Source organism: Hermetia illucens, chromosome 1 (genome assembly GCF_905115235.1).
Source record: "Hermetia illucens chromosome 1, iHerIll2.2.curated.20191125, whole genome shotgun sequence".
NCBI lineage: Eukaryota > Metazoa > Arthropoda > Insecta > Diptera > Stratiomyidae > Hermetia > Hermetia illucens.
Window position 1 is genome coordinate 15,262,923 of NC_051849.1, and position 260,807 is coordinate 15,523,729.

At 44.2% G+C, this 260,807-nt stretch overlaps 8 protein-coding genes across 9 annotated transcripts; 5 read left to right on the forward strand and 3 right to left on the reverse strand.

The window, feature by feature from the left end:
* Positions 1–6,104: 6,104 nt before the first annotated feature.
* On the reverse strand, positions 6,105–12,994 carry LOC119661484 (coenzyme Q-binding protein COQ10, mitochondrial). The gene is made up of 3 exons (XM_038070848.1): positions 12,790–12,994; positions 6,842–6,925; positions 6,105–6,781 (listed from the first exon to the last, which is right to left on the reverse strand). Exons 1-3 carry the CDS (start codon positions 12,864–12,866, stop codon positions 6,328–6,330), a joined length of 615 nt encoding a protein of 204 aa, XP_037926776.1. The 5' UTR covers positions 12,867–12,994; the 3' UTR covers positions 6,105–6,327.
* Positions 12,995–13,080: 86 nt separating this feature from the next.
* LOC119661482 (post-GPI attachment to proteins factor 3) lies at positions 13,081–19,718 on the forward strand. The gene is made up of 7 exons (XM_038070847.1): positions 13,081–13,310; positions 18,494–18,657; positions 18,725–18,877; positions 18,940–19,064; positions 19,124–19,260; positions 19,318–19,522; positions 19,581–19,718. The coding sequence occupies exons 1-7, from the start codon at positions 13,175–13,177 to the stop codon at positions 19,651–19,653; spliced, it is 993 nt and encodes a 330-aa protein (XP_037926775.1). The 5' UTR covers positions 13,081–13,174; the 3' UTR covers positions 19,654–19,718.
* Positions 19,719–22,947: 3,229 nt separating this feature from the next.
* LOC119646854 (ribonuclease P protein subunit p25-like protein) lies at positions 22,948–174,989 on the reverse strand. Of its 2 annotated transcripts, none has more exons than XM_038047476.1 (5): positions 174,869–174,989; positions 27,387–27,495; positions 27,145–27,326; positions 26,955–27,071; positions 22,948–23,220 (listed from the first exon to the last, which is right to left on the reverse strand). In XM_038047476.1, exons 2-5 carry the CDS (start codon positions 27,480–27,482, stop codon positions 23,004–23,006), a joined length of 612 nt encoding a protein of 203 aa, XP_037903404.1. In that variant the 5' UTR covers positions 27,483–27,495; positions 174,869–174,989; the 3' UTR covers positions 22,948–23,003. The 2 variants fall into 2 exon arrangements, with proteins under 2 accessions (XP_037903404.1, XP_037903405.1); XM_038047477.1 differs by lacking the exon at positions 174,869–174,989 and adding an exon at positions 89,964–90,179.
* On the forward strand, positions 35,031–89,610 carry LOC119646852 (tyrosine decarboxylase). Its single transcript, XM_038047473.1, has 11 exons — positions 35,031–35,164; positions 56,144–56,289; positions 56,393–56,577; positions 56,824–56,875; positions 62,353–62,423; positions 62,723–62,959; positions 75,790–75,990; positions 76,139–76,353; positions 76,692–76,818; positions 88,571–89,073; positions 89,128–89,610. The coding sequence occupies exons 2-11, from the start codon at positions 56,160–56,162 to the stop codon at positions 89,306–89,308; spliced, it is 1,902 nt and encodes a 633-aa protein (XP_037903401.1). The 5' UTR covers positions 35,031–35,164; positions 56,144–56,159; the 3' UTR covers positions 89,309–89,610.
* LOC119646853 (aromatic-L-amino-acid decarboxylase) lies at positions 140,792–161,848 on the forward strand. The gene is made up of 5 exons (XM_038047475.1): positions 140,792–141,167; positions 159,622–159,806; positions 159,952–160,874; positions 160,935–161,074; positions 161,213–161,848. The coding sequence occupies exons 1-5, from the start codon at positions 141,038–141,040 to the stop codon at positions 161,536–161,538; spliced, it is 1,704 nt and encodes a 567-aa protein (XP_037903403.1). The 5' UTR covers positions 140,792–141,037; the 3' UTR covers positions 161,539–161,848.
* A 65-nt stretch (positions 174,990–175,054) lies between the features above and the next one.
* On the forward strand, positions 175,055–175,880 carry LOC119646855 (peptidyl-prolyl cis-trans isomerase H). Its single transcript, XM_038047478.1, has 3 exons — positions 175,055–175,257; positions 175,326–175,502; positions 175,562–175,880. The coding sequence occupies exons 1-3, from the start codon at positions 175,174–175,176 to the stop codon at positions 175,850–175,852; spliced, it is 552 nt and encodes a 183-aa protein (XP_037903406.1). The 5' UTR covers positions 175,055–175,173; the 3' UTR covers positions 175,853–175,880.
* Positions 175,881–181,691: 5,811 nt separating this feature from the next.
* Positions 181,692–192,047, forward strand: LOC119661636 (MOB kinase activator-like 4). Its single transcript, XM_038071059.1, has 4 exons — positions 181,692–181,850; positions 182,082–182,245; positions 190,523–190,732; positions 190,802–192,047. Exons 1-4 carry the CDS (start codon positions 181,791–181,793, stop codon positions 191,037–191,039), a joined length of 672 nt encoding a protein of 223 aa, XP_037926987.1. The 5' UTR covers positions 181,692–181,790; the 3' UTR covers positions 191,040–192,047.
* Positions 192,048–220,935: 28,888 nt separating this feature from the next.
* Positions 220,936–234,291, reverse strand: LOC119661151. The gene is made up of 6 exons (XM_038070363.1): positions 234,094–234,291; positions 233,600–233,722; positions 221,756–221,848; positions 221,560–221,693; positions 221,383–221,495; positions 220,936–221,323 (listed from the first exon to the last, which is right to left on the reverse strand). Exons 1-6 carry the CDS (start codon positions 234,158–234,160, stop codon positions 221,113–221,115), a joined length of 741 nt encoding a protein of 246 aa, XP_037926291.1. The 5' UTR covers positions 234,161–234,291; the 3' UTR covers positions 220,936–221,112.
* Between the last annotated feature and the right edge of the window lie 26,516 nt (positions 234,292–260,807).

Here is a 260,807-nt window from a genome sequence, read left to right on the forward strand (position 1 = left end):
TACCTCGGCATCACGGATCACTTTCTCGAGGGCCAGGTTAAAGAGGACGCATGATAGCGCATCCCCTTGTCGTAGACCGTTGTTGATGTCGAATGGTCTTGAGAGTGATCTTGCTGCTTTTATCTGGCCTCGCACATTGGTCAGGGTCAGCCTAGTCAGTCTTATTAATTTCGTCGGGATACCGAATTCTCTCATGGCCGTGTACAGTTTTAGGTGTAGGAAATGTTCCTTCTTTAAGGCATGTGGTGAACCCCTCGGCAAACATATTTGGAGCTATTTTGACTGCTGCCTTGAGAGCTTTATTGGGGATGCTATCCAAGCCTGGTGCTTTATTTCCAACAATTTTACCCGCAGCTTCGAGGACCTCCTTTAGAAGGTTAGCGGTACTTACATTCTGTGGGAAAAGATCCGTTACTATTTCATTAAGCAGAGTAGGGCAAGAGATCGATGGGGAGCGTTTGCCTTTAACTTTTGATATTATGGTTTTATAGGCGCCGCCCCAGGGGTTCTTGTCAACTTCATTACACAGTCACTTAAAGTGTTCGCTTTTACTTTTTATAATGGCCACATGTAATTTCTTCCGAGCGTTTTTATATTCTTCATGTAATTGCTCGTATCCAGATCGGTTTCTATTCCGCTAACTGCGCCTTCTGGCCTTGAGGCAGGCCTTGCGGCATTCTCCGATTTCAGAATTCCACCAAAAGTTCGGAACTTGCTTCTGTGATACAACATACCTTGGCATGGATGCATCACATGCTCGTCGCAACTTCTCCCCAATCTGTAAAGCTTTATTTTCTGCGCTTCCTTCAAGCGCTGCATTTGGCTGCTGAACTTCTTCGAAAATCCCCTCGTCAAACTCATTAGCTGCCCACCTTTCAGCTCTCGTCCGAGACCATTTCATTCGTTTACCATGCCTGATTTCAAAAATGATATCCTGGTGGTCGCTATGTGTATATTCGTCACTGACATACCACTGCAGATCCTTAGCTAAAACATCGCTAGCAAAAGTGACACTTATCACAGACCCCATTTCTCTCTTACGGAAAGTGTTCACGCATCGAGTGTTAGCAACTAGAAGATTCGGACGGACATTACTTCACATGCTGCGGTGGTTAGCGGACATTGGGCGATTAGTCACTACTAGAAGCAGAAATACAAATGGCTTGGGATCGAAATGGATCCTATATACCAGTTATGTACTTTTTTTAATTTGAATATTTACAATATTCTGAATTGTCATAATCTCTGTGGATGCAGATTTCACCTAATGCTAGCACTAAGTGCCAAGCTAGGTTCGGACAATCCTACCTAGTTAAAAGATAGGCGCTGGCGATAGGTTAGTGGAAGAACTCCCTGCAACATCGAGCACATATGCAGAATGATTTACTGAACCAGACTGTGAGAGTCCCAGGACATAAAAGGAAGCCGTGAGGGATTTATGTACCATACCTGTAGCTGACAACATTGTAGGAACTACAACCAACCGCTAGAGACGCCAAATTACTTTGATTTCCCGAGCCAGTGGCGCATAGTTCACCTTCTTCTCCATGTATTTCCGTTCAATGTTGCTATTATGGGAGATGGCAAAATCAATAATATACGCGGAGCGACCCATCTTGTCAAATAACAACACTCCCGGCTTGTCGTGCGGTATGTGGCGATTAGTTAGATCTTGCCGGATCCAATAAATGCTACAGGCAGCACTATCAAGCACTACTTGCGGCTCATTTCTGTAAACCGAACATGCCGTGATCAGTCCATGCTTGCATGCAAGGTTTTGATGGATCACCCTACATACAGCATTAGGCCAGTTCGTATATTGTACCGGCGCCATAACAGTACAGCCAGAAATGAGATGGACAATGTCTCTAAAGCTGAACCACTGCTCTTTTATTATGAGGTTTTCATAAGCTCGGGTGGCGACTACGCTCTCCTGAATGGCACAAATGAATCTCTCCATCTCAGCAAAGATCTCAACAGCAGCCATCGTTTGAACAGCTTATGCAACAGGGTATTTGCAGACCTTCGGACAGCTGTTGGTCTTCCCCACTCCGTATGGTCCCTAAGCCAAACGGCGAATGGCGCCCCTATGGGGAATACAGAAGACTAAACGCGCAAACTGTTCCAGACCGATATCCTATTCTGCTCATCCACGACTTTGCGCATCATCTCGCAAACTGCCGCATCTTTTCGACCTTGAATTTAACCAAGGCTTATCACCAAATCTCTATAGCTCCAGAAGACATTCCAAAGACGGCACTCTTTAAGTTCACACGGATAACTTACGGGTTGTGCAATGCGGTGCAAACATTTCAAAGGTTCATCCACTCGGTCCTGCGAAACCTCAACTTTTGTTTCGTATATTCGGATGATGTTTTGGTCGTTTCTTCCTCAGAGTCTGAGCACTTAGCCCATCTCGATTGCATTTTTTTGAGGCCGGTTTAGTCCTAAACGTTGATAAATGCAAGTTTCTCCAAACACAGGTGAGATTGCTCGGCCGCTTCATTTCCCCTGACGGAATACAGCCCGACCTAGACAAGGTGCAAGCAATTATAAGCTTTCCGCGCCCGAAAACTGCGAAAGATTTGCCGAGGCTCTTGGACATGTTAAACTTCTATCGTCGTTTTCTGCCCAAGACCGCCCAAAATCGGTCCGTTTTAAACGCGTACTTGTCTGCTCACAAAGCAAAGGACACACGAGAGATTGTGTGGTCTGAAGAGGCTGTCCGCGCGTTTGACACATCCCGACAACAACTGGTTGATGCTTCACCCTTGACATTTCCTCGACAAGATGCACCCCTAGCCGTTTTTGTTGATACCTCTGACATCGCAGTAGGTGCTGCTCTTCATCAAAAGGTGAATCAAGTCTGGCAGCCGTTGAGCTTCTTCTCGTAAACAGTTGCGCCCCGCTCAACGGAGCTACAGCACCTACGATCGAGAGCTGCTCGTCGCGTATTTAAGCATTAAATACTTCCGTTTCTCCCTAGAAGGCAAGCCGTTCAGTGTTCACGGACCATAAGCCTCTAACATATGCTTTGAAACAAAAACCCGACAAAGCGTCCCCTCGTCAGCTTCGACACCTGAGCCTTATAAGCCAGTTTACGTCCGGCATACAGCACGTGTCCGGCAAGGACAACATAGTTGCTGACGATTTGTCACGTGTCTCCGAGGTTAACATCCCCAACTCCCTCAACTTCTCGGTTACCGACAAGGCGCAGGTAAATGACGCAGTACTTCAAAACCTCAAATCCAACCCCAAATATAAATTTCGGTAGTTGCCCATCTTAGGCTCGAACATCTCTCTTTGCTGCGAATAATCGGAAAAGGGATCCCGGCCACCTTTCGCAAGGAAGTGTTCCACGCAGTTCGCCACTTAGCGCATCCAAGCATCAGGACGTCAAATCGGTTAGTCACCGAGAAATACTTCTGGCCCTCCATGAATAAGGATATCGACTCCTGTGCCAGAGAGTGCATCGCATGCCAGAAGTGTAAGCTCGCCAGGCATGTAAGAAAAGAAGCGGGCTCATTTCCCCACACCACCAAGCGGTTCCACACCCTACACCTCGACATCGTAGGCCCTTTGCGAGACTCGCACGATTACAAATATTGCCTTACAATCATCGACAGGTTTACGCGGTGACCTGAGGCAATACCTCTGAAGGACATTACGGCGCAATTTTGTGCCGAAGCCCTCTGTTGAAAGTGGATCCCTCGCTTTGGCGTCCCTGCAGTGATCATCACTGACCAGGGAATGCAATTTGAGTCTGGCTGAAAGCCGCCATTATGGCTCGCGATGATCCGTCCTGGACTCAGGTTTTGCCTCTCGTCCTACTTGGCCTACGAACAACCCGCCGAGAGGAATTTGCTGCCAGCCCCGCGGAGCTGATACACCGGGAGAACCCAAGGCTTCCAAGTGATCCGGTCTTCGACAGGAGATCGGGTCTCACAGACTCGGGATTGCTGCGCCTACTGAGAGACAATCTCCACCGCATTAAAGCCACACCTCCCACACGACACTGGTCCGCACCTGCCTGCGCGCCCAGGGAGCTGGACACGTGCATGCACGTCCTGGTCAGGACGGATCCTGTCTGGAAGCCGCTGCAGCCTCGATACGAAGGTCCGTACCGTGTACCGATCCATTTCCGCGAATTGTATACACGCTCTTTGGAACGTCCCAAACTTCTGCGGAGCTGGACGGTGAAAAAGAGTGCTTCGGCGAGTATTGAAACTGTTGCTTGCAGTGCGGTGTTGTTGATGCTGATGATCTTAGTCACCAGTTTCCGTGATGACTTCAAGTCGAACACGTTCTCTGTTATCGGCCAGGAATGTGCCGCTGTGAGTAATGAAGCGGTACTGGTCTGTGATCCGCTGCAGAGTCACGTGCACGTATTGCGGGAAGCGCTCGATAAATCTCTGGTGCAACAAGGGGCGGTAAGTTGTTATATCCGCCCCCAATATTATTTTGTGGTAGGAGCGGATGATAAAGAAGTTCATATCCTCAGTCCATTTTATCCGCTGCCTCCGCGAACACGCTGAAGTTGTCGTCGCAGATTGTGAAGAAACAGCTGGAGCACGCGGAGCAATGCTCCTGCTCATCGTGGCGCCTAGACGTTGAACGGCCCCACTATTAGCGGTTTCGACGCCTTACTGTCCATTACGGGAGTCCGACCCAGTCACCAAGTCAGACGACTCCTGCTAGTTATTCGCACCGGGCCTCAAATTTCTCCCTCTCCTCATTTTCGGGTTTGCATTTTGTACCTAACTGGCAGGTGTGGTGATACCTACCTCAGTGAGTAATTGGCAAGACTGCAAAGTTCCTACACTCTCCTCACCTACCCCCTGAGACGCTGCGGTGGCGTACAGCCATTCAGAGTGAAGATATCTATTCCTCCTCCTTTCACAACCGGGCTTGGGACCGGCTACGGCGGATTTTTTTAATTTTTTTTCATTAACTTCAATCAAAAATCTCACGATATCTAATGCCCACGCAACAGGTGTACTCCTGAGAGATAAATTTGATTTTGAGAGCAATAATGACCTCGGCACAAGGGAATTATGTAACGATGAACTTATTAGTAATAGCCGGTTTTTGGCCCCTAGAGTTCGCAGAGGTGACACCAATCCGTGCATTGATTACCCCCGGACATTCCCGCTTGATGGCCTCTTCTATTTCTCTCTTTTCTGTAAGGCAGTCAAAATCTCGGATTTTAAGAAAGCATTTAGACTAAAATGACTCCTTGACCGCTTCACAGAACGTAACTTTGTTGCTTTCGGCCCGATTTTGACGAGAACTCCACCATCGTTCGTTTTCCGAATGGAAGACAATTTAGCTCCACTACCTTCGGACTTGATCCTATAACGGATTTCGCTGAGGACTTTAGCAAAGGTTTTGCCTTCCGTCGGCTTAATAAGCGGAGCTGGCGGTCCTCCTTCATCTCCGCACCCTTTAATTTTGGTACTCCACCATTTGTGTTCGCCTTAATTTTAGGCATAGGTTTTTCTGACGACACGGCGTGTTGTTGCCTTTTGTCCCTCTTCGCCATCTTCTTTTGAGCCGTGGAGAGCACCTGAGTAAAGTTTCCTTCAGATGCGCTTCCCTCCTGCCGATTTTTGGCCAGTTCGCTTTGAAACGATTTATCTGTTATCCGATTGGCGCTTACAGCGCTCCAAAGGCAATAGCAATCTCTGCGTTACCATAGCATAGATCCTCTTAATTAAAGTATCATCGACACCATGCGCCCTGGCGGCATCACAACGTTTTTGAAAGGGCGTACTTCCCTTCAAAGTCCACGAACACCTCCATCGCGTACTCGCCTTTCAAAGTTGAGACCAAAGAATGAAGAGCAGACTCACGAAACCTTCCACGCTGGTAAGCGTGTTGGTTTTCATTTAGTGGGTACGACCTTAGGGCCTTCTCGCAAATGTAACGCTTCTTAGGTTTAGGTACTTTATCCTTCTGCCAAGAGGTAGGCAGGCAGCCTAGGGCAAGACATCCTTGCAAAATATTTCTTAAAAGTGGCTCTATACCCTCCTTTAACATCCCTGGACAGATGCCATCCATGCCATATAATAAAATTTAAAATTTTGAAATGAAAACCAATATCATGTGCTACTTCCTTCTCAATGCATTTTATTTTAAAGTAGTCCAAGATTTGTACATCCGTGTTCCTGTCCGTAACTGTGCATGGTCATACTATAAACAATTTATTAACAACAAATAAATAATGTAAATCGAATTATAACAGTAATTTAACTATTTGATACTGCAATTCAAAAAAATTAACCTAGGAAAGTATCACAATTTAGTTCATCCCTGAAATCACTTTTGTCACGACTTCACCGACGACAGGACATGTGACCGGATCGACGGTCCGCCAAATCGCCGTTTAGCCTCTAATATGAAAGCATGCTCCATTTTATCGCAAAGCAATTCGAAAAACAGATTCGAAATTTTGCTATACAACAACGACTTGAACTCGAAGGAGACATGGAAATCCAGCACGCACGAGTCCGGTATATCCTTCAAACCAGGACTAAACCTCCAATCGTTGTAGAGGTGATCGAATAGTTGGGCGTCTTTGCTCACGGACTGGACGCGAAAAGGTTTTTCTAGAGTGACGAGTGAGGTATATTTTTGCTTGAGTGGCGGGAAGCCAACGATCAGGTCCGCCTTGAATTGATCTTCTTTTTGTGAATGGACTTTGGATTGCGTTACGTATGGAACGAATTTATAGTAGTTGGAGACGTCGGACACTACCTCGTACATTTGATGCATGGAATATCTAAGGAAGAGAAATAGATTGAATAAGGAAAATTCCTTAAAGTTTTTATGTATGTCTTACCCCAGTAATTCCTTTTTCGTATACATCCGTCTTTTACTTGTTATTCCAGCTACCGTGAGAAGATGCCGTTTTGATGAAGTTTGACTAAAAAATATTAAGAGATTATCAGCAAGGGAAGCTTTTTATGCAATCAAATGTAATATAGAAACAAAAAGCGTTTGTCAATGGTACGCGTTTGAAAGAGGAACCTTTGAAGAGGAAGATTTCACCCAACTTATCAAAAATCCCATATGGGTTTCTCTTTGGAATATTATTTTGAAAATGTGATCAAAATTGCGAGTGAATAGACTGAAAATTATATCATGATCGGTAATTTGAACGTTAAGGATACCTCAAAGCTGAACAACACAAGCAATCCACTCTGTAAGATTCTCCCAGTGGCGAGAAAACCTAAAGGTGTCCACTAAGCGATTCGAATACCATCTTACATAACTAAATATGCTATTCCAAGTGAAGCCCTGAGTAGTTGTGTCGAGAACCAAAGTCAGTATAGCGAAATACAACACCTCATTGGCTCTGGTATAGGCATTAATAGCGTCATTACTGTTCCGAGCTTAGAGGAGACCATTTTGAATACATCGGCCCAGAACTTACTTAGAACCAATGCAACTTTCGGGAAGCGAGATGTCTTTAAGATCGGCAAACTTTGGGCTCTCTTCTACTTACCTGAAATACCTTTCAACTCCCCCCACAACTTCTCGAGACGCTCGCCCTTCACCTCTACTGTTCTGCGGCAAGTGCCTTTGGGGCGATCCACTCGTCGGCCATCTTGTGAGAGCAGATTCCAATGTATGGCTTAGCTCTCAATGTAATTGTCGCCCCTTTAAAGTGTCACCTATCCACTGCCACTTTCGTTTTCCGATCATAGTGCGTACGAGTGCCAGACCTGTGCGCCGACCAAATTCTTTAAGTGAGATAGTGTCAGGAGAGCGCACTCCGATGACACGACGCAGACAGGTATGGGCGAAAGCTCGGCGCTTTTGGATAACAGTGGAGTTCACTTTCCATGTACTATTCCTATATAGCAAGAATACTAGCACAGAACAGTATCAACTTCATCTTGGTGTTGAGATAACTTCATTTCCAGATTTAAAATAGTGAACGCGAATCTAGCGCTGTTAATGCGTCGGGCAACATCCAGTACGGTGCCGCAGACGGCAGAAACCACGGTTCTTAGATATACAAATTGATCGACGCTTTCCATGCTCTGCCCAGTAATGCAAATAGGGAGAGTGGAACCTGGCTTTTTGTTGGTGTTTATCAGCAGACCAATCTACTTGCCCTCTTTCCAAATCCGGAGTCATTTTGATAAGGTCCATGACTCGGTGAGAAAGAAAACAGATGTCATCAGCGTATCGAGGTGTTTGAGGAAAGATATCATCGTCCATTGAATTCCTCCACGTCCTCCGGACAGGGCAGCATGAAAAACGCCACCAATAAGAAGAATAAATAATTTCGATGATAGGATGAAACCCTGCCGGACTCCGATTTAGACCTCCAATTCCTTCGAGATTTTACCTCGGTGAAGTACGTGACATTTTACGACATTATATGTCGCTATGAGAATAGCTATTAGTTTCTCCGGAATGCCCCTCCTACGTAGAGCACTCCAGATACACTCCCTGTTCACGCTATCGAAAGCTTTCTCGAAATCAATGAAGAGCAGGTGCAACGAAGACCTTAACTCCTCGCACTGTTCCAAAATGATCCGTAAGGTGTTGATGTAATCAATGCATTTGGATCCGGAACGGAAACCTGCCAGCTCTTTGCCGATCAAGTTTTCGAAATGTTCTTTGATGCGTTCCACAATTATTTCAGCTATTATCTTTGCAACGGCAAGGAGCATGCAGGTACCCCTCCAATTGTTACACTCAAAACGGGTCTCCTTTAGGATCTTAACAATCATCCCCTTTTTCCACTCTCTGGAAAGGTTTCGGATTCCCAAGATTTCTGTACGAGTGGAAGCAGCAGATCTGCAGTAACTGCAGGTGCAGCGATAAACAACTCTGCGGGGAGGAACTGTCCGGCGCCTGTCGGCAAGCGAGTCGGCAAAATTAGACCACTTGCTGGCGGGTTTAACGTTGGGTGATCGAACTCCCAGCCAATTGCTTCGTGAAATGAGGCAATTGGGTGGGAGCAAGATCGGCGACGATCTGATCAAGTCGCTCTGGCTGCGTCGGCTCCCGGAGGGCACCCAGGCGATCCTAGCCTGCGTCTCCGGTTCCTTGGAGGAACTAGCAGCGACGGCCGACCAGGTACAGGAGGTGTACGTTCGCCCAACCATAGCGGCCGTTCAGCCACAGTCGGATGAGGTGAGCGACTTACGGCGCGAGATAGCGGCTTTAACGGCCAGCGTGGCCGAGATGCGGGCGACGTTGGACGCTCAGCGTTCGAGTGCCAGGTCGCGAGCTCGCTCACGATCTGCCACACGAAAAGGGCGTTCGGGTAGCAGGTCGTCAAGACAGCCTGCGGACACAGGTATTTGCTGGTACCATCGTAACTTCGGAGATAAAGCGACAAGATGTACGCTACCTTGCAAATTCGCGCCTACCGCAAAAAACTAGGTCCGCGGGGGGTCTTGGCGACGGCCACCCAGAACGCAGCGCCACGTCGCCTAACTATTTTCGACCCCCTCAGCAGGCGCAACTACCTCGTCGACACGGGTGCGGAGGTTTCGATTCTTCCCGTACCCCGGCATCATCGACTATATCCACAACCCCTCAAACTGGCGGCAGCAAATTCCTCCCGCATCAATACATACGGGTACAGGCAAGTGGACGTGAGTCTTGGCTTGCGTAGGACGTTTCCGTGGCGTTTCATCCTGGCGGATGTCAGCTTCCCCATATTAGGCGCAGACTTCTTGTGTCACTATGGGTTGTTGGTGGACTTGCAAAATAAGTCCCTTATAGACCCCACACCCAACCTAAATTCGTCGGGCCAAATGGTATCTCACGCTGACAATAACCTTTCCGTTCTTTTGGAAGACATCACCGACTCTCGTGTTCAGCCAGATTACTACCGAGTGTAGTCTCTCGAAACCAGTGAAGCACAATGTGCAGCACCACATAAATACTACTGGTTCTCCGATTTTCTCAAAGGTGCGTCCTCTACCACCCCAGAAACTGGCTATCGCGCGGAAAGAATTTGAACAACTTGTTCAACAGGGTATCTGCAGGCCCTCAAACAGCTGTTGGTCTTCCCCTTTACATATGGTCCCTAAGCCAAATGGCGAATGGCGTCCCTGTGGGGATAACAGAAGGCTAAACGCACAGACTGTTCCTGACCGATATCCGATTCCACTCATCCACGACTTTGCGCATCACCTCGCGAATTGCCGCATCTTTTCGACCTTGGACTTAGCCAAGGCCTACCACCAAATCCCAGTAGCTCCTGAAGACATTCCAAAGACGGCAATATGCACACCCTTTGGACTCTTCGAGTTCACCCGAATGACTTTCGGATTGTGCAATGCGTCGCAAACCTTTCAAAGGTTCATCCACTCAGTCCTGCGAAACCTTGATTTCTGTTTCGTCTATTTGGATGATGTTTTGGTCGCTTCTTCCACTGAGTCTGAGCACTTAGCCCATCTCGAGTGCATTTTTCAACGTCTCCTTGAGGCCGGTTTAGTCCTAAACGTTGAGAAATGCAAATTCCTTCAACAACAGGTGAGATTCCTCGGCCACTCCATTTCCTCTGAAGGAATACAGCCCGACCCAGATAAGGTGCAAGCAATCACAAGCTTCCCGCGTCCAAAAACAGTGAGGGAGTTGAGGAGGTTCTTGGGCATGCTAAACTTTTACCGTCGTTTCCTGCCCAAGGCCGCCCATCACCAGTCCGTTTTGAACGCGTACTTGTCTGGCCCCAAAACAAAAGACACACGAGAGATTGTGTGGTCTGAAGAGGCTGTCCGCGTGTTCAATAAATCCCGACAGCAACTGGCTGATGCTACACTTTTGGCATTTCCTCAGCAAGATGCACCCCTAGCCGTTTTTGTTGATGCCTCTGACATCGCAGTAGGTGCTGCCCTTCACCAAAAGGTGGATCAAGTTTGGCAGCCGTTGAGCTTCTTCTCGAAACAGTTGAATCCCGCTCAACGGAACTACAGTACCTACGATCGCGAACTGCTCGCCGCATACCTGTCCATCAAATACTTCCGTTTCTCCCTAGAAGGCAGGCCGTTCACAGTGTTCACGGACCATAAGCCTCTCACGTTTGCTTTGAAACAAAAGCCCGACAAAGCGTCCCCTCGTCAGCTTCGACACCTGAGCTTCATAAGCCAGTTCACGTCAGACATCCAGTACGTGTCCGGCAAGGACAACATAGTTGCTGACGCTTTGTCTCGTGTCTCCGAGGTTAACATCCCCGCCTCACTCGATTTCTCGGCTATTGCCAAGGCGCAGGAGGATGACGCAGCACTTCAGAGCCTCAAATCCAACCCCAAATACAAATTTCGGGAGTTGCCCATATTCGGCTCAAACCTCTCGCTCTGCTGCGAAGACTCGGAAACGGGACCTCGGCCATACATTCCGGCCACCTTTCGCAAGGAAGTGTTCCACGCAGTTCACGACTTAGCGCATCCAGGCATCAGGACAACAAATCGGCTATTGCTGCCAGCCCCGCGGAGCTGGTATATGGGGAGAACCCGAGACTTCCAAGTGATCCGGTCTTCGACAAGAGATCGGGTCTCACAGAATCGGGGTTGGTGCGTCTGCTGAGAGACAATCTCCGACGCATCAAAGCCACTCGTCCCACCCAACACTCGTCCGCACCTGTCTGTGCGCCCAAGGAACTGGACACGTGTACGCACGTCCTGGTCAGGACGGATGCCGTCCGGAAGCCGCTGCAGCCTCCTTACGAAGGCCCGTACCGCGTTCTCGAGCGGGGAGAACATTTCTTCCAGCTCGAGATCGGTGGACACAAAAAGGCGGTCTCCCTGTCCAGGCTGAAGCCTGTTTGCAACCCTAAACAACGGCGCGTTCGCTTCAAGGACTAATGGGAAACACAGTTCCGGATTCTATAGTAGCACCATTTTCGTCCATAAAAGAGGTCCAATCAACCGTGACGAAGACTTTGCGAGAGGTCCCCAAAGACGACTTTCAAGACGCGTACCGCTCATAAGAGAGTCGCTGGAAAAAATGTATAGAGGCCCAAGGACAGTACTTTGAAGAACTTTATGCGATCGTGTAAATCTGTTCAATAGATTAATAATAATAATAATCGTTGGCGCAACAATCCATGTTGGATCAGGGCCTTGAAGTGTGTTAGAGCACTTCATTCAAGACCGTAACGGTACACTAGGAGGCAATGTGGTCAGCTATAGATTGCCTTAAAAAAATAATTGCATTACTTTTGGAACGCACCTTGTATGCCTTGAGAATACTTCGTTTCGAGACGATAATAGCACGCTGGGTGTCGATATGATCAGCTTTGCACTTGTACCTCCACAACCCTGCGAACCTTTCAATAAACGAGCAGTTGACCTTTCGCCACCGACGTCATAATGCGGAGTAGTTTGTTTATGAACTATTTATCAAATTGACGTCAACGACATTGACAACGAAATTGAAACATTATCAGCACTTCCTCTTCAAAACTTAGCCAAGTAAATTTCTCGATACTCTGCTCCTATTAAAATGTTCATTTACAAGCGGAATATCAAGGCACACGTGCAGCATTGAATCCGATCACAAGTTCATGGTATTGGCCTTCATTTCGGGAACATGTACATGAACTCTGCGCCGACGCATCAATAGTTTGATAAATGCGCATTAAGCTAGATTTATCGCAACCGAATTACCGCATGACTTATCACCCAAAGTCGACACAATCCGATTATTGTTTTAGAAACTCATTTCAAAATACACCTTACAAATCCATCATCCGTGCAACGAAGGTTATGTAAGACTGGATGTAAACAAAACTCCCAATGCCCCGAATTATGCACTCACCTCAATTTCTGGATTGCATCGAGAAGGGATTTGATGTTGGCACCCTGTTGCCCAGCTCTGGCTGCTTGGACGATCATCGCAAACAGCTAAACTGGGAGCTTTCGCTGAAAATATTCACATCACCTTCAGTACGAAGAGCGATTCCACCAACCACCACCCCGGAACAACTGTTTGACAAAATCGGAATGTCACAGTGAAATTTGCTTTCACAATTCATTCATGACTGAGTGTTCCGAATTCTGAAAAATACCTCTCGCCGCACCGGTGCGCGCAGACTCTGAACGGTACCCATGTCAGGGCAAATGTTTATAGTTGATCCGTCAATCGGTAGACAACAATGTTATCAGGAGGCAAATAAGCGGACGGTGACATTCCAGTTTGAATTATGATAATTTATCGAGTAGCGGCGCTAATTTTAATTTTAGTATTATTTGCAAGTGTTGCTTTTGCATCGCGCGGTGACAATAATGATTTTTTCAGAGAATGCCAGTACAAATGTCAGCGATCCAATTGCACTAAAGGTAAGGGTTGTCTATGAATTCAATTAAACTCCTTTTTTATTATCATATCTACTTTTTACCAGAGACAGTAAGTTAGGTACAAGAAGCTGCACACTACACGCCTAATCCCAGTAAAACAAAGAAGGAAAAAGAAAAGAGAATAGAGGACTTTTTCAGGAACACTGGTTTCCATTGTGCCCTTCCATAAACATACATTTAGCTCTGGGCCCTTACCCTAGAAATTTATCGATCCGTCGACAGTTAAGTCTCCGAAACTTTTTCTCGAATGATGAAACAAATTATCATTGTCCCGTAGTGCATCCAACTGCCGTTGGTTACGAGTTGTGGGGTTTCTTTTTTACTTTGCTAGCGTTGGCAAGTTTTAGTGGAGTTTTATTATTTTCCAGTTCCACATTAGACGGCGTCAATCAATACGTGGTTTTCCACGTAAATTATCAGCTTCAGTTTTGTTGCTACTTGAATTCTTTCAGTTAGTGCTGTTGGCCCTATTTGGGTAGCCTCTGTTGTGAACAAACGAAAGGTTAAGTCAGCCACTTCTTCGATTGTAAGCGGTTTTCACTGCTCTATATCATCAGTATCCATCAGTAGCTCCCACGATATCCCACCGTTCACTTTAGATATCTTTCAAAAATGGAAACGAATGCAAAGAGACAAGTCAAGTATCCTCGACTTCAATGCGTGCCTCTGAGATGTCGAGCCAACAGCTTAAACCTCTACTGTATTTGCTCCCCGAAAGGAAAGGGACGCACAAGTTTTAACTTACGACGAGCGTATTTTAAAAAAATCATCCCTAGTACTCTTAGATAAGATATTTTGCCCAGGTGAAACCATGGACTGGCTCCATTTTTTTAAACCGATAAAAATCTTACGTAAGCAAGTTAGTCCGAACAAAACAAACAAAACAAATACGTGTCTGCACGCTAAATGTTGGAACCCTAACTGGAAAGACGGAGGAACTCGCAAGAGCCCTTCGGAAAAGCCGCATTGATATTTGCGCTCTGCAAGAAACCCAATGGTCTGGTGCCAAAAGCTGCGATATTAAACGCGACGCGGTAAAAATGACTATAAACTTTTCTATTTTGGTAGCCCACACAGTCAATATGGTGTTGACATTGCCATCTCAGAGAATTTCCGTGATGCCATTAAAGAAGTCGAACGATTTGATGATCGGCTGATGGAGCTCACCATTATATCAGTTGATCGCACTATCCACTGCGTACGCACCACAGACAGGTTGACCTGATACCGAGAAAGATGCCTTCTGGCAACTTTAATGGTCATATGGGGGGAACGCACTGCCACGCGGCGCATTAAATGGTGGCGATTTCGTGAGAAAAGAAGAAACGATCTCACTCACACGATTACCGACCATTACGAATGTGGAAGAATCATGGAACCAAATGAAAGACACGAGCGGCCTCTGCAACCCTCGGGGTCACCAAGCCGAGTTAGCGGTACATCAACCGAGAAACTTGGCTTTGGAATGACGATGTTGAAATGAAAGTCCGTGAAAAAAAAAACGCCGCTACCACAAATTTCTCGACGATTAAACACCAGCCAATTGGCTCGGGATGGCGAGAAAGATCTGTATCGATTTGCTAAAAGCCGTAACGAACGTACACAGGATATCGAACACTTCTGTTGCGTTAATGACAAAAACGATACTTTGCTAACCAACCGTCGAACCGCAACGGATAGATGGCGAGAATACTTCGAGCAGATTTCAACTGAAGAATTTGCTCATCCTCCACTTCCACAATCATTGCCGACATTTGGGCCAGTTCCACCATGGGAACCGGGAAAGCCCCTGGACTCACATATTTCGGGTGAACTCCTGTTGTATGTGAGGACAGCTCGGTTATTTGCGGTTGGCCCCCCTAGTGGGAGTTTCATGGTGGTTGTGGTTGTGCTCAAGCGAGAAGAGACCTTCGGGCCTCGACGTGGTGTTGCGTATCAACACGGGTGCCGTACTCCATAGTTCGGTAGAGATTTAGGTAATTCTTGCATCCACCAGTATGAATGCTAAGCCATGCACTTGGTATAGACTGGTACCGTTGTGACTTGTCTCAGCGGGGCTCTGATTGTGGTCACAAAATCAATCCGTGTCTGAAGAGGACCGTAGGATTAAGTCTCCACGACAGGTACCTACGTAAAACACTCAAGGACTTACTGTCAGCGTAACTGAAGTCAAGGAGGCAATAAAACGAATGAAATTGGGGAAAGCCACAGGACAGAGGTACAGATTGTTAGGTCAATTACTTCGCTTCTTCTCGGTCCCACGAACATAGGGGCGCACCTTACGTTTGCAGTCATAAGACCAGTTGAAGTGAAGAAATCAAAAAGCTTCTCTCCTGTTAGATTGCATTTGCTACTACCCCAACAAATATGTTGAGCATTCGCAACGCAACCTCTTAAGAGTTCGAGACCACTTGATTCTGCATACACTACCAGATCCCTAAGCTCTTGCGTTGTCGCAAAAGTTTGCTGTGCGTACCAAAAAGGGAAATCGCCCAGGACGTGCTGAAAGGACAAAATTGCTGTAGCCAAGAGTAAAGGCAGAGTCGTGATAGCTGTGTTTTTGGACATCAGCAAAGCGTACGAAAGAGTGGACCTTCTCCTTTTTGCCGGAACTATTAGCGAAAAAAACATACCATCTGACATATATTCTGGGACCCTGCGCTTTCTGGAATACAGAGAGCTGAAGCTGGATAAGTAGTCATGCTCGGTAAACAGTGGCCTACCCAAGGAAGTGTTTTAAGCCCGGTACTTTTCAATCTGTACACAACATCGCTTCACTCCAAACTCAATGACTTAACTGACTTCTATCAATACGCAGATGACTTTATCATCATTGCTATGGGTACAGGAGATGATCAGGATCAGGATAGGCTACTACAAAAACAGTTTGACCTTTTTGTGAATAAATGTAACACCCTGAAACTCCCAATGAACAAAGATAAGTATTGTAATGATACTAGAGGAAATAGGAGATCAGGTCGATCATCCTGAGTGGCCGATAACGACCTAGAGGGCAGAGCTATCCCAGAAATCTAAACAAATTGGCTAAATTGACCGTGAAGGTCCGCCCACAAAGATTGAAGCTCCATCAAAGTGCTCGGTCGACACGTTCTTGCACGCCTCTGTGCTGGCCAGGCGCGGGAATGTGGGTCCTTTGATTGCTTTGATCCCTCACGCTTCATTACTCAAAACAACGTGTCGAATGATAAGCAGAACGCGAACTAAAAGTGGAAGATAGAAAAGAAAAAAAAACGGCTCGACCGCGCGCGTGGAGCCGTAAGTCTCCGGACCCGAGTGCCGCGATCAAGGAGGGGAAGATCCACGACGGTTCACCGTCTCAATGATCGTCTCTTCCGCCTCAGATCTTGTGTAAGGCACGGCCTCTGAGGTTCCTACCCTACCTCGACATCCTCAGGCCAGTATTTACTTTGAGGATGTCCCTTAAAAAAAAACAGTTCCGCGGGGGGGGGGGGGGGGGAAGAGGAGGATCTGGAAGGGAGGAAGTCCTCAAACCACTATTCCTTATTCACACTTCATTGTTTATCAGAGTTCATGATATTTATCATAACAAATAAAAATAAACAAATGGTAAAATTCAAAGAGAAAAAAAAATAATAATAAAAAAGAAAGAAAAATAAATAAAAACAAGGACTCACCCAGGTCGTCACTCCGAGCTCGGTTGGGGGCTGGTGTAACAAATTTGATCAAGAATTCGATTATAATATTTATATACCTATTTTAATAACACTTAATGCAAGTTGTGCTTGTATAATTTTAGTTTAAAATCACTCGAAAAAAACAAACTTCACATGTATATTATTCCATTTGCTCTCCTCCGCCACTACAAGGTAAATTCAAAACAAGTACCAATTTAGGTTCTCTCCCTTCTCAAATGCAAAAAAAAATGTCTTTAAATAGTTCTTTTTGGCTAAAATTAGCATTAGTTAAGGCTTTTTCTGCCCCACTTTTTAGATCCGATTATATGTACAACTTTTTCAAAGATTTTTTAGATAAATGCATTTATATTGTTCGTCTGATCACAATATTAGCGAAACGCTTCACCGATTTCTTCCTTAAGTCCGTTATGTCTTATAACTTATTTAATTTTTGTTTTAGAGGGAAAAGTTATCCAGTTGCATTTGCATCTTTATGGCGAATAAATTGCCATTCCTTCACCTTCGGATTAATGATGTTTTTCTTTGTTCTCGAAGACTTTCTCTCCTCTTCCTTTATTTCTCCGTCCAGCTCCACTCCTCACCAACGCCAAAATCCAACTCCCCGGTTATTTTTCCGCGCACCGTTTCCCTCACCAAGCAACACTCTCTCCGTTCTTTGTTCGTGCACCGCTTCTATTCCCGCTACATAGCCTTTCTCACTCGCTAGGCAATGTTGCGGCAACATGCGCATGCGCCTGCGGATGCGGCAAATCATTCGCCTCTTGTCAAGATCAATTCGCTCGAATGCATTCAATAATGTGCAATCTGCGGTGAACATTAAGGCAATTGCACACTATTAAATGCATTAATTAAGAAAGAGCCGAATGAGATTCCGCTCCTGTCGCGCAGCCGCGGTCACTACAGTATAGCGTTATTGCTTTTAAGAGAAATAATGGCAAACCATGTAAAATTTTAGTACATCAGTCCCGTATAAAACAGGTACCGAAGATAACATTTCTGAACAGGACAATGACGAAATCCCTATCATAAAGGCGAAATAGGCTTTGAGGGTAGTAAACCTGCTGATCTGGAGGCAAAGGAAAGATCGTTAAAGAAAATAGTAATAATCGCAGACACCGAAAAAGCCCACACTCTTCTGGAGAAGCAAGACATCAGATTGTCTGGGAAATAATTGATGCAATAGCGAATTCTAACTTCGAGGGGATAAGAATACACACACCGCTGATCGGTTACCAAATCAATGCAATACCACACCAAGTGGAAATGTAAACACATGCTCATAAACGCAAACACATAATTAAAGAGTAGACGACAAAGCTGGCGTTATAGGCGCAGCCTGCCAACCAGCTTCACGGGACTGTTCTACGTGAGAGATTATTACCTAGTCGCTGGGTAACAAATCCTTAGATGTTAAAGGCAGAGTGCCAATCAGAGAGTCTTAATCATCGGGGTTCGGTGTTAATTTTCTCGGTGTTTAATGCATTTCAGGAGCCATAAACTTCCAAACCAAATCCAAATTACTACAAAAGCAGAGTGTATTTGATAAATTATTCGGTTGGACGTGCGGAGAGGAGTGCCGAGATGAATGTATGTGGCGAACAGTTAAGGCTTTCCAGGAGCGAAAATGGGGAGTGCCACAATTTTACGGGAAGGTAATATTCTGTTAATGTTGCCTGTCCATTATATTTTGATTCTGATCCTCTTTATTTCTCTCCACAGTGGCCATTTATCCGAATTTTCGGCTTACAAGAGCCAGCCTCGGTGATATTCTCCATCATGAACTTCCTCGCCCATTTCAATCAAATGCGTAAATTTCAAAGTGCTGTCCGAAAGGATAGTCCCTGCTATCGCCTATGGCATATATTTGCATTTGTAAGTGAAGAAAAACATAAACCAATTCTACAAATTAGAATCACATCGTAAATTTCTTACAGGTATGCCTGAATGGGTGGTTTTGGTCGACAATCTTCCATGCACGCGATACCAATCTCACCGAGTTTTTCGATTATGTCTTCGCTTATTCCATAGTCTTAGCAACACTCTATTGTATGGTAATGAGGTACAGAAAACACACATTTTTAACTCAATTTCTGGAAATTAACCCACGATTTTTTTCAGGTTTTTATTCGATAAGTCGCTCCTCTTGAGAGGACTTGTAACGGTGGTCTTCTGCTCGTATTACTTCAATTATTTTATGCACCTTTACGTTGGTCAGTTTGATTATTCTTTCAATATGAAAGCCAACATTATAACAGGTAGTTCACGAAAACATGACAAATATGATTAAGATTTCAGAATAATTTCCTTTTCAGGAGCTCTGTCTGCGGTGGGATGGATCATATGGTCCTTGATAGTCTGGAAACGTCGCCCATACGCCAAGAAAATGGTACTTTTCTACTTGTATTTAGGGCCAGCGTTTATTCTTGAGTATCTCGACTTTTCACCATTCTTGTGGACTTTCGATGCGCACTCTCTGTGGCATTTATCAAGCGTCCCGTTGGCTTTTATCATATACAGGTTTGTGGAACATCCTATTATTAAAAAGTCATTCAACATTGAAAATTCTTTATCACAGCTTTGCAATCGATGACTGTCAACATCTGAGGAAGGAGAAAATGGTTTTGGAGCACGAAGATAAGATTTTATAAGGTTCACACAGGAAATTTTGTATTCAACACTAGTCACTAGTCACACCAATAAACTTTTTAAGTTATCTATGTTATTTTCTGTTCTAAATTTGATACTCTTTCAATTTACAATGACTTGACGGGTCCAATTTTTGAAAAATTCGATTTTTTTTATAATCGACTTCAGCAGTGAATATTTATATATATGCTTCTCATTTACCATTTGATGGGGTATAGCACACATCGCATCATTGTGGTTCGTTGAAATGCGGTTCCGTTGCCCCTCTGGGACATCCCGAGATGCCTACACTCCCCTCTGCTGTTCTGGCCAAGTGCCCTTGGCCGTTGGCCATCTTGGCAATGTGGGTTCCACTGCATGGCGTAGCCAGCGATGCATAATGTGTGACCTATCCATTACCGTGTGTGTCCGGATAGCTGAGTTGTTAGAGCGCAAGGCTGTCGTACGGAAGGTCGCGGTTCAAATCTCACTGGTGGCAGTGGAATTTGTATCGTGATTTGACGTCGGATACCAGTCGACTCAGCTGTGAATGAGTACCTGAGTCAAATCAGGGTAATAATCTCGGACGAGCGCAATGCTGACCACATTGCCTCCTAGTGTACCGTTACGGTCTTGAATGAAGTGCTCTAACACACTTCAAGGCCCTGATCCAACATGGATTGTTGCGCCAACGATTATTATTATTATCCATTACCACTTCCGCCTTCTAATCACTTTACTCACTAAGGACAGGCCAGTACGCCGACTAAATCCTTCATACTGCGACGCAAACAGATGTTGATGAAGACTTAAAGTTTTCGAGTGACAGTAGTGATCACTTTTCCATGTACTATACCATGTAGCAACACAGAATACTAGCACAAAACAATCTCAACTTGATCTTGATGTTGAGATAACTGTATTTCCAGATTTTAGAGAAGGCAGCGAAAGCAGATCTAACTCAATTAATATGTCGGCTGACACAATCAGGAGCTGGCCGGCCATATCCGCCTTCAAAAAATCTTCGATTTTGCGTAATGGATACTTTGGGTTGAAACGTCATAACGAAATATTCTACCCCGCTCCTGTCACTGTTCAAATTCCACGCTTTTGCTTGGATTGATGTATAACTTTACGTGCACACCGTAAATGTTGGAAGTGTTGTGGTTACCGGAAGACACGAAAATATCGACCAAGCAACACTTGGCGAAATGAACAGAACGAGCGAACTGAGCTACATTGCGGGTTCCCACCGATGATTGGGAAAACTTAAACAAGGTGCAATAGGCTGGAATACTGACTCGGTGGTAGACAAATGATGCCTTTGTGTCTTCGACGGGGGAATCGACGAGACTGCGTGGATTGCCGAAGGCTTGTAGGAAGCCCAGTTGTATCAATTTCAATTACAATTATCAATTAAACTGGCAGACCAGGAAGCGATATAGTTGTTCTGTCTTGAAAACAGACATAATAATAATGATCGTTGGCGCAACAATCCATATTGGATCAGGGCCTTGAAGTGTGTTACAGCACTTCATTCAAGACCGAAACGGTGCACTACAGTACACGGTAGGAGGCAATGTGATCAGCATTGCGCTCGCCCGAGATTATTACCCTGATTTTACTCAGGTATTCATTCACAGCTGAGTCGACTGGTATTCGACGTCAAATCACGATACAGATCTCACTGGCACCAATGAGATTCGAACCGCAACCTTCCGTACAACAGCCTTGTGCTCTAACCCCGCAGCTATCCGGACAACAGACATCCTTGACTTTTAGTAACAAGAAAAAGTAACGATATGTGAGCTCCTCCTCCTCTCAAAACGATGAAAATGCAGTAAACCGTCGTGTTTTCCACGTTGTATAAATCGAGAAGCGATAACGAGTCGACCACCTTTTGTCTCCGATGTCGATGATGATGGGCGAAAAAGGTAGCTCCGATGTTAACTGATGTGGTGGTACCAGCACCAATTTGAGTTGGCTGCTGAATGAATGAGGCAGCTCTTTTATCTACTGCTCCCGACTTTAAATATTTTTGCTGCTGTTACTCATTAGTTAAACCACTGCCTATCCAGTGAGCGTAAGTGGGCTACGCTGAGTTTTGTCACTATCATTTCCTCAATTGGGTTGAATTCTGATGAGGTAGGGCCCGGCTAGCGCATACCGACAACTGCGACGGGAAAATCTGGAAGATCGGGCTCGGTTACAGAATTGGCCTGCTCGACAAAATTGGAGGCCTTGAGTATCTTTATCAATCTGTTCACTTTTATAGGCAATAGACCCACATGTAGCGAGTGATTAGTTATTGCAGTTCCTATCAGCACGCATCTGCCTGAGGAGCTTTGAGTTCCTATTCGGTGAGAAGCTTGTATTTTCGGTAGAGTCCATAAGGCTGTTTTCAAATGAGCATACCTATCAATCGGTGCTGGGTGTCGCAGAATATCTACCTTTTTCTGTACGATTTGTTGCTGTCCGAATGAATTCGTTGCTTATTAAACTGGGATTCATCCTTCAGGAACCACAGAAGGGTAGAAGGTGGCAAGGCAACACCACGCATAATTTTCTCCCCAAATCGGTATAATTTTCACCTCGGGCCTGGCTTTTCTTTCTACGGCCCTGCATGTACATATGACTTACCTACAAAATTCAGATTTTACTTTTGCCACGGAAGTGAATAGTTAAAACTCAAAAATTTTGATAATACCCTCTCTCAGAAGGGCAGGTTCATATCAGTGAGGAATGGTTTTCTTCTGGCCGGTAAAGGTATTAAATTTATTATTTTTGTTACTACAAAATCAACATTGTGTCAGCCAAAAGAAATTATGCTGTTCGTATTTTGAGACCGTAAAGACATACTTATAATTTAAAATCTGGCTCAGAGGGAGACCGTGAACACGGCAACATATTACGAGACGCAAGAAAATTGAAAAGGGCAATTCGGAATAAAAGGAGGCATATGCTGGCAAAGGGAATCCGCCTGCTGCCCGACAATGGCAGATCTCACGCAGCCAACACCACGAAACAACTCCTCGATTCGTTTAGATAGAAAGTTTTGAACCACCTCCTCCGCCTTCAAATTACCATCCAAGAACCGTCTCTCTTTGCATGTAACCTAGCCTTGTAAATCTAATGTAAAGTGATGCAACTTACCATACTGTATACGTGTGGGTTCAGAGTTACAATATCTCCACCGAACTTCATAGCAATATGTGGCAGACAGACTAACAATAAACCGATTTGAACAAGATTTTGTTTTACACAAAACTTAAAAAAAATAATAAAATTCGTTGCAAAACTAAAATAAATTTTCGGAATTTAGCGACAATTATTTTGTTTTATTATAAATTAAAGAGAAAACAAGAAAATTTTTTCATGTTTCCATCTTTTCAGGAGCATTACGACTATTATCTTTTGATTGGTCCTTTTGGTGCTTCGACTTCCTATTCTGCTTCGACCCTTGTCCTTGGCCTTGCCGGAATTTCTTTTTATTTTCACCGCTTCCACCAGGTTGTGAATTTCGTTGTTGACCTCTTGGCTTAGCTTCCCGTTCAATCCAGAGAGAAGTTTTTGTTTTAGAGTCCTGGTACCTGCAATTCAAGGATGGATAGATATTTTTTCATTCTAAAAAAGAGACTGTCATTTAAAATGCTCGCAACGAGGGGAAAAGGAAGGCCCAATTGGATAGTATAAATTAGTAAACAAAAATTCTTTGAGAATATAATGACTCTTTGATTCTTACAAAGCTAAATATGGAGCCCTTCTAGCCCTAGCTACAATAATTTATGATATCTTTTTAAAAGGAACGCTAAAGCAATGAATTGTGAACACCCGCCGATGAAAAAAAATGAATTTGCGGTATTTGTAGCTAACCCGGTGGATCATGTAATTATTCGCACCTATGACACGTGCCTAGATTCATGCTGCTCTGCGTTTGCAACTCAGGTTGCGTTTAACCTGGTATAGCAGGTTTATATAAATATATATTTGACATTCAAGATTTTTTTATTTAAGATTTCTTAGCCGCCTGCAGAGATCACTGGAACACAGAATGTGCAGCTGGATTCAATGGAGATATCCCCTTTTCGATGGAGCCTTGCATAATTGGCTAGCATTCAAGGACGCCTATACAATTTTGGTAATTAATCTGGAGGCTGAGCTCGGCAAACTGTGCAAAGTCAACAGTGTCAAGCTGCGCGCTCAACGACTATAGGTCTCAATGCCTCAAGGCAATAACTGTAGCCCAGTGGTTTGCAGCGCTACGAGGCTCTAACATCTGCTTCAACTGCCTTGGATCGGACCATCTGACAAAGGAATGTACTCCGCTACGGGGAACAATAACAATAATGCAACAATAGGCCTCGTTGCAGAAATTGTCGTCTCCTTTTCAATAGCAGGGCATTGCCACGAGTCTTGCCAGACCGAGAACTCCCCCGTTCGGAGAGTTTTTGGCCTCCTCTTTATCAAGGGGCTTTGTGGTGGTGCTTTTGTCTATGACGCGAGCCTATATAGTCCCTCACCAAGTGGATACGGATTCAATACTCTCTGCATCCTCAAGTAGAACTCCACCGTTCTGAGAGTTTTTGGCCTCCCCTTTGTCAAGGGACTTTTTAGTGGTGCTTGCGCCAATAACGCGAGTCTCCATAGTCCGACTATCGACATTTATTATTATTAATTTGTGATGCGCGATTACCAGCTTAGCCTCATTACGTTTCAATTCTCACAGCAATTCAAATTAGGGAGAAATTACACCGATGTGGACACGGTAAGCATGAGAGTGGCACCCCTGTTTGCTCGTTTCACACTTAATTTTGAGGTGGTAGTCTTGGCAATAATTACTCCGATGTTTCCTTCGGTGCAAATTGACCAAGTGAAATGATAACATCTCCGAGGATTACAATTGGCGAATCCAACATCCTTCTTGGAGCTGATGTTTGGGGTCTCGTTGGAGAGCCTGAACTTCGCAGTGGATAACCTGGCAAACCCTGTGCCCAGGCATCTCCATTCGGTTGAATTTTGTTCGGTGCAGCTTATGCGGTGCCGCCCACACAAGTACCGGTAGTATCATTCACTACGCACTTTAACGACTACAAGCTACCTTTGGATGATTTCGTATGTTTTTGGCTACCAAAGGAGCTTCCTGATATTAGTCAGCATTACTGCTCTCGCATCTTTATCCATTCTTATTGATGGTAGCTATGTCGACCAGATCTCGCTTCAAGCAAAGATTCCAAACTTGAAAAGGAAGATGAGCTTAAGGATACACTCAAAGTCTTCCCTGTTTGTCGTAGGAAGCGACTAAGAGATAAAAGTTTGTGGGATAGCAGCCTACAAATTTTGAAATTATATTGCCACCGAAATGTCAACAACGCTTCGGATAGGGGCTAACCTCACGCCGAACATCTTTGACTATAGAAAACCCACTATGATTGGTTTCTGTAATTTGCACACGCTCCTCGACAACGGTAGCGAGAGTCTTAAGAATGCTCGGTTTTCTCAATTCGGAAGAGAAATCCAATGAGAGATTCTGGACCTAAGGAGAAGCGCTTCTGGACTCTGGAAAACCAAGTGGTAGCAAACGCGAATCTGGTGTCTGATGGTTACTTACGTCTACTGCAAGGTACATTTGGGGGAGCCGGTTTGTCACAGATTTCTGACTACAAGATTCCGGTCCAGGTTAAGGAATATCACAATTATTGCACCAACGGAGACTTCTGATATAGTTGAGAAGGATGATTTCTACGAGCAATTACACGCAGTTTAGAAGAGGATTCCTAAAGGCGACATTGTGATCGTGACAGATGATTTGAATGCCAAAGTGGAATCTGATAAGATCTTGCTCGGACATGGGATGGGAAAGTCACACAGTCACAGCCTTGGCGACGGTAAAGCCAACGGTGGGAGGTTTGTGGATTTCTGCAATTTCAATCGCCCCGTCCTGGGTGGGACATTGTACGAGCACAGAGCTTGCCATAAGGTCAGTTAGTTTCAACCCGCCGATACCATATTACCGATCAGTTTGACGATTCTGTGATCAGTAGTACATTTATGAGTTGTTTCCTGGATATACGCAACAAGAGAGGCGCTGACATCGGTCTCGGAAGGGACCAGCATCTAACGATGATGATCACTTACCTTTGCTTGCGTATTGCGTCCGTCATACTTGCAGGTTTGGAGAGCTGCGACCCCTCAAGTTCTACATTGACCGGAGTTTAGATATTCGCTTCTTCTGCTCTTCATTGATTTCAAGAAAGTTTTCGATAGCGTAAGGAGAGGTTGTATCTGCCGTCCTCTACACAGGAGGGGCAGTCCGGAGAAACGAATGACTATTATCAAAGCGACATATAATGACTAAAAATCACGTGCTGAATCGAGCTCACATCTCTAAGGAATTTGAAGTCCAAGGAAAAGTCCACCAGGATTGCATCTTGTCAGCGATATATTTTCTTATTGTAATTGATGGCGTTCTTCGTGCTGCCTTGTCCGGGGACGAGGAGTTCAATAGACGATGGCATCTTTTCCAAACCTCTCGACTACGCAGATGACGTGGTGTTTGTTCTCTCACCGGCTCATGGACTTGGGCCAAATGGCTCTGGATTTGAAAAGAGAGGCAAATCAAGTTGTGCTGAAGATAAACACCAACAAAAACAAGGTTCTCAGTCTGACAGGTCCTCGCACTCTCCCTATCTGCATTAATGTGCAGAGCATCAGAGGCGTCGATCAATTTGTATATCTAGGAAGCGTAGTTTCCTCCGATGGTAGCACCGAACTCGACGTTGTCCAACTAGCTAGATCCACTTTCGTTGCTTTGTCTTAAATCTAGAAATGCAATTATCTCAACACCAAGCTCACGTTGAGACTGTTGCTAGTGTTATCTCTGTGTTGCGATATGGAAGTAGCACATGGAGAGTGATCCCCACTATCACTCAAAGGCTTCAGGTCTTCGTGAGCACAGAGTATGCTAGCTTGAAACTATCTCCAACGAAGATTCTCGGCACACGGGCCTGCCACTCGTATGTGATGCGATCGGAAGCCGGAAATGGCAGTAGATAAGTCACATATTAAGGAGGGGAGACAATTCCATTGCTGGCTACGCCAGACAATGGAATCTACTCTTCCAAGATGGCCGACGAACGGGTCGCATCAAGAGCACAGAATAGTAGAGAAAGAGTGCGGGCATCTCAGAAAGCCCTGGGGCGGGATGAATGGCATTTCAGCGAACCGCGAGCGATGACGCGTAGTGTGGTTGACGCGCTATACCTCAGCAAGTGGTGAATATTGATATTATGTATCTAAAGGTACATGGTTTGTCGTTTTTACTTACCCCAGAATAGTCTTATCCAACTCATCCAATGTTGTCAAGATATGTATGCATGGTATCTGTCTCGTAGCGACAATTTCCTCCAACCCCGGCATTTGAGGTTCCCAATACTCCTCCACCCTACAAAAAGTAAAATAATGAATTAAATTGGTTCAATTGTTCATTGAATTTCCACCGAATAAAATCTAATTACTTTCGATAACACAAGCGTGTTACTTGATGAATAGGATAATTTCTTTTAAGAATTTCTGCACACGAAATTGTCTTGCCTACTCCACCGCCTGAGCCGCTCCACACAATTGAACGATGTTCACCATTGTCGAGAGTTTTTTTTGCAAATTCCAAGACGTTTGAAACTTTCGTGCCGCCTTTTACCTATATTCAGAAGGAAAGATAACAATGAAGGGATGCCAAAAACCAGTCGATATTACTTACATGCATCCACAGATAATCGGCAGGCAAACACTCGATGGGAATATTCTCACGTGTCAGCTCCTCCTCTACATTCTTTCCTTTTTTATAGTGCATCATTTTGTGAAATGAACTGAAATAAAAAAAAGGACATTTTTGAATAACATCAAATAACGATGAATACCACGTGCCTTTGTTCTGAAAGTAAATGCCAATTTAAACTATCTAAATATGGGCACCAGGACCAATATCGGTTATTCGCACCAATTGTCTTTTTAGAGGATGCCCTATTGGGGCTGCAATGAACAGCACACAACCTAAAGCAACAAGTTCAGAGCATCAACAGGTCCAACCACGGACTACCCTCATTCCAACCAACCATCTCACCACTCCTGCCTTCCGCGCTACCATAATCTATTCAGGACACCGAAGTGGGATTAGAAATAGTTGCATGGAATTCGGAATGGCATTTATGGCCTGAATTCCGCAAACACCCTCGTAGACATCTAATTTCATAAAATTCTCAAGAATTGGCGAGGAGAGGGGTTGAAGGCGCGTCGAAAAGGGAATAAACTTGTTCTCAAGTCCTTCATTGTGTGTGAAGAAGTTGTCCTTTCACGAGTTAAGCGGGAGTTAGTTGATCAGGAATTAGTGGATATTTCCGGGGCATGTAACCGTCGAGGCTGGTGGTTGCTGCTTCATTCATAAAAATTTTCGAAACCAGGATATTGCTTGGAACAGAGGAGATTTTGATGTATGCACATGGAGCTGATTTTCGATTAATAGAATGGAGCCCCTTTTGAGAGTCGAGAGAAATGGGAAACGGATTTTCACTACTTCGGTTAAGTGAATTTCCAGTAAAGCGGGGGAGGCTTTAATAGAGCAGATTTTGGAATTTGAAAGTAGAGAGCAGTATCCTGGAGTGTGAAGAATAAAAACTTTCGAAAATGTCGATGATGGTGATGCTAGCGATTAACGGAAAAACCAAATCTCAGTACCATGTGTGGGCAATAACCGTCGTTCCTATCATAACCATGTCGCTAACAATTATCGACTCCAACCCATCAACAATTCAAGCCCACACAATTTCCAACCAAGAATCGAAAATATCAACAGCAAATTGAATGGCAAATCATCTTCCATTCAATTACAGAAAAATATCCTTGTCGCCATTGTCTCTCCTCCCTTTCCATTCCAGAACACAGACGAAATCATCAATTGGATTCAACAGATTGGTGGTGGTTGTAAAAGAAATGATGAATGTGGATAGCAATGACGATGATGGTGATCCTGTTAACAGGCACATTGGAAGGATATCTTGGTGTTCCTGGTCCTAGTGGAGGTGGCACTTTGGTGAATTGGTGATTGCTGTTGTCCTATTGTCGAATGTGTTAACGACAAATTAATTAAAAACTCAAGAAATATCTTGGGTTGATGTCGAGAGCTATCCCGAGATGATAATATAGGGCACGGGTTCAACGAAGGGATTCCTCAACGTCTTGAGGATAATATATTTTTTCACCCCATTTTTTCCTGAAGGTATATCACAACTAAGAGGACTCTGTTGGTTAGAGGTAGTAATGGAAATGGTTGGAGATGGGTGTCAATTTTAAAGATAATTACTTCGCTAATTTAATTTTGTTGGTGATGCAATTGAGTTAGTGGAATAATTTTAGTGATGAGGGCAAAATTGTTCAGATTTGTCCTAGAGCAATTGTGAAGGTTTTCTTTGACCAGCAATCGAAGTAAAATCCCAACCGGTGATAGGTTGTATAGATTCATGCATTTCCATGCATGCTAACTAAAGTGAATTCACAGTGGTAGTCGACACAACTTATGGAAAACCTAATAAAATTTGAACTGGTTATTCACGGCGATGGCTCTAAAATAATACCTCCTAAAAGACGATGCGTTGGCTTATTTGATGGCGCAGCAGCCTCTGGATCTAATTGCCTTAGATTCAAATCACGATTCGTCGATGTGTTGTCTCGATACTGTAGACTTCTCACTAGCACACATTAAGTGAGGACAAAAAAGGAAAGAGATTAAGTGGATTCTCCCTAGACGATTACCTACCTTGTCATGGTGAGGGAGCTCAGTAAGAAAGATCCTCCAGGAAACGGGAGGTGACACCTGAAGCCAAGCGGTTATCAAAACCCTAAGCCAACGTGTGACTACCGTACCGAGGGCTGAATGGTCACAGGGGTTAAGATGTGGCCGTAAACGGTGAACTCTTGGTACCAGGCGACTCCCAGTTTCAACTACTCTTCTCTCGGCAAAAATGGGCTCTGCCGAGATCGACTTACTTTCCCCGATAAAACTGAGGCCATGACAGCCAATTATGGAAAAATAAAAAAACCAAACAAAAAACATCTTAAACAAATACAATTAAATATCGAGTGAAGGGGCAACCCTAAGCTCATCGATAGAGAACTTGAGTCTAGACTCAGATTCTCCACTTACTCAGGTGGGAACCAATCTAATTGGGACCCAGTCCTTAACGGACGAGCCAAAGCAGGCCCCTTCTGTCAGCACTCCTGACCCCAGGCTCCAATCGGCGCCACCTGTTGAGGTTAAAGTCTTGCCCATGGGCAAGCACCTGTCCACGGACAGTTAACAGCCCAAGGACTATTCCAAGGATGAGGGGAAAGGATCGTTCGGGACACCTGCGGCTAAGGGAAAACCGACACAAAAAGCAGCAAAGAGGGCTCGACCGGCAACGGCTAGGCCTTCATTCCCATGAAAAGACCCCAAAGGATACATTTACATATGAAGCGGAGGTCTTTTGGAAGGGGAAAGTTCCGATTCGGTTTCCACTCGGTCATTTTCTGTGTGGCTGCGGTGGTTTGGTTGCGTCGGGGGGCGTGCTTTCACTCCTGTCCTCTCTTTTTTCTCCGCTTCGGTAGTCCGCCTCCGCTTCAGTCACTAGCGCCACATGTCACGGGAAGACAAATGGGCGGGAGGCGCGACCCTCACCGCCCTGTGGCAGCGCAATTTGCGTTCACAGGCATCACAACGAACACCACGCGTTTTAATCATGCACTTGTCGGTCTCGATGAAGGAACCATCGGGCTAGTCGCGGATGTGTTGGAGGACGACTCCAACTGAAGGGAGCAGCTCATACGCCGGATGTCAGTGAGTGAAGAAGCGAAGCTGAATCACGTGCTGAACGAGCTAACGTTGGGCGACCGTACCCCCAACTAGCTGCTTCGAGAAATTGGGCAGCTGAGTGGGGATAAGGTCAGCTCAGAGCTCTTGAAAAACTCTGGTTGCAGCGGCTCCCGCCGAGCACCCGCCCCATCTTGCCCTACGCGGACTTGGACTCGCTGAAGATGTTGTCCGCCACAGCCGAGAAAGTCTATGCCCCGTAGTCGCGGAAGGGTCTAGAGACACATGTCGGAAAGTATAAAATCTGAAGACAATTGTGACGACACCTGTGGAGGCAGCTTCCAAGCTTACGGCCACTGTAGGTACTTTGCGTTCGGGAGGTAGATCTTGATCACAGTCACGGCCGAGATTTGCTTCCTGAAAAGGGCGTTTGGGTAGCCGCACGCCGGGACTCTCATCGACCCTGACACTTTGCTGGTACCACACTGAACCAATTTAGTTTTCCACCGGATGCAATTTCAATACAACAAAAAACTAGGTTCGTTGGGTCGGGGGCGGCTGCCTGAAGCGCAGTACCAAGTCGCCTTACAATTTTCGAGAGGTGTCGGTTTCCTCCGTACCCCGTCCAAACACCTTGATACCGCAAAACTTGTGACTGGCTGCCGTGAACTCCTCTCCCATCTTTACTTACGGCTGCAGTGCAGTGAGTGTCGGATTGCGCCGAATGTTTTCGTTGCGATTCATTTTGGATTTCCTATATCACTAAGGGCTGTTGGTGGACCTGCAAAGCAAAGCTTTAGCGGACCCCGCAACTTTTTTAAAGTTATCAGGAAAACTTTCCATTGCCAATTACGGTGAAGGATCTGCGAAGGTTCTTGAGCATGTTAAACTTCTATCGTGGTTTCCTGCCCAAGGGCGCTCGTTACCAAGCAATCGTCAACGGTTACTTCACTGGGCCCAAAACAAAAGACTTCCCCGAGGTTACGTGGTCTACTGAAGCCGACCAGGCGTTTGAAACTGTCAAACAACAGCTTTTTCATGCTATTCTACTGGTAATTCCAGGGTAAGTTGCACCCTCAACCCAGCAACCATCGAGTTTCTTTTCTAAAGCACTCAACCCAACTCAACGTAACTAGAGCGTTCAGGATCGTGAGCTACTCGCTGCGTATCTCTCCATAAAATACTTCCGTTTCTCTTTTGAGAGCAAGCCGTTCATCGTGTTCACATACCACAAGCCCCTTACTTTCGCGCTGAAACAAAAGACCGACAACGCGTCTCCTCACCAACTTCGACAACTGAGCTTCATCAGCCAGTTTACTTCCGACATCCAACACTTGCCGGAAAAAGTCAACGTCGTTGCGGATGCCTTGTTTCGAATCTCGGAGGCCACAGTCCCCGCCACGGTCGATTGATTATACGGCAATCGCCGAGGCAGAAGAAGACGACGCAGAGCTTCAGAGACTGTGGGAAAACTGCTACTTACTCTGCGAGACTCAGACCTAGGCCATTTTTTCCGGCCGATTTTCGCAAGGAAATATTTCTGACAGTACACGATTTTGCGCACGCAGACATCAGGACGACGAACCGGTTAGTCACTGGAAAATACTTCTGATCATCCATGAAGAAGGGCGTAAACTCCAGAACTGTAAGATCAACAAGCACGTAAAAAAGGAAGCAGGCGTGTTTCCTCGGTCGAACAACCGCTTCCATACCATTCACCTCGATATCATTAGCCCTTTGCGAGATGCGCACGGATACAATATTGCCTCATAATCATCGACAGGTTTACGCAGTGGCCTCAAGCAATTCCTCTGATTGACATTACGGCACAATCATGTGCCGAAGCCATCTGTCGAGAATGGATACCGCTGTGTACCAGCCATAATCATTACGGACCAAGGAATACAATCTGGGTCTATTCTTTTCTCGGAGTTAGGCACGCTTCTGGGTTTCAAACGCCACAGGATCACAACATATCATCCGCATTCCAATGGGATGCTGGAACGTTAGCACGGAGCACAAAAGGCTTGCGACGATCCGACATGGTCGTATTTGTTGCCTTTCGTCTTCCTCGGCCTTCGTAGCTCATCGAGTGAAGTTCATGACCAGCCCGCGGAGACGGTGTACGGAGAGAATCTGCGAATCCTCGTCGGCCCTATGCTGGATATCAGAGCAGAGTTAAGCGGCTCCAGCATGCTGCGTCTGCTCAGGGGTGCAGTTTCGAAGCTGCGGCCGACTCCACCTTCCCGACATACGCCACCGGAGGTCGACACCCCCAGAGATCTCGAGACATGCTCGCAGGATTTCATTAGGGTGGAAGCTCCTCTGAAGCGTCTGCACCCACCATACGAGGGCCCCTTTAAAGACCCGGAGCGACGAGACTACTCCTTCAAGCTCAACGTTCAGGCCGGGTCCAAATGGGTCACCTTGTCGAGGCTAAAAACCTTCGCCGAAACGAAGGACAGGAAAAAAAGCGACCGCGAAACGTCTGCTTCGCCTAGTAAGCTCATTGGTGCTGAACCTGCACAGTTAAAAAACAATAAAGTGAATACTCCTAAACTCTCCCGACGGTTACCCGAAATTAAGCACCACATCGCCTGACAATGTGTAGCCCGCTGAGCTGGCGCCACTACATATTTGATCAATACAGGCGGTTTCGGTTCTTCCCGTATCTCGTTATTATAAATTAACACCACAAATCTTAAAACTCGCGGCAGCAAATTCCTTGTCGTGAGTCTAGTTCTTCGTCGACGGTTTTTTGTACTTCATTATCGCTGATATCAGTACTCCCGTGCCACTATGATTGCTAGTTGATCTGACCAAAGGTCTCGCATTGACCCCACAAGGAAGAATCTCAACTTGCACGCCCAACATTCTTTCCATTGTTGTTTAGGATAGTGAGCGATCCTAAGTCCACATCCACTTGATGTTGGACCGGACCAAATGGAGAGCAAATTACTCTCATGTTTTTTTTTTTTTTTTGGTTCACGGATCCCTCGTTTGAAGCATGGCACCCAAGCATTTAAAATAGGGACTAACGGTTTCGTCCAGGGCAGAGGCAACTCATCAGACGCTGCCTCACCTCTGCCCTGGGAGCAGCGTGACCGCAAGTGGCAACAGGTGGAAAACGCGTATTCGCAAATACACGTCAAGGGTGCGAATTATATCCAAGTGAAACCGCCAATAGTGTGAGTCTAAGTAAGCTAGGCTAAAGCTAAATTATTGTTTAGGATAGTGAGGGATCCTAATTCCCTTGACGTGTTTTTGCGAATATATAAAGGAGCGTTTTCCACCTGTTGCCACTTGCGGTCACGCTGCTTCAGGGACAGAGGTGAGGCAACATCTGATGAGTTGCCTCTGCCTTGGACGAAAAAGTTAGTCCCTATTCTTTCCATTGTTTTTGACGACATCAAAAATGCTGCAACATCACAACCGAGCGTAATCTCTCTGAGCCCGTTAAGCATGATGTTTAGCCCCACATCAATACTATTGGCTCTTCTATCTTTTCTAAAGTGCGTTTATTACCACCGCAAAAGCTCGAAATTCGGAAAGAGTTTACAGAATTTCTTAAGCAGGATATTTTTAAACCTTCAGACAGCGGCTGGTCTTCGTCACTTTATATGGTGGCCCAATGGCGAATGGAGACCTCGTGGCGACTACAAAGGCCTGAATGCCCAGACAATTCTAGATCCCCCAGGCATTTGTAGTAAGAGTAAACTGATGCTTCAACGGTCCTCTGAAGATCTCAGTTCGTCAAGTCAGCCGCCAAAAAAAGAGAGTGCACGGGCAGCAACGTAGTCTTCATTTGCAGTCAAGGCGATGTTGTCTCTTAAAAAGGAAGGACATGGAAACCCTAATAAATCTTTAAACGGAACACTATTGTCTAAACTGGCACATCTAGATAGCGGTTGCAGCTATATGTAGCCAGTGTGAGAAAAAGGAGATGGCATTGCATTTCAATTCAGCTGGTCGAAATACTTTGGTAAGATTTTCTTCAATGAAGAATATGCACACTTTCTATCTTTGGGAGATGTTTTGAAGTTCACTTCCCGTTTAATCTGCCAGAACTAGAATCTTCAACTTCCAAAAATATACATTGCATGAAGTATAGTCAGTCACTAAATGACAATCTATTTAGGTACGACGCGTTTTGAATTCAAATTGCTTAATGAAAACACTCATCTAAATATAGCACAATAAGTGAACAAACCCGTCTCCAACTATATATCATATCCTTATCAAGCTCTATACACTCTCATCAGTCATCAAGGACTTGCGCTGCAAAATTCATTAAAGTTCATATGCCCAGTCGACGCAACCTCCAACTCCTCCAAGCAAGACGAGCAGACAATTCACCACTTTTTCATGAATGATAGTCCCTTCGCCATCCACCAATAACGCCGGAAAATTCCTTCGTTTCCCACAATCATTCCTTTATTTCTAAAAGGAAAAGGGAGAAATGATATGTCGATATATAGATGATGTTGTGTAGGATTATCTCATCCGAGGTTAGGAGCTTGAGAAAAATATGACTATGAGATCAGTTCCGGTTCATATTTCAAACGATTAAGTCGGAAAAAACGGAAAAGGATATTGGTTAGAGGATTGTGACCAAAAAAAATTGGAAATAGTACTTGGAAAATCTTTCAGTAAAAAGTTGTTTAAAATATTTTGACTTAACATTTTGTCTATAGGTGGGTGAATGAATCTTGGTGAAAATTCGAACTATCGAGATAATCATTTATATTTCTAAAGAAAGCAAAAAAAGATAAATTTTCAAACCTACTGAGAGTGAATTTAAAAATTAATTTCTTTCATATAATTGCCATAAAAACGCATATAATCAAACGTTAAGATACATATAAAACATGTGCTTACAGAAATTGAAATAATTTTTAAAAAAAATTGAACAATATTCGTCCCTACAAATGAAATTAAATAAATTAATGATAATCCTTAACTCATAAAAGGAATGAACGTTTATTTAAAAAATGAAGTAGTGAAATTAAAAAAAAAATATTACTTTAAAACCAATTTCTAAAGATAAACTACTTAAAACAAATCATATTGGTTTTAAAAATGAAGAATATCATAGAATATTATATAATTAATATTCGTTAATAAATGTGCAAGTGAAATCAATGACCGTTTTAACCGAATAAAGGAGCAATTGCATTGATTCGAAACTCTTTGGTGGTTTTGGTATTTTAATATTCGAAAAAAAAATCGCCTTTCTATTCATCCAAGAGCCCATAAATTATTATTCTCAATTATTTATCTATCAAAGAATCCTACAATAACCAAAATGGTTATACCTTTATTTTTAAGTCTTATAAGAATTGTTACTCTTGTATTTTTTTTTCTAAAATTAGTCATACTCGTACTCTTAAAAGAAAGGTACCCATATAAATGTTAATAGATATTAGCCTATTCCTGGATTCATTGGAATATTATTTTTGAGAATTAACAGTATCCATCTTCATCATTTTTTAGTAAAATAAACTAACTAAAAGATACCTTATTAGATTTTCAAATGTCTCTTTCAGAAAATAAATAGTAATTGTAGCGCAGACTTTAGGCATAAGAGATTTGTCGTTTTTCAATATGCCAAACTATGAACCAACAATTTTTAGAAGTGCAGATGGTTTTAAATAACACTACTTACTATTCTTAGTATCTCATGATATTCACTTTGGTCCTGTAATCGTAATTTTATTTTTTCTAAATATAGGAAGTTTTACACCAAAGTTCGCAGTTGCATTACCGGTATTAATACTCTAGGATTATTAGGCTCATTAGCTTCTTAGTTGCAAAGAAAGTTGGATAGTGACTGGAGTAATATCGGTTTAGGTACATATTTGATAATTTCGGGTCATTAGATACTTTCTGGAAACAAAATCTGGAACATGATAAAACTTCAACCTTACTACATCTTTTCAAATATATTAGAAGGAGGGCTCTTATTAGAAAACGCAAACTGCGGTTAGTCTGGAGGACTCACTCTTGACCTTTATTCAGAACTTGATCTGTTCTACGTAGGCTTAGAACTCCCTCAATTTCTAAACAAAATCCCAAAACTCCTTCGGTAATTTTTTGAAGGCATCGTATATATAGTTTTCAATGACTCACTTTCCATGTACTATATAATGTACATGGACAATATAATAGCACAGAGAGACCAGTGGTATTGAACAACTTCAACTTAATGTTCCTGCTGAGATAGTTACATCCCAGATTTTAGACAAAATTGCGAAAGCAGATTTAACGTTGTTAAGGATTCTAGCGACCCAAGTTCCAATCTAGATATACGATGACCATTCAGACTGAGAATCCTGGTTTTTAGTTTTTAATCTTTAGTTCGACTCTGTTTGCCTCCCACTCTAGATCCCGAGTCATTTAGCGAAGATCCATTATGCGGTGAGAGAGCAAGCAGATGTCATCAGCGTAGTCGAGGTATTTGAGGAAGGATGGTATCATCCATTGAACCTTGCTAGTTCAAGTTCAATTTTTTTAATCTGCTGACACTAGGCTGGCATTATCTGGAATAAGATCTCTTTTCTTATTGATGTATTTACGTTTCCCATATACCAGGTCTTACAAAAACTGTTCCGCGCGAAACTTCTCACCATAGGGTCCAAGCTCTTACAGTACAAGACAATCTTGCCAGCCCTCATGTATTTCTCGCAGACCTGGGTTCTTAGGAAGAAAAATTGCGAACCCTTGGCCGCGTTCGAAAGACCGTCAGGTTGTGAATAAAATTAGACTCAACAGGTTGCGGTGGCCAGGCCACTTAATCCGTATGGATGAGGATGATCCAGCCTAGGGCAATATCTATAGTAGAAAAAGAAGACGAGGCAGATTCTGCCTGAGATGAAGCGATGGCGTAGGTCAAGACGTCAGACAGCTTTTAAGGATATTGATGGACTTCGACGCAAAACCGGGATGTTTGGAGTTTCTTATTAAGGCACGCCTAGACCGGATACCGGTTGTTGTGCCGTTTATGATGATGATATACCAAAAAGCACAAGTGATCAACCGCAGCATGCTGGACTGGGCTTTTTCTGTAGAAACTCGGTTCCATAAGTTAACAGGTCGGGAAACCGGAAGCTCGGCGCTCCAGGAATGAAGGGTTTTGTTGATCTTTAATGTAATACGGGTACACGATGGATTCATTAATACATAGCTTGTAATGTATATATGTTGAACGTACCCGATATTCAATTCGATGTGGTACTGACATTTCATTTCTTAGGGAGTACCAACTTTGCGCAAAAGAGACAACTTTGACTTATTATAACTTTGTTTGTTTGCCCGGTTCGCAATTAGCTTCAAAACTTAGACTCGATTTGGAAAGTACTAATGGAGACCTGTCATTTGATAACCCACATGACTATATTCGGTGAAACAAATTTTACACCTCCTCTTTTGCACCTACGGGGACTCTTAAGTTCCACGTAGAACGATATAATTCACTGCAAGCATGGGCGTTCACAGTTCCCACCAAATTTAGTATCAATCGGTACAACCATTTGTGAGAAAAGTCCAATAAAACCTTAAAAATGACATTACGATAGCCTGGCAGGGCAGACGTTTGGCCTTTTCTATTTTTTCTCTCTGTTAGTCGTCACCCATATTTTACGAGATACTTTACTTATATCTCACGTACACATTACACTGTTAAATAACTTTAACGCATTTTATGCTTCAGAGCGACAGTGACGTGACAGTACTTGGTTTCGCTCATGCAATTGTCTCTTTTATAAGCAACTTTTCAATTCATCTTAAGCGATAGAGTGTCGGCGATAGGACTTAGCTACGGTTCTGTTGAAATAAATTGTTATCATCACTTTAGTTGTCTTGACGAGCGGATTGGTTCCTTTTGGGCTCCATACCATGGGCGGCTGCTTGATTTCCATATCGTACTTATAGAACCAAGCTTCGTCACCTGCAACGATTTAGGCGAAGAACGTATCGAGAAGATGTTTTCGTCCCGTTCACAAGCGGCGTCGGCTCGTCATGATTGGTTTCACCATTTGGCTCTATCAAATGCCTGATCTGGATGTAACATCGAGGCTTTTACATCCTCATCCAACGTATCAAGCCACCGTTGTTTTGGCCTATGCAGGTATAGGGTGCTGGACGTTGGATGTCCCGTGTGACGGTGTCCATAACAAGAACAAAGAGGAGTGGTGAGAGGGCACTTCCTTGATGAATACCAACAGAAACACGAAACGGTTTTGATACACCCGCCATACTTCGAACTTTACTTTTCGGATCGTGGTAGAGCAATTGAGCCTAGTGCACAAGTTCTTCAGGCACTAAGTGTTGTCGTAGAGCATACCAGATGAGTTCGTGTGACACACGGTCAAAAGTTTTCTCTAGATCCAGAAATACAATGTAAAGAGGCCGATGCATCTCACGATGTTTTTCCATGAGTAACCTTGAAATCAGGCTTGATTCACGGTTATTTAAACGATTTCGCGAACACGATTGTCAAGAACGCGTTCAAATATCTTCATGGTATGGGAAAGTAACCGGATCGCACGGTAATTTGAAAATTCTGCTGGACTACCTTTCTTTTTCCATATTGGAACTGTAGTACTTTGTTGCAAGTTCTACCTTCCTCAAAAACCCGATTCAAGATTTCACTGAGCTGAGCTTTCCAGAATTCAGATGCGATGTCGTCAAGTCCTGTTGCTTTCCCGACTTCACTCGTTTTATTGCTTCTTTGCCTTTAGTTGCGTTGACATAAAAGTCCTGCGGGTTTAACGTGAGTATCTGCCGTGTAGGCATAATCCCACGTTCATCTTCAGACACGGATTAATTTAGACACCACAATCAGAGCCCCGCCATGATTGGCACAGCGGTACTAGATTATACTGAGTGCAGGCTCAGCATTCATACCGGTGGCTGCAGCGCCTATTTAACATATCTGCCGCAACCAAAGGGTACGGCACCCGAGTTGTACAGCGCAACTCCACGATTGAGCTCCAAGGAGCTTTGCCAGCGATGTAGGCATAACCACAACAAAACCACCATGAGACTCCCACAAGGGGGCAACCGCAAATAACCGGGCGGAGATCAAATTATGGTGGAACATATGCTTTTAGGAGGTCATCTCGGTTCCCATGGGGCCAGATAACCTCCGGTGAGGCTTCGCGATAAGAGCCACTTCAGATGAGGCCCATGCAGACTCGTACCCTTCTCGAGTACAGTTGTCGTCAATGATTGTGGAAGTGGAGGATGAATAAATCTTCAGTTGAAATTTCCTCGAAATATTCTCGCCATCTATCCGTCACGCTCGACGACCGGTAAGCAAAGTACCGTTCTTGTCATTAATGCAGCAAAAGTGTTTAATACCCTGTGTGCGTTCGTTACGGCTTTTAACAAGTCGCTTCAGATCTCTCTCGCCATCCCAAGTGTCCAGTTTATTGTAAAAATTTTTGTAATGAACCGCTCGAGTGACAGCGATCGCTTTCTTTGCCTCCCGGTTGGCATTCTTATAAATTTACCAATTGGCCGATGTTTTATCGTCGAGAAATTTGTGGCAGAGGCGTTTCTTTTCACGGGCCTTCATTTCAACATCATTCCAAAGCCAAGTATCTCGGTTGATGTACCGCTTACCTGGCTTGGTAACCCCGAGGGCTACAGAGGCCGCTTTGTAGGTCATGTCTTTTATTTGATGTCACAATTCTTCCACATTCGTAATGGTTTGTAATCACGTAAGTGAGATAATTTCTTCTTTCTTCTCACGAAATCGTCACCATTTAATGCGCCGCGGGCCAGTCCGTTCCTCACGCTGTTTTATCGGTGGCTTAATTCGCAGGATGGCAATCAACGGCCGATGTTGAGGTGCGATGGTCTCATATGGTGATGGTGGTAAAATGTCGGCGTCTTATAAGAATATAGTCGATTTGCGTTTTACTATTCCCATTATAAAATGTAGGGAGATGAGACAATCGTTTGATGAACCATGCATTCATAAGTACAAGGTCATGGGTGTCAATGTCGCAGCTTTTGGCACCAGACCATTGGGTTTCTTGCAGAGCGCAGATATCAATGCGCCTTTTCCGAAGAGCTCTTGGGAGTTCAGTCGGTCTTTCCAGTTAGGGTGCCAATATTAAGCGGGCAGAGACTTATTTGTTTTCTTCGGACTAACTTACGTCTGGACGCCGTCCATGCGTACCCTTGCCCATTTTTCGACAGGATCGGGGCGCGTCCTGCTGCATCGACTGAGGTGGACGCCCTAGCATTTTCGCAATTATTTCGTTTAATCTGAACAGCTACACATAATAAACTACACCAAAATGACCCCACCAAACTCCCAGCAGAAACTCGGAACCACAAATATTCGATTTTGCCGATGATGCAAACTCATAAATGTGAGCGAACTTCTACGGTTAGGATTATCTTAGTGTATCCACTTTTGATAATAAGGTGGAAGTCCTGGAAGTTTAAGATAATTGCTTCTAATGTAGGCATAATTGTGTCCTCTTTCGGCACTAGCAGATGTAAAGCCTATCTACTACTATGCAATTCCTACAAGATGACAACCGTAAACAACCGGACCGAATGAACCTTCTCTAGATTTTTTTTGAGGTATATGCTCTTAGAGGAGCTTTGCAGTTCCCATGGTATAAGATAATCTCCAGTGAGACTTCGTGGCAAGCTTTAATTCATATGAGCCCCTTGCAGGCCTGGTTCTGATCATCCTCCTCGATTATTCCAATGGCTTGACTGTAGTCAAATCAATGTGAGCCTTTCCACCAGCTCTAATATATTTTCACTGACTTGCGAACCATCGTCTCTAACTCGTACATGCACTTTGTAATTGATGTCTGGAAGATTTTAGGACCTTATTGCAGGAAATTTTGCGTTAGTGATCATGGGGGGATCCTAACAAACCTACCGCTTCCTTTGCTGGTGATTGATCCAACGTGGCGTGAGCTTGTAGGATGCTGAGATAAGCTGTTCGGCTATAAAGCTAGATGTCATTTTGCGTTTTATCAATTGGCTTTGATAATTTATAATATAGAAATGTCTGGGTTGGTCCCTTGTCTAGTGTTAGTCAAACAAATCTTAATTTGATCAATATCTCTTGACGCGAGTATAGCCCTAGGTAGAACTAGTTTTTTAATAACATTGTCTAGAATATTCTAAATTGTGCCACACAGGATTTTTTAGGTGCAGTCTAAAACGCTAAGTATTTTTAAGTCGTGAGGACCGTCCCGACTTTTTAACAGAGTTAGAGAAAAAAGATCCCATTTCTAAGGTTTTGTTTGCAAAAAAAAACCTTATTAAAATCGATTCAATGTCTGTATGTCTGTCTGTCTATCACACGCACTTTTCTCAGAAAGTGCTATACCGATTAGCACGAAGTTTCGTGAGAAGGTGGGAACTGTGGACCCCCAGACATGCAGTGAGTGATATCCTTCTACGTTAAGATTTACGGGGGGTCTCCATACATGTAAAAAGGGGGTGTAAAGGTTTTTTTTTACCAAATATAGTCATGTGTCAATGAAAGGTCTCGATTAGTACTTTTCGAAGCCAGTCTTAGTTTTGAGATTTACTAGAAAGGCGGGGAGTGGGAGGGGTGCAAAGTGATAATTTCTTTAACGGACCCATTCCCGGAAACTACCCAACCGAAAAATCTGAAAAAAATCATGAAGATGCCTCTGTATGATGCCCAGGCCTCCAAAATACTCTCCATATCGATATCCATTCAAATTAAGTTAATAATAGTATATTACCATATTTCTGGGGATATTGAGTAAAACCCCCCTTAAGTGTATCCCAGAGTTATAAAAGTTGGTAATATTATAAAATATAATATGAAGCATATTATCCCCAAGTTTGACCAAAATGATACTATTAGTAACAAAGTTACAGTAGCTCAAAATTGACTTTACCGTGTAAATTTACTGCAACTGAATATCAATATCAGTGTCAGTATCAATATCAAGCTATGTACAAATGGGATAGATCTACACTTAAATATACTCGCAGAAGAAGCAAACAAAACCTTTCATACCTGAAGCGTCCAGCTTCCGGTTTCCCGACTTGTTCTTCTTGCAGATTTCTTCTGACCCTCCGGGGATGGGGTCCCAAAAAAATTTTGCTATTTTGACATTGAAATAGTTCTGTTTGGAGGCGCATGTGAAATGGGAGTGTAAAATTTTATCACAGAATATGGTCATGGATTCGATTAGTACTTTGAGATTGGGTGAAACGTGGAAGAGCGAAGGCTCAAAATGTATGCTCTGAAAAGTGTAACAGGTCTCGTTCTCAGAACCTATTCAACTAAAAAGTCTCAAAAAAAATATCACAATGTTGCAATTATATAAAATTCCGAGACCTGCTCAAATAAAGTTTATAATAGCGTGTCTCCATATTTAGAAATTTACCCGAAACCCCCCTTTTTTTTTTGGGAGTAGAGTAGGTGAATGCGTTTACGCACAGAGTGTTGGACTCCCGCAACAGCACGCTGGCGAACTACCAACTAAACACCTCCCTGTCATCAGAGAACTAGCCTGGAACCGTTTGACACATTACTTCGGGCTAGCCCTCCCGCTCTCCCGGCTTTGGGAGCCTTCAAGTCAGGGAATTCCTTTCACCAACGGGAGGGGAGGGGAGGAAGGGAGTTGTTAGTTCAAGGAACCCCTTACCGTCCGATCCCTCTGCCGGTCGAGTTCAATCTTCTTCGTAGTAAGAAGAGCCCGAACATAATGCGCAATACGATTCCAGCTGCCAGCGCTCTTCAGCATCTCTCTGACAATGTTGTCTGGAGAGAGCTCCCCTGTGTCTGCATAAAGCTGCTGGCCGAGGCCGTCCCACCTCTCGCAAGAGAAAAAGGTGTGTTCAGCGCCATCCGCCACTCTATTGCAGAACACACAATCAGAAGATCGCGCCTTCCCCACCCTGTGCAGGTAAGACTGAAAACCTCCATGCTCACTTAGAAGTTGGTTAAGGAAGTAATCAATCTCACCGTGCTTTCTGTTGAGCCACGGATCTAATTTGTCGATGAGCCGCACAGTCCACTTGCCCCTTGGCTCATTTTGCCAAGAAAGTTGCCACTCGCTAATGGTGCGTTGACGTTCTTCACGGGCAACCACTTCTCTTAAGTTTTCGCCCTTACGGCGATAGATAGCTTTGCGCTCCTTGGCAAGGAGGGCAACGGGGATCACTCTCGCAATCACCATCACAGCCGGTTCGGAGACGGTGCGATAAGCAGACGCCACTCGCAAAGCTCCCCGCCTCTGCACTTGAGCGAGGCGTTTACGATGCACCTCCTTGTCAAGGGCATCAGCCCATACCTCCGCACCATAGAGAAGGACGGACTGCGTTGCTCCCATGAGGAGACGCCTCCTAGTTGATATAGGGCCGCCGACATTCGCCATTAGCCGACTCAAGGCCGCGACTCCTGCTGCAGCCCTGTCCGCGGCTGCTTTGATTTGCTCGAAGAAGCTCATCTTCGAGTCGAGCATTAAACCAAGGTATTTAATCACTGGTTTTGACTCTATAGTCAACTCGCCGATCGATATGGGACGCAAGGTCGGGATTCTCCTTCTGGTCAGGATGACTACTTCGGTTTTTTCCAGCGCAAGGTTGAAACCGTGAGCAGTCATCCATCCGCTTACCCGTCGCATCAATATGCCAAGTCTGCAACAAGTGCCGCAACGTCGTCTGCATAATCGACCAGGCGCGACTCTTCGGGCATATCGAGTCTCAGCAGACTATCGTAGGAAGCGTTCCAGAGGTCCGGCCCTAGAATGGATCCCTGTGCTACTCCCGACGTGATTTCCATCCTCCTCTGGCCCTCTAGCGTCTCATAGAACAGGGAGCGGTCTTTCAGATAATCCCTCAATATCCGCAAGAGATAGCTTGGCACGTGAAAGGAGTTCTCTAGTGTGCCTAGCATTTCTGTCCATCTTACGGAATTGAAGACATTTCTGACATCAAGCGTTATGAGGAGCACTATCCGTCGAGATCGGCTCGATTAAACGCATCTACGACCTCCATAACAGCATCCACTGTAGATTTCCCTGTTCTAAACCCGAACTACCTTGCGGATAAGTCCCCGGCAGCACGGATCGCTTCAGCAAGTCTACCCCTGATGAGCTTCTCGAGCACTTTTCCGGCCGTGTAAAGCATACACAGCGATCGGTATGCAGACGGGAGCTCCGGGTCTCCTTTACCCTTACTGATCAACGCGAGTCTGGCCACTTTCCAGCGAGAAGGAAAAATGCCCTCCTTCAAGCACGCGTTGAACGCTTCGAGCAGCAATTCTGGCCGTTGGCGGAACACCAGCTTGTATTCCGAAACCCCCCTTAAGTTCATCTTAGAAGTACCATTATAAGCAATAATATGATAAACAATTTTGGGAAGTTTGTTAATAACAGTTGGATTTACTTCAAAGTTATAGAAAATCCAAGTTTCGTATTGCATATGAATTTATTGCAATCTAAGACGTGTATGACGTCATCGTCATATAAAGTGAACCCATATGAATGGTGAAGTTAGATATATCAAGGAATATTTCGAATTTTCAGCGGAGTACGAATGGAAAAATGTGCAAAGGAAATTTATCACACAAGATGACCGCAAAACATTTATACCCGAAGCCCCTAGTTTCTGGTATTCCGAATTATATCCTCTTAGATACTTTAACTATCCCCCCTCTGCGGGTAAGTTTGAAAATTCGAACTTTCCAATGATAATATCGAAGAAGTTCCAGCTTGAAGCCCCGGGGATGAGCACAACGAATTTTCATCGGGAGTAAAGACGGGGAATCTCACCCTTCCCCCTTCACTAGCCTACCTGCTTACCCAAATAGTCAGATCAGATGCAATTTTTTATTGAAAAATAATAATGAGCCTCCTTAACTTAAAACTTAACCCTAGTCTGTTTGACAGTCAAAAATAATAATCAACTGTCATCACTCTAGAAAAAAAGGTGTCTTTATTGTCGAAAATCCCCTTTCACATTCATATTTAACGTGAACAGTCAATACTCGACTAAGAATAAATGCAGGAAGCATTAATTATATGCAACTTCTTAGGGGAATTACCCATGAAAAGACTCATTCAAAGAACTTTAATAACCCGTAATTTCATTAGGAGGTTTTTCTCATGTACCTATGGATGTTTATTCTTTTATCTATCCCCTTAAAGTTTCAATTATAATCACACGATACTGAAGTTTTCCTACTTGTTTTACATAACGCTCCCATGGATTATTGTCTATGGCATGACTAACTCCAGTTTTATGTTAATTAATGTAGTTGCAGATTTAATTGATACTAGACTCACGTGGTACTTGATGGATTGTAGTCTCGATCGTGTTAATCGTTTATTGCACTTGATGTACCCAAGGTTTGATTCTCCATTTAGATCTACGTTTGGGGTTTTGTACTTGTCCCCGCGCTCCAACTCTGTTACTCATTTGCATTTACATACATCCCGTATTAATAAAACAGAAAGTAATCCGGACTATCTACATAAGTTTTCCCGAAAGACAACTTCTTCTTTTTCTTCAGCCTTTGTCCCGTTCACAAGCGGGGTCGGCTCGTCGTGATCGGCTTCGCCATTTGACTCTATCGAATGCCTGATCTGGGTGCAATCTCGAGGCTTTCAAATCCCCATCCAGCGTATCAAGCCACCGTTGCTTAGGTCTGCCTTTTGGTCGTTTACCATCGACTTCGATGTTCAGACCAATCTTGGCAAGCGAATTCTCGTTTGCACGAATTGCGTGACCATACCATCGAAGACGCCTCTCTCGCAACTTTTCCACGATCGGTGCAACCCCATAACGATCGCGGATATCCTCATTTCGGATGTGATCTAAACGTGTGATGCCACTAGTCCAACGTAGCATCTTCGTCTCCATTACCACAAGACGCCGTTCATTGTCTTTCATAGTCGGCCAACACTCAGAACCATAGAGAGCGACTGGACGGACGACATTGCGGTAAATTTTAGATTTGAGATGTTCGTTGATACGTCGATCACAAAGAACTCCAGTTGTGGAACGCCACTTCATCCAGGTTGCGTTAATGCGTGAAGCAATTTCATAACGCAGTTCTCCATTGGCTGATAGCGTTAACCCAAGGTATCTAAATCGCTCAGTTCTGGGCAGATCATTGCCGCTGACAGTGATTGTGCCTGTTTCATGGGGATCGGTCGTCAAAAATTCAGTTTTGTTTAAATTCAATCTGAGACCGTGTTGCATGAGGCGATCATTCCATTTTTGGATGAGTTGCTCGAGATCATTTTTGCTATCAGATGCTAGGAAAACATTATCTGCATAAAGCAGTGTGTAGGGCGCTGGACGTTGGATATCCCGTGTGACGGTGTCCATAACAAGAACAAAGAGGAGTGGTGAGAGGGCACTTCCTTGATGAACACCAACAGAGACACGAAGCGGTTTTGATACACCCTCCATACTTCGAACTTTACTTTTCGGATCGTGGTAGAGCAATTGAATCCAGCGCACGAGTTCTTCTGGCACGAAGTGTTGTCGTAAAGCATACCAGATGAGTTCGTGTGGTACACGGTCAAACGCTTTCTCTAGATCCAGAAAAGCAATGTAAAGAGGGCGATGCTTCTCACGGTGTTTCTCCATGAGTAACCACGCAGCGTGTATTGCGTCAGTAGTTCCGCAGTTCTTGACAAATCCGGCTTGATTCACGGTTATTTCAACGATTTCCCGAATACGGTTGTCAAGAATGCGTTCAAAAATCTTCATGGTATGGGAAAGTAACCGGATCGGACGGTAATTTGAACATTCTGCTGGGCTACCTTTCTTTTTCCATATTGGAACCGCAAGAGAGTACCACTTTCTTGCAAGTCAGATGGTGTTCTTCCTTCCTGAATAACCCGGTTAAAGAATTCACTGAGCCACAGTGTTGGGTCCCAGCTCTCCGCTTTCCAGAGCTCAGATGCGATGTCGTCAGGTCCTGTTGCTTTCCCCTATTTCATTTGTTTTATTGCCTCCTCGACTTCACTTGCGCTGACTGGTGGAACTGCTCCAAATGTCGGCAATGATTGTGGAAGTGGAGGATGAGCAAATTCTTCAGTTGAAATCTGCTTGAAGTATTCTCGCCATCTATCCGTTGCGGCTCGACGGTTGGTAAGCAAAGTACCGTTCTTGTCATTAACACAACAGAAGTATTCGATATCCTGTGTGCGTTCATCACGGCTTTTAGCAAGTCGATACAGATCTCTCTCGCCATCCCGAGTGTCCAGTTTATCGTAAACATTTTTGAAATGGTTTGCTCGGGTGACAGCGACCGCTTTCATTGCTTCCCGGTTGGCATTCTTATAAATTTGCCAATTAGCAGGCGTTTTATCGTCGAGAAAGTTGTGGTAGAGGCGTTTCTTTTCACGGACCTTCATTTCAACATCATCATTCGAAAGCCAAATATCTCGGTTGATGTACCGCTTACCCGACTGGGTGACCCTGAGGGTTGCAGAGGCCGCTTTGTGGATCGTGTCTTTCATTTGGTTCCATGATTCTTCCACATTCGTAATGGTTGGCAATCGTATGAGTGAGACCGTTTCTTCTTTCTTCTCACGAAATCGCCATTGATGTCAATGACCTATTAAACCAATAACCCTTTCTCGAGATGAATCAGCTAAACAACAAGCAGATGATCTCAATGTAAACGAGAAAAATTACAGGGAGTATAGTCGTATCCTATTGATTTGATAGCGATGAAAAAATTCGGGTAAAAATCAGATTATCAGACGTCCACGGGTCATATGGTTTCAAAATCTGTCTCTGAGAAAAAATACTTTCTCTCAATCATCAAAAGAGAGCAATGTCGGAAAATGACCACGGATCTTCTGGGATTGTAGGGGGTGGTTATGGAAGGCCGATCGGGCTCAAGGATATTCTCCGAAAATCTGACCTTTTGGAAAAATTATGACCATATTCGAGGTCGAGGTCGCACTATTCTAAACTATTCGGAGAGTCAACCAACGTTGTTAGCATCAAAGAGCAATACCAAATAAAGCTGAAATTTGAAAGGTGAAGTTGCAATTATCCACGTTGACCCTTTAGACCTTAGCCACATCCACAAAAACACTAGCAACGTCACAAGCGGGAGGCCCTTAAATAGCCAATTTTAAGAGTCATCCCAATGAGTCTAATTAAAGACCTGAGAGTTTGGAGCTGCGACTGCTTTCATCAAATAACTTAATCAGAGCAGCATGAATACCATCAAACAAACTACTTGATACAAACGCAGCCCCTTTCATGCAGCATGGTATCTCCGTTCCATATAGTGAGTTTTCAAAACTAAACGGTAACCAAATTTTGAAATGAATATGTTCAAACACTGTAAAGAGCACGCTCATGATCTGCGTGGCAGTTTTAGACAAAAATCTGTGTATAATATTCTGTTTCATATTAAAGACAATGGAGCAAACTCATAGGTTGACCTTACACGACCTGTATCTCATCGGCTTAGCATAAGTCAATCCATAAAAAAATGGACTGATGGACTGACGTGTGCAGTGCAAGCAAGACGACAAAAAAAAACGGTTTTGTTACATGTAATTAAAGATCCGAACCATTCGGAAGTCTTGCTTCGATTAACAATCCAATGAGAACTGCACAACACTTATCATCAGTCCAGCCAGACTGACAGATGGATGGAGCATTATGCCTGTTGGTGTATTGCACCGGTGCCATAACAGTGCAGCCAGAAATAAGATGGTCCAACATCCATCAAAGTCACTATCGACGAGCACTGTGACTCCAATCATTCAATCCCACAATTTCAGTTCGCCAACCGTCCCAAACACTCAGTTGAGCATGCGCTGCTCGTGCTCAAATCGGACGTCCTCCTCGGTCTCAACAGGAACGCTCCGACCATAGCCTGTCTCCTCGACATAAAGAAGGCTTTCGACTCCGTATGGCAATACGGACTCGCATACAAGCTTTCTGAAGTCCTCCAGTTCCATCCGCACCTCTGCAAGCTAATTCTTAGCTTTCTTGATGGGCGGAAATCCCAAGTCCAACTCCGTGAACATCTCTCCCCACCATATTCTAGCCCAGCTGGCATCCCTCAGGGGTCAGTCCTCTCCGCTACCAACTCCTCACCCAAATCCAATCCGAATCCTTCAATACGCGGATGATCTCATCCTCTACACCTCCACCAGAAACATCCCTGCCGGTGAAGCCCGCCTGAATTCCTATTTGGACGAGCTCTACCGGTACTTCACCCGCTGGAAACTGTCCCTGAACCCACAAAAATGCGAAACCATCGTATTCCATGGTACCGCTAAGATGACGCCGAAAATGAGGAACGACATTTCAACCCTATCCCTGAAAATCCACAACGACACCATCCCAACCGTCAAAGAAGTCACCTACCTTGGGGTGACAATCAATTCCCGCCTATCCCACGTCCCACATATCTCGAAGGCACTGAACCGTGCAACAGGTGCCTTCAAATCCCTCTACCCAATCCTAAAATACACTAGTCCAACTCCTCAGAAAGTCAAGCTGTTTTGCTACAAGCAACTTATCCGTCCCCTCCTCGTTTTCGGCTTCATCTTCTGGTCCGACGCTTCCACTCACCAAATCGAACGAATCCGCCTCAAAGAACGCAGAATCCTCCGCCATTGCACCAACATATACAAGAACGAAGACCGCTCCAAGTACATCTCCAACCAGATCCTCTACGACTCCTCTCAAACGCCCCGCATCGACGCCGTCCTCGCCTGCCATGCCCTCAAATTCCTTGAAAAAGCCATATCCCACCCAAATCCACTTATCTCCCAGGCCATGCAGATCGAGATCGTCGAAGAGAATCTTCTACGAACTCATCTGTTCCCGCAAATCCTCGTATCTCTCCAGGCCCGTAACCTTCTTTTCGACCCCGGCGGTAGAGTAATCTTCTACAACGGTAACTACTCCTCATCCCAGTTTACAAAACCTACCCATCCTTAGCGCCACTCCTAGCTTCCTTTCCCAAACCCCTCCCGCATGCCCCCCATCCCAACCCACATCCTAGTTCCTTCCCCACCCGCTCGCTTTTATAAAAAATTCAACTAATGGAGGTTTTTTTCGACTTTTCCTCCAGATATCATAATATGTATTTTTTCCATTTATTCCTTAGCGATAAGTTAGTTTAAGCCATAGATTATACCTTAGATTAAGCTAGGCTGTTAAGGTAGTACATAAGTTAGGTTAATTTAGCATTGTATGTCTATAGGTGTAATAAAAATGTTCGTTTTCGGAGATGGTCTAACGTCTCTAACGCCGAGCCACACATTCTGCACTGGTCGTTCTCCACCCGTTCTTTCATGATGAGCTTTTTATAAGCTCGGGTGGCGACCACGCCATTCTGAATGGCACACATGAACCCCTCCGTCTCAGCAAAGAGCTCCCCAGCACACAGCCATCTGTTCGACAAATGCAAATCGACAAATGGCTGCCAAAGACAATTCACGTGTTCACCGTGCATTGCCTTCGACTTCCATTCATCGATCCGCTCTTGGTCCGACTTCACCCCACTCAGAGGATTGAAAGATCGATCCTTCAAGTTAAGTGGAGTCAGTCCACAGTCTGCCTTACAAACAGCCGCATGCAAGGGACTCGCCTACTCTTTACTTTAAAAATAAGCGCGCAGCGAGTCGACTTGGCGATGATGTTGTGCCGCCACGTCAACCACGCCCCTACCTCCGATGTCACGAGGCAGGTTCATCCGCTCCACGGCAGACTTTGGATGATGCATTCGGAATTTGATTATAGTTGTCCGTATCCGCCACTGGACGTTTTCCAGATCGGTCTTCGTCCTCGGCAATATTCCGAATGCACAAACCAGTGAAGGGATAGCGAATACATTCAACGCGCTTATTTTATTCTTCCCGGAGAGGTGCGATTTCAGCACCAGGAATTCGGACAGCAGAGCATCCTTCAGATCACCAACTCGAGCATGGGTTCCTTGCAGAATTCCGAGGTACTTGTGGAAGTCTGTCTCGGTTATAGCTTCGACGTGGAGGTCACCAATGCTATGTCCGACCTGCGGCTCGTGATGACCTTTGCGGATGGCTTGGATTCGACACTTGTCTAATCCAAACTCCATCCGAATATGACGGCTGAACATATCTATTATTCGCAACAGACTTCGAAGATAGTTGTCAGTACCAGCATACAGCTTGATGTCATCTAGGTACATCAAGTGTGTCAGTTCGCACTTAGCACGCAGGCCATACTTTATTGGAAAACCATGCCCTCTAGCATCATTCAGTAGCCATGAAAGGGGGTTCAATGCCATACAAAACCAAAGGGGACTCAACGAATCCCCCTGGAAGATGCCCCTCCGTACACGGATGGGCTCTGAGTTATTAGCACCCTCAGATGTACGCTCCGATAAGGTGGTATGCCACCCTTCCATGACTGTCGCCAAAAACTTTATTAGTTTCGGATCAATGCAATACAGATGTAGGATGTCGATTAGCCAGGTATGCGGAACGCTATCAAAAGTCTTGGCATAATCGATATAGCAATTGAAAAGGTTTCTTTGGCCTCTAGTTGCTTGTCCTACAACTACCGAGTCGATAATGAGTTGCTCTTTGCAACCCTTGACCCAACTCGGCAGCCCTTCTGCTCCTCGGACAGAATGTTGTTGGTCTCGAGGTGCGCATTGATACTTCCACTAATAATGGACGTGATGAATTTGTAGAGGGTTGGTAAGCAAATAATCGGTCTTGTGTCTGCGGGGTCTTGCACCGTGTCCTTCTTAGGGATAAGGTAGGTAATCCCCGCAGTGAGGAAGGATGAAAATTCCTCCGGCCGACTCATGACCACATTTATACTGCGTGCCAACCGACTATGTACCCTGGTAAATTTCTAATACCAGAAATTCTGCCTCCGATCCAGACCTGGGCCCCTCCAGTTCTTCGAACTGTTCATGGCTCGTCGAACTTCCTCTTCGGTAACATCTGCAAAATTCATGCCAAGCGTATTGGCATGGCTCAGCATGCTGGGCGAGTAACCCCCAAAGTCCACCCCAATATTCTTTCGCTTCCGTCACCGAAAACTATTCTGTCTGGACGCTCTGTTGGGATTGGTTGAGAGATCTGAAAAGGCTCCGCTAGTTCCTCGCGTATGTAGCATTCTGGACACGTCTGGAATGACTTTCGCCATATCGTCGTAACCGACTGGATATGACAGAAAGTTTCTGCTTTAGTGTGTCCAGAATTTCAACTCTCACTGAGGACGGCATAGTTCCGGTAAACCCTCTGCACTTTATTTCTCACCCGTCTGCTGGCATTGCCTGTGCTGATCTGTATCCTGCCTTGGTGAGTTCCGCCGATGTTCCAGACGAATTTTCCATGGTGGATCTCTTTGGTCACTTAAATCAATAACACGAAAGCGAACCTGCTAGCCGTGCAATCTGACAGCCGTAACTGCATCACATACACAAGTGATTGTAATTGCAGCAGTGACATACAGCCGAGATGCAATCTCATCATTGATTTGAGATAGAATTCCCGGACTTACTGGAGATGCATAGAGCCTGGGAATACCTGGTCTATGCAAAGGATCCATATCCAAGAATTCTATCCACGCTCGTTGGAATTCGTCCCGAAACTCAGCGGAAACGTCGGCGGGACGGTGGAGGAGAGTGCTTCGGCGAGTACTGAAATTGTTGCCTGCAGTGCGGCGTGGTATTGTTGATGCCGCCGCCTCTGCCCCCATTGACTCTCGGTCACCAGTTTCCCCGATGACCTCAAGTCGAACACGCTCCCTAATGGTGGCCGGGATTGTGCCGCTGCGAGTAATAAAACGGTACTGGTCTGCGACTCGCTGCACAGTCACGTGCGCGAATTGCGGGAAACGCTCGACGAATCTCAAGGGGCGGTAAGATGTTGTAGCCGCCCCTGCCGTTATTTTGCAGTAGGAGCTGATGATGAAGAGGTTCATTTCTTCAGTCCATTTCATCAGCTGCCTACGTGAATCTGTTGAAGTGGTCGCCACAGGTTGTGGCGAAACAACTGCAGCAAGCGGAGCAATGCTCCTGGTCGTTGTGGCGCCTAGGCTTCGAACCGCCCCACGACTAGCGATTTCCACGCCGTGCTGTCCATTACGAGAGTCCGAGCAACAGCAAAGCTCGCTGCTGGCAAGATCTGGTCCACGAGGTGAATGGGGATCCGTGGGGAGTCGGTTACAAACTGGTAACCCGAAAAATCGGGGCTCTGCGGAAACACTGTTCACTTAAGGCCGAGCAGATGGACCGCATTGTAAGGGCACTCTTCCCTGCACACCCCGTATGGGATGGTGACGTCGACGCGGAGAGCGCAGAGGACTGTCCACTTTTCTCTATAAAAGAGCTGGAACAGGCAGTCCTCTCTGTGAAAAACAAGAAGGCGCCAGGACCCGATGGTATTCCAGCAGAGGTATACAAACTGGTATTCCAACACCGGCCAGACCTACTGCTGGGCGCATTCAACGCTTGCCTGAAAGAGGGCACTTTCCCTGCTAGTTGAAAAGTTGCGAGGCTTAAGCTGATCCATAAAGGGAAAGGCGACCCCGAATTGCTGTCTTCATACCGCCCACTATGTATGCTTGACACTGCTCATCAGAAGTAGACTCGCTGAAGCGATACGTGCTGCCGGCGATTTATCTCCCCGGCAGTTTGGTTTTAGAGCAGAGACAATTGATGCTGTCATGCAAGTCGTGGATGCCGTTCGACGAGCAGAGGCACATAGCCGCCGAATTCCACGGGTGGTGCTCCTCGTAACACTTGACGTCAGAAACGCCTTTAATTCCGTAAGATGGAAAGACATTCTAGGCACACTAGACAATACTTTCAACGTGCCGAACTATCTCTTACGGATTTTGAGGGACTATCTGAGGAACCGCTCCCTGCTCTATCAAACACTAGAGGTTCAAAGGTGAATGGAAGTCACATCGGGGGTAGCACAGGAATCCATCCTAGGGCCGGACCTCTGGAACGCTACCTATGACAGTCTGCTTAAACTCGACATGCCAGAAGAGTCGCGCCTGTTCGGCTATGCAGATGATGTCGCAGCGCTTGTTGCTGGACGAACTGCCGAACAGGCGCAAAGCAGACTTGGCATATTGATGCGACGGGTAAGCGGATGGATGACTACTCATGGTTTCAACCTTGCACTGGAAAAAACCGAAGTAGTCATTCTGACTAAAAAGAGAATTCCGACCCTGCGTCTCATATCGTGGAAATCAAAGCAGCAGCGAACAAGGCTGCGGCTGGAGTTTCGGCGTTAAGTAGGTTAATGGCACATCTATTATAGTAGGTGACGTCTCATGATGAGTTCAACGCAGTCTGTCCTGCTCTACGGCGCAGAGGTATGGGCTGGCGCTCTTAACAAGGAGGTATATCGTAAACGCCTCGCGCAAGTACAGAGACGGGGAGCTTTACGGGTGGCGTCTGCGTACCGCACTGTCTATGAACCGGCCGTGATGGTGATCACGGAAGTGATCTCCGTTGCCCTTCTTGCTAGGGAGCGTCAGGCCATATACAAGCGGAAGGGAGATGAGCCGAGGGAGGTGGTTGCTCGCGAAGAACGGGAACGCACTCTAAACGAGTGGCAGCTCTCTTGGCAAAATGAAACTAGACGCAGATGGACTGCGCGGCTCATCGGCAACTTAGGTGCGTGACTGAATCGGAAGCATGGTGAGACTGACTATTTCTTTACCCAATTTTTAATTCGGCATGGAAGTTTTCAGTCTTACTTGCACAAGATTGGACAGGCGCGTTCTCCGGATTGTGTGTTTTACAATGGAGTTGTGAACGACGCCCAACACACTTTTTTTTCTTGTGAAAGGTGGGATGGGGTTCGTCAGCAGCTCTATTTAAACACAGGGGATCTCTCTCCAGACAACATTGTGGAAGAGATGCTGAGGACTGCTGACAGGTGGAACCGTGTTGTCCATTACGTTCGGGCCCTTTTCGTTGCTAAGAAGATAGAATCCGATCGGTGGAGGAGCCGGATGGCAGGGGATTCCTTGAACTGACAGTTCCCTTCCTCCTCTCCCCTCCCGTTGGTGAAAGGAATTCCCTGATTTGAAGGCTCCGCAAGGCGGGAGAGTTCGGGGACTAGCCCGAAGTAATGTGACAAACGGTTCCAGGCTAGCTGACGATGGGTAGGTGTTTAGTTGGTAGTCCGACGACGTACCGAATCGGGAGTCCAACACTGTGTGCGCAAACGCATTCACCTATCCACCCAAAAGAAAAAATTACGAGAGCCCGATCCAATCACCAAGTTAGACGACTCCCGCCGGTTATCCATACCGGACCTCAAATTTCTTCTTCTTGTCATTTTTTGGTGGTGCATTTTATCCCTAATTGCCAGGTGTTGGGATAGCTTCCTCAGTGAGTAATCTGCAAGACTGCAAAGTTCCTGCACTTTCCTCACCTACCCCCTGAGACGCTGCGGTGGCGTACAGCCATTCAGACTGAAGCTATCCATCCCTTCTCCTTTCACAACCGGGGTTGGGACCGACTACGGCGGAGTTTAAAGTTTTTTAAACTATTTTTAAGTGAAATAATAACATTTCCTAATGCCATATCCTAAGATATGTAAAAGAAAAAGTGCAATTTTAACGTCGCATTCGTTATTAAATTTCAAAATGGATTTGATTGCACGCATTTATACTAAACTCTTTTCCAAATTTAGTGAAACTACCTTAAAGATGGACTGCGATGAATTCCGCAAACGTGGCTCAGAAATGGTGGAATATATCTGCCAATATCTGGAAACATTGGGCGATCGCCGCGTGACACCCAGCGTGGAACCTGGCTACTTACGACACCTATTACCAGGTAATAATCCCCAAATAATTCGCCATTTCAACTCAAATTATTTTAATGTGAAATTACTCAAAGAAGCCATGATCATAATTATCTTTTCATAAACAATGTTCAGGTGAAGCCCCAACAAACCCGGAGCCATGGGAACAAATTATGGAAGATGTAGAAACCAAAATCATGCCGGGCGTTACACATTGGCAACATCCGCGTTTTCACGCCTACTTCCCAGCGGGAAATTCCTTTCCATCGATTCTCGGAGACATGCTTGGCGATGGGATCGGATGCATTGGTTTCTCGTGGGTATGTTGAGTTAAATTCATATATATCTATCTATCTACAAAGATAAAAGATTTAATTGTTCCAGCAAACTTTTTTATTACACCTGTGGAGGTGTAATTCAAGTTGGCACGAGATACTATGAATCTTATTCTTAGTAACTTTTTATTTTTTCTTCGTTTTAATGATAAATCGTTAAATAAAGCTTCATGTCCAAGTTAAATTTAAATCTTTAAACGTAAATATTTAGAGGGTTATTTATGTTTTTAGGCCGCCAGTCCAGCTTGCACAGAACTAGAGACAATTGTCCTTGATTGGTTAGGTAAGTGTGTGCTCTTTTTTAGGGGAGTCATAAAGGGTCATGGATAAAATTAGAAAGATTCGCTTAATCTGAATTTCACGTCAATCATGTATTTATAGCTCCGTCAAGGCAGCGTTTTATTTTCAGGGAATATGAGTATTCCCAATAACTTCATACTGTATACACAACAAAAGATACTATAGAAAAGATTTTTAAATCCTGAAAGTTGGTTTGGCGAATTTAAGGGGGTCATCCCGTGTGATGGCCGTTTTTTTTGCCTTTCTTTGAAAAATTATTTTGGAGGACTGGATAAAGATAGAAACGTGATTTTTTGATATGTTTATCGATATCTTTAGTATATATGATGAATTCAGCTTGATATCGTAGCTAGTTTTCGGAATACGTGTCAATTTATGCACCCATCTCTAAAAAAGGTGTTTTTCTGCTGCCACGCTGAAGGGCGCTGTGTGATCTCTCTAGTCTCAGGAAGCTGACCAGAGAAATCTTCAACATCTGCTACAGGCAAAAATACTGGCAGCCATATAAGGACTGCCTAAAGAAGTACAAGTCGGCCATTAGGACCGCCAAGAGGCGGTCTTGGCTAGACTATTGTCAGAATATTGAAAGCACTAGTGAATCCGCGAGGCTCAATAAGATTCTGTCCAAGGAACATAAGAGTCCATCCTTCCTTAAAAAGTCGGAAAGCTCCTGGACGGAATCTTCTAGTGAAACCTTGGAGCTGCTGGTGCAAACGCACTTTCCCTCCAGCGAGGAGGACTGTGAGTCAGAACCTCGCTTGGAGGGTTTGCGGCAACCCCAGCTGTGCGAGATTATCAAATCGGTAATTACCGGGAATAGGATCGGCTGGGCTATAAACAGCTTCTCCGCATACAAATCTCCAGGCCCAGATGGCATGATGCCAGTCATGCTACAGAAGTAGCAGGAAAAGGTTGTGCCGTGGCTTGTTGAGATTTACCGGAGCTGCATCACTTTAGGATACGTACCGCGGTCCTGGAGGCGCGCACGGGCGGTTTTCATACCGAAAGCCGGCAGGCGAGGTCATGAGTCCGCGAAGGACTTTCGGCCAATCAGCATCACCTCTTTCGTGCTGAAGACCCTAGAACGCTTCCTGGACATTCACTTAAGGACGATTATTGAGAGAACGCCTTTCTCTAAATCCCAGCATGCCTACCTCAAAGGAAAATCCACAGAAACCGCCCTCCACGAGGTAATTGGCACGGTTGAGCGGTCGCTGCAGTACAAGCAGTACACCCTCGCTGCCTTCTTGGATATAGAAGGAGCTTTCAACAACGTCAGTACCAACGCAATCAAGGAAGCCTTGACCGGTATTGGATTGGAGGGGTATCTCACGCATTGGATTATATCCATGCTGAGTACCAGGATAATCCAGTCCGATCTGGGAGGCAACCACTTGACCAGAGCTGTGAACAGAGGCACGCCCCAGGGTGGTGCTATCTCACCGGTGCTCTGGTTAATAGTAATGGACAAAATTTTACGTACATTGGACAGCAGCGGGGTGAAGGTGGTGGCGTATGGCGACGACTTGGTGATATTATGATAGTATCAGGGATGTTTCTGTCCATTATGAGCGACATCATGGAAGGAGCGTTGGGAAAGGTGTGCGTGTGGGCCGCAAGATGCGGACTCAGTATAAACCCAACCAAAACGCAACTGATGCTATTCACCACCAAGACAAGCATACCTGAATTCCATCTACCACGGCTGAATGAACGAAGATTGGTTCTTTCCTCTAATGTAAAGTATCTGCGTGTAATCCTGGACCCTAAGCTAAATTGGAGGTTGAACATAGAACTGAGGGTTAAGAAGGCCTGTATAACCTTCTATGCCTGTAAGAGAACCTTTGCGAAGAAATGGGGTCTCCGGCTGAGGATGGTTCTCTGGATGTACACCGCTGTAGTGCGTCCGATCCTCACGTACGGATCTATTGTATGGTGGCAGGCTTTGAAGAAGAAATACAATAGAACGAAGCTTAATAGGATTCAAAGAATCGCGTGTGCAGGTGCTATGGGGGCTCTGCAGTCCTGCCCGGCAGATGCTCTCAATGTACTCCTGCATCTCCTCCCCCTAGACCTCCACATCAAATATGTTGCAGCGTGCAGTGCCGTCAGACTACGTGAGTCTGGATGCTGGGCAGCGAAGTCCTACGGCCACAGCAACATTCTAGATGAAATACCTCGAGAAATCTGGGCATCTCCCACGGACTATGTCACACGCAAGCTGAACTCCACGAGAAACTTTGCTGTGGATCTTCCAACCAGGGAAAAGCGGAAAACCGGCGGCGTGTTGCAAGACTATGACACGGTATTCTTTACGGACGGATCAAAGATGGCCTATGGAGTCGGCGCGGGGGTTTTCTCAAATACACACGGTGTATCCAAGTCGTACGATCTCCCAGGTTTCACCAGTGTATTCCAGGCGGAAGTACTGGCGATATTGGAAGTCTGTCGATGGCTGGAGCGTGATTCGAACCCCTAGCGTAACATAGCAATTCTGACCGACAACCAAGCGGCCATCAAGGCCTTGTACTCAACGACGACATCTTCCCGGCTGGTGGGGCAGTGCAGAGACGGGCTTAACCATCTGGGCGGCACGCTCAAGATCACTCTCCTCTGGGTTCCCGGGCATAGGAACATAGAGGGGAATGAGCGAGCTGACGGATTGGCCAGGCAAGGCTCTGCTCTTGGCAGTCCCTTGGGGAATACAGTCGGTGTTCCGCTGGCGGCTGTCGGGGGCCGAGTCTACTCGCACTACCTAGCAGCCGCGGGCCTGAGATGGCGAAGGCTTACAAGCTGTGCCAAATCAAGGAGAATTTGGCCCGCTTATAACATAGCCCGATCACGAGAGCTCCTGTGCCAGACGCGTGCAAATGCATTCAAGATTACGGCGGTCTGCACGGGCACTGGCCCATAGGGGACCATACCGCTAGGCTCGGCTTACCCTACAACTCGCATTGCCGAAGCTGCGGAAAAGGAAGGGAAACCCTCATGCACTTTCTCTGCGATTGCCCAGCTCTGGCTCGAGTCAGGTTGTGGACACTGGATAAACCATTCTTTGGGGACCTCAGTGAGATTTCTAGCTGCAGGGTTGGAGAGCTGCTTTCCTTCGTGAATGCTACGGGCTGGCTCTGAAGATCCGAGCCAGCTGGACTCTGCTTCCCTGTTCCTATAACAACAGTCACGGTCTTAGGAAATTGTGGCATCAAAACGGCGCACCAATGCGCTAATTGGGCTCCTCGGAACGGCCACTGATACCTACCTACCTACCAGTAGGCTACGGAATCGTCCATCCTCATGTAGGGGGCCAAAAATTCTTCGGAGGATTCTTCTCTCGAACGCGGCCAAGAGTTCGCAATTTTTCTTGCTAAGAACCCAAGTTTCCGAGGAATACATGAGGACTGGCAAGATCATAGTCTTGTACAGTAAGAGCTTTAACCCTACGAGACGTTTCGAGCGGAACAGTTTTTGTAAGCTGAAATAGGCTCTGTTGGCTGACAACAACCGTGTGCGGATTTCATCATTGTAGCTGTTATCGGTTGTGATTTTCGACCCTAGATAGGAGAAATTGTCAACGGTCTCAAAGTTGTATTCTCCTATCCTTATTCTTCTGGTCTGACCAGTGCGGTTTGATGTTGTTGGTTGATTCGTCTTTGGTGCTGACGTTGCCACCATATATTTTGTCTTGCCTTCATTGATGTGCAGCCCAAGATCTCGCCACACGTGCCGCCTACTCGATCTGGATGAAGGCAATTTGTACGTCTCGGGTGGTTCTTCCCATGATGTCGATATCGTCAGCATAGGCCAGTAGTTGGGTGGACTTGAAGAGGATCGTACCTCTTGCATTTACCTCAGCATCACGGATCACTTTTTCCAGGGCCAGGTTAAAGAGGACGCATGATTGGGCATCCCTTTGTCGTAGACAGTTGTTAATGTCGAATGGCCATGAGAGTGATCCTGCTGCTTTTATCTGGCCTCGCACATTGGTCAGGGTCAGCCTAGTCAGTCTTATTAATTTCGTCGGGATACCGAATTCTCTCATGGCCGTGTACAGTTTTACCCTGGCTATGCAATCATAGGCGGCTTTAAAGTCGATGAATAGATGGTGCAACTGTTGTCCATGTTTCAACAGTTTTTCCATCGCTTGCCGCAGAGAGAAAATCTGATCTGTTGCTAATATCTTATATATGGTACTCAGCAACGTGATACCTCTATAATTGCTGCACTGTGTGGTATCTCCCTTTTTATGTAGATATATAATATATGCTATACCTGGTCCATAGATAGGTCCGTTTCTTCAAAAAAGTCTGGTAAGGCCGATTGTTGCTCTCTGGCTTCAATTCTGGCTCTTTTAGCGAGGTCAGTCGATCGTCGTTCGGACCGCCAAATTCGCGCTTCATTACGGCGGTCGACATAAACCTGACATATGTGACCAACTTGACATCCCATTGTCACTAGGATTTTGACAATGCCATTGAATCCTTCATTGAAAATAATAACAGCCAAAAAAGTGGCTATTTCTACGACCTTGGCCCCAGATTGAAGATATTTAGGAGCGAAAGTCCAAATCAATGCATTTAACGGCTCTTGTTATTCTGAGTCTCTGCTCCTAAACATCTGTTCAAGAGCTCATCTCGTGACAAATCTTCGTAGATTGGTTTGATGACTGTATGAACTTTTTCAGTCAAAGGTGCCTTCTCGTGGTGGAAACTATCCAGTTCTCCTTTAGCTTCCGCTTTGCGCCATTTGCACCAACTGTCCTCGCCTGCTGGACAATTTTGATGCTGAGGACTCTAGACTGGATTATCCTTTTTATTCCAAACAACAAATAAGTTTAGACAATTGTTTGGGTTTCCATCTTTTTATATTTATATCTGTGTTCGAATTTATAAGGCTCAGGTAAAAAAAGATTCGATGCTCTTTCTCATCGAGTACTCTAGCCGCGGCTGCAAACTCCTTACCTGTTTAACCCTGTAATTTCTGAACGACTCGGAATATCGGAAAATCCTTTTGCCCACATATTCTCCACTATATATAGATACAATTCATGCAAAAAAAATCGATTTCTCCAACCCGACACACGGATGACCCCCTTAATGCGGTAAAAATTATGATAAGTAGTTAATCACTCAATCAACACAAAAGAAGAGTAATTAAATCATTGAGAATTCATTTCCGAGCAGGATTTCCCTTTTCCGCTTTACATTCCCAATTGGTAAAAGATATTAGATATTTTGAGCAGAACCCATATTTTCGGGTATTTTCCCAACGACTGCTGTAGATGTCTACAGCACTTTAAGCATCTAAAATGAATCAATAAACAAAAAATTTGTTGATTCAACAAATCCTATTCCCCTTTTCAAAAATAATCATAAAATTTTATCCATGATTTATGATTAATCAATAGATTGAGATGCACGTAAATTGCAAAATAAAATATTTAAATTTGTTTATTATTAAAAGGAAAAGCAATTGGTTTACCAGATGACTTCTTAGCTTTGAAGGAGGGTAGCAAAGGAGGAGGTGTTATACAGGTAGGTGGTGATGAGGCCGAAAAACTAGGTAAATTCGCCAAGTTGTCTGTTCATCTTAAATTTAAATCAAATAAAAGGAATTTTTGTTTGTATACCAAAGTTACATAAAACGTGGTCGAACATTCATATGAAGTCAGGAACAACAAAACGCATGGTTCCAGAGATCAAACAAATGCTCATTGGGGGTGAATTTATAAGACCTGGGGATTTGAGGATTCGAATAAATATATATTTTTTTAAATGGTTTCTCGGAACTCAAATATTTTGTTTTTCTATTTTATTATTGTTTTTTATTGCAGACTTCAGCCTCGGAATGTATTCTGGTAACAATGCTTGCGGCTCGCGCTCAGGCAATTAAAAACCTGAAACAACAACATCCTTTTGTGGAGGAGGGGCATTTACTATCGAAATTGATGGCGTATTGTTCCAAGGAGGCCCACAGCTGTGTGGAGAAGGCGGCAATGATCTGTTTTGTTAAGCTAAGAATTTTGGAACCAGATGAGAAGGCCAGTCTTCGCGGGGATATTTTGTTGAATGTAAGGCATTTTTGGTGTAGTATTTAATCTCAAGAGCTTAAATCTAGCAAAGGATTTGATGGAACAGGACGGAACATCTTCAAAAAATAATTCAAAAATAATCATTTCTACTCTCCATTTTCACAATTTAATCTACAAAACCCTATCCCCTTGTTAATTTCCTCCAAAACCCTAAAATTAATTTAAAGATTTCAAGATTAGTATATAAAAATGTCTAAAACTGCACCAAATTCGAAATCATATTGTATGTTGCGAAGTGCAATCTTAACACCTGTTTCTGACTAAAGCGAAACATTGCGCATGCGTATGTCGAGATCAATTAGACAGCTGCCAGGGTAGAAACCCGTTGGAGGGCGACGGCTAATAGGGAGTGCGCGACTATCGGAGTTTTCGTGAACACGTGCTTGGCTGTTCATCCCGTTTAAGAGAATAAATTATGAAAAGTTATAATCATCAAGTTCATTGCCATAATAACGGCCAGTTGTGTTGGGATTCAATAGTTTGTTTTACAATTATTTATTTTGCCATTTCAAACATGATGTCCGTCCGTTTTGGAAAATAAATTATAACCGCCAAGCTCATCATAGGAATATAGAAGGAAAGATTGCGCCGATAGGCTAGTGGCCAGATCTCCCATCAGGCGCGACCCCAGCTGGCGGATTGGGGCATACCAATTTTGACGATCTGAACTCAGCTTTAGCGTCTTTCAACTGGATAAATATATTAAGCAACTCATCGGGTGATGAAGCTCTAAACACCTTTTACAATATCCTGTCCGATTCTTCTGTTATGTCTCTTCTTCCCCTCCCTGCCTACGTTCGTATCCAACTTGGTTTACAACGGAAATTCTTATTATGATAACATTCGCCTGAAACTTACACTGCGGAGTACCTTGTTCACTTTAAAGCTATCCGCTCTACTATGAAGTAAATTGTTAGCAAAGCGCGTAAAAGGTACTTATTGAGCGTCAAAGCCCCCTTTGCCCGCGGTAACTTAAGACCCTTTTAGTCTCACGCTCGCAATTCTCGTGGTTGTATCCTACGTCCCTCCTCCGACTTTACACCAATTCAACCTTCCTTAACCTTTCTCAACTCCCTTGTCAGAAACATCCTGGAAAATTGCTGTGTACTTTGGCCTCCCTTCCGCAACCGTGATTGTCGCGTAAATTCACCCCCCCCCCCCCCCTATTTTACAAAAAGGAGGTTGATTACCCGTCACGACTCCGCACCTTCAATCTCCCCTTCTTGCAGCAACGCTGTATCTGCCTTGATATATGTGCTCTTTTCAAACTCTGCAATTGTCTGATGGAGTGCTCCGCCAACTCGGATATTACTTTCCGTATCGCCTCGTCTGATAACACACGCAATGCGGACATTTTTTATGTACCCATCGCGGAGCTCGAGATTTACTTCCACTCTCCGATCCCGAGGCTATACCGGTCCTACAACGCCCTACAGTTTGGGTACTTTGACTTTCTTTCCTTCTCTAGTTTTAAGCGTAAAATAAGCCATTCACTTGCTCCTCCCTCTGAGGACTGCATAAGGTATTTATTTGCTGTGTATTGTCCTCATTAAATAAATAAATAAATTCAGCGACAAAACTTGACTCTTGACCCGCCAAGGACGCAGATTGAATCTCACGCGCCGTGTACAAAAGGCTTTGCCCTGGAACTGGAGACGCTCTTGGGTCTACCGTCGATATTAAGCCTAAAGAACTGCTGCCCTCTGTTTAACACTTCTTATGGGGTTGCAAGGGCGTGCGGGAAGCATCCACGCGAACTAAGGCATGTGTGCAGGCGTCCAGGTTCTTGGGGCGTTAGCCTTCGTCGTAGGATGGCGGAGGTGATTTTAGCTTCGCCACGGTGTCCCGAAACAGGCGTAAAAGCCCAGTGGTGAAAACGGTTGACCTAGTATCGAGCACAGGGTCGCTTGGGTGTCTCAAGTTTTCTACGTATACCAGCTTGACGAAACTGGCGGCAAACTCTTCACTATGGGCCAGAAAGAGGCCAGGTAGTAGACCACGAAGAGTTATTATCTGCCATTATAGTTCCCGGATAGCTGAGTGATTAGAGCACAAGGCGGTCGTACGGAAGGTCGCGGTTCAAATCTCACCGGTGACAATGGAATTTGTATCGTGATTTGACGTTGGATGCCAGTCGACTCAGCTGTGAATGAGTACCTAAGTCAAATCAGGGTAATAATCTCGGGCGAACTCAATGCTGACCACATTGCCTCCTGCAGTGTACTACTGTAGTATACCGGTCTTGAATGAAGTACTCTAACACACTTCAAGACCTTGATCCAATATGGATTGTTGCACCAACGATTATTATTATTATTATTAAAGCGGCCTTCAACGTCCTATGCAGGCGTTCCAGCATGCCATTAGATTACGGATGGTACGCAGTCGTCCGATGGCGTTTGAAGCCTAGGTATTTACCGAACTCCGAGAACAGAGTATACTCGAACTGCATTCCCTGATCAGTAATGACTTCGACTGAAACTTCAAAGCATGAGATCCATTTCCGACAAAGGGCCTCGGTGCACGATTGTGCGGAAATATCGGCCAGAGGTACTTTCTTTCTTTCTTTTTCTTCAGCCTTTGTCCCGTTCACAAGCGGGGTCGGCTCGTCGTGATCGGCTTCGCCATTTGGCTCTATCGAAAGCCTGATCTGGGTGCAATCTCGAGGCTTTCAAATCCCCATCCAGCGTATCAAGCCACCGTTGCTTAGGTCTGCCTTTTGGTCGTTTACCATCGACTTTGATGTTCAGACCAATCTTTGCAAGTGAATTCTCGTTTGCACGAATTGCGTGACCATACCATCGAACACGCCTCTCTCGCAACTTTTCCACGATCGGTGCAACCCCATAACGATCGCGGATATCCTCATTTCGAATGTGATCTAAACGTGTGACGCCACTAGTCCAACGTAGCATCTTCGTTTCCATTACCGCGAGACTCCGTTCATTGTCTTTTATGGTCGGCCAACACTCACAACCATAGAGAGCGACTGGACGGACAACATTGCGGTAAATTTTAGATTTGAGACGTTCGTTGATACGTCGATCACAAAGGACACCAGTTGTGGAACGCCACTTCATCCAGGTTGCGTTAATGCGTGAAGCAATTTCATAACGCAGTTCTCCATTGGCTGATAGCGTTGACCCGAGGTATTTAAATCGCTCAGTTCTGGGCAGATCACTGCCGCTGACAGTGATTGTGCCTGTTTCATGGGGATCGGTCGTCAAAAATTCAGTTTTGTTTAAATTCAATCTGAGACCGTGTTGCATGAGGCGATCATTCCATTTTTGAACAAGTTGCTCGAGATCATTTTTGAGAGGTACTGCCTCAGACAATACATAAAGGATCGCAAAGGATCAATGAAATCGATGCGGATCGTGTCAAAACGCTTGATAGACCGAGGGAATGAGCTTATTACCTCTTTTCGTACGTGCTTGGTGAATTTACACTTCTGGCACGCGATGCAATGTCTGACCCAGGAGTGAACATCCTTATTCATTGAAGGCCAGAAATATTTGCTACTTTCTCGCGAAAAGCGGCCGAAATATATGGGGTCACAGACTATTTTGAAAGTTGGGCTGAAAGGCAAAACTCCCGAAATTTGTATTTGCGGTTGGTCCTGAGGCTCTGAAGCACGGCGTCATCCTCCTGTGCCTCGGCGATTGCTGAAAAATCGACCGTAGCAAGGATTTTGGCTTCTGAAAGGCGTGACAAAGCGTCTGCAAGTACATTGTCCTTGCCAAACAAATGCTGGATGTCGGAAGTAAACTGGCTAATGAAGTCCAGGTGCCGAAGTTGGCGAAGGGACGCTTTATCGGCCTTCTGCTTAAAAGTGAAGGTAAGAGACTTCTGATCCGTGAACACTGTCAACTGCCTTCTAGGGAATGTCGGAAGAATTTGATTGTCATGTATGCGGCTAATCTATTTTCAAATATCGGCGTTAGACCAGTTGCGTCCACATTGCCAGCTTAACTTTCTTCCGTTTTTCCGAGTACAGACGGAGAAGGTTCTGCAAGCAAACCTATGGTCACTTCTCTCGCAGTTGAAGCTTCCTTCTGCGGAGTCTTCCTCCCCCGTATTTTAGAAGAGTTTGATAACAGTGTCACCGACCGGCCAGCCGTAGTCAGATTACCAGTTCCTCTCATTAAGGGAGTTGTTGTACGATCCTTTTTGGCTGACCGCGCCGTAGACACCGAGTGTAGGTTTTCCAGTTAAGTGGAGAGCCTGTCTTCCACAGATTTCTCCGTGGGGGTACATGAATTAGATGAGGCTTCCAAAATCAGTGCCTCGGCCACGACCTGATTTTTCAGAATCGCGGGTGAATTCGAAGTCAGTGACTTCTTACCACTTGGAGACTACCACAAACTCCCCCACCATGCAAGGTGCTGTTCGAAGAGGAGAAAAAGGAGGATATTCCTCCAGGTCGCAATTTGGTCGGATGTTCAGGAGAGGGACTTTAATGGAATATAGGAATAATAGGGTGCCCGCACAATTTTCTCATCGGACCCGGAATTCCTTTTTAGTGCCACAGTAGAGGGGGGGGGGGGCTCAACCGACCGACGCCGTACGAGCAATCAGACCACTTCGCGATTAGCAGCAAGTTTAGGAGTTATTTGTTGGATGTGCGTAACAAGAGAGGCGCTGACATCGGACTCATTCGCCTGCGTGTTGCGTCCACCACTTCTGGCAGGGTTGTCCACATTCATTATCAGTATTAACTGCACAACAACCGATATCCGGACTAGGTCTGCCTTAGTAAAGAACTCCAGACATTCGGATTTTACGCCGAGGTCCACCAATTCCCTGACCCCTGTTTGGCGTCTTGACCTACGCATGGTCTGCCACGTCTTCTTTTTCTACCATAGATATTGTCCTTATAGACTTTGCGGACTAGATCATCCTCATCCGATATCTCGCGCCACCTGTTCGATCTGGATGAAAGTAGACTGAACATCTCGAGTTGTCCTTCCCATAATGTAAATATCTTCAGCATAGGGAGTTGGGTTGACTTGACTTCTTGGATTAACATCTACATCGCTGATCAGTTTTTCTAGGGCCAGGTTAAAAAGGACGCAGGACAGAGTCTTATCTTAGACCGTTGTTGATGTTGAATAGCATCGGAAGTGATCATGCTGCTTTAACTGGTCGCGCACATTGGTCAGGGTCAGCTTAGTCTGTCTTATCAATTTCGTCGAGATATCGAATTCTCCCATGGTCGTGTACAGTTTTACCCTGGCTTTAAAGTCAATGAAACTGATGATCATATACCCCCCCCCCCCCCCCCCCTCGAAATATCCACGTTCAGGGATAGTTGCTCCTTCCCCATCTCTCTCTTCGGATCTGGCAACTGAAATCAACCTAATGCATGCTTCGTACGAGGCCGATGCGTTGAAACTGGTTGTTAATATTTGAAGTCTGTTACCCACAGGAAGGTTTTCAGTGACTTTCGGGCATTAGAAGAATACGTGATCTGTTGCAGTTTGGGTAATGAGGTGAGGTGTCCAAGTTAAACCTGTAGAGGTGATGACGGCCTTATCGCCGGTGGGAGGCTAGCAAAGATTATAATTATAATCTACCCATGCTTTCTCTCCAGCCATTCCCCGATGGCAGGAATCAATTGTGGTACAGCGCTGTTGCCACCTACTTATAGATCCTGTCCTTCGACTCTTTTTATCAGCAATAAAGGAGAGATGAACTTGATTGTCATATATCTTCACCATATCATCTGCCAAGATGTCAATCAACATTATTCCCAAGATGACGTTAACTGAGACGATCCTGAAAGCAGAAGATACCCTTAGAACATGCAGCACTGTTCCCCCAACTGAAACTGCATACAGCAAAATGGAACTCCCTACTCTGCCCCCAAGCAGCCTGCAAGTACATTCGGCATCATTCTTGCTAGAACCATGCTTGTGGTGGATGCTTTTTCGCACGTGCTTCTTAAAATTGAGTTTGGCATATATCATCACCCCCAAGTATTTGATCGCCGCCTTGGACGTGATGATATGACACCCAATTCTAATGCCAGCATAATTTCTCTTCGAACGCTTAGTGATGAGGACCGCTTCCACCTTTTCCTCCGCAAGTGCTAGCCCAGCGCTTGATAAACTCCTTTCTTTGGCACAATAGGCATTTGGGGTCACTACGGAGGTCGAAAGTGATCATTTCTCTTACAGGCCCATTCTCAGAAACTAGGCAACCGAAAAATTTGAAAAAAAAATCAGGAGGCTACCACTATATCTTGGTGTCTAGGTTCCGAAAGACAATGGTGACAAGTTGATGGCAATACGGCCAGGTGTCATTTTGGTTACCTGAGACACTGTTGGAATAGCAGGTTTCGACTTGTCCTTGGAATTTCTTACTCCCTCCGGCGATCTGTAGCTTACAACACGTTGTACTTGTCCTTGATTAACTCGGGCAGCTCAATTATTTTTGCACCAAGCTGTGTGAAGGGTAATTCCCCCGGATCAGGGCTCTATTCTACATGAGGCCCGACCGGATTACCCTTTTTAACTAGTCCTTCATCTTTGACATTCGTTGACCTTTTAGCAAATGACTTGCCTTCGTCAATTGAAAACGATTCAACAAATTCGAATGAACACGTAATCGAACCGGATCGATGGTTGGCCGGAGAAACAAAGTGGGCCGGAACGAATGAGATCTATGCGGATGTTGGAGCGTGTGTTAATCCAAATTCTGTGATGCCACTTATCAATAGTTCGCTGCTCAATTCCCCACGAAGTAAAATTAATTTAAACACGAATAACTTTCAACTCAGCAACTCGCCTTTGCCTAGTCCGAAAGAAAGCAAAAGTCATTTAACTTTCTCGCCAAATCAAATTAAAATTCGTCCAATTGAAGAGACTAAACGCCAGTCGGCTAATCTGTTGTCAACTTCTCAACAACAAAAATTTAAGAGGAAAACGCTAAAACTTTATTCAGTCACGAGCGATGTGACGTTACGTGTGTCTCGCGCCGCGGTTGGATACAGAAGAGACCGACTTATTTCCATGCGGTCCTTACTGTCCCAACCAACGGCATTTTTTTACCGCTGGTTCTCCACTCCCCTGGTGCGTTCAGAAAACGAGTGAGTGGAGAGTTTCGGAGTTCAGCGCCATCTACCCGTCCGCATCCGCAACATCCGAAATAAATTTCGAATGCTGCAGATCCTGCCGCGCCACAACCTTTCCTCTACTGTATGTTTTACCATCTTTGGTGTTGGCGGAGATTTAATAGGTAAAGGAGGAGGGTTTGAGGCAACGTACTCTGTACTATCCTCAGTAAAACAAAAATTATATGCTGAGATCAGGGAAAGAGATAAATAGAGTATAGTTGGAGTTATTCTACTATGCTAAATCCTACCTGATCTCTCTTGGTGACAGGCCCCGCGACAGGTCGACCAAGAAAATGCATAGAATGTCATTACAAACATGATGATCGGATTGAATCACAAGCCTCGGAGATGTGCTAGGGCGTCCACCTCAGTCGACGCGGCAGGACGGGCCCCGGTCCTGTCGAGAAATGGGCAAGGGTTCTTGACGCATGGACGGTGTCAGGACGTAAGCAAGTTAGTCCGCACACAACGAACAAAGCAAATACGTGTCTGCACGCTAAATGTTGGTACCCTAACTGGAAAGACCGAGGAACTCGCTAGAGCCCTTCGGAAAAGGTGCATTGACATCTGCGCTCTGCAAGAAACCCGATGGTCTAGTGCCAAAAGCTGCGACATTGAACGCGAACGCGGTAAAAATGGCTACAAACTTCTCTATTTTGGTAAACCACATACTCAATATGGTGTTGGCATTGCCATCTCAGAGGATTTCCGTGATGCCATTAAAGAAGTCGAACGATTGGATGATCGGCTGATGAAGCTCACCATTATATCAGCTGATCGCACTATTCACTTCTTCACCGCGTATGCACCACAGACAGGTCGACCTGATGCCGAGAAAGATGCCTTCTGGCAACTTCTCGATGAAAAGACTTGTCACGTGCCTGCTGACGATGACATAATCATTGCAGGCGACCTTAATGGTCATGTGGGTGAAAAGGCGGACGGTAACAGGTGCCATGGGGGAAAGGGGTTCGGAGCGTGCAATGAAGGTGGCGAGCGTATAATCGATTTTGCGGACACTCATGACCTTGTACTTATGAATACATGGTTCATCAAACGATTGTCTCATCTTCCCACATTTTATAGTGGGAACAGTAAAACGCAAATCTACTATATTCTCATAAGACGCCAACATTTTACCACTGTCACTGATTGCAAAGTCGTTCCCTATGAGACCATCGCACCTCAACATCGGCCGTTGATTGCTGTCCTGCGAATTAAGCCACCGATAAAACGGCGTGAGGAACGCACTGGCCCGCCGCGCATTAAATGGTGGCGATTTGGTGAGAAGAACGAAGAAACGGTCTCACTCATACGATTGCTAACCATTACGAATGTGGAAGAATCATGGAACCAAATGAAAGACACGATCCACAAAGCGGCCTCTGCAACCCTCGGGGTCACCAGGCCGGGTAAGCGATACATCAACCGAGATACTTGGCTTTGGAATGATGATGTTGAAATGAAGGTCCGTGAAAAGAAACGCCTCTACCACAAATTTCTCGACGATAAAACGCCTGATAATTGGCAAATTTATAAGAATGCCAACCGGGAAGCAAAGAAAGCGGTCGCTGTCACCCAAGCGAACCATTTCAAAAATCTTTACGATAAACTGGACACTCGGGATGGCGAGAGAGATCTGTATCGACTTGCTAAAAGCCGTGATGAATGCACACAGGATATCGAACACTTCTATTGTGTTAATGACAAGAACGGTACTTTGCTTACCAACCGTCGAGCCGCAACGGATAGATGGCGAGAATACTTCGAGCAGATTTCAACTGAAGAATTTGCTCATCCTCCACTTCCACACTCATTGCCGACATTTGGAGCAGTTTCACCAGTCAGCGCAACTGAAGTCGAGGAGACAATAAAACGAATGAAATCGGGGAAAGCAACAGGACCTGACGACATCGCATCTGAGCTCTGGAAAGCGAAGAGCTGGGACCCAACACTGTGGCTCAGTGAATTCTTTAACCGGGCTATTCAGGAAGGAAGAACACCATCTGACTGGCAAGAAAATACCACTGTTCCAATATGGAAAAAGAAAGGTAGCCCAGCAGAATGTTCAAATTACCGTCCGATCCGGTTACTTTCCCATACCATGAAGATTTTTGAACGCATTCTTGACAACCGTATTCGCGAAATCGTTGAAGTAACCGTGAATCAAGCCGGATTTGTCAAGAACTGCGGAACTACTGACGCAATACACGCTGCGCGGTTACTCATGGAGAAACACCGTGAGAAGCATCGCCCTCTTTACATTGCCTTTCTGGATCTAGAGAAAGCGTTTAACCGTGTACCACACGAACTCATCTGGTATGCTTTACGACAACACTTCGTGCCAGAAGAACTCGTGCGCTGGGTTCAATTGCTCTACCACGATCCGAAAAGTAAAGTTCGAAGTATGGCGGGTGTATCAAAACCGCTTCGTGTCTCTGTTGGTGTTCAGCAAGGAAGTGCCCTCTCACCACTCTTCTTTGTCCTTGTTATGGACACCATCACACGAGATATCCAACGTCCAGCGCCCTACACACTGCTTTATGCAGATGATGTTTTCCTAGCATCTGATAGCAAAAATGATCTCGAGCAACTTGTTCAAAAATGGAATGATCGCCTCATGCAACGCGGTCTCAGATTGAATTTAAACAAAACTGAATTTTTGACGACCGATCCCCATGAAACAGGCACAGTCACTGTCAGCGGCAGTGAGCTGCCCAGAACTGAGCGATTTAAATACCTCGGGTCAACGCTAGCAGCCAATGGGGAACTGCGTTATGAAATTGCTTCACGCATTAACGCAACCTGGATGAAGTGGCGTTCCACAACTGGTGTCCTTTGTGATCGACGTATCAACGGACATCTCAAATCTAAAATTTACCGCAATGTCGTCCGTCCAGTCGCTCTCTATGCTTCTGAGTGTTGGCCGACCATAAAAGACAATGAACGGCGTCTTGCGGTAATGGAGACGAAGATGCTACGTTGGACTAGTGGCGTGACACGTTTAAATCACATCCGAAATGAGGATATCCGCGATCGTTATGGGGTTGCACCGATCGTGGAAAAGTTGCGAGAGAGGCGTCTTCGATGGTATGGTCACGCAGTTCGTGCAAATGAGAATTCACTTGCCAAGATTGGTCTGAATATCGAAGTCGATGGTAAACGACCAAAAGGCAGACCTAAGCAACGGTGGCTTGATACGCTGGATGGGGATTTGAAAGCCTCGAGATTGCACCCAGATCAGGCATTCGATAGAGCCAAATGGCGAAGCCGATCACGACGAGCCGACCCCGCTTGTGAACGGGACAAAGGCTGAAGAAGAAGAAGAAGGCTAAACACGTTCCGGCATTTTATACAGACGCTCAAATGGTGTTAAAGTTCCTTACAATCTAAAGACCCCTCAGGAAGTTGATTGATTGACCATTGATATTTAAGTCCTCTTCGCATTTGCAGTTACAATCAGGGATACCAGTTGGAGTTCCAATTCCCGATAAATATGTGGCTGATGTAAAACTAATAAACGATGGAATTGAATATGCTATTTCGACTGCAAAGGGAAAAGCAAGCAAGCAGTAGAAAACATAGCATTTTGAAGAATTTTTACCATTTACCAATCTCAGATCAAAAAAGTTAAACTGTTTTAAAAGACCTAGCATAACAATGAACTTTACAATCCAAATGTAATGATCCGTAGAGTAGTAAAGAGAGAATGGCCAACACCGAAATCTCTCTCGCTCAAATCTTTTCAACTTCAATAGCCGAAAACAATCACACAGACTTCATGGGCAACTATGTTTGACTTCGCTTTATCATCAGAATAATCCAAACCCCTAGCTTCCCTTGTAGCCGGAAAAATAGCCTCTTACGGACGTATCCTTTCACGGTTCTCAAAGAAAATTTTTCGTCAGTTAAGCTACTCAAATCCACCAAAAATCTATTCAACTTTTCTTAGTACCTCGGTCAGCTGCTATCAGCATGTGGTGATCCGAAACAAAGCATATGCAACCTCCACGCGCAGAAGCACCCTTTTTCGTAACACTAAAACGAAATTTCTCTATTGCCTGCGCCGATCCGTTGGTCAAAATGCGTTTAATTGCACGCTAGCATGGGAATGTGCATATCATTGTGATGCTAATAATTAGGAAAAAGAAGTTTCGGGCATTAGATAATATAGCAAGATGAACTTCGAAGCAACCTGCAACTGCATTCGGCATCATTCTTGCTAGAGCCATGCTCGTGGTGGATGTTTTTTTCACATGTATGCTCCACGTGCTTCTTAAAATTGAGTCTGGCATATATCATCATCCCCAAGTATTTGATCGCCGGCTTGTGATGATATGACTCCCATTTCTAGTGCGAACGTAATTTCTCTTCGAGCGCTTAGTGATGAGGACCGCTTCCAACTTTGTCTTCGCAATTCTAGCCCCCCTACATAAACTCCTTTCTTTGGCACAATAGGCATTTGGAGTCACTAATGTCCTCTTTGACAATATGTACGACAGATTGTTCTTTCTGGAGATAGCAATTGCCTCTTCCCACCTTTTTCTAGTACGTCTTTTTTCCTCTTCGATGCCTACTGATTTCCTAGAAGATCCGCATCTTTTTCCCGCACTCCCTCGTTTAGTGACAAGTTGATGACAATACGGTGTCACTTGAATTTCCTGGAATACTATTGGGGCAACACTAATACTAATAGCTATTACCATATTCTTTATAGGTCGATAAACGTTGTGCTTGTCCTTGATTAACTCGGACAGCTTAATTATTTTACCACCAAGTTATGTGAAACACAATTCCTCCGAATCAGGACTCCGCTCTCCATCCAGCCCGACCGGATTACTCTTTTTAAATAGTTCTTCATTTTTGGCATTCCTTGACCTGTCCTCTACTTTTTTTTACGATCTTTGGCATTGGCGGAGATCTAATAGTTAATGAGCTTCTTCTGAATGGACCTTTCTCTTGGTACTGGAGTACCTCCTTGTGTCGCCCTTTTTAAACAAATGCGGTGGATGTTGTTACCCCTTTTGTCGTCCAGCTTTGGGTATTCTAACTTGTTTCGTTCAGGAACCTGTCAAGCCTTTTTATTTCAAGAATGAAGGTGGACAGTTTTTAAGTCCATATTGCAGGCCTAATTAGAGGAGGACGAGAGTGAGGATAACCCCCCGGCTCGCAATTTTTTCGGGGGTTCAGGAGAGGGATTTTAATGGAATAAAGGAATAATACAGTGCCCGCACAATTTTCTCATCGGACCCGGACTTCCTTTTTAGGGTCTTGTGTCTATGTATAATAGTTTGACAGTTTTAGCGGAAGAATTAAAGAATGTACTTGATGACCAGAAAGGTCATGCTTGCCAGTAACTTTCCCAAAGCGGATTCAAATTTTTCCATTCATAATTTATTGGCAATCTATTCTGAATCCAATATAGTGGATATTAATAGGCAGTCATCTGTTCATTTCTTGAACTTCCTTTGAAATAATTTCTCGTGATCTATGTGAAGGTCATGTATCTAATACTGGCTAACACTTAGTAATCTAATTCTAGAAAGGAAAACACATTGACCGCTTTTCAGTAAACGTGAACAACCAAGTTCTCACCCCGACCAAACTAATCACCGATTAGCAGATACAGACTAATTAAATTCATTGTTTAATCTAAACATCTCTGACTCAAATAGAAACAAATTCCACACAGGCTATGGAAGAAGATGAACTCCAAGGTTTGGTGCCATTTTTCGTATCAACGACCCTGGGCACTACTGGATCATGTGCGTTTGATGCTCTCGAAGAAATTGGTGCCGGGATTCATCAGCGATTTCCAGGAGTTTGGCTACACGTGGATGCAGCCTATGCAGGCAACGCCTTTATTTGCCCGGAACTGAAGCCATTGCTGAAGGTAAGTCCCGAACCCGGCATGACGTCCGACTGAACGGAAAAGTATTTCACACCTGCTTTGTTTCATGGCCGTTCTTCTTTTCTCAAACACATTCGAACGTTGTTAACCGACATGCTGGATTGCTAATGGTGCCAATTGGACGCAACAGGGCATCGAATATGCTGATTCATTCAACACAAATCCCAACAAGTGGCTTCTCACGAATTTCGACTGCTCCACGTTGTGGGTGCGAGATCGGATCCGCCTCACATCAGCCCTGGTCGTGGATCCGTTGTATCTGAAACATGGATATTCGGATTCAGCCATTGACTACCGTCACTGGGGAGTTCCATTGAGTAGAAGATTCCGATCTCTCAAGTTGTGGTAAGTACGTGCTAATTGTTGAGGATCAATGAGCTTGAAGCGAGCATTTATATAATGAGGTGTTCTTGGAAAAAGTGCAGATCATATCCTATTGCTGCAGACAGCGCAACGCGAAAAAATCTCACGACATAGATACTGCATTATTTTCCTGTTCGGTATCAGACTATAAATTAATATACTTAACATGAACCCTACCCCCCAACAGAACCTCTCTCCTTCAAGATACTCATGCAATAAGTATCTTGTTCCAACCAATTAATCATCAATTCTTCCATTACTATTCCAATAACACCTTCATGAGTATCTTATATCAATCAACATATATTTTATGGATCCAGGTTCGTTTTAAGAAACTATGGCATAAGTGGATTACAAAAGTACATTCGTCATCACATCACGTTGGCCAAAAAATTTGAACAACTCGTACTCAGAGATAAGCGCTTCGAAATCTGCAATGAAGTCAAGGTAATGTTTAGATACGTCGTTTTCTCCTTACAGGTATTTCTTAGCTTTGTTTTTTTTTTGCTTCCACTATCGATATTGATCGTGCGAATATTTAAGGTGTGTGGTTTCCCCGTAATGACGTTTATAAATAGACCCCACATGGTTCCGCTGCATACTCCGTTCTCATCGCTAAATTTATGCAAATAGGATCATGCTTGATTGCATGTTTGATTTGACAAGATATTGTTAGTTGGAAAGGCAAACATTTAGTAACAAAAGCTTGTTAATGTTCGAATTGGCTGGAAATATTTGACATACCAACCCCCCTCAGAACAGATGCTAATTTCTTGAAACACCAAAAATGGATTCAGAGGAAACCCGTCCAGAGACAATAAACAATGCAGATGCAGTTCCTGACGAGATGCAGATAGTCTTATAATAATTGACGGAACCTGATTTGGGGAGATCTGCTAAAAATAGAATACCAGCATTGGGAATTTGCCGGGATGAATGAGTAACGCAAAGTTTATTAATCAATTTGATTAACATAAACATTTTCTGCACTACGGGAACTGGACTTTATTCTCATATTCAGTTTATCATGTGTGTTTACGGGAGTTAATTGGCACAGAAAAGCTTGAATAAAATATGAATATAGACTCTAATAAGTTAACAGCTAATATTGAAATCATGGATTATGGAATGTGGGCGTTTATATATACATCAGTATTGTAACGAATCGACTTAATCCGTATGGATGAAGATGATCCCACCCGGAAAGTCTATAAGGGCAATATCTATGGTAGGAAAAGAAGACGAGGCAGACCCTGCCTAAGATGGAGCGATGGCGTGGGCCAGGACGCCAGACAGCTTTTAGGGATATCGAATTGGTGGACCTCGGCGCAAAACCGGGATGTCTGGAGTTCCTTATTAAGGCAGGCCTAGACCGGATACCGGTTGTTGCGCCGTTGATGATGATGATGATTGTAACGAATAGTGACTTCCTCTCAATTTGGGGATACAAAGACTGAGAACTGCAAATTTCCGAAAAGATCACCGCCCTCGACATCACATTTAGTGTCATTTTCATTAAATTATCAAAATGTAAGGGGCCTCAGGACTAAGCTGCCTTATGGGGTAGGATAGGCAAACACCTTTGCGCAGTGATGGACTCCCGAAGCGGTACGAAGTGAACCTCTTCGTCAGATAAGTAGCCCACAACCGTTTGTCACATTCTTTTGTGCTAGCTCTCCCGCCTTGGAGAGCCTTCAAATCAGGAAATTCTTTCATGAACAGGAGGGGAGAGGATGAAGGTAACTGATAGTAGTTCGGAGGCCCCAGCTAACCAGTCCATACACCGGTCGAGCTCAATATACGAGGGTAGTTCAATCAGTCTTTAGAATAAAGTATAAAAACAATTTTTTTCAGTAAATTTGTTTTGTGTAAACACAAAACCTTATTAAAATCGGTTTACTGTCTGTCTGTCTGTCCGTCTGTCTGTCTGTGTGTCTTTTTTTTTTTCCATCGTTGGAAGGTGGAAAGGTTCAAAAACCTACTGCTGGCTCCTGCCATACAGTTATGTGAGATTTCTACTCACTAAAACCACCTCCTTCTTCTTCCACTCTCCCCACGGGACTGCTATAAGCATTGCATCGTGGGGCTGGATCAGTTCTTAACTGCGGCGCATTATTGTTCGCTCCCTTTCTTGCTTTCTTCGCAGTTCTTCATGCCTTAGCTGTTGATGAATCATTTTCAGCTCAATTACCACTTGATTCCGTTGATTCCAACATAAACTCCACTATATTTCCAGGTGTTAAGCGCCTGCCTGCGATCGCCTCCAGCCTAGTTCGGTGTGCTGTAAACCTTGGGCACTCAAACACAATATGCTCCGCATTCTCAGCCACGTTACCACATCTTGGGCACCATGGTGACTCGTCGTGTCCAAATCGATAAAGATAAGCCCGATAACCTCCATGTCCACTTAAAAACTGTGTTAGCTCGTAGCTTAGTTCCCCGTGATTCCTTTCCATCCATCTTCGAATGTGTGGAATGATACGGTAGGTCTAACGGCCAGTTTGTGCCTCGTTTCATCTCTTTTGCCATTTTGCGATGGATTCTCGCCGTGCTAGTTGCCGTCGAAATACAATAGATTCCCCGATTGCCCAAACTGGAGCTGCGTAGAGTAGCACGGAACTAACTACCCTTGAAATAAGACGACGTCAACTTTGTCTTGGTCCACCAATGTTCGGTAGTATCCTCGAGATCGTTACAGCGATGGAAAATGCTTTAGTTGCAGCGCACTCAATGTGTTTTTTAAAGTTGAGCCTTTTGTCAATCATTACTCCCAAATATTTATGCGACTCTTGGGAGTAAATTGTTTTTTCACCAACTTTAATTTTCACGGTCGTGTCTTTCCTTCTTTTGCTGATTAGCACTAGTTCCGTTTTATGTTCAGCAAGTGATAGACCGGACTTTTTCAACCAGGAATTGATCTCCCATATCGCTTCATTTGCATAGATTTCGATCTCGTCTAAGCGTTTTGCCACTATTGTTACCCCGATATCGTCCGCAAAGCCAATAGTTGTTGCGCCGTTAGGAAGGCGTAGCGTCAGCACTCCATTGTACATAATTAACCACAGTAAGGGACCTAAGACAGACCCCTGTGGTACGCCGCACGTCATTGGGAATAATTTCTCTCCATCGTCCGAATCGCAAGAAGAAATGCAACCACGATGCGTACAATGTACTTTGGAGCCTGTAGTTTGGTTAGAGCCTCTTCGATTTTCGTCCACTTTGCAGTGTTGAATGAATTTTTTACATCGAGTGTCACCACTGCGCAGTTTCGGAATAAGTATCAACTTTTGCAGCTTCCATTTCTCGGGGAATTCTCCTTCTCTAAGGCATGCCGTAAAAACTTTGGCAAACATACCTGGTGCTGACCTGGCTGCCACTTTCAGGGCGATATTCGGGATTCCATCTGGCCCTGGGGTCTTATTTTCAGCAAACTTCCTTGCTGCATCAAAAATTTCCTCTTCTACCACTTCAGGAATTTCGTCGGCTTGAGGCAGATTTGTGTAGTTCACATCCTCTGGGAAGAGAGTGTCCACTATGTTTTATAGTAATTTTGGACAGGCAACAGGGACAGGAGCGCTTGCCTTTCAGTGATGACATTACAGACCTGTAGGCGCCACCCCATGGATCAGAATCAGCTTCGGTACACATCCGCTTGAAATGTTCGGATTTGCTCTTCGTGATAGCTACTTGCAATTTTTTCCTCGCGTTCTTGTATTGCATGTGTAGCTCAACGAATTCAGGTTGACTTCTCCTGCGCTGGGAGCATCTCCTAGCTCTGAGGCAATTTTTCCGACATTCCTCAATTTCTGAATTCCACCAGAAATTGGGATTTCGTTTTCGGAAAGCGCTACGACGTGGCAGAGAAGCATCACATGCCCGCTGCAATTTTTCCGCGACCTGTAAAGCTTTTTCTTGTGCGCTTCCCGATAATAATGTGTCATCTAGAAGTACCTCCTTGAACATTTCTTCATCGAATTTGTTAGTTACCCTGCTCATCGTTATTCTTTTTGGTGGCTTCATATAATTCCTACGCGAGGTTTGGAAGACAATAGCCTGATGATCGCTGTGTGTGTACTCTTCGCTAACATGCCACTGCAAGTCTTTGATAAGGGTCTCCGGTATGTGTTGGCTCCTCCAGAGTTCGCAAGTACGACATTTAGACGCGAGAATGTCTCCAGCAGTATTTGCCCCCTTGCATTTGTTTTTCTGCTTCCTCATTCTTCATGAGTTGAAATCACCGGCAATTACTTTGTGATTATAGCGCCTGGCATCAAAGGATAATTTATCAAGCAACAAGATGAATTCCTCCAGCGTGAGGCTTGGGGCTGCGTAACAACTATAGTTGTATATACCTCCTATTTTGGCACGTGTAAATCCGTTCTCTGGATGTCTGTCTGTCTGTCTGTCTGTCCGTCACACACATTTTTCTCGGAGACGGTTATAGCAATTGACACCAAATTTGGTAGAAAGGTGGGAACTGTAAATGCTCACGCATACAGTGAATTACATCCTTTTACGTCGAATTTAAGGGGGGGGAGGGGTGGTCCCCATACATGCATCAAATATAGTCATGTGGGGTATCAAATTAAAGGTCTCGATTAGTACTTTTCAAAGCCGATCTTAGTTTTGACATTCGTTGGAAGGGTGGGGAGCGCGAGGGTTTGAAAGTGATCACTTCTTTAAGAGGGCCATTCTCAGAAACTACCAAACCGAAAAATCTGAAAAAAATCCACTATATAGTGCCTGGCATCCACTATATAGTGCCTGGTCTCCGAAATACCTTCCATGCCGATATCTGTTTAAATAAAGTTAATAATAGTACTATAATTTTTTGTAACTTGTTAGAAACCCCCCTCAAGTTCATCCTAGTACCATGAAATTTTGCAGTGATATAGGCTATAATATAGAGCATGATCTTACCAAGTTTGGTGGATATCGCACTATTACTAACAAAGTTATAATACCTCAAAATTGTTGCTTCTTTGAAAATTGAAGACTATGAATGTCAATATCATCCGAAAGTGGATACTCTCACATAATATATGGATATATTACGTGCTACGTACTTAGAAATACACAAAACCTTTCGTACCTGAAGCGTCCAGCTTCCGGTTTCCCGACTTGTTTCAAGTTTGGAAATAAGGAAAAGTCATTGGGGGCTAAATCTGGTGAATACGATGGGTGTTCGACGAATTCAAATTTTAATTCTTCAATTTTAGCCATTGAAACGAAGCACGTGTGAACTCGGGCGTTGTCGTGATGAAAAAGAATTTTTTGTGTCGTCTTTTTTTTTAATTTCATCGTTCAGCTGCCCTAATAATGATGCATAATACTCACCGGTAATTGTTTTACCCTTCTCCAAGTAGTCAATAAGGATAATTCCACGGGCATTCCAAAAAACTGTAGCCATAACCTTACGAGCTGACTTTACGGTCTTCGCCTTCTTTGGAGCTAGTTCACCCGTGCCGATCCACTGTTTTGACTGCTCCTTCATCTCAGGAGTGTAGTGGTGTATCCATGTTTCATCCACAGTCACAAACCGATGAAAGAATTCCTCAGGATTCCAACTTATGCGCGCCAAAAGAGCCTCAGAGGTGACCACTCTATTTCGTTTATTCTCAGCTGAGAGCAAACGCGGCACCTATCTTGCTGATAGCTTTCTCATGCCTAATTGAAAAAACTGTACCTCTTGATATCCCTGTGCCCACAGCTAACTCACTCACTTTTAATCTTCTATCCTTCAACACCATATCGTGGATTTGATTGATGATTTCGGGAGTAGTCACTTCTACGGGCCTTCTTGAACGTGGTTCGTCACTTGTTGATTTACGACCATGCTTAAGTTCATTTACCCAATTATAAAGCGTTGCTAAGGCGGGGGCAGATGTGCCATGAACTGAGTGTAATTCATTTTTTATCTCATATGGAGTTAAGCCCTTTAAATGAAAATATTTTATTACCGCTCTGAACTCGTTTTTTTCCATTTTTTTAAGAAGCAATTTTTTTTCAATTGATTATAAAAACACGTAAACTCAGAAGATGTGGACTGTGACTGCACTATATATCTAGTCGGGAGTGGTGCTGACTAAAAACAGATGATTTAGGACGATTCGCGTGCCATCCGTTGGTCATTCTAAGGACTTATTAAACTACCCTCGTACTTTCCAACAATGAGAACCCGAACGCAATGCCCAGCATGGCTCCACTCCTTAACATCTCTCTGGCAATGTTATCTAAATACACCTACCTTGTTTTTGTATAAAATTGTTGATGAGTCCCACCTTCCACAAGAAAAAAAAGTTGTGATCAGCGTCGTCCACAAACCCATAGTAAAACATACAGCCAGGAAATTGTACCTTGCCAATCTCGTATCGATAAGACTGAAAATTTTCGTGCCCACTTAGGAACTGGGTTTCATCATGCTTTCCCTTTAGCCACGCACCCAAGTTGTCAATGCCAGGAGAGTTGCCACTCATTGTCGTTCTTCACGAGCAATAACCTCTTTCGAGTCTTAAAGCCATATAGGCTTTACGCTCCTTAGCAAGAAGGATAATGCGATCACTATGACATTCGGTCCAGAAGCAGTGCGATAGGCAGACAGCACAGGCAAAGCTCTCTATCTATGTACTTGTACAAAACGCTTAAGATATACCTCCTTGCCAAGAACATCAGCCCACGCCTATCGATATTTAAAACAGGGTTGGGATTCTCTTTTTCGTAAGGATGTCTATTTCGATTTTTTCCAGCGCCAGGCTGAAACCATGAGCAGTCATCAATCCGCTTACCCATCGCATCAATGTATCAACTCTGCTTTGCGAATATTAAACAGTGCCTCCGACAATATCATCCGCATTACCGGCCAAGTGCGACTGTTCATATCGAGTCTTTGCAGGCTATCATAAGAAGCGGAACCCTCGACGTTATCTCCATCCTCCTCTGATCCTCTAGTGTCTGATAGAACAGGGAGCGGTTTCGCAGATAATCCCCCAATATCCGTAAGAGATAGCTTGGCACGTGGAGTGCATTGTCTAGTATACCTAAAATATGTTTCCATCTGACAGAATTAAGAGGGAAGTACAGCGTAGAAGGGTCTAAATGAGGTCGATTTTCGGAAGCAAAGCAAGGCTAAAATTGCCAAATTAGGTATTTATTGTTTAAACTGAATTATTGGCCACATCTTTGATTTCAATTTAAAAAAAGAGCTTCCCAGCCCCTCCCCAGCCTCCTCTATGTCACAAAACCGCTTAACGTAGACGAACGAACGATTGCAGCCCTCCGATTGGTCTGAAACATAAAAACCAAAATTCGTAGTACTCAGGACACTTGTAATTATCGTAAAAGTTCACACAAGAATGGCATTTGTTAGCTGTTCTTTTCCCTTATTTTTACGCCCTGAGGAGCGTCCGCCGGCTTCAAAAAACGGCATTTTAAGATAAATCGATTTAAAAAAGCGGAGAATTATTTATGAAAACTTGATTAAAACGATTCTTACCAGTCTAAATCAGTTCCAGGACCGTACAATACTTCGTCCGCTTCGATGGCTTCCTCCTGGGCTCTTCTCTCGGCTTCTCTAAGGGAGATCCTCGCTTCTTTTGTTACAGCTACTGCTTGGGCTTCTGGCTTTGCAATTTTTTCTGCATTTTTCTTTTCCATTGCATTGAAGCATTGGCTTCCTATAGTCACATCTAACTCTTCCATGATTTTCATGAGAGCGAAGTGCCCTTCATTGAACAGGCAGACAGCAATATTACAAGCAGTTTCAACTACCACTTTGCCATTGAACATTTAAATTGACATCCTGGCGCTTCTATTCTTAATTTTTTGCCATAGCCCAGTGCCGGCCACACCATGAAGTTTCACCTTGCGGGCAGTAAAAGTGCTAAGGGTCATTGTCAGTTGAGACACGGTGGTAATAGGTGGCCATTATGGCCTTCCTCTTTTAATAATAATAATCGTTGGCACAACAATCCATATTGGATCAGGGCCTTGAAGTGTGTTAGAGCACTTCATTCAAGACCGTAACGGTACACTACAGTAGACTGTAGGAGGCAATGTGGTCAGCATTGCGCTCGCCCGAGATTATTACCCTGATTTGACTCAGGTACTCATTCACAGCTGAGTCGACTGGTATCCGACGTCAAATCACGATACAAATCCCACTGTCGCCAGCGAGATTTGAACCGCGACCTTCCGTACGACAGCCTTGTGCTCTAACCACTCAGCTATCCGGACACTTTCCTCTTTTCTTCTACGAAAGGTACCATCCATGAAGCTGAGCAGCTGTCTGCCACTGTTTGATGAAGCGCATCCACGCATCTACTGTGGATCGCTCTGCTCTAAAATCAAACCGTCTTAGGGATAAATTTTCGGCGGCACCTATTGCTTCACAGATTGTACTCCTAATGAACTTTCCGAACACCTTCCCGGCCGTATAAATCATACAAAGTGGCTGGCATGCAGATGCCACCTAGGGTCGATTTTACCTCGCTACGTTCCAACGGGAGAGAAAAATGTCCTCCTGACCGATGTTGTAACATCAGTTTGTATACCTCTCAGGGATACCATCGGGTCCTGGCGCCTTCTTGTTTTTCATAAGAAATGGCTGCCTCGGCGTCTGTTTATCACGCTGTGCAGATTCTTTTTCGCTGATCTGTACTCTGTCATTGTGCTGCATGCCTCCTTCCGGTGATGTAGACATTGTGACACTCTTTCGGGAGCTCCGAAATTCCCACCATCCACCAATACATAGAAGGTTTGCAACGTCTCACTGCCATCCTGGGCATGGAAGCTCCGTAGGCTGCCGTTCCACCTGCTCTAATAGCTTCGACATATCTTCCGATGTTCATCTTCGTAACTGTCCACGCAAGAGAAGAGTTCCGGTCTGATGCACACCGATAGGTGGCGTCAACCACTATGAACGCGATGTATTGATGATTGCTTGGCAAGTAGTCTTTCAGAACTCGCCAGCCTTCCACCAATATACCAGTGATTCTGACGCAAAGATTACACTGGGAATACGTACTACGCGGCTTTGGCGCCGAAACAGTGATCTAGATCCGGCGTTTAAAACTACGAGCCTTCAGGAGTCTGGGTGGGGAATACCATATTCAAGTGCCCTAACATTGAAGTCTCTCCCAAACTAGGATCCGCCTCTCAGCGCCTAAGACAACGTCCTCCAGAACATCAACCCTACGTCAAATTCCGGCATCGTCTTATTCGATGTTAAATAAACAGTGAAAAACATTATCCCTAGACACCGATTCCAAACAATGCTATCCCCTCGGCCTTAGACAAAATACTAAAGCGTTTGTCGTCCCGAATCTAGATGGGAGCAATACTAGACAAGTCAAGGTACAAGTACTGATAGAAGTATTGATTAGTGGCGGTTTGGCAGTGGACAGATTACACTTTAAAAAGGTTGAAAACTGCAGTGTAGACTATACCAAGCAATCTGATGTACTAACCCAATGACCGACATGTGGGTCCCCAAGGCGGAGAACAAGGAGTGCAAGCTTCCGGGAGAGACCGGAGGCACAGTCCGGCGAACTGGCAATAATGGCGCGTAGGTTAGTCATTAATATTGTGTGGCTGTGAATGTATCTATGGGAGGATGTAAAACTCAATCGGCTAATCCTTTACGAAAAGTTTGACATCATTAATCTCATTTGGCAGAAATGCTGCGTTAATTTTTGCTAGTCCTTACTAGAGAAAACAATGCTAAAAACACTCTCAACAGACTGCATCAACATACTCGTATATAATTCAATCTTGAGACCCAAAAGGATACCATTTTTGGGCCAGACAGGAAATATTATAACTAGCACGGGACAAAGGCTGAAGAAAAAGAAAGAGATCAACACAAGGTTGCCTCTCCCAACGATATAACCTTTTAAATGCTCGTTATATCCTCGGAAGACTTGCAAAAGAGACCGATTATATATTATATTATGGAAGCTGTCAGGCTATACTGATGGGACTGTCATAGGAAAGAGAATAGAGAGAAAAGTTTAAAAGGAGACTAGGATTGAAGTTTAACCAAATCTGCAGAAAGAAAGGTCGTAGAAACGTAGTTTCGATGTCTGATTTTTCGATCAAGGACTTAATCGACAAATCTGAGGTACATCGAATTTTCTAGGCCCATTGCAACAGAGCGTACATCAGGCAGAGAAAGCACGAAAATTTCTGACAACCTCAGATTGAAGGCATAGGAGCAATCGTCACCAAGGGAAAGACGTAAAATAAGTTCGTCTTTGTCGTGTGTAATGTAATGAGTACTAAATCAGCTTTAATCTATACAGCGAACTGCGCCTGCAACTCATGAGTGGTTGCACTTAGATGCATATTTATCTGTAAAATTTCTTGACTTTTTCCAATTTTTATCGGAACACTGGACCCCGCCCGAGCCCGTAGTGTGTGCAACACTCTCATCAAATACACACCACGATCACCGCAGACTTCCTGTGTCACTGTGGGCTTCTTGTGGATACGCCGTATAGTTCCTTGAAAGATCTTTTAGATCGTCAGGGAAAATTTCAACATGCGCAAACAACAACAATCTTTCTATCATTTTTGAAGACATTGTTGATCCACGCATTTGCGCACTCCTTCAAAAATACCGCAACAGTACAAGCGAATGTAGTATATCCCAGCTAGTCAAGCATCATGTTCAGCACCATTTAGACACTATGGTACTGCCTTCCCAATCTTCTCAAAACTGTGTCCTTTTCTACCCCAGAAGCTCGCTCGCTGGCCCGAAAACGAACGACAAATTAATTAAATAGGATATATGTCACCAAGGTTTACCACCAAAACCCTGCAGATGACTTTTGGCCTATGCAATCCACACCACGAACACATTTTTCAAATCCTCCTTCACAATGGCCTAGTTCTCAGCGTTGAAAAATGCAGATTTCTCTCTTTCTCCAGCAGCAAGAAAATTTATAGACCACTACATCACCCTTGATGGGATACAAACCGACAAGGTGCACTTTTGGCATTCCCTAGACACGGTGCCCCCCTAGCCGTATTCGTCGATGACTCAGACATCACCAGGTGAATGATAGTGAACCGAAGTTGGGATTATTTTCAGAACAGTTGAATCACGCTTAACGGAATTACAGCCCCTACGATCGTGAATCACTAGCCACGTATCTGAGCATTAAGTACTTCCGTTTTCCCCTGAAGGCAGCCGGTCACTTTGTTCACGGACCACAACGACCTGACGAAGTGTCTCCGCCCCAACTTCGGCACTTAACTTTCATCAGCCAGTTTACAAAAAAGTGTTTGGTTCGGTACACTATCCTGCACACCCCGACATTCAAACAACGAACTGACTAGTCTCCAGCAAGTATTTCTGGCTGACTACCCGGCGTCCTGCCCTCATCAAAAGAGGTGAGGTTGGAGAGACCTGGTTGTTCCGCCTGCAACGGGAGGAGGTAATCAAATTAAAGTCGCCACGTTCTGGTGAGGACTGACGCCACCCCCCAAGCCACCACACGAGGACCTCAACCGTGTGGAGCACGATCTCCTTGGGCAGACTGAACTCTTTCCGGCAGACGGCATCGGAAGAAAGCCTGAGCTCGATTTCAACCTCATGTGTTGTATCAAATGAAAGGCATCGGTTAGTGCTTTTTGAAGCCGAAAATGTGAGGAGTGCAGAGGGTCGAAAGTGATCCTTTCTTCAACGGATCAATAAAAACTGCTTGTCAATGAGATGTGGCGGCACATCGGAGGCGTGAACCTAAGGGCCAACATGAATTCGCCTCCACCGCTGTATTCAATGGCCGCAGAAAGAGCTGACGAGACATGCGACTGGGACGAAAAATGTCAAGAATGACAGTCTTTTGGGTCAACAGAGGGAGTCACGTCCGCCGACCGGAGAGAAAGAAAAAAGAAATTTAATGTGAACGGATTGAAGATATTGGAAGTTAAAATATATTTCCGTGATATTGTTATTAACATAAAAATGTTTAAATTAAAAGACGCTAAAAGATGTACAACTTGATTTTAAAGTTTTCAGTAACAAAAATCGGTAGCACAATTTATGATAATTATTTCAAACCATTATTACGTATTCATCATTCCCCAATTAGTTCCACATATGAAATATACTATAATAGAGCCAAGCAATTGTTCGACTATTCTCACCACATCTATTCATCCCAATTTAATGACCATTTATTTCTGAAACTAATTTCAGCTTGGGCTGGTATGTTTTCGCCTAATAGGAACCGATAAGCTTAACGAGAAACTACTGAGTGCAATTAATGCATCAGGCAAGCTCCACATGGTCCCAGCCTCGGTTAACGATAAATACATTATCCGATTTTGTGCTGTAGCTCAAAATGCCACCGAAGAAGATATCGATTACGCTTGGGACGTTATTCAAGATTTCGCTGCTGAAATCCTGGAAAAGGAGCAAGCTGATGAACTCACCGAGATTATGGACCGAAAACGAAAGGAAACATTGGCACAGAAACGATCATTTTTCGTTCGCATGGTCAGTGATCCGAAAATCTATAATCCTGCAATCAATAAAGCTGGAACACCGAGGTTGTCTGCAGATATTATATCTCCTGTTCAAGATGGTGCGCCAACCATTCAGACTCCTGCACGTAGTACAGGCTCAACATGGATTAGTTGGCCTTTGGCATTTTTATTTAATAGTGATAATGATGGGCCGAAAAGCAATGTTTCTTTGAGGTAAGAGAGTGTGATAAGATGAAATAACTTTTAATTGATTAAAATTCGATTTAGATTCCGACATTTGGACACAAATGTTCGTCTATCGACTTCAAGGCGCAATTCAGGGAGTGGCGGTGGTTCGTCTCCTTCACCAGATAATGAGCAAAACAACAGTGGCTCGACTAATAATAAATCACCAAAACGATCTCCGATTTTGATGCGAAAACGAGGATCATCACCAAGCAATAAATAGAAAGATTTCAAGATTCTTTTATAAAAGTATCTGTAAATTTAATAATAGTTCGCAGTTACGTAATGCAATACAGGTCGGTGGCGTCTGATTTTTCAAAGTTATTTTCTCTTTTACCTGCCTAAATGAAAAACAGTTTGGAGATCTATTTAAGCTACGCCTACATACGATTAAACTTTCTCAACTTTCAATAAAAGCACGTACTCAATAAAATTAATATTAGAAATATAATAGATCCAGATTTCAGATAAATAACGTTAGCGTAGATAGTCATATTCATGTGATTGAAATTCTAATTATCTGAATGTCTTACGTATTATAACAAACTAATCAAATAAATTAATTCAATTACTTGGTAAATAAACATTTCCTCAAATTTTGAGCGTAGTAGCTGAAGCATTACTTTCAAAAATTATTAATATAGTTGCCATTAGCACATAGTTAAGTACTCCCACAAAAAATATTAAAAATACCCAAGAAATCTTCCAATTCATTAAAACAGAAAATTGCTCTCTCATGACTCTAAGTGTTCAGCAATTCAAGCAATCTTATCCCCTTACAACCCAGAATATTAGATAAGCGTGAAAAGCATTAACAACCTATGTATGTACTCGAAATTCTTCCATGCCCAAATAAGTCTAAAAATGCCAGAGATTACCTCACGCCTCCATCAAAAGGTGGTAATTCCAAAATCCACAAAACTTCGGCACAATCCAGTCACCCTTACACCTGGAACCTCACTTCCGTATATCTTTATCGCATGGACACAGAATTCCGTCAACATTTAAATAGACATTAAAAAGATAGAAAGATAATAGATAGAACTCTTGTCCACTACTCCATGCTTATATACATAATTGGGAGAATATAACATGAAATTACTTTTGAAGCACGACAAAGACTGGGTCTGGGATTCCCCTGACCAAATTCGAAAAATTTCCCACAACTTTTTTTCTAGCCTTTGCAGCGAAATTCGTACTAATTCGCGAAGAGGATGCACGTAAAAACTGCTTCTCACCTGAAGGCGGCAACGAGGTGAGATTGACGAAAAACACGAAATGTTTACAATTGAAATTAGATTTTGTTGATTTTCAGCACCGGGGCCATGATGACGATGATGGACTTTGCGCTGGGTTGGCTTAATTGAGTTCAATGGAGGATAAATTAGAAACTGAATTTTTATGATATTCTGTTTTTGTGTTTGATCAACATTAAGACAGGTTATGATGGATTAGAAGTTTTGTTTACATTTTTTTATTTACCAATATTTCAAGGGATAGGTAAAAACGGAGAAGATCAATTCTGTAATAATAATATTTATGGTTTTTCAACGTGTAATGTTTGGAACTTCATTCATTTGAACGTCATTTATCTAACCAATACAGCAATTATCACAATTTGATCACATGTCTCTATAACGAATTCTAATACAAAAAGACTGATTGGAATTTGACGTTATAAAACTTAACTTGGCCTCCTCTGGCCAGCGGACGAAACTTGAGACCCTGTGAGACAGTTGGCAAATGTCGTTATTGACATTTGTTCCCCAGTCTCATGTCAGGCCGTCAGCTGTTCCCCAGTGGTGAAGGCAAATCCACAATGGTAACCAGGTTCGCGCCTCCGATGTGTGCTACAACAACAGTTTCAATCAGGATCAAAAATCGGTTGACAAGCAGATTGACTACTACAAAAGATAAAACGAATTTAAAGAAAAATGCGACATTCATCAAACATATTGTCCCTACTGACTGATTGGCATCAGATTTCAAAAGCATTCAAAAGAAGCAAACGTATTCGTTGAAACAGACAAGCCAAACAGTGTCAAATCGACATCCATAGTAGTATTTCGTCGATCTAACCGGCCAAAACCCTATTTCTTAGAAACTGCCTGGGGACAAGCAGTGCACTCCAGGATAGACTGACGCGGAACATACCTCCATGAGGCCAACCTATCTCTCTCTGAGGATGCACTGTCTCTCCTCTGGGGCGGTGCGTCGTTTTTCAGAGGCCAAGTCTTTCGTCTACCAAGATCGTTAGTGAGTGGTAATAGTCACACCCTGTACAAGGTGACCCTACTATTAACAAAACGCTACGGATCTAAACTGGGGCGTCAAAAAACACCTCCCCCCTCAATCCAGGGTGTCATGCGAACCGTGCTAATTGGATAGTTTGCAGTCGGGGGTAAGTTGCCTATTCAATGGCTTCCCGCCTACGGTGTTCGCAGGCTTTAGCGAATCTGAGAACATTCTCAAGAGGCAGAGAGTGTGCAGATTCTTCATTGAAGAAAACCTTGCCAAGGTGTCTTCATCTGAGATCTGAGGATACCGGCCAGCTGCAAAAAAAGTGCGGGGCTGTCTCCTCCTCCTCCTCACATTGGCTGCACACAGCCGAAACCACTACCCCAATCTTTTCCATATGGTAGTTTAAGGGGCAGTGTCCCGTCAAAAGCCCTACTAGGGTTTTCGTGTCCCACTTCTTTAGGGACAACAAAAATGCCGCTCTAGTGGCCCCAGGTTCCTTCACAAGGATTTTCGCTTGCCGGCAAGAGTCCAAATTTCTCCACTCGGTTGCGTGAATCCTTGCAATGTCACCCTTCAGAGTAGACTTGACAGTAGATGGTCGGATTCCAAGAGCTGGTTCTGGGCCCACCATTGTTGATCCAGACCCTCGGCGAGCCAGTTTATCAGCCCCCTCATTACCGGCGATGTTAGAGTGCCCCGGCACCCACATCAGGGATGTTTCGTTCAGTCGGCCAAGTTTCAGCAGCACCTGATGACAACTCCACACCAACTGGCTTCATATGTTGTTGCCATCTAGCGCTGATAATGCCGCCCGACTGTCGGAACAGATTCGAATGGTGCGACCCCTCCATTTTTGTCGCAGACATTCTTCTGCTGCCAATGAAATGGCATATATCTCCGCCTGGAATATGGTCGTCATTTTTCCGAGGGGTCGGGCCAGTTCTATAATCGGATTCTCCGAGAACACGCCTGCACCCGATCCATCCTCCGTGACTGACCCGTCGGTGAAGATTATTAGGTCTGTAATCTGAAAAGACCCATGGCCACTTGTCGACCATTCTTCTCTTTCGGTGATTACGACAGTGTGTGTCTTTTCAAAGACGAATCTGGAAACCATATGATCGGTCGGCATCAGGGCTACCAGATGTTTTTCAAGGAATTTCCATATAGACGCATGCCCGTTGGATTGGCCGCCTTTCCACGCCCCAATGGTATCGAGCCTATATGCGTCGTTGGCTGCTTTCCGTTTCACCTCCAAGTGGATGGGGGGGTAAATTTAGGATAGCTTCAAGTGCTGCAGTCGGCGTAGTACTCATTGCTCCAGTAATACTTAGGCAACCAAATCTTTGAATCTGCGTTAGCAGCTTCCTGCTGTTAGCAAAGTTCAGTCTTGGCCACCAGACGATGCATGCATACATCAAAATGGGTTTTATTACGGATGTCTACATCCAGTATATCCGTTTGGGTGAAAGCCCCCAGGTCTTACCTATCGCATTCCTACAGCACCAAAGCAATCTGCAGGATTTCTGGTATTGTTCCTGGATATGATGCTTCCACGTTAACTTGGAGTCGAAATGTACTCCTAAGTACTTGACTGTTTGTGCCAGCTGGATTTCCGCCCCTACTAAGGTGGGTAGCGTATAGGTGCCCCACCTGACGTTCTTAGTGAACATAACTAGTCCAGTCTTCCTAGTGTTCACCGTGAGTCCATTGCGGAGGCACCAACTGTGGATTACATGCAGAGTTGCATTCAAGCGGTCACATACTGTGTCCGCAAACTTGCCGGTAATTATTACGGCTAGATCGTCGGCAAATGCTTGCGCGAAGGCTTTTTTGTCCTCCAGGAGCCACAGCAGGGTATCCATCACCAAGAGCCATAACAGTGGAGAGAGAACCCCTCCCTGTGGGCAGCCCCTGAGATATCCTGCTTCAATAGACTTCTGGCCGACCGATATGTGGATTTTTCTCCACTCTAGCATGTGAAGGATCCAACCGATTAGCAGCGGTTCGATTCCATGCTGTCTCGCCGCATCACAAATTGCCGCAAATGAGGCATAATTGAAGGCACCTTCGATGTCCATGAATGCGCCTAAAGCGTATTCTTTATCGGACATCGCCTTTTCAGTTTTTGCCGTAAGTTCATGGAGTGCTGTCTCCGTGGATTTGCCTTTCTGACAGGCGTGTTGCCTATGGTGAAGTGGCCATTTAGGAATGTCTGTATCCCTTATGAACCGATGTACTAATCTTTCTAGTCCTTCTAGCAGAAAGGACGTTAGGCTGATCGGTCGAAAGCTTTTTGCGTCTGTGTAGGTGGGTTTTCCTGGTTTGGAAATGAACAATACCTTCACATCACCCCATTTAATTGGAATATTAGCGTGTGCTAGGCATGCACGATATATATTCCGAATGTGTAAACCCAGGGCATCCATTCCTTCTATTACTAGCGCAGGGATGATGCCATTCGGACCTGCAGACTTATATCTATGGAACGAGTTAAATGCCCATTTCACTCGCTCCAGTGATACTACTTTGCATGCCAGATTCCAATCTCTCGGTTGAGGGCTGTATGCACCTGTTGGCCCCGAGATTAGATTTTGGATGCTGCCTGGGAAGTGTACTTCAAGCAAATGATTTGCCGTTTCTTCATCGCTTTCTGTGTACTTCCCATTCTGTAAACGTAAGTAACCCAGTTTCTGGCTACGTTCTTTGACCAGAATCCGCTTCAGCTTTGAGGTTGCCTCAAGAGAGTTAGTCTCTTCGCAAAAGCGTCTCCAAGATGATCGTTTAGTCGATCTTATGCTCTTCTTTAGAGCCTTCTGTGCCTCTTTATAGCGATTCCAGCTAGTGCTTGATTCACCCTTCAGAGCACGATTAAAACGATTAAACCAGCAAGAGTATATCTGAGATAAATATGTCAGACGTCAGGAAGGAAACAGGTTTCAGTGGCGCAGGTGCTAAATAGTACCTGCGATATCTGAAGGAAGGCCTGAAACCAGAAGAGGCCCTTAAAAACGCTCAGGATAGACCTAAGCCATCTCTACCGGAGCCGAGAAAGCGGGGAGCAGCAGAGATCAGCCCGCATGAAGGGAATGCTCCCAAAAAATCCAAGTCTGAACCCAACAGCGGAGAAACCCCGAGCAGGTCAGGGGTGAAGGCAGGACTCAGGAAGCCCGCCATTAGCTATGTTAGTGCGGTCAAGGGCACTCAACTGGCCATACTGCCAAAAATGTTTCCCGAGCAAATACTCATTCGTGAGAAGCAGGAAACCATTGAAGACCTTGTCGTCAGGCAGATGTGCAAGGAATGGACTTGGAAACTTGTGTTCACCGGGATACGGTTTCGACCAGGTCTTATACTGGTGGACTGCGCTACAAAAGACACTGCAGAGTGGATTAGAACCATAGTTCCTAAATTGCCAGGCTGGGAAGGGACAGAGCTGTCAACATGCGCTGGGGATGATACACCAGGAGCACACATGGTGACAGTTTTTCTCCCAAAAACCGCGACAATAGAAACGGAAGATCTTATGGGCCTCATAATCGCTCAGAATGAGGATCTCCATACGCGACTGTGGAGAGTCTTCGAAAGCAAGGTGGAGGGAAAGGGTAAACTCTTCACGATCGTGGTAGATGACCGATCCCTGGAGGCAATCAAACGGTGGAGTTGCCATATCAACTATCGATTTGGTAACATACCCGTGCATGTGCACAGGGAAAAGCCGAGGAAAGACACCGGGTGAAAAACATACCGAGGTCCCCGAAAAAGTCTCGAAAACCACGAATCTTTGGTGTTGGGAGGCGAAAAGGACTGGATCAACCAGGGAAGTAGACCTGCTGCCCAGTGAAGAGCAGGAGCTGGACGTCCTAGACCTAGGACTTCTAGGGCTCAGGGTGGACAGTGATGTGCAGGAACGCACCATGTCGGAGGAGGAAGCCGATACTCTGACAGTGAAGAAGAGCTCCAAACAATAACGAAGCCAATGGCCAGCACTAAGATAACCCAGATAAACCTCCACCATGGGAAAGCTGCACCTTCGATAATTGCAAGGGCAAGTTCCCAGGGGAACATTGGAATAATGCTAACTCAGGAGCCCTGGGTGTACCGGGGGCAGATTCGCGGTTTGCAAGGAGGAAGCATGCAGGTAATTTGGGACTCCTCTTGTGAAAAACTAAGAGCTTGCATAATTCTTAAGCGTAATTTAAAATACATATGTATTCCAGAGCTCCTGACCGGGGACCTTGTGGTTGTCCAAGTCTCATTGGAAGCCGGGAGGAACACCCGAGAGGCAGTCGTGGCATCGGAATACTTTCCAGGAGACGAAATCCGGGCTCCACCGAAACAAACCGCAAAACTTGTGAAGTATTGTGAGAAGAGGGCGTTACCACTACTCCTCGGCTGCGATGCCAACGCCCACCACGAAGTCGGGAGAAGCAGCGACGCCAATCGAAGAGGTGAGTACCTTCTCGAATTTATTCTTAATAAAAAGTTAAAAATATATAACTTAGGGAACACTCAAACATTTGTGACCAGCACTAGACAGGAGGTACTAGACATAACTCTAGGAGACACTCTAATGAACGGGATAGTCAGAAATTGGAGGGTGTCGGATGAACCCTCTATGTCTGATCACAGGAAAATCAGATTCGACATTGAGGGTAACTCCGAAATAAAAAGAATAATAAGGAATCCCAGGAGATGTGTGTAATGTGTATAAGCTAAGTTGGATAGTATTGAAATACAAATAAACAAATAAGTTGACTTGAAATCACTTCTGGCAACATAATTAAGGCTAATTAACACCAAAAATAGTTTTGGCAGGCTAGAGTGATCAAATACTCCTATGTGTGACGGTGGTAAAGTTCATAATCGGAAATAAGCACATAATCACCAGAGATGACATAGCTATGCTTAGGGAAGTAAGAGGCCAAAAAACTAGGCGCCTACGAAAGTCTTTTTAGATTTTTGTTAGGGTTGGGGTAGGTTAATACGTTTACACAATAAATATTGAACCCCTGCAACGATACTATGTCGGACTACCAACCAAACAACTTCTCATCGTTTTTGGCTTGTGTGTTGCTTGACGGGAATGAGCGACGAGCCGCCGACAGGTGGTGGGCCGGTCTAGCCCGCCACCTGTCCTAGAACGCCTAGAAACACCCGGACCGGTCGTGGAGTCCGTAATGAGGGGGATTCAAATAAAAAAAGACCCAAGGCAAGGATAGCCAACCTTGAAAGAAGAAATGACGAGCTAGCGAAAACACTCGAAGATCTTAAAATCAAATGTCAATATTGATAGCGAAAAATGGAAAGCTCACGGAGCAACTAATGGCTGGGGAGGAGGCGGGCTGTCGTCTCCAAGGGTAGCCAGGAAAAAAATGAAACTTTCTTCGAATACTTCTGCAGCCATGGAGGAACCGGGGTACCTAGAGAGCGAACGGTGACAACTGTGACGGTGGAAATGTCCCAGAGGAGGGTGCTAAACAGGCTGGTTGCGGTTGTGACCAATGCGACAATAATATCCCTGAAGAGGAAAATTGGGTGAGTTTTTGTTTTATGTGTCAAAAAAATTCAAAAGAAAAACAAAAATAAAGAAAAAATGACAATTTATAAAAAGGATAACATAAGTAGGACTAAAAATTTAAGAAATGGTCCGACTGGGGCCATAGGTAGCACCCGAAATAAAGTAAAGGAGGGAAAGGATGCCCCCCCCCCCCCATTAATGTATATTAATTAGATGGTAAAGATTTAGCCACCCTACTTAATGGGAGCGCGGGGCTCTCGAATTTTATTATCAAAAAGACGGGGATCGAGCGAGTCCAAATCAAATGTAAAAAAATAGCGGATTACAAGAAAGCAAGGGAGGTCCCCGAACGAGTGAAAGCTTCACATACATACATACATACGGAGGAAGAGCTCGATGAGATGACCAAAATGCTCCGGGAGAGGGAAGCTGAGGTCAAGTTCCTCTCAGTGTCGTGTTTTATTATGAGACCCGTTTCGGAAAAACGAATTCTGCCGCAGTTCCTCATAGAGATAGGCCCGCAGAGCCGGGGAAGCGATCTGATCGGCATTTATTTATCAGGTAGCTCATTTTGAGCGCCTCTTAAGAGGCGAAATAGCCCAGTGCCGGAGATGCCAGCTCTATGATCACTCGGCAGTGAACTGTCAAATGACCTTGCGATGTGTAAAGTGTGGGAAAGGCCATACCGCAGTCGAATGTTTGCTGACTGAAGCAGAAGGCAAGGAAAAACTTTTTGCGTCAACTGTGGAAGCGGAGGGCATCCGGCTTCGTACCGTGGATGTTCTGCATACCGCAATGTTAAGGTCACAAGACAGCAGGCGCCGAAATCGTCCCAAAAATGAAGGCGTCAGCGGTGTTGGACGATAATTGTCCCGGGGATCTTTTTTGCAGAAGTAGTCCGACGAGGGAGAGCTAGGAAGCCCCAACAAGATGCAAGTGGCGGGATGAACACCATTCTCAATGAAATATTACACAATACAAAACTAAACAGTATAACAGAATATTTACACAAACAATATACCCGCCACTGGGTCTGTAGTCAGGAATTCCATTCTATATTTGCGGTACTCGAACTGAATAGGCTGCTTAATTATTATATTATAGCCGGCAATTTGAATGCTTAGCATACCTCGTGGCTAAACGCCACAAACAATCTTAGAGAGGTAAAATAGTGCAGGCTAGTCCAGGGCAAATTCCGATCTAGATTTGTGCATTGCTGACCTGCGCCTGAACTTTAATTTTAGGAATCCTCAACGAAAACTGGAGACTCTTCCTTACGATAGCGACCATAACGCTATTCTTATTGAAGTTCTGTTTGATGGACGAAGAGTTCGCCGATGGACAGCGACGTTAACAGGCTGAACTTTAAACAAACAGATTGGAATAAATTCCAAGAGAAATTTTTCGAGGATATCGAGATGATAGGAACTTGAGCAACGAGGAAATACTTTAGTATCTTCTCAAGCTGAAGAACTTGACGCCGAATACAATTGAACAAGTCGCCCCTAAGATTGAACCTTAGAATAATATGGAAGGATATGGAATTGCACCCATAAAATGACTCAAAAAAGTAAAAAGCCTTCTGCGCACTCGCGTCAACAAAATCTATCAAAGATATGGGGACTATCTTCATCCCATATTAGTTCAAATCAGGGATACTTATCTGCCAATATTACATAAATGATTCCGAGAAAAATTAAAGGGTATTTCATCAAGGAGATTCAGATGCCGTGTTTACAGGACAATGGAAGAAAGCCCGAGTTGTCTCGGTCGTAAAGAGCGGGAAGGATTCATTCACTCCTAGGAGCTATCGCCCAATCAGTTTGGTGCCTTTTTTAAAACGTCGTCAACTTACGAACTTGTTTTCAAAAACTTTGAACAATTGCAAGAAACTTCAGCAGCGACATCTTATTTGGTAGAAGTAAATCCCTATTGCTTAGAAAATCGGCTAAGTTTTCACTCTCAACTACGATATTTTTCTCCTTTAAGCTATTTATTTTCTTACATATTTTGAATATTTTAATTTTAATTTAATAATGAAGGGCGGTACAAAATGGATGGTAAAAAAAACGTTTGATCCCACAGTTTATGACTTATCAGAACAAAGAGCAGTATAAATGTGTTCACCGCCGCGGTTGGAAACTGAAGAGACCGGCTTATTTCCATGCGGTCCTTACTGTCCCAAGCAACGGCATTTTTCCACCGCTAATTCTCCACTCCCTTGGCGCGCTCTAAAATGAATGAGTGGAGAGTTCCGCGCCATCTACCCGTCCGCATCCGCAACATTCGAAATAAATTTCGAATGCTGGACATTCGACCATACATGCAATAACGAAGGTAATGTCTGATATTTGCTGGCGGATTAACAATGGTGAGTCCGTAGGTTCTTGCCTTATAGACATGGAGAAGGCCTTTGATACCGTCTGGTTGGATGGCATGATCTTCAGACTCTTGTAAAACCAATTTCCCAATCACCTCGTAGCGATGATATGTGGCATATTGTACAGCAAAGGCTTTGTCATGGATGGAAATCTCACTACTTATAGAGAATTTCATGCTCTGATGAGATCTGATGAGAACCTAACAATTGGTCGCTTTCCTCCCCCATCAATAAAGCCCCTACCTCTAATATTTCGATGCCACGATGCAAGCTCATCCGCTTCACTATAGAATTTTTAATTTTATACTTCAAATCATAACTCGAGGGTAGGATCTTTACAGAGTTTCTAGATACATTTTTATAGACTCTCAATTATAGCTTTGACATGGAGGTCACCAATAAATGCGGCTCGTGACAACCTTTGTGGATGGTTTGGATGCCACACTTGTTGACCTCAGTTGAGCATACTGACAGGATGATATGTCAACCTTCTGCAAATCAACGCAGTACAGACATAGGTCTTCAATTAGCCAGATATCCGGGACATTCTCAAATCTTTGATGTAATCGATATAGCAGCAACTAACAAATTTCCTCCTAATAGTTCCCCGTTGTACAACCACTGAGCCCCTTCTGCTCCTTGTTGGACAAAATGTTGTAAGTATCAAGATACGCCTGATCGTTCCGCTTATAACGGACGTTATGAATTTGTAGAAAGTTTGACAACCAAATTATCGGTCTCGTGCCTGCGGAGTCTCTTAACATGTGGAAAGGTGGAGATTCTTAGTGACCCAATTGACACTATGTGCCACGCGAGCAGGTAATTCTACATCCGATCCAGGCCAAGGCAACGGATTGCGGCGACGAATTTTTCATCTCCGCTTCGACCACTCACTAGGAGGAGTACTATAGGGATTGCCCGTCCTCGTATCATACATATTATCCATTTGTAATGACTTGGGGGTATATGAGATAGCCAAAAGATGACCCTAGTTGTCCGAGGTCAATCAAGAGGGCATAGCTATCCCAAAACCTAAAGGGATGGCGAAATTGCCCGTGAAGGTCCGTCCGCAAATACTGAAGCGTCACTGAAATACCATTCGACACACGTTTGCATGGCTGTACTATGGGGTCCTTCGGATTTGTGAGCTGTTAAGAAATTTTCTTCCGTATTGGTTGGCAATGTCGACCACAGCACTTTCCTGGCTTCCGGAATGGTACTCAGAGATGTCAAGGAGGCAAACGGCACAGCAACTCTCGTTTATATGATCTGATCTGCGGGGGGAACTTAAAGTCGCCATCCACGATCAGTTCGGCCTATCAGTCCGCAGATGATCGGCGGCTGGAACGAGAGTAGCATGCGACTGGCCTGCCATCACAAGTACATCCACCAGAAAAGTAAAGTGCCTCCTTACTGATCATCAATATATTCCGACGCAATAATATTTATATATATTCCCAGTGAAGTTGCAAAATTAATCTAATTTTGATGAAGTTCCTCTATTCCGCGCCCCCAGGGAAGCCACAGGCTCGGTGGTAATCATTTGTTCTCCCCTCTCGTAGTATAGGTATTATATTTTCCAAACTGCTGCCGATATTTTCATTAATGATAGAATAATTATAGACCATTGATTCTAGCGGTCTTAACAATGCCAATGGCCTCAAATCGGTGTTAATGTTAGGAAAATATTTTGAATTGCAATACATTTCTCTTCATGTTTATAACCCCGTTAAGTAAAACAAAATCTTCATGAAAACCCAATGTAATGGCTTCCGCAACTTTTCCTGAAAAATTAAAAAATCAGAATTTGTTTTCGAGAACCTTTCAAAGGCATCCCCAGACATATTGTAAACACTAGAACTTTGTTGTTTAAATCCGAAACAAAATTTTCTGAATGCAAATATGTAAATATTCTTCTTCCTTACTGATTTGTAATAATGCTCTGACTCAGACTTTTTCGGAATTGAATTTATTTTTGGAGAAGTATCTTTTATTTATAGTCGAAGGATAAACAGAAAAAAGTCTCGGAATATGACTCAATCAGAACAAATCAATTAACTAAATCTGATCTGCACGAGGAAATGAATTTCAAAGAAGTTTACGTCTTTCAAAATGCAAAAAAATAGGTTTTAATCAGCCGATTCTAAGCTTTATTTTGTAGAAGACGCAAAAATATTCACGTAAATAGGAAGGCGTTAGCACATCAGCAAGACATCTGCGGAATTCATATTAAGATTACGATAAAGTCTACCATGGTGTTCTTTTGAACATTACAGCCCTTAGCCCTGTTTAAATCGGAAGCGGTGTCAACTTCTTCTACGCTGCTGCTCTAAATTCTCGCACTTCATTCAATCATGCCAGCGGTCCCGGGTTATAGATAGCCGGCCCACCAAAACATCTGTTTGTTCCCAATTACAATTAAAGATCAACTTCGCGGCAAACTGGTCTTTTCTTCCTCTGGCGCACCGTGATTGTGTTGACTACGTATCTTTCGCCCAACTCTCACCTGTTCATTATATCTACGTCTCCTGTGCTAGGCCTTTCTAGCTGCATGAAGAATTATTCGACAGCCGGTTAGAACTCCTTACTGCCAAATTCCCTCCCCTCGCTTTCTTTCTCTGCGGAGATTTTAACCTCCCCATGCTCAATTGGCCTAGTCGCCTTAGCCTTCTCATTGCTTCCAACAACCTCTTCCACTATTCCCTTCTACTCTCTTCCTTTATGAGTACTTGTTCGCACTTCCTTTCCAACCTACCCGAGCGCCACCTTTCTCTATTTCCTGTTCCATCCCGCTATGTACAAATTAATGCTCACCACCCGCCGCTTGAATTTGATGCAGAGCTCCCCCGCACGGGCACCCAAAATTCAAATTCCGTAAAGCCAACTGTGACGGTCTAAGCTTAGTCCTAGCTTCAATCAACTGGAATCATATATTATATGTCCGATCTCCTGGTTCACCTCAGAGACCACCGGAAGAAGTGTCGAACTTCAAAGAATGATACCGACTTTGCCTATTTCAAGATTATGCTGTGCCACTGTAAAGTCAATCATTAAAATAGCGCATATGAGATATTTGTTGAGCGCGAGGCTGCCCTGACCCGCGGTAACTTGTAACCGTTTTGGTCAACACACGCCATTCCCGCGACTCCACCCCATCTTTCCCTTCTTCCATCAACTTTGCTAACTCCACTGTCAGCTCCCCACAACAATATTGCAACCTCCTTTGTTCTTACTTCTCTTTTGCGTTTACTCCCTTAACAACTGCACCCTCTACGCCTCTTCTTGATCCAGACTGCTCCAAATCTCTCGAAATTCCTCTCCTCACACCTCCCTTAGTTGAGTTCCTCAGTAATAATCTTGACATCAATGTCGAACCGGGTCCCGATAGGCTTCCTAACCTCTTCCTTGTTAAACAGCACATTTCCCTCCATCCGTGTATTATCTTCAACAAAAGTTTAGCAAAATGCTACTTTCCTCATCTTTGGAAACAGGCTCTTATCATCCCCATCCTCAAGAGCGGTGATGCTTCATTAGCTGTAAAATACCGTCCATCTCTCTTCTTTGGTCTTGCTCCAAAATCCTCGAGAGATACATCTAAGACTGGCATGGTTTCGTGGCGTTTCAAGCTGTCTGGTCTTTGCCAACTTCGTTGCTAAATGCCTTATTTCGCGCACGTTATTTATATCGATTTCGCTAAAGTCTTCGATACCGTTGAACAGAATGTTTTCCTCTCTCCTCTCCTTCCTCTCCTCTTGGTTTTCCTCCTACCTTTCATACCGTTCCTGCAAAGTTTCTTTCCATTCCATTCCTTCTCTCCTTCCTCTGGTGCTCCCCAAGGTTACATTCTTGGATCGCTCCTATTTCTGTTTTTATCAATGACCTCCCCTCCATCCTTACCTGTCCATGTACAGTAAACCAGACCTTAAATTATTTGCCTCTGTTTCGTCTCCGTTGGATTGTGCTCTCTTGCAGTCCAGCATTGACTCTTTGATTCGGTTAACAAGTTGGCACGGATTTTCAGCAAATGCCACTGGATGTGCTATTCACTTAAACCCCCTCCAACATCCTTTCCTTACTCTCTTAGCGGACAACCCTTTTCTCTATTGACCTCCGTTCATGCCTTGGATGTAACCTTCGCTACCAAAATGTCTAGTTGTATCCTACGTGCCTCCTCCGACTTTAAAATCAATTCAGCCTTCTTTAACCTTTCCCAAGTCCCTTGTCAAAAACATCCTTCAATATTGTTGTATAGTCTGGTCCCCCTTCCGCAACCGTGATTGTCGCATGCATAAATTCACCCGGACCCTCTTTTTGAAAATGAAAAAAACCGGTGGATTACCCGTCACGGTCTCGCACTCTCAGTCTCGCATCTTCCTTGATATGTGTACCATTTTCAAATTCTATAACATTCTGATAGACTGCTCTGCTAACTCCGATATTATTTTCCGCATCGCCCCTCGGAGTACACTTAACGCGGATATTTTTGAAGTACCGTTCGCGGAGCTCGACATTTACTTTCACTCCCCGATCCCGAAGCTATGCCGATCCTACAATACAACGCCCTACAGCTTGAGCCCTTTGGCTCAGTCTCCTCCCTTACCTTCAAGTGCATGATATGCCACTTACTTGCTCTTCCCTCTAAGGACAATATTTAACTAGGAATACATTTTTCTGTATATTGCCTTAATTAAATAAATAAAATCGCTCTCGACGACTCCCATGCTCTTGCCTTTCCCCCTCCTAAATTCATAATCAAAGGAAGTCCCTATACTCCTAAATGAGGGATGCAAAATTTTTTTTCCCAATTTTTGGCACCAGCGGTAAAGTCCTTAGAAACTACCCAACCAAAAAATCGGAAAAAAAATGTGATGGCCCGTGGACATGATATCTAGGCCAGGCCATAGGCAACTCATCAGACGCTGCTCTGCCCTGGGAGCAGCATGACCGAAAGTGGCGACGAAAGTGAATACGAATTATATTGGTGTGTGTATGGTGGGGGAGAAGCTACAGCTTCTGAGCACTCAGGCCGTGTTGGCCCATTGTACTCGCCACCCCCGTCTAACGGAATATTCCGGATTCGTTAACGTATCGCAGGATTTCCGTTAGTGGATGTGATGCTACCCGTCGCAATTGGAGAACATCGGCACCAAAGATCTGATGCCTGATGCGTCCATAGGCGGGGCATTCACATAGGAAATGCTCCGTGGATTCCGCTTCCTCATTACAGGAGGGACACGTATCATCTTCGGTAATTCCTATTCTGAACATATGCCCAGCTAGTGAATTATGGCCTGTCAGAATGCCCACAATACACCTGAAAGTCCTCCTGCTTTTCGACAGGATAAACTTTGCGGTACGTATGTTGGGTTCTGGCAGGAAAAGTTTGGTGTGTCGAGCAGCATTTAGGCTCTGCCACCTGTCATTATGGAAACTTGTTCCCAGCTTTTGAAAGCAGATTTAGCCAATGCTACTGATACTCCAATTGCTGGCTCCGGTCCCGGCATAGAGGAAATTGACCCCTCTTTCGCTAAAGCGTGCGAATTAGTCTATGAGCTGCTCTCATTGCAGTGCTTTGAATAAATATATCCAGGGGCTGCAAATTGAGGGGAGAACACGAAGAAAATAATCAAAAATGAAACACCTGGTTTGGATGACATCCCTAAAAAATTTCTTAAGGCAGCAGTGAGAATGTTGCCAAATGTGGTATTTGCCGAGGCATTTACCACATGTCTTAAAGGAGGAACATTTCTCATACAATAGAAGAAGCAGAGACTAATACCCCAAGCAGAAGTAGAAACTAATACTCCCAAGTCAAACAAACCCTTTTGGTGAACCTTCGATGGGGAGGTGGACAAAATAATTGAATCCTTAAACAAATTAGGCGTGGCGAAGTACCTGCGTATTGTTGCCGACTTCTTAATCGACAGGCTTTTGTGCTACAAATTAGATGTAGGAACGAAATAATATCGACTGGCATGGGGAGTCCCACGAGGGTCCGTTCTAGCCTCAAGTATTGAGGCATAGTGAACGACCAGAGGCTGAATTTCAAATCACATGTGGAGTGTGCACATAAGGCATATAGCACTGATCGCGAGAATGCTACAAAATTTATCTGGCCGAGAGAAAGAGAGAAGAGAAAAAATGGAGTGCACTCCGACATGTTGTGCTTACAGAACAATACCCGAAGAAGCGGCCTGTGTGATAGCAGGAATGATCCAGAGAGAAGGACATCGTTACGATCGAGCGTATCTCACCGGTGAAATCTCCGTCCGTCGGCGGCAGTTCACGTGAAGTAAAACTATCGTGGAATGGCAGGAGTCATAAAAAAGTTCCTGGACCCATCGAATCATATGGGATATTCGGAGATGGATTGAGCGATCACACAGCGAAGTAGGCTCCATTTCAAGCTACAACCAGGGAGCACTTCAATCCCGATAACAATATGCAGTATATATTGACATTGAATGCGTTTTGGGCAGAAAGGATGATGGCAGTCATCCACAAGAAACTTAGACAGGAAAAAGTCAGCCGGACGAATGAACGAAAGAGAAACACGAATACAGGATAAATTCTGATCCAGCCCCGCAACGTAATACCATATGGGAGTTCCGCGGGGAGATTGAACGGAGATGGAAATAGTTTTGGTGGGTAAGAATACCACATAACAGTTTGTCAGGACCCAGCGGTAGTTTTTAAAGCTTTCCACCTTTCATAGGATCAATTGTCCGTGATGAGAATGAAACTGAAGCATAATCTCACTGTGAGGATACCTTATATTCAACCAAGGAGTGAAAAGGTGATAATAGGCCAATTGACAATCACACGCCCCTACAGAGGAGACTGCAGAGTCGGAAAAGGATACCTTCTACGAGGCAGTAGAACGAACCCTCGAAGCCTGTCCCGGATATGATATCAAAATCATACTTGGGGATTTTAACAGCCAAATAGGGAAGGAGCCCGTATTCAGGCGATACGTTGGCTCCCATAGCTTACACGAGAAAACAAATGATAACGGACTGCGGATTATTCAATTAGCATGGTCACATGAAATGGTTGTTGGAAGTACCTGGTTTGCGCGGAAAACGGTCCACAAACATACATGGGCCTCTCCAGATGGGACCACTTTCAACCAAATTGACCACGTGTTGATCGAACGCCGCCACCTCTCAGCCTTGATGAATGTCAGAACATATAGGGAGGCCAATATACACTCGGATCACTATCTCGTTGGCATGGTGTTCCGAGCTCGAATAACAACACCACCCAGAATCCCCTCTGACAATCAGGTGAGAGTGAACACTGAAGCCATCCACAACACAACCCTCCGCGACACCTATAAGAGGGAAATGGATGCCGCAATAACTGCAGTCATCAGAGGACCTGGAGATGAAGCATCAACAAATGATCTTCACAATCACCTGAACACCGTTATCATGGATACGGCCACAAGCATACTTGGCCCCAGCCGCAAACGGAGTCGGAACGGCTGGTTCGACCATGAATGTAAGCTAGCAACGGAACGGAAGAATTCCGCATACCGAGTAATGTTGCATTCTCAAAGAAAGCGGGCACGCGCAGAGACTTATCACGAACTCCGTCAATCGGAGAAGCGACTTCACAGACGGAAAAAGGAAGCCTGGGAGAACCAACAAGTCCGTGAACTAGAAAAGTACAGGAAGGCACCGCACCAGGCGCGCAAGTTTTACCAACAAGTCAGCAGGATGAAGCCTTATACACCTCGATGCTCATCCTGCCGAGACAAAGAGGGAAATCTGATTTCCGACAGAATGGGCATATTGGAGCGATAGGTTGAGTACTTTGATGAGCTACTTAACAACCAGAACATCGGCGAGTTGGAGGTCCCGCCGACTGAAGACGACGGACAAATACTGCCACCACCAAGTTTAGGAGAAACAGTCCGTGCAATTCATCGGCTAAAAAATGATAAGTCGCCAGGAGCCGATGGAATTACAGCCGAATTGGTTAAATATGGAGGCGACCAGTTACACCAAGTGGTTCATCAACTTGTGCTCAAGGTATGGGACAGCGAATCAATGCCTGACGATTGGCAACGAGGTATTATCTGTCTCATACATAAAAAGGGAGATATCACACAGTGCAGCAATTATAGAGGTATCACGTTGCTGAGTACCATCTATAAGATATTCTCCACTATCTTGCTAGGCCGGATAGCCCCATAGGCCCAGAATATCATTGGCCCATACCAAAGAGCCTTCCCTCCAGGCAAATCAACAACAGATCAGATTTTCTCTCTGCGGCAAGCGATGGAAAAACTGTTGGAATATGGACAACAGTTGCACCATCTGTTCATCGACTTTAAAGCCGCCTATGATAGCATAGCCAGGATAAAACTGTACACGGCCATAAGAGAATTCGGTATCCCGACGAAATTAATAAGACTGACTAGGCTGACCCTGACCAATGTGCGAGGCCAGATAAAAGCAGCAGGATCACTCTCAAGACCATTCGACATCAAGAACGGTCTACGACAATCATGCGTCCTCTTTAACCTGGCCCTCGAGAAAGTGATCCGTGATGCTGAGGTAAATGCAAGAGGTACGATCCTCTTCAAGTCCACCCAACTATTGGCCTATGCTGACGATATCGACATCATGGGAAGAACCACCCGAGATGTACAAACTGCCTTCATCCAGATCGAGCAGGCGGCGCGAGATCTTGGGCTGCACATCAATGAAGGCAAGACAAAATATATGGTGGCAACGTCAGCACCGAAGACGAATCAACCAACAACATCAAACCGCACTGGTCAAACACAAGCACGAACAAGAATAAGGATAGGAGAATACAACTTTGAGACCGTTGACAATTTCTCCTATCTAGGGTCGAAAATCACAACCGATAACAGCTACGATGATGAAATCCGCGCACGGTTGTTGTCAGCCAACAGAGCCTATTTCAGCTTACAAAGACTGTTCCACTCGAAACGTCTCACCATAGGGTCAAAGCTCTTACTGTACAAGACAATGATCTTGCCAGTCCTCATGTATTCCTCGGAAACTTGGGTTCTTAGCAAGAAAAATTGCGAACTCTTGGCCGCGTTCGAGAGAAGAATCCTCCGAAGAATTGTTGGCGCCTGCATGAGGATGGACGATTCCGTAGCCTACACAATGACGAAATCTATGAGCGATACCATGACCGTCCGGTTGTGGATAAAATCCGGCTCAATAGGTTACGGTGGGCGGGTCACTTAATCCGTATGGATAAGGATGATCCAGCCCGGAAAGTCTATAAGGGCAATATCTATGGTAGGAAAAGAAGACGAGGCAGACCCTGCCTAAGATGGAGCGATGACGTAGGTCAGGACGCCAGACAGCTTTTAGGGATATCGAATTTGTGGACCTCGGCCCAAAACCGGGATGTCTGGAGTTCCTTATTAACGCAGGCCTAGACCGGATACCGGTTGTTGCGCCGTTGATGATGATGATGATAATCGATCCTGCTCGTCATTCTGGTGTTCATAAAGTGAGAGTTGTGAGTACACTACCTTCTATCGAGTGACTACTCTCCTTAATTCAGGCAGTTCTCGACTACTTTACTCCTGGTAAATATCTGAAGTTCATTAGCACCGCCACAATGTAAATGAATGTCAGGGAAGGAAAAAGGGAAATTGGGAGAAGTACATTGAGAAAGGTACAGGGTAGTAAATACATTCGCTTTTTAAGATTGTCTCTGGAAGAGGCGAATAAAGGACCGTACCTGTCGCAAAGACACTACAACATCGATAAAAAGCTAAACGCTTAAAAATGAGAATCGGAGACACTACAGTGAGCCGATCTAACAAGATCAAATACTTAAGATTGAAACTTCATGAACCCCTGAATTTCAGCCCACCCCTTAAGCTCACTATCAATATCTACTCTCTCCTTAACACTAGAGCCAAACTCACTCTGTTCAAGGCTCTAATAACACCCATTTAATGCTATGGAGTACCTACTTAAACCACATGCTCCAACAATACCATGGGTAAATGCGAACCATTCGAATGGCGAAATATATAGACGAGTCAAAATTAAACTGCTCCGACAATATGTTCTCAACTTCCTGGAAAAATTACTCGTAAGGACGGATGATCACCCTAATCGACTAATTTAGCAACTTGACCAACAAAATAAAACAACCCCCCGTTGGTCACATTCCTAAGGCCCTGCAAAATCATGAGTTTAACCTTAAAATCTAAAACCGCTCCCTCTTTGACACTCCTGGCCTGATAGGGGTACATAAAGGTTAACCACAGGCTATTTTTATATGCTAATCGTAAATAGTAGTTTAAAAAAATTTTTTATAGTAAGTTAAGATAGATTAAGTCAAATTAAGTTAGTTTAGGTAAGTAAGTCGCGCTACTCCCAGAGCAGAGGTGAGGCAGCGTCTGACGAGTTGCCTCTTTCTCGATACCCAATCGTAAACCGTCTCCATGCCTTCATTTTCGTAAACTTGTATACTAAGCCTAAAAAGGGTTCCGTGGACAAAAAAAAAGCGAAGAAGTTGGTCCGGTCCGATATCAAGTGAATGCGAACTTAGGGTACTTCAATCCTTAAACAAACAAAAAAATAATAGACGTAGGCTATCAAAAAAAATGTAAAAATATCTAAAGTGACCACGAAAATGAGCCAAAATTTAACTCTACATCAGCATGCTATAATGAACAGGCACTAAACGTAGGATTAAACAGAATTTGAGTTGGCCAAGCCAACTTCTCTCCATTCTTGGAAACAGAACCCACTATTTCATGCTTTCCATGATAAAATATAGATACATGTATGCCAAAGGATAATAAGCACTTGGGAGAACCATTGGATTAGTATCTCTGTATGAAGTCATAGTTGGCCCGCAATTCACGAGTTGGAAGATACAGACATACCTTACAGTGGAAGAACCATATTGAAAGGATAGACGCCAGTAGGATCTCCAAATAGCGTCAAAATTGAAACAGCTTTCAAAACTTTGGAAAGGTTTTACCTACGCGAAAAAAGAACTGTTGGTAGACAAAAGTTCAATGTAAGGCACATATCCTTGCAAGTTACACAATATTTATGAAACGTACATGGGTACGGGCATATCAAAGTCCTTTCACCAACTACCTAACGAAGAATAAAGTAGAGTCAAATCTATGTTTGAAGCGACCCCTGAAAATGCTACCTACATAACTAGTAGCTGATATTCTACTCAGTAGCTAAGTAATAAATTAAATGAGCAACAGGTGATAATTAAATAAGAATAATTCAATTATCACCAGCTACCAATAGCATAACAATTGACCACATAAATTTCAATGTAATACTTCAGAGATAATCAGAATAACATTGAACCAACGCTCGCGCCAAAAGGCCTATCTGAACTATGTACGTGCAACGGACTGCGTTAGCGGAAGAAATGTCGTCATCATCTTGGGCTCTCACCACGCGGATAGGTTGTCTATTGCTACCTCAAATCGCGAACCGATGACTCACAAGAAAGCTTTGCCCATAAGAGTTAATAATCACCATGACGATGCTAATGCGGGGGACTGATTTTTTCTCTACTTTGGACCTACCGGGTTTCAATGGTGATGTAGCACGCGACTTCAACTGGTGCTGCCACCATGTTCACTTCAAATAGCTTCGGTTTTGCTAGCATTCCATCTAATATCTTAAACTAAGCTTCAAGCTTAAATAAGAACAACGGCAACTATGGATGGATTTTAGACCACTAGTTGATCTTATAAAATATTGACATACCCCTTTTTAGCTCTTTTAATCAGCTTAATTTAGCGTACTTTTGGAGCGGTCTAAAATATAGGTAGAACCCCCATAAAAAGCACCTTAAAGGGGTCGCATGATTTGGATCCTAAGGTCCTAACATCCCTTAACCAATGCCACATCTCCAAACAGCTTCAATGAAAAAACTAAGTTCGGTGTTCAGACCCCTAACATCAACAAATAACTTAACTCCTGGATTTCCTATGAGACAGCATAATTGGTTAACTACTCCCGGCCAAAAAGTGTGACAATTAAATATTCATTTATACAATCGTGGACTATACTAACTTCACAAAAAGCAGCAACACCTTCTGCTGACACTACAAATCAACCATTAGACACGCATTACTCGTGCGAAATATTCGTGCCATTTGTCAGACCGGTACCAATCGTTTTAACCAAGCTTGGATAACCCGAAGAGGAGAGACAACAAAAAATGTACCTCCATTTGAAGAAGGTTACTATCACCATCGGCATCTAACTGTATGGCGCATACAATGGGGGATTCCGAGAAAAATTCCAAATGCACAATTAGTCTTCAGCAATTTTGACGTAATTTTTGAAATTAGTTGGTTTTGGTGAATGGATGGCTCCATTGAGTTTTTGTGTGTGGGCCTTTTGGTTATACGAGTACATAAATCAAAATATGCTATTATTAGAAACAAACGTACGAGGGATTAACAAGTCAGCTATTGGGTTTTTATTGATGCTTCTGAGAACCGTCGGTTTTTGAAAGTACTGATTTTAGACATTTTAGGACAATGATGTCATAGAAGTCGATAGGGAAGTGTATTGAATTCCCACGAGAGCTATGACGGGAGAAAACCTTTTCTGGTTTCCAATTCTAACGTTAAAAAACTCAACTTTCATCTATGAAATGAAGAAATATCAGAGTCCAGCAGTAAATGGCCTCTAAACCGCCACAAACAAAATGATTAAATAATAATGCGTAAGGAAAAATACTAAAATAAATTAACGACAGGCAGAGCATATAAAAGAATTATTGAAATGCTAAGAAAAGCTCCAAAATAAAAGGTGATCTTTCCTAGTCTGGCTGGAATTTTCTCGTGAACCCACAATAAACTTTAACTCAATTGGGTAGATCATGTTTTGGGATCGAGGGAGTCTGGCTCCGCAGTTTTTACAAAAGGACAACTGACAGGCGCTGTAACCTACTCTGGGTCGAAGCACATTTTGTTTCAGAATTGAAGGACTCTTAAATCTGCACTTTCTGCCACTTTTTATGGGCCACCCTCCAAACTTCAACGACTGGCGATTTTACGAGAGCAAGAGGAACACAATATACTATTGTTTTGACGTACTATAAGTTTGTTAATAATACTGGGAATTCAACCAAACTTTCCGGCATGATGATCCATCCTAGAAGCAATATTACTGCATTTGCATGGATCTAGGATGAACCTAGAGGGGTTTTCCTTGAAATAATTAACTACTTTTTAATCCCTGCACACCTAATGTAAAAATTAAGACCTGCTTCGAAAAGTACTAATCGAGACCTTTCATTTGATATCCCCCATGGGCATACTCTCTAAAAAAAGGAGACAAAGAGGTCCAAATGGAGAGGTCCATCCCCCAACGAATAGCAAAAAGAAATATGTTGAAAACCGGGAGCTCGGCGCTTTAGGTATGAAAAGTTTTATGTATTTTTTGTGTAAGTATATTTAAGTGTAGAACTATTCCATTTGTACGTAACCCGTAAGATTTCGAAGGGGTCTTATACATGGGAAGGATTGACATGCAGGTAGTCGGTACTTTTATTGAAAAAGGGGGACCAACCGTAACTCCCTCGAACCCCTTAGTATCAAAAGAAACCATGAGCGAGAAAGACAGCAAAAATTTATCATTAACTTTTTGGCCAGGGAGGGAGTGAATCCGACCGAAATTTTGGAACAACTGCGCGCATAGTTCAGAGAAAAGACCCGGTCAAGGCCCCCCTTGGCATAAGAAAGTCTCTAGAGGACGTGTGAAATTCGAGAATCTGAGCCACGATCACTACCCAAGGACGAGTGTTACCGCGGAAAACATCGAGGTGGTCCGCGAGCTCATAGAGCAAAATTGATGAATATCCTTATTATAAATTATTGAGGAAGTCAACATAAGCTATGGAAGTGTCCAAAAAATCGTGACAGATGACTTCGAATTTCAACAAGGTATAGGTGCCACGTCTCCTATCGGAATACCACAAATGGCGTCGATTGGAAGTTCCTTAGGGACTGTTCGTACGATTCCAGTAGGAAGTAGACACGTTTTTAGATAGAATCTTCACCTGTGACGGAAATTGAGTGCACCATCACACACTCGAGTCGTATGGAGTGGAGGAAAAGCGGCGACAGGGCACTAGTGAAGCTATTTTTTTTATATAGGAAAGGTGTTATTCATCTCGACTTTCTCCATGATCGACGCACTATTAATGCATAGTATTACTGCGAAATGCTGAATTGCGCGAAATTGGCAATCCGACGAAAAAGGAAGACAGAATCCGCCAGAAGTGTGATTTTTCTTCATGAGAAGCGCAAGGCGTCACGTAGCCAACGCAACGAAACAAAAACTGGCCCTTTGACTGGAAAACCTCAAAACATGCTCCCTTCAGCGCGGAATTGCGTTTTCCTTGCGATTTTCAGCTTTTTGGGCCATTAAAAGGAGCGCTTGGAGGAAAGCGATTTGACGACGATGTGGCAGTGGAGGCGTTCGTGCACCAGTGGCTTCAAAAACGTCCAAAGAAATTTTTCGAAAACTCACCATTCGGTGGGAAAAATGCATTACCAGTAGTAGGGTATGCAGTAGTCCCGTTTATATTTGGGACGCCCTCTTATATTTGGTATTGCAGACTACTTACTTTAGTGCAATATTGATATTTAGTATTTTAGGTTGCAGTAAATTTACACGGAAGGTCTCTTCTTGAGCTACTGTAATTTTATAATTTGCCAGGACATAGTAATATACTATTATTAACTTAATTTGACTATATATCAACATGAAGGGAATTTTTGGACACCGTATAGCGGCAGGTTCATGATTTTTTCAGATTTTTGGGCTAGGTAGTTTCTGAAAATGGGTCCATTAAAGAAGTTATCATTTTCCAGCCCCCGCACTCCCCGGTTTTCCAGCAAATGTCAACTCGAAAGTTTGGTTCGGAAAGTACCAATCGAGACCTTTCATTTGATACCCTACACGGCTGTATTTGGTGGAAAAAATGTTACACTCTCTGCTATGCTCCAAAAGAATGCAAACTCACAACACAGGACATAATAGTGGACATCGAAGCGACCATTCAAAGGAAAACTCTGGTCAAAATCATACTAGATGATACTAAGGACAATAGGACCAAAAAGAGGAATAAACAAGTCGGAATACCGGAAGCTCGCGCTTCGGATATAAAGGTTTTGTGTTCATCTTATGTAAGAAATTTCAACGCATATTTTGCTATCCGTATTTAGCTACAAATCCAACATAATCCTTCATATTTTTCCAAACTACGAGACATACGTACATATTACAACCACAGATATTACGCTCACCCTAAACAAACAAACTGCCTATTTCCGAATACTGTACACATATATCATCATCAAAGGCGCAACAACCGGTATCCGGTCTAGGCCTGCCTTAATAAGGAACTCCAGACATCCCGGTTTTGCGCCGAGGTCCACCAATTCGATATCCCTAAAAGCTGTCTGGCGTCCTGGCCCACGCCATCGCTCCATCTTAGGCAGGGTCTGCCTCGTCTTCTTTTCCTACCATAGATATTGCCCTTATAGACTTTCCGGGTGGGATCATCTTCATCCATACGGATTAAGTGACCCGCCCACCGTAACCTATTGAGCCGGATTTTATCCACAACCGGACGGTCATGGTATCGCTCATAGATTTCGTCATTGCGTAGGCTACGGAATCGTCCATCCTCATGTAGGGGGCCAAAAATTCTTCGGAGGATTCTTCTCTCGAACGCGGCCAAGAGTTCGCAATTTTTCTTGCTAAGAACCCAAGTTTCCGAGGAATACATGAGGACTGGCAAGATCATAGTCTTGTACAGTAAGAGCTTTGACCCTATGGTGAGACGTTTCGAGCAGAACAGTCTTTGTAAGCTGAAGTAGGCTCTGTTGGCTGACAACAACCGTGCGCGGATTTCATCATCGTAGTTGTTATCGGTTGTGATTTTCGACCCTAGATAGGAGAAATTGTCAACGGTCTCAAAATTGTATTCCCCTATCCTTATTCTTGTTCGTGTTTGTGTTTGACCAGTGCGGTTTGATGTTGTTGGTTGATTCGTCTTCGGTGCTGACGTTGCCACCATGTATTTTGTCTTGCCTTCATTGATGTGCAGCCCAAGATCTCGCGCCGCCTGCTCGATCTGGATGAAGGCAGTTTGAACGTCTCGGGTGGTTCTTCCCATGATGTCGATATCGTCAGCATAGGCCAGTAGTTGGGTGGACTTGAAGAGGATCGTACCTCTTGCATTCACCTCAGCATCACGGATCACCTTCTCGAGGGCCAGGTTAAAGAGGACGCATGATAGCGCATCCCCTTGTCGTAGACCGTTGTTGATGTCGAATGGTCTTGAGAGTGATCCTGCTGCTTTTATCTGGCCTCGCACATTGGTCAGGGTCAGCCTAGTCAGTCTTATTAATTTCGTCGGGATACCGAATTCTCTCGTGGCCGTGTACAGTTTTACCCTGGCTATGCTATCATAGGCGGCTTTAAAGTCGATGAACAGATGGTGCAACTGTTGTCCATATTCCAACAGTTTTTCCATCGCCTGCCGCAGAGAGAAAATCTGATCTGTTGTTGATTTGCCTGGAGTGAAGCCTCTTTGGTATGGGCCAATGATGTTCTGGGCGTATGGGGCTATCCGGCCTAGCAAGATAATGGAGAATATCTTATAGATGGTAGTCAGCAACGTGATACCTCTATAATTGCTGCACTGTGTGATATCTCCCTTTTTATGTATGAGACAGATTATGCCTCGCTGCCAATCGTCAGGCATTGATTCGCTGTCCCATACCTTGAGCACAAGTTGATGAACCACTTGGTGTAACTGGTCGCCTCCATATTTAACCAATTCGGCTGTAATTCCATCGGCTCCTGGCGACTTATGATTTTTTAGCCGATGAATTGCACGGACTGTTTCTCCTAAACTTGGTGGTGGCAGTATTTGTCCGTCGTCTTCAGTTGGCGGGACCTCCAACTCGCCGATGTTCTGGTTGTTCAGTAGCTCATCAAAGTACTCAACCCATCGCTCTAATATGCCCATTCTGTCGGAAATCAGATTTCCCTCTTTGTCTCGGCAGGATGAGCATCGAGGTGTATAAGGCTTCATCCTGCTGACTTGTTGGTAAAACTTCCGCGCCTGGTGCGGTTGCTCCCTGTACTTTTCTAGTTCACAGACTTGTTGGTTCTCCCAGGCTTCCTTTCTCCGTCTGTGAAGTCGCTTCTCCGCTCGACGGAGTTCGTGATAAGTCTCTGCGCGTGCCCGCGTTCTTTGAGAATGCAACATTACTCGGTATGCGGCATTCTTCCGTTCCGTTGCTAGCTTACATTCATCGTCAAACCAGCCGTTCCGACTCCTTTTGCGGCTGGGGCCAAGTATATTTGTGGCCGTATCCATGATAACGTTCTTCAGGTGGTTGTGAAGATCATTAGTTGATGCTTCATCTCCAGGTCCTCTATTGACTGCGGTTATTGCGGCATCCATTTCCCTCTTATAGGTGTCGCGGAGGGTTGTGTTGTGGATGGCTTCAGTGTTCACTCTCACCTGATTGTCAGAGGGAATTCTAGGTGGTATTGTTATTCGAGCTCGGAGCACCATGCCAACGAGATAGTGATCCGAGTCTATATTGGCCCCCCTATATGTTCTGACATTCATCAAGGCTGAGAGGTGGCGGCGTTCGATCAACACGTGGTCAATTTGGTTGAAAGTGGTCCCGTCTGGAGAGGCCCACGTATGTTTGTGGACCGCTTTCCGCGCAAACCAGGTACTTCCAACAACCATTTCGTGTGACCCTGCTAATTGAATAGTCCGCAGTCCGTTATCATTTGTTTTTTCGTGTAAGCTATGGGAGCCAACGTATCGCCTGAATACGGGCTCCTTCCCTACTTGGCTGTTAAAATCCCCAAGTATGATTTTGACATCATATCTGGGACAGGCTTCGAGGGTTCTTTCTACTGCCTCGTAGAAGGTGTCCTTCTCCAACTCTGCAGTCTCCTCTGTAGGGGCGTGAACGTTTATGAGGCTTATATTTCTAAACTTGCCTCGCAAGCGCAGAGTGCATAGCCGTTCGCTTATACTTTCAAAGCCGATAACAGCAGGTTTCATTTTTTGGCTGACTAAGAAACCTACCTACCTACCTGTCCGGGTAGCTGAGTGGTTAGAGCACAAGGCTACCGTACGGAAGGTCGCGGTTCAAATCTCACTGGTGACAGTGGAATTTGTATTGTGATTTGACGTCGGATACCAGTCGACTCAGCTGTGAATGAGTACCTGAGTCAAATCAGGGTAATAATCTCGGGCGAGCGCAATGCTGACCACATTGCCTCCTACAGTCTACTGTAGTGTACCGTTACGGTCTTGAATGAAGTGCTCTAACACACTTCAAGGCCTAGATCCAATATGGATTGTTGCGCCAACGATTATTATTATTATTAAGAAACCTACTCCGAGCACATGGTTTACTGGATGGCCGCTATAATATATGGTGTAGTGGCTCTTCTCCAGGAAACCGGTCCCTGTCCATCGCATCTCTTGCAACGCAGTTACATCAGCCCTATATTGGGACAGGGTATCGGCTAGCTGCTTATCAGCTTCATCTCTGTACAGGGAGCGCACGTTCCATGAGAAAATGCGCAAATCGTTGTTCCTTTGTCGTTGCCGGGTCCGTCGTTTTAATATCCGTCCTATCCGAGGCTCCTGTTGTGGCTTCGTAACGGTTGTTTTCCGTGTAGGGTTGTCAGCCCTACCCAACCCCCAACCTGGAGGACCAGTTGGTACAATTTGTCCCGTTTTTAGGCGCGGGAGACTCGCCTTCATCCTTCTCCGTCTGCAGCTTTTCGTCAAGAAAGAGCTCCCAGCGGTCACCACGTGGAGGTGGAGATAGGGTTTGGTAGTAGAGCTGTTGGTGTTGGTTCAGCAGGCATTTCCCAGGTTTTATGCTCCATCGTGGGTACCAATCCACGTTTCGCCCCGGGACCTATACTACCCTTTGACCACATATATGCACGTATATAAATTGATAATACCCATATTTCCCATTTACTTCTTATATCTATTTGAATTAGGCACTACCCGCAAAGTTCATTAGCGCGCATATATTATATACCTACACACACACATGTCTGGCTGGCAAATAACTAAAAAAACTAAAACAAAATAATTCTCTGGGACCCAATTCATAAGAACTTATTTGACGAATTGATATGTGATGATGACGTCATGCAGGTTGTAGAGTGCACGAAATTCACAAAAAATTGTAAAGTTTCACCTCCTATAACTTTGTTAATAATAATTGGATTTTCTTCAAACTTGACCAAATTGTGCATTATGTTCTTCAGTACACGTGTGTTTACACAAAACCTTAAAAAAGATGGAAAAAAGAGAATAATCCCTCCATTTTGGGTAAGACATGTGGTTGATGTCCTTGCGGTGGACAAGAGACGAAACGCAACCTCCGCGTTTCAACAATATCCACAAATGCCTCTTCAACTCTATGATCCATTGCATGTACACGGTCCCACTAAGTGAGAAACACTGCACCGCTCAGATGGACGGCCACAAGGAAAAAACAACACAGCAGCCAATGAGAAAAGGCACCTAAAGAGGAGGGAACTAACGCACTCTAGCGTTCAGCAATAACAACCTGCAAACGAATGAGAAAAGTGGGATCTACAAAATCGATTGCCTAGAATGAGACCAGGACAAGCGAAAAGGCTTGTGGCTACCGGAATCAGAGAACATATAGGAGGACGAATACTACTGGCATCATTGTCCCGCTTGAATGATACCCTAATCAAGAACTTCCAGTGGCGTGTCAGCGAAGGTACACACAGCGATCATGGGAATATTATCTTCCAAACGTCAAAAGGAACAATATGAAGCCAACAAACTGAATGACAATGAGCTGGGAAACCAACAAGTTTGACGCGGAAATGTTCAAGGAGGTATTTATGGAAGACACATTGTTATCAGGAAGTGCACAAAAAAAAATTTCGCGGGTCGTGCGGAAATTGTACCGAGTATACGATGCGTCTATGCCTCTGCGTAGCGCTTTCTAGAGACGAAATCCCATCTTCTGGTGGAATCCAGAAATCGAGAAATGTCGAAAAAACTGGCTCCAAGCTAGGGGAGACTCTCAGCGTAGAAGAAACCGACCTGAATTCAAGGAGCTACACGTGCAATACAAAAACGCAATGACAAAATTCCAAGTAGCTATCATGAAGAGCAAATCTGAACATTTCAAACGGATGTATACTGGAACTGATACTGATCCATGCTTATACTGCTCATTGCTAGAAGGCAAGTACTCCCCGGCGATTATTTCTCCTATGTTGTTACAGCGCATGGTGAACACTCTGTTCCCAGAAGATGTGACATATACCAGTCTTCCTGCAGTACATGTAAACAGCGACGAATTTCCTGTAGTGGCAGATGAGGAAGTTCTAGATGCAGCAAAGAAATTGGTTGAAAATAACACCCCTGGCCGAGTAGAATCCAAATATTACCCTGAATGTGGTGGTGGCAGGAATGTTTGACTAAATTTTGAAGGGATGCCTTAGAGAAGGAGAATTCCCCAAACAATGGAAGCTACGAAAGCTGATATTCATTCCGAAGACAGGTAAACTATTGGAAAACCCCTCCTCATATAGACCTCAGTTCCTGGTTGAAAGATTCCGACATATCACTTCTTGAACATAAAACAGAATTAGTTCTAATCGGCAAGACAAGAAAGAACCGTGTAAATCACAGTTGGCGAACGGATAATTTACTCCGAACCAGTACTTAAATATTTGGGAGCAATGATTGACAGAAGGCTTAGCTTCAAAAAGACAAAGTCAACGCCTTTTCATTCCAAGGATAGTAAGTCCCGTGCTACTCTACGAAGCTCCAGTTTGGGCAACTGTTCTCTACCGGCTCATCTGCGGCTCATCACTCTGAACATCCCTATCGAACAACATCGGGAGAGACAGCCTATGTTCTGGTAGGGATGCTCCACATGGATATCTTGCCGAATGAAGGTCGGCATCTCTAAGACAAAACGTATACAGTCGGGGAGTGTAGCGTATTTCGACGACAACAGGCAAGATGGAAATCTATCGCCGAATGGCAAAAAGAAGGGACAAATCCTAAACTGGACGTTGGATATAGACCCATATACCATCCCGGATATTCGAAGATGGATTGGACGAAGCCGTATGGAATTGAACTACGCACTAACATAATTCTTAAATGGGCATCGAGGTTATCGTGAATTTGAAGACGATGAGTCAGCCAGAGGCTTGGAAACAAGTTACAAGAAAGTTGAAAGATATTCATCAATAGGCAGGAAGAATTGTGAGGGCAACAAAGCCACAGTAAGTCGCAATTAAAAAGTGATCCAGCCCCGCGACGCAGTACTTTATAGTAGTTCTGTGGGAAGAGTGGAAGGAAAAGGTAGTGGGTTTAGTGAGTAAGAGTCTCACATAACTGTATGACAGGAACCAGCAGCAACCTTTCCACGTTCCAAGGATGAAAAACAAGACGGAAAGACAGAATCGATTTTAATAAAGTTTTACTTTACACAAAACCTGAAAATGAATGCGGTCTTAGGATCCCTCAATTCCTTAGTAGGAGTAGTAACAAATACTTAAAAATACTCTTTTCGAAATATTTTTCATTGTCTCCTACCACTTTGTTCAAAGTTTCAATTTTTCCTTGCCATCTGTGTTATAACAAAGCACAATTGTTAGTCTCGCTTTGCTCTTTGCTTAACCTTGACACTAAATCCATTTAAAGTAGAGAGTCCTATCTGGCAACAGGTGGAAAACCCCAGTTTCATCTAAATTAAAAGTATTTTCCCAGCTTACAAGTCTTTTTTTGTTTATTTTGAACATTTTTAGCCTCACTAACGCACGCTTTGCCTGTCCGTGTTGTTCTAAGTAGAGATGGGTATGTGACGTATGTAATATCACAAAATTGATGTTATCTTAAAGTGTAATATCAAATTACGATTATCGACTGCGACCCAAACATTACCAAACACCATCGCATCACCTAATATCACCACGTAACCTAACATCGCCACATTACCTAATATCACTGCATTACCAAAGTGATAATGATATTACTGCTTTGATAGTAATATTTTGGAATGGAATATCACATTAGAAAACATCACTTAACAGTACAAGTAGCGACAGCAGTTTACCATGATACACCGAATACCACTTGGAAAGTCTATTCTTGTTATGATTGCCTATTATTTTGGCTGGATTTGGGCTGACTTTGAGCTAGAAAATGGATTAGTCTTAACAACACCACCCCTCCTCATTCCCTTCCATCTGCCATCAATACATACAAATTCAAAATAATTCATAAAATATGTAAATATATGAAACTTCCACTTTTCCAGATCTGAATCGTGAATCATGGAAAATCTTTACGCATTTATATAATCATTGCAGAGCATCATCATTTGCGTGGATCCTCGGAAAATACCAGAAAACAATTCACCATGAACTCAATTCGATTCAAAAAAGATACTGCAAACGTAGAATTTCCTTTTGCGTGTCAATAAATATAATCAAATACTCTCAAAAATATCTACCTGTTCACACACCCCCCATTCTTGCGGTATAGCAGCGTTTCTTGTGTTTATTATGATGAGTAGTTTCTACCCTAAATTGTACACATGCTACTGTTTCGTTGAGCGTAATGAATTCTATAAATAAGTTAATGAATAGTAGCAAATTAATTGCCGACACGCTGGAATGTTCCGAAAGATAAACTTCCAAGTTTTAGCTGGAAATCATTAAGAAAGAAAAAATGCAGACATGGAAGAGTAAGGACAATGAAAACGTATGTATGGTAGCATAAACATTACAACATTGTGGCTATGTTGGCTCATAACATTATTGTCAGTATAGACCCTGCTTCATGTTTAGTTCGGAGTTAATTTTTTCTACGGAAGCTAAGAGCATTGATTTCTACGTTACAACTGAACCTTGTAATTTTAGAAGAATGTAAACACGGACAAATATAGGAACCCACGATCATGGTCGGAAAAATTTACATATGTCAGTTGGAGAAAAAGTCCTCTTCCAGGAAAGCGAATAGTTTTGAGTAGAAAAAGGCAAAACCAATTACCAGAAGAAGATAAGACCTTATGAATGCCGAAGACGACGGCCAATAAAGGAGGGAATACCAACCAAACCGTAAAATGCAAACCTTCAATGTTCATCATTTACATTGGCGATATTTTCGAAAAACTGAAATTTTCACCAGCTAAGAAAATAATGTCGCAGAATTATTTTAAGAATTATCTCGATAGCCAAAAAAACACTAATGTCTTTCGGTAATTCATTTAAATAAAATGCAGGTATCCCTTGTAATACTACGTGGGCTGAAAAGTTCGAAGGCTAACACACAGATAGCGTTGCTAGTGTTAAATCCATAAGATTTTTAATAAAAGCTAACCTTCAAAAGTCACGTGTACAAATTTGACAGCTGTCGGACTATTAGCTTGTGAAATAGAACATTTTGAGTGAAGTGACTTTTGTTATTTTAAGAAAAAAATATAAAAGGGAATTTCGGGTATTAATAAAGCATTGCTTTTTGACGAAAAAAAATACTGTTGAAAGCAAAGCTTGGCTTGATAAACATTGAGAAGTGGTTTGCTAAATTTAAACGAGGCAAAATGAGCACCGAGGGTGATGCACACAGTCGACGCCCCAAAAAAGGATATTACCGACGAAACATCTAGAAAGTGCACAAAATAATTTTAGATGACCGCAAAGTCAAGTTGATCGAGAAGCACTAAAAATATCAAAGGATCGTGTTTGACATATCATAACATAACAACGATTTGACGATTCTAAGCAATATTTCAAGCTCTTGAAGCTCTCATAAAAAAAACAGAATTTAAGGGTCGATATGTGATAATGGATAATGAATCAAAACGATCGTCATTTGAGTGGACTGCAAGTGGTGGACCGACTCCAACAAGGACACAACAGTCGGCTGGCAATGTTATGGCAACTGTATTTGGGGATACGCATGATATAATATCCATTGACTATCTTGAGAAGAATAAAGCCATCAACAGCGTCTACTACATAGCGTTATTGGAGCGTTTGAAGGATGAAATCGCGAAAAACGACCCCATTTGAAGAAAAAGAAAGTGCTGCAACCCCGCACCTACAGAAAATGGTATCGAAAAATTGCATGACTGCTATAATAGTTGTATCGCCTTCGAAAGCAACTATACTGAATAATAAAATCAAATTTTATCAAAAATATTTTTTCCTATGATAACGAACTTTTCAGCCCACCTGGTACCACAAATGTAGAGTGTTCATGCACAAAGGACATCAAAATTATCTAATCTTAAAGTAAATTTTATGCAGAATTCAAAATAGGTCATAAATTTTACAAAAAAAGTTTGTCAGGACTTGAGAAAAAGCAGTTGCATGTGGCAAGGACCATTTTTTCAAAAACATTTTCTAAATAGTCATAACTTCGCAAGGGATTTAGATAGAATACTACCTTGATCAAAAAGTTCCCAGAATGATTGCCGTCTCTTAGCACCCGGCTGTCCTTCTTTGTGTGTGTGTATTGCTCAACTGTCACTGATATTCCCGTCAAAGTTTGGCGTTATTTCATCATCAGTTGTGAAAGTTACGTCGAGTTGAGTACATGTGTCTCTGAGCGTGTTCACGATTTTCGAGAATTTCATGCAAAAGAAGGACCGTTTGCACATCGCCAAAGACAAGGTTTTCATGGCTGATTCTGATCCAGCATTCATCAAACGCATCATTACTGGAGACGAGACGTGGGTTTATGAGTACGACACGCAGTTCTCACATCAGACGAGTGAATGGCGCGCGTCGGATGAGCCGAGATCGAAGAAACCGCGTCGTTTCCAGTCAAAGAAGAAGGCGATGCTCACGGTTTTCATCGATTACCACGGTGTGGTGCATAGTTAATTCTTACCACAAGGTCAGACTGTCAATAAGGAATACTATTTGGGTGTTTTGAGATGTTTGCGTGAATCAGTCCGTCAAAAACGCAACCATTTGTGGGCGAACACCACGATAATACACTGTCGCACAATGCCATCATTATCCGCGAGTTTCTGGCTAAAAACAACACGAACACCATCCAATAACCACCGAATTCACATGATTTGGCCCCAAGAGATTTCTCCTTCTTCAATCAAATCAAAAAACCACTGAAAGGAACGCGTTTCAGTAGCCGAGAGGAGATAATGGAAAAATCGAAGATGGCCCTAATGGGGGGGGGGGGGGGGGGGGGGGGGGAGGACTAGATCAAGCGTTGACATAAGTGCATTGTAATCGATGGGGACTACTTTGACCATGACAATATCGATTTTCAACAACAAAAAGGTATTGTTTATTTTTATAATGAATTCCGGGAACTTTTTGTTCAAGGTAGTATACCTTATCGCACAGTTTTACACCGATTCAAACGTGTGCACTACAATGGATCAATCATTGGAGGACCTATCGTATTGGAAAGTGTGTGGTCATGATTAACTGAGCATATTAGAACGGAGCCTGAAGTCTATGGCACAGCGGACCGGACTTCATGACCTCCTACTCGTGGGATTCAAATGAATACTGCGTCTAATAAAAGCAATAACAGAAGAATAAAACCCAATACAGACACGTTTCCGCACTGAACACTGATAACGAGGTGGTGCGACCCAAGAAACTGGGAAGTCAGACTGCGGAACCAAGTCAACACTGGGCTGTAACGAAAATCACAACCACGAAAGATCCATGATCAGAAGGCAGGGATCAGAGCGAGCACTTCTGGGGTTGAAACATGAGATTTCAGACAGAAAACAAATTTCAGTAGCGCATGAGTCAATGATATCTGCACTATCCGAAGGAGAGACTGAAACCTCAAGACGCTAGACCTAAGTCGCCACGAGCAAGAGAGGTTAACTCACGCTTCCAGGGAACCCAAACCGGGCTCTACAAAAAGAAAATATCGGATAAGTTAAGGACAAAGATAAGAACCAAGAAACCCGATGTTAGCTATGCTAGCGCGGTGGAGAGTATTCGACTAGCTATTCTTCTCAGATCATTTCCGGAACAAAGGGAAGGGCCAGGGAAGGGAAGTAGAACTAGAACTGGGGATGATACATTAAGGACATACAATCTACCTTCCCAAAGCAGAAACTATGAAGACTAAGAAGCATTTAAACCTCACAATTGGCCATAATGAGGGTCTCTACACATACACAGTTATAAAGCGTATTTAAAACTTAAGCAGAACGCAAAGGAAAACACGAGTGTGGAGAGTGTTCAAAAGCTAATCAGAACGCAAGGGAAAACTGCTCACGATCGGGATAGATGACCGATCTTTGGAAGCACCAAGTACTAGGTTATTTACAGATTCGGTATCATTCCAGTGCACTTAACCAAACATAAACCGAGAGTGAAAAATCTGCCGAAAAGTTTAAAGGATTTGTGGAAAATATGGAGGCGTTAAGGGCGGGAGCTAAGTAGACTTGTTGCCTATTAGAAAGGGACTGAATATTCTAAGGCTCAAAGCGGACAGCGAGTCACAGACAAGTTTCATCTCAAAGATAGCTCAGGTAAACCTCCACCACCACCACAAAAGCTGCGCCTGCAGTAATTCCAAGAGTAAAGATAATATTGAAATAATACTAAGTCAAGAACCCTGCATGTGAGGGGGCAAACACATGATCTGTAAGAAGATTTATGGACTTAGAGCTTTGTTTGCGCCCAAATAACTCCTTAACGAAGGATTGAGGGATCCTGACCGGATCAATTCATCCATGGACTTTTCTTTTTAGGCTAGGAATACTCATTTTTAAAAAGGACGACTTTTGGCTTCATCCAGTTTAGGGGCAAATAATTAGACGTTGCCTCACGTTGTCTTTTTTAAAAACTTGGATGCCCAGTCCAGAATGAGGGCTCCAAGGACCAAAAAAAAAGTTGCTCTCCATTGGACACAAGAGGATGCGGATAACGGATCCCGGGGTCATGAAGTCGACAAGGAAAGTATAATAGAAGTAGTCGACAAGTAAAGTACCTCCACACATTTAAATGAATTAAAAAAATTACAAAAAAATAAGTGAAGAACGTTGTAACAACTGAAAGATTTTGTTGAACTGATGGACATATAAATTAAAAATAAAATTACATTGGTGAGCCCGACGAACATCAGACTCATCCCATTCAGGCGAGAGCATCCCCACAGCACTTCCAATATAATCACCAAGAAGGGTCGCAAATACCATTTGTACCCCAAGCACCATATGTACAACCAATATCCAAAGGTCATAAAAATTAGATGATTCGAAAATATACAACTTCTGCGAATTAACCCGAGAATCAGAGTAAAAATCGGCAAACGGCAGTCACCACCTGCCATGGTACCAACGACAATAGCAGCAGTAACCACCAGCGACTTCGTAAATTATGGTTTTACGTTTGATATAATTCGCAACGACGTTGTATTTTACAAAATATAAAGAGTACGTATCAAACCTGGGAACCGCTTCGATAACGCTGCTCCTGGCTCCTTACTCCAGGCAACTCAGTTCCGCCAGCTTAAAGCCTAATTTGCACAATCGGGTACCGAAGCAGTTTATTGAGAATGGACTTCACGTTTCAGTGTGCCGGCAACCATAATCACTGACCAGGGATTGCAATTCGAGTCCTCCCTTTTCTTGGATTTAAGCAAACTCCATGGCTTCGAATGCCACCCAACAACCGCTTAGCATCCGCAGTTCAATAGGTCGCTTGAAAGATGCCACAGGACGCTGAAGGCCGTTTTAATAAACCCAAGAAAACCCTTCTTAGTCACAAGACCTACCACTCGCCTTACATGGCCAATTCTGAAGAATTTGCTACAAATCCCGCCAAGCTATAATAGAGGGGGTACCTGAGACTCCCCAGCGGCCCTCTACTCGACATTAGGTGGTTCAAAGACCTAATGTGGAAACTGAGGCCGCCACCATCCGCCAATCACACCAAAAACGTACCGAATGTGCTTAAAAATCTCGACTACTGCACAAACATCCTAATTGGAACGGATTCCGCTCGAAGACCGCTCAGCCACCTTACGAGGACCCTGCGAGGCCCTCGAGTGAGGATGTCCTTGGCCCGGCTAGACCTTTCCTCCTTGGAAAAAAACGCATCCGTTTCGACGTAAAGCAGTCGAACTGAGAGAGCCATGGGTCTTATTTTTTTTTGTGCGTACACAGAGGTGGAAAATTTTAGAAAGACACGTCCGCCGCAGCTCCGCCGCCCGAACGGCGGAACTACAGCGGGCGCTTGTGGGATTCACACCCACTAAAAACCACCCCCGGTCTCTCCAGCCCCAGCCCCGCGGGACCACCATTCAGATATTACTTCACGGGGTAGGTTTGCTCTTAGGCACTCATCCTTCTCCTATTTGCAGCTTTCCTCCTTCTTTGTTCCTTCAGCAACTCCTCCTGCATTTGGATGATTGCGGAGCCAACCGCAAGCCACTTCTCCTCGGACTCCAGCATCTCAGTAACCAAGCTCTCCGGGGTCCCGCTCCTGCCAAGCACCTGGTTTAAGCTCCTTCTCTCCATCGCAAATCGTGGGCAGTGAAACATCACATGCTCTGGATCCTCCGGTATGCCATCGCATCTGGGACAGTTCGGAGAATCATCCAACCCAAAGCGGTGCAGATACTGCCTGTAGCAACCACCGTGTCCCGTGAGGAACTGGGTAATGTGGTAGTTGGTCTCCCCATGTTTTCGCTCAAGCTACACCCTAATGTTGGGAATGAGCCTGTGCGTCCTCATCTGATGTGGTTCTAAAAGCACTGCAAACCCTCAAAGCCATCCGCCGGTAAACCGAGTTCACCTGCTTCCGTCTCTGAGAGTTTGCAAGCGCCTCTGCCCACACAGGCGACGAGTAGAGCAGGCTAGCACCAACCTCCGGCAATGTTTCGGTCCACCAATATTTGGCAACATTTTTGCAAGTGCCGTGGTGGCACTGGCTGCCTTTTGGCATACATACTCTAGGTGCCCCCTAAAACTCAATTTGGTGTCAATTATTACCCCCAGGTATTTGATAGCCGGCTTTGATACGACCGTATGTCCACCGACCTCCACTTTTACAGTGTTATTTTTCCTGCGTTTCGTTATTAAGACCGCTTCCGTTTTCGCGTCCGCCAAGGTCAGCCCGGCCTTTTCTAGCCAGGACTTTACCGCTCTCACTGTTACTGTTGCGTAAACCTCCACATCTTCTGGGTGTTTTGCTGCAACCACCACAGCTAGGTCATCAGCAAAGCCGACAATCGTAGTCCCCTCTGGGACGGGAAGAGCAAGCACCCCATTATACATGATATTCCACAACAGGGGACCAAGTACCGATCCCTGTGGTACCCCGGCTGTGACAATGTACTCTTTGGGGCCCTCATCCGTCCCGTACCAGAGAGTCCTCTGAGAGGTAGTTTTCCACCAAATTCGCTAAGTATCCGGGGACACCTATGTCAGCCAAGGCCCCTTTAATTCTATTCCAGTTGGCCGAGTTGAATGCGTTTTTGACATCCAACGCCACCACGACACAGCAGTCGCCAGAAATCAGTGCACCTTTTGCCAGGTTTACCACCATGCCAATTGCGTCCACCGTAGAGTGGGGGCGTCGGAAACCAAACCGGTGTTCCGACAAACCATTGCTGGTATCGACGATGGGCAGGAGGCTGTTGTAGATGACTCTCTCCATCATTTTCCCCATTGATAGGGCAGATAGGACGATACGACGCTGGGTTTCCAGGTGGCTTGCCAGGCTTCGGAAGCAACACCAACTTTTGCTTTTTCCACTGGGCAGGGAATATTCCTTCTTTTAGGCACGCCTCGAAGGTGTTGGCGAAAAGGCCGGGCCTAGTCTTCACTGCCAGTTTCAAAGCTCGGTTGGGGATGCCATCCAAACCTGGGGCGATGGGTCTGGTTCCTCGCTTAAAGCCCTTTGCTTCCAGCTGGTGGAATGGCGCAATTTTTCATATTTGACACCCGACCGCACCCTGTTCATTAAACGCCCCCCTTTCTCAAAAGGCTTACTTCGTTCCGAGGACAGGAAAAGCGCAGACGGCCATGATGTCGGCAAAAAAACTGCACTGATTCATTCCATTATCTGTGACGCTCAGTTTCATGGTTTTATCAAGGACAGGAGGATTACTCTAAGCAAACTTAACAATGTTCCGGAAAATCGACTGTGGTATCGAAGAAAATAAGGAAGCCAATTTAAGCACAAGACGAGTGGAATTTTCGTCCCTTTGCTCCCATGGGAGACTATTCTCCAGATGCAAGACTTGATCTACACCATGGATGGCGAATCAAACGGCAGGAACGGTTATTGAGTTTTACTTTCGATTCCAATCCCCATTTCCCGACAATTTTCATTTCGATAAATCGAGCAGCGCTGCATACTCTAGATAAATCAGTCGAAAAAGCTTTCCTTTGATCATTCGTGTTCATAATTTCAGCACCAGTGAGTCCATTCGAAGATTATCTGAAAATTTTCCAACATCCATTATCATCATTATAGGCAATGTGAATTTTCATAGGAAATCTGCAAGTTGACGTAAACCACTTCAATCTTTTATCCAGATACTAAAAATCCGAAAATTGTTAGGTGCCAAAGTCTGCCTCACCGAAGTCGTCTTAGTTAAATTTGCATAATTTTTTTTACTATTTCATTTTGAATTTCACATTCATGAAAAGATGGTTAGGTGTCAATATTTGCCAAGTGACTGGAGAACGAAGAATGGACTATGAACATGGACTAAAAACGCTGAATATCTGACGGAAATTCTAAGTTCCAAAGTGCAAAAATGGATTTGTTTGGGTCATTATGATCTTAGGTGAGGACCATGGTTCGAACGCGAATTACATATAGTTGTGTCTCCCAGAATATCTTCATGTGATGATTAAGATGTCGCTAATTATAATGCATACAATAGATACACGGTACTACACAGTTTAATTGAAGCTTTCATTAATATAGACGATATGCAGTTAGACATTCTAAGAAAAGCACAATACACTGTCTCCCAATGCAATCAATTGCAGGCGAATGCAGTCGAAGTCATAGCATGCATAGTTTTGATTGCGAAGCACACAATCATTACGTAAACATCAATGAAACATTTTCTCTTGATCCGGAGCTGGGAAAGTGACATGGCGATCAAGGTTTCTTATCTGATCGCATTAGTAATAAAGGAGACGCCGCAGGAAGGAATTCCCTATGTTCTTGCACTGTGGACAGTGACTCTGCGGTTGGATTCAGCATGAATCATACTATCGTATAGGAGGGAAGGAAAACTGACCAGGAAATGAAGATTTTGATATAATGACATATCATCGTTCTTACGATACTAAATTTAGGACGTCAAAAATTGGATATATCAGGACTCTGATACGCGACATTAAGTTGTCCTATATAAGGGCAATAGAGGAGAAAAACGCTCAAATGCCGTGCGGCAAAATCACGTGAGAAATGCTCCTCAACATAAGGTAAGTGAGATCGCGGGCAAACGAAGTAGGAACGGAATTAGTGAACCAAGGGGTTCACTCGCCCAGCAAGTGACCAAGAAAAAAAAACCTCTTCACCAAAAGGTCCAAAGGAAGTTGGTTGTTTTCCGATTACGGGCTCTACTTTGACAAAAGGGGAAGGATCTGCATTTCGTAAACCCAACCAATAAGCAAAGCTGGGCAGCAAAAAGTGTCAAAATAAAAACAAAGAAAATTCGTTCAGAAATATTCATTATTTCCAAGAAAGATATTCCTTACACCGAAATCCTTCGCAAAGTCAAAATCGATCCGGAATTGACAGAAACAAGCGATAGTGTGAGTCGAATCACGAGGACACAGAAAGGGGGAGCTAAACAAATCCAGTGAGAAGACAGTGGACAATTTTCTCGGCGAGATGCAAAAGGTGCTAGGTAAGCAATCAGAAGTGAAAGCACGAAAGACGAGGATACATCACGGGAAGATATCTGTGTTGCACTAAATTCAATCTTAGCAAAATAGAAGAGAGTGCGATAAAGAGGATGAAGAAGACGTATGGGGATGCACGAACTGACTTACCTCAGCACCTCGTTGACGAAAGGTATGGTCTACCCGGTGAGTGAACACCCACAGTGACAACCAGCCTACCTATCTCGATATTAGAAATGGAGGAGGCGACAGCCGAAGGCGAAACAGAAAAGGGAAAAACTAGAATAGTTCCCAGGTTCGGTAGTGCTTTTGAGGGGGAGACTCTCCTGGCGGCTTTAGAAAGAGGTCACGATCCAAAGGGAGCAACGCTGAGTCAGCTATGTCAGCGGATAATTGGGCCATACAGCATTACACCACAGTTGGAAACCAAACTATTAGTGGAATCAGGGAATCTTGCTGCTGAGCTCATCATGCTTGCCAGTAATCAGGCTTTACCAAAGAACAAGAGGGAAACCATCGGCACCACCTACTATCAACACCTGTGCGTTGAGGTAAATACGAACCGATGGAGTGCTGGCTATAATGAACACGATTCGTGGCAAAAATCACACCACCACGTACCCATTACTCTTGTTCAAAATAATCGCAAGAAAGTTGACCTCAGCCAACGGTTCAACAGGATGACTTCTCAATATCTGGCGTGACCGAGGAGGAACTATGAGAGATCTGTGGACGAACTGGCGGGATTGGAGAGTATTCCAAACAAAGCCCTGAATTTGGTTGCTAAAATCAGGTCCACATAATTCATAAACAAATTTGAATCGTGCATGATGGAAGGAATGTTTCTCGCCCAGTGGAAGAGGCAGAGGTTGGCTCTGACACTGAAGCCCCAAAAACCACATTGCAGGCTCTCTTCATATCGCCTTATCTGCCTTTTAGACACTATGGGGGAAATGTTGCGAGAGTGATATACAGGATGCGGCAGCATAGCTTCCTTTTTTAAAATGCGCGCCACTCAGTTAGTTGATGTCATAGCGAAGAGCTAGTGGTCTCGTTCAAGAGGAGATACTGTAAAGTTTTGTCCCGACACGGTTCAGTTACCATCATGCGTTGGAATAGTGAGGTGCGTGCCTTTGCCGTTGAGGTTTACTTTTCAAGCGGATGTTCGGTTATTGCAACACAGCGTGCATTTCGGAGTCGCTTTAATTTAGCCCCGTTGGCTCCCGTCCCAGACCGCAAATCAATTGTTACATGGGTCACTACATTCAGACAAACTGCAAGTGCGACAAAAGGAAGAACTGGAGTCCCTCGGCCCGTTAGATCACCTGAGAACATTGAAGCAGTGAGAACGTCAATGTTGCGATCGCCACGGCGTTCTGCGCGCAAACACGCATCTGCCCGTGGACTATCCGATCGTTCTGTGAGAAGAATTCTTCGTGATGATCTACATTTTCATCCCTATAAGATGGCGATAGTGCAGGAACTTTCAGAACGTGACTTCAATTCTCGGATGAACGCGTGTGAGCTTCTTCTTGATGTCGTTCCCGAGGGTGCTATTGTTTTTCTTAGCGATGAAGCCCATTTTCATTTGTGTGGGTCGGTTAACAAACAAAATATGCGCTACTGGGCTGACGACAAACCCTCGAGAATTGCATCAAAAGCCTTTGCATTCACCCAAAGTCACAGTGTGGTGTGCAATTTCCTCAGCTCGAATCATTGGTCCCTGGTTTTTTGAGGAAAATGAGGTTACAGTGACAGTGAATTCGGACCGGTATGTAAACATACTACAGAATTTTTTTTTCCCACGGCTTGGTTCCAACAAGATGGTGCAACAGCACACACTTCAAGAGCATCGATGGCTGTTTTGAGGGAACACTTTGCAGAGCGCCTTATCTCAATTAGAGGCGATTTGGAATGGCCGGCACGCTCTCCCGATCTGTCCCCTTCTGATTTTTTTCTATGGGGTTTTTTGAAATCCCGTGTTTATGTGAACCGTCCAAGAGCCCTACAAGATTTGAAGACCAACATCCAAGAAGAAATTGCCAACATAACACCTGCTATGCTAACAAGAGTCATGACAAACGCCAGAACTTGGTTTACGCAATGTATGGAGAATGGGGGACGTCACCTAACAGATTTGATCTTCAAAACAATGTAAATAAAAGCTTTAGACATGTACCTACATTATAAAAAATAAATAAATATTTTCCGATGCATACAATAGTTTTTATTGAGTTTTGAAAAAAGGAAGTTATGCTGCCGCACCCTGTACAACAGGGTACTTCCGTTCGTCGAGCTAGTGCGTGGTAATCAGAGCGGCAGTATAGGTTTCGAAGAGCGCGTTCTACGTAGATGCAATAGCAACGGTTATGGATCTACCTCTGGAAGCATCGGTGCTCCGCGGTGGTGACGTTGGATGGCAAAAACGCTTTTAACTCAGCCAACTGGAGTTGGATTAAAGGCATCCTGACTAAATTGGGTGTCCCTGTTAACTCTCAAAGATACTACTTTGATACGAGACCGATTACGGGCTAAAAGAATATGTTGTGACAGTAGATATTCCTCAAGGCCCCATATATACAAGGTGGAGAAAAAGCAATCACCCAATGTTCTTTTGCCGAAATTTTTTTTTAAACTTTATTTCATCAAGTCGAGAAAATGATATCCAAGTGGCCGCGCCAAAATTTATGACCATACGGGCCCGTTTTGTGGCATTTTCCATCACTCTCGCCAGAATTTCGAGCGACAAGTTCTCGCATTCCTGGCGAATATTCTCCTTAAAGGATTAAGCTTGTTGACGTAAACCTACGACTTCTAAGAAACCCCATAAAAAGAAGTCTGGAGCAGTTAAATCAGATGGGTTGGCCGGCCTGTGAAAATCACCAAAAAAGAGATTAAGCGTCGCACCGTCCAGTTGGAACCAGATGATCTCCGGTCCCGATTCATCCAATTGAGGAAGAAAAAAATTGGTAATCATGGCTCAATAGGGCACACCGTCCACAGTCGTCGTTTGGGCTGCGGCGTTCTTAAAAAATGGCCCGATCACATCACCAGGGTAACAACACACCACACAGTAGCCTTGAACCGGTGTAATGGCTCTGGGTAATACATGGATTTTCGGTGCCCCAGAAATGATTATTTTATTTATTCACCCAACCACTAAGATTGGAATGAGCTCAATGAAAAATTCTCCTCCTCTTCATTGAAATTCTGAATGGCTTGAGCGTAGGTGGCAGTCAAAAGCTAACAGCTGATTCACTGTCTGCACTTTTTAAGGGAGCATCTTCGAATCTTTCACCAAAATTCTGCGTACAGACCGCCGGCTAATGCCCACGGCACGTCGTCTGGTCGATGTTCCGGGCTCATCTTCGTTATCTAGAGCAACAGCCTTGGGAATAGCTCGTGTTTTCCCAGTCTCTTCAAAGCGAGTGGCCAAATGCCGCAGTTCAGTTGCTGTCAGACGGCCAGAAAATCTGTTAGCACTGATGACGGGAACAAGTGGTTCTCGAAATATCGGTATATGCAAGAATAAATATCCACACCAACGAAAAAGAAACAACAAGTTTTTTATTATTTCAGATAATTAATCGTTGGAAACACCGCATATTTACACTCAGACTTGAGGACTTGTTACGATGAAAGTCCAGTGTTACATCATCTTGGCACCAACACGGTCACCATATCAACCAACCAAGCTCCCCTAACAGATTTGTCAGTCGTGAATAACGACTGCGCGAGATAATATATGGAACCAGACGGCACGTGTTAAATTTTACCCGAATGCTAGCAGTAGGGCGAGATGAGGGCCGGAGTTCTTAGTTCTCAGATATTATCTCCCTGTCAGGACACCGAGATTTTACCCACGTGCCTAGAGTCAAAGTAAAAAAAAAACTAAACCCACCCGGGGTAAACTACTCTAATAGAGACATGAAGTCTCGAGGCAGATTGATACCACCAAAAATTTCAATCCCAAAGGAACTAGACTGCCTAACGGCCTAATATCTCTTGTTAGGGGACACTATCACAAAAAAAACTAACAAGCGCGAGACAGGTGGGGAAAGATTAGTCCTGAGCCGATTCAGGCATCTACGCGACAAGAGGCACCCGTCTTCCTTTCTTCTTCATGGGAGGGCCAGATAACATATTGGCTCTGCAGAGGCCCACACCATGCTAGTTGTTCACCCCTTGCCGCTTTAAATATAATGGGAGGGGGAACCCTAAATACTTGAGAGGACTGACGCCCTAGGGATGATTAGACCAAAAACAACTTAGGTCAATGCATGATTAAACTTAATATTCAAATTCATTTTTCTGTTTATATGTCAACTAACCTAATACTGAAATCAACACCGACCACTAAATAAACTAAGGAGATTTTCCGATCAATAATATAAAACAAGAATGGAAATATAGCTGATATTTGAATTTATCATATCCTTTCTAAATTTGATTTCAGAATTTATTTACACTTTCAAAGGAGGGTCTTTTCCCTTTTTCTTTTCTTAGAAAGCTTGTTTGTACCTAAGAATAGGAGTTTTAGTGTTGCAAATTTTATTTAATTTATTTATAATTCATACTTTACTAAATATTTCGCACGTATCTCGTAAAAATTTTATTTCTGCATAAATGCTATAGTATTCCTCCATTAAATATAATATTTTTTTAAAGACCACAAGTTTACCTCAACAACGATTTTCGTGCTCGGTATTCGGATCAGAATTACCTGTCAAGTGCGGCTTCATTACATCGCCTCTCGAAATTCAAGATGGAGGCTCAGGGAATCACACTCCTTGAGCGACACTTTTTCCTCAATTCCCGACAGAACTTCACTCGACTCATCAGCGATTCCTTCTTCCTCCTTCGCGACCGACCCCCCCCCCCTCTCCAGCCAAAAAAACTTCCCCTACCATCTTGCGCGGCAAAGCGACTTGTTTCGATGTAAAGTGAAAGTAGGGGAGCGACAACGAGAAATTTCCCTTCCGTTGCCGAAATTTGACGATTCAAATTCGAAATTTCAAATTTGAATCTCCAACCATCCATTAAATCGATATAACAGACTATTCCCGCAGATATTACTGAAAAGCACAGACATTGCCTGTATGACGTCTGAAACATACACCAACATTTGTGACTTTTGTCCGTTAAATGTCTGCCACGGACACAGATAATTGTCTGTCTAATGTCTGAGACAGATACAGACATTTTATTTGATACAAGCAGATTTTGGTTTGATGTCTAAAATGACTACTGACATTTGTTTTTTTTTTTTGTTATCAATTTCCACGAAAACACAATTTCTACAGGGTGCGACAGCATAACTTCCTTTTTTCAAAACTCAATAAAAACTATTGTATGCATCGGAAAATATTTATTTATTTTTTATAATGTAGGTACATGTCTAAAGTTTTTATTTACATTGTTTTGAAGATCAAATCTGTTAGGTCGTCCCGCATTCTCCATACATTGCGTAAACCGATTTCTGGTGTTTGTCATGACTCTTGTTAGCATAGCAGGTGTTATGTTGGCAATTTCTTCTTGGATGTTGGTCTTCAAATCTTGTAGGGTTCTTGGACGGTTCACATAAACACGGGATTTCAAAAAACCCCACAGAAAAAAATCACAAGGGGACAGATCGGGAGAGCGTGCCGGCCATTCCAAATCGCCTCTAATTGAGATAAGACGCTCTGGAAAGTGTTCCCTCAAAACAGCCATCGATGCTCTTGAAGTGTGTGCTGTTGCACCGTCTTGTTGGAACCAAGTGTCCCCCAAATCCAAATTTTCTAGCCGTGGGAAAAAAAATCCTGTAGCATGTTTACATACCGGTCTGAATTCACTGTCACTGTAACCTCATTTTCCTCAAAAAACCAGGGACCAATAATTCCAGCTGAGGAAATTGCACACCACACTGTGACTTTGGGTGAATGCAAAGGCTTTTGATGCAATTATCGAGGGTTGGTGTCAGTCCAGTAGCGCATGTTTTGTTTATTAATCGACCCACACAAATGAAAATAGGCTTCATCACTAAAAAAACAATAGCACCCTCGGGAACGACATCAAGAAAAAGCTCACACGCGTTCATCCGAGAATTGAAGTCACGTTCTGAAAGTTCCTGCACTATCGCCATCTTATAGGGATGAAAATGAAGATCATCACGAAAAATTCTTCTCACAGAACGATCGGATAGTCCAAGGGCAGATGCGTGTTTGCGCGCAGAACGCCGTGGCGATCGCAACATTGACGCTCTCACTGCTTCAATGTTGTTAGGTAATCTAACGGGCCGAGGGACTCCAGTTCTTCCTTTTGTCGCACTTGCAGTTTGTCTGAATGTAGTGACCCATGTAACAATTGATTTGCGGTCTGGGACGGGAGCCAACGGGGCTAAATTAAAGCGATTCCGAAATGCACGCTGTGTTGCAATAACCGAACATCCGCTTGAAAAATAAACCTCAACGGCAAAGGCACGCTCCTCACTATTCCAACGCATGATGGCGACTGAACCATGTCGGGACAAAACTTTACAGTATTCCCTCTTGAACGAGACCACTAGCGCTCCGCTATGACATCAACTAACTGAGTGGCGCGCATTTTAAAAAAGGAAGTTATGCTGCCGCACCCTGTACATGGAGACGCAAAAAGCAGTTATCCTTGCAACTTGTACTATAGTCCGAAGAGTCCTGTCCGATAACAATCCGACCTATTGCGCGTCACTGCTTGTAGTGTTTGCGAAAATCGGGGTATATTTTCGCATGGTCGCATACACTTTGACTGGAAACACATCATCGCTGTGATGCGAGCCTTTGAGTGTTGCCTTCAACTTATCTTAGGTTGGTCGCCCCTCGGTCGGAGTTGGGCGAGAATAGGGTTCGTGGGCTTGTTTTAACTATATATATATATATAGTATATATATTTCGTTCATACACGGAGGTGTTAAAAAAATCTTAGAAAGACGCATCCATTTCAGCTCCCGTGTGAGCATCAAAGTTGCCATGGAACTCGCCTGCCTCCATCCGTACAGGCATTGCATCCCTCTCGCTAATAGGTAAATAGAGATCCTTGCGATTACAAACGCCTGACTTAAACCTTCACATCCTTCGGGAGCTTTGTAACGATTACTATGACCAGATCATCTGCAAAACCGACCAACGTGACCTACTCTGCTACGGGAAGCAAGAGCATCCCGTGATACATCACGTTCCAGAGCAGAGGGCCCAACACCGAGCCTTGTGGTACCCCCACTGTGATGATGTATTCATTGGGCCCGTTGTCCGTCCCGTACTAGAGAGCTCTGTCCGACAGGTAACTCTCGATTAGCTTAACCAAGTAACCAGGTGCTATTAATTCAGGCGAATGACTCCTTAATGCAGCCCCAGTTGGCGGAGTTGAATCCATTTTTTACATCCACCGTCACCACGATACAGCACTTCCCACCGCGCCAACAGTAGAGCAAACTTTGTGGAACCCATATTGTTCATCCGCGAGAATATTCCCGTCTTCCACGATTGGGAGCAATCTATTGTAGATGAACATCTTCCCCATAGTGTCCAACAAACAGATAGGCCAATAGGATGCTGGGTCCCCCCAGTGGCTTGCCGGGTTTGGGCAACAACACCAGTTTTTGCTTTTTCTATTGTAGAGGAAATACGCCTTCCGCCATGCACGCCTCGAAGGTATTTATGAACTAATCAGGTCTGGTCCCCACCGCAGCTTTATTAGGGATGCCATCCAAACCCGGAGCCTTGCCATTGCCGATCCTTCTGCAGACCTCCCGAAGTTCCTCCTCGGTAACGCGAGGTTTTACATCCACTTCGAATTGGGCATCCGTTTGATACCTGCTCCCCATATGGTGAGAAAAATGCGTGGTTACAATTTTTTGTAGAAGCCGTGGACAGGTAACCTGGGACAACCTTTGCCCCTGCAACTTCTTCACAACCATATAAGTAGGCCATACCCCAGGGGTTTATGTTGGCATCCGCCTAATTTGCCTAAAGCAATCCCTCTTGCTTCTACGAATGGTCTCCTTTATTCTGCCATGCAATATCCTATAATTCCGTCTTCCTCTGGATCGTTGGAAGTGCCTTGTTGCTCGACGGCATGCCGATCTTAGTTCTGCGATTTGGCTATTCCACCAATAGTTTGGTGGTTTGCTTGCAAACTTTCGCCTCCAGGGCATAGTAGCGTCGAACCTTGGTCGCCCATCGCGTTACCTTCGATGTCATTTCGGTCGCCGTGCCATTCGGGTCGTCATGACCCACCAGAGCTTCAGGGAACGTATTCTGCCCGAACGCCCTCGTCATCCTGCCCGGCATCCCAACTCGCTTTCTGCGAGCATTTAATTCGCCACTTGGCGCACCAGCGACTTTAATAAAGATGGCCTGTGGGTGTAATGCTGTGGGTGTAATGCTCACTGACATATCAGGTGGTTCCCCTCGCCAATACGATGCTCACGTACGTGAGATCAACGATAAAGCCCAGGCCTCTCCTTTTGAACGTAAATGAGTTCCCATCATTGGCAAGTACAACATCCAACTCTGCAAATCCCTCGAGGAGAATACGAACTCTCTCGTTTGTCCTTCGGCTACTCCACTCACAGGCCCAGGCATTGAAGTCGGTAGATTTCCGGGGTATTACCAGTTGCGTCCAGCACCCAATGGTGCAGCATATCCCCCCCCCCCACGTGTTGCGCTAGGAGGGGCATAACAGCTAGAGACATGAATCCCGCCCAACTTTGCACTCACGAAACCAGCTTTCGGAAATTGCATAACTTCCTGAATAACCGGCCCAGGCATTACCAGCATAGGTGCGATAGGGTTCGCAAATAATGACAACGTCAATTCCCTTCTCTCGGATGGTCTGTGAGAGGAGGTCTTGTGCCGCCTCACAGTTGTTGAGTTTGATTTGAATCAATCATCGCGGTCTGTGATTACATTTATAATCGCGTAATCACGAAATCATGCCCACTTCTCGATTACAATCGTAATCATAATCGCGGTTACGATTTTGTCCAACTCTGGCTATAAATCTCACACTATAAAAATTTGATCAATGCATATGAGCCCCAAAAAAAATATATTTTCATTATCAGGTCGGAAACTTCGCACCCCACCCTCATACAAGGACATTAGAGATATCCAAGCCCCACCCCAAGATTTGCAACTAGGACACCCAGGAGTTGCTGCATCTTCTTCTTAGCCACCGAACCGTTGTTGGTGGAAATCTATGTCGTTTAACTTATCTAATATCTTAAGTTTAACTCCCAACCGAAAAACCTTTCCAATTTCACTGGGTTGCCATGGAAGAAGCCGCTCTCACTGATTCACTTAAGGCAGGCTGACCAAATCAATCCTGATTCAACCCAATAGAATTCACTCCCAATTCACACCTGCAAAAGTTATATTTTACCTCAATCCCATTCACAGAGTGTACAGCTATGTAATGTTTGCATAGTATGTCGTCATTACCGCACGCCGATATTGCGATAGTGGTGGGTGATTCCAAGTGGGCTTTTCTGCAAAAGCTTAACACTGATCGTGTACCGCTGCAGACGTCGTCTATTTCCGAGATAAAATCTCATATATAGCTGGGCTGTTCAAGCCATGTTAATTAAATTAGTTCTGATATCGAAGCGCGAAAGATCGACCAGAGGAATAGTGCGAAAATCATACGTTTTTCAATACACGGAAGTATCTTAATCAGTTTTAATATAATTGTGGACTAAGCAAGCGAAGATATTTTCAAAAAAAGTTTGCAGTCAATATAGTTCAGTGATTTTATCCGTTTTATATCTAAATTAACAAAATTTAAATAGTGCTTTGAATAATTATCCTTTTCGCGTATCTTAAAATCAAATAAATCCAAAATGAATACAGAAGGTTTTCGTGAATATGGCAAAAAAATGGTGGATTATATATGTAATTATCGGGACAATATTCAGGAGAGAGAAGTTGCACCCACATTGGATCCAGGATACTTGAAAAAACTTATACCGAGTTAGTATCTATTTTTTTTATCTATATCTTTTGTGCTGTTTACTAAAGTTTCAGTGTATCAAACAATATTTTGAATTAGCACGGATCAAAATTAAGGAATTGAAAAACTGGTGCATTGTTAATTATTAAAAAATTAATTATTATCCAGTGCACGAATAAATAAGTTTTTATTTGAGGGTCGAGTAACCCTGAGTCCCCCATCTTCTGATGGCGAACCGAATTATATCGACCGAAACGTCGTCAACCAAGGTATAGCTGTTCTGAACCTAGACAACAAATTTTTTGTTGGATGATAACACAATAAGCGCTCGCTCAAACTCAATCGAGTTTTTTTCGAAGCTTTCTTATATCAATTAACTTTCATACCACTTTGCTGAAGAATACGTGCCACAGCGAACACAATAACCTGCGATATCTAAATTGCTAAGGCCACTGTGGGAGACAAATTAAGTATGCAATCTAGTCCTACATCCTTTTTTCCTTCAAGAGTGGCGTCCAATAATCAAGAGCTGAAAGTAACTCTGAAATATTCGGAGTTTGAATCTACACGATTACTGTGAACTCCTAAATGAGGCGTCAATCGCGTTTTCTAGGATCTTCGCAAACCTTGCTCTTTTCCCTAGCAATTCTACATCACCTACTTTTCGGGTCAGCTAAGAGCTGCATAAAGTATTCCACTACTACGTATTTTAGATAGTCAGCCAACAAATTTTATTCAGATACCACATGCCTGCTGCTATCGAATTGTCCCATTCAACAGTGCGATGGTCGAGTTGGTTGAGTGTCAATCTCTCGATCCCGTTGCTCCAGAATTACATCCCGATTTGTCATGGGTGTTTCTATTTGTCTTTGTGCTGTTTCACTGCAGTAGATTTATAATTTGCACAGTATTAATGAAACCGAAGCGTAATGTCAATGCAAACCAAATAGAAAAAAAGCAGTACCAAGAGCAGTACCCTTTACTTCATACGTTCGACACTTTAAACCCCTTTGTTGCATAAAGCTGTGTATGAAGAAAATATAACATCGAGAAACGCTAGACTATACACCAAATTATTTCAAATGCGCAATTTAGATTCTTCCATTGGTGTTTGACGTGAACAGCCCATCTTACACTATGTAAAAAGATTGCTAATTTTTCAACCGCCACTTAATTTGTTATCTTCGCACAACAAGCTTACAAGCCGAGCATTTCAAAGCTAAGATCATTTCGCATCAACTTTCCTCAATAGATACAGCGGATTTTCCTCCCTTACAATATTACAAAACTATCCATTGTCTTAGGGAGATAAGAAACCACAAAGCACTGCGATGATGGCCATTTATCTCTCTACTAACATTCTAATCTCAATCAGATTCCCACAATAGTTTAGAAAATTTGCTGTGTAATTGCAGTATCTGCAAGTCATCTAACCATCAACGTATAACCAAACGTTGTGAAATATAGATACAAGCATGGGAACAAATATCCACTAATCTAGTACGAAAACAATACTAAGCATTATTTACTAATTTATTGAGAAGGTCATATAATAACCCTATTTCATAATAATAGAGTGATTTGTAACTATTGTCACTTTTTTAAGAATCCCTGAAAGCTATGCGATCAGAAGCCATTGTCTCTATTTAAAACCTTAGAGTGTAGATAGGTATCAGTGGGCGCTCCGAGGAATCAAATTAGCGCTGTGGGGCGCCGTTTTGACACCACAAACTCCCAAGACCATGACTGGTATGATAAGAGCAAAGGGGGCCAGAGTCCAACCCGCTCAAGTCTTCAAAGCCAGCCCGTAGCATTCACGAAGGATAACAGCTATCCTACCTGTAACTAGAGATGTCTTTGAGGTCCCCAAAGGATGGTTTACCTAGTGCCCATCGCCTGAATCTAGCTAGAGATAGAGCTGGATTGCGAAAGAGTCTCTGCGGGTTTCTTCCTCCTAGGGATATGACGGGTCTGCCAGCATGATCCCCTAGAAGCCAGTACTTCGTGCAGACCGCCGTTATCTTGCAATTGGGTCTTCTTATAGGCCGAGCAAATCTTTGATTTGACACAGGTGGTAAGTCTCCGCCATCTGAAACCATCAAGAAGAAGATTCAACTCGTCAGGAGGTCGAAGACTGTGCCCACCGAGAGCTCCTAAAAGCAGACATATTCCTATAGTCGGGAACACAGAGGAGGGCGACTTTGAGCGTACCATGCAGACTGTTCAATGCGGTCCTGTACTGCCCCACCAACCCAGAATATGTTGCCAGTCAAAGTGGCTATGTGGTAACCTTACAACACGTCCCCGGTCCTCCACTCTGCTCTGGTTGGAAAGTTCACAGTAAATTTCCTCATTAAGCTCGGCTTGCGTATGGCGTTGTCCATTCGAAACGTCCAGATTTCCCTAAGTACTTCATCTAGGATGTTACTATGACCATAGGGTTTCGCTGTCCAACATAATTAAGCCTTAATAAACTGCTTCAATAAGCGTGAGGAGGGAGATGATCCCGTCCCGACTAACTATTGGTTCATTTACAACATTTGGCATATCTACTTGCAGAACTTCACATTTTGAACACTTCTTTTGTGTCCAGTGTTTCCCACAAGCTTGGTTGTCCCACAAAGACAATAAGCAAGAATACTTCGTGAACCTCGTCTTTTGTACGAGGAGAAAGTGTACTATTTGAAAGACAACGCAAATCATTCAATTTTGTACTGATACTTCAGCAAACTAAAAACAATTTTTGCGCCATTATAACCTTCCACCTGAAGAACTGAATGACCAATTTAAATCGCTGCACAAATCTTCCCATTGTTTGAGAGAATGCATTTTAGACTACGTTAAGGACTACTCTGTTGGACTGTCAATCATAACACCAACTAGGCTAAGAAAGTCCTCGATATCATGACGGTATACAGAGTGTTTATAGTTAGTATTGACTAAAAAATTTGGTGAGAAACAAATACCGTATTTCAGGAACCAACTGACCCCTTCTTCGGTGGAATCAACTCTTTGGTTCTGGCTCTCGAAATATGCTATATATTTGTTTTTCACCAAATTGTTTAGCCAATAATGACACTACTCTTGCGAACCCATTTAATTTGATTTAAACCTTGGCTATATAATGGCACCTACTCTTGCGAACCCCTTTTATTTTTATTTAAACCTTCGCCAACACACGTTAGGAGGTGGGAAAGACAAGAAGGTATTTGTCTTCAGGAATGAAGTTCATAAAAATTTTCCTGAAATAGAACATTTTGACTGAGATATAAAATGCATTCTTTTCTTAAATCCTGAAGACTAACAATAGCTACTTTCTTTGATAGTCCCAAGTCCCTTTCCAAGTGATTCATATGAGGTTAACTAAAGCCCACTCAGCACTTTAGTTTAAGGTTAATAACTGCTTAGCATCAGAAAAAGATCCTGATGAGGCAACCACTTTCTCACGAATCTTATCACATTCCCTTGATGGCATAACTAGTATTGAACGAGGAGCCATTCTGAACATACGCCCGCAGTTCTCATCCCTCACCCGCTCCTCCCGTTGCTACTATTAAACTCCCGACAATTTTGCCAATTCTCCTGAGCCTCCATGTGAGTTTCTGCGAGATCGTTTTTCTTCAATCCATGCTTCTATACATTCGTCCCACTGCTTTTCCAACGTAGATGATCCTCTCACAGCTAACTTATTTCCATTGCTCTTCTAAATCCTTGCATTACCGAATTTCTTATTGATGTGGTCCTGACACTGGCCAAAAACTAACCCCCATAAAAGCCTAGATCTCGTATCGTTTTGGACACTTTATTGTGTAAGGACACTAACTACGTCACAAAGTCGCGGAACGATAAAAAATATGTTCAGACAGTCAATACTGACTTCTCCAAACCCTCTAATTCCGTTGACCATTCTCTACTTCTGAACAATGATCGTTCGGCATTCCATCAACCTAAGTAGTAGGTTGTATACAGTCTCGTCCCATGCCTCTGCCTCGACCCTTTCCTTTGCTTTATTCCGGCGTCCCCCAAGGCTCGATTCTTGGCACGTTCCTATTTTCATTCTTTGTAATGACCTTCCATTCTTATCTACTTGTCCACTTATATGCGGAAGATCTAAAACTATTTACCCTACTGAACAAAGCTGCCTCCAATGGCGTTGTCCTTCAAAGTTAAACTCCCGTCGACTATACCTTTAAAGGAGTATATCCCCAAAAACAAATGCGTCACGATTTGTGGTTTTACTGCAATTTCTTCAAGAAGAACTATTGGAATAGGGAAAATGGTCTGAATAAGTTGTCGTAGGTAGGTTTGTAGGGGCTTCCCGATTTGAACAATTGGATGCTGCTTTAAGTGGAAAACTAGAAAATTAGGTCAACTCTCAACTAAAAGAGTTGTTCAGAGTGAAATTATGCGGTGTTTACACTGATGAAGGGAACAAGTGGTTCCCGAAATATCAGTGTTTGCAAGAATAAATACCCACACCAACGAAAAAGAAACAACAAGTTTTTATTATTTCAATTAAAAGAGTTGGAAGCTACAGGGCAGCATAAGTTACCAGACTGAACTTTATCAGAAGCAAATTGAATTTTCGAAAAGAAGCCTTTCTGTCGAGAAGGATCATGGGATGTCGACTTCGGAAGATAAAAATGGCTCCCTTCGGCCAGGATCGGGTTCATTTGCCATTTGTTCAAAAGAATCCATTCATTCTTGCAAAATCCCACTTGGTAGAGCTGCTGATTCGTAAAACTACACATAGTAGTCTTTGTTTGTATGGCTGTATATACTACATGAAGAATTCCACCTAGAGGTATGCTGAAGCCTCTGTTCCTAGCTGCATTTAAAAGGATTACTAGTCGAGAGAACTACCGTGAGCTATCAAAGCCGACAATGGAACAAATTTGGTGAGGTGTCCAAGATTTTACAAGAAACCTGGTCAAAAGCAGTCCTCAAATGAAGTAACTAATTGACCCAGGAAGGATTATTGGGCTTCACAACCCTCCTAGGGTAACATACTTTGGAAATCTATTTGAAGTTGTAGTGGCAACTTGAATTGCTATATTGAATGTCTGTCATCTGTCTCAGAGACTGCCATCTGACTCAGCAGACTATCCCTACGAAGCTGGCCCCATTTTCGGTAGTTTCCAGGCATTGACTCCTACAAATCTCACTATTCAGAGGAAAATGTTATCTCTTCCATAGGGAGTGGTTATAAGATTTGCCAGCGACCCACAAATCACAATTCGCTACGAACTCTTTGAGCTGGAAAATCCTTTTAGGCCAGGAGAGCCACTAATTGTAACAGCATCCGGTCAAACTCCGGAGAGAGAAATTTCTCAACTGCGGAAGGGACTGGAAAGGGTCTCTGCTTAAAGGATTTGTAACTCCTCCCCCCCCCCCCCTCCCAACTTACCTGGTCCTTACCATCACCCTAGTGGTTGATAAAAGCCTGTTTATTACACCACACCCCCAAACAATGCACCCACTTTTAATGGAAATACAATCGATTTTATAAGATCAACATTTAGCTTTGCTGGTTCAAATTTTTTCGCCCACTTGCTCGTGTGTACCAGATGCAGTGAAATATAATTAAAAAAGCAATTGCTTTGTTAATTCACACTCGTGTCTCGAATGGATGAATGTGGCTAGCGGCTCTTTCAGGAACCAAAGAATTTCCGCTCGATTTCTTGGAAAATGGGACTCCCACTCACAATTTTCAGGTGTTTATCCTGAAAGAGCAAAAGAAAGAAGCAAAGCAAGGTCTACCAGTGCGTAGCGTGTGATTCAAATTTTAGAAAGTATACCATCTCATTTATACTCATGGATGAAAGAAAACATCAAAAGAACAATTTTTATAGACATCATAGCTAAAATTTGGAGTAGATAACCGACAAGTGTTTCAAGAAATGAGAATAATTAAAGAAAACTTCTATTCTTGGCTAACATTTTTTGTTGATATTACATAAATACTGTATTTCGGGAACCAACTATCCCCTTCATCAGTGGACTCTTTGTCCGACCGATGACTTATAGATAGATTCATAGATTGGCATCCTTTAAATGGGATTGATTAGAAAATGTTTAATTGTAAGCCAAAATTTTATGTTAACAGCGCATGAGTTCGTTCGTTCGGGAACCATTTGATCAATTCGACTCAACCAAATATCTTTGTCAATATAAGATCTTCTATTGGACCTACACTGAAAAAAAGATCAAATGAGAATTTTGGTAACCAGTTGATCGATTCAATATGAATTGCCTTTTTCTACTGAATTTACACTGAAAAAGGAGGGATCAAATGGTTCCCGAAATACGAGATGTTACCAAAATAAAAATGCTAGTCTACAACGGAAAATCTAATTGCTTTCATTGTTCAATACGTGAGGTTGATAATACATGCTGTTGACATTTAGAGTACTATTTTTTTCAAGCTAAATCATTTTTCAAAAAGATGGAATTAAGCCCTTTCAAAATATCAAAAGTTTTCGGGAGAAACACCTTGGATGTTCCAATCATTCGTAGAAGTCAAAGTCTCTCATTCTCACTCTTTCTGCATAGCAGTTCCAGCATGATAAATACAAAGGTCAGTCAAATAAGAATATAAATTTGAAGGCGGCTGGAAGGCTCTGAATTTTTTACACTAACAACTTTCCTTCTGGTCTTCCTACTCCACTTCCGCACCCGCTACCAATATTATCCCTATTCAGTCTACATTAGAGCAATGAGTGACCAAGTGGTTCCCACTTCTGTGGCGCAATGAATTTTTATGAAGTTTTTAGCGAGGGAAGGTGAAACCTTCAAACATTTTCACACGTTTACAATCGCAATTCTTGAATGAAACTTTCTCCGAAACTCGCGTATACGAGTATATGTAAGTGGCATGAACGTTTTTCTGAAGGTGGAAAATCAGAGACGCAATGGGCATCCTCAAACGTCCATCACAGACGAAAACATCCTTTAAATTAGAGAGCTTTTGGAAGATCTGTACTTCACCGTTGACGAAATGGGTTTTTCAGTAGATCAAGTGATGAGAGTGCACATTCCATCATCAGAAAGGAACTTAGATCCTAGGAGATCTCAGCACAGTGGGTTCCACCACTACTTTCTTATGCTAAAAAAAAACCGCCGGTTTGGAAAGAGTAAGAAGAGGTTATTGGCCCGTTATGCTGGAGGAGGTTTTCCCAATTTTATAGTCACCTGTAATAAGACATGGGTTCACCACTACACGCCTGAATCAAAACAAGCTAGCAAAGAATCACGACTAAGCCATGAGACTACACTTCTTACCACCGTGCCTTGGGATTCCAAAGGCATTCTTTTAGCTAGTTTCCTCAACGCACCCCGAACAATAACTTCCGTTCATTGTCATGAACTGCTCGACAAAACTAGGGCTGAATTTCGAACCAAAAAACTAAGCTTCCGAATCAGGAGCGTCATTCTCCTTCACGATAATTCATGGCCTCACATGGCGCACATAACTCAGAGCAAATTGGAAGAAATTGACTGGGATCAACTAGAAAATCCCCCATAAAGCCCAGGTCTCTCGCCGTTGAGCTAGCTCCGTTGAAGAAATCTCTTTGAAATAAAAAGGTTCAATCTCGATGAAAGGGTTGAACTCTTTCTGCGCAATTGGTTAACGACTCAGCCTCCAACTTTTTATGACCACGGAATTAGAAAGATCAAGGAAGCCTCTGAAATTGCCTTGACACGCTTTCCGTTGATTTCAGAATGTGGTGTACCATTAAGGATAAAGTCGTAATTTTTGAAACTTATATTTATGACATTTCCACACACTAACAAATGTTCAAAATTTTGCGATTAAATTGATGACTTTCATCTCTTCCATTTCTCAGTCAAAATATAAGGGAAGAACTGGTGTATACACCAGTGCACTGAAGAAGGGAAAAATTGTTCCCGAAATATCGATGTTTGCTTAATAAAATAATCACTACTAGCGACAGGGACGGTGTAACGTTTTAATTCCGATCAATTGTTGCCTATAGAAATCTTCCTTTGTATAATAGTTTGACCAACCTTCAGAAGTTCGTAGTAGGTGACGCCATTTTGATCCCACGGAATACAGAGCATTACATTGACACGGCGTCAATGTTCTCAGTTGCCCGGGCTTCGTATTCGATGCATTAACTACTTTTTTTTGTACGGTACAAACAAAATTTCAGACATGCAAAATTGTTGTTCGATATCTCTCGATTTCAGCTCGTATGTAGCCCAATTTCCTCGCTTCAAAATAGCTTGAGTATCTTCTGAAGTTTTTGGCATTTGACATGAACCTTAATCGAGTAATGTTTCTAACTCTTTGTCTTCGAACTTTTTAGATTGACTGGAAGGCTCCTTGTGTTTAACATTAAAATTACTACTTTTAAATCGTCGAAATCATTCTCTGCAAGATTTATCCGATGGTGCGGGTTCACTATAAACTTGCACCAGCATTGCATGCGCTTCCCTTGCACTTTTCTTCCAATTGAAACAGAAAATCAAAACTTCCCACAAATGGTGCGTATTTGGAACAAAGTTTGACATTTTTAACGCAATAAAAAAAAACTAGTTGTACATAACTCAATTTTTGGTTGACAGATATTGACAGATAGACCAAAAGTCAGCTGCACCTGTCTACAATCTATAGCACCTAAAGCCATCTTTTGGGAACAGACCGTCGTATACCCAATACAATAGAATCCTGATAATTCCTATGGTCAAGGGACTGACGATTTGGCACGAAATATCGGGATTATCAATTATCGGAAGTGCAAAATAAAGAAAATTAACTCGGGAAATACGAACTATCCATGTACGAATTAAGGGAAGTTCACTGTATTTTATGTGGATACATTTATTATATTTTGGTTGTAAGATCTTACACTGAGAGGGAGCGAAAGATCAATTAGTTTCCGAGATACAGTAAGATCTTTCTCTAAGGAAGGTTTCAAATGGTTCCCGAAATACAGTGTATGTATCCCAAAAATCTAAAAATCATGAAAAAAAACTTGGCTAATAAACGCACTCGAACCTTGATGACTTTTTAAACAATAAACGCCTTGCAGTTTTCTCTATGCCAGAGAACATCAGGCGCTCCTCATCTCTGTCCTGGGAACAACATGACCGGAGTGGGTCTATTTTTTGAAAAATTATGTGCTAGACCATGGGGTTTGTGAACCAAAAACAATGGGAGAAAATTTCTTGTCAATTGGTCTGGTCCCCTGTGAAGTGAAATCTTAGACAGCTTTCGAAATATCTTTCACTAAAGGAGGGATAAAATGGTTCCCGAAATAGAGTATGTGTATCCAAAACAAATTAGTTTAACCTAAAAAGGAAAGATCTTCCAATTGTTTTGATTAGATAAAAAGTCTTAATAGCAAACTTCTTTCTTCTTGGACTTAGGCTCCTCAGTTACAAGATATTCAAATTATCAATATTGCTATCGCGCTAACTAACCTCATGTACACAAAGCATAATATTGACTAACCACTTATCAAACTGTTTTCAATCTCTAATAGTGTGACAGCAATTTATGAATGAATAAATAAACTTACATCAAATATGCAAACGTAGTTCATACGTTAAAAACGATACCATACGGTTTGTTTTATAACAAACCCAAACCAAGAAATTAATTCCACTAAAACTAACCCGCACAACACTTAGCAATTGCAATATGTAATTTTATTTATAAAATCAATTATTAATGGCAGGTACTTGACTAGATATTATTGGTATTATATAAATATCTTTTCATCTGAATATGATTTCAAATAATGTCATTGTTCGTATCTTACCCTCCCACGTTATTATTGCTTAGCAAGTACTCAATAAGTTGGTTGTTTTGATGAGAGGTTGATGTTATTTTAGGACAGAGATCATTTCTAAATTTGGTATGCGCAATGTGAATGAACTGTTATAGCATTCACTTTCAAAAAGCATGGAGCCTTTGATTCAGGTGGGATTATTTTGGGTGTTTGTTTTGATTTTGAAACCGGGGCTTGAAAATTTGCAATGCATTATCAGATGGAGTAGAGTTAATTGCAGCAAATTTGAGTGGTCCTAACTATTAGATATTCGATTGTGTGAAAGGTTATTAGAGGCTGGAGAAAAAAAAAATAAATAGAGAGATACCATAAGCAGTCTATTCAATACAAACAACCCAGTAGCCAAGGGTCCAACCCCAAGTCAACCCACACCTCCCAGTTGGTAGCCCCGGATAAGCACAAGACAACCTGGTGGTGAACTAACGTGAGTGGCGATAATGACCACAGTCCGGTATGGCATGGATTTATGATTTGGCAAACAATTCGGAACAGGTTGCCCGTTAGTTAATACACCCGAGTTACATCTCGTAAAAATGGCTTTCAGATTAGTGTTGCAACTGCCTCCGTCCTGATATTAATCTTGGCAGGGTACGCTCAAGCCTATGACAAGATTAAGTTGGCAGTACAGGTTCAGTTGACACTTGACTAGCACCTGATCCCGGCTCTGAACACCCACTCCCTTGCAGCTACCTCCAGCTGAACCCAAACTGCAATGACAGCATCAGCAGCAACAATAATTACGACCACACAACAAGCAATGGTCGAACAATACACCACATTCACTACTTCCTTCACAAATAAAATGGAAGATTCTACGGTTACCTACTGAAAAACGAGAAAGGTTCACTCTCTCAACGAAGAAGACGACTAGTAGTAAAAAAGGGAGTGAAGCCGTAGAGAGTAAGAGTCCTGGCGACCAAAAAGGCGGGATGCCATCGAATTTGAAGTCGAAGGGCCACGAAAAAAGATGGCAAACGCCGAGCTGCGTGACACCCCTTTGTCGGGAAAAGGGTGATTATGCGGAAATGCAAGTCTTCTGTCCAAAGAGGATGGAGCTCATCCGAAAGACAAAAGTAGGGGAGGAAAGGGTACTCAAGAAGTGAAAATGAAGGCTGCAACTAACATCCAGCGAAACATCTCTATGGATACCTAAAATGGGATAATGGAAATGGAGAAACTGCTGGACCTTATTGCACACCACCACTGTACCAATGACGAAGCTAACTTCGACTAAAACATCAATGCCAAAAGAAAACGAGAAAGGAGAGGCTACGATCAGAGACCAGGGAGGGAGATCTTTCGTGGAAGTTCGGAATTCGAGTCATAAATCGCACAATTTCCCCATCGTTTTCATTGACTTTAAGGTCTTTTCTGGTTAATTGCATCAACCAATCAATCCAATAATTCAATATATTATAGTAGTCGCTGCCCTTCAGAAAAAAGTCCAAAAGCAACATTTTGTGGATGTCCCATAACACAGAGGCCATGACCTTGCCTACCGACTGTTGTGTCTTCACCTTTTCGTCTCCATTCAGCTGACCCTCTTTCTGCCTCCGGAGTATAGTGGTGAATCCACGTTTCATCCATTGTTATGTACGGAAGCAGAAAATCCTATCTATCCCGCATAAACAGCGCTCTCAATCAACAATCATACCCAGCCCTTTAATATCTTCAGGATGTTGCCTATATCTTCCAAACTCACTTTATGATCACACCTAACAATTTTATGGACTTTCTGGATGTTTTCAGACGCAACCACTTCAATTGGACGACCTGAGCGCCCTGCGTCTTCGGTAGATGTTCAACCACGTTTATATCGCATACTATCGGCAAATGGTTGATTTTCGACGGGCATTTTTATGGGCAACACTTTTTCAACCATTTTTCAGCTTGAACGTTGCTAGGCTCGGGACTTAATGACCCATGTGTTAGTCCAGAGCATTCTAGCCATTATAGCAATGGTTTCCAGCCTAAGACCCGTGTGCGCCCTTGAAATAAGGAATCTGAATTGTCCCACGAACACCGGAGAGGTGGAAGAAGCGATAAAAAGTTATTGCCCAGATGTGAGCAACCACAAGGTGGGAGTTACATTTGCTAACTCCAGAGGACACGAATTAGACATTGTCATTGGCCTAGGGGGCCAACTCTGTCAACTCCAGCTGACAAAAATTGGCCATTTTTCCTGTCCCTAAGAAAACAGCGAGCCATTTTCTTCATTGAGGGGAAATTAAGATCGGGTGGATCAATTGCAGGGTAAGGCGAAAGGTAATTCCAATCCCTGTTTTTAAAGTGCTGGACCTACGAACATATAGCAGGGGCTACCAAAGGGCCGGACAGACTTTTCTATTACAAGGATAGCGAACTGGGGTACGAAGCGAAGACTAGTGAGTCGGCAAAATGCTGTATTTTTGGGAAGAACCTCGGTTTTCAGAAAGAATATGTAACTCATGTCCCCGGTTTCGGGCGGTGCAAGGTCTTCAAAGAAGAGTTGTAGCCAAGCACCATCACGGCAAACAGGCATAGGAATGCAACCTGCACGACCTGTTGGGGCAGGTGGTGTAAGAAGGAATAGGTCACTAGTTACCTGAAATAGGAGCTCACCATCGTAGTATGCCGATATATCTGCCACAGCCACCATATGGGTAAGATATACGGTTAATTTGCGCGTGCAGACCCATGGTCGAGGAGATGACTTCGTTTTGGGTTCGTTGTGTGAAAATGACTTTTTTCAGCATCTACCTCACACCAAACGAATACGCTCGCTACCTTAGAGGACGAGATTAGAAACACGGAAAGGAAAGTTGTTGTCGGAGGAGACTTTAATGCCAAAGCCTTCGAATGGAGCTTTCCCCACCTAGATTCTGGAGGCACGCAGATTTTGAAAATAGTCGCAAGGAGAGCACTTATTGTCCTAAATACCTATAGCACTCTGACATTTAGGCGCCCTGCCATAACCTTTTCTACGGAATTTTTAGTGTCAGTGGTCAAACAATGGAAGATACTGGGAGATTTCACGGCCAGTGATCATCAGTACATTTCCTCCGCAGTGACAAGCGACTCTTTCCAATATTCCAACGGCCGGCAAACATTTACCACATCGACGTTGGTCTTGACATTTTTTCCCCAAATTTTTTTTAATTGTTTGTCAAATTTTTTGAACGAATTTTGCCCCAAATGATCAAGTCATGAATTACAACCGTCATCGCAAAAGGGCTCTTTTGAAGACGTCTTGGGAGATTTACTGCAAACGGCTTAAATTTTAACATTTTCCGCTGAAATTTTCAGCAAATATTCTTAACATGTCATTCTATAATTTTGTAATATTTTCATTTAATGAGCATTGCCCGTATTTAAAAAATGGAAAAAATGTCCTTTTCTGCGGGGAAGTTGGTTGAGAAGTTTATCAAGCCAAGACTGACTCACGCAATACGCGCTGCGATAGACTACTCACCAACACAATATGGTTTTAGACCGGGGCGAACCACAATTGATGTGAAAATGATGAAACTGACTGAAGCACACAGTCGCCACTGCCGGCGAGTGATGCCCCATGTGATGCTAAACCTAAGAAACGCCTTCAATTCTGCGAGGTAATGCTGCAGGCCTGAGACGCCGCAAAATTGTTTAAATATTACAGGATACCTATTGCGGATATTGAGGGACTATTTAAAGGACCGGGTCCTGTTCTACGAGACCCGAGAAGAAAAACGCCTAGCTCTGGGAAAACCTATGTCGTTGTACTGACCAAGGAGAGGGTTCCCACAGTTACCCCTATTCAGATTGATGAAACCATGGGCTTTGTCGGTGAAATATCTCGACGGCATGGTAGACATGATGATGAGTTCCTTCGAGCAGATTCGCACAATACCACAGACAACGCTGCGGTTAGAATGTTTACGATTTACCGGCTGATGTCCAATGTCCGAGGTCACTTATATGATGAAGTATGGGCTGACTCCGTATGTATGTTCCGCAAGTGCCTAGCGCAAATACAACGGCGAGGGGCTTTGCGAGTTGTGTCCGCCTATCATACCGTCTTGGAGCCAGCAGTAATCGTGATAGCATGAGTTATTCCGATCGCACTCCATGCTGCTGAGCGGAGGTTTATATACCTCAGAAAAGACGATGGAAATAAGGAAGCTGCTGCTTGTGAAGAAATCGAGGGGTAACATAACACATGGATCATTGAGATCCGAGACTAACCAATAAAAGCGCATTTTTTTCGCAAAATTCGACTTTATTTATCAAGATAGTTATAACTTCACCATCGGAGCCGAATTTCTTTCTCTGGGGCCTCTTTTTGAGAACTGCGAACAAGTAGAAGTCAAATAGGACCAGATCTGGTGAATATAGGAAATGTGGGAGCAATTCGGACGCTTTCGCTGGCTCTCAGCCTTCCGTCTCCATTCAGCTGACCCTCTTTCTGCCTCCGAAGTATAATGGTGAATCCACGTTTCATCCATTGCTATATACCGAAGTAGAAAATCCTATCTCGCATAAGCAGCGCTGTCAAACATCAATCAAACCCAGCCCCCACATGGAACAAAAATTTTTGTTAGAGTGCCTTTTGATATTTTCAGGATCTTGCTCATATCTTTCAACCTGCTTTACGATCACACATACCAATTTTTAGGACTTTCAGGATGTTTTCGGGCGCTGCCACTTCAATTGGACGACCTGGACGCCCTGCGTCTTCGGTAGATGTCCGGCCACGTTTATAGCTCGCATACCATCGGTAACTGGTTGCTTTCGACAAACACTTTTGTGGGCAACACATTTTCAACCATTTTTCAGCTTGAATGTTGTTAGTCTCGAGACTTGATGACCCATGTGTTAGTCCAGAGCATTCTAGCCACTATAGCAATGGTTTCCAGTCTAAGACCCGTGTGCGCCCTTGAAATAAAGAATCTGGAGTGTGCCACGAACACGAAAGATGTAGAAGAAATGATAAAAAGGGATTACCCAGTTGTGAAGGAGTGACATCTGACAACTCTAGAGGACAAAAATTAGCCATTGCCATTGTCCCAGCGAGCCAACTTTGTCAACTCTAGACGGCAAAAATTGATCATTTTCCCTGTCCCTAAGAAGACAGCGAACCATTTTCTCGATTGCAAATAAAGATCGGGTGGATCATTTGCAGGATAAGACGAAATGCAGTTCTAACGTTCGTTTTTATAGTGCTGGGCCTACAAACATATAGCAGGGACTACCAAAGGATCGGAAAGGCTTTGTATTAAGTATGACGCACTCGGGCACAAATTGCAAATTTGCAAGTCGGCAAAATGCTATGTTCTTTGCAAAAACTGGAGTTTTCAGATAGAAGATGTGGCTCATGGTCCCGGTTTTGGGCGTTACAAACAGTTAAAAGCCAAGCGCCATGACGCACATCCTGCAAGCCATCAAGCATAGAAATGCAACTGTTGGGGCAGACGGTGTAAGAAAGGAGAGCTGACTAGTTGGTTCTTAGCGAGCAGAACCGAGATAGAGACTCACCGTTGTGGTAATCCGATATATCCTCCTCAGACATCTGCGAATTGCTTAGCGTCCAAGAGGCCAAGATGGCGTAACATTTAGCTCTGCAGAATATAAAAGATGAAAAGAGGAACTTCGCCCCGAAATCAACAGGTAGATAGCTGCTGACACGAGCCAATCAGTGATATTAATATAGAGCAATGGGGACTCGTGTTGATTTAAGCTGATTACCAAAAAACTCGACGCAAATCGAGTACACTATCCTATGGATGCAATGAAGATTGAAGAAATCATGCAGGCCGTTGTTGATGAGACAGTGAGTACAAAGCAATACCAACTCTTCAGTGTAAAGGAACTAAACGGGGCACTCTTGTCCATGAAGGACAAAAAAGTACCAAGACCAGATGGTATTCCCAGTCAAGTGCTGAAGCTAGCATTGCAAGTATAAGTGGGACTTGCTACTCAGCTTAATCACTACATGTTTGACAGCAGGTGTTTTCCCGTTCAGCTGAAAGATTGCGATGCTTGCAAGCGAAAAGACGACCCGAGGTGCGGTCAGCTTACCGACCTCTCAGTATGTTGTAGACATGGCGGGGAAGCTACTTGATAAGTTTATCAAGCTTTTCACCAACGAGGCGAGCCACAATTAATGTGAAAATAGTGAAATTGACTGAAGCACGCAGTCGTCACTGTCTGCGAGTGGTACTACTTGTGACTCTAGACGTAAGAATAGTAATTCTGCATGGTGAAGCCACATTCCTGAGGCGCTAGAAAATTGTTTCAATACTCCAGGCTACTTATTGCGGATATTGAGGGACTATTTAAAGGACCGTGTCCTGCTCTACGAGACGCGGGAAGAACAGCACAAAATGAAGATCACATCGGGGCGGCTCAGGGATCTGTGTTTGGTCCAGACCTTTGAAACGCCTTACACGATAGCCTTGTACAACTCAAAATGCCTGGTGAATCGCATCTAATCGAATAAGCGGAGCGGAAGCGGAGCAAATGGATGGCTGAACATGAATTCTCTCTAGCTCTGGGAAAACCGAAGTTGTTGACCTGACCAACGAGAGGGTTCCCACAGTCCCTCCTATTCAGGTTGATGAAACCATGATTTTGTCGAAGCCGGCGGTGAAATACCTCGGTGTAATGATAAACACAAAGATGAGTTCCTTCGAGCAGATTCGCAACACCACAGACAAGGCTGCGATTAGAACGTTTGCGATTTTCCGGCTAATGTCCAATGTTGAAGGTCACTTATCTAAGAGGGGTCGTTTTGTAATTAAGTATGGGCTGATTCCTTCAGTAGCGCAAGTACAACGACGAGGGACTTTGCGAGTTGTGTCCGCCTATCGTATCGTCTTGCAGCTAACAGTAATGGTGATATTATGAGTTATTTCGAGCAAACTCCCTGCTACTGAGCAGAGGTTTATATCCCTCAGAAAAGACGAAGAAAATAAGGAAGTTGTCGCTTGTGGCGAGAGAGAGCCTGCACTCTGGTGGAGGAATCGAGGGGTAAATGGACCGCGGATCTCATCCAAGACGTGCGACAATGGTTCAATCGATAGTATGGTGAGGTTGACTAGTACCTAACCCAGCGAACACGAGCATATTCAGTCTTACCTGCACACAATCGGGAAATCACGGTCGCCCGACTGCATTTATCGCAAAGATATGATGGATGGTGCCTGTCAGACCTTTTCTTTTGAAGAAAGTGGGAGCACCAGCGCAAGGACACGTGGAACAGATTGGCCAGTTACACTCAAGATGAAAAAGGATAGGAATGAAGCCAAGGTAGCCGAGGCTCCCTGAATCACGGGGAGCACCTCCTACACTGAAGGCCTGCCCTGAGGTAATGTGTCAGACGATTCCGGGTTAGAGTCCTAGACGGACCAGGGGTGTTTTAGCCGGTAATTTGTCTGAGACAGGAGTCGTGCATTTTGTGCGTAAATGCATTTCACTTCCCAACAGTAATAAAGTCAAATAACTGTGATAACTCTAGGAATATCTGGACATATTTTCTATGCGATATTACAATTATCAACCTATTCCTCCAATCCTCGTCTATTTCTTTTTTATCTCAAAGTTTTTAATCATTCAAACCCAGAAAAAATCTCGTTAAAATCTCGTTGAAAATTTATTACCAACAGCAAAAAACCCCGAATATGTTTTATATCGTTTAAATGACGATGAACATATCGCGCAAATTCTTTCTTAGAACAATATCCGCTTCTGTTTCATATAAATCAGTCCCAAATTTAAATGGCTTTTTCTATTGATATCTCAATACAATGATATTTGCACCTTGCCTTTGTGTACTTTTTTCCCGGACTCTACAATTAAACGTCTCTAATATTTACTTGAATTCCGAGAAGTTTATCTTTTGGTCAATTTTAAGACAAAAACTGGGGGTTTCGTACTGTAGATATGTGTAAACAAAGCCAACACGAGTTTTGTTTAGATTTTTTGGCTTCGCTCTTGAAACCATTCCAGCGTTCGGAAGATGGGCTGGCTAATGCGTCGGAAAATAAATAAAACTAGTTATAACCGATATTAATAGGATTTATCTTAGCTACTTGGTAACAGTTTTAGATAGAAGAAAGGATTTTTTTGCGTTAGAACAGTTTTAGATAGAAGAAAGGATTTTTTGCGTTAGGAATGTTCCTCTGTAAACTTTGCTTGATATAAAAATCAAACGTGATTTATGGGAAATAATCGGTTTGTATTGATAAGAAATATAATCAAGAGAAAGATTGTTCATTGAAGTCAGATATAGGAGGAGGAAGGGAAACCCTCATGCACTTTCTCTGCGATTGCCCAGCTCTGGCTAGAATCAGGCTGTGGACACTGGGTAAACCATTCTTTGGGGACCTCAGAGAGATTTCTAGCTGCAGGGTCGGAGAGCTGCTTCCCTTCGTGAATGCTGCGGGCTGACTCTAACGATCCGAGCCGGCTGGACTCTGTTTCCCTGCTCCCATAACAACAGCCACGGTCTTAGGAGTTTGTGGCATCAAAACGGCGCACCAAAGCGCTAATTGGGCTCCTCGGAGCGGCCACTGATACCTACCTACCTACCCAGATATAAATTTCCCCAAATCGCTAATTTCTAATTAAATTTCAAAAATGAATAATACTTCTGCTCATTCCCCCTAATCTAAGCTCAATTTTTGCTCTTATTTTATAGGCGAGGCTCCGACCAAAGGAGAAGATTTCGACCAAATTCTCCACGATGTAGAAAACAAAATCATGCCTGGAATCGTACACTGGAATCACCCTAAATTCTTTGCATATTTTCCTGCTGGAAATTCATATCCATCAATTTTAGCTGACATGTTGAGTGATGCATTCGGATCCATTGGCTTTTCTTGGGTAAGTTGGAAAATATTGAAACAATTCTTAAAAATCGGAAACAAAGTCCTCTCCAGATTCTCTATTGAAGCTTGAGTTTCTGAAATAAATAAATTAAAATAAATCAAAAATTCATTTCAATTATTTTTTTTCATTTATACTTCAGGCCTCCAACCCTGCTGCAACAGAGCTCGAAACGATAGTATTAGATTGGTACGCAAAAGCCTTAGGTTTGCCAACCTTCTTCCTAAGTGACGCTCCTGGAAGTTGTGGTGGTGGTGCACTCCAAGGCTCTGCATCAGACTGTGCCCTCGTCTGCCTCATAACCGCACGTGCCCGAGCCATCAAAAAACTGAAACAAGGCAATGAACACATTCATGACAGCGTCTACCTCCCACAACTCGTAGCCTATGCCAGCAAAGAGGCTCATTCCTCAGTAGAAAAGGCTGCAAAAATGGCAATTGTTAAGCTTCGAATCCTCGACACAGACAATCATGGATGCTTCCGTGGTGACGCTCTTCGGGCTGCTATCGAACGAGATGTTGCTGAAGGTCTAACACCATTCTTTGTTGTCGCAACTGTTGGAACTACTGCAGCATGCGCTTTTGATAATCTCACCGAACTCGGTAAAGTTTGCAAAGATTACCCCAGCATATGGTTCCACGTGGATGGTGCATACGCCGGGAACTCATTCATACTACCCGAAATGAGACGTTTTGCCAAAGGAATGGAATACGCTGATTCATTCAATACAAACCCAAACAAGTTGTTGTTGACGAATTTCGACGCGTCAGCAATGTGGGTCAAGGATGTGATGGCGCTTAAAACAGCGTTGGCGGTCAATCCACTCTACTTACAACACGAACACTCGAGTGCCATTGACTATCGTCACTACGGTATTCCATTGAGTCGAAGATTCCGAGCACTGAAATTATGGTTTGTTTTCCGATCGTATGGTATCGTTGGCTTGCAAAATTACATCCGCAATCACATCAAATTGGCTAAGAAATTCGAGGCATTGGTTCAAGATGACGAACGATTCGAAGTGAGGAATGACGTACATTTGGGACTTGTTTGCTTTAGATTAAGGTAAGTCCAAGGTTCCCTCAATAGTTCCTTTTTTTGTTAACACTTTGCTTCTTCCTACAGAATATCAGATCAAATCAATCGTGAATTACTTGCTCTCATCAATCATTCCGGTAAAATGCACATGATTCCAGCCATGGTGAGAGGAAGGTTTGTGATACGATTTTGTGTGACATACGAGCATGCGGTGGAGGAGCATATAGGTATGTTTCCCAAACAATAACTTCAATCCTTTATCCCGATAACTTGAAAACTTTAGCCTGTTTTGATGATGATCCCAGAGATTTTTCGACCCCCTCTTAACTTTCAATAACCACAATTCCAATCTCATCCCTTTGCAGAAGAAGCATGGCGTGAAATTAAGATGCGTGCTGACGAAGTACTCAAGGATGCCGAATCTCCGGTGGAACCAATCCAAGTGCCCAAACCAAAACCAAAGAAGAAGCTCACTCGCACCGAATCGGCTCGTTTCTCCTTCACCCGGAGCGTATCCCACGAGATCTTCGAGAGGCAATGCAGCCGATCAAATCTTGTCGATGGATGCACGCCTATTATTGTCCTCGATACAGATGAGATTCTTGCTAGTCTAAACAAGGCCAGTCGACTAAATCAATTGAAACGAGCCAATTGCATAGATCACGATAGCACAGACGAAGCAAGCAATTGAAACTCAAATTAAGTGTTATTGTTCCATTGAAAATCTCTCAGAAAGAATTTACCAAGAATGTATTTCTATTGTATAGATTGTATTTTGTAAATTATTTGATATAGACAGATGTAAGGTTCATTATTTATTGACGTAAATTAAGATTTTATTTAAGATTATCATACGCAAATGCCACCATGAACACGAAGAAGTATTATTCTATTTTAGTAACGAGAAAATCATTTGTATGTTACGTTTCATTATTTATGATAGTTGATAAGGATGTTTCCATAAATCGCAACGCGAATAAATCAAGTATTATGACCATTTACATTCATTGTATTCCTTCATATTAATATACTGTAATTGAGGCTCAGAGGGATGCATTTTGGGGCCTAGATTTCGTACAGATATGATTTTTTTCAGATTTTTCCGTTGGATAGGTTCTGAGAACGAGAGCTGTTACATTTTTTGGGGGTCATATTTTGAGTCCTCACTCCCCCATGTTTCACCCGATATCAAATATGGAATCAGTTTCGAAAAGTACTAATTGAGCCCTTTCATTTGATACCCCACATGGCTACATTCTATGAAAAGAAATTGTTGCACCCTCCATTCACATGTATGGGACCCCCCCCCCCCTCAAAAGCAATACAAAATGGCGCCACTTGCTGCATGTAAAAGGAACAACAGATCACACGCTCTTCCTGTGAGGAGTTGCCAGATCTCCCATCAGGCGCGACCCCAGGTGGCGGATAGGGGCATACCTATTGATGTGTAAATATGTGTTCATGCACTTTTCTTTTCTGACTGTGTATGGGCTAGTGTTTGCTCATCTCTGGTGCGTGGACCAAAATGGCTATGGGAAGGATACCCAGAACATAAAACCACCATGGAAGACGAGAGAAGGAGTAAACTTACGGTGCAGGGGTTCGGAACCCCAGTACCGGCGGCTTTTGGGAGTGAGCAAGCGGGCTCCCGGTCGTCGATATCCCTCGACCGCAGTGCCTCGGTGGTGGACAACTTGGCCACCTTGGCATATAATGTTACAAGTGATTTGGATCTGGAGAAGGAAGTGTTCAAGCGAAGTACGACCTTACCGAGAAACCCAGTAGCAAGAACAACCAAGGATGACCTGAAGATGGATCGTTGGACGACAAAAACTGTAACAACACCCACAGCATATGTTCAAGATGCGCGACAACAAGAGGTGCTCCAGGAACAAGATAAGGATCCATTCAAAAGAAGCTCATCAACTTTGAGATCTCCACCAATGCTAAAGGCGATGAAGGATAAAGTACAGGCAAGATCAATAACTGGCAAAAGTGAAACATCGTATAAAAGGAATAACCCTGTCGGGGCTTATAAGGAGCGGAGTCCCGATCCGGAGGAATTACCATTTATCCAGCTTGGGGCAAAAATAGTTGAGCTGGCCGAGTTCATCAAGAACAAGCACAACGTGCACCAAGCCATAAAGAATATGGTGAGGGCCATTAGAGTCCTCTATAATAGATCGCAGATGGAGGAAAAGAATACTAAGGATACGCCGAACCCCGCTGCACCAACAGTGTGACAAGCGACCCAAGTGACACCTAACCATACTACCATCGAAACACGCCGAAATAAACGAGTACGGGAAAAAGAGAGGGATCCTTCAAATAATCAGCAGGCACCTAAGAGAAAATAAAGGCGGACAGGAAACTCTGAAAACCAGCACTAATAGCTCTGAAGGAGGAAAGCGTACAGCGAATGTAGAAAAGTCGACCAGCGTTGCGAAGCCCAAGACGAACGGAAACGATGAATGGACTAAGGTTACAAGCAAAAAAGCGAAAGGAAAAGCAAAATTGCGAACCCGTCCAGATGCGATTGTTATCTCCAGTAAGGGTAGTCTGTCCTACGCGGAGATACTCAAAAAGGTCAAAGCTGATCCCGACCTAAAAGATTTGAGCGGAAATGTGAATCGAATCTGAAGAACCCAGAAAGGGGATCTCATGTTCGAGCTGAAAAGATCCAGCGTGGGCAAGGCTGATGACTTTCGCGCTCGGGTGAAGGACTCACTTGGGGAGAATGCCGCAGCGCGTGCCCAAAAACATGAGATCTACATACAATGTAAGGATCTCGATGAAATAACATCAAAAGCAGAAATTTGTACTGCTCTGAAGGAGCAATTCAAGTTGGAAGAACTTACAGAGGAGTCTGTTGTAAGTTTACGAAAAGCCTATGGCGGTACTCAAACGGCCACAATACGAGTACCAGCGGAGGCAGCGCAGATGTTAGCTGCCGGAAAAGTTCGGATTGGATGGGTTGTCTGCCGTTTAAGAGAACAGACTTCACTAAAGAGGAGCTTTAAATGCCTCATGTTTGGGCACTTCGTCAAGGTATGCACCAGCAGCATTGACCGATCCGATCGATGCAGAAGGTGTGGGGAGAAGGGCCATATTGCCAGGGAATGCAATAGGGACCCCGAATGCCTATTGTGCGAGGTGAAAGAGGGACAAGATAACCGGCATATTGCCGGAAGTAGTAAATGTCCTGAATTTAGGAAGGCACTCACTGCAATAAGAAAATGAGGTTTATTCAGATAAACCTCAATCATTGAAGGGTCGCTCAGGATTTACTTGAGCAGACCACGTTCGAATCAGAGATGGAAATCGCCATCATAAGTGAGCCGTACAGAAGCCGTCACGGTGGCGTATGGGTCACAGATTCGACTGGTGGAGCGGCGATATGGGCTTGTGGTCGACAGGCCATACAATGTACTGCAAGTCAGGCAGCTAGTGATATGTCCTGGCGCGTCACCAAACGCTACACCCACAGCGATCACCAGGCAGTTTTCTTTGAGACATGTGTCGAACGTCAGGGCAAAGAGCTATCATGCCCGAAACCGAAAAAGATTTCAGGCTGGTCTACAAAATCTTTGGATGAGCAGAGCTTCTTAGAGATGTGGTTAGATCAACCTAATATAGCAGGCGCCTCTACGGAAAGAGCTATCCATCTGGCTCAATGCATCGCCAAAGCATGTGACGCGTCCATGCCTAGGAGGTGCGCATTCCCCCGTAGAAGACCAAACTACTGGTGGAATGATGAACTGACCGGCCTTCGTTCAGCCTGCCACCGAGCCAGAAGAGCGGCTCAGAGGGCGGTAAGTAGAGTCGATCAAGGGCAGAAATAGTGCGCCTACAAGGCAGCCCGCAAAACCCTCAAGCTCGCCATCCAGCGAAGCAAGAGGAAATGCTTTAAGGAGCTCTGCTCAGAAGCGGACGTAAATCCGTGGGGGAGAGCTTATGGAATCGTGATGGGACGATTTAGAGGCCGTTCGTCTGCCCACCCTCTTGTTGAAAATCATCCAGGGGTTATTCCCCCAGCAAGAGGAGAACACCGACACATTCCAACCACCTCTGAATGTGACGGCAATCCCGCCAGTCACCAGAGACGAGCTCCTGGAGATCTGCGGCAGAATAGGAGACAATAAAGCAGCGGGTCTGGACGGAATACCGAATAAGACCCTTAAGCTTGCCGTGAAATCCAGACCGGACATGTTCGCTGAGTTGTTCGAAGCGTGCATGTCCGAGGGAATATTTCCAGCGGTATGGAAGCGGCAGAAGTTGGTGCTTCTGCCTAAGCCTGGTAAACCTCCAGGTGGACCATCCTCATACCGACCCATATGTCTTTTGGACACGGTGGGGAAAATGCTAGAGCGGGTGATCTATAATAGATTACTCCCGGTAGTTGAGAGCCAAGGCGGCCTTTCAGATCGGCAGTATGGGTTCCGTAAAGCCAGATCAACCATTGATGCCATCAAATTGGTTACTGGCTTGGCCGAAGATGCAATCCATGGAAAGGGTAGTACCAGCAAATATTGCGTGGTAGTAACCCTGGACGTGAAAAATGCATTCAATTCGGCCAATTGGAATCTAATCCGGAAATCCCTAGCGAAAGTTGGTATTCCCGCCTATCTCGCTGCAATTGTCGATAGTTATTTAACTGAAAGGAGGCTCTGATACGACACCGATGACGGACCGCAGGAGTACGTCGTTTCCGCGGGTGTCCCGCAGGGCTCCGTATTGGGCCAACTACTGTGGAACCTCATGTACAACGATGTACTTAATCTTCCCCTTCCGGAGGAAGCCACAGTGATGGGTTACGCTGACGACATTGCACTGGTTGTTGTCGCAAAGCATCTCGAAGATGCGGAGTTATACTCAAGCGAGGCAATCAGTGCTGTCAAATGCTGGTTAGAGAGCTCTCGTCTGACGCTTGCGGAGGAAAAAACGGAAGCGGTCCTCATCAGGAAGCGCCGGAAGAGAAATTACGCCTGTGTTAGAGTCGGGAATCATATCATCACTTCCAAGCCGGCCATCAAATACTTGGGGGTGGTGATAAACAGGAAGCTCAGCTATAAGCAACACGTAGAGTCTGTTTGTGATAAATCATCCAAAGCTAGTATGGCCCTGGCCAGGATGATGCCGAACGTGGGAGGGCCACGGCATACCTCTAGGTTGCTTATAGCCAGGGTGGTGACCTCAATCATGCTCTATGCGACCCCAGTTTGGAGCGAGGCGTTGCGAATGTCAGTTAACACTAGCAAACTGAATGCAGTCTACAGGAGGACAGCTCTGAGGGTATGCTCTGCCTTGAGGGCTGTCTCAGATGATGCAGCATTGGTCATCTCTGGAATGATGCCGATTGACATCTTGACAGATGAGATGGCGAATATATACAATGCGAAGCCAATCTCTCCCTTATTGCAGACGAAGAAGGCTGAGAGGGAGAGATCCATAAATAGATGGTAAGAGCGGTAGGAACGCTCGGGAAAGGGTCGGTGGACGCACAGGCTCATTCCTGCCATCAAGGAGTGGTTGGAGAGACGACACGGTGAGATTAATTATAATCTCACCCAGTTTCTCACGGGGCATGCAGTATATCTCCAATACCTTAACAGGTTTAAATTGGAGACCTCACCCGACTGACGAAATTGCGATGGAGTCCCAGAGGACCCAGAGCATGTATTCTTTCACTGTCCGAGATTTGTGGAAGAAAGGAGGAACCTAGAGGAGACTCTAGGAGAGGTGCTGGTACCAGAAAATCTGGTGCCGAAAATGCTAGCACATCAAGAGAATTGGGATGCGGTCAACTCCATGATCGCATCAATTCAAGATAAATTGCGAAAGGTAGAGGAAAGGAGAAAAACGCGGTCACGTGCGCCGCGTATAGAAGAAATGGGATTAAGCTAGAGTCAGCTGACTCCGCCCCGTGATGTAATACCTTATGGTGGTTCCGCGGGGCAGGGAGGGAGTCGGGGGTGGTTTTAGTGGGTAAAAATCCCACACGCTGGTGTGTCCAGACCAGTGTCTTTTGAAGATTTCCACCTCCTCAAAAAAAAAAAAGCAAAAAAAGATCACACGCTCTTACAAATTTTCGCGTGACAATCGGTCTAGCCGTTTCCGACTAAATCGAGTGTGACAAACAGACAGACGACAGACGAGCAGACAGACACCAACTCGATTCTAATTATTATATTATTTACGCACTTTCTCTTGCTTTGCTCTCTGTATTGTGTAGATAGCACGGCCATTAATTATGAATGTCGTAGGCATGAGACTTTGCTTGTCCTACTAGGACGCTTAGAACTGTCAATCTAACATATTAAAATTGTATATCGTTATGAGTGACGTATTTAAAAATCTAGTCATTTGATTTTTAATGTTTTGTGTAAAACAAAACCTTATTAAAATCGGTTTACTGTCTTTCTGTCATTTTTTTTCCGTAAGTGGAAATCTTCCAAAGACACTGGTACACATGTTCCAGGGTGTAGGATTTTTACCCAGTAAAACAACCTCCTAACTCCTGTCCTCTTCCCCGCGGAACCACCACAAAGTATTTCGTCGTGGGGTGGACATGACTCTAGCCTCTCCCTTCGTCCATCGATTGCATTCGCAACCGCACCTTTTCCGCCTCCTCTGGCTCTCTTAATATGCACTGAATCCGCACTTCTATGTCGTTTACTGTATTTTTCCAATTATAATTTCCGGTGCTAGTGTTCCTCCCAATGTCTCCTCCAGACTGTTCCTTTCCTCAGCGAATCTAGGACAATGGAAGGAAACATGCTCCGGGTCCTCCGGAATACCATCGCAGCTGGTACAATTGGGTGAGCTGTCCAGTTTAAACCTATAGAGGTATTTACGATAACCGCCATATCCCGTGAGAAACTGCGTGAGATCATAGTTTATTTCACCATGCATTCTCTACGTCTACACCTTGATGCTAGGAATCAATTTGTGGGTTCATCGACTTTTTTTCGCCTGTTCCCACCATTCCTGCCATCTGCTTAAGGATTCCTCCCTTTCGGCGTTTTTCATTTGCCGATCAAAGGAAGAATCGCGTCCATCAGAGATACGTGCCATCTTATCGGCAAATTAATTGATTGATTTTTTTTTAGAGTTTAAATGATTGATGGTCGGTCAAAGGCTAGTATAGGTCCCAGAGCGAAACGGGGATTGGTACCCAAGATGGAGAAAACGCCTGCAGAACCAACACCAACAGCTCTACTACCAAAACCTATCTCGACCTCTATGTGGTGATCGCTGCGAAAAACTGCAGACGGAGAAGGATGAAGGCGAGTCTCCCGCGCCTAAAAACGAGATAAATCATACCAACTGATCCTCCAGGTTGAGGGTTGAGTAGGACTGACAACCTTACACGGAAAACCCAAGTTACCAAGCCACAGAAGGAACCTCGGACAGGATGGAATTTAAAACGACGAACCCGGCAACGACAACGGAATAACGATTTGATCATTTTCTCATGGAAGGTACCCTCCCTGTACAGACCGAATGCAGCTGAGCAGCAAGCCGATACCCTGTCCCTATATAATTCTGATGTAGCAGCGTTGCAAGAGATGCGCTGGACAGAGATCGGTTTCCTGGAGAAGAGCAGCTACACCATATATTATAGCGGCCATCCAATAAACCATGTGCTCGAAGTAGGTTTCTTAATCAGAAAAAAAAATTAAACCTGCTGTTATCGGCTTTGAAAATATAAGCGAAAGGCTACGCACTCTGCACTTGAGAGGCAAATTTAGAAATATAAGCCTCATGAACGTTCATGCCCCTGCAAAGGAGACTGCAGGGTCGGAGAAGGATACCTTCTGCGAGGCAGTTGAGTGAGGCTGTCCCAAGTATGATATCAAAATCATACTTGGAGATTTCAACAGTCAAGTAGGGACGGAGCCCGTATTCAGGCGATACGTTCACTCCAATGATAACAGACTGCGGGTTATTCAGTTAGCAGTATCGCACGAAATGATTATTGGAAGTACCTGGTTTGCGCGGAAAGCGACGCACAAACATACGTGACCCTCTCCAAACCACTTTCAACCAAATTGTCCACGTGCTGATTGAACGCCGTCACCTCTCAGCCTAATATAATAATAATAAATGTCAGAACACATAGGAGGGGCAATATAGACTCGGATCACTATCTCGTTCTCATAATGCTCCGGGCTTGAATAACAACACCACCCAGAATCCCTTCTGACAATCAGGTGAGAGTTAACACTGCATCCATCCACAGAACAGCCCAACGCAACACCTATAAGAGGGAAATGGATGCCGCAATAACCGCAGTCAACAGACATCCTGGAGATGAAGCATCAACAAATGATCTTCATAATCACCTGAAGAACGTTATCATAAATACGGCCACAAACATACTTGACCCCAGCCGCAAAAAGAGTCGGAACGGCTGGTTTGACGATGAATGGAGGCTAGCTACGGAACGGAAGATTGCTGCATACCGAGTAATATTGCATTCTCAAAGAACGCGGGCACGCGCAGAGACTTATCACGAACTCCGTCGGGCGGAGAAGCGATTTCACAGACGGAAAAAGGAAGCCTGGGAGAACCAACAAATCTGTGAACCAGAAAAGTACAGGGAGCAACCGCATCAGGCGCGCAAGTTTTACCAACAAGTCAGCATGGTAAAGCCTTATACACATTGATGCTCATCCTGCCGAGACAAAGAGAGAAATCGGATTGCCGACAGAATGGGCATATTGGAGCGATGGGTTGAGCACTTTAATGATCTACAGAACAACCAGAATATCGGCGAGTTGGAGGTCCAACCAACTGAAGACGACGGACAAATGCAGCCACCACCCAGCATAGAAGAAGCAGTCCGTGCAATCGACCGGCTTAAAAATCATAAGTCGCCAGGAGCCGATGGAATTACAGCCGGATTGGTTAAATATGGAGGCGACCAACTATAATACACCAAATGGTTCATCAACTTGTGCTCAAGGTGTGGGACAGCGCAGGCATTATCTGTCTCATACATAAAAAGGGAGATATTACACAGTGCAGCAATTATAGAGGCATCACGTTGCTGAGTACCATTTATAACATATTCTCCTCTATCTTACTAGGCCGGATAGCCCCTTACGCCTAGAACATAATTGGCCCATACCAAAGAAGCTTCACTCCAGGAAAATCAGCAACAGATCAGATTTTCTCTCTGCGCACTCTCTCGCACTGGTCAAACAAGGAGAATGAAGATAGGAGACTACAGCTTTGAGACTGTTCAAAATTTCTGTTATCTAGGGTCGAAAATCACAATCGAAAACAGCTATGACGATGAAATCCGTGCACGGTTGTTGGCAGTCAACAGAGCTTATTTCAGCTTACAAAAACTGTTCCGCTCGAAACGTCTCACCATAGGGTCAAAGCTCTTACTGTACAAGACAATGATCTTGCCAGTCCTCATGTATTCCTCGGCGACTTGGGTTCTTAGCAAGAAGAATTGTAAACTCTTGGCCGCGCTCGAGGGAAGAATCCTCTGAAGAATTTTTGGCCCCCTACATGAGGATGGACGATTCTGTAGCCTACATAACGACGAAATCTATGAGCGATACCATGACCGTCTGGTTGTGGATAAAATCTCAATAGGTTACTGTGGGCGGGTCACTTAATCCGTATGGATGAGGATGATCCAGCCCGGAAAGTCTATAAGGGCAATATCTATGGTAGAAAAAGAAGACGGGGCAGACCCTGCCTGAGACGGAACGATGGCATAGGCCAGAATGCCAGGCCGCTTTTAGAGATATCGAATTGGTGGTCCTATATATATATAACTTGAAATATGACCTCAATAATTATTATATTTTGAACTGAGGTCTTTTTTTTCTAACCCTCTCCCAGGAAGCGTTCCCCCGTTATATTTGAAGCGGCAGGAGGCTAACAAATAAGTTGGCGTGGGCCGCCGCAGCGCCACCATGTCATCGCCTCCCCCTCTTAAGGGGGTCATCCCGTGTGTCGGGTTGGAGAAATCGATTTTTTTTTTACCATGAATTGTATCTATATATAGTGGAGAATATGTGGGCGTAGGACATGTCGAGAAAAGAATGGGAACGCGGCTTAGAAATGAAAAGAAGAATTACAAAGGCATTGGTGGAAAAGGTTATTAACGGGCTCACTACATTTTTTCGGCTAGCTATTCGTCGACACGCAAATTCGATAGAAGGAATGAAGCAAGAAATTTGGGCAACTTTCTTCCATAAATGTTCTATAGATGAAGATCCTCAGCATCAAAATTGTCCAGCGGGCGAGGACAGTTGGTGCAAAGTCGCAAAGCGAAAGCTAAAGGAGAACTGGATAGTTTCCACCACGAGAAGGCACCTTTGACTGAAGAAGTTCAAACAGTCATCAAACCAATCTACGAAGATTTGTCACGAGATGATTTCTTGAACAGATGTTCAGGAGCAGAGACCCAGAATAACAATGAGTCGTTAAATGCATTGATTTGGACTTTCGCTCCTAAACACCCTCATTCTGGGGCCAAGGATGTAGAGATAGTCACTTTTCTGGCTGTAATTATTTTCAATGAAGGATTCAATGGCATTCTCAAAATCCTAGTGACAATGGGATGTCAAGTTGGTCACATATGTCAGGTTTATGCCGACCGTGGAATATTGTCCACATTAAAATGCCGTTTAGTTTTTTTTCTTCAGATGAACACAGCGCCCTCCAGCGTGGCAGCAGAAAAACACCTTTTTTTGGAGATGGGTGCATAAATTGACACGAATTCCGAAAACTAGCTACGATATCAAGCTGAAAAATTTATCACATATACTAGAGATATCAATAAACATATGGTGAAAAAATCATAAAAATTAATAGACCATTAGCTTAATCCCAACTACAATTTTATTTTATTATGTGTATATATATATTTCGGGAGCAACTTACTCCCTTCATCAGTACAAAGCTAATGAAAACAATTACGATTCTATGGTTCTATTTATACTAAAAACACTAATTACCTAAATTACTTTTACCAAGAAAGAAAATAGAAAAAACATTAAATTATTAACTTAATTATCTATTAATTACCGCGGCAAGTCTTATTAGTTTTGAGGGGCAATTACCGGAATCTGTATTTAATAACCGCGTCGCGTCTTCTCTCAGAATTTCCAGACTTTCCCAAGGGTCCAGGGTTGTCGTTCGGTTTGTATGACTCAAGAGCTCAAGGTTATCGCGTTGAATGATATGGGCTTCTTCGACTATGTGCGCTGCCACTGATGACCTTATGGACGATTTTTGTTTCCGAACACAATTTACTGCTTCCCTAATATGCTCGTCAAATCTCGTCGTTATCAGGCGTTTCGTTTGTCCTATGTATATTTTGTTGCAGTCGCTGCACGTTATTCGATAAATTCCACTTTTCTCGTTCGCTCCCAAGGGATCCTTAACGCTGCTCAGTAAACTCCGCAAGGTTGATGATCGACTCGAACCTACGATTTCCAGTTGGTACTTTTTTGCCCAGTTCCTGATGTTGTTGAATAGGTAGGAGTATGGGATACTTATTCGTCTGGTGGTTGCCTCCTTCTGCTGCGAAAATAGCGTTGTATAGGCATGCCTATTGTGTTGCCTGACTTTCCTTCCAATCAATTTCTCAATGGTCTGAGAATTATACCCATTTTTAACAGCGGTGTCAATAATGTACTGTCGTTCTTTATTGAAACCGCTTATTGAAAGAGGGTATCTGATCAGTCGGTGAATCATGCAATTATAGGCAGCCATTTTCTGGGAAAACGTGTGATGTGAAGTTGCCGGTATCGTTCTCTGCGTTGCTGTAGGCTTACGGTATATCTCGAACTTAAGCTTCCCGTTAGAGTTGACGACATTTAGATCCAGGAAAGGTAGAACCCCATCCTTTTCTACCTCTAGTGTAAACTCGATTTTATTATGAATCTTGTTTATAGAGGAGATGACCATGTCTATGTCGTCCCTACTAACGATCGCAAATACGTCGTCTACATACCTAAACCATACTTTAGGCATTATTCCCCTCGATTCAATTTCTTCTTCGATTGATGACATAAACCTTTCAGTGAGTAATGGCGAGAGGGGGTTCCCCATCGCTACTCCCGAAGTAGTTTTGTAGAATTTGTCCCGAAATATAAAATAGTTTTCGTTCATGCAGAGCCTGGCAAGGTTAGCATAGATACGAACTTTTCTTCTCCATTCCGGGCCAGATCCAAACTGGTTCAGCCATCTTTCGAGTTCGAAAATTGACTCTTTTACTGGTGTGTTGGGGAACAATGCCTTTACATCAAACGACACCATCACCTCGTCATCACCCATCCTCTCAATGCGTTGCAGCTTCTCTATTAATTCATGGGAGTTAGCAATGAATACTTGCTATTCGTCGTCCCTAGGTTCTGGCACTCATTAATCAACCACTTGGCTATGTTATACGTCGGTGAGTTCGAGTCAGCAATAATTTCTCGCATTTCCTCTCCTTCCTTGTGGATCTTCGGCTGACATCTGATTCTTGGAAGCGCAGGATTAGGCGACTCCGAAGCCCAATATTCGGGAATACCGCACTAGCTTCCTTCAATGCTCGATCAACCCTTTTGATGGATTCGGGCAGTGGATTGTTCCTCAGTTCGAAAAAATTTTTCCACTCTCCAATTTTCGGAAAACAGCCTGGTCATACTTAGTTTTTTCCATGACGACGACGTTGTTATAATTAAGTTAATAATTTAATGTTTTTTCTATTTTCTTTCTTGGTAAAAGTAATTTAGGTAATTAGTGTTTTTAGTATAAATAGAACCATAGAATCGTAATTGTTTTCATTAGCTTTGTACTGATGAAGGGAGTAAGTTGCTCCCGAAATATATATATACATAATAAAATAAAATTGTAGTTGGGATTAAGCTAATGGTCTATTAATTTTTAGACTTAACTACAAACAGAAGGCGATATCTAACAATTTTAGAAAAAATCATGTTTCTATCTTTATCCACTCCTCCAAAATAATTTTTCAAAAAAGGGCAAAAAAACGGCCTTCACACGGGATGACCCCCTTAAGAAGAAGACAGGAGGAGGACGGAGCCACTCGTCGCGTAGTTGAGTGAATCAACTCGAAGCTAATCCTTCTGTCGATGCCTCTGCGTGTTAGTTTTTTTTTTATTTTGCTCTTCCGTGGTTAGGCCGTTTGTGATTCTCGGGAAAGAAATTTTCGGTGGTATCAACCCGTCTCGAGACTGCACGTCTCTACTAGAGTAGATTATCCCGGGTGGGTTTAGGTGTTTGGCTATCGAGTCAAAGCACGTACGAAAATCTCTGTGTCCTGTAAGGGAGATAATATTGAATCAAAAACCCCCGCCCTCATTTCGCCGAACTGCTAGCATTCGGATTAGGTACAACGCGTGCCATCCGATTCCTGTTAAAGGAAAGGCTGATTGAGATCGTTAGAGATGGTGTTGGCGTCAAGGTGATGCAACAGTCTTACTCTCACCTTAACATAAGCGATAGTCTAGCACTTTTAATACGTATTCACTTATTCACTCTTTGCGTTAGTTTCTTTGGATTCAAATTCATATCTGTCTCATATAAGTACATACCGATAAGTTGACAACAAAAGTATTTTTTTAAAAACACTTGATTTCAGTGCGTTGGTATGGCCATTAAACAAAGACTATAGGATAAGTGAAGCTTTCCCTAAATAGTGTCTTCCAGTTGGGAATAGTTTAATCATCGACAAGGGCAACAACGTGCGTAGAGGGATAAACAAAACAATGTTGAACGAACTTTAAATCTGGTCTCTATAAAAAAAAAATATTTCTGACGAGAAAGGTGTAAAGCAAAGAAAATTAGCTTGTCGCAAAGCAATAACTCCTCTATCACCAGAGCTCTTTCGGAATGCCTTATGAATATTATTAACTATTTCACAATATATACAATTGTGGTTATTCCCGACTTGACGCTCAATTATAATGCACTGACGCACTTTACAAGTTATGTCCCTTCACTCAAAAATATGATTTTTGTAAAAATAATTCAAGACTTACCAAATAATCCAAATAAATTGCACAAAACATTCACTAAATCACGAAAACACTCCGAAAGCCAACACAACCCGTAGTACGGCCGGTGTTTTGTTTTGACATGTGCTACAATTCGCCGTGTTCTTTCTCATGTTGTCCCTATAGTAATGCAGAGAAACAGCAGAATTGAAATTAAGGACAAGCTGTCAAGCGATGTAAACAATATTTATAACCTCAAGAAAAAGTATAGGAAAGAACGAAAATAGCCGGGTTTTCAACTGAAGTTTCAATTAAATCAAGACCAGAAAAAGCTTTAGTTTACTTTAAAAATGCCGACGTGGAATCAGATTCAATCTCAGCTCAGGAATCCCAACAATCCGGTTGTATTCTTCGATATTTCTGTCGGAACTACTGTGAGTATCCTCACTTGCTCGTTTTCTGAAAGTCTAATCGTGTTATCAACAAATGTTTCCCATTCCAGGACATTGGTCGCATGATTTTTGAATTATTTGCCGATGCAGTACCAAAAACAAGCGAAAATTTCCGCCAATTCTGTACAGGAGAGTATAAGAAGGACGGTGTTCCGTTGGGTTATAAAGGCGCGAATTTCCATCGAGTTATTAAGGATTTCATGATTCAAGGCGGTGATTTTGTTAATGTAAGACGACAGGGCTATCAGTTGACTTCAATATAATCAACACATTACTCTACTTGCAGGGTGACGGTACTGGGGTAATGAGTATTTACGGAGGCACATTCCAAGACGAAAATTTCATATTGAAACACGACTCTCCCGGGCTTCTCTCGATGGCAAACAGTGGAAAGGACACGAATGGATGTCAATTTTTTATTACCTGTGCGAAGTGCAACTTCCTGGACAATAAGCACGTAGTGTTCGGACGAGTGCTCGATGGGCTGTTGATAATGAGAAAGATCGAAAATGTTCCAACTGGACCGAACAATAAACCAAAATTACCAGTGACGATATCGCAATGTGGACAAATGTAGAAATAAAAAAAAGCTTTTTATATATTAATGGCCGCGTATTATTTTCCAAACTATTCAGTTTTGAATTCACAACTGTAAATCATCCTTCAGCCTGCGCCTCAAGCATACATTTTCAGCCAGATCCAATGGTTTCTCAACATGTGTCCTCTTGAAGATGTCTTTATGATTCTACACTAGCAAGAACGACGAATTTTATACTTTTCTTTTATTTAAAGATTGAGGGATCCTAAAAAACCGGTATCCGGTCTAGGCCTGCCCTAGTGAGGAAGTCCAGACAAGTTTCCGAGGAATACATGAGGACTGGCAAGATCATAGTCTTGTACAGTAAGAGCTTTGACCTTATGATGAGACGTTTCGAGCGGAACAGTTTTTGTAAGCTGAAAAAGGCTCTGTTGGCTGACAACAACCGTGCGCGGATTTCATCATCGTAGCTGTTATTGGTTGTAATTTTCGACCCTAGATAGGAGAAATTGTCAACGGTCTCAAAGTTGTATTCTCCTATCCTTATTCTTCCTGTTTGGCCAGTGCGGTTTGATGTTGTTGGTTGATTCGTCTTCGGTGCTGACGTTGTCATCATATATTTTGTCTTGCCTTCATTGATGTGCAGCCCAAGATCTCGCGCCGATAGCCGCCTGCTCGATCTGGATGAAGGCAGTTTGTGCGTCTCAGGGGGTTCTTCCCATGATGTCGATATCGTCAGCATAGGCCAGTAGTTGGGTGGACTTAAAGATACCGAATTCTCTCATGGCCGTGTACAGTTTTACCCTGGCTATGGTCTCATAGGCGGCTTTAAAGTCGATGAAAAGATGGTGCAACTGATGTCCATATTCCAACAATTTTTCCATCGCTTGCCGCACTGTGTGATATCTCCCTTTTTATGTATGAGACACATAATGCTTCGTTGCCAGTCGTCAGGCATTGATTCGCTGCCCCACACTTTGAGTGTAAGTTGATGAACCGCTTGGTGTAATTGGTCACCTCCATATTTAACCAATTCGGCTGTAATTCCATCGGCTCTTGGCAGCGTATGATTTTTAAGCCGACTGATCATACAGACTGTTTCTTCTATACTTTGTGGTAGCACCATTTGTCCGTCCTCTTGTATAGGAGGACTTCCAACTTGCTGATATTATGGTTGTTGAACAATTCATCAGAAGACTCAACCAATCACTCCAATAATCCTATTCCCCTCTTTGACTCGACCGGATGAGCATCGAGGTGTATAAGGCTTCATCCTGCTGACTTGCTGGTAAAGCTTCCGCGCCTAGTGCGGTCGCTCTCTATACTTTTTGAGTTCACAGATCCGTTGGCTTTCCCCAGACTTCCTTCTTCCCTCTGTGTAGTCGCTTCTCCGCTCGACGGAGCTCGGGATAAGTCTCCGGATGGTCACTGTAATATATGGTGTGGTGGCTCTTCTACAGGAAACCAGTCCCTGTCCCTATTTTGGGACAGGGTGTCGACTAACTGCTTGGCAGCTCCTCCTCTGTACAAGCGCAGGCTCCATGAAAAAATGCGCAAACCATTATTCCGTTTCCAGTCCGAGGCTCCATTTATAACAAGTTGTTTTCCGTGTAGGGTTGTCAGCCCTACCCAACCCCCAACCTGGAGGACCAGTTGGTACAATTTGTCCCGTTTTTAGGCGAGGGAGACTCGCCTTCATCCTTCTCCCTCTGCAGCTTTTCGTTAAGAAAGTGCTCCCAACGTTCACCACATGGAGGTGGAGATAGGTTTTGGTAATAGAGCTGTTGGTGTTGGTTCAGCAGGCGTTTCCCAGGTTTTATGCTCCATCGTGGGTTTCGCTCCGAGACCTATACCCCCCCACTTGATGTCGGGTCGGACCATATGGGAAGTAAGGTACTCCCTCTTTTTTTTTGTTTCGGGCATAGTTTTATACCAGAGGCAACTCGTCAGACGCTGCTTCACCTCTATCACAGTTCGGAGATATTAAATTCGCAAAGCACCACATGACTGCGAATTATATTGAACATCAATCCGTCCATAATTTAGCGCGAATTGCGTGACCATACCATCGAAGACGTCTCTCTTGCAAATTTTCCACGATCGATGCAACCCAATAACGATCGCGGATATCCTCATTTCGGATCTTCGTCTCCATTACCGCAAGACGCCGTTCATTGTCTTTTATAGTCGGCCAACACTCAGAACCATAGAGGGCGACAGAACAGACGACATTGCGGCAAATTTTAGATTTGAAACGTTCGTTGCTACGTTGGTGACAAAGAACACCCAGTTGTGGAACGCCACTTCATCCAGGTTGCGTTAATGTGTGAAGCAATTTCATAGCGCAGTTCCCCATTGGCTGATAGCGTGGAGCCGAGGTATTCAAATCGCTCAATTCCGGGCAAATCACCGCCGCTGACAGTGATAGTGCCTGTTTCATGGGAATCGGCTGTCAAAAATTCAGCTTTGTTTAGATTCAATCTGAGATCGTGTTGCATGAGGCGATCATTCCATTTTTGGACAAGTTGCTCGAGATCATTTTTGCTATCAGATGCTACGAAAGCATCATCTGCATAAAGCTGTGTATAGGGCGCTGGTCGTTGGATGTCGCGTGTGACAGTGTCCATAACAAGAACAAAGAGGGCGCTTCCTTGATGGACACCAACAGATACACGAAGCGGTTTTGATACACCCACCATACTTCGAACTTTACTTTTCGGATAGTGATAGAGCAATTGAACCCAGCGCACGAATTCTTCTGACACCAAGTGTTGTCGTAAAGCATACCAGATAAGTTCGCGTGGCACACGGTCAAACGTTCTCTCTAGATCCAGAAACGCAATGTAAAGAGGGCCATGCTTCTCACGGTGTTTCTCCATGAGTAACCGCGCAGCGTGTATTGTGTCCGCAGTTTTTGACAAATCCGACCTGATTCACGCTTATTTCAACGATTTCGCGAATACGATTGTCAAGAATGCGTTCAAAAATCATCATGGGATGGGAAAGTAACCGGATCGGACAGAAATTTGAACATTCTGCTGGACTACCTGTCTTTTTCCATATTGGAACAGTGGTACTTTCTTGCCAGTCACATGGTGTTCTACCTTCTTGAATAACCCGATTAAAGAATTCACTGGGCCGTAGTGTTGGGTCCCAACTCTTCGTTTTCCAGAGCTCAGATGCGATGTCATCAGGTCCTGTGGCTTTCCCCGATTTCATTCGTTTTATTGCCCCCTCGACTTCAGTTGCGCTTACAGTTAAGCCCATGAGTGTTTAACGTAGGTACCTGTCTGGAAGACTTAATCCCACGATCTTCTTAGGACACGGATTGATTTTGTGACCACAATCAGAGCCCCGCTGAGATAAGCAACAACGGTACCAGTCTATACCAAGTGCATGGCTTAGTATTCATACCGGTGGATTCAAGACCTACCTAAATCTCTACCGAACTAAGGAGTACGGCGCCCGTGTTGAAACGCAACGCCACGTCGAGGCCCGAAGGTCTCTTCTCACTTGAGCATAACCAGCAACCCCTATGAAACTGCCACTAGGGGGCCTACCGCAAATAACCGAGCTGTCCTCACATACAACGGGAGTTCACCTGAAGTATGAGAGTCCAGGGGCTATCCCGGTTCCCATGGTACCAGTATACCCCTGGTAAGGTTTCGTGACAAATTTGCCACTTCAGATGAGTCCCCGTGCAGACTTGGGTCTGATCGCCCTGATTAGTCCTTTGGAGCATTCGCCTACTGCATCACGGCCGGCAAGCCAAAGAGAGTACAGCGTCTCCCGGTACCACCACTATGGAGGTTCTCCTCGACCACTTGGTTTTGGTTTGGCCGATAGGGTTGCCGCCCCGTCTTCCTCACTGCCACCTCTGAGCACCACTTTGCAGCGACAAGGAAAAATACCCTCCTTCAATCAAGCGTTGAACGCTCCAATCAGCAATTCTGACCGCTGGCGGAACACCAGTTTATAAACTTCCGCTGGGATGCCATCAGGACCAGGCGACTTCTTGTTTTTTATAGTGAGAACCGTTTCTTCGAGCTCTCTCATTGTGAAAAGGGGGCAATCCTCGACGCTTTCCGCGCTATTGACATCAACCCGTACAGGATGCCTGGGAAGTAACGCCCATACAATGCGGTCCATCTGGTTGGTATGCAAAGTTTCCGCAGAGCCCCGATTTTCCGGGTGACAAGCTTATAGCTTCCGCACGGGTTCTCATTCACCTCGTTCACCAGGTTCTGCCAGCTGCGACCTTTGCTTTTATTTATAGCGTTGTGGCGTCTCTTTTTTTGCTGATCTATACTGTGCTTTTACGTTATGTTATGCCAAACGGCGGAGCTTATCAGAATCCCTCCGTAGGTCGGCAATTTATGCCGTCCACCAGTTCATAGAAGCGCTTGTCGCGGCTGGAGCCCCTCCGGGACATGGAAGCCTCACACGCCGTCGTTATCAGGTTGTTCAGTGAATTAACGACGGTGTCAGCTGCCACACTACCAGCCCCTGGAACGCCCTCCAGCGCGGCCCCGCCTGCTTCAAAAGCTTCGACGTACTTCCCGATGTTCACCCTCGCGGCATTCCACACGCAGAGGACCGTCGGGTTGGTGCTCGCCGGTAAGTAGCGTCAACCACTTCGAACGTGATGTACTGGTGATCACTTGCCGAGAAGTCTTCTAGGACTCGTTATCCGTCCTCCGATGATTCCCAGAGATTCCGACGCAAAAGTGATATCAGGAATGCTTGCTTCACAGGCTGGGCGCCGAAACGTTGGCGTGGATCTGGTGTTTAAAACTATGAGCCCGGTTCTCGCCGCCATTTCCAGAATCCGTTTCCCTCTGGAGTTTGACTGAGGCATGCCCCATTCAAGATCCCTGGCATTAAAATCACCGCCTACCAGGATTCGTCCCTCCGTGCTCGAAACGACGTCCTCCAGAGCACCAAGCCGGCACCGAAAGTCCGGCATCGTCTCGTTCGGCGTCAGGTAAACGCTAAAAAATGTTATCCCTAAACACCGGATCCAGATAACCCGTTACCCCGGCTTTCGGCAAGAACACGAAGTTGAACGTCGTCCCGAACCCAGATGGCAGCGGTGCCCGATAAGTCGAGATGCCATGAAGCCGGGTCCCTGTTTCGGTATTGTTCGCCGATTAGCACTAGATTAGCATACACTTTCACAGGGAACTGCGCTAGCAACTGGTGAACGGTTGCACTCCGGTGCATGTTAATTTGTAAAATATGGATCATGCCATTCATGCCCTGGCCCTTTCCAGTTCCGCCCTAAAGGTTGGACACCGCCCCGAGTCCGCAGGGTGTACGACGCTCTCACTAAACGCGCCACGATCCCAAGGACATTATTGCTCTCTAAATTAAATTTATCTTTCAGAAATGCAGTGGAGTGGGTCTATTTGGACCCCAAGCCATTTGTATTTCTGCTTCTAGCAAAGACTAACCGCCCTACATTCGCCAACCACCGGAGCACGTGACGTAAGGAGATTACATAGATAAGCGTGCACGTAAGTTAAAAAATATAAATATTAGATCAAAAATGCAGACGATGGGGCCCTTTTTGACCCCACGAGTCCAGTTAAGAGCTAAACAGGTTCATATGAGGGTAAGCACTTGCAAGTAAAGGGAGAATGATAACCATGCATACTTACCATATATAAATTGTATGCTTATTTTCAACCTACATCTTTGTTAGACGAGAAATTCTTTTCCTCCTCTCTCAACTCTGTCATGATTCTTGGTTTCTAGGGAATAATTTCAAAATTCATTTCTTCAATTTCCGGCCAATTTCCTCATATTCAAACCACGAATAACTTGATTTCCACTTTTACGAAGCATGAAAACATCGAACCGTTTGTGACCTTTATCGTCTTCAAGTTACCAGTCCTGTAAAATCTGCAAAATTTTTCTGTCAAAACTTTTCTCTCGCGTACGAAAACGACGTGAAGTTGAAGCAGCAGCCCCAATCATGAAGATGGCCGACGGCTCCACAATTTTGCGAAGGAATAGGCCCGGAACGAAAGCGAAGGTAATCTCAACTTGAACGGAAATTTCATCTTTCGACTTCCTAAAATCAATACAAGTGGTCATCTATGGATTTGTGTGTTGAATTTATTGACTAAAACATGTCCATTGTGGGGCTTGTCTGTTCACACTCTGTGACAGTTGCTGTCATTGAGAAAGTTTTTTTGTGTTTTCGAATGTTATTTAGATCCGAAGAGATGTTCTTCTGATCGGTTGTTGTGTGGTGTAATTGCAGGATTTTAGCCGTTGGCCAGATGAACCGCTCGAGGAGATGGACAGTACGCTTGCCGTACAACAGTACATCCAGCAGCTGATACGGAGGGATCCATCCAGTGTGGAGCTAATCCTGACGATGCCCGAAGCCCAGGATGAGGGCGTATGGAAATACGAGCATTTAAGGTAAGGGAACAATGATGCAAATGATGTCTCCCAGTTTGGGCATGAGGAATTCACAGCAAAACCGCTATTAATTGGATTCAACGCCTCGCAATCGATTTCCGACTAAGGAACTTTGTATTAGAATTAGCGCGACGTGATGTGACTAATGAGTGGCCACAAGTGTTGCTGAAGAGCGAGAATACTACAAAACTCGTTATCAAATATTACGTTGTAGTGGCGCGTAAGACATTTTTCCAGTTGGAAATGTTGCCGGGTTGAGCAAGCGAACGCTGTGGGCCGCGCAATGACTCAATGCAAAGTGCACAAAAATTGTGTGTTACGTGAGGCGTATATTGGATGATCTTTGATGCTTCGTTGCAACTGTTTCGGGAATGCTATAGAGAGCTGTGGGTATTGGTCATCAAAGTCGTCATCATCACATCTGGGTGAAGATAAATTGATTTGAGATCAAAATCTTCAAGTCACTGGATCCTCACCTCAACTTCAACTAAGTTGATTTATTTCGACTGCCGAGGATAATAGCAGCTTTATAAATAGTTGATAATGAATAGGGGACAAAAACTCTCTATCCGCTCCTAGTAATATGCCTCAACTTCCTTCACGATTTTCCGAGATGATTGCATCCCTTCTCCACACTTCTACGCCATATAGTTCTAGGGCGATCTATCCACGGTCCTTCCTAGAATAGTGGTTTCCATTACTAGGAATAAGCCGTAATGAAATTGTCAGCCTTTCTAAGTTTCTGACCTATCCACTGCCACTTTGAGGAGTCCTATTTCCGCATCCACTTGATGTCGGGCCGGACAAAGGGAGAGCAACTTATTCCCACTCTTTATGGTCCACGGACTCCTCTTTTCGGGTTTAACACCCAAAGTTTAAAAATTAAAAGAGGGACGAAGACGGCTACGGTTTCGTATCAGGGCAGAGGCAACTTTTCAGACGCTGCTTCACTTCTGCCCTGGGAGCAGCATGACCGAGCGGCTCGCAGGTATTATACGCTCCTTTCGATAATTTACAAAACACGACAAGGATGCGAATTATATCAAATGTAAATCCGCCCACATGCGGATGCGGACTTAGCACTCATCCGAACAAAAATTGTCTAGCTCCAGCCAAGGTTTGGTCCGAATTGTGGGCGGATTTACGTTGGAAATAATTCACATCCTCGTCGTGTTTTGCGAATAATAAGAGCGAGCGTATACCACCTGCGAGCCGCTTCGGTCATGCTGCTCCCAGGGCAGAGGTGGAGGCAGCGTATGATGAGTTGCCTTTGCCCTCGTACGAAACCATAGGCACCTTCGTCCCTCTTTTGAAAGGAAATTACTTTCCAAATAAATTGATATAATTGTATTTCTAGATTTTGGACAAAACAGTGAAAACGGATTCGGGGCTGTTAACATTTCGAAAAAGGAGAGATATTATCAGGGTCCTGGCAGTCCCTGGGTGGGCATTGTCGATGTCCCGCTGTACGACTGCCAGAGGCAAGTCTTGTCGTGCTTCTTAGCAGCCACTGAATTTATATGGTGAAAGCTCATCGTCTGCCCCAATCAATGGGGATTTCGACCACCTATAGGAGGATCCGGCCGTTAGAGCTTTTGGGTCGGACGAGTGACGGCAGTATATACGAGGCATTGGCGTCCAGGTCCGACAGACCCTGTAATTTCCATTACCGACGCTGTGTAGAGGAGGAAGAAACTCCGAGACAGTCTGCAGTACCAAGACGGAACCCTAGGAAAACGGATTGGACAAAGTTCAATGAAATTCATGGCAATAAAGTACAGTTCCCTAGGCGGCTAAGGACTCCTTTGGCACTGGAAGATGAATTGAAAACTCTGAACTGCACACTTTTAGAGTGCTATGAGGAGGCTTGTCCTATTTCCCGAGCCCGAAGCGGTAAACCGGTTTCTTGGTGGAACCGGGAACTGCAAAAACTCAGGAAATCAACCAGGCGACTTCTAAACCGTGCTTGCAAAAGTAACAAGAACGAAGACTGGTTAAATTTCAGAAACTCACAACGTGAATATAAGAGGCTCGTTAGGTGTTCGAAACGAGACCCTTTTAGAGCGTACTATGACGAACTGGAAGACGAAAGAGAGACTTCAAGGCTGTGCAAAGTCCTCAAAATGGATGAGTCGGCCAAGTTGGACTCTCTTAGAAAACCCGATGGTACTTTCACGAGTTCCAGACTGGATTCAGCACAGACCCTCCTGGAAGTACACCACCCGGGAGATCGGATGAGAGATGTGGCAGGGGGAGAGAGGACGGTTTTTGCAACCCCTTCAACACGCCAAGTGCTGCAAGAGGAACTGGAACACTGCGAAAGCGGTTGTTACCCATGAAAAGATGATAGTTGCCTTACTATCCTTTGAACATTTCAAAGCACCTGACATGGATGGCGTCTATCCGGCAATGCTAAAGGAAGGTATGGAGCACTTAAAGCGATCGCTAAGAAATATTTTTCGAGAATATCTTGCTCTAGGCTACATGCCTTCCTCTTGGCAACAGGTTAAGGTAGTTTTCATACCGAAACCTGGGAAAGATGACTATTCTAATCGAAAGAACTTCAGGCAGATCAGCTTGACTTCATTCTTGCTGAAAGGTTTGGAGAGAGTGGTGGAGCGTCACATTCGTGGAAATGCACTTAGGTCCCACCCACTTAATGAAAACCAATATTCTTACCACCGTGGAAAGTCCTGTGAGTTTGCTCTTCATTCTTTGGTCGCAAAGATAGAGGATGCAACTTTGAATGGTGAATACGCGATGGGGGTGTTCGTGGACATTAAAGGGGCTTTTAACTGTGCGCCTTTTCTAAAACTTTGTGATGCCGCCAGAGAGCATGGTGTTGATGATGCTTTAATTAAGTGGATCCATGCTATGCTAACGCAGAGATTGCTGTGCGCTAAGGTGGGTGTCGATCGCTACCTGATTGCAGAAGCAACGAACGGCTGCCCCTAAGGAGGTGCGCTTTCGCCACTTCTATGGAGTATGCTGATCGACTCACTACTATGCGAACTACGAAATTTGCCAATACACGCTCAAGCTTATGCTGATGACATGGCTGTGTTTACTGTTGATCGAGATCTTGGAACGGTGTGTAGAAATGTACAACCTGCCGTTGATTTTATAGACAGATCGTGCCTCAGACATGGCCTTTCAATTAATCCAAATATTCACAAAAAGGAGATAACTGGATGGACATTGCCTACCTGAGATGAGGGGTACTACCCTTCAACTCTCCGAAGAAGTGAAATATCTGGGAGTCACTCTAGATAAAAAATTTCTTTGGAACAAACATGTAGAGGTAAAGATGAAACGAGCTCTCACAGCTTATGGGCTGTGCAGACGGACCTTTGCCTCGACATGGGGACTCAGGCCTCATGTGGTAATGTGGATATACGTTGCCATCATTAGGCCGATGTTCGTATATGTATCCGTAGTGTGGTGGGTTAAGGTGAGACAAAAAGGTTTTCACCGTAAACTAGCCGCACTGCAAAGAACTCTGCCATGACATGACATCCGGCGCAGCTCTGAATGCATTACTTAGTTTGCAGCCTCTGGATATATTTATTCAAAGCACTGCAATGAGAGCAGCTCATAGACTAATTCGATTAGATCTATGGGGAAACAACGGATGTGAGGGGCACAGAGCATTGGAAGAGTTACTGGGAGTACTGAATCCAGTTCTTACAACGTCTTCCGAGTCTCTTGTCCTCATACATCTGTTTGGTAGGAGGTATGAAGCTACCCTGAAACGTAAAGATAACTGGGAAGTCCCAAGGGAATGCGTGCCGGAATATATGAAAGTCTTCTACACCGATGGCTCAAAAACAGAACAGGGTTCTGGAGCCAGAGTCTACCTCTCGAATAAAAACGAAAAGTGGGCTCTTCCTTTGGGACAATATGCAACGGTTTTTCAAGCCGAAGTTTATGCGATCCTAAGGGCGGCAAACTGGGTGATTGACGAGCGGTTGAAGGGCAGGCGCATCGCAATCTACAGTGATAGCCAAGCTGCATTGAGGGCGTTGAGTAGTCCTTTGGTAACCTCGAGAATCGTTCAGGAATGCAGAAACAGTTTGAACTCTATCTCTAGATTCAGTACGGTGAAACTACTCTGGGTACCTGGTCACCGTGGCGTAGACGGAAATGAAATCTCGGATGCTTTAGCAAAAGAGGCGTCAAACTAGCAATTGGAATATCAGTAATATTGGCAAAGTCTGTTTTCAAAAACTGGGAACAAGCTTCCCATAATGACAGGTGGCAGAGCCTAAATGCTGTTCGACACACCAAACTTTTCCTGCCAAAACCGAACATACGTACCGCAAAGTTTATCCTGTCGAAAAGCGGGAGGACTTGCAGGTGTATTGTGGGCATTCTGACAGGCCATAATTCACTAGCTGGGCATATGTTCAGAATAGGAATTATTCAAGATGATACGTGTCCCTCCTGTAATGAGGAAGCGGAATCCACGGAGCATTTCCTATGTGAATGCCCCGCCTATGGACGCATCAGGCATCAGATCTTTGGTGCCGATGTTCTCCAATTGCGACGGGTAGCATCACATCCACTAACGATACGTTAACGAATCCAAAATATTAAACGTGAGTGGCGAGTACAATGGGACAACCCGGCCTGAGTACTCAGAAGCTGTAGCTTCTCCCCCGCCACACACACACAGCCCTTGGACAGCTATACAGCGATTCCAGCGCGTTTTCCAATCTTCGTAACATTTCTGGGACGCTTCGACTGGGATGTCCGTGAGTACTCTCGTCACAGCCGCTTGGATGTCGGTAATTGACTCAAAATGGGTTCCTTTGACCACCGATTTTATTCTAGGAACAGAAAAAAGTCACAGGGTGACATGTCGAATAAGGCTATATAATATTGGGACACGCTGAGGGCGGTGTTTCACGGCGCGTTGTCGTGATGAAAAATCCAGTTACGAGCGATGTCTGGGTGCACCCTGTTGACTCGTTTTCGCAATCTTTCGAGTACTTGGCGATAGTGGACTTGATTTACGGTTTGCCCCGGTGGAACAAATTCTTTGTGGACGATTCTACGGCTATCAAAATAGGTAATAATTATCGCTTTCACTTTCGACTTGCTCATGGGGGTTTTTTTCGGGCAGCTTTGGCGTTTGATTCCCGGGTCGTATTGGAAAAAACCAGCTCTCATCGCCTGTAATAACTCGATCAAGCAGCGTTGGATCGTTCTCCACTTGTTCCAAAGAGTCTTCTTTGACGATCATTCGATGTTGCTTTTGCTCCTCAGAAAAGTTCTTTGGAACCATCTTCGCGCAGAACTTTTTCATCCCGAAATCGCCTATTAAAATTTGTCTGACTGTTTCACCGTTCATATCCAGTTCCGAGGGCAACATTCGAACTGCTAAACGTCGATCTTCACGGGTTAGGGCGCGCATACGCTGCACTATCACGATGCACTTTTACAATTTTAGTGTACGTTTCCGAAGCTATTTTTTTAAGAAGTGTTGGGTCGTAAGTCCACATCAACTTGATGCCGGACCGGACCAAATGGGGAGCAACTTACCCTCCCCCCCCCCTCTTTTTTTGTTCCACGGACCCCTCGTTTAGGGCTTAGCACACAAACTTTAAAAAATGTCAGGCGAAAGTATTGTTAAACCGAGCGTTTTTGTATTCTTCATGAAATTGCTCGTATCCAGATCGGTTTCTATTTCGCTGGCTGCGCCTTCTGGCCTTAAGACAGGCCTTGCGGCATTCTCCGATTTCAGAATTCCACCAAAAGTTCGGAGCTCGCTTCTGGGATACAACATACCTTGGCATGGATGCAACTTTTCGCCGATCTGTAAAGCTTTATTTTCTGCGCTTCCTTCAAGCGCTGCATTTTGCTGCTGAACTTCTTCGAAAATCCCCTCGTCAAACTCATTAGCTGCCCACCTTTCAACTCTCGTCCGAGACGACCATTTCATTCGTTTACCTTGCCTGATTTCAAAAATGATGGCCTGGTGGTCGCTCTGTGTATATTCTTCACTGACATACCACTGCAGAAACATCGCTAACCAAAATGGCATCTATCACGGACCCCATTTCTCTCTTTCGGAAAGTGTTCACGCATCCAGTGTTAGCAACTACAAGATTCAGACGAGAAAGAGCTTCGAGTAATATACGTCCTCTTGCGTTCGCTTCTCAGCTGCCCCATTCTTTAGCCTATGCGTTGAAATCGCCAGGGCTATGGTTGTTTGCATCCATTGCTAGCCTCTCCACCAAAGAATGGAACTTCTCTCTCATTAGGCTTGGAGCCGCATAACAGATTTAAATAGATATTCCGCCTATTTTTGCTCTAGTGAAGCCACTCTTGAGAATCTTCGTGGTTCCTTCTATGGCCCGATTTCCGCATGTCCATATCGCTGCTTCCGCTCTTATCCGCGACCCCAACCCAAACTGCTCGCAGATAATAGCAACGTCGATTATGTTTTCAAATATCGTCTGGGAGAGCAGGTCCTGCACCGCTTGACAATGGTTCAGGTTTAGCTGTAGGAACCTCATTTGAGCATTTACCTGCAAAACAGACAACTGGGATTTTCTTCGCAAACTTTTGCAATGTGGCCTTTTTTACCGCATTTACGACACAGGTCGGACCTATTGTGAATGCTAGTACATTTTTCCACCACGTGCTCAAATTCCAAACACCTGAAGCATCTTTTTAGAGTTATCTGCTCTCGTAATCGGCAGACGACCCAGCCAATCCGAACTTTACTGGCAGTGGTAGCCCTTTTTGCCGCTTCGAGTGTTAGACTTATGGACGCAGTTTGTGTGCCGCCATATGCCTTCCTTAGTCATAGAATATCTCGCTCCTGGACCGACTGTATTCCCAGCTGGCATCGTAAGGCTTGACAAATTTCTTTCTTCGTTGAAATCTCGTCCAAGTCTTTACCCTCAATAACCACGCGATTCTTACTGAACTTCACTTCTGCTGGCTCACCCAGTGACGACTCGATTTTTTTCTGCAAGTCTTCTGACTTGCTTTCGCCTAGTTTAAATTTCAGCAATAGGTCGCCCTTCTGCGTTCGCCTTATATAGTTCACACTTTCACCTAGCTCTATTAACGGGGTGTCTGTTTTGAACTTGCACAGAATATCAGCGTACGCAAGTTCACTTTTTTTATTATTATTAGCACATCGGGCCAGCTTCTCTTCTGTAGCTTCTTCTTTTCCACCTTAGTTCAAGTGTAACCTTGATTACAGTTACCGTCTTTCGCCGTAGAGTCTGGTAGTCTTTCGTGAATTTGCCGGGGTGGTGTTTTCTCCATTTTGCGTTTTTGGGTGCGTTGAGAGGATTCCGCTTCCCCATTAGACTCTCTCAGTCTTTTATGGAACTCCGGAGTTTCCTTTGGGTTCAGTATACGTTGTGCATCCTTAATAGTGAAGGGGCTGCCCCTAGTTGGGAGCACTCTAGGCGTTGACTGTAGTGCTGTAATTTCTCCCTGTTTCTTACCTTGACTACTTTCTTTCAGTCCTTCTCGTATTTCAAGATACGCAGCTCTAATAGCACGCACTTGGTCTTTAATTGCGTGATGGACATTATGTCGAGCATTGATAGGTTTTTTATCATCGTCCCTAGCTTAGCTATCCCCTCAGGCTCACTATTACCATAATTCATCGAGGCGCGTTGGCTAATTTTGTCAGCATTATCAGGCTGTGTTCCTGTCTGCCTGTCTGTCACACGCACTTTTCTCAGAAACGGCTATACCGATTGACCCGAAATTTGGTGAGTAGGTGGGAACTGTGAACGGCCAGACATGCAGTGAGTGATATCCTTCTACGTTTAGATGAAGGGGGTATCAGGACCTGAGCCACTTGGCAATGGTTCAGGTTTAGCTGTAGGAACCTCATTTGCGCATGGTGTCGACTGCATTCCTATACACCGGACATGTGCTGCTGCCTGTGATATGGGCGCTGTCAATGTCGTTTATTTGCCTGCAGAACAGACAATTGGGATTTTCTTCGCAGACTTTTGCAATGTGGCTTTTTTTACCGCATTTACGACACAGGTCGGACCTATCGTGAACGCTAGTACATTTTTTCGCCACATGCCCAAATTCTAAACACCTGAAGCATTATATTAATTGTAGGCTTCCATGAAGCTAATAGTCTCAACTCTTCGTAAATAGCAATAATTGAGTGTCCAAAATATAGGATGCGAATGGCTTACTTCAAATTTTCATCCCAAAATTATTTCCGACTTTATCTTATTTTAGAAATATTTCTAGCAGAAATTAAAGTTAAATTTTCTTAATTTACAGACAATTCTGTATGGAATTGAATGGACTGGCCGTCCGTTTGCAATCACAATGTTTTCCCTCTACCTGTACACAAATGACTGCAACCGAACAGTGGATTTTCCTTTGTGCTGCACACAAAACACCCAAAGAATGTCCAGCTATTGATTATACTCGACACACACTTGATGGCGCTGCCTGTTTATTAAATAGCAATAAATATTTTCCAAGCAGGTATGTAAACCTCTGTGACTACCCCCACCCCAGGATTGACTGATTAAACCCCACCATTTCCGTCCGCAGGGTATCAATAAAAGAATCATCTGTCGCCAAATTGGGTTCAGTTTGTCGGCGAGTCTATAGAATATTTTCGCATGCATATTTTCATCATAGACGAATATTTGACGAGTTCGAAGCTGAAACGTATTTATGCCACCGTTTTACACATTTCGTAACAAAGTATGACCTCATGTCTAAAGAGAACCTTATTGTTCCCATTACCGAGGAGGAGAACGCAACGCCGGGCGAGAGTGAGGCTTGAGCGGCTGCCAGTGGATAACAGCAGCATATTCAGTAACATATTTAATAATGAAAGAAATCTAAACAAAACACAAACAGTACATAATACAATAATAAGGATAAAGAAGGAGAGTAAGAGAAGAAAACCAAGAAACTGACAAATTCTAGTGTCTCGTATGGTTAGTTTCCTATATCCCAATTTTTTATTATTTAAAGTATTGTTAAACCAATATATATCAAAGTATAAAGCGTAAGAGAAGAAAAAAAACAAGAAAAATGAAGAAACAAAAAAATGAAGTAAACACTCATTAGTAGAGAGCCTTCGAAATTAATAATCATATTCAGCAAAACTCAAATGTCTTGTGTACGTTAAGCGTAGTATCTCTCATTATTTTTATTTGAAATATTATTAAATTTACGTAGGAGAACGCACCTGTTCGTCGCTCTGTATTATTCATAAATAATTATTGTTCGCGGCGGTACGTTCGGCCATCGTTTATATTCCTTTCTGTATTAGCCCCTTTTGTTTTTTTTTGCAATTGTCCTTCACGACTATGTCTTCATCCCCGTCCTGGCGTCTCATTGATCACACAAACACACAAGAAATGTAGAGGAATCATCCGAACAAAACAAAGTAGGCGCATGCAAGTGCAGTGTAAAAAAAGGAAAACTAATCGTATTGCATTGGACACATCAACCGTTGCATGCAGATTTTTCCAATGGATCATTTAGCCCGCTGCTTCCTTTTCTAGTCTCAATTGAATAGGGTGACAATTTTGTACACTTTCTAACGGTATCGTTCTATTCGAATAATGTGTAATTGTGTTTGTTGTTTAGATGAGTGATAGGAAGGAGAAGAGTCTTGTGAATATATATTTGAAATGTATCTGAAATGGCGAAGAAAAGCAACAAAATATATATTATGACAACAAAAACAAAACAACAAAAATGCATATTATGAAAAAAATGAAAGCGGACAACCTTTGAAACCAATGTTTTATGAACAATAAAAATTTATGTATGTACTCAATTTGGTTGTTTTCTTCTGATTTTATTTTTCAAGGAATGGTGGGCGTGGAACTGTTTTCATTGAAGCATTTGATTATGCATTTCTCCTGTTCACTCCTTTGTGGACTATAGAGCATTCACACAGTCTAAGGCTTCAAAGGTCGTCGTACTCGCCAACGTTGGATGCGTGCCCACCTTCCGAGGCAGAGGACTAGGGTCCTAGGGAAGCTGTTCGAAACGTGCATGTTCGAGGGTATCTTTCCAGCGACGTGGAAGCGGCAGAACCTGGTGTTGCTGCCTAAGGCTGGCAAAACACCAGGGGAACCGTCCTCCTATAGACCCATATGTCTTCTAGACACTATGGGGAAAATGTTGGAGCGGGTTATTTATAATAGACTGCTCCCAGTCGTTGAGAGTCAAAGCGGCCTTTCAGATAGGCAGTATGGGTTCCGCAAAGCCAGATCAACCATTGATGCCATCAAAATGGTTACTGGCTTGGCCGAAAATGCAATTCACGGAAGGGCTTCTACCAGCAAATATTGTGTGGTGGTCACCCTGGATGTGAGGAATGCATTCAACTCGGCCAATTGGAACCTTATACGAAAGTCTCTGGCGACGATTGGTGCTCCCACCTATCTCGCCGCTATTATAGATAGCTATTTGCATGAGCGAACATTGTGGTATAATACCGATGATGGACCCAAGGAGTACGTTGTCTCCGCGGGTGTCCCACAGGACTCTGTACTGGGCCCACTACTGTGGAACATCATGTACAATGATGTGCTTAACCTTCCGGTTCCGGAGGAAGCCACGGTGGTGGGTTACGCCGAGGACATAGCACTGGTTGTGGTCGCAAAGCGTCTCGAGGATGCTGAGTTGTACTCAAGCGAAGCAATCAGTGTTATTAAGGCTTGGCTGGAGAGTGCTGGACTGGCACTCGCTGAGGAAAAGACGGAAGTGGTCCTCATCACTAAGCGGCGCAAAAGAAATTACGCCTGCTTCAGAATCGGGAATCGTATCATCACTTCCAAGACGGCCATCAAATACTTGGGGGTGATGATAGACGGAAAACTCAATTTTAAGCAGCACATAGAGCATACTTGTAAAAAAACATCCACCACAAGTATCGCTCTGGCAAGGATGATGCCGAACGTAGGATGACCGCGGCATACTTGCAGGCTGCTCATAGCCAGGGTGGTCAGTTCTATCATGCTGAATGTAGTCCCAGTTTGGGGAAACGCGCTGCAGGTTTTAGGCAATGCATATAAACTGAGTACGGTTTACAGAAGAACAGCCTTAAGGGCGTGTTCTGCCTTCAGGACCGTCTCAGACGATGCAGCGTTCGTCATCTCGGGAATGGTGCCAATTGACATCCTGGCAACCGAAATGATGAACATTTATAACACCAGCTCCATCTCTCTCTCTCTCTGAGGAAGGCGCGGTTACGAACCTCGCGGGAAGACGGAAGGAGACCTAGCTAAAGTAAGCTAACTCCACCGCGTGATGTAATACCTAAAGGTGGTTCCACGGGATAGGGGGGAGGGGAGTCGGGGGTGGTTTTAGTGGGTAAAAATCTCACACTCTGGCGTCTTCTGAAGATTTCTACATCCTTAAAAAAAAAAAAGAGGACTAGGGTCAATCATCGATCTAACCTACCTCAGTACCTCGTTGGCGAGAGGGATGGTCTGGCGGGTGAATGAGCACTATACACACAGTAACCATCAGACTATCTTTCTCGACATCAGAAACGGGGGAGGCGACAGTCGAGTGAGCATTAAAAGCGCAAAAACCAGGATAGCTGGTGGTCCACTGGAGCTTTCGAGGAACAGACATTCCTGGCGCCATTAGAAGGAGGTTACGATCCGAGGGGAGTGGCGCTGGAAAAAGTGAGCCAGTTATGTCAACGGATAACTGAAGCTTGCGACTCTACAATGCCGCAAATTCGACTACTACCCCCCCACAACTACGGGAGATCTGTGGACGAATTGGAGACAATAAGACTCCGGGATTGAACGGAATTCCGATTAAAGCCTTGAAGTTGGCTACTTAAATCAGGCCCGCATTGTTCATAAGTACATTTGAATCATGCATGGTTGAAGGAATGTTTCCCGCTCAGTGGAAGAGGCAAAGGTTGTTTCTGCTACCGAAGCCCCAAATACCACCTGGCGTACCCTCTTCATGACGCCCTATCTGTCTATTAGACACTATGGGGAAGATGCTGGAGAGGGTCATATACAATAGGTTGCTTCCGTTCGTCTATCGGAGCGGCAGTATGGGTTTGGTAGAGCGCGGTCCACGGTTGATTCCATTGCAACGGTCGTGGACCTGGCCCGGGAGGCATCTGCCGCTGGTAAGTGCTGCGCGGCGGTGACGCTGGATGTCAGGAATGCCTTTAACTCAGTCAACGGGGATTGCTGTTATGGGCTTTGAAAACAAGCAAACGGCTATGCACTCTGCGCTTGCGAGGCAAATTTAGAAATATAAGCGTGTTTAACGTTCACGCCCCTACAGAGGAGACTGCAGAGTCGGAGAAGGATACCTTCAACGAGGCAGTAGAACGAACCCTCGAAGTCTGTCCCAGATATGATATCAAAATCATACTTGGAGATTTTACACCAAAATACAAATGATAACGAATTGCGGATCATTCAATTAGCACTGCCACACGAATTGTTTGCTGGAAGTACCTGGTTTGCGCGGAAAGTGGTCCATAAACATACGTGGGCCTCTCCAGATGGGACCATTCCGAGCTCGAATTACAACACCACCCAGAATCGCCACTGACAATCAGGTGAGAGTTAACACTGAAGATACAATTACAGCTGAATTGGTTAAATATGGAGGCGACCAATAACACCAAGTGATTCATCAACTGATGCTCAAGATGTTGGGCAGCGAATCAATGAATCGAAGTAAACGGGCGTTGGCTGGTATAGATGTTCCTTGATATTTGGCGAGAATTGGTCAAGAATTACCTTTCAGAGAAGACTCTCTAGTGCGGCATGGATGAGAGATCCAAAGAGTGCATCGTCACAGCAGAGGTATCAAGGTTCACGGTCTTGGGTTCCCAGAAGAGGTTCCCATTTATAGGCATTGACTGATGACCTGACTGTAATCCTTATACCAAAGCTCCCGGGAATCTAGGCCAGTGTCGAAAGTTGATGTGCCGAAATACTGTTGGTGATTGATTTTAGTCGGAGTGGGCGATCCATTCTGCTTTACGAGTCACTTTTGTGCCCCGAAGGTGCTTTCAAATTCTAAGAAAAGGAAACAAGAGAATTTGGTTTATAGACTAATGGTTTTGCGGGTTTGCAGCCCTTTTAGAACCATATCAAATGAGACAATTCTAGTAGACACAACACCTACGGAGAGGCGCATGAAACGCGGTAGTTTGGTCTCCGACAAAATAGACGGAACGAGTCTACGAACGTTCGTTGGACTCATTAAAACAACATTAGGTTTTAGCTTGAGCCGAAGCACCGGGAGATCGACTATCCGGTTTAAAAACCGAAGAATTTATCCGGAAAACCCTGTCTCCTGGAGAAGGGTGCCATATATTATATCACCCATCACGTAAACCACATGCTCGGAATAGATTTTCTAATTGATGGCGCGATGATTACGGAGTAGAGCGCTACCCTTGGAATTTCGTTGCCCAGAATTCGATCTCCACTTTTCATGGACATTTGTGTTCATCTTCATACTTGTCCCGCTGTTGAAAGCTTGACACATCGTTCAATAAGTCCCGGGACTAACTATGAAAACAACATTTTATCGGCATAATTCTTTATTATTCATCAACATAATCTCCTTCAAGTGTAATACAATCATTCCAACGCTTCTCTAACTTTTCAATGCCATGTTTGTAGAACGATTTGTCTTTTGACTCAAAATGAGCCTCAGTAGCAGCGATCACCTTCTCATTTCAACCAAATCTTTTTCCCTGGAGCATCTTTTTGAGATCCGCAAAGAACCAGTAGTCGTTGGGGGCCAGATCCGGCGAGTACGGAGGATGAGGAAATAGTTGGAAGCCTAATTCGTTGAATTTGGCCATCGTTTTAATTAACTTGTGCTGACTGCCGACTTGACTTCGGAGTGAAATGGTGGCTCCATGTTTCGTCCACTGTCACATATCGACGCAAAAAATCCTGTTTATTGCGAGTAAACAGTGCCAAACAGCTCTCCGAATCATTCTTGTTCTTGACTTCCAGGACCAAGTTATTGTCTGTGATGCAGAAATGGACAGAAGCAGTGAGATTCGGACGAGTTCTAGAGCATCGACACCGCCCAGCGAAGGATCCTGGTGTAGTGGTAGTTCCGCGTCGACTGATAGCTTACCCATATTCGAACTCCCAGTAACGGACAACGGTGACAAAAAGGACTTTGTCCCTGTACCATTTTTCTCGGGAGAACATAATACTGTAATGTTTCATCTTATCAGCGTAGATGGTAAGCATTATGTTGATAATGCAACGAAGGACAGTTGTTTCGTATCTGAACAGGTACCTGTCGGAGGTCATGACAAATGAGAATGGCTTGGAATTTTCTTCAGTTTGTAAGAATTTTTAAAAATAATAATAATATATATTTAAAAAAATTATAAAAGACTATATTAAATATTAAATTTAAATTCTAATGAATACGTACTCTTCTGCTGATTTCTAAATATGGTTACCATCGCCGGCCCTTTCCAGTTGCTTTAACTCACTTCCTATAACCGGGAACGCCGGCACGTCCACCGTTCTATGCCGTAATCCCCTGCTCCCAGCACTCCCAGTCCAGAGTCCAATTGATGACTGACCTCTTCTCTTGTGGCTCTTTTGGGTTAAATATACTCAGTAGATTCTTAGTAAATCTGGGTTTTTCGAAGCAACGGCTCGTCCGCGATGGGCTTTCTAATCTCTTCCTCCTTAACTGTAGAAAACACATTTCCCTCCCCCTGTATATAATCTAAAAGTCTAGATGAATGCTACTTTCCCCGTCTCTGGAGAGGGCCTTATCATTCCTATCCTCCTGAGTCCACATCCAATTGATGACTGGCCTCCTCTCTTGTGGTCCACGGGCTGCTCTTTTGGGTCTCCGACTCCATATCATTCCATTTTTGAACAAGCTGCTCGAGATCATTTTTGCTATCAGATGCTAGGAAAACATCATCTGCATAAAGCAGTGTGTAGGGCGCTGGACGTTGGATATCCCGTGTGACGGTGTCCATGACAAGGACAAAGAGGAGTGGTGAGAGGGCACTTCCTTGATGAACACCAACAGAGACACGAAGCGGTTTTGATACACCCGCCATACTTTGAACTTTACTTTTCGGATCGTGGTAGAGCAATTGAACCCAGCGCACGAGTTCTTCTGGCACGAAGTGTTGTCGTAAAGCATACCAGATGAGTTCGTGTGGTACACGGTCAAACGCTTTCTCTAGATCCAGAAAGGCAATGTAAAGAGGGCGATGCTTCTCACGGTGTTTCTCCATGAGTAACCGCGCAGCGTGTATTGCGTCAGTAGTTCCGCAGTTCTTGACAAATCAGGCTTGATTCACGGTTATTTCAACGATTTCGCGAATACGGTTGTCAAGAATGCGTTCAAAAATCTTCATGGTATGGGAAAGTAACCGGATCGGACGGTAATTTGAACATTCTGCTGGGCTACCTTTCTTTTTCCATATTGGAACAGTGGTACTTTCTTGCCAGTCAGATGGTGTTCTTCCTTCCTGAATAACCCGGTTAAAGAATTCACTGAGCCACAGTGTTGGGTCCCAGCTCTTCGCTTTCCAGAGCTCAGGTCCTGTTGCTTTCCCCGATTTCATTTATTTTATTGCTTCCTCGACTTCAGTTGCGCTGACTGGTGGAACTGCTCCAAATGTCGGCAATGATTGTGGAAGTGGAGGATGTGCAAATTCTTCAGTTGAAATCTCGAAGTATTCTCGCCATCTATCCGTTGCGACTCGACTATTGGTAAGCAAAGTACCGTTTTTGTCATTAACGCAACAGAAGTGTTCGATACCCTGTATACGTTCGTCACGGCTTTTAGCAAGTCGATACAGATCTCTCTCGCCATCCCGAGTGTCCAGTTTATCGTAAAGATTTTTGAAATGGTTCGCTCGGGTGACAGCGACCGCTTTCTTTGCTTCCCGGTTGGCATTCTTATAAATTTGCCAATTATCAGGCGTTTTATCGTCGAGAAATTTGTGGTGCAGGCGTTTCTTTTCACGGACCTTCATTTCAACATCATCATTCCAAAGCCAAGTATCTCGGTTGATGTACCGCTTACCCGGCTTGGTGACCCCGAGGGTTGCAGAGGCCGCTTTGTGGATCGTGTCTTTCATTTGTTTCCATGATTCTTCCACATTCGTAATGGTTGGCAATAGAGATGGGCAAAAAATAACCAAACTGTTAAAAATAACAGTTTCTTCATCAAAAACGAATTAATCGTTTTTTCAATTTTAAAACAACAGCTACATTTTTCTGCCTAAATAAAACATGAAAATGAAGCGGTAACGTATAACATTTAACGTATGACAAAATCAACTGTTAACGATAACGAGTGGAAAGAAACGTTTTTTGTTAAAACTAAAATCGCATCGAAACGATTAGCTAGTCGTTTCGGCTATTCTTCATGGGAATGAGTTAGACAATGTCGAGTCGAGCATATCCGCACATACGATGCGTATGCAATGCAATGAGCCTTCCAGGCAACAGGTTACAATTGCAACGAAACGACAAATAGCGAAATCGCGACACTATACGAAAGAAACAACTGTTTTTTTTATTATGAACTGTTTCATTGCAAAACGAAAGAAATAAAAACAACTGTTTCGATTTTTCAACTGTTCTGTTGCAAGTTATTAAAGAACGATTAACAGTTGATTTTTCAATTTCAATGGAGATGGGTGTATATGGGATTTTTTTCGTGAATTTTGATTTTAATTAGTTATTATAGACTGAGATTATTTTAGACAAAGATATTAAGTGCTGAAAATAGATTAGAACCAAATAAAAATAAAACAATAATCAGTAAGTAACAAATTTGCTTCCATTAAATCGACTACTTTAAAAAAATTTTTAGTGAGCGGTAGGCAACGAAGCGATGTGTGGAGCCATTTTTCACAAAAAGAAAACGTAAAAGCAGTTTGTAATATCTGCAAAGCTGAAATTTCGTTTAAGAGTACAATAACTAATTTAAAAAGCCACCTGAAAAGGAAGCAAGTAGGCGTTTATACAGAACTTGTTTCCAAAAATTGTGTAAATGATAATTCGCAGAATAGCAGCGGATCAGTAATACCTCTTGAGTCTGAAACAGCCACCATTAACACCGAAAGCGCAGAAACGATTCCTCAGCCAAATGTATCCGTACCGGTAATACCTTCAGCATCCAGCGGCCAAAATCGAGTAAAACGGCAACGAACAATTGGCTCCTACATTGCTAAAGAAATAACTTCACACCAAAAGAATCTAATTGATCGGGATTTTCTCGATTTATTTGTGAAGGAATTTCATCCATTCAGTATTGTTAAAGAACCTTCCTTTCGGAAGGTCATCAAATGGATTCCCGGATACGAACTTCCTTCAAGGAAGACAATTTCAACAACAATGATACCTGCCCTGTATCAAAGTTGTGTTGAAAATGTTCGAGATTTGGTGTCACGCGAGGCAATATCTGTTTGCTTGACGACAGACTGCTGGACATCTGCCAACAATGAGAATTATATGGCAACAACCGCTCATTTCATAACTGAAGGGTTTACTCTTAAGACTGTATTATTGAAATGCTCTTATTTAAGTGGGAGTCATACGGCCGTTCATCTCGCGGAGGAGATAAAAAATATAATATTGGAATGAAATTTAGAGGGAAAGGTACTTGTGTGAAATATCTCAAGTCTCAACCTGCAATTTTAATATGAAAAAGAAGTATATTTTAGGTAAATTATGCTATTTCGGATAATGCAACAAATATTACAAAAGCGTTAGCTGATATATTGAGTTTGAAGCATTATGGCTGCTATGCCCATAGCCTTAATTTAATTGTTCAACGAGCTCTTAAGGAACTGGAGCCAACACTAGAAAAAATTAAAAAAATCGTAACGTTTTTTAAAAGAAGTTCGTTGAACAATGAGAAACTCTTGAAGTTTCAAATAAATTCAGGTGTTTCTCAACCAAAACGTTTGATTCAGGATGTGAGTACGAGGTGGAATTCTACCTTTTATATGCTACGTCGGTTCATAGAGCTAGAGGAGGCAATACGAGCGACTATAGCTTTAGTTGACAGGAATTTGCCCGTTCTCACAGGAGAGGAATGGAAGACCTGCAAGGAAGTGTGCAACATATTGAGCCCATTCGAAGAAATGACCAATTCGATGAGTGGCGAAAAATACATGACAGGAAGCGCCGCGATTGTGGTCACCCGGTGTCTTAAAGGTGTTTGCGAACGGTTTGCCCGAAATTCTACCTTCTCTGCAGCGACAGAAAAAGTTGTCAGCCCATTACGTCGGGGATTGACTGATCGATTTGGAAATATAGAAAAAATTATCCCGCTGGCGATTTGCACCCTTCTATTATAGATCCCAGATATAAGCATCATGTTTTTCAAGATGATTCTGCACTTTCCGCGGCTAAAACTTTTTTGGAGAACTTAACAATAGAAATGATCGAAAAAAACACAAGTGAGCAACATAGTGGCGGATCGTGCACTTCTAGATCCTCTGTTACCATTCCCTTCCGAAATGAACCAAGTGCTTGGGGCATTTTAGATGAAATTATGGGCGATAAGCAACCACAAGCATCTCCAATATCACGAGCGAAAAAAGAGATCGAGAGTTATTTTCAAGATGACGTTCTCCCACGTCGGAATGACGACGGAAATAGCAGTAATGTTTTAAATTGGTGGAAAACATTCCGGCATATTTACCCCAATTTAGTCAAAATATTTCGTATTAACTGCAATATCGTCGCAACCTCCGTTCCTTGTGAACGTATATTTTCAAAAGCTGGTAACCTTATTAGTGAAAAACGTACCAGGCTATCATCTGAGAAAGTTGAGTTAATTTTGTTTTTGAATGCAAATTTGGAGTCCTCAGATCAATGAATTTAATTGTTTGAGCAGCAGAGAGGAGCACCTTTCATGTATTATGTTTGTTTTTTTTTCTTTATTTTTATTTATGTTGATTGAATTAAGAGTATTGCTTGTTGAACTGAATTTCGGTTAAATATTAATTTATTTATAAAAGGTATAATGCTTTATTTTTTTGCTGATGTATTTCCTTATTTTCTCTTCTTTTATAAGCTAAATATGGACATCCATCCAACAAAGATTGTTGAAAAATCAATTTTTTTATTTATTAATGTATCACTATCACCTATAACAGGAGGTATATCTATTGTACAAATTATTCCTTTTTTCTGGTGCTGTAAGAATGCCTGGATTCACCATATAAGACAGTTGCTAAAAAAAATCGAAAATATAGTTGAATAATGCTTAATAAATAAGCCTTCTCAATCATTATTTTTTCAACCGTTATTTTTCAACTGTTGTTTTTAGCTGTTATTTTTCTTGAAAAAACTGTTAATTAACGTTTTTCAAAAACAACAGAAACGCCCATGCCTAGTTGGCAATCGTATGAGTGAGACCGTTTCTTCTTTCTTCTCACCAAATCGCCACCATTTAATGCGCGGCGGGCCAGTGCGTTCCTCACGCCATTTTATCGGTGGCTTAATTCGCAGGACGGCAATCAACGGCCGATGTTGAGGTGCGATGGTCTCATAGGGAACGACTCTGCAATCAGTAACAGTGGTAAAATGTTGGCGTCTTATGAGAATATAGTCGATTTGCGTTTTACTGTTCCCACTATAAAATGTAGGAAGATGAGACAATCGTTTGATGAACCATGTATTCATAAGTACAAGGTCATGGGTGTCCGCAAAATCGATTATACGCTCGCCACCTTCATTGCACGCTCCGAACCCCTTTCCTCCATGGCACCTGTTACCGCCTGCCTTTTCACCCACATGACCATTAAGGTCGCCGGCAATGATTATGTAATCGTCAGCAAGCACGTGACAAGTCTTTTCATCGAGAAGTTGCCAGAAGGCTTCTTTCTCGGCATCAGGTCGGCCTGTCTGTGGTGCATACGCGGTGAAGAAGTGAATAGTGCGATCAGCTGATATAATGGTGAGCTTCATCAGCCGATCATCAAATCGTTCGACTTCTTTAATGGCATCACGGAAACCCTCTGAGATGGCAATGCCAACACCATATTGAGTGTGTGGGTTACCAAAATAGAGAAGTTTGTAGCCATTTTTACCGCGTTCGCGTTCAATGTCGCAGCTTTTGGAACCAGATCATCGGGTTTCTTGCAGCGCGCATGTGTCAATGCACCTTTTCCGAAGGGCTCTTGCGAGTTCCTCCGTCTTTCCAGTTAGAGTACCAACATTTAGCGTGCAGACACGTATTTGTTTTGTTCGTTGTGTGCGGACTAACTTGCTTACGTCCTGACGTCAAGAACTCTTGCCCATTTCTCAACAGGACCTGGGCCCGTCCTGCCGCGTCGACTGAGGTGGACGCCCTAGCATTTCTCCGTGACTTAATCCGATCATCATGTTTGTAACGACATTCTATGCATTTTCTTGGTCGACCTGTCGCGGGGCCTGTCACCAAGAGAGATCAGGTAGGATTTAGCATAGTAGAATAACTCCGCTTTGCGAGGGACTTTTCCCTGGGTTTAGTTCTATATTGGATAGGCGATTATATGAGTCGTTAACATACAGGGTGAGGATCATATCACGGATTAAATTATCGAAGTTATCAGCGGTGTGAATGACGATCATTGTTGTTTCTATAGGAATCAAATCAAGAGGTATATCTGGTGCTTAAATCACCCCCAAAGATTAGGGATCAAAATTTGCTAGGTGGGTCGGCTAGGCTTGCGCAGTAGGATCTGATGGTAGAGAGGTGGAAACGATGTAAATGAAGGTGAATGTGAAGGTGAATATGCGAATTAGGAAGGAAATCTTGGGTTGTGACCAGGCGTGCTGGAGTTTGGTTAGGCTGGTATCTGTCAGCTCGGAAGTGGTTAAAGTTGGAAAATGAAGACCTACGATGGTGGTGTAGCCTGGATTTCCATTAAAATTTTATTTGCGGATTGTTCTCGCCGAGGAACAGCTCGAACTCGTGTCTACGAGACCGACCGACTAAAAAGTTGACGTTCAGTTTGATGATCCTAATACCCATATTGGTAGGTAGTTGAGTAGTCGACTTGCCACTGCAAAGTCCGTAGTCGAAAGAAACGGATGGCCAAGTGAAAGAGGGGCGTTGATATCGTGCCAGGTTTGTTGGACTGGTCCGGAATGGAGATTCATGTTTGCGGCAGTTGGTCGCTTGCTCCACAGTTCACTCACTTGGGATTTTCGTCCGGCGCTTTGGAGCATTCACCTGGTCCGTTTGTGCCGTTGAGTTTGACGCAGATTTTGTTTGTTCATGATCCGCTAGAAGCGGAACAAGGTGCTTTATTCTCGAATACCGATCTCGAAAGAGGATTCAAAGGTTACAAAACATAGGTTTGATGTAAAGCACGCTGGAAATGCCTGGGGCCTGTTTAATGTATTTGGAAGTATTCTTAACATAAGCCACAAGTTTAAAATATTTAGAAATAATAATCGTCTTAGAGTGACTGTTGTTTATAGGATTGATTGACATACTACAGTTGAGAGGCACACTGTAACCATCAAAGTCCCACAATAGTTCTTTTTAGGCCGTAGTGCAACTTTCCTTGGTGCTATTATTAAGGCTTCAAACGGCTTTCCATGAGGAAATTGATTTTCCTATTTTTCTCGGTGTCCTTTTTTCGGGGATTACACAATATGAATATGAAAATTTGAATTTCAGCAACGAACTTATTCAAAATTGATCATTTCTAATTTGCTTTTTCAGGATGTGTTCGGATGACATACTTATCTCCCGAAGAAGGAATAGATCTAAATGTTTCCTACAGAGAAGATCTCATTCATAGTGAAAGAGTTAAAGGTTCGTAAATATATTCCCAATGTTGACACAAATTCTCTTTACCTGATGTTTTCGACAGGACCTGATCCCGAACCAACGTGCCTAAATCTGCTTTCTAGCTTTGCTCAAATTTGTGCAAGATTCAACGAACTACTTCCTACCGACTCTGGATTGCGGGGTTGCATACAGTTCGAACAGTTCACCTAACTACTTCCTTCTTCGTTTCTTCTGTACCCTGCGAAGAAGAAATGACTTGCGGATTTCTTATGGAAATTACGTTTCCTGTATTGAGCAAGCGTCGCCAACAAAAGAAGCTAACACCTTGTTTCAATATGCATTTGACCGGTAACAGTTCCCTGGAAAAATGCGATTATATATAAGGTCCATCAAATAAACTAATAGCGCAGTGATTGAGGGGTAGAGCGTTAAACTCGCAATCTTTTTACCCTGTCTCCGGTCTTCGAGGATGTTTATATTCGTCTTGCCATCATCATCAACGGCGCGACAACCGGTATCCGGTCTTGGCCTGCCTCAATAAGGAACTCCAGACATCCCGGTTTTGCATCGAAGTCCACTAATTCGATATCCCTTAAAGCTGTCTGGAGTCCTGACCTACGCCATCGCTCCATCTCAGGCAAGGTTTGCCTCGTCTTCTTTTCTTACCATAGATATTGCCCTTATAGACTTTCCGGGTGGGATCATCCTCATCCATACGGATTAAGTTACCCTCTCACCATAACCTATTGAGCCGGATTTTATCCACAACTTGTTTTGCCACACTTCACTATTTCTTTTCTATTCTGCAAGTTTTCCACCTGATTGTCAATCAGAGTGCGTCACATTCCTTTTCTAACACTTCACTGGTACTCTTTCTCGGAAAAGGGTAACGTGTTCCCAATCTATGCCATATACAGGGAGCTTCAATCAGCACAGTCCAAGGTTATTGCGGAAAATCCTTGCACATTAAATGTCTTGGAATCCCCAAAATCTTGGAATTGCCGCCTGTGACCTGAGCTACAATACAGCCTGCTTCTCAACTGACCACTGGAGTTATTCTGAAAAAGTCTGTGATTCTGCCTTGCTCCTTTCAGCCTCCAACCCTTTAATATCAATCCCGTCGCCAACGAAGCCCCGATTCCCACCGCCGCACTAAATTCAGGTAGCTCATCTACTCGCACCAGTGACTCCGTCTCCTGGCTACCATTCGCTTCTCCAACGGGCGATGTACATTAAGAACAAAGTTGTCTCCCTTTCACCATTGTCGTGTGTTAAACTTACAAAAGACAGCATCCTCGACCGAGTGATAGCTTCTTTCAAAATTCTTCTTTTTAGCCTGAAGATGCGTTCACCACCAAGCGAGTAAATCTCAGAACAGCCCGCCTGCCTCGCCGATCAATGTAACTGATTGGTAGTTTGTCCTCACTGTCCCTCCCCTCCCTTTTCCTCTGCGGGAATTTTCACCTTTCCATGCCCAATTGGCCTATTAGTTGGGTCATCCTAGCTTTTCTATTCCTTCCAACAGCCCCTCCCATTCTCATTTTTGATGAATACTTATTATGCCCTGAAATTTAACACCACTAAAAACTTTTTAGATCGCCCTCTCGATCTCTTCTTTTCCAACCTAGCTGAGTGCCACCTCCTATTTTCTTGCACATCTCCTTATGTTTAAACTTACGTTAACCATACCCCACTTGAATCTGAAGTGGGGCTCTGTCGGTCCATTTATAAGTTCTATTCCGCAAAGCTCCGCCTCTTGTCTATGCCCATCTTAGTTTACCATGGCGAACCTGCTCATTTCATGCGCTACACTACGGAATCCTTGATCCATGATATAATGTGGTCAGCAGCTAGCCCGTAATAATTACCCAGATTTGACTCAGGTACTCATTCGCAGCTGAGTCGACTGGTATCCGACTTCAAGTCACGGTATACCATAAATCCTACTGCCACCAGTGAGATTTGAACGGCGATCTGTCGTACGATAGGCAAGTGTTCTACCCACTAACCACTACCACTACCCACTACACGGAATCCATGATTGCTCGTGGTAACTTGAAACCCTCTTGATAACACATTCGCTACTTCCACAACCTCACCCAATCTCCTTCCACATTTCCATCAATTCCGCTACCTCCAATGCCTACTAACCACACCAATTCTGCAAACTAATCCGTTCTTATTTCTCTTCTGTGTTTACTTCCTCGACCACTGCGCCTGTTGTTACGCATTCTTTGATTGAATTCCACGTTAGAAACCTTGATATCAATGTCCTGACTTGTTGACTGTAAAAATACATCTCCCTGCCTCTGAGTATAATCCTCAATAAAAATTTTGAAGAATGCTATTTTCCTCATCTTTGGAATGATGCCCTCCCCTTCTCATCGCACCCCTCCTACCTATCAGTTATGCTCGCAGCCGTGTACTAGCAACCACGTGCTCGCATATCGCATACACGGCACTAATGTCAGAGTAAATGTGCGAAATTTTTCACGCGCAAGTTATCGTAGAGCAAAGGATGTGCAAAGATTTTCTTCCATCATACAAATTCAAGCAATGCGCCCCGAGACGAATCTCCAGTGTGTAGTCTTCTTGGAGCATCCTTTCAAAACTCTCTAGGATATTATTATATATTCCACATTATTTCTCGTTTTTTTAGTTTTTATTCTTTGATCCCTAAATAATGCCGGTCAGCTTGGGTCCATTGGCTCGGTCTCCTTCTCTACTTTTCATCGTAAGTTAAGCTACTTACTTGCGCCTTCATCTGATTCTGAGTGAAATTATGCGGTGTTTCCAACGATTAATTAATTGAAATAATAAAAACTTGTTGTTTCTTTTTCGTTGGTGTGGATATTTATTCTTGCAAATACCGATATTTCGGGAACCACTTGAAGAAACAAAAAGTTTTTATTACTTCAATTCATCTTAGTGTTCGAGATTTTTCAGGAAATTCTTTAAAAGGTTGTCAGGAACGAAGGTAATTAGGGAATAATACCATTTTTAATCTGGTGTAATTAAAAATAGATTTATTAATGATATACATATAACGATAATTAATAACTAAGAGAAATATATCCAAGGGGGAAGATAATAAGATATTATAATTGTTTTCAAGTTCAACCTATATAAACAATGGCCATTTCCATTTTTTTATTATCCTCGTTCTGAAAACCGAGAACAGCACAACTCAATTTAACAAAATTAATATTATTTAATTGTTCCTTACTAAGAGAGCAATATGGAGTTCTCCCTACCAGAATCTACTTTAAACTTCCTAAAGGATCTATTCAATAAAAACAAAAAAAACAAATATTCAGGAGTCAATTGAAAAGTGTTTGGAAGAGAAGGATCAATTTCAACGAAGCTTGGTAAAATGTTCGATTCCAGGCTATTATGTCAGACAGGATTCTGTTTTGATGAAAACCCTCGAAGTTCTCTCCGAAGACGATATTCGCCGTTATGAATCTGAATACGATGAAGTAGTTGAAACACTCAGACAAGGTGTTCTTGACTTCCAGGACCAAGTTATTGTCTGTGATGCAGAAATAGACAGAAGCAGTGAGATTCGGACGAGTTCTAGAGCATCGACACCACCCAGCGGAGGATCCTGGTGTAGTGGTAGTTCCGCGTCGACTGATAGCTTACCCATATTCGAACTCCCAGTAGCGGACAACGGTGACAAAAAGGACTTTGTCCCTGTACCATTTTTCTCAGGAGAACATAATACTGTAATGTTTCATCTTATCAGCGTAGATGGTAAGCATTATGTTGATAATGCAACGAAGGACAGTTGTTTCGTGTCTGAACAGTTACCTGTCGGAGGTCATGCCAAATGAGAATGTCATGGTTTTTTTAGTTTGTAAGATTTGTTAAAAATAATAATAATTAAAATATATAATTAAAAATTTATAAAAGGCTATGTTAAATATTAAATTTACTTCTAATGAATACATACTCTTCTGTTGGTTTCTAAATTTGGTTACCATCGTCGGCCCTTTCCAGTTTGCTTTGACTCCCGTCCTATACCGGGAACGCTGGAACCTCCACATATGCTGTAATCCCCTGCTGGGAGTCCTGAGTACGCATCCAAACTTTGTGGTCCATGGGCTGCTCTTTTGGGTTAAACATACACAGGATAATAGGTGTCCGGCAAAATTTGTATCCAAAACAACAACTACGTTCGACTCTCGGTAAATCGAAACTCTGGGTTCGAAGCAACGGCTCGTTCCCTTTTTCTGTCCGCTTCCCTTATTCTGTCGTCAATTCGAGGCTTTCCAATGCATTCTGGTGTTTTGAAGATTCTTCTTTGACGATCCTTTTTTGATCATATATTTTCTTTATATTTCACTTTACTTTTTTATTTTTTTTTCTATAGTTTACTGACCTTGGACGCCTTTTACATCATGCTTTTATCCTAGTCAACAAGATCGATCTGTAATAATCAGATACATGGGCGTCCACTCCTAATTGAAAGGACGCGCTTATTGTGCAAAACGTGCAAATTCTACTCACGGCTAGTCGCTGATCGCTTCCACCGCAACTCCCCACAACAATCCTGCGACCTTCTCTGCACCTACTTCTCTTCAGTGTTTTCTCCCTCGAGCCCTCCACCCTCTACACCTTTCATAACTACAGACTCCTCCGAATCTCTAGCCATTCCTCTCCTTACGCCTTCCTTGGTTGAGTTCCTCATTGGTAACCTTGACCCCAATGTCGGACCTGGCCCCGATAGGCTTCCTAATCTCTTCCTCCTGTATTCTTCCACTGTTCAAGGTTTTTGGAGGAAAGGAAGAACCTAGAGGAGACTCTAGGAGAGCTGCTCGTACCAGAGAATCTGTTCTTTGCGAAGGTTCTGGTTTGCAAACATGGAAAGCTATACAGGCCTTCTTAACCCGCAGTTCAATCTTCAATTTCGCTTTGAATCCAGGATTACACCCAGATATTGGAGAAAAAACCAATCACCGACCGCCCTGCTACTCGTTCTACTTGGCCTCCGGACAGTCGCGTGAAATTGGTAGTATACAGGGGAAACCTAAGGCTCCTAAGGAACCCTGTACTCGTCATTAGGTCGGGACTTAACATGAGGTGCTTGAGCAGGCACAACAACCCGGCCCGCTCAAGGAGGCAATGCAAAAGTCACGTGCCAAGGGATCTCGACTCCTGCACTCATGCCGTAATTAGGACGGACGCCTGCTGGAAACCATTGCAGACACCTTATAAGGACCCTTCGTTCTAGAACGAGACTCACACGTTTTACCGTCAACGTCGAAGTCATGATTAAGATGATCTCTCTGGCCTGGTTTTTTTCTAGAAAAAAGGGCAGCCACAATTAATAAAGTTTACCAAATTAAAATAATTAAAATAATTTAAAACGTTAATTTGCCTCACTATTCGCCCTTGTTAATCACCTCTGAAGACCGGTCATCACCAACCAACCGGCACTCCTGAATCGGTCACTCGGTCGTGTGAAGAAGCATTGAACACGTGTTCACCGCTCTGTATTGTCCTCAGGCAAATGCCTCCGAATGGGTTAGCTGATCCCTAATAGCCGTCATACCAGCTTACGTCTCACCTGACCAGCGCAACTGGGACCGCAAGGTTCCTGATAGTTACTGTGCGCTGAGACCATCCGTACATTCAGCCACCAGGCATACTGCTTTTGACTTTTGGTCAGTTGGTCTTCGCCACCGCGGTCATGTCAGGAGGTCCAAAAGAAACTGCCTAGCAGAGAGCATCATCATATCACCATTAGGCACGTCTAGGAGAGCTTGAGGCAAAACTCGGCTCAAACGTCGCTGATTGATTCCTCCATATTCTTCTCCTCGCCGTGTGGCCGGCGAAGCACCTGTGGTTTGTTACGTCGATATAATTTTCGTAGCCGCTTTCTAGGTTTGAATATTCCAATTCAAAATTTCAAATTTGGATCTTCGGACTTCGGCACGGAAGGGGAATTTTCCCTTGTGAGTGCCCTGCTTTGCTTTGCCGCGCTACATGGCCGGGGAATTGGGGTTCTAGGAAACACTGAATAGGAGGAAAAGAAGAATGAAGGTCGTGAAAAGTGTGTGAGGTGTTTATTTATTTATTTAATGAGGACAATACAATACAGAAAGCAAATTTCTTATTACATATTGTCTTCAGAGGAAGGAGCAAGTATTTACTTGCTGCCATTTGGCATATTTTACACTCAAAGCTAGAGAGGGACATAGAGTCAAAGGACCCAAGCTGTAGGGCGTTGTAGGATCGGCAAAACCTCGGGATCGGAGAGTGAAAGTAAATCTCGAGCTCGGCGAAGGGTACATCAAAAATGTCCGCATTACGTGTGTTGCAGAGTTTGAAAAGAGTACATATATCAAGGAAGATACGGCGTTGCTGTAGGGAGGGGAGATTGAGGGTGCGGAGTCGTGACGGATAATCAGCCCGTGGAAGGTTCTTTTTGTAAAAGAGGGTCCGAGAGAATTTGCGTTGTACAGCTTCAAGAGCGCGGCCGTCACGGATGCGGTAGGGGGACCAGACTACACAGCAATATTCATGGATGTTTCTGACAAGGGAATTAAAGAGTGTTAAGGAAGGCAAGACAAAATATATGGTGGCAACGTCAGCACCGAAGACCAATCAACCAACAACATCAAACCGCACTGGTCAAACACAAACACGAACAAGAATAAGGATAGGAGAATACAACTTTGAGACTGTTGACAATTTCTCCTATCTAGGGTCGAAAATCACAACCGATAACAACTACGATGATGAAATCCGCGCACGGTTGTTGTCAGCTAACAGAGCCTATTTCAGCTTACAAAGACTGTTCCGCTCGAAACGTCTCACCATAGGGTCAAAGCTCTTACTGTACAAGACTATGATCTTGCCAGTCCTCATGTATTCCTCGGAAACTTGGGTTCTTAGCAAGAAAAATTGCGAACTCTTGGCCGCGTTCGAGAGAAGAATCCTCCGAAGAATTTTTGGCCCCGTACATGAGGATGGACGATTCCGTAGCCTACACAATGACGAAATCTATGAGCGATACCATGACCGTCCGGTGGTGGATAAAATCCGGCTCAATAGGTTACGGTGGGAGGGTCACTTAATCCGTATGAATGAAGATGATCCCACCCGGAAAGTCTATAAGGGCAATATCTATGGTAGGAAAAGAAGACGAGGCAGACCCTGCCTAAGATGGAGCGATGGCGTGGGCCAGGACGCCAGACAGCTTTTAGAGATATCGAATTGGTGGACCTCGGCGCAAAACCGGGATGTCTGGAGTTCCTTATTAAGGCAGGCCTAGACCGGATACCGGTTGTTGCGCCGTTGATGATGATGATGAAGGAGGGCTGGATTGAGGAGGAACGTAGGATAAAACCAGACATTTTGGAAGCTCTATTGATGATGTCAACGAAGTGGGAATTGAGACGAAGTTTATTGTCGAATATTACACCCAGTAGTGAAAGGGGTTGTCCACTGAGAGAATAGGAAAAGGATGATGGGGAGGGTTTAAGGGAATAGCGCATCCAGTGGCATTTGTTGACATTCAGTGTTAGCTTGTTGACCGAACACCAACGAGTCAAATTATCAAGGTTGGACTGTAAGAGAGTGTCGTGACCTCCACTTTCACTGTTCACTTCTTCTTTTACACTCAAACTCTTTAGTTCCGTTTCTAATCAAATTTTATTAGTTATTATACTTAAATTACACTTACACTTACGTTTTCGTTACTCTACACTACTTAAACTTTCCCTACCTTTCAGGTTCGCTTTTACAAATCGACTCCTTATGCTTATTCTAGACCTACCTTAACCTACTTTCTTATTCTCATTTGCCGACCCACGATTACCTCAAAACATGATTAAGAGGTCAGTGCTGTTATGCAAACACTCAGCATTTTACAACACAAAACTGACCGACAAGTCGAGTTAATCTTAGCCTGCTAAATGATACTACTAACTTAATTAGCAATTACTATATATTATCATTATACAATATATTACTATATATTATCGTTACAATGCCTTTTGCCCCAAACAATATATATGAAATAAATAGTTTTCCTTATATTATAATTACAATTCACTTAACTTAACTTAAACAATGATCGACATGCTGATGATTTCTGTGGACAGTGTCCAATATCGCTGGGTGAAGCTATTTCTAGTCGAGATTGATGTTGTTGACATTCGGCACTATTTTTCCCTGACAAAACATAGCTCGATGATGCTAACCCCTCTTGTTGTATGGTGTCTGTGCTTGTGTCCAACGGCAAAGGTGGTGGAATCGGCACTTTCACTGGACGGCTCCTTGACAGGTTGCTGCTCGATAAGAGTGTTCCTTTTCTTAATATATCTGCTTGCTGGCTGTCGACCGAAGACATCACTTTTTCTGCATTTGACTTAATCGATTGATTTCGTCCTGCTGTCCTCCTCCACCTCACATATGCCATCAACGCCACTGCGATGATAATAACGAACATAATGCCTAGTGTACCTGCTGATGTGTACATATGCAGTATACCAGCTGCCTGATGTTGTCGAACGAATTCCTCCTCCTTAACTCGTCTTGCTAGCTCCTCCACCGCCCGACCTTCGCTGCGCCACCGCTCACCTAATCCTTCAGCGCTCAGTACGTGCAAGGGCCTTGTTTCGTTAAGCCACACGAGCTCACGAATCTCTTCCGGCAACGGTTGAACCACGTCACAGCATTGACCCGTATGAATGAAGACCTCTTTCTTTACCACATCTTGCGACGTCAAGCCTTTTTTGCGAAGTCAACCCGTCCGCCCGCAAAACGCACTGCTCTCCAAGTACTAACACTCCCATTCCGCAGAGGGTGCTATCCTCTCCTTGCCCATCTGGGCAGAGGAGCGTAACTGCCACTACCTTCCTCAGGATAAAGAGCCAATAATTACGTGTGTTCATTTTAATTATTCCATCCCAAGGGCTAGCCCAACTGCCACGGTAGCCCTTATTACCAATTTTGGCAAAAATGCTGGTCACACACATCATTTCAGCCACAGACACAATGATAGGGACTTTCTTTTCACATGCGAAGCGTGTCTCATCAGCTGCCAACAACATCGGGGTACATTAGCTAATTCCCTTTTCACTCATTAGGGCGAAATGTTGGGCGGCACTACTAACCGCCAAATAGTCGGCTTCTAAATAGTAGTAATGAAACCCTCCATCCAGGGCCGCCGGAATAGCATACGTTCGGAAAAGTTGAAACAATCGCTTCTCTAGCAATGGCACATCAAGTCGGAACAGCAGCTCGCGACCATTTTGCACCATTTGAACCTTCATCAATTGATCCAGCAATTGATGATCCAGACTCAAAGTCTCCACATTCAGAGTTTAACTTTAATATTAATTTCTTTGCAAACCCACTTTTAGGTACACCGGAACATAGACTGGGTTTTTACAATCAATACTCGATATATTTAACCATTAGACTTTATTAAATAATTTGTGTGACTTTATTAAATAATTTGTGTGACTTTATTAAATAATTTGTGTGACTGTGACTGTATGCTCGTTAAAGGCAGAAGAGAGTCTCTCACTTCATATGTTTCTTTTCTGCCCCTAACTCATGGCACACTTTTCTCGCCGGTCCTCCACTCCCGTGGCGAGCTCCGCAAAGTGGATAGATCCGCGCCATCTATTCGTTCGCATTCGCAACATTCGAAATAAATTTCGAATGCTGCGAATCCTGCCGCGCCACATCACTCCGCCCCCAGATGAAACCTAGGGGTTTCGGCGACTGATCCCGGAACTTCGTTCGCCGTCAATCCACAAAACGGACACGACGCTGCTTCGGGGCGGACACGGGTTTCAGCCTGGACAGAGAGACCGTCTTCCTGCGTCCACCGATCTCGAGCTGGAAGAAATGTTCTCCCCGCTCGAGAACGCGGTACGGGCCCTCATATGGAGGCTGCAGCGGCTTCCGGACGGCATCCGTCCTGATCAGCACGTGCGTGCATGTGTCCAGTTCCTTGGGCGAACAAGCAGGTATGGACGAGTGTCGAGTGGGTGGTGGCGCTTTGATGCGTCGGAGATTGTCCCTCAGCAGACAGTGAGACCCGATCTCTTGTCGAAGACCGGATCGCTTGGGAGTCTTGGGTTCTCCCCGTATACCAGCTCTGCGGGGCTGGCAGCAAATTCCTCTCGTCGGGTTGTACGTAGGCCGAGTAGGACGAGAGGCAAGACTTGGGACCAGGACGGACCGTCACGTGCCATAATGGCGGCTTTCAGCGTCTGGTGCTAACGTTCTAGCATCCCATTGGATTGCGGGTGGTATGCAGTAGTCCGCTGGCGTTTAAAACCCAGGAGTTTGCCTAACTCCGAGAAAAGGGTGGATTCAAATTGCATTCCCTGGTCAGTGATGACCACTGCAGGGACGCCAAAGCGAGGTATCCACTCTCGGCAGAGGGCTTCGGCACATGATTGCGCCGTAATGTCTTTCATATGCAGTGGGGAAGACCAACAGCTGTTTGAGGGCCTGCAGATACCCTGTTGAACGAGTTGTTTAAACTCTTTCCGTGCAATAGCCAGTTTCTGGGATGGTAGAGGACGCACCTTCGAGAAGATCGGGGAACCAGTAGTGATAATATGGTGCTGCACATTGTGCTTCACTGGTTTGGAGGGACTACACTTGGTAGTAATCTGGCTGAACTTTTGGAGAAGTGCCCGAACACGAGAGTCGGTAATGTCTTCTAAAAGAACGGAAAGATTATTGCCTGGGTGAGATACCATATGTCCCGACGAATTAAGGTTGGTCGTGGAATCTATAAGAGACTTGTTTTGCAAGTCCACCAGCAATCCATAGTGACACAGGAAGTCTGCGCCTAGTATGGGGAAGCTGACATCCGCCAGGATGAAACGCCACGAAAACGTCCTACGCAAGCCAAGACTCACGTCCACTTGCCTATATCCGTAGGTGTTTATGCGGGAGGAATTTGCTGCCGCAAGTTTGAGCGGTTGTGGGAAAAGTTGATGTTGCCGAGGTACGGGAAGAACCGAAACCTCCGCACCAGTATCGATGAGGTAGCTGCGCCTGCTGAGGGGGTCGAAAATAGTTAGGCGACGTGGCGCTGCGTTCTGGGTGGCCGTCGCCAAGACCCCCCGCGGACCTAGTTTTTTGCGGTAGGAGCGAATCTACACGGTAGCGTACATCTTGTCGCTTTATCCCCGAATCTGCGGTGGTACCAGCAAATCCCTCGGTCCGCGGACTGTCCTGACGACCTGCTACCTGATCGCCCTTTTCGGGTGGCAGACCGCGAGCGTGCTCGCGATCTGGCGCCCGAACGCTGAGCGTCCAACGTCGCCCGCATCTCGGCCACACTGGCTGTTAAAGCGAATGCTGCGAATCCTGCCGCGCCACAAGAGGATCCCGATTTGGTAGCTGTTTCAAGAGTGCTAGGAGGTCTTGATTATGAAGTAGACCTGGGTGTAGCCTTCCATATTTCGCGCTCTCAATGATCCCTCTTAGAGTTCGTTGACGGTCCAGCAAAATCTGAATTTCCAACTGCGCTAATAAAAAGAGCTCGATTACATCACTCCGTCGCTCCTCGAAATTCACCGCACTCGCTGTCGAATTCAAAGCTGCTGCTAAAGATGCATAGAGCAACACGATTCGCTTTCGTTCTTTTGCTTCCTGCCCCCTCGTCTCGTTATATAATTCGTAATTGGACTTCATCACGCTCACTTGTTCCTCCAGTAAATGGAAAGTCCGATTCTTCTTGGCATCCAACTCCGCCAGCCCGTCATTAATTCGCTTCTCATCTGTGGAATCCATAGTAACAAAGAGAGTCTTGCTCTTGCCTCCCAATACCATCAAAGAAAGATCGCCTTCAAAGCCGAGGGGTTTCTGTTACCACGTGGAGAAGCTGTCTCCTTTCGCTTTCCCCTTCATCCAACCAGCGATGTATGGTTGCTGCCAGAACTCCACACCTCGCGTCAATTCCATTGACTTGAATGTCTGCATTCTTAGAGATGTCTGCCACCATTTTCCACGATTCGCTCGTATCTCCTAGTTGGATTTTCGTCAAGATAGACCATCGGGACGCGAAAAAATACAAACGCCCTATCTCCTCAAACAGGGCTCCTGTAGGCTCGACCTGTAGCATTCCGCCGCAAACCAATGTCCACCACCACGAAACTAGCAGCAATGTGCATGTCGGCTTATTTCTAACAGTTGTTATTCCTAATTTTACAAATTTCATATTCTTCCCCACTACCATCTACCACTAACTATTATACAATATTTTTTTCTTTTCTTTTCCCTACTTATCTACTTTTAACTACTGAAAATATTACACTAATGGTGGGAGTAGCAGCAGCTGATGCCTGCAAAGAGAGAAAGAAACTCAATTCGGTCGCCTAAAGCCATTTCCAGAGTGGGGTGTGTTATTGTAGGCGTGAGCCGCCGTCCTGAGATATTCGTCCCAATCTCCACGTGAACCATCCACGAAACATCTCAAATAGTTCCCCAAGGTCGAATGCTGCCTTCCTACAGCATTAGACTGCGGATGACATGCCGTCGTTTGCAACTTCTTCACATTCAAAAGTTTACATAAAGACTTGAAAACCTCACCTGTGAAATTTGCCCCTTGACCCGTCACAATGGACCGTGATAAAGAATAGCGACTAATTATTTCATTAAATAACACCTTGGCCACTGTATTAGCTTCCTGGTCAGGCAGTGCAGCGAAATCCACAAACCTTGTCAAGTCGTCCACCATCGACAGAATGTACTTGTGACCCCTCGGTTTCTCAGGCAACGGTCCCACCAAATCGATATATATCTTATCGAATGGCCTATCCGATACCGAAGTAACCACCAACGGCATCCTCGTTTGACGATGATTCTTGTTCTTCTGGCATTTGAGACACTTGGCCACATGTCGCTGGACGTCTTTTTTCATCCCCTTCCACCTGAAAAACCTTCTGACTCTAGCGAAAGTTTTACTGGCCCCAAAGTGGCCTCCGAACCGTGAGTCACGATAGTCTCTAAAGACTAGCCGTACTTCCTCTGGACTCCTTATTTCTTGCACGTCTTGCCTCTCTCGGACCTTAGGCTGCCCTAACTCCACAGTCCAACGGAGACGAAACAGAGGCAAACAGGGGGAGGGAAGTCTAGCGATGAAAATTTAGAGAGGAGAATATGATGGTCAACGGTGTCAAAGGCTTTGCAGAAGTCAGTATAAAAAGCATGTACATCCTGTCGTGAATTCAAGCATTTAGCAACAAAGTTGGTAAAGACCAGAAGATTTGAAGCTGTTGATCTATGTTTCACGAAACCATGCTGCTCTTTGACAATGACCGAAGTGCCAGTCGTTGACGTATCTTTCTAGGATTTTGGAGCAAGAGAAGAGAGAAGAGAAATGGGGCGGTAGTTCACAGTAAGGGAAGGGTCTCCGCTCTTGAGGATAGGAATGATAAGGGCCCCTTTCCAGAAACGGGGAAAGTAGCATTCATCTAGACTTTTGTTGTAGATTATGCTTAGAAAGCCCATCGGGGACGAGCCGTTGCTTCGAAAAACCCAGAGTTTCGATTTACTGAGAATCGTAGTTGTTATTTTGGGTACAAATTTCGCGGGGCCAATTGGGTGTAAAGTACTGAGTGTATTTAACCCAAAAGAGCAGCCCATGGTTCACAAGAGAGGAGGTCAGTCATGAATTGGATGTGGACTCAGGACTGGGAGTGCTGGGAGCAGGGGATTACGGCATAGAACGGTGGACGTGCCAGCGTTCCCGGTTATAGGAAGGGAGTTAAAACAAACTGGAAAGGGCCGACGATGGTAACCACATTTAGAAATCAGCAGAAGAGTATGTATTCATTAGAAATAAATTTAATATTTAACATAGTCTTTTATAAATTTTTAATTATATATTTTAATTATTATTATTTTTAAAAATTCTTACAAACTAAAGAAAATTCCAAGACATTCTCATTTGTCATGACCTCCGACAGGTAACTGTTCAGACACGAAACAACTGTCCTTCGTTGCATTATCAACATAATGCTTACCATCTACGCTGATAAGATGAAACATTACAGTATTATGTTCTCCTGAGAAAAATGGTACAGGGACAAAGTCCTTTTTGTCACCGTTGCTCGTTACTGGGAATTCGAATATGGGTAAGCTATCAGTCGACGCGGAACTACCACTACACCAGGATCCTTCGCTGGGCGGTGTCGATGCTCTAGAACTCGTCCGAATCTCACTGCTTCTGTCCATTTCTGCATTACAGACAATAACTTGGTCCTGGAAGTCAAGAACACCTTGTCTGAGTGTTTCAACTACTTCATCGTATTCAGATTCATAACGGCGAATATCGTCTTCGGAGAGAACTTCGAGGGTTTTCATCAAAACAGGATCCTGTCTGACATAGTAGCCTGGAATCGAACATTTTACCAAGCTTCGTTGAAATTGATCCTTCTCTTCCAAACACTTTTCAATTGACTCCTGAATATTTGCAATATTTTTATTGAATAGATCCTTTAGGAAGTTTAAAGTAGATTCTGGTAGGGAGGTTTCCATATTGCTCTCTTAGTAAGGAAAAATTAAATAATATTAATTTTGTTAAAATGAGTTGTGCTGTTCTCGGTTTTCAGAACGACGATAATAAAAAAATGAGAAATGGCCATTGTTTATATAGGTTGGAGCTCCAAAAGGTAACAATTATAATATCTTATTATCTTCTCCCCAATTTATATTCCCTCGGATATATTTCCCTTAATTATTTAAATCATTAATAAATCTATTTTTAATTACGCCAAATTAAAAATGGTATTATTCCCTAATTGGTTTCCCTTGGTTTCTGACAATCATTATTTAAGAATTTCCTGAAAAATTTAGGGAACAACCCCTAGAAAAGTAAATTTCTAATTAATATTGTCCTCAGATGGCGAAGCAAGTAAGTAGCTTAGCTTACGTTGGAGGAAAGGAGACCGAACCAACGGACCCAATCTGTAGGGCGTTGTAAGACCAGCATTATTTAGGGATCAAAGAATAAAAACTTTTGAGCTCAAAAATGTCTGTATAACCTTTACTACGGGAAATAATGCGGAATATAATATCCTAGATTACAGAGCCGTCCATCGAACAATTGTAGAGTTTTAAACGGGTACACCAAGAAGACTACACACAGGAAATTCGTCTCCCGACGCATTGCTTAAATTTGTATGATGGAAGAAAATCTTTGCACATGATCGTTGTTCTACGATCACTTGCGGGTGAAAAGTTTCGCGCATTTACTCTGATGTTAGTGCGGTGTATGTGATGTGCGGGCACGTGGTTGCTAGCACACGGCTGCGAGCAAGTAAGAGGAGAGCGATGAGATGATTGAGAAAGGGAGGTTGAACAGACTTTGGCCTTCTCTATGTGGTGACCATAGCATGCGGTTAACCGTATCTCTTTAGGAACTTAGAGCAAGAGGAAAGAAGAGGGATAGTACGGTAATTCACAGTTAGATTATCTGTTTCCTATTCACTCCTTCGCATTCGCACAATCGGACTGTACTTCACTTTCACCATCTCACTTAGCGCTGCTTCATGTGCTAACCTCACAGCAGCGAGACAAACACAGACACCCATGACGACTGGGATTCGAACTCAGAACAGCCAGACTGAGAGGTTAACGCTCTAACCCGTCATCCATCCACATTTGAGGATAGGGAGAGTAAGGGCGTCTTTCCAAAGATGAGGGAAAAAAGCACTCTTCGAGATTTTTGTTGAGGATTATACACAAAGGCAGGGAGATGTATTTTTACAGTTAACAACTCAGGATGCCCATCGGGAATATTCCCGACATTGATATCAAGGTTTCTAATGTGGAACTCAATCAAAGAATGGGTAAAAAGAGGAATGCGAAAAAAGAGACATACAGGGTGCAGTGGTCGAGGAAATAAACACAGAAGAGAAATAAGAATAAGAATAGAATTGGTGTGGTTAGTAGGCAGTGGAGTTAGCGAAATTGATGGAAATGTGTAAAGAGATTGGGTGGGGTTAAGGAAGTAGTGAGTGTGTTACCAAGAGGGTGTCAAGTTACCACAAGCAATCATGGATTCCGTGTAGTTCAGATAACGGTTAGCGGTTAGAGCACTTGGTTCTAGTACGACAGATCACGGTTAAAATCTCATTTCTCATCACATTATATCCTATATCAAAGATTCCATAGTGTAGCGCATGACCATGAAATTAGCAAGTTCGCCATGGTGAACTAAGGTAGGCATAGACAAGAGGCGGAGCTTTGCGGAATTGAAGAGAAATAGTGAAGTATGGCAAGACCAATATAAACATCCTCGAAGACCGGAGACAGGATAACAAGATTGCGAGGTTAGCGCTCTACTCCTCAATCACTGCGCTATTAGTTTATTTGATGGACCTTATATATAATCGCATTTTTCCAGGGAACTGTTACCGGTCAAATGCATATTGGAACAAGGTGTTAGCTACTTTTGTTGACGGCGGTTGCTCTACATAGGAAACGTAATTTCCATGAGAAATCTGCAACTCATTTCTTCACCAGGTCTACCGCTGTAAATTTAGTCCTACCTTAATCATTAACTTGGAGGGCCAGTTGGTACATTTTTCTCGATTTAATGCATATCTGTTGCTTTCCATTAAGAACTCCCAGCGATCAGCGATCATATGAAGGTGGATATAGGATTTGGTAGCAGAGTGTTGGTATTGGTTCCATAGGCGTTTACAAGGTTTTGTGCTCCAATCGGTACCATCCGCGCTTTCATCCTAGGAGATACCCTTTGGCCACCAGTTGAAATCATCGCAGAGGAGGGAGGAGTTACAGGTAGAGAGAGAGAGAGAGAGAGTTCGACGCGGGGTACAGGAGAAACGAAGAAGGAAGTAGTTAGATGAAGAGATATGTAAGGAATATGGGGAAGCAAAGGAGAAGCAAATTTCATATTTTTTAATTAGCACTAATTTCTCATAATTTATTATTAACGGATTCACTAAACAATGTATCAAATTGATTACATACATAGTTGATTATCACAACATTACACACGAGTAAATATAAATAATTCAATAAATAATAAATATGTTAAATAATTTAACGTTTCATTCACCCGCAACCTAATGCTCCCCTTATTCCTGTTTGGCTGTTGTCGTTTCAACTTCGACAGTGCTGTTCTTAGCACTTTCTGGTCCAATTCCTAGCCAGTCTGTTATAAGAGCTATTCCTTTATTCGCGGTGTCGTTTACAACAGCCAGAATGTCGTCCGCATTTAATCCTGCTACGATTTCTTCATTCTCAGATTCCTCGGGGGTTCCTGGAGCTTTATCTGGTTTTGCTTCGCTATAAATTCAGGGGTCATTATTATTTCCCAGGATCAAAGATTCAAAACATATTAATACCTTTGTGCTGCTTCCACCGGTTTTTCCTTCTCCTGCTCAACTGGAGGTGGATCAACTACTTTCATTCCTTCTGGTCCCATCCGGAAGCAACCCATTGGAAATTCGATTTGTGGCTGTTTTATAAAAAAGGAAAGCTTATTTTACAAAAAGGAAATATTTTAATAAATATGCACTCACTTCTCCAAGAATGGTTGGTTCGAACTGTATGCAACCCCGCAATCCAGAGTCGGTAGGAAGTAATTCATTGAACCTTGCACAAATTTGAGCAAAGCTAGAAAGCAGATTTAGGCACGTTGGTTCGGGGTCTGGTCCTGTCGAAAGCATCAGGTAAAGAACATTTGTGTCAACACAAACTGGAATACATTTTACGAACCTTTAACTCTTTCACTATGAATGAGATCTTCTCCGTAAGAAACGTTTAGATCTATTCCTTCCTCGGGAGATAAGTATGTCATCCGAACACATCCTGGAAAAGCGAATTACAAATGATCAAAATAAATTTGTTGCTGGAAATCAAATTTTCATTTATATTGCTAAAAATATTGTGTTGCTCCCGCAAAAAGGGACACATCAAGAAAAATAAAAAAAAATCAATGTCCTCGTAAAAAGCCCTTTGAAACAATAACAATAAAATCAAGGTAAGTTGCACTGCATCTTAAAAGAACTACTGTGTCCCTTTGCTGGTCACCAATTAACTATAATAAATCGATCAACCCTATTTCCTATTTTTAAGTGTTTTAAACTTGTGGCTGGTTTTAAGTACTCTCCCAAATGCATTAATCAGGCCCAAGGCATCTTTAGTGTACTTTCCATCAACTCCTCCGTCACAACGAAGGATAAGCAAGATGGCCTTAGAATGAGCTTGTGGATTGTAACCTTTAATGTCGATCAACGATCGCAAACCAATAAAAACGATAAACCACCTTGCTTCTTGTCCCGCTTCGAGCGGATCTTCAACAAACTAATTCGACAGTGTAGAAACTGCCATCGATTCCGGCCTGTGGCACTGAACTGCCACCTCCAATATCGCTGCATTAAATGTGATGACTTACACAGCCCAGATAAATGTTCCAAGACGCCGGACGTCAAATTCCTCGCAACCCCAGTTTTCCTTCCTAATTCCCATACATCTCTTGAGGTAACTATCGCCTCTATCGAAACCACATTCGGCTTCATCTACATCGTTTCCCCCTATTGTTCTAATCAACTTTTGACCCGATCAACTTCTCTACCATCAGATCCTACTGCGCAAACTAACTCCGCCCAGCTGGCAATCCATAATCTTTGGGAGTGGAGTGGAAGTAAAGCTGCCAGCCACAATGATATCTTACCTCAAAAAATATCACTCGTTTTGAAAAAGCAAAATTCACATGAAATTAATTCCTCAATCGTTTTCCTCAAATTCACACGCTTCTCCCAACCAGACTTAAGAAGAGTAAAAACAAAAAGTAAACCGATCTTAACAAAATCCAAATTATGGTCCTAAAAAATGCTTTGCAGCCATTAGCGCTTTTCTGCCCTCTGTAATTATGGTGGTCAAAGAGTAGTATAAGTCCCAGGGCGAAAAGTAGATTAGAGCAAAAAGTCTGTCAAACACTTGCTGAACCAACACCAGCTGATAGCTCTACTGCCAAACCCTATCTCCACCTCCACGTGGTGATCGCTGGGAGTTCTTTCTTAACCAAAAGTTGCAGGCGCCTAAAACAGGACAAATTGTACCTACTGGTCCTCCAGGTTCGAGGTTCAATAGGGCCGACAACCGTACACGGAAAACAATTTCTGACGAAGCCATAAAAGGAGCCTCGAACTGGATTGATAACACAACGACCAACCCGGTAACGTAAACGGACGAATGATCTTCTCATGGAACGTGCGCTCCCTGTACATATCGAGTGCTGCTCAGCAGTTATCCGATACCCTGCCCCAACGTGAAACTGATATAGCCGCGTTACAAGAGATGTGCTGAGCAGAGACCGGTTTCATGGAGAAGAGCCACTACACTATATATTATAGTTACCATCCTGTAAACCATGTGTTCGGAGTAGGTTTCCTAGTCGACCAAAAAATGAAACCGGTTATTATCAGCTTTGAAAATATAAGCGATGTGCGCTCTGTGTTTGCGAGGCAAATTTAGAACTATAAGCCTCAGTGATGTTCACGCCCCTACAGAAGAGAATGTAGAGTCTTCTACGAGGCAGTAGAACGGACCCTCGAAGCCTGTCCCAGGTATGGTATCAAAACCATACTTGAAGATTTTAACAGCAAAGGCGATACGTTGGCCCCCATAGCTTATATAAAACTACCAAAGACAACGGACCGCGGATTATTCAACTAGCAGTGTTGGAAGTACCTGATTTGCGCGGAAAGCGGTCCACAAAAAACCGTCGCCTTCCCAAAAGAGACCATTTTCAATCACCACGTGTTGTTCGAACGCCGCCACCTTTTAGCCTTGATGAATGTCAGAACACTAAAGGGGGACCAATATAGGACTCGGATCACTATCTCGGAGCACCATCCGTACGCGAATAACAACACCGCCTAGAATCCCCTCTGATAATCAGGTGTGTTAATGAAATTAAAGCACAATCTGACTGTGTGGAATGAACAGGAAACACTAAAAAGCCTTCGCTCTGCCCATCAATACAGATGGGGAGAGTGCGATGAACCATCAGATTCAAACCCTGCTTTTTGTGTTTATTTTAAGTCTAACTCTACTTGCCTCTTCTTCCAAATCCAGAGCCATTCAATCAAAATCCATGATCAAGTGAGAGAGCAAGCAGATGTTATCATCGTAATCAAGGTGTTTGAGGAAATATGTCAGACGCCATCCGCCGAAGAAATGATATCGGTTTCAAGATGCAGCCATATGTCACTCTGATAATAGCTATTAGTTTTCCTGAAATGTCTCTTGTGTGGAGTATTCCAGATACACTGCTTGTTCACGTTATCGAAAGCTTTCTCTTCTTTGATGCTTTCCAGGATTATTTTTGCTATTATTTTTGCGACAGCAGGGACAAGATACTCCTCTGATTGTTATACTCAAACCGGCTGCTCTTATTGGGAATTTTATAGACCATCCTCTTCTTACACTTTCTATCAATACAACAGAAATCTTAAATGATCAAAAGATATGGCCAACCGAAAAAAAATTAATTGTCGACATTTTTTGTTTGATATACTCTAAGGCTGACCTTACACGATTAGCATTTCGTCAGTCTGCCATAAGGCAATCCATCAAAAATGGACTGATGAAATGATGGACTGGAGTGTTCAGTGTAAACAAAGTGACAAAAAACCATTTTTGTTGCATGTATTTAAAGATCCGAACAATTCCCAAGTCATGTTTCGATTAGCAACACGATGACGACTGCACTACAATCAACTTATCATCAGTTAAGCTAAACTGACAGCTTTTATTTAAAAATTTAAATTTTCATTAATCCATCAGTCATTGTCATTAAAGTACCCTAGATGATCATCATCATCATCAACGGCGCAACAACCGGTATCCGGTCTAGGCCTGCCTTAATAAGGAACTCCAGACATCCCGGTTTTGCGCCGAGGTCCACCAATTCGATATCCCTAAAAACTGTCTGGCGTCCTGGCCCACGCCATCGCTCCATCTTAGGCAGGGTCTGCCTCGTCTTCTTTTTCTGCCATAGATATTGCCATCCATACGGATTAAGTGACCCGCCCACCGTAACCTATTCAGCCGGATTTTATCCACAACCGGACGGTCATGGTATCGCTCATAGATTTCGTCATTGTGTAGCCTACGGAATCGTCCATCCTCATGTAAATGATCAGTTTGCCATAAATTTGTCATTCCAACTGACGCCAAACTGATGAAATACTGATCGTCTGTCAGCCAGGTCATTGAATTTCATCCACTGCCGATTTCAATAATAAATTTGGCAATATCCCTTAGATAGGACATAGCAATAATATAATTGCCAATATCACTTAAATAGGGCTTACCAATCTTTCCTACGGGCCGCCAACGTTACCGGTTCGCTGAAATGTGTTTCTGCCCTCTCCAGGTATTCTAGAAAAGCCTACATTGTTCTGTGCCACGTGTTTATAGGTCGACCCGTTGGTCAGTCAGTGCATTGACATAGCCGCCAATAGACTTATCACCCTTTCTTAAAGTTGATCTATCCACTATCAGCTCCACTTCCTAATTAGCATGTCTGTCGGTACCTGCTCCCTACCCTGAGGTAACTCCTAGTCCGAAATTATGTATGGGGACGGAGCGGAGGCATGATTGGAGGCTTTGCATAGCAGCGGCGACCACTTAGTATGGAACAACCTCAACTTAATGTTGGTGTTGAAGTATCTGCATTTCTAAATCTAGACCAGACAGCAAGGGCGAATTTAGCGCAGTTAATGCGTCAAATGACATTAAACTCAATACCACGGTCAACTGAAACAGCACTACCAAGATAGACAAATTGATCGACGCCCCCGATGTCCTGCCTTTTCTTGCAAATGGAAAGAGGGCGGTGATACGTAACCTTGGTTTTATTTTCAATACGACTCTACCTTCTTCTCCAAATCAACAATTATTTGGTTTTTGTCCATAACTCGGTGAGAGCAGGCAAATGTCATTAGTATAGTGGAGGTGTGATGGCATTAACTTCGCCATACTATTAACATAGCATGCTGGTCCCAAGCCCAGGTAGCGGAGGAGGGTTTCAGGCAATGTACTCTGTACTATCCTTAGTAAAACAAAAATAATATGCTAAGATCAGGGAAAGAGATAAATGAAGTATAGTCGGAGTTACTCCACTATGCTAAATCCTACCTGATCTCTCTTGGTGACAGGTACCGCGACACTCCGACCACGAAAATGCATTCAACATCGTTAGCAACAACATGATCGGATCGAGTTACAACCCTCGGAAAAATGCTAGGGTGTCCAGCTCAGTCGACGCGGCAAGGCGGGCCCCGGTCCTGTAGAGAAATGGGCAAGAGTTCTTGACACATCGACGGCGTCAGGACGTAAGTAAGTTAGTCCAAGCAAAACGAATACATGTTTGCACGCTGCACTGGAAAGACCGAAGGAACTCGTAAGCGCCCTTCGGGAAAGGCGCATTGATATCGGTGCTCCGCAAAAAACCCGATGTTCTGGTGCCAAAAGCTGCGACTTAGTATGCGAACGCGGTAAAAAATGGTTGTAAACTTCTCTTGTCCACACACTTAATACGGTGTTGTCATTGCCATCTCATGACACGAACGGTACTTTGCTTACCGACCGTCGAACCGCGACGGATAGATGGCGACAAAATTTCCAGCAGTTAAATTTATTCATCCTGCACTTCCACAATCATTGCCGACATTTGGAGCAGTTCCACCTGTCAGCGCAACTGGTGCTCAGAGGTGGCGGGGAGGAAGACGGGGCGGCAACCCTGACGGCTGAACCAAAACCAAGTGACTGAGGATAACCTCCATAGTGGTGGCGCCGGGAGACGCTGTATCGCATTGGCTTGCCGGCCGTGATGCAGTAGGCGAATACTCCAAAGGGCTAATTAGGGTGATCAGGCCCGAATCTGCACGGGGGCTCATCTGAAGTGGCAAATTGGTCACGAAACCTTACCAGGGGTATACTGGTACAATGGGAGCTGGGATAGCCCCTAAATTCACATACTTCAAATGAACTCCTGTTGTATGTGCGTTCAGCTCGGTTGTTTGCGGTTGGCCCCCTAATGGAAGCTTCATGGTGGTTGTGGTTCCGTTCAAGCGAACAGAGACATTCGAGTCTCAGCGTAGTGTTGCGTTTTAACACGGATGCCGTTGTTCGGTAGAGATTTAGGTAGGGCTTGCATCCACCAGTATGAATACTGAGCTGGTATAGACTGGTACCGTCGTAGCTTGCTGCGGCGAGACTCTGATTGTGCACACAAAATCAATCCGTGTTTTTAGAAGACCGTGGGATTAAGTCTTTAACTTAATTACTGCCCAGGCTGAACGGCACACTCTGACTAAATTTTCACCGACCGGTTCTTATTGAAAACGGATTTTCTTGCAATTGGTTTTCCCCTCTCGTAACGAGTTCGAATATGCCACGAAGAGCGCCGGTGGTGGCTTCTATCGGTCGCCTTAACCCTACTGCGCCACGAGTCCACGAAACAGGTTCCCACGTAAAACACGGTGACGTAACTGTCAGCGCAACTAATTCCAGTTAACCCGTTGGGGAGTGCCGTCCCTACGTACTCGAGAAGAGTGATCAGACCCGAGTCTGCAAAGGACTCATCTGAAGTAGCTCTTGCCACGAAGCCCCACCGGAGGTTGTCTGGTACCATGGGAACCGGGATGGCCCTCTGAGGGCATATGCTCCAGGATAATTCTTGGAGGATGTGTTCTCAGCCCGGTTATTTGCGGTTGACCCCCTTCTGGAAGTTTTATGATGATTGTGGTTATGCCTACATCACGGGCAGCGCTCCTTGGAACTCAAGCATGGAGTTGCGCTATATATCTCGGGTGCCGATAGGCCTTACATCCACTGGTATGAACGCTGAGCCTGCACTCCGTATAAACCAGTACCGCTGTGCCAGTCATGACGAGGCTCTGATTGTGGTCTCCAAATCAATCCGTGTCCGAAGAAGACCGTGAGATTATGCCTACACGGCAGGTACTCACGTTAAACCCCCAGGACTTTCATGTCACCGCAACTGAAATCGAAAAGCCAATAAAACGAATGAAATCGGGGAAAGCCACAGGACCTGACGATATCGCATCTGACCTCTGGAAAGCGGAGAGCTGGGATCCAACACTGTGGCTTTGTGAATTTTTCAAACGAGTTGTTCAGGAAGAAAGAACACCATCTGACTGACAAGAAAGTATTACAATTGCAATATGGAAAAAGAAAGGTAGTCCATCATCCAGTTACTTTCCCATACCATGAAGGTTTCAGAACGCATTCTTGATGACAATCGTATTAGCGAAATTGTTGAAATAACCGTGAATCAAGCCGGGTTCGTCAAGAACTGCGGAGCTACTGATGCGATACAAGCTGCGCAGTTACTCAGGGAGAAACACCGTGAAAAACAATGCCCTCTTTATATTGCATTTCTGGGTCTACAGAAACTGTTTGACTGTATGCCAGACAAACTCATCTGGTATGCTCTACGACAACACTTGGTGCCAGAACCCGTGCGTTGGATTCAATTGCTCTACCACGATCCGAAAAGTAAAGTTGGAATTTGGTGGGTGTATCAAAACCGTTTCATGTCTCTGTTGGTGTTCATCACGGAAACGCCCTCCCACCACTCCTCTTTGTTCTTGTTATGGACACCATCACACGGGATATCCAAAGTCCTGCGCCCTACACACTGCTTTATGCAGATAATGTTTTCCTAGCATCTAATAGCAAAGATGATCTCGAGTAATTTGTCCAAAAGTAAAATGATCGCCTCACGCAGAACGGTCTCAAATTAAATCTGAATAAAAGAGAATGTTATCGACAGACCCCCATGAAACAGGCACTATCACTGTCAGGGGTAGTCACCTGCCCAGAACTGAGCGATTTAAACATCTCAGATTAAGGTTATCAGCCAATGTAGAACTGCGTTATGAAATTGGCTCATGCATTAAAGCAACCTGAACGAAGCAGCGGTCCACAACTGGCGTTCTTTTTGATGGACATATCAACGAACGCCTCAAATCTAAAATTTACGACAGTGTCGTTCGCCCTGTTGCTCTTTATGATTCTGAGTGTTGGCCGACTATAAAAGACAACGAACGGCCTCTTGCGCTAATGGAAACGAAAATGTTGGATGGAACTTGTGGCGTAACACGCTATGGTGGCGCTTGATACGCTGGATGATGATGGATAGACAAATTGATCGACACTACCTATGTTCTGCCCTTTCTTGAAGATAGGAAGGGTGTGATAACGCATAACCTTGTTCTTGTTGATGTTTATCTTTAGTAAAACCCTGCCTTCTTCTCCAAATCTGAATTATCGACACAGCATTAGGTGGTGGTCAAAGGGTAGTATAGGTCCCAGGGCGAAAGGTGGATTGGTACCCACGATGGAGCATAAAACCTGGGAAATGCCTGCTGAACCAACACCAACAGCTCTACTACCAAACCCCATCTCCACCTCCACGTGGTGACCGCTGGGAGCTCTTTCTTAACGAAAAACTGCAGACGGAGAAGGATGAAGGCGAGTCTCCCGCGCCAAAAAACGGGACAAATTGTACCAACTGGTCCTCCAGGTTGGAGGTTGGGTAGGGTTGACAACCCTACACGGAAAACAACTTGTTACGAAGCCACAACAGGAGCCTCGGACAGGACGGATTTTAAAACGACGGACCCAGCAACGAACACGGAATAACGATTTGCGCATTTTCTCATGGAACGTGCGCTCCCTGTACAGAGATGAAGCTGATGAGCAGCTAGCCGATACCCTGTCCCAATATAGGGCTGATATAACAGCGTTGCAAGAGATGCGATGGACAGGGTCCGGTTTCCTGGAGAAGAGCCACTACACCATATATTATAGCGGTCATCCAGTAAACCATGTGCTCGGAGTAGGTTTCTTAGTCAGCCAAAAATGAAACCTGCTGTTATCGGCTTTGAAAACATAAGCGAACGGCTATGCACTCTGCGCTTGCGAGGCAAGTTTAGAAATATAAGCCTCATAAACGTTCACGCCCCTACAGAGGAGACTGCAGAGTCGGAGAAGGATACCTTCTACGAGGCAGTAGAACGAACCCTCGAAACCTGTCCCAGATATGATATCAAAATCATACTTGGGGATTTTAACAGCCAAGTAGGGAAGGAGCCCGTATTCAGGCGATACGTTGGCTCCCATAGTTTACACGAAAAAACAAATGATAACGGACTGCGGACTATTCAATTAGCAGGGTCACACGAAATGGTTGTTGGAAGTACCTGGTTTACGCGGAAAGCGGTCCACAAACATACGTGGGCCTCTCCAGACGGGACCAGTTTCAACCAAATTGACCACGTGTTGATCGAACGCCGCCACCTCTCAGCCTTGATGAATGTCAGAACATATAGGGGGGCCAATATAGACTCGTATCACAATCTCGTTGGGATGGTGTTCCGAGCTCGAATTACAATACCACCTAGAATCCCCTCTGACAATCAGGTGAGAGTGAACACTGAAGCCATCCACAACACAACCCTCCGCGACACCTATAAGAGGGAAATGGATGCCGCAATAACCGCAGTCAACAGAGGACCTGGAGATGAAGCATTAACAAATGATCTTCACAATCACCTGAAGAACCTTATCATGGATACGACCACAAACATACTTGGCCCCAGCCGCAAAAGGAGTCGGAACGGCTGGTTTGACGATGAATGTAAGCTAGCAACGGAACGGAAGAATGCCGCATACCGAGTAATGTTGCATTCTCAAAGAACGCGAGCACGCGCAGAGACTTATCACGAACTCCGTCGAGTGGAGAAGCGACTTCATAGACGGAAAAAGGAAGCCTGGGAGAACCAACAAGTCTATGAACTAGGAAAGTACAGGGAGCAACCGCACCAGGCGCGCAAGTTTTACCAACAAGTCAGCAGGATGAAGCCTTATACACCTCGGTACTCATCCTGCCGAGACAAAAAAGAAAATCTGATTTCCGACAGAATAAGGATATTGGAGCGATGGGTTGATGAACTACTGAACAACCAGAACATCGGCGAGTTGTAGGTCGCCCCAACTGAAGACGATGGGCACCAAGTATAGAAGAAAAAGTCCGTGCAATTCATCGGCTTAAAAACCAAAGTCGTCAGGAACCGATGGAATTACCGCCGAATTGGAATGGAATATGAAGGAGACCAGTTACACCAAGTGGTTCATCAACTTGTGCTCAAGGTATGGGACAGCGAATCAATGCCTGACGATTGACAACGAGGCATTATCTGTCTCATACATAAAAAGGGAGATATCACACAGTGCAGCAATTATAGAGGTATCACGTTGCTGAGTACCATATATAAGATATTAGCAACAGATCAGATTTTCTCTCTGCGGCAAGCGATGGAAAAACTGTTGGAATATGGACAACAGTTGCACCCTCTGTTCATCCAATTTAAAGCCGCCTATGATAGCATAGCCAGGGTAAAACTGTACACGGCCATGAGAGAATTCGGTATCCCGACGAAATTAATAAGACTGACTAGGCTGACCCTGACCAATGTGCGAGGCCAGATAAAAGCAGCAGGATCAATAACAAGACCACTCGACATCAACAACGGTCTACGACAAGGGGATGCGCTATCATGCGTCCTCTTTAACCTGGCCCTCGAGAAAGTGATCCGTGATGCCGAGGTAAATGCAAGAGGTACGATCCTCTTCAAGTCCACCCAACTACTGGCCTATGCTGACGATATCGACATCATGGGATGAACCACCCGAGATGTACAAACTGCCTTCATCCAGATCGAGCAGGCAGCGCGAGATCTTGGGCTGCACATCAATGAAGGCAAGACAAAATATATGGTGGCAACGTCAGCACCGAAGACGAATCAACCAACAACATCAAACCGCACTGGTCAAACACAAGCACGAACAAGAATAAGGATAGGGGAATACAACTTTGAGACCGTTGACAATTTCTCCTATCTAGGGTCGAAAATCACAACCGATAACAACTACGATGATGAAATCCGCGCACGGTTGTTGTCAGCCAACAGAGCCTATTTCAGCTTACAAAGACTGTTCCGCTCGAAACGTCTCACCATAGGGCCAAAGCTCTTACTATATAAGACAATGAGCTTGCCAGTTCTCATGTATTCCTCGGAGACTTGGGTTTTTAGCAAGAAGAATTGCGAACTCTTGGCCGCGTTCGAGTGAAGAATCCTCCAAAGAATTTTTGGCCCCCTACATGAGGATGGACGATTCCGTAGCCTACACAATGACGAAATCTATGAGCGGTACCATGACCGTCCGGTTGTGGATAAAATCCGGCTCAATAGGTTACGATCGGCGGGTCACTTAATCCGTATGGATGAGGATGATCCCACCCGGAAAGTCTATAAGAGCAATATCTATGGTAGAAAAAGAAGACGAGGCAGACCCTGCCTAAGATGGAGCGATGGCGTGGGTCAGGACGCCAGACAGCTTTTAGGGATATCGAATTGGTGGACCTCGGCGCAAAACCGGGATGTCTGGAGTTCCTTATTAAGGCAGGCCTAGACCGGATACCGGTTGTTGCGCCGTTGATGATGATGATTAGGTGTAGAAGAAAAAGTAAACTTTCCAGAAAATATGCAACATTCTAGTCCATTGCTCTGAGTTTCTTGTTTATAGTTCCGGTGGTGGCTAAGAAGTTACAGCAGCAGAAAAAATAATCAAACAAGATAGACCAGTACAGGCACTTGGAGCTTACTAGTTTCGCTAGAATATCAAGCATGGGAATTCCAAATTCATAAACAATGTATTTAAGAAAGCGTAAAATCAACTAAACTCTATTCAAGGTGCAGCCTTTGTTTCGAATTTTGAGCCATATATGGCTTCATGAAACGCATTCTTTCAATTTAGGCCCAAAGAATAAAACTGCATGTACGAGCACTTGAAGATCAAGTTAATAAAATCTGAAGTGAACTACTTAAAACATGCACCTGAAGATTGCCAAAGGGATTTCCCGTAAGTTGGAACCGATTCTCAGCGCTTAAACCTCATAAAAGTAACATAAAATTAATTACAAATCTAGAGAAGCCACCACAGGCCCGGTCGGACCATTAACCCAGAAAAAGTACTTTCTAAGTCAAAGCACTGCCCAGTGCAAATCTCTTTTGCAATCTGTTCACCTTTTCCCTGGATGCACACGCCGAATCTCCGTACGATATTCTCTCCAATTATAACTAACGACAATAACCCCATCAATCATGCTTCACAATGTGCAGCTTTCTCGCATCCAACCAAGACCCCGGCGAGTATCTTATATAACCATGAAACGTGTGTACCGAAGTGCCAAATTCATAAGAGATTTCAATCTGCATCGCTTCATTCCGGTAGATGTGCCCCTTTGTGGCTGCCTAAGATCAAATTTTACTTTCACCTTTCGCTGACTCGTAGGTACTCCTCTATCCACCATCGCGCACCCACATAGTCATCAACGAAAGATGGCTCGTCGGAATAGCACTTTCTCTTCAATTTGTTTGGTAAAAATTCATCAAAACATGATTCATTCGTTGATTGTTTTCGTTTGAATCAAGCTTTGATGCAGAGTGGATGACTTACCTGGGCCTCCAAGATCCACTAGCGAAATGTTGAAGTCTAGACAGCATATGCAGGATGGACCATTGCAGACGCAGTTTCTCAACCCTTCGTTTTCTTCGCGACCTTTCGTGCCAGCAATAAAATCTGCAAATATTTAAATAAAGATATAGTTAGAACTGCGGCTCTCAGGTATGCGTTTCAGTTAGGAATTCAGGTAAAAACGGCAGATAGTGGCCATTACAGGTGCTGGAAATGGGTCACTGTCGCTCTATATTCTGCTCAGCATCTCATTTAGCTCCGCTAAATGTCTTTGCCATACTATTCACACCTGAGTGGAACTCTTACTAGAATCTAACGCTTTTCTTGAATGTTGATTTAAGATAATGATATTTCCACATTCTTCGCGATATTAACTGTTAGTTAACCGTCTCAGGTGCATATATACCTTCGTTACTACGTGCTCCTGACGATACAGTTAATAACAATCACAAGTGATAGTAGCAATTTCAACTTACCTAGAATACTAGCCGAATAGACACCAATAACTAAGCACGACACAAAATAGATCCACAACTTGGCCATTGTGCAAAGTTAAAAACTTAAAGATACTTAAAGACTCGAATTCACTCACTTTAGGTCGTCACTGAAAGCTGAACCGAATACCTTGAACTTGTGTGTTGCACTGAGTCTCCAACCGACCCAACAAACTTCTTATCTGGTGTCTTTCGCATGCTCTGAGACCTCTAAGACTGCAAACATAAGAAACTTTTACCAACCTGTTGCCCCCAACACTGGTAGTATCTTTATTCACATCGCGTTATGGCGGTTAAGTCTACTACAATTGGCTGAGAAAGATAAATGAAGAGTTAGAGTAGTTCATGGTTTCAGTAGAAGTAATAAAGTGGAAGAGGAAAAAATAATGTTGATATCTTCTATCTTGAATGGTCACAGGCGTTAAGATATGGCGGTGAACAGGGAGCCCTGAATACCAGGCGACCCCCAATTTCAACTAGCCTTGTCTCGGCAAAAAAGGGCTTCGCCGAGATCGACTTACTTTCCCTGATAAAACTAAAATTAAATCTCGATCATGACGATCTAGCTCTGACCAAAGGGTCAACCCTAAATTCATCGATGGAGAACCTGACTCTAGACTCAGATTCTCCACTTACTCAAGTAAGAACCAATCTGCTTAGCACCTAGTCCTTAACGGACGAGTCGAAGCAGACACCTTCTGTCAGCACTCCTGACCTCAGACTCCAATCGACGTCTTCGGACAAACTGCCGTCATCGGACTATCCCAACTCTTCAAACTAAAAAGCAGCAAAGATGGCTCGACTGGCTACGGCTAAGCCTTCATTTGCAGCCAAGGCTATCGAAGCCGATGGATGGGTCTTGTATAACGACACCAATCCATTAAGGGGTGGTGTCCAGTTTTCAGAGCAGAACTGGAAAGAGCTAGAATACGGTCAACATGATTCGCATCCTACAAATCAATATGCACCGGAGTGCAACCGCTCACGAGTTGCTAACGCAGTTCGCTGCGGAGACCAAAGCTGATTTAGTACTCATTAGTGAGCAGTACCGAAACAAGGGCCCAGTTTCATGGCACCCAGACATATCAGGTACCGCTGCCATCTGGGTTCGGGACGGCACCCTCCTGGGGGGTTCTTGCCCAAGGCCGAGGGGACGGCTTTGTCTGGATTCGGTGTTCAGGGATAACGTTTTTTAGTGTCTATCTTACGCCGAATGAGACGATGCCGGACTTTCGTCGGAGGCTTGAGGCTTTGGAGGACGCTATCTTAAGCACGAATGGGCGGATCCTGGTCGGAGGTGACTTCAATGCTAGGGCACTTGAATGGGGCATGCCTCACACAGATTCCAGAAATGGCGGCGAGAACAGGACTAGTAGTTCTAAACACCGGATCCACCCAGGAAGGAAGCATTCCTGACGTAACCTTCGCATCGGAATCACTGGTGTCGCTGGTGGACGGGTGGCGAGTTCTGGAAGACTTTTCGGCAAGTGACCACCAATACATTGCTTTCGAAGTGGTGGACACAAACTCTCGGTGTGCGCCACCCCAGCGATCTTTCTGTGTATGGAACGTCGCGAAAGTGAACACCGGGAAGTTTGTCGAAACTCTGGAAACAGGTGGGGCCACGCTGAAGGGTACTCCTGGGGGCGGTGGCGCCGCTGCTGATACTGTCGTAAATTCAGTTATGAACCTGATAACGACGGTCTGCGGAGCTTCCATGCCCAGGAAGACATCGAGGCGCGGCAAACCTTCCATGTATTGGTGGACAGTGGAAATCGCAGAGCTCCGGAAGGAGTGTCACAGGCTCCGCCGCTTAACACAACGTCTAGGCGACCGGCGGGAGGCATGTACCATAATGATGGAGTACAAATCAGCCAAAAGGAGACTCCGCAGCACAATAAACAAGAGCAAAGCTCGCTGCTGGCAAGATCTGATCGACGAGGTGAATGGGGATCCGTGGAGACTCGGTTACAAACTTGTAACCCGAAAAATCGGGGCTCTGCGGAAACCCTGTTCACTTAAGGCCGAGCAGATGGACCGCATTGTGAGGGCACTCTTCCCTGCACACCCCGTATGGGATGGTGACGTCGGCGCGGAGAGCGCAGAGGACTGTCCACTTTTCTCTGTAAAAGAGTTGGAACAGGCAGTCCTCTCTATGAAAAACAAGAAGGCGCCAGGACCCGATGGTATTCCAGCAGAGGTGTACAAACTGGTATTCCAACACCGGCCAGACCTACTGCTCGGCGCATTCAAAACTTGCCTGAAAGAGGGCATTTTTCCTGCTCGTTGGAAAGTTGCGAGGCTTGCGCTGATCCCTAAAGGGAAAGGCGATCCCGAACTGCCGTCTTCATACCGCCCACTATGTATGCTTGATACTGCTGGCAAAGTGCTCGAAAAGCTCATCAGAAGTAGATTCGCTGAAGCGATACGCGCTGCCGGAGATTTATTTCCCCGGCAGTTTGGTTTTAGGGCAGGGAGATCGACAATTGATGCTGTCATGCAGGTCGTGGACGCCTTTCGACGAGCAGAGGCACATAGCCGCCGAACTCGACAGGTGGTGCTCCTCGTAACGCTTGACGTCAGAAACGCCTTCAATTCCGTAAGATGGAAAGACATTCTAGGCACACTAGACAATACCTTCAACGTGCCGAACTATCTCTTACGGATTTTGAGGGGCTATCTGAGGAACCGCTCCCTGCTCTATGAAACACTAGAGGGTCAAAGGTGGATGAAGGTCACGTCGGGGGTAGCACAGGGATCCGTCCTAGGGCCGGACCTCTGGAACGCTACCTATGACAGTCTGCTTAAACTCGACATGCCAGAAGAGTCGCGCCTGGTCGGCTACGCAGATGATGTCGCAGCGCTTGTTGCTGGACGCACTGTCGAACAGGCGCAAAGCAGACTCGGCATATTGATGCCGAAGTAGTCATCCTGACTAAAAAGAGAATTCCAACCCTGCGTCCCATATCGTTCGGCGAGTCGATAATCGAGTCAAAATCAGCGGTAAAGTACCTCGGGTTGACTCTTGACTCAAAGATGAGGCTGCGGCTGGAGTTTCGGCGCTAAGTAGGTTAATGGCAAACATTGGGGGTCCTACGTCTAGTAGGTGACGTCTCCTGATGAGCTCAACGTAGTCTGCCCTGCTCTACGACGCAAAGGTATGGGCTGGCGCTCTTAACAAGGAGGTATATCGTAGACGCCTTGCGCAAGTACAGAGACGGGGAGCTATACGGGTGGCGTCTGCGTACCGCACTGTCTCTGAACCGGCCGTGATGGTGATCGCGGGAGTTATCCCCGTTGCCCTTCTTGCTAGGGAGCGTCAGGCCATATACAAGCGCAAAAGAGATGAGCCAAGGGAGGTACCACCTCCTCCTCGCGAAGAACGGCAACACACTCTAGACGAGTGGCAGCTCTCTTGGCAAAATGAAACTAGAGGCAGATGGACTGCGCGGCTCATCGGCAACTTAGGTGCGTGACTGAATCGGAAGCATGGTGAGACTGACTATTTCCTTACCCAATTTTTAAGTGGGCTTGGAAATTTTCAGTCTTACCTGCACAAGATTGGAAAGGCGCGTTCTGCGGATTGTGTGTTTTGCAATGGAGTTGTGGACGATGCCCACCACACTTTTTTTTCTTGTGGAAGGTGGGATGGGGTTCGTCAGCAGCTCTATTTAAACACAGGGGATCTCTCTCCAGACAACATTGTGGAAGAGATGCTGAGGACTGCTGACAGCTGGAACCGTGTTGCTCATTACGTTCGGGCCCTTCTCGTTGCTAAGAAGATAGAACTCGACCGGTGGAGGAGCCGGATGGCAGGGGGTTCCTTGAACTGACAGTTCCCTTCCTGCTCTCCCCTCCCGTTGGTGAAAGGAATTCCCTGATTTGAAGGCTCCGCAAGGCGGGAGAGTTTGGAGGCTGGCCCGAAGTAATGTGACAAACGGTTCCAGGCTAGCTCTCTGACGATGGGGAGATGTTTAGTTGGTAGTCCGACAACGTACCGAATCGGGAGTCCAACACTGTGTGCGTAAATGCATTCACCTACCCTATCCCAAAAAAAAAATCCATTAAACTTCGCTTTGAGTCGGTAGGGGTATACTGTAAAATGTTACGGCTAAACTACTACTAAGCTCAGGCAGTACTACTCCTCCCCCAACAATGCGTGGGAGGGTACGCAATCCTGAAAAGGGTCTCTGAGATGTCGTCGTTCAAATAGTAGTAAGAGTGTAATGTTCCTGGGGTTTTGGAACAACTTGGTATCCAGAATAACCTCAACGCCTTCACCTGGATATTGCTTGGTAGCAAAACAGGGGAGAGAGCCGATAGGCTGGGAACCTTCCTTACTTTCGGCCTTCTCGAACCGTATGTTAAAAAGGTTCAAGGACAAACGGGCTGCTGGCTCTATTACAGGCTAGGGACCGTCATGTTTTAAGTGTCGGCTACTAAAACCATTGAAGGAGAGGTCCAGCCCAGGCATCTTCATATGAAGCGTAGACGAGTACCATGTTTCTTAAATAAATTTGCAGCGTATTAACGCGGCGCCCGCACTTGTCAATCTTTGGATCAATAGCTGCAAAACATTTATATACGTCATAAAACAACCATGGGCTATTGGTGGGGTAGTCAGGAGCCTAAATTTCCAGCATGTTGACCTGTTGTATGCCAATGGAAGTGATCGACCCCGCTCCTACATGGGGGTCTCAAAAGACCTCCAGGGTAATTTGGTTAACAAACTATATGACGGCGACACCACAACGGCCAAACAGACCATGAGAAGTCAATAGGGAAATAAAGAGATTCTATGGTGCTATGCGTATTTCCCCTATGACACAGAAGAAGTTCCCAGTGGAACATTCATCAGAGGTATCCAATATGTCAAAAGTAAAGGCATGGGGGTCAAACCAAGATGTGATGTCAACGCGGTTAAAGAGTAGTATAGGTCCCAGGGCAAAAGGTGGATTGGTACCCACGATGGAGTGTAAAACCTGGGAAACGCCTGCCTTCATGTGGTGGTCGCTGGGAGTTCTTTTTTAATGAAAAATTGCAGACGGACAAGGATGAAAGCGACCCGCCTAAAGGGCAAAAAAATTGTACCAACTGGTCCTCCAGATTGGGGGTTGGGTAGGACTGACAACCCGACACGGAAAACGGAAGTTACGAAGCCACGGAAGGAGCCTCGGACAGGATGGATTTTACAACAACAAACCCGCCAATGAAAACGGAACAACGATTTGCGCATTTTCTTATGGAATGTGCGCTCCCTGTGTAGACAGAATGCTGCTCAGAAGCTATCCAAAACCCTGTCCCAACATAAGCCTGATATAAGAGCATTACAAGAGATGCACTGGACAGGGAACGGCTTCCTAGAGACGAGCCGCTACACCATATATTATTGTGGTCATTCGGTAAACCATGTGCTCGGATTTGGTTTCTTAGTCAGACAAAAAATGAAACCTACTGTTATCGGCTTTGAAAACAGAAGCGAACGGCTATGCACTCTGCGCTTGTGAGGCAAATTTAGAAATATAAGCCTCATTAACGTTCACGCCCCTACAGAGGAGACTGCAGAGTCGGAGAAGGATACCTTCTACGAGGCAGTAGAACGAACCCTCGAAACCTGTCCCAGATATGATATCAAAATCATACTTGGGGATTTTAACAGTCAAGTAGGGAAGGAGCCTGTATTCAGGCGATACGTTGGCTTCCATAGTTTACATCAAAATACAAATGATAACGGACTGCGAATTATTCAATTAGCAGTGTCACGCGAAGTGGTTGTTGGAAGTACCTGGTTTGCGTGGGAAGCGGTCTACAAACAAACCTGGGCCTCTCCAGACGTGACCACTTTCAACCAAATTAGCCACGTGTTGATCGAACGCCGTCACCTCTCAGCCTTCATGAATGTCAAAACATATAGGGGGGCCAAAATTGACTCGGATCACTATCTCGTTGGCATGTTGCTCCGAGGGTTGGGTATTTTGATAAGCTAGCTAGCTAGCTAAGCTGCTAAGCAACCAAAATATCAGCAAGTTGGAGGTCCCGTCAACCCCGGGCAAATACTACCACCAGCCACCAAAAACAAAGAAGACACGAAACGTGGAATCCATCGCTTAAAAACCATAAGTCGCAAGGAACTGTTGGAATTACAGCCGAATTGGTTAAATATCGAGGTGACTAATTATACCAAGCGGTCATTAACTTATGCTCAAGGTGTAGGACAGCCTGAGGACTGGCAATGGGCATTATCTGTCCCTACATAAAAAAGGCAGATATCACACAGTGCAGCAATTATAGAGGTATCACGTTGCTGAGTCGTTGCAGGTCAGGACGCCAGACAGCTTTTAGGGATATCGAATTTGTGGACCTCGGCGCAAAGCCAGGATGTCTGGAGTTCCTTATTAAGGCAGACCTAGACCGGATACCGTTTGTGGCGCGTTGAGGAGGATTACCTCCTGGTAGACATTACAAAGGACTTAGGAATCACTTCGATATTTACTTTCACCTGATTGTCAAAGGGGAATTAAAATGGTGTTGTGATTCGAACCCGGAGCACCAAGCTAACGAGGCTCAGCCTATATTTTTGACAAAAATAAAAAGGCTACATTCCATCAATTCTCGGTTAATTTGCTAAAAAATTGATCCCATCTAGAGAGATCCACCGTTGTTTGTGGATCTCTTTCCGGACAAACCAGGTACTTCCAGCGACCATTCTGTGTGACACAAATGGACGCCTGATTATGGGGTCCATTTCTACTTGGTTGATGAAATTTCCAAGTATGATTTTGATATTATTATGCTTCGAAGGTTCATTTCGCTTTCCCTTAAAAAATATATTTCTTCAACTCTGCAGTCTCCTCTATGGGTGGCATGCGCATAGTGCTAGCTGTTTGTATATATTTTCAAAGCCGATAGCAGCAGGTTTCATTTTTCAGCTGACAAGGAAACTTATTTAGGAGAAGATATCAGCTAGCTGCTTAGCAGCTTCTACTTTGTACAGGGAACGCACGTTCCATGAGAAAATTATTTTTTTTCTTTATCAAATTGGTTGTCTGGTGGTCCTTCTAAGATTAACTCCTCTCCATCTGCATATACAGATACAGGCAAGGTGGCGATCTTCAGCATGGCCAGATATAAGGCGGGGAGCTGCCTAAATCGAAGCAAAATTGATATTCTCTCTAGTCGGCTCCCCGAATAACTGATTCCAAGGGATAACATTGCAACAAGGTTTCATTTCAATAGGAAGTATGAAACAAGTTGGAGTAACAGGGAAAAGGGCAAGAGCGTGGCTGTGACATAGGGCTTAAACCAGCAACTGATTGCTTGATATATTGACCGATGTGGAGCGGGTGTGAGGGTCATTGGTCCGAGGAAAATGTACTTTGAACCAATTGGTAAGCATTGACCGAGACCGTGACCGAGAATCAAGCGGCGATCAAGGCACTTAAGTCCAACCAAGTGAACTCCAAACTGGTAAAGGAACACCTTAAGAGACTAAACACGCTCGGTTCGCATAACAAGGTCAGGATACTCTGGGTTCCAGGCAATGGTATAGCGAACGAACTGGCCAGGAGATGAACAAAGACGCCTCTACACGGACCAGAACCCTTACTGGGAGTCGGAAACGGATTCGTGACTAAGACATTAAAAAGTGAAGAGCAACGGTTGAAGAAACTATAGTGTACGAACTTACCAAGAATGAACCCCCTCGATGGTTACCTACTTTGTCGTTGTGAGGGAGCTCAGTAAGGAGAATCTTTCGGGAAACCTGAGGTGACACCTGAAGCTAAGCGGTAATCAAAACCCCAAGCCAAGGTTTGACTACCATGTCGGGGGTTGAATGGTCACAGGGGTTAAGATGTGGGCTCTGGGTGCCAGTCGACCCCCAGTTTCAACTAACCTTGTCTCAGCAAAAAAGAGCTCTACCGAGATCGACTTATTTTCCCCACTAAAACAAAAGCCATAGTAGCTAACTATAAAGAAACAACAGATTTTTCCGGAGGTTGGCGTTACATACTTAATTAGTTACGTTTACGCTGGCAAGTTAATATATACATATTTATTTTATGTAACAATATGGCGAAGGTGTGCATTAATTTATAGATAATTTCTCACACTTCTAAAATGGAAAATATGTCTGATGCAATCGATGGAGACAGATATTAATCAGCATTACAACACTATTATTCTACTTAGTATAATTAATATGCGATGAACAACATATGGAACATATAGAAACGGAAGACCTTATGAGACTCCTTATTGCTCAGAATGATGATCTCCATACTCGACTATGGAGAGTCTTCAGAAGCAAGGTGGAGGGCAGGGGTAAACTCCTCACGATCGGGGTAGATGACCGATCCCTGGAGGCAATTAAACGTCGGAGTTGTCATATCAACTACCGATTTGGCAACATACCCGTGCATGTGCACAAGGAAAAGCCAAGGAAAGAGATCTCGTAGGAGGCATCGGGTGAAAAACTTACCGAGGTCCCTGAAGAAGTCGCGGAAGCCATAGAGGCGGAAAGAACTGGATCAACCAGGGAAATAGACCTACTGCCCAGTGAAGAACAGAAGCTGGACGACCTAGACCTAGGACTCCTAGGGCTCGGGGTGGATAGCGACGTGCAGGAAAGCGCCATGTCGGAGGAGGAGGATGACACTCCGACAGTGGAGAAGAGTTCCAAACAATAACGGAGCCAATGGCCAGCACTAAGATAGCCCATATAAACCTCCACCATGCGAGAGCTGCATCTGCAGTGATTGCAAGGGCAAATTCCAAGGAGAACATTGGAATAGTGCTGGCTCAGGAGCCCTGGGTGTACCGGGGGCAGATTCGCGGTCTGCAAGGAGGAGACATGCAGGTAATTTGGGACTCCTCTTGTGAAAAACCAAGAGCTTGCATAATTCTCAAACGTAATTTAAAATACATATGTCTTTCAGAGTTCTTAACCGGGGACCTTGTGGCTATCCAAGTCGCATTGGAAGCCGGGAGGAGCACTCGAGAGGTAGTTGTAGCATCGGGATACTTCCCAGGAGACGGGAACCGGGCTCCACCGGAACAAGTCGCAAAGCTGACGAAGTATTGCGAGGAGAGGGCGTTACCACTTCTTCTCGGCTGCGATTCCAACGCTCACCACGAAGTGTGGGGAAGCAGCGACACTAATCGTAGAGGTGAGTACCTTCTCGAATTTATTCTTAGCAATAAGTTAGAAATATACAACGTAGGGAACACTCCAACATTTGTGACCAGCACCAGACAAGAGGTACTAGATATAACTCTAGGAAATACCCTAATGAACGGGATAGTCAGGAATTGGAGGGTGTCGGATGAACCCTCAATGTCTGATCACAGGATAATCAGATTCGACATTGAGGTTAACTCCGAAATAAAAAGAATAATAAGGAATCCCAAGAGAACGGATTGGGAACCCTACACAACGCACCTGAGCAACAACATTGCCCACCTTCAAGGGGGCGGTGACATCAGGAGCGAATTGGAATTGGAAACGGTGGTGGAAGACCTCAACACAATCGTCATTGACGCATATGAGGCCAGCTGTCCGGCCAAGACAGTCAAGTCATCAAGGGATGTACCATGGTGGAACAGGAACCTAGCCAGAATGAGAACGGAGGTACGAAAACTCTTTAACCGGACAAAACAAAACGGGGACTGGCGGAGGTATAAAAATGCACTGACTGCGTATAGAAACGCGATCAGGGAACCGAAACGGAACAGCTTTAGGGAATTCTGTGAAGGGATTGAACAGATCACAGAAGCAACCAGGCTGTACAAGGCTGTAGCCAAAGACGGGGGAATATCCTCTGTCTGCTTGAAAAAGGAAGATGGAACATTCACCGAGAATGAGGAGGACAGGGTACACCTGCTTCTCAGAACTCATTTCCCGGGATCCTACCCCTCGGCGGCAGGCGACAATAATCTGCCTGACACCCCAACAACGAATAAAAGGGGAAGGAAAGAGAGCTGGAAACTAGCAAAAGAGGTATGCTCAGAAGCTAGGCTAAGATGGGCAGTGGGAACTTTTCAACCAATGAAATCTCCCGGAGTAGACGGCATTTTCCCAGCACTTATCCAGAGAGGCCTAGAAATTATCTAAGATTCTCTTCTGAGGGTGGTAAGGGGGAGCATAGTACTGGGTTACAGACCAAGGGCATGGAGACGGGCAAAAGTGGTCTTTATTCCGAAAGCGGGTAAAAAGGATCCTTTTCACACTAAATCTTTCAGACCAATCTGCCTAACATCGTTCGTACTCAAAACGGTGGAGAAGGTCATAGACAACTATATTAGAACTAACGTTCTAAACCATAATCCCCTACATCACTGTCAACACGCTTACCAGGCAGAACGGTCAACTGAAACTGCTCTGTATCAGTTGACAGAGGTACTACGGGACGCCATAGAAACAAAAGAAATTGCACTGTGCGCGTTTTTGGATATCGTAGGAGCATTCGACAACACATCGCACACAGAGATACAGGATGCCCTGAGCCGCAAAGGAGTGGGAAACACCCTGGCAGTCTGGATGGGCAAAATGCTAGAAAGCAGACAAATAGAGGTACAAATAGTTACAAATTCTATTATCATGAACACCACTCAAGGCTGTCCACAGGGTGGAATACTATCGCCGCTGATGTGGAGTATGGTAGTGGATGAACTCCTGGACGTGTTAACTAATACTGGAATACAAGTCCAGGGCTACGCGGACGATATTGTTCTAATCTGTAGGGGCAAATATGAAGATACCCTATGTGATGGAATCCAAAATGGATTAAGGGTTACTAGTGCCTGGTGCAGGAAGGTGGGACTGCGGATCAACCCAACCAAAACCACCATAGTACCATTCACTAGGAGGCGTAAGCTGGATCACCTGAAAGCCATAACATTACATGATATGGAGGTGAAACGAGAAACAGAGGTCAAATATTTGGGAATCACGCTAGACCAAAAATTACTCTGGAAGACACATGTCGGAAACACTTGTCGGAAAGCCACGAGGGCTCTGATGACTTGCAGATCCATAGCAGGAAAAAAATGGGGTTGCAGCTCGAAGATACTACTTTGGATATATACTGCAATAGTAAGGCCAATGATTACCTATGGAGCGGTAATCTGGGCAGAAAGAACCCAACTCAGCACACAAGCCAGGGAATTACTTAAGCTCCAAAGGCTGGCTTGCGTGTGTATCAGTGGGGCAATGAAGACATGCCCAACGGCATCCCTGGAGGTCCTTCTGGGATTAACCCCTCTCCATCTGCACATACAGATACAGGCAAGGAGATCAATATTCAGGATGCCCGGTAGTATGAGTGAGGCGGGGAGCTGCCTAAATCGAAGGAAGATTGATATCCTTTCTAGGCGGTATCCCGAATTACTCATACCGAGGGACAACATGACAACGAGGTTTCACTTCGATAAGAAGTTTGAAACATGTTGGAGTAACAAGACAAACTGGGAGAGCGTGGCTGCGACATACGGCTCAAACCAGCAACTGATTACTTGGTACACTGACGGATCCCTCACAGCAGAGGGAGCGGGTGCCGGTGTCATTGGTCCAAGGAAAATGTACTTTGAGCCAATGGGCAGGTACACTAGCATATTCCATGCGGAAATTTACGTCATAGACAAATGTGCCTCCTTTAATCTGCAAAGGAACTACAGGGGGCAGAACATAGCTATTCTCACCGATAGCCAAGCAGTGATCAAGGCACTTAGGTCCAACCAGGTGAACTTTAAACTGGTATGGGAATGCCTTGAGAGACTGAATACACTCGGCTCGTCCAACAAGGTCTGGATACTTTGGGTTCCAGGCCATGCTGGGTTGGAAGGCAATGAGGCAGCGGATGAACTAGCCAAGAAGGGAGCAAGGATGCCTTTACACGGGCCAGAACCCTTCTGTGGAATCGGAAACGGTTTCATGGCTATGAATCTAAGAAACGAAGAGAAACGGTTGAGGGAACTATATTGTGCGGGCCTACCAGGGATGGAGCAGTCCAGAGTGCTTATTGGGGGATACGAACCCATGCGTACAAAGGATTCCTTAAACCTCACCAAAAAGAACCTCCGAATCATAGTGGGAATTCTCACTGGTCATTGTCGACTGAACTACCACCTAGGGAAGCTAGGGATATCTACGGACACTGCCTGCAGGTTTTGTGAGGAGGAGGACGAAACCTCTATGCACGTCCTGGGATTGTGTCCGGCACTTGTGCAAAGTAGGTCGATACATCTGGGACAACACTTAATACCAGATGCAAAGCTGAAACATCTGGAAGTGGGGAACATACTAAAGTTCCTAACGGTTACAGGCCTGCTTGAGATACTATGATCAACAGGTACACTGTAACCAGTAAAAGGGGCACAATAGTTCTTCAAGGACGCGGTGCGACTTTCCCTTAACAGAATAATAATAACATATGGAACTTTCCGTTTTGACACCTTTCTTTCTGGGGACGTTGTACTTGTCAGAATTTTCTATATAGCTTGTTACCATTACTGCGGACACATAAGGTGAAGGATTGTCTTTTAAATTTTCTACTTTTCTGTTAAAAACTGATCATTTCACAACAAACACTAAACCATACGCTTTCAAGTAAATAAGATTCAAATTCCTCGCCCCGTGACGTAACAAGAAGTGTCAGTCAATCGCTGCGTTTTCTCTTCTGTCTTGTGAGAATTTAATTTTCAAACCATTATAATTAATAAATGAATTAATTGAATTGGGTTTTTCAACGGATATGGTAATTGGGCAGGTGAAGCTACTATTTTGGCGTAAAAATATATAGTTATTTTCTAACGCGGGTGAGTTTATTCCTTAGCCACCATATCATAAGCGAGGTGACGCCAATCAGTTTCGCCTGAGTGTACTCTGGGGCCAATATAATCTTCTTACTACCGCTAACTGTTCATGTGAGATGAATCACATATTCGTACACATAATGCAAAAGAAGAAATCAAAATAAATAAAAAACGAGACCATTGCTGCCTCGGATAATACCTCCGGAATACGCTATGGAGTTAGTACGTGAACAGCACAAGAGAAAGAATCCGAATCCGGTGAATGAATGAATTCGCTCATGTGTATTATTAGTTATTGAATAGGTAACTATCCGTGAAAATAGTGGCTTGCGCCTGATGGAGCATTTCGTCTACTTTTGGATACTTTCTGCTCGATGCACCTTAATTACCCACTGATCCCCACATTGCACTCACCGAGCGCTTTGTTTTCGCCACTCTTACTTATATGAGCGCGAATGTGGAAGATTGCAAGATCCAGTGTGCAGATACGGAAAGAATGTAACGAGATATGAATCCAGTTCAGAAAAATAATATTATTGTCATACTGACATACTTTTGGGAGCAGATTGCAATACGTCGGTGGACACTGAACAAATCTATGGAGCGTAGGCCGGCATTCCCTCGAAAGGTGAATGCAACGATTCAGATTCAACTTGAATACGTATCAGCTGAGTTAGGAATCTAAATATGTATCTGCCAGTATTTCCTTCGTTTGTAGACTGGCTTGAGTTGCATTACTGATGAAGGAAGACAAAATATTCCTGCTTGGACCTGGCTGGCTCATCATTCTGGAAATCAACCAAAGCATAAATTATATCGATTCCATCTAGATTTGACGCAATGAAAACCCTCATCTACCCCGTCATCCGTTACAAACTGCCTATCGGAATGATCCATGAAAGGAAATTATTACCCAGCGAAATCCATGATAAATTAAATTTCAAATTGCTTCTATTATCGAAAAGATTTAATCGAGTGCAGCCCTAGTACTTTGGTTGTTTCGTTATCCTTTTAAAAAAGGGCCAAATCAGCTGAAGAGGATTTTTATAGTCACGTTAGTGGCCCAGTCATATAATGGCCAAGTCTTCATATGACCTCCCTAGGGCGGAGGTTTGAAACTAGAAGCCAGGCTTAAAATTACTTCAACCAACCGACGAGAATCTGTTCATCTGTTGATGAGGTTTTAGGGACAAGCGAATCTAATAGGGCAACAACCTGGTCACTGTAGAATGCCCCCAAGTAAAAAAATCAACAACACCGACCGAGACTGCGTGACCAAGGGTAATCTTGGTCTCTAATACCCGAACTACGAATACCATGAGAACCGTCAGTTTCAATTAACACCCTTGACCTGGTATCCGGTTTGATCACAATCGGCTTTTTTCCTGGATTACTCGAATTTCATAAACCGGACGATAGAAGAAGGAGATGCGCTGAAGCTAGCCACATCATCGCAAAACAAGCTGCTGACATCGGTCCAGGAGGCAGGGTAGTTCAACCGTAGCGACCGTAGGCTGGGATCAACAAGAAAGCCCGTAATCCGAGCGGCAGACGCACTAGCGTTTTCCAGCTTACAGCACGCTGGCTTTCAACTGGACCTAGCGAGTACCAGCCATAAGACTTCTGCCCCGAGCGGGACGAAAAAGACCTTGTTAAATAACTGGCTATTGTTGACGAATATAATAATGGCAGGAGAGCAAAAGGGAACAGTGTTTCTAATGGCGCGGATGCAGATAACGAAGCAGCAACATTGCGGCCGACGTAACAGACACTGCCAGGCCCTTAAGTGATGAGGCTGGTTGGCCGAGGAGGTGTAATACAGGCTGTTGTGGCTGGTAATTGAAAATTTTCTGAACGACAATGGAGAAGAGGAGTGATTCCTTCTAGGTGGCCTACCACTATTGCATTATAGCATACATGGATAAGGGCAAGCTAGTTCAATCCTGGCACGTTCGAAACTCTAAAATATCCGTAGACTTATCGTTAGTGTTCAAGCAGAAGGAGCCCCAAGTGGTAGCCATAGAGTGCCGTTCGGATTTAGAAACGCAGAGGTTAAAGTGTTCTCCTCCACGAAACTGGACACCCACTTGGACCTATTCGACGCCGCCAAAGGGCAGTTAGAGATGATCAAGATCGACGGTCTGATGGGAACCGAGCTAATCTGCAGATCTTCCTCCAGAAAGAAGACATCGGCATCATACTAATACAAGGATCGGAGGAGGCCAAATCATCAAAGGACTCCAAAACAAATTTTACAATTTATTCAACAGCTTTAGAGGCACTGATTGAAACATGTCTATAGCCTGTATCCTAGCTAAGAGAGGCTGCATACCTTTCTGGATCCAAACCTGAGTTTCAGCACCCTAACTTGGATCAAACAGAAAGAGGCGAGAGCGAAGCACGCGTATATTTTCCAGGCTTTCTTGATTCCCGACCAATCAGCACCGTCCGAAAAAAAATCATCTGACGTTTCCCATTACATAGAGGAATTCCAACCTGTTGACAGACTGCCATACCAATACGAAGCACCCGCTTCGAGAGAGTTTAGAAGTCAACGAAAGAAGCGAGCCCCTCTTCGATTTTATTATTAACACAAATCAATTGGTATGCAAGCCATGACCGCCTTTCATTTACTTTGTCCGGGGAAATGTGACCGCTGGGAGGAGGTCCTTGAGAACACCCTACTGACTGACAATGGGACTTTCGGGTAATAGAACTGGAGAGTGTTAAATATCAATCTGAATATTATTGTAGAAGTTTCCTGCTCTTTCATAGACCCCAGGAGAAAGTTTGTTTAGATTATTAGAACTGAACTTAGCCATCTGGAGAATGGACCCGAAATCATCTTTATTGTCTCTTATCTGGCAAATAAAGCAGGAAGAGATTGCCAGAAAACCTGTTCAAGTAGGTCTTCAAAATCTGTGTGTATGAGCTGGAGGAGAGGCAAAGACTCTTAAGCATTTAGACCCTCGTGGTCCATTGAATTCTTTAATATGTGCTATATAGGCAGCTTCTCCGCATATGAATCTCTGGCCCCAAGCAATATAAAAAGAAAAAGCAGCTGCACCTCTTTCGAGTTGAAAACCCCCTAGCGCGTTCTGAACATCCACTTTAAGGGGATCATGTAAAGTCAGCTCTTTTCCAACAGAGACCCCTCCTCACGGGGTAATTAACGCAGTTGAGGGGTCATTGCACTCACCATACTTCTGGTACATCCCTCGATGTAGAAGGAGCAGTGCTCTGGTTGATAGTGATGGATGAAATTCTACATATATTGGTCAGGAGCAGAATGAACATGGTGTCTTACCGAAGCTGCTCATCCATACACTGCTAGTAGGTCGCCAAGGGAATAGCCTTTAACTCACTCGTCGCATTCTGTTTTTTCCATCATCCGAGCGACGCTTCGAAGACGGGCGGCTTGGGCTAATTGTTGACTTGTCTCCATGTCAAACTCGTAGACCCACGCCTCATCACCAGTAATTATGCATTTCATGAAGTTCGGGTTATTATTCGCTTCAGAAATTATGTCCTCTGCAACCGTGTTTCGATGTTGTGCTGAGTGGATCCATATGCAATGCCAAGTTCGCTAACAATCTTTCTTAGGATGGTATGACGATGTTCGAGCACCATTTTTTTCATTTTTAAGGTTTTGTGTAAACACAAAACCTTATTAAAATCGGTTTACTGTCTGTCTGTCTGTCCGTCTGTCTGTCTGTCTGTCTGTCTTTTTTTTTTTTTTTATGGATGTAGGTGGAATACTTAGAAAGACACTGCCGCGCCAGGTTGCAGCAGCGTGTGGGATTCTCACCCACTAAAACCACCCCCACTTTCTCCTTTTTCCTTCCCCGCGGGACCGCCGCAAAGCATTACTTCGCGGGGTGGACTGCGCTTTACGCGACCATGCCTTCCGTTCTTCGCGTCCTCCTTGCGCGCTCCGCTCTTGCCAGTTCCTCTTGTATTCGTTTGATGGCGGTGTTCACCGCACACCAGTTTCCCTCCGATTTCAACATTTCCCCGACGATGTTCTGCGGGCTTAGAGTGGTTTTCAGGAAGTCTTCCAGACTCCTCCTTTCTGAGAGAAATCGTGGACAGTGGAACATAACATGCTCCGGGTCCTCAGGTGTGCAACCACATTCAGGACACAAGGGAGAATCATCCAGCCTGAATTGGTGCAGGTACTTCCTGTAACCGCCATGTCCTGACAGGAATTGCGTCAGATGGTAGTTAATCTCACCGTGTCGTCGCTGGATCCACTCTTCAATACGGGGAATCAAAGTGTGGGTCCAGCGACCCCTCTGCGGGTCATCCCACCGTTTCTGCCACTTCTCCAGCGACTCTCGCCTTGCCGCCTTTCGGGATTCTGCATCCTTTTCATGAGGATTCATTTTCCTTGTCTCGTACAGGCAGCGTGTCTCACTTGCCAGAATGTCTATCGGGATCATTCCCGCAATAACACACGCTGCCTCGCCTGATATTGTTCTGAAGGCGCTGCACACCCTTAGCGCCACTAAGCGGTAAGTCATATTCACTCTCCTACGATTACTCTCACACGCTAATGCTTCCTCCCAAACTGGTGCCGCGTATAATAGTGTGGAGCGAACCACTCCGGCCACAAGTAATCTGCGACTGTACCTTGGACCTCCAATGTTAGGCATCATCCGTGTTAATGATACGCCGGTATTTGCCGCTTTCTCACAGGCATAGTCCAGATGTCCCTTGAAATTGATTTTAGCGTCAATCATCACCCCTAGGTATTTGATAACCGGCTTCGAAGTGATAACGTGACCACCAACGCGAATATTAATCGTATTTCTCTTCCTACGATTGGTAATCAAGACCGCCTCCGTCTTTTGTTCCGCAAGGTCAAGCTGAACCATCTCCAGCCACGCTTTTATGGCGCTAATGGTTTCGTTAGCGTATATTTCAACGTCTTTAGGTTCTTTCGCGACGACAACCACAGCTAGATCATCTGCGAAACCGATTATCGTGGCCTCCTTTGGCACGGGAAGGACAAGGACCCCATTGTACATGACGTTCCACAGGAGAGGACCCAACACTGAGCCCTGTGGTACTCCTGCGGTGACGGTGTACTGCTTGGATCCCCCATCCGTGTCGTACCACAGTGTCCTCTCCGAAAGGTAACTGTTGAGGAGCTTAGTCAAGTAACTAGGGACACCCGTGTTAGCCAGTGAACTTTTTATCCACTCCCAGCTTGCGGAATTGAACGCATTTTTGATGTCCAATGTCACTACGGCACAGCATTTTTTAGACGACATCGCGTCTCGAGCCAGCTTCAAAACAACGTCTACGGCGTCGATCGTTGAGTGGGCTTGACGAAATCCAAATTGTCGCTCCGATAGTCCATCCTTGTATTCGATGATAGGGAGCAGTCTGTTGTAGATGACCCTTTCGAGCATCTTTCCTGCCGTGTCGATAAGGCAAATCGGCCGGTATGATGATGGGTGTCCTGGGTGTTTATTCGGCTTCGGGAGCAAAACTAGTTTTTGCCTCTTCCACCGATCGGGGAAAATTCCTTCTATCATGCATGTCTCAAACACGCTGATAAACCAGTCGGGTCTGGTCTTAACAGCGAGTTTAAGGGCTCTATTGGGAACAGCATCCAGACCGGGTGCTTTGTTATCACCAATTCTCCGGCAAATTTGCATAAGTTCCTCCTCAGTTACCGCAGGTATGGTGTAGACGTCGAGTGCTTGCTTGTGTTGTTTGCGCTCCCCTTTATCCGGGGGAAGAGCGCCGTCACGATATCGAGAAGAAGATGCGGGCAGGTCAATTGTGGTGTTCGCCCTCTCATCTTCTTCATAACTATCCTGTACGCTGTTCCCCAGGGGCTTTGGTCTGCCTCTGTGCAAAGCTCCTTGAAGCATTCTCGCTTGCTGGTCCGTATAGCCTGCTTAAGCTTACCTCGAAGGTTCACATATGCTAGCCGTTTCTCGTCGAAGTCTGGTCTTGCTCTAATCGTTGGCAGATCCTTCTAGCACGAAAACATGCATCCCGTAACACCGCGATCTCTTCATTCCACAAATAGTTTAAGCGCCTTTTTGCGAGAACTCATCGTCTCGGCATAGCAGCGTCGCATGCTCTCGTTATGCGTTCCATCATTTGCTCTACCTTTTCCGTAGCCGCACCACCGGGACTTTGGCCTCCCGATAGCATCTCTATGAATGCATCCTCCACAAGTCCTTTCTCGGACCAGCGCCGGTCTCTAGCCTCACGGGAACACGCATCGACGCATGGCCTATATTCGATCTGGAGGAAAATCGCCTGGTGGTCGCTGTGAGTATAATACTCACTGACAAGCCATGTCATTCTCCTCGCCAATGTGGTACTCACATATGTCAGATCGACTATTGAGCCCGACCCTGTTCCATGAAAAGTGGAAACGTTTCCCGTGTTGGCAAGCACCAAATCTAGCTCCGCGAAAGCCTCGAGCAGGATACGGCCCCTGGTGTTCGTAGTGCGACTGCCCCAATCCACGGCCCACGCGTTGAAATCACCAGCTATGATCTTGGGATTTCGACTTCTTGCATCCGAGACTAGCATACCTAGTATTCCTTCGAATTCTGTTATCGTCGCGCTTGGTGGAGCATAGCAACTATATATATAGATACCAGCTATTTTGCCCTCACGAATCCAACTTCTGGAAACTCCATCACTTCTTGAATGGCCTGATTTCCACACGCCCATATTGCCGCCTTGCCAGTTTCATCTGCAGTCCAGGCACCGCTCTTATTGTTGCGATAGGGCTCGCTGATTATGGCAGCTTCGATTCCCTTCTCATAGATGGTCTGCGAGAGAAGGTCTTGCGCTGCCTCGCAGTGGTTGAGGTTGATTTGTATCAACCTCATTTTTTTACTGCATTCAAGGCTCGCCTAAACACTGGGCATTTGCTGCTGCCTGCAACGTGCCGACAGTCGACGCCCTTTTTTCCCTTGCAGAGCATGCATTCAGGATCAGCCTTGCATTCCCTGAACATATGGCCTTCTCCCCCACATTTTCTGCAACATTTTGACCTGTCACAGTCACCGGTGCATTTCGCCGCTATGTGGCCGAATTCCAGGCATCTAAAGCAGCGCTTAAGGGATACCTGCTCCCTGAGTCGGCAAACGACCCAACCTATTTTTACTTTCCCAGCCGCCAGCAGTTTGAACGCTGCTTCAGTTGGTAAGCTTATAGTTGCCGTTTGCGTACCTCCGTATGCCTTCCTCAGTCCCCTGATTGCGGAATCTTGCAAGCCAAGTGGTCCGAACTGCTTTTCTAGGGCGTCACGGATATCCTCCTTGGTCGTGATTTCGTCAATGTCCTTACATTCTATGACAAGCTCCTGCTTTCTGGCCCGTACTTGAGCTTCTTCTCCTAAGGACTTCTCCACCTTGCCGAGGAAATTTTCTACCGTTTTGCCCGGAGACTTCTTCAGCTCCAGCATCAAGTCTCCTTTCTGGGAGCGTCTGATTCGGCTGACGTTTTCTCCAAGGTCCATCAGCTCAGGATCGGATTTGACCTTCCTAAGGATATCGGCGTAAGTCATATCCCCTTTTTTGGAGATGATGATTAATTCGGGCCGTAATCTTCTTTTCTGCGTCGTATTTTTCCTTCCACCAACCTTGGTCCCTTTTTGAGGCTTTGCCTCCCTTGGGTCAATTGGAGCCGGCGCCGCAGTTTCCACGATGTTGGTAACTTTGTTTCCCTTGCCTTTTGCCGGTGAGAGGCCTTTTTGCCTTTTCGCGTCCTGTGAGGATCCGAAAGAATCGTTCGCGCACTCTCTACTCCTCTTTTCAAGTTTACCGCCCTTTGGATGTTGAGGGGGTGTCACTTGTGTTGCCTGGGTGACGCTTGATTTCTTCGAGGCGTTTTTTTCTTCCTTGGCACCATTGTATAGTACCCGAATGGTACGGACCATGTTTTTGATGGACTGGTGCACGTTGTGTTTGTCCTTAATAAATTCAGACAACTCTACTATTTTACCTCCGAGTAGGGCAAACGATGATTCTTCCGGACTCTGACATAGCTCCTCCGCTTGGTTTTCACGTTGGGCGCTTACGTACTTATTAGCCTTCCGAGAGTTTCCCTGATTTCCTTCCTTCATCAAGGTTGATTTCGGAGGAGATCGCGCTATCGTCGAGCTTCTCTTAAATGGATCAACCACTAAGTCCTGCGACATGTTTCGACCAGGTGTAGTTACCCCGCTATGGGCTAATAACTGACCAGTTTGTGCCCCATCTTTTCTTGCGTTTTGAACAGGCGTTCTCGGGAGTGATGTACTCCTTTTAAATGCCTCTTTCTCCAGGCTACTTGTAGTATTTGATGCAACGGTGGCCAAGTAATCCACCACCGAGGCACTGCAGTCGAGTGATATCGACGGCCGGGAGCCTGCTTGCCCACTCCCAAAAGCCGCCGGTACTGGGTTTCCGAAGCCCTGCACCGTAACTTTATTCTCCTTCTGTTCCTCCATGTTTGGTTTTATTTCTGGGTATCCTTCCCATAGCCAATTTTTATCCACGGGCGGGCGTTTACTTCCCACCTACCCGGCCTGCGCATAAGCATGCCCATACACGCACACCTCCAAATGCGTATATGTGCATATTCCTACGCATCCGCCGAGCATTCCCTTATCCGCACGAAGGGACGCGCCTGATGGGAGATTTAGCAACTCCGCACAGGTCTGTCTGTCTGTCTGTCCGTCACGGAGACGGTTATAGTGATTGACACCAAATTTGGTAGAAAGGTGGGAACTGTGAACGCTCACAAATACAGTGAATTACATCCTTTTACGTCGAATTTAAGGGGGGGTCCCCATACACGCAAAAGGGGAGTGTAAAATTTTTTTTCATCAAATATAGTCATGTAGGGTATCAAATTAAAGGCCTCGATTAGTACTTTTCAAGGCCGATCTTAGTTTTAACATTCGTTGGAAGGGTGGGGAGCGCGGGGGGTTGAAAGTGATCACTTCTTTAAGGGGGCCATTCCAAGAAACTACCGAACTGAAAAATCTGAAAAAAATCAAGAGGCTGCCACTATATAGTGCCTGGGCTCCGAAATACCTTCCATGCCGATATCTTTTTAAATAAAGTTAATAATAGTATATTACTACAATTTTTTGTAATTGGTTAGAATCCCCCCTTAAGTTCATCCTAGTACCATGAAATTTTGCAGTGATATAGGCTATAATATAGAGCATGATCTTACCAATTTTGGTGGAAATCGCACTATTACTAACAAAGTTATAATACCTCAAATTTGTTGCTTCTTTGAAAATTGAAGACTATGAATGCCAATATCACCCGAAAGTGGATACTCTCACATAATATATGGATATATTACGTGCTACGTACTAAGAAATACACAAAACCTTTCGTACCTGAAGCGACCAGCTTCCGGTTTCCCGACTTGTTTAAGGTTTGCGCGAAACAAAACCTTATAGAATCGATTCGATGTCTGTCTGTCACACCCGACTTATTCGGAAAAGGCTAGACCGATTGTCACGAAAATTGGTGAGGTCGTGTGGTCTGTTATTGTGTAAAGTGGCGCCATTTTGTGTTAAGTATGAGGGGGGCTCCCCATACATGTGAATGGAGGGTGCAAACCTTTTTTCACAGAATGTAGCTACATATGTGGGGTATCAAATTAAAGGGCTCAATAAATACTTCCTGAAACTGGTCTCATATTTGATATTGGGTGGAAGGTAGAGGAGTGAGGGCTCAAAAAGTGTAACAGGTCTCGTTCTCAGAACCTATCCAACCCAAAAATCTGAAAAAAATCACAGTGGTGTATCTGACCGAAATCTAGGCCTCAAAATACATCCCGTTCCGATATCTGCACAAATAAGTTTATGCTAGAACTACAAAATTTGGTACTTGCATAAAAGATAAAATAAGGCATAACTTTGGAAAGTTTAAAAGAAATCCAACTATTATTAACAAAGTTATAGAAGGTGAAACTTCTACATTTTGTGTGAATTTCGTACATTCTACAACGTATATGACGTGATCATAACATATCAATTCGTCAATACCACACCAAAGTGAGCTCACGTGAATGAGAGGTCACAGGGAAACATTTCGTTTAAGAATTGAGGCGGACCGGATAAGTTGGAAAGCAACATGGTTTCGCGATTGTGGTCCACGGAACCCTCATCCTTGGGCAAGCACCCAAGTTGCAAAATATATGACTTGCGGTTTCAGTGGATGGCGAACTTAGGAATCCCTCAATTCTTAAACAAAAATTTTAGTTTAGCGTCGACCGGTTTAGGCCTAAAAAAACTTTACAAGGCGGTTTTGTGTTCAATGTAATTCATACATATCGTGTTTTTGAATTAATATAAGCGAGCAAATACCACCTTGTAACCAATTCGGTCACGCTGCTCCCAGGGCCGACGTGAGGCAGCGTCTGATGAGTTGCCTCTGCCCTGGACAAAACCGCAAGTCATATATTTCGTTTTAGTTTTTTAATCATTTATACATATATAATATCAATTACTCCAGTAAGACATATGAATGTATTTTCATGTATATGTAAATGATGTTTCGGGATTAGATATATTTGTACATAAAACAAGCGGTTTTCAATATACGTGCTTCAGATGTACATATGTATACTTTTATGAACGAAGTAAATCAGAAATATGTGTACGATAAATTTATATAAATGCATAAGGATAGTATTCGGCAATAGGCAATGTTTGTTTGTTTAGGGTGAGCATAACGTCTATGTCTGTAATATGTACGTATTTCTTGTAGTTTGAAAAAAGTATAAAGGAATATTTTGGATTTTTAGTCATATAAGAATGGAAAAATGTGCGTAGAAGTTTCTCACATATGATGAACACAAAACCTTTATATCGGAAGCGCCAACTTCCGGTATTCCGACTTGTTTGATGTTTCCGTCGGTAGGGGCCGAGCTTAATAGGATGCTACTACTCCTCCATGACGTTCATATGTAATTTGCCACCCCCAACCGCAATATATACTGACCTATTGGGGTCCATGTTACCAGACTTGTCATACTCTATGATTCGCATTGAGACCCTCAGGCATTTCCTTTGCATTTGCCCAGCTTTAGCCACAATTCTTTGGAGACCTCAAAGAGAACTTTGGTTGTAGGGAAACCATTATCCTTCGTAAGCACAACTGGCTGCCTCTTGAAGATTTGAGGCGGCTTGACTCTGCTCCCCTGTCCTTCCTTCAGCAGTCACGGTCCTGGAAATTTCAGGCATCAAAAGGGGCACAACACTGTTACGAGGGTAGTTTAATAAGTCTTTAGAATAAAGTGTAAAAGCAATTTTTTTGAGTATATTTTTTTTTTATTTTTCAACATAATCTGCTTGGAGCTCTATACGCTTGGTCAATCGTTTTTCAAGTTTTTTTAATTTTTCAGAAAAGTGTGTTTTCGGAAGTTCCTCCAAATAAACACTTACAGAGCAATGACGTTTTCGTTGTCCGTTAATCTCTGTCCACCGAGCCATTTTTTCAAGTTTAGAAATAAGAAAAAGTCACTGGGGGCTAAATCTGGTGAATACGGTGGGTGTTCGACCAATTCAAATTTTAATTCTTCAATTTTAGCCATTGAAACGAAGCACGTGTGAAATCTGGCGTTGTCGTGATGAAAAAGAATTTTTTTTTTCACCAAATGTGGTCGTTTTTTTTTTAATTTCTTCTTTCAGCTGCCCTAATAATGATGCATAATACTCACCAGTAATTGTTTTACCCTTTTCCAAGTAGTCAATAAGGATAATTCCACGGGCATCCCAAAAAACTGTAGCCTTAACCTTACCAGCTGACTTTACGGTCTTCGCCTTCTTTCGAGCTGGTTCACCCGTGCCGATCCACTGTTTTGACTGTTCCTTCGTCTCAGGAGTATAGTCGTGTATCCATGTTTCATCCACAGTTACAAACCGACGAAAAAATTCCTCAGGATGCCGACTTATGCGCGCCAAAAGAGCCCTAGAGGTGACCCCTCTATTTCGTTTATTCTCAGCTGAGAGCAAACGCGGCACCCATCTTGCTGATAGCTTTCTCATGCCTAATTTTTCATGTATAATTGAAAAAATCTGAACCTATTGATATCCCTGTGGCCACAGTTAACTCGCGCACTTTTAATCTTCTATCCTTCAACACCATATTGTGGATTTTATTGATGATTTCGGGAGTAGTCACTTCTACGGGCCTTCCTGAACGTGGTTCGTCACTTGTTGATTTACGACCACGCTTAAATTCATTTATCCAATTATAAACCGTTGCTAGGGCAGAAGCAGATATGCCATGAACCGAGTCTAATTCATTTTTTATCTCATATATAATAGAATTAAGCCCTTTAAACGAAAATGTTTTATTACCGCTCTGAACTCGTTTTTTTTTTCATTTTTTTTAATAAGCAATTTTTTTTTCCAATTGATTATAAAAGCACGTAAACTCAGAAGATGTGGACTGTGACTGCACTATATATCTAGTCGGGAGTGGCGCTGACTAAAAACAGATGATTTAGGGCGATTCGCGCACCATCCGTTGGTCATTCTAAAGACTTATTGAACTACCCTCGTATTAAAACTTCTTCGAGCGGCCACTGATACCTAACTAACCCATACAAGCACCATTGAAAGAATTAAAAAACATTATTACGTGAAAAGTTAACGCTAAAATAGCTTTGAAAGGAAGGAAGATGTTGCTCACCAGTTCTTCTGGATGTAACTCACATTCTGGAGAATTTGGCATTTCATTTCTAGACTGTATGAGCATTGCGATCGCCCGGCATTATAATCCTGATTGTCCTCAGGTGCTCTTCTTGTAATCGCACACCATATAAACTACGTGCACTTGCTTTCGTTCGAACAGTTCAGAATATTAGATATCACAAGAAATTAAATCGTGGTCCCTTAATAACTTATAAGAACATATGCACAGCCTACTAAACATCATCATGATCAACAACGGCGCAACAACTGGTATCCGGGCTAGGCCGCCCTTAATAAGGAACTCCAGACATCCCAGTTTTGCGCCGCGGTGCATCAATTCGATATCCCTACGCCATCGCTCCATCTCAGGCACGGTCTGCCTCGTCTTCTTTTTCTATCATAGATATTACCCTTATAGACTTTCCGGGCTGAATCATCTTCATCCATACGGATTAAGTGACCCTCCCACCGTAACCTATTGAACCGGATTTTATCCACAGCAGACGGCCACAGTATCGCTCATAGATTTCGTCGTTATGTAGGCTACGGAATCGTCCATCCTCATGTAGAGGGTCAAAAGTTCTTCGGAGGATTCTTCGCCTGAACGCTGCCAAGAATTCGCAATTTTTTTTTCTAAGGACCCAAGTCTCCAAGGAATACATAAGGACAGTAAGAGCTATACCTCATACAAGAACCGTGGGTTGTTGGTGGAGTAGTCAGAGGCCTAAACTTCCAACATGCTGACCCCGCACCTGCATGGTAGTCTCCAAAGACTTCCAGGCTAATTTGGTTAACGACCTATGTGATGGCGACACCACATCGGCTAAGCTAACCATAAAAAGTCAACAGGGAGATAAAGAGATACTATGGTGCTCTGCATATTTTCCCTACGACGCAGAAGACGTTCCCAGTGAAACATTCATCAGAGCTATCCAATATGCCAAAAGTAGAAGCATGGGGGTAATACCAGGATGTGATGTCAACGCTCACCACATATGCTGCGGAATTTCGAACATCAATGCAAGAGGATCGAGACTACTGGAGTATTTAGTAGGAACCGATTTGCAGACCTTAAATGTGGGTAATGATCCCACTTTCTTCAACGTGGTCAAGCGAGAGGTCATCGACATCATGGTGGCATCTCCTGACATCGCGTCTCTGATCGGAGAGTGAAGAGTATCAAACGATATCACACTCTCGG

What these genes read in the sequence shown, in the direction of transcription:
- LOC119646852 (XM_038047473.1), top strand. Translation starts at nt 56,160, where the DNA reads ATGGACTGCGATGAATTCCGCAAACGTGGCTCAGAAATGGTGGAATAT. An exon ending in AACTGAAGCCATTGCTGAAG is followed by an intron (nt 75,991 to 76,138) that starts GTAAGTCCCGAA and finishes TGGACGCAACAG; the next exon opens with GGCATCGAATATGCTGATTC. An exon ending in TTCCGATCTCTCAAGTTGTG is followed by an intron (nt 76,354 to 76,691) that starts GTAAGTACGTGC and finishes TTATGGATCCAG; the next exon opens with GTTCGTTTTAAGAAACTATG.
- LOC119646853 (XM_038047475.1), top strand. Translation starts at nt 141,038, where the DNA reads ATGAATACAGAAGGTTTTCGTGAATATGGCAAAAAAATGGTGGATTAT. An exon ending in CTTGTTTGCTTTAGATTAAG is followed by an intron (nt 160,875 to 160,934) that starts GTAAGTCCAAGG and finishes TTCTTCCTACAG; the next exon opens with AATATCAGATCAAATCAATC. An exon ending in TGCGGTGGAGGAGCATATAG is followed by an intron (nt 161,075 to 161,212) that starts GTATGTTTCCCA and finishes ATCCCTTTGCAG; the next exon opens with AAGAAGCATGGCGTGAAATT.
- LOC119661484 (XM_038070848.1), bottom strand. Translation starts at nt 12,866, where the DNA reads ATGATCGTCCAAGCAGCCAGAGCTGGGCAACAGGGTGCCAACATCAAA. An exon ending in GATGCAATCCAGAAATTGAG is followed by an intron (nt 6,926 to 12,789) that starts GTGAGTGCATAA and finishes AATATTTTTTAG; the next exon opens with TCAAACTTCATCAAAACGGC. An exon ending in ACGAAAAAGGAATTACTGGG is followed by an intron (nt 6,782 to 6,841) that starts GTAAGACATACA and finishes TCTCTTCCTTAG; the next exon opens with ATATTCCATGCATCAAATGT.
- LOC119646854 (XM_038047476.1), bottom strand. Translation starts at nt 27,482, where the DNA reads ATGATGCACTATAAAAAAGGAAAGAATGTAGAGGAGGAGCTGACACGT. An exon ending in ACACGCTTGTGTTATCGAAA is followed by an intron (nt 27,072 to 27,144) that starts GTAATTAGATTT and finishes TACTTTTTGTAG; the next exon opens with GGTGGAGGAGTATTGGGAAC. An exon ending in TTGGATAAGACTATTCTGGG is followed by an intron (nt 23,221 to 26,954) that starts GTAAGTAAAAAC and finishes CTTGAATTGCAG; the next exon opens with GTACCAGGACTCTAAAACAA.
- LOC119661636 (XM_038071059.1), top strand. Translation starts at nt 181,791, where the DNA reads ATGAAGATGGCCGACGGCTCCACAATTTTGCGAAGGAATAGGCCCGGA. An exon ending in TGGAAATACGAGCATTTAAG is followed by an intron (nt 182,246 to 190,522) that starts GTAAGGGAACAA and finishes CTTAATTTACAG; the next exon opens with ACAATTCTGTATGGAATTGA. An exon ending in AATAAATATTTTCCAAGCAG is followed by an intron (nt 190,733 to 190,801) that starts GTATGTAAACCT and finishes TTCCGTCCGCAG; the next exon opens with GGTATCAATAAAAGAATCAT.
- LOC119661482 (XM_038070847.1), top strand. Translation starts at nt 13,175, where the DNA reads ATGATAATTTATCGAGTAGCGGCGCTAATTTTAATTTTAGTATTATTT. An exon ending in GAAAGCCAACATTATAACAG is followed by an intron (nt 19,261 to 19,317) that starts GTAGTTCACGAA and finishes TTTCCTTTTCAG; the next exon opens with GAGCTCTGTCTGCGGTGGGA. An exon ending in TTGGCTTTTATCATATACAG is followed by an intron (nt 19,523 to 19,580) that starts GTTTGTGGAACA and finishes TCTTTATCACAG; the next exon opens with CTTTGCAATCGATGACTGTC.
- LOC119646855 (XM_038047478.1), top strand. Translation starts at nt 175,174, where the DNA reads ATGCCGACGTGGAATCAGATTCAATCTCAGCTCAGGAATCCCAACAAT. An exon ending in ATATTTCTGTCGGAACTACT is followed by an intron (nt 175,258 to 175,325) that starts GTGAGTATCCTC and finishes TTCCCATTCCAG; the next exon opens with GACATTGGTCGCATGATTTT. An exon ending in AAGGCGGTGATTTTGTTAAT is followed by an intron (nt 175,503 to 175,561) that starts GTAAGACGACAG and finishes CTCTACTTGCAG; the next exon opens with GGTGACGGTACTGGGGTAAT.
- LOC119661151 (XM_038070363.1), bottom strand. Translation starts at nt 234,160, where the DNA reads ATGGCCAAGTTGTGGATCTATTTTGTGTCGTGCTTAGTTATTGGTGTC. An exon ending in CTATTCGGCTAGTATTCTAG is followed by an intron (nt 233,723 to 234,093) that starts GTAAGTTGAAAT and finishes AAATATTTGCAG; the next exon opens with ATTTTATTGCTGGCACGAAA. An exon ending in AGTGGATCTTGGAGGCCCAG is followed by an intron (nt 221,849 to 233,599) that starts GTAAGTCATCCA and finishes TCGCTTTTCCAG; the next exon opens with GATGTGTTCGGATGACATAC.